The 280,441-nt window shown below is 37.4% G+C and overlaps 5 protein-coding genes, 1 long non-coding RNA gene and 1 other non-coding gene across 10 annotated transcripts; 1 reads left to right on the top strand and 6 right to left on the bottom strand.

Annotated features, from left to right (window-relative positions):
• Nucleotides 1-76,367: 76,367 nt before the first annotated feature.
• Nucleotides 76,368-95,118, bottom strand: LOC125228140 (cytochrome P450 18a1-like). The gene is made up of 7 exons (XM_048132598.1): nucleotides 93,394-95,118; nucleotides 92,687-92,914; nucleotides 92,273-92,391; nucleotides 91,445-91,669; nucleotides 81,976-82,186; nucleotides 77,999-78,263; nucleotides 76,368-77,416 (listed from the first exon to the last, which is right to left on the bottom strand). The coding sequence occupies exons 1-7, from the start codon at nucleotides 93,545-93,547 to the stop codon at nucleotides 77,065-77,067; spliced, it is 1,554 nt and encodes a 517-aa protein (XP_047988555.1). The 5' UTR covers nucleotides 93,548-95,118; the 3' UTR covers nucleotides 76,368-77,064.
• A 33,024-nt stretch (nucleotides 95,119-128,142) lies between these two features.
• LOC125227879 (serine/threonine-protein kinase fused) lies at nucleotides 128,143-142,705 on the bottom strand. 2 transcript variants are annotated; one of them, XM_048132258.1, is made up of 11 exons: nucleotides 142,487-142,705; nucleotides 142,146-142,405; nucleotides 141,560-141,728; nucleotides 140,823-140,978; nucleotides 140,074-140,261; nucleotides 138,589-139,397; nucleotides 138,304-138,410; nucleotides 137,906-138,046; nucleotides 133,298-133,389; nucleotides 130,846-130,979; nucleotides 128,143-130,288 (listed from the first exon to the last, which is right to left on the bottom strand). In XM_048132258.1, the coding sequence occupies exons 1-11, from the start codon at nucleotides 142,595-142,597 to the stop codon at nucleotides 129,939-129,941; spliced, it is 2,517 nt and encodes an 838-aa protein (XP_047988215.1). In that variant the 5' UTR covers nucleotides 142,598-142,705; the 3' UTR covers nucleotides 128,143-129,938. The 2 variants fall into 2 exon arrangements, with proteins under 2 accessions (XP_047988215.1, XP_047988214.1); XM_048132257.1 differs by lacking the exons at nucleotides 128,143-130,288; nucleotides 130,846-130,979; nucleotides 133,298-133,389 and having other exon boundaries at nucleotides 137,643-138,046; nucleotides 142,603-142,666.
• A 5,250-nt stretch (nucleotides 142,706-147,955) lies between these two features.
• On the bottom strand, nucleotides 147,956-148,828 carry LOC125228013. The gene has a single exon (XM_048132450.1). The coding sequence runs from the start codon at nucleotides 148,826-148,828 to the stop codon at nucleotides 147,956-147,958; it is 873 nt and encodes a 290-aa protein (XP_047988407.1).
• Nucleotides 148,829-159,899: 11,071 nt separating this feature from the next.
• Nucleotides 159,900-159,971, bottom strand: Trnat-cgu. Its single transcript has one exon. It is a non-coding gene; the product is annotated as a tRNA-Thr (tRNA).
• Nucleotides 159,972-165,712: 5,741 nt separating this feature from the next.
• LOC125228391 (troponin C-like) lies at nucleotides 165,713-195,888 on the top strand. Its single transcript, XM_048132942.1, is given in 7 exon segments — nucleotides 165,713-165,857; nucleotides 167,250-167,280; nucleotides 178,143-178,286; nucleotides 179,137-179,205; nucleotides 179,208-179,255; nucleotides 180,328-180,459; nucleotides 195,605-195,888. Coding segments are annotated over 7 exon segments (477 nt in total). The 5' UTR covers nucleotides 165,713-165,833; the 3' UTR covers nucleotides 195,634-195,888.
• On the bottom strand, nucleotides 184,633-187,962 carry LOC125228392. The gene is made up of 4 exons (XR_007177280.1): nucleotides 186,705-187,962; nucleotides 186,396-186,516; nucleotides 185,695-185,836; nucleotides 184,633-184,966 (listed from the first exon to the last, which is right to left on the bottom strand). It is a non-coding gene; the product is annotated as an uncharacterized LOC125228392 (long non-coding RNA).
• Nucleotides 195,889-196,517: 629 nt separating the features above from the next.
• LOC125228390 (BMP-binding endothelial regulator protein) lies at nucleotides 196,518-279,066 on the bottom strand. Of its 3 annotated transcripts, none has more exons than XM_048132939.1 (8): nucleotides 278,411-279,066; nucleotides 241,926-242,088; nucleotides 233,185-233,285; nucleotides 206,874-207,144; nucleotides 202,021-202,230; nucleotides 200,343-200,587; nucleotides 198,606-199,744; nucleotides 196,518-198,165 (listed from the first exon to the last, which is right to left on the bottom strand). In XM_048132939.1, the coding sequence occupies exons 2-7, from the start codon at nucleotides 242,005-242,007 to the stop codon at nucleotides 198,662-198,664; spliced, it is 1,992 nt and encodes a 663-aa protein (XP_047988896.1). In that variant the 5' UTR covers nucleotides 242,008-242,088; nucleotides 278,411-279,066; the 3' UTR covers nucleotides 196,518-198,165; nucleotides 198,606-198,661. The 3 variants fall into 3 exon arrangements, with proteins under 3 accessions (XP_047988896.1, XP_047988897.1, XP_047988898.1); XM_048132940.1 differs by lacking the exon at nucleotides 278,411-279,066 and adding an exon at nucleotides 271,040-271,118; XM_048132941.1 differs by lacking the exons at nucleotides 206,874-207,144; nucleotides 233,185-233,285; nucleotides 241,926-242,088; nucleotides 278,411-279,066 and adding an exon at nucleotides 206,313-206,846.
• Nucleotides 279,067-280,441: the final 1,375 nt, after the last annotated feature.

The raw sequence follows: 280,441 nt of genomic DNA, 5'->3' as shown, positions 1-280,441 counted from the left end.
CGCCCAGCGGTGAGATATAAAAATCACCAGCTTTTGTTCGTTTTTATAGCCGATAGCTTATTAGCACGCGGTGGGACAAGTGCCTAACGCTTAGTTGACAGGTAATTATGGTTCGAAGTTTTATATCTATATTGCCTTCAACTCTACAACCATGCACAATCTACATAATCAGACCCGATTTTATTCATTATAATTTATATTTTTCCAGATTGTTTCAAGCGAAACATCCGGTTTAAATTCCGCGTGAAAAGCGACTTTGCGCTCTTAGTGCGAGAAAAGCAATTCACCGGGCACCGAGCTGTGACATCTACGAAAGTTTCAGCTGTGCGACGCTGGCTGCTCTACAAGCAAAGCGTAAGTACCTGCTCGTAGATACGTAACTGACTTACAAAGGTATCTGAAATAGGAATACATGGAACACAAGCATTTAAAAAAATCTGGATTAAAAAATGTGCCTTTTCATCATAAATGGATCCTTAACCTTCAGGTGGAATGAGTTTTCATAAACAAATTCAACAGAAATTCGTCCTAATTGCAGACGAAGCCTAAGGTCCTTTTGGAATGCAACGCCATAAGCCAAATGATTAAAATGAGTGTCCATCTGGCAGCGTTCCCGCGCTGAATTTGATTACAATTCTCTGCGCAAGGATCGACCATTGCCTCCTTCAGCTTTCTGCCAAGCATTTTGTGAAGCATCTGTACTTTCTACCTCTGCCTGCGCTGGCTGTCCAGAGTGTAGTTGTTAGGGATAAGTTTCAAGGGGTGGAAGTGAACATTTTCCTAATGGCATTTCCAGAATTTGGGCCCCCCAATTAGCGTAACTTGTTTTGTGACGAATAAAATCTGTCTTTTTCTAAAAAAAATTGTTAACAACTTATGCTAATTGGGGGGCCCAAATTCTGGAAATACCCCTAAGACACACACGAGCTAGCCCTATGGTAGTTAACATTGGAACTCGCCACTTGACACCCTTGAGTACTCACACCTAATATAGGTACCTACATTCATTTAAATTTATATTATTAAATACGTAAGTATATAGCACAGGTACTACGACAACATATGACAAACGGTTCACCAAGTACAAAAAACTCCAATGACGACACCCCATTGAAAACAGAACAATACCTATGCACTGAATAGATTTGCGTGGACTGTTTCCAAGTGATTTGGGTCATTGGTCTTGCTGCAAACATTGCCTGCGCATGCGCATGCGGCGACGTCAACTCGACGTACACTCGTACAGGTGCTCGTTGTTTAGTTATCCTCGATTACTAATTCCTTGACATGGATCTAAGTGTGAATTGTTAGCGAATTTTCGGCCTCGCTTTACGTAACTGAAGCTGTAAATGTTTTATGTTATTTGGATATATAATAAGTATCATTATAGATAATGCCATCACATGGTCGTGAGATTCAAAATGTTATACAACAGTTCTTGTAGTAACAAAACCGCCAAGCCACAATTTTTTTATTGCTTGTGACTGCTTGTAGATTTAATATTAAACTTTGTTTTACAGAAGATGTAATATGTTTTTGGCAGTGCGAGCATTAATGTTTAGTCTTGGCAACATTTTACATGAAAAGGTTTTGGTGGGGTTATAATATATATAATAAGTATAATGTTCATGTGTGAAGCATTATGCACCAGTCTGGCTAACATAAAAAAAAAACATACAGACGAATTGAGAACCACCTTCCTTGAAATTTGGGCGGCGGTTAAAAAGAACGTTCATTGTATGCCAACAAAAGCGAACAGATCCCTCAAACGTTTACTTACTATGACTGTCCCGTAACTTTCATGCCGATGACATAAATTTGACCGTTTGACGTCACGCTGCATACATGGATGATTCAAGAATTTTATTTAATAATTAATCATTATTCATCAATCATTTTAATCGTGACTTCAAAACTAATCTATTCTTACGTGAAATAATTAACACCTACTTGATACGTAAAAATTCAATTAAATTATTTGTTAATTTTTGATACATGCATTTTAGTAAATAGTTTTGTTACCTTATTTCAATAGATTATAAAAACATAAATTGATTCCTTTTCGTTTCACGTATCAAGTAGGTATTAATTATTCCACGAATGAATAGGTAGCTTACTTTTGAAGTCATTTGTGGATGATTAAATTGATTAATAAATAATGATCAATTATTACAATAAAACTATTTTAATCAGCCTATAATTATGCAGCGTGACGTCAAATTGATGTCATCGGCACGAAAGTTACGGGCCCTGACTATGACAAAAATTATTTACATACATTTTCCGTGACGTTACGCTATATTGAGAGTATCGAGTTACTTATACTAAAACGTCAAAAACATAGTAGAGTCTCCGGGCGCCATCGACACTACGTACTAGAGTCTGTACGGAAAGAGAAGAGCCGTAGAACCGACCTATACATTTCATGCCTCTCTTTCTAACAGCCGACCTAGCCTGAAACACATCGTTTCGGCGATGCGAAACGCCACCGAAACGCCGCAGAAATGTCTGGTTCTGTCTCGCCAATACGCAAGAGCGATAGAGATAGATAGCTACGAAATAAATATTATCGTGAGCGTTTCGTGGTCTTTTGTGCATTCGGTTACGCACACAGCAGTGTCATGGTTATGTCGTGCCACTACAGTCGGGCTATTATGCTTCAAATTTTATCACTTATCCACGTGGATAAGACATCTAACACTCTCACACTCACATATTTGCCAAAACGTGACGGATACTTTTGCCATATAGATAGAAGTGATAAAATTGCAAGAATAATAGGCACACAGGACAGCGACAGAGAGAGCTTACGAAGCGATATTGACGTTGGCTAGGTACCTACTCAGATTCTACAATTAGGTCCGCCCGCTTTGCTCGTGTTTTCCGTATTTAACCTGTTAATAAATTCCTGGTTATACGAGTATGATATTTTATAAAGTTAACATTCCTTTTGCAAGAAAGAATACCTACTTATTTATGAGAGGAATACAACGAAATAAACGATAACTAAAGAGCCTAAATATCTGTAGCTCACATCTTGTGGAGTTGCAAAAACGTTTACATGTCCAAAATTGCTCGAATTTAAAATACAAACTTTTACGTTTTACCAGGGGCGGCTCACTCCGCGATTCTATCGCCGCGCTACAAGTACATGCTGGCGGCCGCGAGTTCGCGGCCTAGTCAGGGGTGGCGCGCGTTCTCACTTTACGTAGCGAGTTTTTATTAAGGTTTATATGCGATGTCCGCATGTGCAATGGCTATTATAATGCTTAGTTAAATGACATCATGAATAAATAGGATAATTTTACACATCTACTATTTAATGATTAAGTCCCACGGAAGAGTTTAATAACTCTTGTGATGTTAGGGATTCAACAAAAATAGGTATATAAATACTGTATATATACCTAAGACTTAATTATGATATAGTATAACATTTTATCTGAGTATTAATTCGTTTTAATCTATAGGCAACCCTATCGTCCGACGCTGCGCACGTGCGGCTCGTTTCTTTGTTAGAATTTTGTAGGTATTTATAAAGGCGGCATTTCGTGAACATCAAAGCAGTGGGCCTTCTGTACTTGTACTATTATATATTCTGTGGTTTTACGCATAGCTGAGGAAGCAAAGTAACTAAACCACGTACGAAACGGATTCAAACACTTAAGTGTTCCGTAATTAGTATTATTTCTAATATTTATTTACTCGTCAAATCAAGGTTAGTGGAAGATCATTATGGGGTAGATTCTGTGGTTATTTTAGGTCGAGATCGCGTAGATACTCACTTAATGCTCTTTCAAGTCTTTCTAAGGCGTAGCGTGTGAATTATTCAGTACCCCTTATCAGCTTACGTTTGTTGTCTGAAATATCTACGAAGGGATTTCACCATTTTCAGTCAGTTATTTTTACATATTTGCAATTAAAACATTGTATCAGTGATATGTAGGCATACTATTACAGAGATAACCTAACTACAAAATTAAAATTCCCGACCGCGACATAGTGGACCGATTTTCATGAAACATGGCTAAGGACACTCCGGACTAACTCAGATTTCAAACAAAAAAAAAACTAAATCTAAATCGGTTCATCCGTTCGGGAGCTATGATGCCACAGACAGACACACACACAGACAGACAGACACGTCAAACAAATAATACCCCGTCGTTTTTGCGTCGGGGGTTAAAAACGTGACAAACCATTTTCTACCAAAATAAAAGCACTTGCTGAACTCTAAAAAAATTAGTCCAAACGCGTGAGTGTCCTACTTTCTAACAAAAATACCTACGTGATCTCGATTATCCAAAATAAAGTAATCATCAGTTGTGCGAGAGGCGCCAGAGTGGCGGAGGTGACAAGTCATAACAATCGTACAACCGGGGAGACTGGGCAGAGTCGGCACGGCGAAAACACCTCTCCTATTAACACGTTCACTGCGTTACGGGGGGTTTTGAACCCCGTACGCTGTCATCACTCAGTGCGGGTGAGAAAAATCGTGTTCACTCCGCTGGTGCGGAAGCTGTATTTTGGTCATTTTTACAACTACGAAAATGACAAATATACATTTGGATTTCTGTTCAAAAGTATTATTTATTGATATATTAATTATATACGGGGTCTCAGGAACCCCGTACCGACCAGGGGACAAAAATTACCTTCTAGTGCGATACGGGTCTCCGTGAACCCCGTAAAAGAATTTGCTGGCCCGTACGGGGTTGTGGGCACAGTATCGCTAGTGCAGTGCTTACTGAAATACTTGTTATCGGCAAATTAAAAATGAAGCGCTCGAACCATACGTTAGAACTACTATATTCCAAAAACAAAGGTTATCCCATACAATAAACATCAAAATCACCACAAATTGGCATCTAATTGCAGGCAGGTAATTAAATATATGTTTTTAATATGTAAAAACGGTGGTGGTTTATCTTATTTTATTTCTCTTTGTTACTTAATTATATTAACTATTTTCACAAAAATACAAGAGTGCGAAGTATCATATTTTTGATGTGTAATTTTTTTATTAATACAGCATATACATCGATTTTTTTATTTCCCATCACTACTAATTTATCGACCTTAATACATTACATGCGTTACGGGGTATGCGAAGCCCCGTATTTTTTCAATTTTAGTGCGATACGGGGATAAAATAATTATTATCTTTTCTAAAAAATTTGCTGAGTTTTTATCGTATCCACGTGCGGGGATAATGAGACGTAGGAAATTTCTAAGGTTTTGGCTTGCCGCAGCGAACGTGTTAAGCCGGGGTTACATTAGCTCAGTCCCGCGTGTCGCAACGCAATTGATTACATACATTTTTAACCGCCGCCTCAAATCTCTCAAGGAAGGAAGGTTCTCAATTCGCCTGTATTTTTTTTATGTTTGTTCAACGATATCTCTGTCGTTACTGGACCGATTTTGAAATGTTTTTTTGATTGAATGTATATGCATACAGATTGGTCCAATTTTTCTCAGAACCCAGTTCTGATGATGGGTCCTGGAGAACTCGAGGGAACTCCTCAAATCTGAAAGGCACACGTATGGTGATTTTTGTGTTTTTTAAGGAACAACATGCATTTACGTACGGAACAGTGACATTTGGTGCAGTGGAACTGCTGATGATGGTCAGAACGGAACTCCTCAAATCTGAACGGCACGCTTATATATTTTTATAAGAACAGCATGCACTGACGTCCAGAACAGTGACATTTGGTGCAGTGGATCTGCTGATGATGGTCAGAACCGAACTCCTCAAATCTGAACGGCAAACCATCACCAACAGTTCCACTGCACCAAATGTCACTATTCTGGACGTAAGTGCATGCTGTTCTTATAAAAATACCAAAGTCACTATAAACGTGCCGTTCAGATTTGAGGAGTTCGGTTCTGACCATCATCAGCACTTCACTCAAATGTCGCTGTTCTGGACGTAAGTGCATGCTGTTCTTATAAAAATACCAAAGTCACTATAAGCGTGCCGTTCAGATTTGAGGAGTTCCGTTCTGTCCATCATCAGGAGTTCCACTGCACCAAATGTCACTGTTCTGGACGTAAGGGCATGCTGTTCTTATAAAAATACCAAAGTCACTATAAGCGTGCCGTTCAGATTTGAGGAGTTCCGTTCTGACCGTTATCAGCACTTCCACTGCACCAAATGTCACTGTTCCGTACGTAAATTCATGCTGTTCCTTTAAAAATACAAAAATCACCATATGTATGCCTTTCAGATTTGAGGAGTTCCCTCGATTTCTCCAGGATCCCATCATCAGAACTGGGTTCTGAGAAAAATGGGACCAATCTGTATGCATAGGTATACATTCAATCAAAAAAAAAATTTTCAATATCGGTCCAGTAACGATATCGAGTAAGACATATCGAGGAACAAACATTAAAAAAAAAAAAAAATAAAAAAAAAACATACAGACGACTTGATAACCGTCCTTCTTGAGAGATATGAGGCGACGGTTAAAAATAATGAGTTTTCAAGTCAAATTTTGTCAAGCTTCGATTTCTTATAATCGGATTCATGAGGGATTGAGGAAACTCCTCAAACCTTAACGGTATGCGTATATTTATTTGTGTTGCCATCAAATAATTAAAGCATTAAAAGCAGTTTTAATAAAAAATACCTACACATAATCCAATAGTCGCAAGTAGCTTTCACCAGAACCACAAAGCCGGCGGTTTTTTTTTTTCTGTCAAAACGAATTTTAACGTTTTGCTAATATGGAATTAATATGAAATGTGACGTCACGGTCAACTCAGTTACTTTATATATTTTTACCTGACTTATTAAATAGAAATAGGATTTAAAAATAACTTCTATCCATGTTTTTCTTATATACAGTACAGTCAAGTTCCCTATTATATACCTAGTTCAATTCCTAGTACCAAAATACGGCTGTCTATCATTTGTCATCACGCCTGCCACGTTCTAACAAGTATGTAGGTGTCAAAGTGACGCATGATATGACAGGTGACAAAAACACGACCATGTTCTCTCAACTCGTTAGCAGTAGGTAAGTACATCATTAAGGCCCACTTGCACCAACCACTTAGGGTTAGTGGTAGGGTTTCTGCTCGAGAGTCTCGAACTCGAGACTTTCGGCTTCATTGAGACGAGAAAAAAATGACAGGTACTCGAGACGTCTCGAGGCCCGAATGTAAAGTACGACCTGAAGTGAAATGCAACTTTTTACCTTCTGCCCGGTCTCATCGCGAGGCGGTGGGGACGGTGTCGAACGGCGGTCATAAATTATAACGAGATAAAGCGATCTTACCTCTCATTCCAACGTAAGCTGGCAGCAACTTTGGCTAGTTTTGACAGCCTCATGTTATTTAAAAGCAATTCGTCATTACAAAAAAGTCAGCGCGTTTATGTATCTTGGGTCATTGATAACCTGCGAAGAGTGCTATGGCTAACTTCGACAAGATTTGGAAGAACAGAGGAATCCGACGTCAAAATAAAGTGCGATTATTTCAATAATCTCGATATTTATGTATGGTGTCCGAAACTTGGACCCTGAAAAGTTTTGATGTGGCTAAGATTGACGCTATTGAGATGTGGTGCTGGCGAAGACTGCTACGAGTATAACTTGAAAAGCTAGAAGAACTAACAAACATCTCTATTTTGCAAGAACTGAATATCACCACACGGCTCTCCAAAATATGCCAAGAGCGACCCTCAGATTTTTCGGACACATTATGAGAGCACCAATGCATAATATGGCGAATTAATGGTAAACATTCTTGGGGTGGGGCTCATTTAAGAGATGGTCTGACTGTGTGAAGAAATCGTGTGGCGACAGCGTATACTGTGCAGTCCACATGGCTTATGTAATAAGCCCGCGTTCAATGGAGACACGCTACTTGTGGTCGCGAACCTCGGCAATGAGGAAACGAGGAAGAAGAAGAAGTTATTTTAAACGTTTAATTTCAATGACATTATGATTTAATAGGTACATGACATTTTACTTAACCCGTGCACAGGCGGGGAAGTTAAAGGATTAGGTATTATTTTCAAGACTATAATTGTAGTTTTCTTGTAAAAATTTGATTTATGTTTATTTCAAATAAGATTTTTATTGCTCTTACGCATTTTTTATGATAGTGTGGTGCAATAAAAACTACTAATCATATTGTTGTTTATTGTTTTATCAAAATTTTACCATTTATAAAAAAAGACTCGAGACTCGAGAAGACTCGAGACTTTGGGCTCGAGATTTCTCGAAACTCGAGACTTCTAATAGGTCGAGAAATCAGAAACCCTAGTTAGTGGGTTGTCAACTGTAAAATTCCATATAAAATGGTGAGTTAACCCGCCATTTTCGTTGGTGCACGTGGCCCTAATAGAAGCGCCCCACAATCATCTGCCTTGCCATGCGTATTAACTTTTTAAACACTGATAAATCTTTACAGTTCACATGCAAAGGTATCTTTTAAAGTGAACATAGAGATATACATTATGCACATCTCTTTTGGATAAGTAATTTGGAAATGTAATTGCTTTTGGCAACTTTGGTGATCCGCTACGATCCATGCTGACTACCTATAAGTAAATAAATAAATAAATACTGGGGACACCTTACACAGATCAACTTAGCCTCAAACTAAGCAAAGCTTGTACTATGGGTGCTAAGCGACGATATACATACTTAAATAGATAAATACATATATAGAAAATATCCATGACTCAGGAACAAATATCTGTGCTTATCACACAAATGAATGCCCTTACCGGGATTCGAACCCAGGACCGCGGTTCAGCAGGCAGGGTCACTACCGACTGAGCCAGACCGGTCGTCTGACTCAGTCGGTGGTGACCAGAAGTAAGCTAAGTATAAGTAGTTTTTTTTTATTGGGTTCGTATCATGATTGTCATTTTTCCTCTACTTACTCTAACCTGCTGTTTCTTTATGTGTTGTGCGTAAACATTTTTCTAATTTAAAATTACGTCGACAGTTTCTTTAGTTTTGATAGGTAAAAAGAAATTATTGTTGTCAAGCAACTTTGCTCACGTCTGGTGTTCAATCTGTTTTATAATGAGATAGCTAAAATTAATGTAATACGTATACGTACCTACTCAGTTATTAATATAATAGTGGTCCAAATTTATTTTAACTAGACCACTCAAAATGGTGTCTAGGACATTTATATCTCCATGTCCGTGACACTAGTGTCATAGTTTAAATTATCTGATTACGATGCGGTAGACATAAGTAGGTACCTACGCGTTTTTATTCTTAAGGACGTATTTTAGTTTCAGACGGCTGAGTTATCGGAAGAACAATAACATTTTGAGACCTTCAACGCGTGTAAAGTAGGTGACACATTTTTTAATCGGCATCATTGTACGAGTATCGTACAGTACAATTGATAGGGTGATAACTTGTCGTATGCTCCGGGTGGCGGGTGTGCGGGGTGTGCGTAAACTATCGAGTGATTGACGGCGAGAAAATAACTTCACTGGCTCGATATCCTCTTGATTGATTTTTATTAAATACTATTTCAGTTTTAATTAACGAACGTAGATTTTGTTTTTATTTTTATTCACTCACGTGTATTGGAATATTATATAAATTAATAATATATATTAATTTATTACGTGAAACTTTGACGCTAAAAAACAAAATACTTAGACCTTTCTTGATAAGAGCTGTCAGCAAGAGCTTAGCTATAAGTGTTTATTAGCAATTGTACTTAAAAAAAAACATTTAGCTTTACTAGTCTGTTGAATAATAAAATAAATATGCAGATCAATAAGTTTATTCAACGATCACCAAAAGTATAATAGAAACCTCAACATAATAATTATTAATATAACACACCAACTGGTAAAGGCTCTCTTTTTGCTTTTTGAACACATATAGTAGCAACATTGCATTTTATCCACAAGAGTCCCGATTTCATACAAATTTCAAATTGATAAGTTGACTGGTAGATTTAACTTATAAAACTTGTTGACTTCTCGAACGCGTTTAATGCAGTTAACCATGACCTTCTGCTGGCCTGCCTTAGTCACTTAAATATGTCATCGTCGGCAGTTCAGTGGTTTGCTTCGTATCTCCAGGATCGCCGACAATCTGTTCGTGCTGACCGTACCACCTCTGACTGGTGTGATCTCTCTGCTGGAGTTCCACAGGGCGGCATTCTTTCACCTCTTCTTTTTTCAATTTTCATCAATATGATTACCCCTAAAATTACCTGCTCGTACCACCTTTATGCTGACGATCTACAGTTATATACACAAGCGAACATTAAAGATGTGGATCATGCAGTCTCTATCATAAATAATAATTTAATACGTCTTTCTGCATGGTCACGTTCTTTTGGGATCGTCGTTAACCCAACTAAATGTCAAGCGATCGTAGTTGGGAGTCCACGAATGCTTGCGTTGATAGATTTAAAAAGTATCGCACCAATCGTGTTTGAGGTTGTCGTGATACCGCTATCATCCAAAGTAAAAAATCTTGGTCTAATTATAGACAGTGGCCTTACGTGGGAACCCCAGGTGTCTGATGTATGTCGCAGAGTGACGAACACGCTAAGATCACTTTACAGGTTCAAAAACTTCCTGCCAGTAAGCACAAAAACCCTCCTCGTTCAAGGTCTCGTACTTCCTGTAATTGATTATGCTGATGTGTGCTACTCCAATGTTGTGCAAACCACACTCAACAAACTGGACAGATTGCTTAACAATTGTATTAGGTTCATATTTGGCCTTCGGAAATACGACCACGTATCAGCTTATCGTAAGCGACTTAATTGGTTAACCATCCGAGAGCGTAGATCATTAAGATTGTTAACTTCCCTTTACTCTGTCCTTTTTGAACCGAATACACCGGAATATCTCAAGTCCAAGTTTGTTTCTGCTCGCCCCGGGTGTGTTCTCCGTACCTCCCGTAGCCTCAAGCTTTCCATTCCGCCTCATCGCACCGGTTTCATGACCGATTCTTTTACTATCCAGGCAATACGCCTGTGGAACGGCCTTCCACTAAATATTAGAAAAGCTCCAAGTAAATTTATTTTTAAACGCATGGTTCGTAAGCACTTATCTATCTAGTGATTAACGTTTCATAGTAGGTACATGTAGGTATTATGTATAAGTAGCTGTTTATGTAAGTATATCTTATAATGTATATGTGTAAGTTCATCCCCTCATTATAGTATTTAATGATAATAGTTTTAATTTGTAAATAGTAGAATAGAAAGTGATTTCTGATTATTGTTTTCTGTCACGATGCCTGCACGTATCAAATGTTTCTTTTTGACCCAGTGGTTGACTGGTAGAGAATGCCTTAAGGCATTATGTCCACCATTTGTACTTATTTTTTTATGTGCAATAAAGAATGAATAAATAAATAAATAAAAAATGATGATTTTGTATTATAAATATTTAATAAATTTATGGATTTGATTTAGTTTGATGTTTTGTAGTCAGTATTTTGTTCGTGTTGGTGTGGTGAAAAATGTTGTGTTTCACTCGGCAATGTTTATTAACCTTCGTGCCTTGAAACACTCGCAACGCTCAAGATGCCACTTACGCTCGCGGTTCAATATTGGAATCTTTCGCTTGCTCGGGTTGGCACGTGCTGTTAAACAACAACTTTACCCCCTTGTGAAACAAATAACTATATTACCTATGTACGAGCCATCAATAATAGTACATACATAGTAACTAGTAACCATAGCCATAGCCATCAATAATAGTAGTACAATAGTAACTCGTGTCGATTTAAAACACTCCCTTCGGTCGTGTTTTAATTTATCGCCACTCGTTTCGAACTTCCTTTTTTACCCACTTGTATCGTAATGTACTATTATTGATGGCTCGAAACATTAATTGCATGACAAACAATTTATATTTCACCATTTGCATCATGCATTCTCTAAAATCTGGAGACACACAATACAAATACTGTGTTTAAATTTGGCAATCGCTATTGTTTCATATTCACAAAGAGAAATGAATAACCGAGTTGTATATACCTATGACATCAATCGACGATAACTTATATTTACACATAATATTTATAATTTACCAAAGTCACAAATATGATTACAGTATCTGCGTAAAAGATAATACTTTTACTCTATCAAAACTGTTATTTCATCGTTTATCACAGCTCCGAGCAAGTTGTAAACAGAAATGGTGCGATTGAGTAATCAGAGCGGCGAAATTTATCTTATTTCGTTATCTTTGTGAGTGGAAATAATATAGAAAGTTTCATCGATATTTCATTTATTAAACACCATCGACATCAACTTTACTACAGCTGCGTAGCAAACATAATATGTAGAAATCGTTCGGTACCGTATTAGAAATAAGTATAAAAAATAAATTGGAAATCCTTATTTTTTTATGAGTTAAGTAGGTCGTCTAAAACGTCAATGCAAAGACTACAAGGGAACAAAAATCTTTCGTAAATTTTTTAAAGTACAATGCTTTCCTAGTTAGAGCATGAAAATACTATTTTCAGTACAGTGCGAGAAGTGGTTCATTATACATTATGTCAGGTCGAAACTTCGGAGGGCCATCTGTACTGAAAAACGTCCTACGATACACGTGAAAAAGGAAATTCGTAACTAGTGTCGATTTAAATTTATCGCCACTCGTTTAGGACTTCCATTTTTTCGCACTTGTATCGTATTGTACTATTTTGATACAACCTTCTAATAAAATTGTAAAGGGCTAAAATAATACCTTACCTAACTAATGTAATACCTAACTAATGTAATACCTACCAAATTACATAACTCAAACTTCTCACAGCCTATAGGACAAGAAGATTTCGTCGATGTTCTAATACTATTGCGTAGGCATTAGGGGTTCAGATGTCGCTTCGTGGAAGCGGTGGAGCCGTGTCGAAATGTAATGTGTTCCCGGGAGCTCGGACACGTAACCCCGAACACTCGAGTTACGACCAATTCGAGTGACTGATGGTAGTAGTTTGATGATCGAATTTGTCTCTGAGAAATGATGCACTGGGTACCTAGCCAACGTCACAATGGGTTACGCTTCGTACGTACTTAGTTACTTACCCAGCTCTCCCTATCACTCATCTGTAGTAGGGCATCTTCAGAATTTGGGACCCCCCAATTAGCGTAAGTTGTTAACAAAAATTAACTTACTGTCAGTTTTGTGACGATAATTAAGCATGAAATTTCTGTAAAAATATTGTTTTTGTGTTAATTACATAAACTTTGAACGATAATCTACATTCAGATTCAGAATGTGAAGAAAGTAAATTATGAGACAGATTTAAAATCTGTCTCATAATTTACTATGATTACTCGCTTACGCAAATTAGTCTTACTCGCTGTCAGTTTTGTGACGACAATTAAGCATAAAATTTATGCTTAATTGTCGTCGCAAATTAGTCTTACTATAGTTAATATTTGTTAACGACTTACGCTAATTGGGGTGTCCCAAATTCTGAAAATGCTCAGATAGCACGACAGAGCCAGACTGCGTTTCGGAGGTCGTTTTTATTTGTACAATATCGCTTAATTCAGAAAGTCGGCACTGCAGTAACTACTTCAATGTATTTATGTGTTATGCATCTTCTCAAAATCGCAAAATAATACATCATCTAAATATAAAAAATTAAAAAGATCCACCCCCATTAAAATTGTGAAATAACAAAACTGCAAGGTGGTTATTAAGGCACCTTAAGTTAATGTTGTACTTTGGACATGTCAGTAATGCAAATTTATTGCGAAATAAGCGCGCTGAGATGTTTTGCACTGTTGCATTTTATTACTTCATTTAGGATGACGTGATAAAACCTTAACATATAAATACTCAAAAAGTAATGCTACCTAAATTAAAGTCAATTAAATCTGTACTTACCTGAACATGAAAATATTTAGCAAATGATTTATTGTATTTCGCTATGGTTAATATTAACTTATTTACCACGAAAGTTTGACTATGTTCTTCATTACTAAGTATATGTAGATGTACCTATATTCTATATGACAACAATAATGTGGTTTTTGAGGCTTGGCCCTTAAGACGCCTAATATGTTTGAGACCAAACGGGTCCGGCTAATTTTCTGGGCAATTTTCTTAGATAATATGTTATTAAATATTTTGTGTCACATCATGATAATATTTTGGGCCACTGGACGGTAACTTTCCGCTAATACTTCGGGCACTTGCAGATAAAACGAGGAAAATTTAGTGTTCTTTGGACAAAAAGACTACGAATTCAATACATTAGTCAATTTTCGACCAATTGACACATACCTACTGATTTTCTCATTATATATGAATACATTATCATGTTAGTATGCACGTAATCGGTTTAAAATGTAATGGATGATGAACAAATAGTCCCACTTAATCAACAAAAAGTTGTTAAGTATCCATTTTTGTATATGCATTCTCTCTTTGTTGTATTACTTTTTGTACTGGCAGTATAAAAAAGTCATTGAACAAAAAAGTGCTACTTTCATCCTTCATAGCAGGGAAGAAAATCCCCTTTCTGAATAGGTGATTTGAAAAGGTTGTGAACGGAAGGAGTCTACTTACAATAATTTTATTCGTACATTAAGAAGTGATTGTAAACAAAGCAATCAGCCAGTATCGCATGTCTGACGGGCCATCAATTTACCGCTACGAAGTGAATTGATATGAGGTGTTTCGTTACTCGCCAAATTGAACACCATATCATGATTGGAATCTACATTATTTTTTATGTACTTAGCTCCAAAGTGCTTGAGTCCAGGTTTGTCACTGAGTCTTATTACTGAGCGCTCGATTTCTTCAAAGGCAGAAGGCCCTGGCAGCAGTTTTGTGCAGGTACAAATCTGTAACGGTGCCGGATCGGTAGCCATTAGACTTTTAACTATGTATCTTCTTCTTCACATCCTGTTACCCTCTGCTGGGCTGTAGGGCTCGAATCATATTTATTTTCTCCATTTACTCCGGTCTTGGGCAGTTTGGGTAACCTCCTCCCGCCCCATCCCTAACACCCTGCTTGAGCTCTTGCTGAACCGAGCGACCAGCCTAGTCGATTTAGGGCGGCATGGTTTTAGACTTAACTATGCTTGAATCTATTATTAGAATTTGAATAAGTTATGAAGTTACTTGACGCAATAGGTAGGGTATGGTGATCACCATATCGTGTGACAGTTCATTTCAGTAGGATGTAACTGTTAATGTCTTACCAAATAATAAAAATATTGTAAAAACCTATTTCATCAATTAAGTTCTAACTTTTAGCTATCGTATTACTTGTAGAGTCAGAACAAGTTAAGTTAGCAACGATTTTGATAGCCCCGCCTCTGCAAGTGTTAAATGGTTGTCTATTGTTTGCCCGACAGTCATTTAACATAATATTCATTTGCCCGAATCTAACTTGCCTGAATTTCATTTGCCCGAATGATTTGTTTACCATAAAAATCATATGACATACTCGTTGTTTATCCGAATATTACCTTCCATAATCATACAATGCCATACTATTTGTTAGCCATATTATTAAGTGCAATAATATGGTTTCATAGAATATTCAAACGCCATAAGCAATTATTGCCATATTAATTGTTGCCCATATTATTACCTAACCTAACCTACTTTCTGATAGCAGTTTCATTTTCCAGGGGTCACAGTTCTAACCTAACCTAACCTACTTTTCCAGCAGTTTCATTCTCCAGGGGGTTCTAACCTAACCTAACCTACTTTCTGATAGCAGTTTCATTTTCCAGGGGGTCGCAGTTCTAACCTAACCTAACCTACTGTCTGATAGTATTTTCATTTTCCGGGGTCACAGTTCTAACCTAACCTAACCTACTTTTCAAGCAGTTTCCTTTTCCAGAGGTTCACAGTTCTAACCTAACCTAACCTACTTTCTGATAGCAGTTTCATTTTCCAGGGGTCACAGTTCTAACCTAACCTAACCTACTTTCTGATAGCAGTTTCATTCTCTAGTCCTTCTAGTACCTATTATAGTAGTTTTCGATTCTGCCAAAGCACATTATGGAAATTGACTTTTCTGGACGCTAATTTGTATGACAAATGATAGTATGGAATGTGGTAATTACGGATTTCGATGATTCTGACAAATGACATTATGGAAACTGACTTTATGGGAAACAAAGTTTCTGGCACTAGATTAATATAGTAAACAATGATTATGGCATAAGATGTTATGAGAAACAATATTATGATTGTTGAATAGGATGGCAAATAAAATTATGGCAAATGAAATTCTGGCAAATGGGGGTATCCCGTGTTAAATATTTTAAGTAAACGTCATCCTTTCATCGCAGTTTGACCGTTGACGTCTAAAATGATGCATGGGCAAGGCTATCAAAATTGCCATGCATTATTTTAGATGTCAAACTGCAAAATCGTCTTGGATGGCTTGGATGAATTTAAAAAAAAGAGACATTTTGACGGAATCCACTGCAACGTTAGGTTCTCCAGGATGTATTCATATTCATATACAGCAATGTTAACCTACACTCTCGTATTTTGCCGTCGCCGTCGCTGCATTAGACATCAACGCTTTGGAACGTCATTTTTAATTCAACTCATAACAATTTCATTGCCCGCAGCGAAAACTAATGTACCTATATGTGGGTTTATGGGTGATTTCTGTATAAGTTATGTTATATACACGCTCACTTTCGAGATAATATTTGAGTGTTTGCCGGTGACGCATTGTTTGGTAATAATTTAAATTACGTCAATTATGTCAGAAGCCAGCTGCCTGCTGATACGGTTGTTCGAAATCTGCGTATTTTGTGTGAATGGCTGGGCAGACATTTCTCTTTAGACTCCGCATTCAAATGACGCTACATTGTAATGTAGTACGCGTTACTTCATCATATACATGCCAATACCCCAGATAGTAGAAGTCTACTATTAATAACTGTGATTTTAGTAATATTTGTTCATACATATAGGCATATATTTTAGTCAAAATCATTGTTGTTGTACGGTCGATTATTTTCAAGAATTTCAAGTATAGAAATCTGAAACATTTCTAATAAGAGATATCAATGAGTTCGTATTAATGGAGCGGTCGATGTATTTATTACGGTTTTAAAACTTCTGTTGACGAAGCGAAAATCAACTTGAAAGAAAAACGTTTTAGATTTTAGAACATTTACTTATAGACTAGTGAAGGAGAATAAATGAGTGGAAACTATAAGCACAGTATAATAAAGAGTACTTTAAGTACCTAAGTAATTAATTTGTTTTTGTGATATAAAAAAGCATATCAACGAGCAGACGGAGTACATTCGACACCCAAGACCAGAAGAATCTTAAAAACGGTGCCGACATTTAAGACGCTCTTTTTGTCGGTGAACAAAATCGTACTCGTATCGGTTCTAAAGTACAATAATTTATTTCACAATTTCATTTGAATTTAAGAGAAACTCACAGTTGAGGACTGCCAATCATCTAAGTGGAATATGGAAATGTCGCGGTGAGCGATGGCGGAAAAAAGCGGCAGAAATACATTTTTTTTTAAATTTTGCTCCGTCTAGCAATTAGGTGATCCGTGGGATGGGGTCAACGTCCTGTTTAGAGCGGAGTGAGCGTTACGCAGGCGCGACCGATCGATAAAGGAGTTGCGTAAGCGCCGAGCCAGCCCTCGGGTACTTAGTTTAAGGACTGCTACCTAACTTCGTCTTATAAAAATGTATGAAAAACGTTACTTAATATTATTGTCATTAGCAATAATTACTTTCCATTTTAGCATTTTCGCTCCTGTAGCGTCTTAACTTCAAACTTGGGTAAATCCATTCTGCTATAAGGTTTATTGACTTTTAGATAGATAGATAGATAAATTCTTTATTCAACCCCAAACTTACATGCTTTGCAACACAAAACAAAATAAAGAAAGACGAAATACTAAAAAGACTTAACATAACATTATACAATAATTAGCACACTTATTATTTTAACTGAAGTATTGGTTGTGGAATGTGAGTTGTGGTATAGAATAGGCGCTGACTCAGCATACATGCTACGGAAGCCGCAGCGCTGATCTTCCGTCAGAACCTTACAAACTTAATACTAAGGGAACGACCTAGCTGCACTAGGCAAGTCGATATATAGATCAATATTATATTTTTAGGGTTCCGTAGTCAACTAGGAACCCTTATAGTTTCGCCATGTCTGTCTGTCCGTCCGTCCGTCCGTCCGTCCGTCCGTCCGTCCGTCCGTCCGTCCGTCCGTCCGCGAATAATCTCAGTAACCGTAAGCACTAGAAAGCTGAAATTTGGTACCAATATGTATATCAATCACGCCAACAAAGTGCAAAAATAAAAAATGGAAAAAAATGTTTTATTAGGGTACCCCCCCTACATGTAAAGTGGGGGCTGATATTTTTTTTCATTCCAACCCCAATGTGTGATATATTGTTGGATAGGTATTTAAAAATGAATAAGGATTTACTAAGATCGTTTTTTGATAATATTAATATTTTCGGAAATAATCGCTCCTAAAGGAAAAAAAAGTGCGTCCCCCCCTCTAACTTTTGAACCATATGTTTAAAAAATATGAAAAAAATCATAAAAGTAGAACTTTATAAAGACTTTCTAGGAAAATTGTTTTGAACTTGATAGGTTCAGTAGTTTTTGAGAAAAATACGAAAAACTACGGAACCCTACACTGAGCGTGGCCCGACACGCTCTTGGCCGGTTTTATTTTATATATTCAACCTTAAAGCAGAATGGATTTACCTATGTTTGAAACTAAGCGACTCGAATATGCTTTAATGAGGAGGCACACTCAAAGATTATTACAGATGGCGCCACCTTATTAGTCCATTGCACAGATAAAGAATTTCATACGTGAGAGCGAGAAGATATTTTTTTCTCTCTCTCACATATGAATGACAGTGACATGCCTAGACACTTGCACAGACGCCGCCTGGCATGATAAAATGTCAGTGTGCCTCCTCATTATTAACCTTAATTTTTACAGCTAGTTTTTTAGCTACACAACGATTTTTTGCATAATTTTGAGTTTAGAACAGTTTTGTTTGGTGACTGACTAACTTATCAAGTTCTTCACGTCACGCACGGATATATTGGGTACTTACTTATATTCAGCCAAACCTGTCAACATTTGACCAAAAGATTGATTAAGAAGATGGGAGTCTTTAAAACCCCTAAAATACATATTACATACCTAGTACAGATCTACACAAATATATTATCCATACTAATATTATAAATGGGAAAGTGTGTGTGTCTGTTTGTTTGTCCGTCTTTCACGGCACAACGGTGCGACGAATTGACGTACGCTGGCTTTGGGGAATAGACTTTTATGTAGGGTTTTAAAGATCTATGCACGACCCTGTAAATGACGAATAACAGTTCGGGAGTAGAAAAAATATTTAAATAAAAAATTATTTCCGAAGTATGTTTACTTTTTCCTTTTTTTAACATATTATATTATTATACTTCTTGTTTATCAGCTCAGAAAACTGTAACGATAACAAAATATGATCTAATTCTAACAGAAAAGACGTCGTCACCTCGATTGTACTACATACTCGTAGGTTAACCGATAACCTCCTTATGTAAGGCAATCTACTGCGCGCCCGAAATTAGCGGATAATGCTAAGCGGGCCCATTCTGACTTATAATCTCAATCACTTTAGGACATCTCTTAATATCATTCATTTCGCTCGTGCTTGCCCGTAGTTAGGTATTGGCGTAAGCGAGACGCATGACAGCGTTCTGATATCGTTTTGATGTCCGTGTACGCTTGAATTATCCTGAATCATAACATAACTTGTAATAACGAACTTGAATAATATGCCTTAGGACGAAAGGAGACGACCGCTCCGGAACAATTTTTTTCATATAAATTTAGTCTTCATTTTCCTCTGACACTATAAGAAATATTTGTACATAATTTGATGTATTTTAATAATCTTATCCATTTTTAACCGCCGACGCAAAAACGACGTGGTGTTATAAGTTTGACGTGTCTGTCTATCTGTGCGTGTGTGTCTGTCTGTGGCATCGCAAGTCCCGAACGGGTAAACCGATTTAGATTTCGTTTTTAGGGTTCCGTACCAAAAAGGTACCAAAAGGAACCCTTATGGCGCCGCTCTGTCCGTCTGTCTGTCCGTCTGTCACATTGCTAAATATCTCGAGAACTACTTACGCTATCGATTTGAAATTTGGAATAGTTATGAACATTGTTAACCTCCACAAATTGAAGGTATAATTTTTTTTAATTTATTAATATTAAATATAGAAAATGGAAAAATTGAAAGGGGGGCAAACTGTAAATGGCAAGTTACTAGGTCAAGTGGGGTATCTTTAAAAAGAGCTCAAATTGTAAATATCAAAACTATTTTTTATATTTTTTTTTGTTGTGAAAAAAAAAATTTGAAGGAAAATGTAAAAAAAAATACCGTTCTCCGAAGTTTAACCGACGAAAAATTATAAAAATTTTACGAAACATTGGTTTAGAGCTAAATATTACAGGAAAAATAAAATAATGTCTGTATTTTGGAAGCTTTTTTTTAATTAACAAAAAACTTTTCGGATTTAAAATTTCAATTTACCCTGCACCCTTGCCACGATATACATCCGTTCTTGAAATTAACACAAAATCTTACGTAAAATAAAAACTGCCGAAATCGGTTAACATTATAAAGAATTATCCCTGAAAAACCAACATACTATACAGGTCGCGCAAATTAGTTAGCCAATTTATCAAAAGATGGCGTTGTACACAAGAATACTCATCATTAGTATATACTGTATACAGTCTTTAGAGTTATCTGAGAAACTTGAGATTTTAACTTTTGAAAGTTTGTACGGAACCCTCGGTGGGCGAGTCTGACTCGCACTTGGCCGGTTTTTTTATTTTTGTTTGAAAGCTGAATTAGTCGGGAGTGTTCTTAGCCATGTGTCATAAAAATCTGTCCACTATGTCAGGTCTTTTTTTTTTCAAAATTTTAATTCCCCATGCGTTTACAGACATTATCAACATCGAAGCATAGGTTCAAAGGTAGGTACTTTTATATTACCTAAGTATTAGTAGCAGGTATGCAGGATTATTATTATGTAAACGGGCTATTAGGTATCTCAACGAAGATCTACATTACATTATACTTGACATTAATGGAGTCTTTAATTGCTATTTTATGTGTTTTTATAATTTATGGATGACGCCAGTCGAACGATGTCTTGCAATCGCGAACATCAGATGCAAAAACCAGCCGGGCACCTTCAAGATATCTATTTTTGATACCTAGGTCACCTTAAGATTAAATATTCCGATAAAATAAAATCGTAAGAATGAATGAATGCAGTATGTACCTACACTAGGCACGCTGTTGGCAAATTAAATACCTACTTAAAAGTTTAAACGCATTTTTAGCAAAATATTAGTTTTGTGGTCTGGAAAACCAATGGATTTCGTGTTGCGGTATGAGAGTAGATAAAAAGTCGGAATGGTCGATCTCCCCTAATATATGTTTTTCTGGTATGAGTACACTGTGACGGCACTTAGTGAGAATCTGTTTTGTTTGTAAGTTGAAAGGCAACAGGCAAAGAAGGGTTCTAGGGACCCAGGAAACCTAGCCAATGGTTATGAGATATAAAAGGGGCCCTTTAATAGTATTTTTTCTACTCGTCGACGGCAATATGTCAATTAGGACACCACAGACTAAACTATAAGTGCTAACTTTTCAGTGTTGGATACTCTATGGCAGCTCCAACTCAACTATAATAATCTCATTATAAAACTTCATACAATTTCTATACTAATTTGCGACACCTGGCAAATTTTTCTGCATCTGAAACACATTTTTTTTATCTGTCGCGTTATCGGCCAATCAGAGACGGTTATTACAAACAATTGGTTGCTAAGTAATTTGATGTTGATACAACGGTGAACGACGCTATTAACATTAATTTTAACTTGAATGAATGATGATATTTCTGTCCATTGATGATGAAGATGATGACTCGTAGAAAAAGTATTGTATACAACCCCTTACCCCTTACCCCTTATTTGTCAAGAGTGGCCCTGAAGCTTTAGTAGTTTCTTGTGCTCTGCCTACCCCTTTATGGAATACAGGCGTGATTGTATGTATGTATGTATGTATGTATACAATAGTGATATAATTAAGCTTTTCACTCTCGTACCTTACTATTAGGCCACTCAGCAAGCTTCGTGGCCTAAACATGGTACTCGATTGAAAAGCTTTGTATTATATCACGATTGTATAAAATACTATTATGCAACAGGCGTTTAAAGGAGGAGTGGCGTGGGTCTCGATGCATTGCCATGGTTACAAAGCCAAACAATTCGTTTTCAGTTATTTCGATACTGCGCGCATGCGCGGAAAGCCGGCGGACGTTGGCTGAATGAAAATGAAGAAGAAAAAGTTTTATAATATGTGCCCAAGGGTTCTACGGTCCTCTATAAATGGCCTGGTTGTTTGTCTATAATATGTGCCCAAGGGTTCTACGGTCCTCTATAAATGGCCTGGTTGTTTGTCTATAATATGTGCCCAAGGGTTCTACGGTCCTCTATAAATGGCCTGGTTGTTTGTCTATAATATGTGCCCAAGGGTTCTACGGTCCTCTATAAATGGCCTGGTTGTTTGTCTATAATATGTGCAAGGGTTCTACGGTCCTCTATAAATGGCCTGGTTGTTTGTCTATAATATGTGCCCAAGGGTTCTACGGTCCTCTATAAATGGCCTGGTTGTTTGTCTATAATATGTGCCCAAGGGTTCTACGGTCCTCTATAAATGGCCTGGTTGTTTGTCTATAATATGTGCCCAAGGGTTCTACGGTCCTCTATAAATGGCCTGGTTGTTTGTCTATAATATGTGCCCAAGGGTTCTACGGTCCTCTATAAATGGCCTGGTTGTTTGTCTTCTGCGCAGTTTCGATCGTAATTTGGTTATTGATCTGGACCTCTTATTGCGTAAGCACATCAGTATCTTCGGAAAATTGCTGATAAGTTATGCATGTATCATAACGTTAGACTAATTACTGATTACGAGAGGGGCATTGCTCTAAGCACACTTGAGATAATTCCAAGGATACTTTAGTACCTAGTTTTACATAATATGTGCGATTTATTATTAATATAATCATTCTAAACTATAATTTAATTCATGAAATAACTACTACTACTATGGACGACTACCGACATCACCCGTTGACCACGAATGCTGTAAAGTATTCGAAACGTCGGGATGAATTGTAAATTCATTATACGCGATTTAATCCGTTTCCATACTTTTATTTCATGAGTAACTATCGCGGTAACCGAAGACAATATTATAAGTTAAGTACCAACTTTAATAAAATACGTTGTAAAATTGTACATTCCGAAACAAAATTATTTCGGAAAATTTATTACGTAGGTAGTCTTCTCTTTACAACTACATTTATCAACAATCAATTTACGAATGTTACTTTATATACCGTATCTACTCATTTACTACATTATATACAGCAACATCTATCATCTTAATCCTGTTACAGTCAGTACGGTCTCTATGTACTCATGCCCTAAGAATACATAATCAGTTGTGTATTATATAAATCCGCTTCTTAATTAGGTACTTATATTAATTTTTCCTTGAATTGCGGTGACATTGCTATTAGCTCGTTATCGCCATTTAAATGGCGTCTTGTACTTATGTTAATTACATAACGAACTAATCTTATGAAATTAGCCACGTAAACATTGTCTTTCGAATACACTATGATAATGTTGTTATTGTACAAGCTTCAGGTCGAAAGATTACTAAAACACTTATGAAATACCAACGTGATAGCGGTTTCTTCAGTGAAGATGAAGTTTATATAAAGGTCATATTTGTGCAATAATCTCACCAAAACATATACGCACATAACAATCGAGAAGTGCAAGCCCGTAAGTTATTAGTAAAATTTTCCGTCTTTCAAATTCCTTGATCGAGCTCAGAATTCGGTAAATTAATAATGTAAGTAACATGTCATGATTTCCTGTTTGCGACTACTGACGGTCTGTCTAATCTGACAGCTTGATTCGAGTAAAGAAGTATAAGTAAGAGAATATGTGACGTGTGTATGTGTTGCCCGTGAGGCGACAGGTTAAGAATTTCACCACCCCCTTTCTTCCTGTGGGTGTCTTAGAAGTCGACTTTTATAACTAGATATATATCTATAAGTTTGATTTCATTATTATTTAAATATGTCACTAGTCAAGCTAGCGTAGCGGTTTATTGTACCTAACAGAACTTTATTACTGAAACTTTTACGTATTACCGATGTATTGTATTACTGGCGTCGACACGCCACTTCATCTGTGTGAAATTTATTGACACTGACGATGATGCTTGTTAAAGTACGTATAATATGTGTCCTTCCCTGGCTTTAATTATTTTCATACCAAATTCTATCTGAATCGGTTCAGCGCGGCTTACGCATGTAAACTTAACGAACAGACAGTCAGGCAAAGTTACTTCTGCATCAATAATATGTAAAGTAATCTTTATGCAACATTAATATCGAGTGACAAACTATTATTGGCACGTACCTAACATTGTAACGTGACTCAAACCTATCTTATATTACGCTAGCGAAGGATTTTAAACACTGATTCACGCTTTGCAAAGGTGAAAGATTAACAACACGAGCTGACATTTACGATATTTGACGACACAAAGCGGGAAATTCTCCTTAACACGTAACACAATTACAACTACCAATCGTGTTACAAACCCAGGTTATTGAACTCTTGTTGTTTATTTGATTTTGCCGCGCACGGTAAGTAATTCAAGCTCCCATAACTAAAGCTTACGCAATACCGTAATTTGCCAGTAGCCTAAAGTGGTTACAAGTAAGTGCCTAAGCTATATATAGCACTTCTGATGTTTTGTCGTAATGTTATTTACTTCTTATCTAATAATATTTTCCGACCCGGAAAATTGTCGGTGAGGCGTATCTTTATTGCTCTTACCTAATAGCCCAGTCGGATAATAAATTAATACCTACGATCCCTGTGAAATCTCATAACAATTCGTGATTGGTTTGCGTGCTACGTGTATGGAAATTATTTTCATCGGAACTAATCTACATTACGAGTATCATATCTGCCTACAGAAAACTTCGAGTGGCAATTGTAGCCTGTACAAAGGAATACCTTATCATTCAATTACTTTGTTATTATATAATTGCATTGGAACCGCAACTGCGCACTAGACTAACTACTGATGAGTGCAACATTGACAATTCACGTGCCTCATCACCATCAGCTCCGTGGCCATGTCAGTGAAATCTATTTCAAGGCGCAAATTGTCCACGCTCCCGGCAGTGGAAGCACCGGCAATTGTTTCTAATAACTGACGGGAGGCCACCCGAGTTCAGGGCCACGTCTGATCACTGTAAACGTCTCGTGTTTATCCATGTATATGTCGCAGGGAAATGGCCAAAACAGAGATTTCACCAAATCACTAAGGGATATGGTCAAATCACGCAGGATGTCAAAATGGCGAGTAGATTTTATCACTTCTCTAGAAAATTTCAGTCATTTGACTACATCCCTGACTCCGTTTAGTGAAATCACAAAATCGACCAATAGACACACCACGTTTTGTCATTTCACTAGATTTGTTTAGGGATTTGATAAAATCCCTGAACCACGTCAGTAACTTGATGAAACGAGCTTATAAAGTCAACTAGTTTTATCATTTCGCTAAACATGTTCAGTGAAAAGAATGTTTTAATAAATATAAAAATAATTTAAAATGAAACATTTTTAGCTTTGTTTCTTCACTTGTTTTTTTTTCTTATTTATAGAAAACCAAAAACTCTTAAAAACGGATTAAACTTTATCATTTCCCTAAATTTGTTTAGGGAAACGTTAAAACTAGTTGACTTTTTGAGTTCGTTTCGTCAACTCACTGTCTCGGTTCAGGGATTTTATCAAATCCCTAAACAAATCTAGTGAAATGACAAAACGTGGCGTGTCTATTGGCCGATTTTGTGATCTCACTAAACAGAGTCAGGGATTTAGTCAAATGACTGAAATTTTCTAGAGAAATGATGAAATGGATTCGCCATTTTGACATCCTGCGTGATTTGATCAAATCCCTTAGAGATTTGATCAAATCTCTGTTTTGGCCATGTCCCTGCGACATATATATTTACTCAGATTGGACGAGCACGTGCGTCATACGATGGTCTCTAGTAGATACATTAGATATTATAATTAGGTTCGAAACGGGAAACGGTTCAGATCGTGTTTACTGATTTTAGAATAATAATGATGTAATGGGACAGTGACAAATTCCTATAACATTGAAATGGCTCGTAGAAATAACAATATTTGCTAACGAGCAAATAACTTGATTATACCTACCCAGATTATACTCTTCAAACTGTGATATTTTTGATCAGTAGCTTTTAAAAGATGTGTAGGAATTAACAAAACTAAATCTAGCTTTTTAGTGTTTTTCCGCTTTTATATTAGTCCGTTGGAGGTAGGATGGTGCCAGTGTGTCTACGCAGAGGTAGCATCCCACTGTAATATCCGTACCAAGTTTCAAGAAACTCTTTACGACCCACCATCCATCTTGGTAATGCCCAGTGGGCTCAAGAAGAACAGGTACATACAATGATGGCCACTTGGCAAGAGAACCACGGATGCCATTTTAAGTGACGCATGTCTTGAAAAAAGTTGTCTACTATTAACAAGATAGTGATGGAGTCGCAGTTAGTTCACGATAAGATCAATGTGTGGCGGATACACCGATGCCCAGGGTCGTAAGCCTGTCGCTAGACTAAGGGGGCTGGATCCAAAAAAAGTAGCTAAGTACCTTTATTCAGCTACGAATGGACATGTACTCGTAGTTAGTACCCAGCTTCACAGACTATGACCGCCGAAGGTGAAAATTAGATTACTACTTACTAATACGCGAATAAGTATTCCAGGGCCAAGCATTTTCGTGTTATTCAAAGACTTACAGACGTAAGAAAAGATCTTTATTTTTTCCACTGTAAAGCGATAAGCGTTCCTGCTGGAGCGTAGTATATAAACACATACCTATAGGTATAAGCTGCTATCATGTTATTTTTTGAAAGCTTAAGTACCTACAGGTTTAGTCAAGGATCATACAAATGCCAATTGGAAAATTTGACAAATAAAGTATCCTAGAAATCCCAGATATTTTTACAAATCGATTACTCATGTAGTAGAAAATACATCTCAGTGTGGGGAATTTACAGTACGGAACCGGTTCGTTCATTGTATAGATAATGTATATTGTAATGAGTCATTTGTTTATGAGAAAGTTCAAGGCTGTTGTACTGTACTCTATATATTCATCGCAGTAATTGTGACGCACACTATGCCACCATGTCAATGGTAATGGAACAAACAAATCACTGGAGCTAGTACGTACTCGTACATATGCGTTTTCAAAAGGACCTACCTACTTATTTCTTATTACATTTTTGGTTTGTGACAATTGACCGAATTACCAGTCTGGCCTGGTATACCCTGTAGTGACCTTGCCTGTTAAGCTGATGGATCTGAGTTCGAATTCCGTAAGTATTTATTCATTTATGTAAAGAACGTACATATTCTAGGTACGACGTATTCTATACCTATACCTACAGTATTAATATTAAATGCCACACAACCCCAAACCCCGAAGAATGTAGTCCCATAATCACGAAATATACATTTAAACTTCTTCATGTAAATATCATCAGAGTGTACAAAGGAACTTTGAAAATTTTTTGTTGGTATTTTCTCGATTAAATATTACTTTTGATGTAATTGTCTTTAGTGAGTGCTGGATTAACGATAACTCTTTAATTAAACAAATTGCAGGATATACATCATTTTGTACCAAAAAATACATAAATAAATCAGGTGGGGTAATCGCTTACGTTAATAACAAGTGGTCACCTAACGTAACTGAACCAGATATCACCGAAGCAAACTGTTTAAAGATCGAAGTTCCAAATATTTTTACAGTTCTGGGTGTGTACCGATCCCCATCATTTCTGAACACTGACAATTTTATCTCGTCCCTAGATCAGCTCCTTAGATCAGTTAGTCGAAATCCTTGCCTCATATTGTCCGGGGATATAAATATTAACATTTTAGATGCAGTATCTGGCGAAGAACACATTTCAAATTACTTAGAACTGCTTGCTAGTTATGGATTGCTACCATACATTAATAAACCGACACGAGATAAAACCTGCATAGATCACTTATTCATCAAAAGCACATCTGAAGCTGAATCAGTCGTTTGCTCTACTGACCTTACTGATCATAGTTTAATTATGATAGGCATTAAAACGCAACAACAGAAAACTACAGTTCCAACCAGATCAAAATTGAAAACTGATTATACAGAGCTTTATAAAGACCTTGAATCTGTAGACTGGTCCCCTATAGTAGACAATAACTCCATTGATGACGCTGTGTCTAAATTTTCCAATGTAACATTGAATGCGATCTCTAAAAACTCTAAACTTGTTAAAATAAGCCGCTCCAGGTTTTGCTTACAGCCTTGGATGACCCCTGGACTCATCAGGTGCTCAAAACAGAAAGACAAACTCCATCTCATCTCCAAACAATTTCCGGACGATAAAACTAAAAAACTTATTTACACAAGATACCGCAATTTTTTCAATAGCCTTCTAAGAAAGATAAAAGCTGAATACGAAAGTAAAGAACTAACAACTCATCAAAAGTCTCCCAAAAAATTATGGCAAACCATTAATAAAATTACTCATCGCAAACCACTAGTTCCCGCAGCTAACGATCTCACCAAAATTGAAAATAATGAAACTGATTCTTTAAACATTTGCAATGAATATTTTTCTTCAGTTGGACAAAAACTTGCATATAAAATACTTGATCTGGAAAACGAAACACAAGAATCACTTGCAAATAAGCTCAATATAAACTGGTCCTCATCGAACTCGCTATTTCTGTCACCTACAGATAAAAAAGAGGTCCTCTGCCTCATTCAGAATTTAAACCCCGATAGCTCACCAGGGCTAGATAACGTAAATAATAAAATTTTGAAAGCTATTGCCCCAGTGATTGCTGAACCGCTTGCTGCGATATTTAACCTAAGTATTGAGAGTGGTGTTTTCCCACCTGATTGGAAAGTAGCAGCAGTGGTGCCGATTCACAAAGGAAACGCAAAAGACATACCCAGTAACTATCGCCCAATATCACTTCTAGGATCGATTTCAAAGCTTTTAGAGCGAATTATTAACAAAAGACTAGTGGCCTATCTAGAAACTAACTCTATAATAACAAATCTACAGTATGGCTTCCGTAAAGGATTGTCAACAGAAGATGCAGTATCGAAGTTGACGCAAACAATTTCTAAGCATTTAGATGAGGGGCGCGCATGTATCGGAACCTTTCTCGATTTAGCAAAGGCTTTCGATACAGTTTCGATTCCTATCTTGTTGAAGAAACTGGAAGCATATGGTATTCGCGGCAAAACATTACAATGGTTCCACAGTTATTTAACTAATAGAAGTCAGTGCGTTAAAATTGGAGACCACCTAAGCGATGTAAAGCCAATCTCGTTCGGCGTGCCACAGGGCAGCATTTTAGGACCAACACTTTTTCTCTTGTACATTAACGACATATCGAGTATACCAATATCAAATGCCGATGTCCTGTGTTACGCCGACGACACGGCTATAATCTTCCACGGTCCTTCTTGGGATGCTACCTTTGATGTTGCTGAAAAAGGAATGTCGCAAATATCAAACTGGCTGAAACAGAATCTTCTCACTCTGAATGCATCTAAATCAAAGTTTATCTGTTTCCATAAAACGCCTGCATCATCTTCAAGACTTCAGCGTAATATCAAAATTCATCGCTCTATCTGCCCCAACAATATAACTTCAGCTCAGCAATGCAATTGTGACTTCATTACAAAAGCCAGTTCGATTAAATATCTCGGAATTATTATTGATGATAAACTAAACTTTAGGGAGCATATGGCCACTGTATCAGTAAGAGTAAGGAAATTAATGTATACTATGAAAAGTCTACGTGAATCTGCAAACTTTTCCTTATTGAAAACAGTTTATCTGGCCCTCGGGCAATCAATTATAAACTATTGTATTCTTGCATGGGGAGGCGCCGCGTCTACAAACCTTTTAAAACTAGAAAGAGCGCAAAGAGCAGTTCTAAAAGTAGCCTTGAAAAAACCGATCAGATATCCCACTCTTAGTTTATATCATGAAGCCCAGGTACTTAGTGTCCGAAAGTTATATCTATTAAGAGTGGTATTACATGTACACAAATCAGTCTTAAACCTACCCGAATATCATAAAATGCTTGAAAGTCGAATATTCAAAATACCTATCACCTCCGTTCATACTTCATTTTCACATCGCTTCGCATTTTTCCTATATCCTCGTATCTATAACCGTTTTGTAAGGCTCTATGAATTTCAGGAAAAATCTATAATCGAAACAAAAAAGTTATTAGTAAAGAGATTGATGCACCTTTCCTATTTAGAGACTGAAAACTTTATAAGAATACCATACTGATAAAAACCTTTATACACTTACTTAATCAATCGTCAGACACACACACACACACACACACACACACACACACACACACACACACACACACACACACATTCCTTAGACTAGAAATAGATAACTACCATTATTTTAGCTATAAGTACATTATTTCTCCTTTTTAATTTGTCATTGTTTTTTATTTTTATTATTTTTTTTTTTTTTTTTTTTTTCTCATTGTGAGCAAGTTGTCACACCTAATGACTAGTATAAATATAACTTTAAGATAAAAATTATTATGATTATGTTGTTAACTACTTTAATTACAATTTATATTAAATATTACCTTTATGTTTATTTAGAATAAGTTACATTCTCCTCCACGGGACAGGCATTGCCTAGTGTGGAGGTCAGCAAAATTGTAAGCTTGTGTGTTCATTTGAAATAAACAATTTTTTTTATTATTTATTACCTACATTATTTTACCAATCAGGACACGGTATTTTGATAAGTCCGATGAGGGATTGGTGAAAACAAGAGGGGGAAGCGGATGTAAGACCGAGTGAGGGACAGTTAAGAGGGAAGGCATAAAACAAAGGGAAAGGAGATTTTAGGGGCTTTTTCCGTCGGCAGAGCGTCGAGACAGTAGGGAATTCTGTGAGTGTTAGTTTGTAAGGAAAACGTGTAATAAGCTTGTTCACAGATACGAGGTCTAGCATCCGCCATCAGAAGATTCAAAGGATGAAGAAAACCAACGGCTGTGATGGGCGAGAGATTGCATGCGGCATGTCGTGGCAAGCTGAGCGTTGGCGCGAAAGACAGCATCATGCCGCCATGAGGTTTCAAAAGAGCTACGTTTCATTGGTTCCGGGGTTACTGTGAGTGTTCAGGTTCCTTATCTATTCCTTTACAGCACACCATCTGTAAGATCTGGGTCACTGTTGAATAGTCTGCAGCCATGTCGGTTGAAATGTAAGTTGCATAGTTAACTATGGGCGTAAATATCTACGTGCTATCTATTATCTTCGTGAGGAATTCCAAAGACAGCGTGGCTATCGAGGCAGCTTCCACAACGACTACTTATCATTAGCGTCATGATTACTGTGAGTATTCAGTATTTTTAAACCTGAAGGCATGCTGACCGAGACACGTCATATAGTCCTAACATGGGCGTGAGTATCTAATTGCTATCGCCTTGTGTTGTGAGGGAGACTAGGACAGAGCTTGTGTCAAAGATGGACGGCACATGGTTGGGGCTTCTACATTCACGTGGGCGAGTGGAGCCACGTAAGTCTACCTACCACGAGGTGGACGTGACATTGGATAACACTGGCATGGTACGTTAATTTAAATATTTAGTTGTTGGTTGTTATTCAACTTTGTGCATACCCATAGGTTATAGTGACCGCGTACTTATTAGTAAGATCGTATATCGTTCGTATGGTTTCATAGAATCCGTAGTAGCATAAACAAAACATAATGGGCGTAGTATAAACGGAACGTAATATTGGTCTTGAATGAATGGCGGGTAGCTCCATAGGTCACGTTAGCTTATTCCTTACGTTAATTTAAATATTTAGTTGTTGGTTGTTAATAAACTTTGTGCACATCCATAGGTTATAGTGACCGCGTACTTATTAGTAGGATTGTATTTGGTTTGATATAGTTCGAAGTAGCATAAGCAGAACATAATGGCGTAGTAAAAACGGAACGTAATATTTGTCTTGAATGAATGGCGGGTAGTTCTATAGGTCACGTTAGCTTATACCTTGTATTTTGCAATAAATTAAATCTTGTTGATTGTTTTAGTTTGCCAGCTATGCTATAACGTTCGAAGTGAATATTTTCAGTTTAGTTTGATTTTTTAACAGTGTAACGGATACTTGTTTGTGTTTTGACGATTTATAAATAATATACGTGGGTCGGCGTTCGGGAACGATTATGAAGAGTGAACGTATTATTGGGTTAGTGCGTACAATCGGAGTTGAAAGTAAGTCTCAAAGTCATCATTATCTTCCTTGCTTTATCTCTGCATTTGCCACGGCTCATGGGAGCTTGGGGTCCGCTTTGACAACTAATCCCAAGATTTGGCGTAGGCACTAGTTTCACGGAAGTAAGTTTCAACGTCATCATTATCCTCCTTGCGTTATCTCGGCATTTGCCACGGCTCATGGGAGCTTGGGGTCCGCTTTGACAACTAATCCCTATAGTTACGTGTACAGATACGGTAGAAGTAGATAGTCTATAAATAGCGGCAGTGTGCTTGCAGCCTTCTGGTGCTACTAGTGATTTGTTTATCTGCGTGATTTTTATAATGGTTACGACATAATTATTACATTCAATTTGATTATAGAACTGAGTAGTGTATGTATGGTTTTCGGTGGTTTACTTAAATTGTAGATGTGTCCGATAAAGTTTTAGGTAGCGTTAAGTTGTTTCATTCAAACGTCCATAAATTTATCAAGTAGTTACTTTAATCGTAATATCACCTAATATAAATAAACGTAAATAAATAGTACCTATATTAGGATTTGAAATAAACGGACGCTGTAGGTAATTGCAATCCTTTATTTACTATATTATTTAAATTGTTTATTTCTCAAATTCTCGGTCCATGGGCGAGGAGAATCGACGAGCAGCTCTGTCAGTGGATTACAAGTTCTCCATTCTACCAGTTTATCGTCGAGGCCTTGAGGACCCTTCTACATGGACATGCGAGGATGTTCCTGGGCGCTCCAGCCTGCGTCACGTCATCGTCCTCTTGGGCCGCCTACAAAATACATCAGGCCAAGGTTCTCCCCGTCGGCATCTAGCCAAGGCGCCGTGACTAGGACGTGCAAATGCAAAATGGAGTATTGCCGAAGACAATACAAACGGTGCGTTGGTTCTGAATTGATATTTATCTTAATCATGATTGATTTGATTTCATATTTTGTGTAAAAATTGACATACTCCCCTAGGTCGTCATACTGAGCATAATCTAAGCCTGGATCGTGCTGTAAACGGTAATTTATTATTTCTTTAATTAAGAGAAGTAATTTAATATTGAGGTCCCTTTAAGGTATGATTATAATTTTAATTAAATATCGAAATGGTGATCACTCTAGGGTGTAAAGGCAATTTCCGTATTCTTAACAATCTTGAGTTTATTACATTGTGCAGTATTTATAGGATTTTCCTTTTATTTTAATCGGCACTATCAAACTATTAAACCAATAAAATAAAACAAACAAATAAATATTATGGTACACGTTTACAGATTGACTAGTCCCAGTAAGCTGAAGGATTGCCTTGGGGGTACTCAAGACAATAATATATAATAATATATATATATAAATACTTACATACATAGAAAATATCCCTGACTCAAGAATAAATATTTAGATATGTTATAAACATAATTATATTTCTATTTCCGGTTCACGAGCGGTTGCGGGTGCGAGCCTGATGCCATCGGTGACATGCAGAGTTTACTACGGCGCTACAACGGGCCTCCTCTGCCACGAGCCACGACGGGCGTCAGACGCAGGCTCCTTTACGACGAGCTACGTGCGAGTCACTCCGTCTCCATCGTCATGAGCCGTGAGATCTTCGGGCAGCCGTCAACCCGACGCTATAAGTCCATACGGTGACTTAGATGATTTGCTTACTTGCGTAATAATTATATTGCGTGTTCCGAGATTTTAGGCGTGGTAGTTTTGATGTTAGGTACGTTTTATTTACTTAAAATTATTAAATTGATTGCGGCATATTTGTTTAAGATTAAGACACGTGTTAAGCATATTTGTATATTTCCATTATTGCGGTTCAGCCACACACGTATTTATTAATGATAATTATTGATTTACATGTCTAGTCATTGACTGTGAAAGTAGACTTTTCTCATGACAAATGAAGTTATTCCTGACTCTAATTTTGATATTACGAGACCTTTTGATTATCTGGTAAAGCCATCTGTTTGATAATTAATAATATTTGACACCTACTTAATGATCATGATAACGTATTCATTTTATATGTAAGATGTTAGGTACGTATTCATTTTAGATGTAAGATGTTAGGTACCACATAGTTATGTAGGCGTTTATCCAAATATATTTCGTATCCAAGTTCTAATATAACAATTCGCATTTATTTCACTATAAGAACAATATTCAAATACACATGAGTACATACACAGCTTCAAGCTATTCATATATCTATATTTCGCACACGTTAATTCAGCTTTGGCTGGTTGCGAATCATGAATCATTTGCAGTGCATTACAATGACATTGCTAAGGTGTAATGTTAAATTTATTATTAACGCATCATTCATTAAACAGATTGGCATAGATATTTATGGTCTTACGTAAAATTCAATTTCCGAGTCAGCATGATTCGCAAACAGCTATTATGCTATGAAATTCAGGAGTCATGAAATGCTATTGTGGGTGTGATATTCGATCATTCGAATTTTATACGTACCCAATTCACATGTCATATTGAATCGTCATTTGACTGAGACTATATTTAATACATATTTAATATAATTTTAGTACGCCCGATACGTCCATTCGAAAAGTATATTATATTTATTTACTAACTAATTTGTAGTTGTTGAAACCGGTCACAGTGGCTCTATTAAACACGTGGCTGTTTTAACAATGAGGTATTTTAGTCGTTATTGGAATTGTCCTTGAGTTGATTTATTCCAGCAATGACAAGGTTTTGAGATTACCCATATTTAATTATTTGAATGTCGCTAAGCAACGGTTTTCATCCACGTTGATGGAATACGTCATGTGTTTTATTATAGGGCCCGTCCTAGATGTCTAATAAATGGTCAAACCTTTGGTCTGTCCTCACAGGTATATCCTGTGTATGTGTGTGTTATTAGGGGTGTCAAGTACATTGTTTGTGTAAATTTAATATTCATACAAAACGTATACATGGCGCTCCCCTCTAGGGACATGCTCCCGCTGAGGGACATGCTACGAGTGTCAGTATTGCTGCTCATCGGGATCTGGCGAGATCCGTATTAATGACGGCTATGTCTTTCTAGATCCTTCTGAGACGTTTATTGTCCTCACAGGACGAGAAGTTTGGGTATTTCATTTGCTGGTATAAGCTAGCTTGTATTGGAGTCAATGTAATACTCAAATGATTGGTGGTCTGTTTATCTTAAATTTTATTAGACAACTAAACGACATTGAGGATTGCTTCGGTATGACTCGGTGTTGGGGACAAACAACCGTGTTTTATTTAGTATGATTCAATATGGATTTAAACCGTATTTCACACACTTAGCTTTTCTTATTTTAATGGGTAAAGGTAACAGATTCTTATTCAACTGGCATAATTTAATAAACAGTTATATTGCGCGATGTTACAGTTGATAACATAATGAAATGGCTGATCTCATGATATCAAGGGCAACGCTTATATTATTGTCTTGTTTATGATCGTTCATGGGTGCTCATGTCACATACTTACTTATTTGGTCCCGGTTTCAGTACTTGATAGTCTGAACCTTACGTGACGTATTCCATGTAGGCGACGGGTCTACGGTATTGCAGACGGTGCGGGTCCAAGTGACTATAATACCATACGTATGGATACGTTCACGTAGGGACTTGCGGCTCCGACATATTAACAGCACCCATAGTAACGATATATGCATGATAATTTTATGAGATCTCAAGGTTTGCTTAAAGTTGACTGCAACCAGCTATTTTATATAACGATATAAGTTTATTTTAATATAGTTATGATAAGCCAGATTTATCCATCGATTTTATGGATTTTATGACATATTTGTGTTATTGATACTTCAATCAAAATAAACACTAATTTATTTTATATATTAGCTGAAGAATATTTCAGTACAATATATTTTAGTAATATATAAATCTGAGTCCATCTGGTTTTAATTAAGTTATACTTTCATTCGCGTAATGTCTCAATGATACCATAATGAAATGGCTGATCTCATGATATCAAGGGCAACGCTTATATCATTGTCTTGTTTATGAACGTTCATGGGCACTCATGTCATATATCATACTTTTATGTCCCGGTTTCAGTACTCGATAGTCTGAACCTTGCGTGAAGTATTCCATGTAGGCGACGGGTCTACGGTATTGCAGACGGTGCGAGTCCGAGTGACTATAATACCATGCGTATGGATACGTTCACGCTAGGGACTTGCGGCTAGACATATTCGTAATGCCCATGAACGACTTATGCATGATAATTTTATGAGATTTCAAAGCTTGCTTTAACGTTGACTGCAAACAGCTATTTTATTTTAAGATATAAATGTTTGTTGGCCTAATCGTGATGAGCCAGATTTATTCGTCGATTTTATCGACATTATAACATACTTATATGTTATTCAACTTCAAACTCAACAACGCTAACATATTTTTTGTATTATCTGCGTAATTTCACCTAATTTAATTAATTTATTTCCCAATTTGTCTTCCCAGGTTAATTATTTAATATCTTCATGGTTTTCTTATCATAATATCTCCCACAATAGCATTTTATAGGATCTTAGTTCGTTGATTATGCCATACAGTTAGGAGTATTGAATTATATTTTATTTGTAATTAATAGTTAATTAAATCACTTTTAAGATACGTATTATGCTTGTTAGAACATATCATTGTCTATATCGCTAACATGTCTCACACCTCAGGAACTTGGTTACTAGTTGCCATAACGTTAGTCCATATAACCCTAGATGATTTCGCCATATATTGTTTGTATATTTTATTATGCTTTACTTCTTTATCCATAACATATTTTATTATGCTTGTGTACAGGTTAAACTTGGGCAGTCAGGTTTTTGTTTCCGTCTACTTTTCCTGACGTAGGGACTTGGCCCTAGTAATGAAGGCGGTGTATTCAAATAGATCCTAATCAGACTTAATTGAATACAGAGTTATAGTAATTATTTCTGACAAAATATAAATGATTATAGATACAATAAATCCAAATGTTTTAGTATCCAATCTTTTGTTTATTTTATACTCCATCCTCGTAGCTTACACCCTCGTAGCTTACATACCTAATTAATATAATTTTAACTTTGAATTAATGGTAAGTATTAAAGCTTGAGTAGAGTCAATAATTTTATTGAAGTAGCTTTCTATTAGTTCTTTGAGCTTACCCTGGGTAAGACGTTACAGTAGGTTCCTTATATAGTGTAGAGGAGCACTAAGAAAGGATTTTCCAAAATTCATCTCCTAAGGGGGTCAAATGGGGGTTCAAAGTTTGTATGGGGAAACAAGATTAGTTCGACTATTTTATTCGAAACTTCACAGGAAGATTCCTTAAGACATATGACTGAATACGTGTTTCAGGTTTTTTGAAAATTTAACCCCTAAAAGGGTGAAAAGGGGGTGATAAAGTCAAAAAATCAATATGGGTATCGTTTTTATGGTTTATCGGGTCGCTGATCACGATAAATACAACGTTTTTTAAAATCTAACGAGGCGGAAGTGAAATACCTTCTCCCCTGTTGTGGTGCAATGGGGTTTATAGTATTTTATGCAACTGGTGGTTAAAAGAGGTCAAAAAAGGTGAGTGGCGTGGGTAACAATTTGAGGCGAAGCCGAAAATTGTTAATAAAGACGCCACGAGCATTTTTTGACTCAGTTAAACACCGTTGCATACAATACTTTTTCTACGACCAAGCACTTATTTTGAAAGAAAATTATAAATTCAACAAATACCTACTTTCAGTCATCTTAGTTATCTAGGTGGACCGCCTACCATTTTGAATATGCAGTTTGAGTGCAAACATGAAAATAAAACTGTCTATGGTATGGTTCTTTGAAGCCTGGCCACTAAGACGAATCGAGCCGAGTTGAATCGAGTTCTATACATTTGAATGCGATTCGACGCGTCGCCAATGAACGCAGCAGAAAACGAAGGAGTCTCGACTCTGCGAATTGGTTTGTTAAGTTGGTAGCAATGTATTTACTGAACTGTAAAACAGCTATATCGTGCGACTGCTACTAAATGTTTTCAGGGTATAGACTAGATAGACTTGTCCTGACATCTTTTATGTAGGGTTTTAAAGTTCTATGCACGACCTTGTAACTCACGAATAACAGTACGGGAGTAGAAAAAATATATAAAAGAAGATATTGACTGACTGATTGACATATCAACACACAGCCGAAACCGCTGGTCCTAGAGATTTAAAATTTGGCACATAGGTTCCTTATATAGTGTAGAGGAGCACTAAGAAAGGATTTTCCAAAATTCATCTCCTAAGGAGGTCAAATGGGGGTTCAAAGTTTGTATGGGGAAACAAGATTAGTTTGACTATTTTATTCGAAACTTCACAGGAAGATTCCTTAAGACATATGACTGAATACGTGTTTCAGGTTTTTTGAAAATTTAACCCCTAAAAGGGTGAAAAGGGGGTGATAAAGTCAAAAAATCAATATGGGTATCGTTTTTATGGTTTATCGGGTCGCTGATCACGATAAATACAACGTTTTTTAAAATCTAACGAGGCGGAAGTGAAATACCTTCTCCCCTGTTGTGGTGCAATGGGGTTTAAATATATAAAAGAAGATATTGACTGACTGATTGACATATCAACACACAGCCGAAACCGCTGGTCCTAGAGATTTAAAATTTGGCACATAGGTTCCTTATATAGCGTAGAGGAGCACTAAGAAAGGATTTTTCAAAATTCTCCTCTTAAAAGGGTGAAATGGGGGTTCAAAGTTTGTATGGGGAAACAAGATTAGTTTGACTATTTTATTCGAAACTTCACAGGAGGATTCCTAAAGACATATGACTAAATTACATGTTTCAGGTTTTTTGAAAATTTGACCCCTAAAGGGGTGCAAAGGGGGTAAAGTCAAAAACACAATATGGGTATCGTTTTTATGGTTTATCGGGTCGCTGATCACGATAAATACAACGATTTTTAAATCTAATGAGGTGGAAAAGAAATTTTCTCCCCTGTTATTGTGCAATGGGGTTAAAATATCCAAAATAGCCATAAGTATAGCTTTAGTTTTTATCTTTACTTCTGGTTCAAGAGATTTCAAATTGACACGGAAGTTCCTTAGAGGAGCACTAAGAAAGGATTTTTCAAAGTTCACCTCCTAGCATGATAATTTGACAGGGGCAAGGACAGGGACAGGGCCAGGGACAGGGACAGGGACAGGGACAGGGACAGGGACAGGGACAGAGACAGGGACAGGGTCAGGGACAGGGACAGGGACAGGAACGGGATAGGGTTAGGGATAGGGATAGGGATAGGGATAGGGATAGGGATAGGGATTGGGATTGGGATTGGGATAGGGATAGGGATAGGGATAGGGATACGGATAGGGATAGGGATATGGATATGGATAGGGATAGGCATAGGCATTGGGATTGGGATAGGGATAGGGATAGAAATAGGGATAAAAATAGGGGACGGGGACGGGGATAGGGATAGGGGAGGGACGGGGACAGGGACGGAACGGGGACGGGGACAAAGATAGAGATAGGGACGGGGATAAGAATAGGGATTGGGGTCGGAATAATCGGTCGGCAATCGATATTTAGGCAGTGTAAAATGCAGGTGGCCCAGTGGGAAGGTATTAGTAAGTAGGCATCGGCGAGTATCCTGCATCCGTAAACTATTACATTCAATGTGCTGTAAGAAGATCGTTGTTTGCTTGCCTTTTATATGTTTACGTTTGCAATAAGTATAAGCAAAATGGAAAAAATTGTAAGCGATAATGCAAGGAAGTACTTTTTACCCTACCGACCATAGCGTCGAGATACTGGCTATGTGGGTTGTATGAAGTTTCCCCAGTATAAATATTTATATAGGTAAAATACATACATATTCGCACCTACGCTGTGGTCGCTGTGTAACAATTCTACAATCATTGCAAGAATTTCTTTTAAAACAATATTAATATGTGTAAGGTACAGTCAGCCAAAACCGGACCGTACAGCAAATAGATCAGTTACAATGGCCAAATGAAAATCTTATTTTTTGTAAACGTTTCAATAAGAATACTTTTATTACGCGGGCGAAGCCGCGGGTAAAAGCTAGTAATTATAATAAAAGGGTTAGCTCCCGTAGGGTCCGTGAGTGGCGTGATGCCCCGAATGTTCTAAATTCAATTTCATATTTGGGAGCTTCTGGGCTACAATTGTTATGTGTTTCTCGTTACAAAAAATAGACAAACAGGCCAATAATTGATGGCTACCCACCTAAATTGTTATTCGACTTGCAATGTACCCATGTTGACCTTCACCTTCAATTAACTATTATCATCACGTCATAACATGGCCACTCTTGTTTGTTGTCAGAGTGTTCAATGCCGGTGTTCGAACCCGGCAGCGATGCGACGGGACCAATGCGGAACAAAAGTCGCGTTACGCAACGACACTAAGTACCTATTTGACCGTGACCATATTGTATCTAAAGTTTATTAATAACATACGAGAGTTGACATTATGTGCTAGAAAAAAATCTTTATCAGACTCTTACTGTAAGCAAGGACGATTATAAAGGACCAGCAGAGTCCATACTAAATACCGTACCCCGTTGGCAGCCGTAAATCTATGTCGCTAGATGTCACTAAGAGTGTCATTTGAATAAAAATGTCGTTTTTTTTTTAAAAAATACGCACGCGGTAGTTCAACGGCATTACAAGTGATACAGTGAAAAGTATATAGATGACGCTAGGGGCCCGTGTCATGTTTCAGGCCCTGTTTACAACCAGACAACGCAAGCTATCGTTCTTACTTTGAATTATGACAATCATGCAAAAGAGTACCATACTGTCAAATTTTCTATCTCTTTCATTTTGAGCGTGACGTCAATGATTAGTAATATTACTTTCAATATATTTAAAATTTAGATTTTAATGAGGCCATTTCGAACGGTGTTTATGATAGATATCATGTGACAATCAATCTCCTGACCGTCTCGCTCACACCAATCCTATCCTATATTTGAACGAGTGCGACCGAAACAGTTGAGTATTATTGAAGATTTTTGAATGTCTAAAATCTTATTGGTAGTTCTCGAAAACCCGCTTTTTCCATAAAGTGTTGGTGCGACGTCAAGTGGGTGATAGGCGTACGAGCAAGTACGCGTTGGATGGTCGACTACTATGCGCGGCGGTTTTTACGCGTACTTACGGTGACACACAATCGAAAAAGGTCGTCGAGCCATAAGTACGCATACTTGCTCGTATCGTACGTCTATCGCCCACTTCAGACTGCGTTTCGATCGGCGTTTAGCGTCAATGATTATCAGCTCGGCTTCATGGCTTTACGAACCTTAGCTCGGACCATCGAATATGAAACTTATAAACTTCTTTATACACAAGGGTATAAAGAAGTTTATAACCAGGTGCTCCATGACACCATTGCACCAATCTGTCGCCAGCACCGCTACACTTCAACGGCCAAGTCACACAACATCCATACTAATATTATAAATGGGAAAGTGTGTGTGTCTGTTTGTTTGTCCATCTTTCACGGCAAAACGGAGCGACGTATTGACGTGATTTTTTTAAGTGGAGATAGTTGAAGGGATGGAAAGTGACATAGGCTACTTTTTGTCTCTTTTTATATCCCCCCACTTCCTTAGAATGGAGGATGGAAGTTTGTGGAGAGATTTTCGAATTTAACGCGAGCGAAGCCGCGGGCAAAGGCTAGTTAACTATAATAATAAAGAAATCGCAGTAAGGAACTTTATGTAGATTTCATTACTTTTTAGAGATAAACAAGCAGCTCCATCGAGACGGCTATTTTTTACAGAATGTTTTTGGTGGGATATACATAGGCATAGGTATATAACACTAACAAGGTATCTATTGTCACACCTCGGACACTGGCGATCAAATATATGAAAGAGGCGCGTTCCTAGCAAACAGTCTAAGCTCGTGTAGGTGAATGCGTATTATGCTGTGTGAGTGAAATATGACAGATCGACTGTTCGTGTTTTTGACAGGCGGTAACTGTGAGGTAGCCGAGCGGGGGTGGGCGGCACTTTCAGCGGGGGGCGGGAGTGGCCATACTGTACGATAGTACTCTTTATTATACTGTGCTATTGTCTTAGTCCGTTTTCACATTATCCGATCCGATATCGGATGTTGGAAGGATTTAAATGGAAAAAATCCAAGATAGCGCCTGTAATGTATGGGGTATCAGTCCTACATCCGATATCGGATCGGATAATGTGAAAACGCAAGTCTCATTAATTATTACTTATGTCAGAGTTTCACTAATTATTTCTTTTTATTCATTTTCCCCTCACTAGCTCGGAAACACGTGTTTTGTCCTTTAATACCAGCGGGTAAAAACGCATTTGACCTTGAATAAAGTCAAATTAACTGCTTTAAAACTGATAAAAGTAGGTGAATCTAGTAATAAAGATGATTTACCACCTGTGGAACTACTGGAAGCAGTGATAAACGCATTTTTTGCGTTGTAGTTTCCTCGCTATAGTGAGGGGAAAAGTTTTGTGTTACACTCGGGTGCAAATGTATTTTACTTCTCGTGTGTTTAAAAAAACTCGCAAGTTCAGGATTCTATTTCGAAACACTCGCTTCGCTCGTGGTTCAACTATAGAATCCTTTCACTTGCTCGTTTTTCAATTTCACACTCGGCGTTAAAATACAACTTTGCCCCCTTGTATAACAAATAACTATTATTATCTCAGTTTAGGTTTATACGAGTACCAAACGAGTAGTATACGAGTAGAAAATATATTACCAAAACAATACAAAATATCATTAATTTATTATAGAAACGTAATCCAAAGTGCCACACCTAGTCGGCCAGTGCATGGCCTACGCTGCCGATGGTTAGGGTGCTCGGAGTGACATACAAGAAACGCTGAACTATCCGCGTTGTGTCCAAGTCCTGACCGACGAAGCTAGCAAGTCTCTCTACATGTTAGCTGAAATACTGTCAAACCGTTCACTGTGATTACTCAGATTATTATAAGCAAAATGATCTTCGAATGAACTTTCTGGACAATTGAGATGCATGGGCGCAGTCGAAACCAGCTCGCCCCTTCAGCCGTGTCCCGTTGAAAATCGGAAAGATTCTTTTCCTTAGCACATTTAATGTTTACAAATTGGATTCGCCTTTCTGTCACCTAAACTGGTAAATTTATGTATGAGGTCATTGGTCATACAATTATTAATTTATATCGTTATTAATTCTGTATCTCTACTCGCATTGCTGCTGCGATTCTAAAATATTTAATATCCATATTATGAATATTCAATAAATCATACAATGACATTTGTGATGTGACATGGATGTCACATCTGTTGGCACAATAATTGCGTTTTGTTGAACGTATTTAAGCTCAACATCTATATGTTTATTTTAGTTTATTATCATTAAGTATATTATATTGAACGTTTTGAACTTATATACTTAGATATATATAAAATATATAACTTATAATACGGATGTATAAACATTTTGCATTTTCCTAGTCCACCAACGTCATCTAGTCATTTTATTTGGCAATAATTAGACAACATGCGAACAAACTTAGCCAGCGAAGCGATCACAACTACGTCGAGGCCGACCAAAAAATATAATTTGTAAAAATTGTGTTTTGAGCCAATATTTTGATATTAAAATAAAGTTTTTTGATAGTTATTCATAGTATAATATAAAAACAAGTAAAAATATGGGTGAAAATATGTTTTTTTCCACTCCCGGGTTACGAAACAACGCCATCTAGTTTTAAAGCAAAAATTAAGCTTTTTTCAGGGGTACGCTTTTTTGTATGGGCTATATCAGTCTACTGTAAGTATGCAGACTGGGTCATAGGTAAAGTCGTTACTCCCGTCCCGCGGACAATAATAGTTCGCAGGTTTTGCAGGAGTACACATTTATGCAGCTTATCTGAATGTAATAAAAAACGTAATATTTGCATACAATACAACCCTTAACTTTTTATGTAGGTAGTTAGGTACTACTACAGGAGCGATATATGTCAACTTAACCTAATTATTTTCTATGACTTACCTGAATGTTATTTGTAATGTTGTCAATGTTTTTTTTAATAATTATTCTACTCTACTAGTTTTTTTGATTCTAATAGATTTATCATTCAAACAAATTTTCTTTAACTTTGAATAAATGCATGTAAGAGGATACAATTAACGTCAAATTATCTTGGTCGTTTATGACACCGATAACAACATTTTGGCGCCGGTCTAACGATATTTTCAATTAAAAGAATTCTTATTATTAATAGGGTATTTATAGATATCCACGTAACATGCGACCAAAAACTAGACAACCTGAACCAACTCAATTTTTAACCGCCGCCCCAAATCTCAAGGAAGGTGGTTCTCAATTCGTCTTTATGTTTTTTTTTTATATTTGTTCCACGATAATATCTCCGTCGCTACTGGACCGATTTTGATTTTTTTTATTTTTATTGATTGTATATGCATACAGATTGGTCCTGTTTTTACCAGAACCCAGTTCTGATGATGGGATCGGAACTGGAGACCTGGACCTGGAGAAATCGAGGGAACTCCTCAAATCTGATAGGCATACAAATGGTTATTTTTGTGTTTTTACAAGAACAGCATGCATTTACGTACGAGACAGTGACATTTAGTGTAGTGGAACTGATGATGATCTGATGATGATCAGAACGGAACTCCTCAAATCTGAACAGCACACTTATAGTGACTTTGGTATTTTTATAAGAACATCATTCGCTTACGTCCAGAACAGTGAACAGTGGAAGTGTCACGCTTATTGGTGAACAGCTTGCATTTACGAACATTTTCTGATGATGATCAGAACGGAACTCCTCAAATCTGAACGGCACACTTATAGTGACTTTGGTATTTTTATAAGTACAGCATGCATTTAAGTTCAGAACTGTGACATTTATTTGTTAGGAGATTTTTTCTCTTTGTTATGTTTGTTAAGCATATAGTTTTCAAGTCAAATTTTGTCAAGCTCGATTTCTTATAATCGGATATCGGATTCATGGGGAATGAGGAGGCACACTGACATTTTATCACGCCAGCAGCGCCTGTGCAAGTGTCTAAGTAGGTATGTTACTGTCATTCATATGTGTGAGAGATCTTCTCGCTCTCACGTATGGACTAATAGGGTGGCGCCATCTGTCATAACCTTTGAGTGTGCCTACTCATTGACGAAACTCCTCAAACCTTAACGGTATAGGTACGTTTATTTGTGTTTCCATCAAATCATCAATGATTTACATTAAGAGCAGTTTTAAAAAATACTTACACATTTCTACATAATCCAACATTCGCAAGTACCTTTCACCAGAACCCCAAAGGCGACGGTTTTTTTTCTCAATTGAAGTGAGAAATCTGTGAAATGTTTGCTAGTATTTTTAACCCCCGACGCAAAAACGACGGGGAGTTATATGTTTGACGTGTCTGTCTGTTTGTCTGTCTGTCTGTCTGTCTGTCTGTTGTCTGTCTGTCTGTGTGTGTACCGATTTAGATTTAGTTTTTTTTTTCTTTGAAAGCTGAGTCAGTCGGGAATGTTCTTAGCCATGTTTCATGAAAATCGGTCCACTATGTCTGGGTCGGGGGTTTTTTCAAAATTTTAATATTGTGGTAAGGTTAAGTTGTACTAAAAGAAGCTTATGAATACAGTTAGCGCAAGTAATGATTCAAATTATTCAAAGCGAATTCTGAATAGACGTCAGCTCAGTGCAAAGTGCCATGAAGAAGACTCAGAAATCCGGCAAAAAATTGTGGCATTAAAAGCCTGGCCGAATATTTAGGTTGAAATCTGACTAGTTAGATAAAATGAGCAAAGAAAGTTATTTTACTCGTAAATTAAAATAATATTTGGTTTAGGTACAAACTGAAATAGATACCATACACTAAAGAAAAAGCGATCAAGCCCAAGTGGGTGGCGAAGCCGGGAAACCGGGGTTGGTGTATGGTATATATTTCAGTTTATAATGTATATACACCCTGTTTTTATTGAATTCCGTTAACTTTAAGGGAAGGTTCTTTAGATCAAATACAATTAATTTCTCTAAGAAACTATAGCGTCTTAACTCTTACGGCTATCGAGTTATTAAAAAAATAAAGATAATTACTGAACACGTGTGTTATTTGTTTTGACATGTGCCATCAATCACTTGACACTAATCTGAATGTTATTCTTAAGGGTCTCTCACACTTATAAATTCATTTATTATGTACTAGCTTTTACCCGCGGCTTCGCCCGCGTAATAAAAGTATTCTTATTGAAACGTTTACAAAAAATAAGATTTTCATTTGGATCCGTAGGTTTCTTTGTAGGTACATCTGTCCGCGATTATTTTGATTAAGGTAAAGCGGGGCAATTCTCGACTGGGGGGGCATTGTAACTGATCTATTTGCTGTACGGTCAGCCAAGAAAGTGGTTTACCACTTTTCGACTCTATTGATTGAAAGGTGATAAACCACTTTTTTGGCTGACTGTACCTTACACATATTACTATTGTTTTAAATGAAATTCTTGCAATGATTGTAGAATTGTTACACAGCGACCACAGCTTAGGTAGTAGGTACGAATATGTATGTATTTTACCTATATAAATATTTATACTGGGGAAACTTCATACAACCCACATAGCCAGTATCTCGACGCTATGGTCGGTAGCGTAAAAAGTACTTCCTTGCATTATCGCTTACAATTCTTTCCATTTTGCTTATACTTACTGCAAACGTAAACATATAAAAAGCAAGCAAACAACGATCTTCTTACAGCACATTGAATGTAATAGTTATTACGGATGCAGGATACTCGCCAATGCCTACTTAATCCCTTCCCACTGAGCCGCCTGCATTTGACATTGCCTAGATATCGATTGCCGACCGATTATTCCGACCCCAATCCCTATTCGTATCCCCGTCCCTATCTCTATCCTTGTCCCCATCCCCGTCCCCGTCCCGTCCCTGTCCCCGTCCCTCCCCTATCCCTATCCCCGTCCCCGTCCCCTATTCCTATCCCTATTTCTATCCCTATCCCTATCTATCCCTATCTCTAGCCCCATCCCCATCCCCATCCCCACCCCCACCCCTTCCCTAACCCTATCCCGTTCCTGTCCCTGTCCCTGTCCCTGTCCCTGTCCCTGACCCTGTCCCTGTCCCTGTCCCTGTCCCTGTCCCTGTCCCTGTCCCTGACCCTGTCCCTGTCCCTGTCCCTGTCCCTGTACCTGTCCCTGTCCCTGTCCCTGTCCCTGTCCCTGTCCCTGTCCCTGTCCCTGTCCCTGTCCCTGACCCTGTCCCTGTCCCTGTCCTTGCCCCTGTCAAATTATCATGCTAGGAGGTGAACTTTGAAAAATCCTTTCTTAGTGCTCCTCTAAGGAACTTCCATGTCAATTTGAAATCTCTTGAACCAGAAGTAAAGATAAAAACTAAACCTATACTTATGGCTATTTTGGATATTTTAACCCCATTGCACAACAACAGGGGAGAAAATTTCTTTTGCACCTCATTAGATTTTAAAATCGTTGTATTTATCGTGATCAGCGACCCGATAAACCATAAAAAACGATACCCATATTGTGTTTTTAACTTTACCCCCTTTGCACCCCTTTAGGGGTCAAATTTTCGAAAAAACCTGAAACATGTATTTAGTCATATGTCTTTAGGAATCCTCCTGTGAAGTTTCGAATAAAATAGTCAAACTAATCTTGTTTCCCCATACAAACTTTGAACCCCCCATTTCACCCTTTTAAAAGGAGAATTTTGAAAAATCCTTTCTTAGTGCTCCTCTACGCCATATAAGGAACCTATGTGCCAAATTTGAAATCTCTAGGACCAGCGATTTCGGCTGTGTGTTGATATGTCAGTTAGTCAGTCAGTCAGTTTCTTCTTTTATATATTTTTTGATATTTAAAGCCCATTGCACTACAACAGGGGAGAAGGTATTTCACTTCCGCCTCGTTAGATTTTAAAAGCGTTGTATTTATCGTGATCAGCGACCCGATTAGTCATAAAAACGATACCCATATTGTTTTTTTTTTGACTTTATCACCCCCTTTTCACCCTTTTAGGGGTTAAATTTTCAAAAAACCTGAAACACGTCTTTAGTCATATGTCTTAAGGAATCTTCCTGTGAAGTTTCGAATAAAATAGTCAAACTAATCTTGTTTCCCCATATAAACTTTGAATCCCCATTTGACCCCCTTAGGAGGCGAATTTTGAAAAATACTTTCTTAGTGCTCCTCTACACTATATAAGGAACCTACGTGCTAAATTTGACATCTCTAGGTCCAGCGGTTTCGGCTGTGCGTTGATATGTCAGTCAGTCAGTCAATATCTTCTTTTATATACGAGGGGTGATCCAAAAGTAATGATAATCAGTATGAAAGACACATAAAATGTTTAATAAAATAATTTATTTTTCTACGTAATCTCCTTCCAAGTCTACACACTTGGACCATCGTTTCTCCAGACTACGAATTCCTTTAAAAAAAAAATCTTTTTCTTGACCCTCCAAAAATGCCTCCACAGCGGCCATTACCTCGCCATCATTCAAAAATTTGTTGCCTCTAAGATCTTCCTTCAGCCGTGGAAAGAGATAAAAGTCGCTGGGGGCTAGGTCTGGCGAATATGGGGGTGTTCCAGCAATTCGAACCCTGAATCACGGATGGCAGCCATCGCAACACCGGCCTTGTGGGGCGGTGCGTTGTCCTGGTGAAACAGGATGCCAGCTCGAAGTTTACCCCGCCGCTTTTCTTTGATTGCCTCTCTCAATCTGCGTATTTGGTCAGCGTAGTAGGAGCCCGTAATAGTGGTTCCCTTTTCCAGGTATTCGATCATTATGACTCCCTCAGCATCCCAAAACACTGAAGCCATGACCTTACCAGCGGAGCTTGCTACCTTGAATTTCTTCGGTGTAGGGGACGACGCTCGCTTCCAGGTCATGGATTGCTGTTTGGTCTCAGGATCGAAATGATGGATCCAAGACTCGTCCATGGTTACAAACCGACGCAAAAATGTTTCGGGATCAGTTTGAAATTTTTCAAGATTAGACTTCGAAATCTCACAACGTATTTTCTTTTGTTCAGCCGTTAACATTCTAGGCACCCAACGAGCGGAGACTTTTTTCATATGTAATTCATCAGTTAAGATTCTTTGAATGCTGCCATACGAGATGCCTGTGAGCTCAACTAGATGCCTGATAGTCATCCTTCTATCTGTTAAAACGAGATCATTAATTTTTTTTACGTTTTCTCCAGTAAGGGCGACAGATGGACGGCCTTCGCGGTGTTCATCTTGAGTGGATGTTCTTCCCAAGTTAAACTCCTTTGACCAGCGTGCCACTGTAGAATACGGCGGAGCGGACTCCCCCAGTGTTCCCACTAATTCAGCGTATATATCTTTAGTAGTTGCCACTACATGTCCGTGTAATGAAATGTTGCTTAAAATGCATGTTATTTAAAAATCCATTTTATGTAAATAATTATAGTTTTAGTCTTAGTTAAGTATGTTGCTGTATACCCTAACAGGGTTCATGTGATCTTTTGCTGTGAATAGCCTATTGTAAGACCTTGTGTAACACATGATTACAAATGCAATAAATGAATTATGAATTATGAATTAGTACACATTTTTTTCAAACAGAAGTATTTAATAACCGCTCTCACCTCAGTTTTCTCCATTTTTGCGATATTGTTCCGACTGCTCGTGAAAAAACAAATGCAACTCTCTGACAGATACATATTTTTTATTTTTATTTTTTTTTATTTACTAAGGAGTCTTTGTGGACAGTAACGGCATACCTATTTATTTTAATCCGATGCAAAAAGTATTCAGTTATCATTACTTTTGGATCACCCCTCGTATTTTTTTGATATTTAAACCCCATTGCACCACAACAGGGGAGAAGGTATTTCACTTCCGTCTCGTTAGATTTTAAAAACGTTGTATTTATCATGATCAGCGACCCGATAAACCATAAAAACGATACCCATATTGATATTTTGACTTTATCACCTCTTTTCACCCTTTTAGGGGTTAAATTTTCAAAAAACCTGATACACGTATTCAGTCATATGTCTTAAGGAATCTTCCTGTGAAGTTTCGAATAAAATAGTCAAACTAATCTTGTTTCCCCATACAAACTTTGAACCCCCATTTGACCCCCTTAGGAGGTGAATTTTGGAAAATCCTTTCTTAGTGCTCCTCTACACTATATAAGGAACCTACGTGCCAAATTTGAAAGCTCTAGGACCAGCGGTTTCGGCTGTGCGTTGATATGTCAGTCAGTCAGTCAGTCAGTCAGTCAGTCAGCTTCTTCTTTTATATATTTAGATAAAGATGATGAAAAAATTTTTTTTGCGAATTTAACTAAACTGATATACAGGATGGTTCTTGATAATGAACCTAGCTACGTGACGAATTTAACGGAAAACAAAACAAACATGGTGTATAGTAAGTAGTGTTACTACTTAAAAAAAAATTTAATAAAATAATTTGATTTGTTCCCTACATATATTAGGAGGTACAAATATAAATCTTTAGGTATAGGAACATACTCGTTAGTGAGCGCAAATAAGTACTTAATCACTGTCAGAATTAAAATAAAAACTGATTACTCCTGTCAACAGTACCAATGAATTAATCATCTCACTGTAATTGTAGTTTTAGTTAAATTGTAATATTGCAATACCGACAAAGCTATTAAATAGTTAAGATTTTCCTTATACAATCTTATCATCTTCTCTGCACGACTTTTACGATACGATACGTAACCATAGAAACAATGGACACGGGCCACCTCGGTATTAAATTCTATAGCTACTTACACTCCACACCTAATTTTAGTGTTTCATAGTTTTAATGGGAACACCCAAGTCTTATGTGAGATCACTGAGCGAAGTGACAATGTAACCAAGGACGATATAATACCGGAACAGACAAAACCCATCGAGGGTTTACTGGTGAAACCCGATAAATCGAGATAATTGCTGCAGGTTTTTGAGAAAATTAAAAAAATCGAAAATTGGTTTTAATTTTTTTTATCTAAACTACAAAACCGATTTTTTTGTAACTTACACACATTATGTAAGCAATAAAGATGCATTATTTAAAAAAAAATGGATTTCCAAATATCTTTATAAGTAGTGAAATTTTCACTTTAAAGTTTTCAAAAATTTTTTTTTTTTATATTTCCGTGATAGGGACACCCACCAATTTTGGTTATATTATGTATAAACTAATATTCTATAACATATATTTTTTTCAAAAACATTCACTTGGATCAACATTACCAAAATGAAACAGACTTATGATATACCATACATTTATTGGACTTGATATGGCTAACTACAAGAATCTAATAAAAATAACATAAGAGCATCGTCAAAATAAAATGTCTATATTAAGTACAAACAGGAACACATCTAACTGGCCATCAGTAGGTCTTACTATGTCAATGTTAATTAGGTCTACCGATGGTCAGTTCAGTTAAGTTTGTGGTTGATGGTATGGTACAACGTACAACATAGATTAATGTCGCCAGATGTATTAATTAATACTAATCGTCATCACTATCCGTGTCAATCGTTACAATTAAGCCTTCATTTTGGAAAAGGGAACTGAGCCTTTCATTGGGGCGTGGAATTTTAGATAAATATCTGCCGTGTGACAGATAGTAAATCACATCCGCCACATGCGAACAACAGCCCACAGTTCTCAAGCCATTGGCACATTCACAACAATACTGTTGTATTGTGTGAATGCCTTCAGCTTCAGGATCATATTTTAAAAAACATCTGTACACCTTTTTAGAAATGTGTCGTGACTGAACCTGTATTTTTAATAACTTCGTTTGATCTTTAACGTATGCCATTTTGAAAGTACCGTTTTCATCTAAAAGCTCAGCTAAATATGAAATTGCTTGTCCTAACTGGTAGCTACCAGTGAACAATAACTTTAATTCAGGCTCTGATAATTGGGGGAAATCGGTAATGTTATTGGATGAGAACATTTGGAAGGGTAGTTTCTTTCGCAACCAGCCTTTTCGTTCTACTTCCGCTGCTAAAAGGTTTTCTGAATAGTTTTTCGATATCATTTGTTCGTAAATCTCATTAGACATGTGAATGTCAGAAGTTAACGGCTTGCCAAAAAGATTTAATAGATATGAAGCAATTCTATATAAGCTTTTTATTTTGGGAAGCATTTTGTTGTCTAATGTTTGGTCAAGCAGTTTATATCTTTGTTTTAGGGCACCGTGTTTTGCTTCTACAACCCAACGAATTTTAGTAACACTTCGGGACTCGTTAGCCTCTTGAGCTGTTAATTGTTTCCTTTTACCTTTGATTGGGGGCATCATAACTTTAAATCCTTTTGATTCCAGCAAAGGAACGACATCCCGAAATCCTCTATCGAGAACAAATATGTCGTCACTTTGTACAAGGTTACTCATGCTATCAATGATTTTACGCATTATACTAGCATCATTTTCATTCGCATGGTAAGGCCCCAACATGTCCACAATGAAGCCATCTGACGTACAGATTGTAAATGGTTTACATAAATGGGTCTTTTTCTGGCCAGAGTATGACTTGCGTTGGTACTCGTTATTATTACTCTTTTGATGGTAAGCATAGGTACCATCAAAAATTAGAATCAAGGTATTTGTGGCTTTAAATATTTTAATGGCAAGATCGGTTGTGCGGTTCTCAATTAACCATTGTCTGCTAAGTGTATTTATCCCAAACTCATACGGAAGGACATCTGTTTCAAATGACTGAATTACGCTCGCTACGTAATCGGAAACAGCTTGTTCTCTCGAGAGCTGTAACATTGTTGAAATTAATTTATTGCTACTACCAGTACGTAATTTTACTAAAAAAACTATAATTGCTTGTAAAGTACTACGCTGCATGCTGTTTCGTAAGCTAACCAATTTATTTCGAATGACATCAATTTCGTTCCATGTAAAGCCTGTTAAAACTTTTAAATCATTATCTGCGAGTGCTCTACTTTGTATCTTATCAAATACATTTAATTGCGTTTGAACAGCCAAAGACTCAAAGAGTTCCGATATCTCTAATACATTAATTGTGGATGTGTTCGAATAAATTACAATCTTATTTAAATCGTCCTGATAAAACTGGCCATTTATGATGTGTGAAGGACAACATCTGTTATCTGTAGGTATATATATTTTTCTCTGAATGTATGCCTGTAGTCTAGCTTTTTAGGTATTTTTTGTAGGTTTACCAAGTTAGAGCAAATACAACAACAGCGGTGTGTAGATATAGTTCTTTGGATTGGTAACTCAACGGATTCAACACAAATGGGATTATTCAGATGAACAGAGAAGGTTGGGTCTTCATCTTCGCTGCTGATTTCAAGGTCTGTATTCGCATCGACCACTGGTGTTTTTTTACGATAGGCTTTAGTTCGACAGGATCCACAAATAGAATCACCAATACTGAAACTCTGTACTAATGAAATAGAAAAGAAATCGACGTCTGCAGGTGTATGTAACATTTTCTTCTTACCTGATATTTTACAGTATTGTTTCTTACAGCTGTCGCATCTACGATTAATTGTCGACATTTAAATAGATTATTATGTTAAATTATTATTCAAACAAACACAACACCTCTACTTGAGTGATAGCATATATACTGAAGTACTTGAATTACAAATTAACAGGTATCCTATCTATTTTCCTACGCATTAAATATTGTCCTCTACATAAAACAACTTTCCTGCACAGAACTGACAAAATAATTCTTTGTATTCCACAATATAGCGTCTATAACCATCACTCTGTCGATGAAACTTGCAATGCGAGCATTGGTCAAGCAAAACAATTCCTTCTTCTTCCAGAAACACATCGCCAAACGACATAACTTCCAAAAACAGTGTTCTGAGCATATTTGTTGGAAGCTGTACTTGCTCGAAATATATGTTTTTTAATATTTCTACCTAAAAAGCAATATTTGTATCATTATTAATTGTAACTGTTAACGACCAGAGAGTTAATAAGTTTAATAACATAGGTACTCGGTTACTCTTACTATAAAGTCAGTCAACATAGGTACGTGTAATCGCCAAATTAATCATATGGCTATGATTGATTTAACGTACCTACATATTTGTTCAGAATTTACTTATATTATTATTGTATAAAACAAACAATTTTTTCCTCTTTATATAATAGTATAGATTGTTTTAAACCAAACAAAATTGTGTAACACACATAAGTTATCGTACAAAGAACTTAAAAAGAAGTGTGCTTACGTTTTCCTCTACGGACAGCAGGTTTTTTTCTATATAATCGATCGCATATTTGCGTAGCCGTTCGCTGATATTACTAAGAACGTAATAATGTAACGATCTTGGAGATTTGGAGAATATTTTGCGGATAATCTCCTTTTTTTCCATTGCAAAACTAATATTTAACGGAACAGAACTCCTTAATAAGCCGCGTTTCCCGCCTTTTTTATTTTTTAATTTCGTGACGTGACACCAACTAAGCCGCATACAGCCAATAAAAATATGAGTTATTCCTTTTGAGCAATTTGTCACGTTCGAAATTCAAATTCGTACAGAGCGGCGGAAGATCCGGGACCGGGCGAATTCTCCCTGCACATACACATGGTACTTTTACCCTGTTGATCCAAGTGAATGTTTTTGAAAAAAATATATGTTATAGAATATTAGTTTATACATAATATAACCAAAATTGGTGGGTGTCCCTATCACGGAAATATAAAAAAAATTTTTTTGAAAACTTTAAACTGAAAATTTCACTACTTATAAAGATATTTGGAAATTCATTTTTTTTTAAATAATGCATCTTTATTGCTTACATAATGTGTGTAAGTTACAAAAAAATCGGTTTTGTAGTTTAGATAAAAAAAAATTAAAACCAATTTTCGATTTTTTTAATTTTCTCAAAAACCTGCAGCAATTAGGGTGTTTTTTTTTTATGAAAAAGCATCTTTCATTTGTCCTTGAAATAACAACATTCTGGAAATTGCACATAGTTCGAAATTTTGAAAACCAGTTTGCTCAACTTGCCCCCCCCCCCTGAAATGTATGGGCCTTTTAGGCTTAAAACTATATGGCGCTGTTTCGTAGCCTAGATGTGGCCAAAATCATATTTTCCCCAAATATTTTTGCGTGTTTTTTTTTTTTTAATCTTATTACATGTTTTTATTTTTTATATTATACAAAAACATTCTTCTTTATTTTAATATCATTATGTCACGTCAATACACATTTTGAAAAAAATTTTTTGAAGGCATCATCAGTGTAGTTATGATAGTAGTCATCAGTGTAGTTAATAGGTACGTGGCGCTAAAAAATGAGGTACGATTCTTATATTATGAAGATTGTAAATCCTATTATAAATCATCCTTGATATAACTGACAACCTGACAAGTTTTAGGTGATATTGATATGGCTTACTTCATAAGGCAATGACCATTATCAATTGTAGACGTTAATATTTATTTAATTAAGAAAAGCCCAGATCGTCTGCATTCCAACTTGCGTCATTCAATAAGTTCATTTGTCTTTAGCTGACGTAGGAGTACGAGTAAGAAGGATTTTATACGAATAAACGTGTGATATGGGTATGTCTAGTCTAGGTACTCGTATAGATACTATTTCCCCCGCATGTCAATATTTTATGCCAATGATTCAGTTAGGATTTGATAGGATAAAATAATTATGTAAGTACGTAGTTGCCTATTCATAGTATAATTTATATCATTGGCGACGAGGTCGGGATACGAGCCCATGCGTGCAAAGCGTTGGATGTGAATTTCTCCGAAATAAACAGATGACTTTGCTCCTATATTTCGGCTGGCATATCAGGGTCGTCACGTCTCGGCCTTCAGCGGTGCATCTTTCCTTAGTATTGGGGAGCGAGCGGTTGCGCAACACCAGGTCAAGGGTGGGAAGGCGCTGCCCTCAATTTGGTGGAGTTTCGTGTACCGTGTACTGATCATATTTTTCGTGTCACAGGTTTGGTGAATGCCTTGGAAGAGATTTATCTCATTTAATACAGTTAAACACATCTCATTTAAACACTACACTGCGCTCCAAAACACGAATAGCTGATGTGGGGGAAAAGACCGGCAGGCCACGTTTGCCGCATGCACCCGGATAGGTGGGCTAGCATAGCCACCAAATGGATGCCTCGAATCAAGCGCGGACGTGGCAGGCTCAGGCGGAGATGGCAGGACGACCTTGATACCTTCATGATTAATTGGCCAGAAATAGCACACCAACGGGAGCTGTGGAAATCACGGGGTGAGGACTTTGCCCAGCAGTGGGACACATAGACGGGCTATTAAAAAAACCGGCCAAGAGCGTGTCGGGCCACGCTCAGTGTAGGGTTCCGTAGTTTTCCGTATTTTTCTCAAAAACTACTGAACCTATCAAGTTCAAAACAATTTTCCTAGAAAGTCTTTATAAAGTTCTACTTTTGTGATTTTTAGGGTTCCGTACCTCAAAAGGAAAAAACGGAACCCTTATAGGATCACTTTGTTGTCCGTCTGTCCGTCCGTCCGTCCGTCTGTCAAGACCCTTTTTCTCAGGAACGCGTGGAGGTATGAAGCTGAAATTTATATCAATTACTCAGGTCTACTGTCCCTTGAGGCTGTGAAAAAATCAAACTTCTAAGCCAACGCTGAACCTATCAAGTTCAAAACAATTTTCCTAGAAAGTCTTTATAAAAGTTCTACGTAGAGGTATTTTGTGATTTTTTTTATATCGCACTTGGCCGGTTTTTTTTATACTTTTTAAACATATGGTTCAAAAGTTAGAGAGGGGGATGCACTTTTTTTTCCTTTAGGAGCGATTATTTCCGAAAATATTAATATTATCAAAAAAACGATCTTAGTAAACCCTTATTAATTTTTAAATACCTATCCAACAATATATCACACGTTGGGGTTGGAATGAAAAAAAAAATCAGTCCCCACTTTGAATGTAGGGGGGGGGTACCCTAACAAAACATTTTTTTTTTCACTTTTTATTTTACCACTTTGTCGGCGTGATTGATATACATATTGGTACCAAATTTCAGCTTTCTAGTGCTAACGGTCACTGAGATTATCCGCGGACGGACGGACGGACGGACGGACAGACGGACAGACAGACATGGCGAAACTATAAGGGTTCCTAGTTGACTACGGAACCCTAAAAAATACAGTTAGGCCAAATACAACAAATAAATAATGGTTATCCAGTCATGGTAGTCATTTGCCTTCTAAAGTCTGTGCGGAAATGGAAGAGTCGTAAATAGTATGGATCCAATGTATTTATTCTACGTCTCTTCTCTACCCTAACAGACTCTATCTGTGACTATTGAGTATTGACTATGTCAATGCCTTGAGAAGTATCTACTTAGGCAATAAGTCAATGATCGACAAAGTATTTAAAAATAAACAAAATAATCATGAGTTTAAAGTTACATTCAGTCAATTACCGAGTCTACTATTAATATGAGCACAAGTAAACACATTAATTACAAATGTAAAAGTACGCAAACAATTAAATTGAATCAAGTACAAGCAAGCGCGGTAAACAGTGATCCTATCTATGTACATATGTAGTCCGGTAATCAGGCGGCTAATAACAACAACGTTAGGCTGTTTACTTGTACCTACCTAACCCTTGATTATTTATACGTAGGTACTTAAATGAAGATTTAGCTGGAAAAAAACTTCAACGTTTGTACCTACGTTAGTCAGCGGAGAATATTTTCTTTCTACTTAAACCAACCAACCATTGAAAAAATTACTAATATTTTACACATTCACTACGTGACTTTCAGCTAAGAAGAACACAGTAGGTACTCTGTAGTTAATTGTGTAATTTCCAATAAATATAAGTATGTGTTTACTCTTTACGTCCATTAGTAAACACAATGCGAAATTATTTCTCAAAGTGAACAAACGTTGTTCCCTGCCAAATCATCTTATTTGTCAATGAAACGTTGTTATTTACGGCAATACATGAATAGAAGGATCAAATAACCAAGCGTCGGAGCATTCCGAGTAAAGGCGGTAAACAACGAATCGGACACCTGTGCGGCATGGTAGCGCACCATCGTAAATTATACATGTTTACGCATCACTAAATTAATGGTTAAAATCCTATTAAAACGTGTATAATTCCAATCATTACATGGACAGACAATTTATTGGTTTCGTCTGGTGTTTAAGAATGTGCTCTGGGCGCCAAACCACTTTTTGTAAAGCTCGGCTTGGCCTTGACCCGGTCGGTCGGTGATCACCGCGAAACCTGTTGTAATGCGACACTGTAATCACTTTCGCCAATAACGTAATCAATTATGATAAGCTTCAAGATAAATTGAAGATTTAAGGACGCATTACTGAGTATATAATTTACTAGCTTTTTCCTTCGCCCGTGTACTAATCTAATCATGTTTTCCTATACAAACTTTAGACTCCCATTTCGTCCCCTTAGGAGGTGAATTTAAAAAAAAATACTTTCTTAGTGCTCCTCTACGCCTTATAAGGATACCTACGTGCCAAATTTGGAATCTCTAGGACCAACGGTTTCGGCTGTGCGTTGATATGTCAGTCAGTTTCTCCTTTTGTATAATTAGATAATATAAAAAATAAAGTACCCAAGAGGGAAAAATGGTTTCTAGACTAACACAACGATTTATCATTTCTTGTGGCTGGCTGAGTTTTTAACGTGGCACTTACATAAACTTTTAGGTATTAAACTTGCAAACTGTGCAAAATGTGTAGGTACAATACAATTTCTTCGGTAGATAATTATTATCAATATGAAACATATTTTACGCTTTAATATGAAACATATAGCTAATTTACAACTTCCATAAGCAATATCATAGTCATCTAGAGTAATTTTTATATGTAAAAATGGACAACAAAGTTATTCCCACTTAGGTATAAAGGAGTAGGTAGATTCTCAATGTAGTTTCGATAAGTTTAGTTCCAAGTAGGTATTTCCTGCTCATCCTTTAATACAAATAAAAACAAAGCGATAAATTTTATGAGTTCGTCAAACTTTGCATAGTAAATAGAAGTTATTTATTTATCTTTAAGTAATGATAGACTGTGGAACTTGGTGGTCGATTCGAGAAAAACAGAGTCATTATAGTACCTACCTATTCTAAGACTATTTTTATACCTACCTATTCTAATACTTGGAATAAAGTTACGTAATACTAGTAATAGTACATGTGTTTTATTTATAGAGCTAATATACCTACCTACTAACATGTAAGTACTTATAAAAATAAAATACAAATAAATAAAAATTGTTTATTTCGGACCAGTTAAAAATCCATAGAACTTGTTAGTATATAGACTTCTAGGTTGTTAGTTACCTACTTAATATCCCACGAGTTACTTATACTTAGGACTTAGGTACATAATATAAGCCGTGATTACAGAAAATAAGTTAAGAGACGTAGTGGTAATGGTAAGAATGTGCGACTTGGAGGTCACAGGTAACCCGGTTTGTATTTTTGGGAATTTATGTACGCAAATCTCTTAATGGTCTCGCCGGAAGACCAGCGTTGGAAGTCGTCAGCAATATGCTGAGGTGAGGCCATTTCGTGGCACTTTATTACTATTTTATGTCAGTGTAAAATTGTTTATTATCTGTGTGCTTTCGAATAACAAATATTTTATTCTATTCTATTCTATTCTATTCAAATTCCTGAAAATGAGTTACATTTGTATCTGCGTAATTCCAAATTATGATAAATCATCAGACATCGAAAATTTTCCAGCAATTTTGGTGCAGGATGGTCGCGTTAAAGGAATATGTACTTATGTCCGAAGCCAGCTGGAATAGTTAATTATTTTAATTGATCTTCTATAAATACACGCATGAACTCATTTATTTCCACCATGTTGCACTGAAATTGTTGGAGAATTACGAATTACAATCACCAATCTGCATGGGCCTAGCGTGGATACTGTATCTTAGCCCTCTCACGCTGAGAGGACGTGTAAAAGATATTTTATATAGTTATTATTTTATTTTTATTTCATTTACATGTAGGTATAATCACCTGTAATTTATTTACATGCTTGTCAAAAAAACTCACTCGTAAAATCCTAATTATGCGAATGAGTCATGTGTGTATTAATTCTATTAATATAATACTTACTTATTGGCTTTACATTCCACGTTTCCGAATAAACCTCCACATAATTAAATGTAAACAACATAATCAATCTTAATAGAATAATATTAAAGTATGAGTTATTCGCAGATAATCACAGAGCGGTAAATGCAGCCTCTGCTTCCTGTGTGATCAACACATTATATTCCGCGCATTATAGTGCTGTGACTCAAGAAAGGACTTCTCACAAAATACCCGGAGTACCTATTTTGTCTTGATAATTTTGATAGTTAATAAATACATACTTGAAGTATTTGCAGAGAAAAAAAAGACTACACTTTAATTAAAAGTAACTTAATAGTTATTTGTTATACAAGGGGGCAAAGTTGTATTTTAACGCCGAGTGTGGAATTGAAAGACGAGCAAGTGAAAGGATTCTATAGTTGAACCACAAGCGAAGCGAGTGGTTCGAGAATAGAATCCTGAACTTGCGAGTTTTTTCACCCGAGTGTAACACAAAACTTTTCCCCTCACTATAGCGAGGAAACTACAACGCAACAATAGTACATTACATCAGAGGCCGGGAAAATGAGGATTTCCGGCCAAGTGGGTATATACGGCCGAGCGAGCGTGCGAGCGAGGCCGGATAGGGATACGAGGCCGGGAATCCGTTTTCACGCCGAGGCATGTATAGTGCTTTTCTCAAACATACAATGAAATAAAAAAAAAATGCTCTAAAGGACTATATTTTATAAAAAAAAGTTACTTTGCAGGCCTAGGCCTAAAAAATAATATGAAATCCCTTTACAGTCCTCTCGAGTTGTTGCGCCCAAAAAGCGATACTTCCCAGCCCATTTTAAGGAACGTAAAGACAATATTTCATTGCATGTTTGAGAAAATGCATTTATCACTGCTTCCAGTAGTTCCACAGTTGGTAAATCATCTTTATTACTAGATTCACCTACTTTTATCAATTTTAAAGCAGATAATTTGACTTTATTCAATGTCAAATTACTTTACCCACTAGTGGATAAAATGCGTTTTTACCCTCTGGTATTAAAGGACAAAACACGTGTTTCCGAGCTAGTGAGGGGAAAAATAAATTATCACTTACATATCAGCTACACGGATTCACGTAGATCTGGGAACGAGCCTATTGTAATGTGTATATAGAAAGTGTCACATGTTACTTCAGCCAGTTCCATGCCGTTTAAGAGTGAAGAGTTATTTATCCTTATGAGTGAATTGGGGTCGTTGAAAAAATATCAAACAGTTGCGTTAATGCCTGTCTAATAATGATAAAAATAATTGAGACGGAGGAGAACTGTTTGCACTTTCACCCTCCCTGTTACTTCATCCTGTAAGTTTCATGTATAGTATAATCTTCTGAAGAATCTAAAGACTCAAAAGACTCAAGTCCAACACTAGTACCTACGTTATGTAAGCGCACGCGCCGCTACGGGTGCCGGCGCCGCGCTGACATTAGCTTAATGTCAAGGTAAACGCTATTATCCTTGCGACGTCATCGCACTCATCATTGCAGCTGTATTGCAGTCACTTGACGAGCATTGGCATATGAAAGACTCGAGTAGGTACTTTCTTTGATTTAACAGCGGAGACTAAACGCAGGACGATTCTCGAGGAGAGCCAAAAGAACGATTGAGACAAATACTTTTATAAAACTTTAAAAAAAAAACTTTTTTTATTACGATTATTAAAAGAAAAATAACCAGTAGTATTTCAAAAAAATAATACATGTAAATAATTGAAAAATGAATTTTTCACCACACAAACTTGTACCTAAAGGCTTTCTTTGTTATTATTCGAAAACGGATAGCAAAATTGCATTTTATCCACAAGAGTGCAAATAAATTTCATACAAATTTTAACTTGATGTCCAAAGCTGGCTGTAGGAATTCACGTATAAATGATGATTTTGACTCATAAATGTTAAATAAATTGATTGATTTGATTTAGTTTGAGGTAGAAGGTAATATATTCATAGTAGTGATAATGATAGTTTTATAGTTAATATTTTCATAGTGTTGGTGTGGTGAAAAATTTTGTGTTTCACTCGGTGGCAAATTTTGATTAACCTACGTGCCTTGAAATCCTCGCAACGCTCAAGATTCCACATTCTGAAACACTTGCTACGCTTGCGGTTTAATATTGGAATCTTTCGCGGTATCAATTTTGGCACGTGCGGTTAAACTACAACTTTGGCCCCTTGTAAAACAAATAACTAATTAACTATTGACTGTTTGTATCTGATTGCAGGCTGATGTAACACATAGTCCATACAACATAGGTCCCATTTTTTACACGAAGTACCTAACAAAAGTGTTGCTATTCTTATACAATTCTTTCTAATAATAAATAGTCTAATAATAAATATATTTGCCTCTGCTTCTACGATATCGACTTAGTCAAAACAATTACAACAAACTTGACTGAAAGAGACACGAGTTCGATGGCGAAGGTTACTCAATTTACCCATCGAGAAAATTAGGTTCTGTCGGATGCAATAATTGACGCGGCGCCGCGCGGAGTATTTTATAAGTTAGATAATTCTATGCCAGTTGACGTCATGCTCTTCATGAACTCGTTAAAAAGTGAAATGTGTTGGTATTTTGAATGGATGGATGTTTTCTATGTATATAAGTATTTATTTATCTATATAAGTATGTATATCGTCGCCTAGCACCCATAGTACAGGCTTTGCTTAGTTTGGGGCTAGGTTGATCTGTGTAAGATGTCCCCCAATATTTATTTATTTATTTATTTGATAACCTAGGATAAAATATTGGTTCTTCCTTGAACATTCCTTGCCCGTATTCTCGTAAGTCTTCAAAATACTTGACCATGTTATTGTAGTGCGAGTGCCCTGACAATTCAATGTTACACATCCTATGCATAAATCTAATGCTGTTTTCCTGTTGTTATAAACTTTGCAATAATAGTATTGTATAGGTATATTGTACGTAGTAAGGACACGCTTCCGCAACCTTCAGCAATACTTTTCCATGGCTTTTATTATTTGCACTAAATCTAATCTGTTATTTCCCAGACTGTGTAATCTACATTACATTTTCATAAAGGTACCGCGCTTACAATCCTTTAACATGAATTGTACAACTAAAGCTATATTTAAAGTATCTTAAGCGTACTACCAACAAGCCACCTAATCTACCTATCTTGCTTCGGCGCGTTTTTAACTCCTTACAACGTACCACTAGAAATCGAACTAAAAATATCTTTGAAAGGTTAAAGTTATAAATGATTGTCCGATAAACCTCCTTTTTGGCAACCAGCCGCCCTTAAAACTGCTTACACTTCTGTGTCAAGGTCGGAAGCGTTTGGATAATACTAGGGATACTATACGTAACAGCTTCTACCAAGAGTTTTAGATATTTTGAATATTTACTCGATAGCATAGGCGTCGCGGAAAATTACTTTCATTGTATGGAGAAAGTGAAAAGCGCTGCCAAACTATTACTAAAACCAAGGATGATTTATATAGGATTTACAATCTTCATACTAGGAATCGTACCTCAATTTTTTAACGCCACCTATTTAATACTATATCATAACTACACTGATGATGCCTACCAATTTATTTTTTTCAAAATGTGTATTGACGTAATATCATGATATTAAAGTAAAGAAATATGTCATTTGTTCTTATAAAAAATAAAAACACGCAAAAATATTTGGGGAAAATATGAGTTTGGCTACTTCCAGGCTGTGAAACAGCGCTATCTTAGTTTAAAGCCTAAAAGGCGCATACATTTCAGGGGTAAGCTTTTTTGTATGGGCTTTGTCAGTCCCGTATTAGATCGTCGTTGACTAAAACCAACATTTTTATAAATTTTCCATGACATTTACGCTATCAAGTAACATAATATCTAAAACTCATGAGGTTGGATGGATAGGTGGATAGGTAGGTTTATTGGGTTTTCCCCGGTGTGTCCACTACATAGTCACGGGTGGGCCATTACCGTGTTACCGTAACACTGTAGGCCGGACACATCTCCGATAATTATACGCCATTGACCCGATTGTGAGTTGTGTACATAAGCAAGAGTTGATTTAAGAGCATAATCTATTTGTTATGTATGATTAAGGACAACCCGCACCGAGTGTAGGCTATACGCGTGACGGGTAAGGCGCACGTGGCTGGCGCTATGGTCGGAGATTACTCACACAAAACCCTGACTTCAAACTTTGCTTTGTTTACGAAAACTGGTAATTGTTATCAATTTTATTATTTCCAATTTGAAATACGAATAATTGCATTGAAAAGGGCAAATGCTCCCACAAAATCACTTACGTCATTTAAAAACAAGTTAAAGCGTCATCTGCTCACTCTTCAAAGTTCTCACTCCTAGTCGTCTGTGTCTATTTATGATTTAAAGTTTTGATTGTGACTCATTTATCTCTCTTCCCACACCCCAGTTTACCTGTATTTATATTTCAATATTCTAATTATGTCTCATGCCAGTCAATATTTTTAAATTAATATATTTTTTTTTAATACTAGTTTTAAAACATAATACTAATAAATAAAAAAAAACCTTAACAATAAAAAACCTTAACAAACTACCTAAATTAGTCAAACAACCCACCCCGCATCGTTCCCGACGCAAAAGTGCCCATCACACTTGCCGCGTTTCCACGCTGAACCGCGATGGACAACCTCTGCGCCAAGAACGACCCGGAGCGGGGGTTGAGACCCTCTCCTGCAGACGACGCCCCAGCTCCCAGAGGAAGGTTTTTGCCTCCGCACACCAGCACAATATTATAATATATTTATAATATATTGTATATTTTATGTCTGTCTATTATTTCTTTTGTTAACTATTCGATTGTGCTGTGAAATCATACTTTAATATGTTATTTTTATTTCTTATAATATAAGTCCCCTGAACCCTGACCCTTAAGGGTCCACTGAAAATCAGCGTCGTGGCACTATGTGCTCCGACACATGCTGAGTGGCATCCTTTTTGGAACAACAATCTGTACATTTACCGCTTATGCAACTGCCAAGATGTAACGTGTTGTTTCGAATAAATTATATTTCATTTTGATTTCATTCATTTCATTTCAAAATTGAAATCATATCTAAACATATAATGAATACGTGTTTATACCATGGCTACATGCAGAGATGTTAAAAAATAGGTAGTGCAATGTATTTAAATACAAAGTGCAAATACTTTGGTTTTTTACCTATTTCAAATAAAAATACAAAATAGTTTTACAAAAAGATATTTGAAATACAAAATGCAAAATAGGTATTTTCAAAATACCTTTATTCAAATAAAATACTTTTTTGACATAAGGTAAAACTTTTATTTTAAAGATGTGTTTAAAACACAGAATCACCAGAGACCCCAGAAACCTGGCTCTATAAAATTAACACGTTAAAAGGTGAAGCCAAAAATGGACTGTCTCCATGTCTTTTACCTAATATATAAAAATCTAATGAAAGAGTTATATTGCAATATGTATGAAATGTGAAAAAAAATTCCTAAAATAATAATAATAAAGCATAATACATTACAGCTGTACTAAATAGAAATGCCTACAGTCATCATTAGGTATACGAATCATATGGATTTTCCCCGATTTTTCGATGTTCACGGTCAGGGACGTCAGGGTGCTTTGGGAACTTGCAACAAATCACTTACTATTTATTGAACCATAATTATTATAAGGACCACTATGTTGGCAGCACTGAAAATAAGTGTGTTTTTGTAAACATTAAATTAAGCGCTTCCGAACGTGTTGTCCCGGTCAGTACATAACTAAGGCAGACAAAGAAAAAATAGAATACGCGCTCGGTACCATCTATCTTACGTCAAAAAGAAAAAAAAAGCATTTTGTATTTTGAAGTGGTAGAAAATGCAAAATACTTGTACTAAAAAGTATTTCAAATAAAATACAAAATAGTTTTCGATAAAAGTATTTAAAATACCAAATACAAAATAGGTATTTTATATTTCTATTTGAAATGCTTTTATTTCAAATAGTTAACATCTCTGGCTACATGTAGGTATGATAACCGGCCATTTTTGATGACCGGCCATTTTGATGGTACCTACTTTTAGGTAACAATGATACAGATCAGTCAGTCCAGTAAAACCTATCTACTATATATGGGGTAGGTGCCAATCTATAATAATAATAAAATACTGAGCAAAACTGCTTATATACCTAATAGTGTTTAGTGTTATACATAGTTACCTATAGCTAGAGACCTTTAAACGTGCAGTTCTTAAATTCGAATATTATAAATTAAAACCGAAATAAATTACACATATGAAAGAAAAAAAAGTGACCAAGTCCTCTGGTGCCTGAGGCTGGAGGCATCTCCCGCGATTGGAGAGTACGCTGGTTCGTTTCCAGCCTCAGGCACCAGAGGACTTGGTCACTTTTTCTTTCATATGTGTAATTTATTTCGGTTTTAATTTATATACATAGTAGTGTGGCTACTTTAAGACAGCACAAGTTGAAATATTTTCAATAGATTATAATTTAACTTGTGTTCATTAGAATCGAATATTATATTTATTATTTCCGGGATCTCGGTGAAAAATCGTTCTAACCATGTTTTTCCTCTGGGAAAATGCAGAGATTTTACATGTTTTCGGAGCTCGGACACCCAGACATTGAGAGTAAATACCTAAACTTTTATAGTAATAATATTCGTTAATTGGGTAACTTATATAAATTCCAAAGTTAATGAAGCCACGTGCTGGCATGACTCGTATAATGATAAACAGCTGGGCGTGCGAAATATCGATGACTTCGTAAGTTAAAGCGCCGCGAGTCGCCGCCGCCTACAGATATGTTCTTTTTGGGTATAATCTTCTTGCAAGAAATCTTCTTGAAGTTTTAGTGTCTTTCCCAAGTAGTTCCGATTTAAACGTTTTAAAATCCATACATCATATTCTTACATAGACTATAATAAATAAACAATATAAAAATTTAAATAAAAATACAGCATTTTACATCAGTTGTTAAAGAACGACTTTTTATCAGTCCGTCTAAGGTTTGAAGTAATGATTATACCCTTATGAAAGATTAGGGCTACCGTGCGTAACGCGTAATCAAGATGCCAATCAGTCGCTCGTCACTCTTTTGTCAGGTCAGGAAGATAATTTTCTAATTTTCTTATAACATAAAAATGCAATTTTCTACCGAACCCTTTAGGGGCTTATTTAGTATGACAATGAAGCGACATTTGTTTTATTAACCGTATCGGTTCTCATTGAACTTTCGGCAATGATATTTAATGTAATCTTTATTGATGTCGTCGTAATATCACCTAGAACTTGTTATATGTAATACATGTAGGGTTACCAAATACCATATACGAGAATAATTTCTGGTCTTCATTTTTTTCCATTGTTTATACATACATAGGTACATATGTACCTACATAAACTCCCGCCTTTAATCCAAAAAGGCTAGGCACATTCAGAGCACATTAAACTATTCAAATTGTAGTGCCACTCTTTTTTACGGGGTTGTTAGAAAACGAAATTTTGGGAAGAGAACACACATAGAACGCATGTATCAACGCAATGCTTATGAATATATTTCCTTAATATATAATATTTATGCTATGTATGTTCCCTGTATGTTGTCTAGACGTAACTAAGTAACTATTACCTAGCGGACCGCGTTACGTCGATCATAAAAGCTAGTCGCTAGTCTGGTAACCCTATGTGTAAGTGAAGTCAATAACAAGTTGACCTTGCTCGTTGAACTAGATTGCCTGCATGTACTGGGACAAGGCGATAGTTTACGTAACGCTTCAGTTTTGTAAGCGTCTCAATAGCGCCGATAATAGAGGTAGTGTGCTGAAAAGGAGAAATCGGTTTAACATGTATACTTTAGGCCTATTTAGGTATGTGCCGACGCCTATTTAGGTATGTACCGACGTGCCTAGTTCGCAATGTAAAAACTAAAATGTGTTGAAAGACTTAACGAATACGTCTGAACTGCTGTGACTTCAAGTTGTAAGTACTTAAGTACGTCTAAGTTTATCTAAACTTTTATATTAAAAAAAAGTCCAATTCTGCTCATGATATTTTATTTGATGTCGAATTTGATATTTCAGGACGACTTCAGGATAACTTATTGTGGTAGGTATAATTTAAACCAACATAGAGTGACGAGTTGAAATGTTGAATTTAGAATTCGTAGTTGTTTCCACGATCTTCAAGATGGGCCCTGATTTTTTTCCGTTAAGTAATATTTTAATAGTTATTTGTTATACAAGGGGGCAAAGTTGTATTTTAACGCCGAGTGTGGAATCGAAAAACGAGCAAGTGAAAGGATTCTATAGTTGAACCACGAGCGAAGCGAGTGGTTCGAGAATAGAATCCTGAACTTGCGAGTTTTTTAACACACGAGAAGTAAAATACATTTGCACCCGAGTGTAACACAAAACTTTTCCCCTCAATATAGCGAGGAAACTACAACGCAAAAAATGCGTTTATCACTGCTTCCAGTAGTTCCACAGGTGGTAAATCATCTTTATTACTAGATTCACCTAGTCATATCAATTTTAAAGCAGTTAATTTGACTTTATTCAAGGTCAAATTACTTTACCCACTAGTGGATAAAATGCGTTTTTACCCGCTGGTATTAAAGGACAAAACACGTGTTTCCGAGCTAGTGAGGGGAAAAGAATTTTAGTACATTTGCTCAGATAAGTCCGCAGACAAGCATGGTCGCGCGGTAAATGATAAAACGTCAGACTGTCCCTATCAAACTAACAAATAGTGCGACAGGGTCGACCTGATGTTTTATCATTTATCGCGCGACCATACTTGCCTGTCGGAACATGTCACAAATATTTGGTAATTTTTTTAGAAACCTTTATAATGGTTTCTTAAATAAAATATAGTCAAACATTGACAATTTGTTAAATCAATATTTAACACAATTACACCTAACAACAAAAAGTCCTTAGCTAATTTAAGTTGTGTAACGGCACGTGGGGCGGCCCGCATTTCGCCACGGTGCGTAAGGTCACTACCATCATTTAATTCTTTAACCAAGAGAGCCAAACCTACGGGAATGTTTACACCATTCTAGGATATAAGTTCCGAGTAATACTGGATGCAATCGCGTGTAAAATTTTATGGATATGCGTCACTACGGTTCTGTGGTATGAAATTTCGCACGGTTTCGCAATAGTTTGACGTTTACAGTCGCCGGTACGACGTCATCGCGCGACACGAGACCGCGAAGTGTGGGCGGCTGCCGAGATGAGGGTTCAGTGGTTAACTGAGATGGTTATGGGCTTTTATTTACTGATATTACTTAGGGTCTAATCCGAACTTTAACACTAGATCTCGGATATCTCAGTATCGAAAGTAAAAAACGAATAAACACCGACAAATCTTATCTAAATATAATTCTTGACGTGTAAGCTAAAATCAGGGCGTTACTTAATTTAGGTAGAAAATTTAATAACGAAGTCAGTCCTTCAAAGGGATCTGCATCTATCTTATAATGAGTAATGACAATATGTAAGGTCAGTGTGGAGAAGACCATCTACCCAGAAAGACCGTCTACTGAATATAACTTTCGTATTTATATATCTATATCACTTCTTACACCTCCGAAGGTATACCAGTTTCCATACTTAATCCATTGGTCTCCAATAGATATCCCTAGGACGAACACTAGTTAACTAAAAACTTGATTTTTGTTTCGAACTCGACCGTCGAGTTCAACATGGTTACGCAAAAAATTTAAATAAAATAGAAGCAGTTGGGATATTTGTGCATTATGTAGGTATGTTAATTTAATGATCGTTCTTCCTGACTGGTACAATCCTGGGCTCTTAAAACACGTTCAATTTACTGTTTAAGTCCTGAAATATGTAACTTCGAAATTGTGCCTAGTCGGAAAGACCGGCATATAAGAGTAAGGCACCTTTTTAGGCTTTATGGGAAATAAGTCGAGTTTAAACGGGTGTTGTAGGTCAATTTTTATTATAAGTTTCGGCTTTGCTTTTGTCTGGACCTGAAAAAAGAAGGTTCAAGCTCATTTACGGGACATATGACGGTCTTGCCTTATAAATAGAAAAATGCTGATATGTTGAAAATATCAACGTTATTTGTTTTAATATCCTATCACATTACTCTCTGTTATTACAGAATATAACAATGAACATGATTTTGATACTTATTTCCATATAAAATTACGCGACAACGAGCACTAGACGGTCTTTCCGTACTCAGCGCGCGGAGACGGTCAACCCGCCGAGCCTTAAAAAAAGTGGTTTTTATCACATAAGTTTACTTTAATTCACCAAAGTCTTATAAAAGCTGTGTAGAGTATAAAATTTGCTAGCCCATAGAACCATGCGGATGACTCCAGCCGGCGTATCATGCTTCTAATTTTATCACTTATCCACGTGGATAAGACGTCTGTCACGCTTTAACAAGTATGTCAGTGTGAGAGTGACAGATGTCTTATCCACGTGGATAAGTGATAAAATTGGAAGCATGGTAGGCCAGCAGACTACTTTGGTAGTCTAGTTTTATCCAGTCACACTTTATTTCAAACAAAGTATGCCGGTCTTGCCCGCACTGACCTTACGTAGGATTTTTAACACGTGTCCTTGGTAAGTATGCTAATAGATGATATACCTACTCGTAATAGTATGCAATCAGATTATTTATTTTATTATACCTTTTTAAATACGATTGTGTCTATTTTTTATGAAATCCCAACTATAACAGAAATAAAGTGTACATATATTTGTCGCAGAACAATTAAAAACTACATTGTCCTTAGTACGGAACTCTAATGAGATTGCAAATTAAGTTCAAAACCCGAAATGTATGAGCAAAACATTCAGGCCTCGACACAAATATGCAGTCGGATCGGATGGGCATTTCATCATGAAGTCTATTAGTTTTTATCCAACATTTTAACTATATTTGTATTTAAATATGTATTTCGAACTACCTATAGCTACAACTAGGGAACAAATAAAATTATTTTATTTTTAATTTCGTCGGGTAGCACGGCGGGCGGGTGGTCTAGTGGTGAGGACGTTAGCCGCGTAAGCTGAAGACCTTGTTCGATTCCCGGCTCGGCCACCAGTGGGCCCTGTCGTTTTTTTTTCGTGTATGATATCTATTTAAATTTATTACCTATAGCTACTTTCCAATAACTTCGTATAAAGGAAATTTGTAGAATTACATAATTATAACCTGTAAAGAACAGTTAAATTGTAACTATAATAAAATAAAGTGCTACTACAAGTTTATCAGTTACAACGCATATAGGTATATACCGAAAACGAGCACATATGTAACAATACAAAAGGCAATAAGAAAAAACAACGCTTTGCATTTATATTGAAATCCAAAAAAACCGTTGTTTGAATAGTCAGCACTAGACGCACAAATCAGTTGCCTTTGTACACAGGGTTGTCAATTATTAAACAAAATTAATACAAGGCATACAGCTTTAGCAAATAATACACATCTGTCGAATCTTTCATCAAAGTCACATAGGTACACAATCTACACATCTTATAAAGATATTATGTTTTTTCTCTGTCAGGATAAAAGTGTACTAATTTTTACTACTCGTACATTAGGTACCTATAAGTACTTTTGGTCGCCTGTAGCCTGTCGGAGATAGGACATATTTAGGTTCAACGGCCGGCCAAAAGTCAGAATCTCGTGTCATCTTTTCGCTCGAATTCATTTGTCAATCATTTTTAACAATACAACATTTGTCGGGGGTAACCCTCAGCATGCGTATGAGCAACTCCCATTCATTTAGCCATAATCCATCCCCGCGACCTTGGTTTTTGGCTCGGATAACTTACACGTGGCAAACTAAAGGAGGGTTTCATTACTACTTTGGGACATATCTTTATAATGTCAACTATAATATTTAAGATTCGAAACAAACGTGGTGCCTCCTGTGTAATTGAAATGCTATTGTGTGGTATGATTTGTTACATTTATACTCTATTCAAAATGAATGATGCAAAAAGCTTCACTGATAAAATAAATAGTCCTTATTTGTGTCGCTGAAATTCAAACCTGGGTAAATCCATTCTGCTATAAGGTTGGTTATCTTTCAGATCATTTTTTTTTATTCAACCTTAAAGCAGAATGGACCTAAGTTTGAAGTTCTAAATCTTTAAATGGGAAAGTGTGTGCATGAGTCTGTTTGACATTAAACTTTTATAAAGTTTTTACTTAGTTCTAAATTCTAAATAATTATAAGCTCGAGTAAAATTTAAATTAATAGGTACGTAACCATTTTTTGCAAATCTGAAACTTGCCTGCAAAAGGAATGAACTAATGATACTACCTTGCTCCCATTGGAACCGACGCCTAAAACCTTTAACTTGCACGTTAGGTCACGTTGATAAATATAACAGTCAATAGAGCCCTTTGTGCTTTAGAATCCTTTAAAATTTCAAGGCCCACGTCATAAAGGGGGCGACTAGAATTAATCAATTCAAGCTTTGAGAACCATGGATATGATATAATCGGAACAAAGTAGTCATGGGTACCGGTGTATGAACTGGTGCATAAATAAAAATTTGAGGCTCGTTGCTAGGCGTCGAATTACGTTGCTGTCTTAAACCGCATTGCGGAAATAGACCAAGAGGCGTCATGTGAATTGTAATTTAAGTTATAACAGGTTACGAATTTGATCTGGATATCTTATGAATATCCGTTTGATGACCGTCAGGTTATAATTCCGGAATGGGCATAATTTTATTTTTTTGATAAGCATAAATATAATATTTCATTATCTGAGCATCCACTCCACTAGCCTTCTTGAACTTACCGTAGAGGTTAGTTAATTTGTGTGATTTTGACTCTAGCAGATAATTATGCATAACAAATCAAGACAAATTCATAAAACATAACAATCGTTACTGGCTACTTAAAAAAAATATTTTTACTTTTAAAATGCCGTATCAGCGGCGTTTCTGCGGTTGGAATTTGAATGTAATCTCTATTGTTCTTCAGAATATTTCTACTTGCATCGACTGCCACGAATCATAATGATTGTAAGTATCAACTAATGTCATATAGTTAGCCACTCAGACATTCACGTTATCTTAATGTTTACGAATTGGCATTTACCGGACGCAGTCATCTGGGCTTTCCTAGCTAATGTTTTAAAAGAGATTGTGCAACAAATAGGTATGTATGTTACAAATACATCGTTAATAATTAATTAATTTTTAACATGTTATTAGGTCGTAAAGACTGTATCGTTAAATATGGAGACAACTTTGAGTAGCCGTATTTATTTGCTATTATATTTTTTTCTTATAACAAGACATGGGCTTAATAAGGCACATAATAAGGTACGCATTTTGTCCTAGAAACTCGACGTAAAGCATGTGGTTTAGACAGCATTGACTTAATCCTCCCGAGTACCAATTACGATTTCGGACAAATGCCACTAGAAAATTCACAAAGTGCGTACAAGACGACACAATTGCGAAAAAAAATTGTACAGTGCGAACCTCAACGACACATGGTCCACAAAGCAGGATATCTAGACATAGTCTAGCCACTGTTATTTTTAAAAAATAAAGTTCATGCTCTGTGTATGGCGGCCATTTAGAGAATATGGGATGGCGCTTACGCTAACTTCGACTTTGATGTCGAATTTAACTATCATACACTGTTTATATCGATCTGTAGGCCTAGCACATGATGGCCGCGGGAGTATGTCGCCGCGAGATAGATGCCACGTCTTCTTCTAACTGTATTAATGACATAAGGACGGGTAGTCTATCTCGCGGCGACATACTCTCGCGGCCGTCATGTGCTAGGCCTACTGGTGTAGGCACTGTTCAAACACCATGAATGTCTATTAGACATTGGCCTATGCCTAATTTTTTTTATCTATTTCTCTCATCCTGCTTGTATCAAAAATTTACGGCAATCCGGAACGTTACTCAAAAATGCGTTTTTTTTTAATTATATAAATTCACCGCATTTATTCTGCAAGTTCCCAATTGAACAACCATGAAGAGGACTCTTAAAAAATATATTTTGGCAGCATATTAACCTTTGTTTGTCGAAATCGTACAAAGAAACGATACAGTCCTTAACCACAAAGTTATTCACTATCTTGTTATTTTAATTAAGTTTCGTTAACTAATAATATAATTCCGACGCGAAACGCGCTTCGTAAGCATTTGTGCCATTCGACTACGTACCTTGGTATAATTATCACTACTTTTCTTGTTTAATTCTGCTAGTTTAGTATTATGTTTAAAAATAGTTCAAGGTTTATAGTATTTTATGCAACTGGTGGTTAAAAGAGGTCAAAAAAGGTGAGTGGCGTGGGTAACAATTTGAGGCGAAGCCGAAAATTGTTAATAAAGACGCCACGAGCATTTTTTGACTCAGTTAAACACCGTTGCATACAATACTTTTTCTACGACCAAGCACTTATTTTGAAAGAAAATTATAAATCAACAAATACCTACTTTCAGTCATCTTAGTTATCTAGTGGACCGCCTACCATTTTGAATATGCAGTTTCAGTGCAAACATGAAAATAAAACTGTCTATGGTATGGTTCTTTGAAGCCTGGCCACTAAGACGAATCGAGCCGAGTTGAATCGAGTTCTCATACATTTGAATGCGATTCGACGCGTCGCCAATGAACGCAGCAGAAAACGAAGGAGTCTCGACTCTGCGAATTGGTTTGTTAAGTTGGTAGCAATGTATTTACTGAACTGTAACAGCTATATCGTGCTACTTCTACTAAATGTTTTCAGGGTATAGACTAGATAGATTTGTCCTGACATCTTTTATGTAGGGTTTTTAAGTTCTATGCACGACCTTGTAACTCACGAATAACAGTACGGGAGTAGAAAAAATTATATAAAATAACTTCATTGTTCAAAAAAACACTTCATTGTTCAGAATTATAAAAATATTAGGATACTTACCTACGTAATAAAACACAAAGTGCTGGCTGATAATTATATCTATTGTATCAAAAAACATTAGTCAAAATGGAATGGTATAAATATGTATTAAATTGTATTGCATATTTAGTTGTAATGGCAAAATAACATAACATAACACTTTAAGTTCTCGCGCTTTGTACACATATTTAAAGTCACACACAGGTCGAACGCGATTAATTAACATTATTTTTACCTTTTTAGGGTTCCGTAGTCAACTAGGAACCCTTATAGTTTCGCCATGTCTGTCTGTTCGTCTGTCCGTCCGTCCGTCCGTCCGTCCGCGGATAATCTCAGTAACCGTTAGCACTAGAAAGCTGAAATTTGGTACCAATATGTATATCAATCACGCAAACAAAGTGCAAAAATAAAAAATGGAAAAAATGTTTTATTAGGGTACCTCCCTACATGTAAAGTGGGGGCTGATATTTTTTTTCATTTCAACCCCAACGTGTGATATATTGTTGGATAGGTATTTAAAAATGTATAAGGGTTTACTAAGATCGTTTTTTGATAATATTAATATTTTCGGAAATAATTGCTCCTAAAGGAAAAAAAAGTGCGCCCTCCCCCCCTCTAACTTTTGAACCATATGTTTAAATAATATGAAAAAAATCAGAAAAGTAGAACTTTATAAAGACTTTCTAGGAAAATGGTTTTGAACTTGATAGGTTCAGTAGTTTTTGAGAAAAATACGGAAAACTACGGAACCCTACACTGAGCGTGGCCCGACACGCTCTTGGCCGGTTTTTTTTCCCAACGTTTCGGCCAGGTTGCACTGGCCGTGGTCGCGGAAAAGGTAAAAATAATGTTAATTAATCGCGTTCGACCTGTGTGTGACTTTAAAAATAACATAACACTAGAAATTTTACATATTCAGTGTAATTATGACAACTAGGATCGGAAGTATATTAAAAACTACATAATATTACAATACGTTCAGTACTGAAATTGTTAATGTGAAATAAAAGTCTACTAACATCTAGAATTAATTAACACAAAGAATCAATGGCAATTTACATAAGACTATAATGACATAAAAGATAAATTGATAAGACATAGTACTCACTACAGTTAATGACATTTTAATACTAATTTAATTAATACAAACAAAATACAATATCACTATCTATACATAAATAAAGTCATGCCCGTGATCTTTGAAACCAAATACGACTTGATCATTACGTTAACACAAGTTCAACAAATGATCTAAAATCAGCGTCGCATTTTAGACTGTTTATTTATAAATTTTAATGTCCGGAAAAAGTAAACTAAACAAATATTTCACATAAACGACTTTATTCTTACCTTATTATTTTATTTAGTATATTATAGGTGGGATTTGTGTCAATAGGCACTAAACACGTTGATTTAAAACAATAATCTCACTTGAATACTCACACAGGTCGCTAATACTACATTACAAATATTATATTTTTCTAAAGCATAATTTATAAGGTAACGGAGCGTGAGTGACGCCCATAACGCCTTCCAATTCCGGCATAGGTTCACCTTCCGGTAAATAAAATGTGAAGTTATTCATAATATTAGCAAAGAACAGGAAGAGTTCTGTCTTGGCTACTTGTTCCCCGAGACATACGCGGCGACCGACTCCGAATGGTATGAAAGCGTCAGGGAGTTCCACCTTACCTCCACTGATGAACCTCTCCGGGGCGAAGTTGTTGGGGTTAGGGAAGAGTTCTGGGTCCATGTTGATCTTGTTCAGTAGGGGTACGAGGTGTGTGCCGGCTGGAATCTTGTAGCCGTTAACGTTCCAATCGCTAGAACGAAATGTAAGTAATTTTATAAGTAGATGTAAGAAAACTTTTTCAGTAGACAAGAAGGAAAACGGATAGCAATAGTTTAATTGAGAGATTACAGCCAATGGGCTAGTTTCCTACTAGTCAAATCAGCTTCTTTTTAACCGACTTCAAAAAAGGAGGAGGTTCTCAATTCGACTGTTTTTTTTTTATGAACTGTCAAAACGATTTTCTAATATGGAATTAGTATGAAATACTGAGGAGTGACGTCACAGTCAATTCATTTACTTTATATCTTTCGCTTTGACTTATTAGGAAATTATGTTTAAATTATGTTTAAACATATTTTTCTTCTAATTATGTGGTGCTTTATTTCTTGCACTGCATAAACTATTTTATTTTAAGTATAGGAAACTAGCCTATTATTTCTAGCACCTGTTGTTGTCTTACACAATTTAGGGAATAATTAAAATACATAAATTACAAAGTGAAATAAGATATTAAATAAAAATAGTTTTAAATGAAATTCATGGGACCTATTTTTTTTTTCAAATACCTATTTATACCAAAAACAATGTGTTTAAGTACTACAAGGCAACTTACGAAGTATTAACATGTGTCGTCCCCAACGGTACCACTGACACGATCCTCAGAGTCTCATACAACACAGCTTCAATGTAGTAAAGCCTCGCACGATGGTCCAACGTGACCAGTTGTCCAGTTTCGAGTACTTCAGCAAGGGCGGCGCGCACCGCGGCCTCCACCGGAGGGTTCCGGACCATCATCAGCAAGGCCCACAGCAAGCTCGTCCGGACGGTTTCCATACCAGCGGAGAAGAGGTCGTTGAAGACTTGGACTATCTGTTCATCTGCAGGAAAATAAATCTAAATATATAAAAAAGAAGAAACTGACGGACTAACTGACATAAACGCACAGCCGAAACCGTCGGTCCTAGAGATTCCAAATTTGACACGTAAGTTCCTTATAAGGTATAGAGGAACACTAAGCAAGGATTTTTCAAAATTCATCTTCTAAGGGGGTGAAATGGGGGTCCAAAGTTTGTATGGGAAAACAAGATTAGATTACTACGCGGGCGAAGCCGCGGGATAAAGCTAGTTAGGTCAACATTTTTTTAACTTAATAAGTATATTTTCCAGCACTGTAAAACTATTCTGGCAAAAACTATACATAATTTGGGTGTGCCTTTCCTTAGAACCTACAGCAATTTAAAAATTGATTTTTAATCGACAGAAAAAAACATGACCAGTTGTCTAAAATACACTTTGATGTAACAATAAAGAATGTGTAATTTTATTTTTAAAGGAACTTGGTGATTTATATTTGAATCATTAAACACACGAAAAACTCAAACTAAAAAACATTATATTTGCGGTCCCAAGCACCAAACACTGTTGCCGCCGCTAGCCTCTGCGCGGTATACTGAGCTAAATGCATTTCCAACTTCCATCACAAACTTCTCGTGGAAACTTTGATATTTAATTTACGTAATTTACTGCTATGCCTATGTGGCTGGCAACGCCTATGTGTCAACTTTCGCCTTTAGGAACACTTTGTTGGATTTAAGCTCATGTAACTGATAAATCTAATAATTGATTACAAATAAATATTTCAGAATATCATTCACTTATTTAGGTTACGGAGATCCAACAGCTAGTAATAAGAGATGGAAAGCTAATTACCTACAGAATAATGATTTATCCTTTAATATTTTGGTTAACTGGATAAATATGTCATCTCAGAAACAAATATCAGTGTTTATCACACAAATAAATGCCCTTACCGGGATTCGATCCCAAGACCGCGGATCTTTGTTCATTAAATGAAACGTTTATTTTACAAATGTACATCGTTTTATCATACGTAATACTCATCGTTTTCTTATAAGAAAATTTCATTCTATTCAAACATTAATTTAAAAAAATCAATCACATATTAATCGCAAATCGGAATTTATTACTTAGTTCTTACAAAGTAATACTATACTCTACTGAACTACATTAAATAAATAGCACACTTTAGATAAAGTACAAGCATTGTATACAAAAATAGCTTTTTTTATTATATTTAAGCTAGGAACATACTACGCGGACGTCCGTCGTAAATCGACCGCGACCGCGACCGATCAGTGTGCACCGAACAAAACATCCAGCGAGCCAGATTTCAATCGGACGTTCATGCGCTCAAGGCCACGTCCACGTCCGTCGACCGATAATTTGCACGGTTATATGTAATTTCATTGTCCAGATTCCCGTCCGCGGTCGATTTACGACGGACGTCCGCGTAGTATGTTCCTAGCTTTACTGATATAAGAATAAAACCTTGGAATGAATAATATGATAAGCAATCTTAGAGTTCGGGGTGGCAGGTGTTATCTAATCGAGGTTGACGCGCTTTCAAGGTCGCGGAACGCAAAATATATACTATGTACAGTTGTAAACTGTATCTTCTAAACTGAAATGTAATATTTCTTTTGAGATAAATAAATATCTTTAAACCGAAAACATCTAAAAATGTATTTTTATGACGCTAATCTTAGCAATACGGAAATTAAAATATCTATATAATCGTTTAAATCTACATAAGCATGACATATATGTCCTTGATGTATTTATAAAAAAATCTCCTAAGTCATTCTGGTGAATGGAATATTATGTGAGTAATTTATTGTATGTAACGTCATCGTTAAACTTTCCGCGACATAGTAGCATTGACATACTTGTTACGATAAATCTTCCGAAGACTCGAACGACATACTAACATTACTAACATTTACAAATTTGATTCTAGATTTTCTCATTTAGAAGGAAAATTATGACATAATATAGTTTTCTACGTTTACGACACCAAAAAGGAAATTGTCGAAAATATAAAACACGATTGAAGGGCCTGTTTTAAGCGATATAAGCATATAAACATACTTGCAAGCGGTTGAATCGACCTGATGCCGCAGATAAAAGAAAAATACAGGAAATAAAAAGAACAAATTATAGACCGTCAACCAAATCTTGTCACTAGAAAAAGGCGGCAAATTTGAAAAATCGCGGGCTAGCAACACTAGTTTTGAAAATCGGTGGAAGTTCGCGTGTCATTTGTATCTTATCTATGGAAATCTCCGTCCTACCAAAAAGAGAAATAACTAGCACATATCCGTCCCTTTTTAATACATTATCTAATTCGTAAGGAAGGAGCGAGCCCCTTGAAAAAAAAATATCTGTGGCTGTTCGACGTACATTGCTGGTTTTTGTACGTTTCATAGGGATATCATACTTTAGTTTGATGTACATTGCTACTGCCAAAATTTGGTTGACAGGCTATATGTGACAACTGAGTCTACGAAGGTGTATTTTAAATCGACATGGCCAAAAAAATATACCTGCAAGGGGTCGAATCGACCTGATGCTGCAAATAATGTAGTAGAAGTACAGGAAATAACCATAAATGCAAGATGTATTTGATCAAAACACGGATCAAAATAATTCCAAGACCGTCATTATTAGCATAGCCTGACAAGATTTTATTTGACCCTGAAAGAGTGTCGCTACAAACCGCTTTCATATGGCAATAATGTGCCGACGTCATACGTATTGGGGACAGCGTGTACTGGTTACCCGTTAATATTTGTAGAAAATTAAAACATGGTTTTAGAGAATCAAAATTTAAAAAGCAAGGTTTTAAGACTCGCTACTTCTTTCCGCACAGCCTAAAATCCATGAATCTTGTGCCTTAATCGAAGTCATCGATGTTTATTTTCTTTTTTCGTGGGACCTTGTTCTGTACTGGTGGCAGTTATGGAACGGCCTCCTTAATTCTATACATATTTTTCACGGCAGAGCTACAGACACCTTAAATTAGAACAAAAAATATATTAGGCTAAACGCGAAACCAACAAATTAATACAGGAGAACCGCACTCTGTCAGTCCCGGACTTGTCAATAACCAATTTCAGAACATTGGTATCGAAATGCTGTCGAATCCTTCATCCTTTTTTGTTGTAAGTAATTTATCACGTTTAGTATAATTATTTTCACTTTTAATCATATTATTTTGGACAAAATTGCGATGAAACCGTTAGAAAATTTAAAATATTTGCTTCATGTTTACATCACTGACATTCGACAACGGGTGTCAAATAGTAATCCTTGCCAGTAAAAGAAATTAGTTCAGCTGAAAATCCGCAACGCGGCGAGGGTCAAATAAAAACTTGTCAGGCTATAGTTAAAAAAAAACTGACTAGTTTTTACAAAGTAGGTTTTTACGGTTTCTTATGGAACTGTGGCGGCCTGCTTGGCTCGCGTTTGACCGCGGGCCTGCGCGATAAGCCACCACCGCTGCCGTAGCAACGACTATTGTTTTAAAAGATTCTTGCAAGGAAAACGGTTACTTGAACTGAGATCTAAAATCGCGTTTCTCAATTTCTCGTTGCATATAAATAATTATAAATATTGTAGTATAATGTACATATCTTTAATGTAAATACATCTGTAAATAGCATCTGCGTATCTTTCCTGTAAGTACTACTATCCTTATTTACATACCTGATAGCATCCCACAGAACCCACCTGGATCAGCTCCGTCAAAGAGTCTGGAGCCAACAGAGTTATTTCGTAACTCGAGCAAGTAATAGTCCAAGAGATCCATAGGCCCGTAGTTATCCATGTTGATGCCGAAAAGCTGTCTCCGGCGTTCGGCCACTATCCGCACGTGAAACGCGCTCACATCTCGTAGATTTCGCAATATTTCTTGTAATACTGACTTTTTCCCTGGTAGGTGCTGAAATTAAAATACTGTGACAATCAAACTGAGGAGGACTTAATACTCTCTCTAAGGTAATTTTGCCACCGGGCGCATGAAATTCATCAAATGTGGCAGAATATTTCACGTCTATGGTGGCGCTTCCTAGTTCCTCGCTCTAACGGCTGACAAGCCGGTGCATCGTCAACGGACAGTAAACGGCTATAAAGAATGCACATCAGTCTGGAAAGAGACAGTTAACATCACATAAGTAAGAAAGAGACAACGCTCTACGAAGACGAAAAACCGATGTGCATTCTTTATGGCCGTTTACTGTAAACGAGCTTCTTACACTACCTGCCTTTTTGACAAATAAGATGGAGAAGGAAAGACATTCATTCAAATGGCATTTAAATCCTCGAACGCCTTGTTCCAGATCTGTCACAGACAATTTAAACTGTGATTAACAAATTTAATAAGGTTATTAAGTAGCAAATTTTTGACATCGGCGTTCCAGGGGTTAAAACAACTGGATGTTCATCACATAAAGAATAATGATCATCACTGTTTGAAACTAAACGGTTTCGAAAAATGCATAGGTTGCTTAGTAGCGATAAGATACTGATCTGTCAGTGTCAAAAGTAACATGTCTTTACCACATGGATGATTTATTGTATATAGGATTGATGACAATCTTCATACTAAGAATCGTAACATTTTTTTGCGCCACCTATTAAATACTATCATAACTACACCGATGATGCCTACAAATTTCTTTTTCTCAAACATGGTATGAAATATTGATGTTATGTGCCTTATAATTGGCAGCGAAGTATGACGTTGCAGGTGCGGCTAGGACGATTGATAGATAATGGAATTTCATACAAACCTTGCAGGCCAAGGCCGGCAAAGTCCTCTTTTTTAATTTCCAAACACAGATAATTGTGACATAACATCCAGGTATTTAGCCAATTAAAAAAAAACTATAAGGGGCTTTATAGACGTGCCGACTGCAACTGGTACGGGCCCTAGACAATATTAGATTTTGGGTGCGTTTTCATACAAAAAAAAAATTTTCGTTTTTTTTTTAATTTTTTTTAACTTTTTGTTTTTTTATAAGCGTATACGGGGCATCAAAGGGGAACGAAAATTCGATTATTTTTGCGCTACGACGCACCGTTTAGGAGATATAGCCATCCAAAGTTACTATTTTCAGTAGACTTTATTTATTTCATACCATGTTTGAGAAAAGCACTATACATACCTCGGCGGGAAATTGTCCCGGCCTCTGTAGTAATGTACTATTTTTCAATATTTCTATTGACGTGATATCATGATATTAAAATAAAGATTATGTCATTTGTTCTTATAAGAAATAAAAACACGCAAAAATATTTGGGAAAAATATGATTTTTGCCACTTCAAGTCTGCGAAACAGCGTCATCTATAGTTTTATCGGTTGTCTATTGTTTGCCCGACAGTCATTTAACATAATATTCATATGCCCGAATTTAACTTGCCTGAATTTCATTTGCCCGAATGATTTGTTTACCATAAAAATTGTATGACATACTGGTTGTTTATCCGAACATTACCTTCCATAATCATACAATGCCATACTATTTGTTAGCCATATTATTAAGTGCAATAATATGGTTTAATATAATATTCAAACGCCATAAGCAATTATTGCCATATTAATTGTTGCCCATATTATTAACCTAACCTACTTTCTGATAGCAGTTTCATTTTCCAGGGGTCACAGTTCTAACCTTTTTTTTTTTTTTTTAGGGGGGGGAAATGCAATTTCGCATACCACTTGGGTGCGGGGACGGACCCAGGTGGTTATGTGGGACTCCTTGTTAAGGGCTAATGAGGCCTCAAGTCTACCCACTAAATGACCCCCCCATCTGCCGCCATTGTGCTGTAGCGGTGGGCTGCAGGAACACTTGCGCTTTTCGTCTACAGTACCACCAGCACCAGTCCGCAGTGCAGAGCACCACCTCCGGAGGCCCTTCATGACCTCGTTTTCTGTAGAACCGTACTCGGTACGGTTGACCTCTCAGGGACCGCGTGTGCAATGGATGGCAGGCGTCCCCGTGCCTGTCATCCTGCGATCAACCTACGGAGGCAGGCGGCGGTCGTGTGCGACCCGTCTGCGTCGAGCACGCTTGCGGCGCCGTTGGGCGGCCATTGGGGCGATCTCTCTAGCGCGTTCCGCCATTTCCTTTTGCTGTATGACGTCTTCGCAAAAGGTCTGTATTGTATGCCACGATCTTTCACTGTCTACCATGGATTTGACCACGGCAGGCAGCGATAGATCCGGCCCCACTATGGCAATTACGTCAGCACGCTCTGGTCCCCACACTGGGCACTCCTCCAGCGTGTGCTGTGCGGTATCAACTGCCACGCCGCATTCGTGGCATTCCTCCGTTGGCTCTCTGCCAGCAATCTTGTGAAGATAGCTCCCGAAGCAACCGTGCCCCGAGAGAATCTGCACGAGCCGGAAAGTGAGAGCGCCATGTGGTCGTTCTAGCCATAGGGAGATGACTGGACGAATCGCCTCAATTGTCCGGACGCCCGCACTTGGTCGTTCGAGCCGGTCCACCCACTCATTTAATGCCTTACGAGAGAGTTCATTATGTTCACAGTTCTAACCTAACCTAACCTACTTTTCAAGCAGTTTCATTTTCCAGGGGGTCACAGATCTAACCTAACCTAACCTACTTTCTGATAGCAGTTTCATTTTCCAGGGGTCGCAGTTCTAACCTAACCTAACCTACTTTCTGATAGCATTTTCATTTTCCAGGGGGTTACAGTTCTAACCTAACCTTACTTTTCAAGCAGTTTCATTTTCCAGGGGGTCACAGTTCTAACCTACCTAACCTACTTTCTGATAGCAGTTTCATTTTCCAGGGGGTCACAGTTCTAACCTAACCTACTTTCTGATAGCAGTTTTATTTTCCAGGGGGTCACAGTTCTAACCTAACCTAACCTACTTTCTGATAGCAGATTCATTCTCTAGTACTTCTAGTAGTGTCGTCTCTGTGATAATTACGCATTTCGATGATTCTGCCAAATCACATTATGAAAATTGACTTTTCTGGTCGCTAATTTGGATGACAAATGATGGTATGGAATGTGGTAATTACTGATTTCGATGATTCTGACAAATGACATTATGGAAACTGACTTCATGGGAAACAAAGTTTCTGGCACTTGATTAATATAGTAAACAATGATTACCTATGGCATAAGATGTTATGAGAAACAATATTATGATTGTTGAATAGGGTGGCAAATAAAATTATGGCAAATGAAATTCTGGCAAATGGGGGTATCCCATCGTCCTTGCTTTACCAAAAACATAATTTTTGACTATTAAAAAAATCGGTATCGTATTGCAGCTTCAACATCTAAAGAAGCATTGTTTCACTTCGACCGAAAGCCCATGAAGCACGAATGCTACGAGCCGCGGCGCACCTGTTAAACAGCGCTACGGCGGCGGCGTAGTACCTCTACGTGTTTATGTAAACTTTTTAAGCTTGAAGCTTGTGGTGCGCTTCTGAAGGAAATATTATTAGGTCGATTTAAACCTAAGTACACTAATATTAATACGTATGAAATCAAAAATATATATTACTAGCTTTTGCCCGCGGCTTTGCTTGAGTTAAATTAGAAAATTGCAGAACGCTCCATACAAACTTTCACCTCCCATTTCCGGGAAGTGGGGCATTAGAAAGAAACAAAAAGTAGCCTATGTCACTCTCCATCCCTTCAACTATGTCCACTTAAAATATCACGTCAATTAGTCACTCCGTTTTGCCGTGAAAGATGGACAAACAAACAGACACACACATTTTCCCATTGATAATATTAGTAAGTAATAGTTAGTATGGATTACTCGTTAAAATATCATGTATTTCGTATTTGTATTGGCGCATGCGAAACGTCTCGTTAAAAAAGTGATTACTAAAATATTTCAGACATCATTCGGATGTCCGATTACGCTTGAATGCCTACCATTAAATGTACAGGGCCCGTTACTTTCGTGCCGATGACGATGACATAAATTTGACGTCACGCTGCATATAGGATGATTCAAGAGTTTTAATTAATCATTATTCATTAATTATTCATCAATCATTTTAATCATGACTTCACAACTAATCTCTTCATAGGTACGTGAAATAATTAATACCTACTTGATACGTGAAAAGTAAATTAAATTATTTGTTTATTGTTTATACATACATTTTATTAGTTTTGTGGTTGTATTTCAATAAATTATAAAAACAACAAATTGTTACTTTTTCGTTTCTCGTCGCGTAGGTATCAAGTAGGTGTTAATTATTTCACTTATGAATAGCTTTTACTTTTGAAGTAATTTGTACTTACATTATTAAATTGATTAATAAATAATGATTAATTATTACAATAAAACTATTTGAATCATCATATATGCAGCGTGACGTCAAAATGATGTCATCGGCATGTAAGTTACGGGCCCTGGGGGCCGATTTTTGAATCTCACGGCGTTCGAATTCAGAAAATTGTCACTGAAAATAGTAGGCAATTTCGGTGACAATTTTCTGAATTCGAACGCCGTGAGATTCAAAAATCGGTCCTCTGGTCATGTACCTACCTATACGAGTAGAATCTTAAACTTTAACTAAGTCTCAAAATTACAAATTAAAACTAAGTACTTCCCATATAGGCGAAATTTTTTTCAAAAGAAAATAACAACAATGTTTTCATCTCTGTATTACGAGCACGATTCTGAGAATCCCGAGGTTGTTACGTCAGGACAGTAATAAGCCTGTTTCCGAAGCCGGCAGTGACGTCACAGGCTCCGGCTTGAATACCGATTAGCTGGTCTGCAGATCAAAAGCGCAATGCGGATTGGTCCCTCTTAAGGTACAGGAACGTATTTTTAAATCAAAACGGGACATAATCGCGTCACACTTACTTTTATATATGGCCCAACGTTTTGGACGTGACATTACGTTCGTGGTCACATGCAGACCCCGCCTCCCTTCTCCCTTCCCTAGGCTCGACTCCAGTATTTATTTAAAAATATGTGTGAAAATCGTGTTCGTTTAAATAAATGAAAAAATAATCAGATAATGTAGTTTTGGCAAAGGTTTTTAAAATCACAACACTGTTAACAAGAACGAGACCGACAAAGCCCATACAAAAAAGCGTCCCCCTTAAATGTATGGGCTGTTTAGACTCAAAACTGGATGGCGCTGTTTCACCGCCTAGAAGTGGCCAAAATCATATTTTCCCCAAATATATTTGCGCTTTTTTATTTTTTACAATAACAGATGACATATTTCTTTATTTTAATATCATGTCAATACACATTTAAAAAAAATTGTAGGCATCATCAATGTAATTATGATAGTATTTAATAGGTGGCGCTAAAACCTTGAAGTGCGATTCTTAGTAGGTATGATGATTGTAAATCCTATATAAATCATCCTTGCTGCTACCAATTCTACCAAACATTTTATTAGCAATCCTAAGATCTTTCTTTCAATGCCATCAATTTTACATTGATTCGAATCCTGATTTTTTGAATTTCACTCAATAGGAAAAATTAAAAACTTGGTTATATCGCGCACAATGCTAGTAACAACTTTTGCCCGAAAACTACAAATATCTGACCAAACTAATGAAATTATTTATAACGCGTACAAATAAATCAAATTCATTAAGCTGGCAGATAAACAATAAATTAGTAAATAAGTATTCTTGGATAAATAAAAAGAAATCAGGTGAGAAGTGAAGAACTACATTCGCTCACGATTCGTGACCGTTTCGTGAAGCGTTAGTTCATTCGGCTACGCACACTGAACCTACGGCGCCTTAACAAGGACGCGTCATCGAGCAATTTACTTGGCGTGTTAGGAAATGAGAAAAGTTTAAATAACTACAAGTTTATATCAGCTCAATCGTGTACGACCTCGACCTCTTTCCCAATAGCTGAGATCTAGTTCTTAGCATGTTCTAGACCCTTCTAGAGCATACCATGCCGTGGTGTGTCGCGATATGATGACGTGTGAGGTAGGTCTCAAGACCCCATAAAAAAATGGCATTCTGTTTAGTCCGTTAGTTAGATCGTCCAAAAATACTCAACACATATTTTTCGCTTTTCTATTTAATGAAAAAATACAAAGATATAGAGCATCAAAGTACCGGAGTGGGGGCTTGTGACGTCACTTCTAAGTAAAAATTGTACCTAGGCGTGACGTCATGCGAAACTTCAACGCACTGTACCGTCGCCTTTTTTCGTTTACGTGAAAAAAGAAAAAATACGTGTCTAAAATTCTTTGATAATCTAACTTTTTTTAGTCGTCTCGCCTATTCCCGCGGAAGGAATATCGCTTACAATTTTTACTTATTCATATAACGAATAAAATTTCTTGTCTTAAAAAGTTGACTAAACTATGCACAGAGTATGAAAGATACTCATGCTTTTTTTCATACTTTTAGTATAAGTGTAGGTACTATTATTATTTATTGCGGTAATATAAAAACGCTAATCGTAGTGAAATTGCCGATCTAGCTGCTTTAGTAGTGTCATGTTATCGTTACTGACTCTTCAATCTCTTGATAAACACTTTGAATTATAGTATGTAGAATAATTGTTGGCGCACCGTCATGACGTGAAAAAAATTGTACCTAACAAATTGTATAAGCGAAATGCCTCCTACATTAATTGCTGTGCCCCTCAGGCCTTCATGTGTCATTTGTGTACCTACCAAAACCTGTAATGTACATGTGAATTGCAAAAAATAAATACAATACAATACAATATAATAAAATGAGTGGCTATGTTAATAGCATAATAAGGTTTGATTTGAATTAAAAGACTACCTAATTATTATGTCATAGTTTGATAAGATAAGGTATAATTATTTAATTTATGCACATTAAAATCATATGCAATTTAGATCACAATTATTACTTAATAGCCAATTCCTAGATTTTTTTATAGTAATTATGGACGCAAATACATATATATATATATTTATGGACCAAGTGATTAATAAGGGCATTATGTATAATGCCCGGGCATTATGAATAATGCCTAGCTGTATTGGGCAAAGTGATTATTCATTGTCTAAACGCCATTTTTTATCACATTGCCCGGTCATTGTCCGGCCTATGTCGGACTTGTCGTTTAACTCTAAACCATTGATCAGTCCTATCTTAGCCATCCTTGACATCGAGAGGTCCTACGGCACTGCAGGCGGCTCGCGACGGTGTCCTATGTAGTTTGATATGAAACTGCATACAGTATCTTAGATCGGCACGAAAGTCTGCTGAAGCTGCGCCAATCCATCTATTAGCTTTGCTACATGTTTTATTATTACTCTGCCCAACAGAGGACGGGCATTATGTATAATTCCCGGGCGAAATTGAGCTATTCGGTATGTTATTATCACTTTGCCCAACAGAGGATCGGCATTATGTATAATGCCCGGGCAAAATTCAGCTATTCGGTGTGTCTTTTGCATATCTCTGGATCGTGGACATGCGTGGACCTTTGGGAGGCATGCGTGGTGCCAAAGCCAACAGCACAGAGGCCTTTTAAGACATTTTAATATACCACCCCGAGCGCACAATATGATATGATACAACCGTAGATAGTCCCCGCCAGGTGCAAAGACTATTGCAGTGCAGCACTTTTGTGCTACGATGGGAGCTAAAGTCATGGGTTATTGTTTTATAAGTTGGATGAACTGGATAGAGGGTTATGGGAGGAAAATATCGGGCACCTGACAATAAGTCTCACAATTGTAAAAGACAGGCGGTGACTTGCCAACTCATTGAGTGGGCCCTGCAAGACAGCCGCACACACGGTGCGACAACAGAGCAACACTTAAAGAGTGGCTGAAAGGTTGTCGAGAGGTGAGACTGCGGTAGCCAGATTCCGGTGATCCGTTCAGCAGGCCGCCGACGTTATGACACTTTCCCATTTATAATATTAGTATGGATTCTCATACTATGTAATTTTCTTTGTGTAAATAAAATGAAAAAGCTCTATTCTTGGGCAAAATTCAGTTATTTGGTGTGTTATTATTACTTTGCCCAACAGAGGATGGGCACTGTGTATAATGCCCGGGCAAAATTCAGCTATTCGGTATGTTATTATCACTTTGCCCAACAGAGGATGGGCATTATGTATAATGCTCGGGCAAAATTCAGCTATTCGGGTGTGGTATTATTACTTTGCCCAACAGAGGATGGGCATTGTGTATAATGCCCGGGTAAAATTCAGCTGTTCGATATGTTATTATCACTTTGCCCATCAGAGGATGGGCATTATGTATAATGCCCGGGCAAAATTCAGCTATTCGATGTGTTATTATTACTTTGCCCAACAGAGGATGGGCATTATGTATAATGCCCGGGCAATTTAATTATTTGAATAGTTATTATCAAACTGCCCACTCGCAATGGGCATTATTCATAATGCCCGGGCATTATGTATAGTGCCCGATTTATCACTTGGTCCATAACATATGTTACACTTAAAATGTACCAGCCAAGCTCATTCATGAATCATGATCATCGTTTTGCTTGCTCTTCTTATTATCCTTATCTCATTCATTTGGGAACAGTGTAACATGGTTTATCCTTCTATGTCTAGCTATCGCCCGTTATCTATCGATTCATATAATTTTTTTTTATAGATTTTGGGTATTAAAAGTGTATGATGACTAAGTATTTTCGATTAAAAATGTATTTAATTTTTTATTTATTTTGGCCACTAAAAACGCTGTCAGCGATGTAGTGATGTCATCGAATTCGAACCTTACTGCATGTCAAAACAATCACGGACATATTGAACTCTATGCCTCTTACTCAAAAGTCAGAAAATATTGGTTTCGGGTAGAATGACATGATGTACAGATAATCTATAGATTAACATGACTTGTGTTGTTTTCACCTGATTACGTAAACTTATATTTTAAAAATAATTATGTTTTGCTGTTCTTAAGTCATAATAAAATATGCTAATATTTTATTTCGGTTAATTGGACAGTACTTATAATCATATAAGATGGACTTTTAAAAAGTGTCAAGTAGCCTATTCAGTCGCATTAGTTTTATGTATATCGATCTAGCTTTTCTTCAATATTCCTTTCCAATTACTTCTGTCCACATTTATTCGTGTACCGTAACTATCATTTCTCTGTATCATATCCCTGACCTGACTACACTATTATGTTAATTACACAAACAAAAAAAAATTACATATTAAATAAATTAGGTTCAACATACCAAGTAAGCCGGAAGATGCTCCCCGATATGTATGGCTCCGTACAGCTCCATGCCTTTAGTGACCAGAGCATTGAAGGTCTTGAACTCCGGGTTTTGCTCCTCAAAGCGGAAACTCATCATCAGCTGGCATATGACGTTGTGAACGTGCCTGCCTAGGAAACTGGCCGGGTCTATTGGTTGCTCCCTCGTGCTTTCTAGCTTTACTAAAAGTTCTTCTATCTCCACCTATAACCGAGATTAGAATATAGGGAACTTGCACAGCATCTTAGCGGAACCGACTTCAAAGGCTTCTAATTTAATCGTGGAACAAAAATATTACCACTACGTTAAGGTTAAAATTTCAAATATAGAGGTAAAAAATAAACGAAGAGTAGTAAATAAGTCGTATAGTCAACCAACTAGCAAAAACTCCCATGTACACTAAACAGCAAAGTTCAGCGATATTAGAAGGGGCGTGCCAGAATAAGCTAGGTGATTCTGCCCCAGACGAATTTGGGCTTTTAATTTTTATGGTTGGTGTGGCTCTACACCAGTAATTAATGTGCAAATTATACTAAAATCGGTTAGCTAAAAAAAAGTTATCAAAGGAAAATGATTTTTCGTTTTTTTTTTTATAAAAACTATACAGTTTAGGGTGCTCAAATTTTGCACATTAATTACTGTTGTAGAGCCACGCCAACCATAAAAATTAAAAGCCCAAATTCTTCGGGGGCAGAATCACTTAGCTTATCCTGACACGCCCTTTGTTTGCAGGTAATCCCCTGATGATGAAGTGATCCCACTTAACTCTGCATCTTACTGTACATAATATACGAGTAAAAGACTTACGATGACGCAGTGTTGAAATCTCTGGTTGATTCCAACGCCGTTGACGCCGAGAGCGCGGAACTTCTCGTGCAAGAACTGACGCTGCTTCCTCCATAACAGGCCTTCGCTGAGAACGATTCCTTGCAAAATACGACCAATCTATTTGAAATTTAGGGCTCTAATCTATATCTTTGAAATAAAGAATATAGCAGTACTTCGACAGTTATTTATGTTAGGTATAATTCTTCGTGCCTTGGGTGAGGTTCACATTTGGAAAGGCATTTTTAACCACTAATAGAAACAAAATGATCTTATAAGTGGTTCAAATACGTGTTACCATTAACTGCTGATTCAAAACTAACTGGTTTTGTTCGAGGCAATTAGATGATAAGTAATTCTAAATTGATTTTTAAATAGCCAAATACTGGCACTTACCTCGTCCACTCAACAAGTTATTGAGAGGAGTATGTGGTCGGCCAATCGACTCAGGTCGGTTGAACAGGTCTCTGAGGATTTTTGAGGATCCGATGCAAACCATCAGGTTAGAGCCAAGTTGTATTGAGGTGAGGTCGCCGTAGCGGGCCGCCTGCTCTAGGAGCCAGGCATTTGGCGCCCCGCGCCCCATCCAAGGCAAGCATCCCAGGAATGGCAACCCCCATGGTCCTGCATGTTAAACAGTCAAGTATTCCTATTTACTGTGATACTTTTTAGCACTGACACATGGACATTGTAGAATGTAGGTAGATCTACAAAACACTGACAATTTCGAAATGTTTTTTAATCTCAATAATAAAAAAAATATCGATGATTTCGGGGCAGTTTTCGGTGTAAAAAATATATTGTCATATAACGTTTAAATTCGTACATGACTATAAACTATGCAAACGAGATGAAAGTGTACAAAATTATGATATTTTCATTGAAATTTATTTTGGACTAGCTTTTTCCCGCGGCTTCGCACGCGTTAGAAAGAGAAAAAGTAGCCTATGTTACTCTCCATCCCTTCAACTATCTCCACTTAAAAAATCACGTCAATTCGTCGCTCCGTTGGCCGTGAAAGACGGACAAACAAACAGACACACACATTTATAATATTAGTATGGATTTTAGACAAAGTGTTTTGCTTTGCGCAGAGTACTTACCTGGCGGTAGTTTCAACACGTTACGAATTCTAGCAATTATAAAAAATAAAGAACTAAAACACAGTGAATTGAAGATATATATAAATATTTTTAACAAGTCAAGATTGAACGGGTATATCATCGCTCGATAAAAGTGGTCGAGTGCATGAAGCATTCTAATGTTAGGATGTTGCTAAAACGTAAACGCGGTATGCGAGCCACTAGGTTTGTGAGAAGGCTACTTATGTACGTTGGATTTATATACTTATAGAGGAAGAAGCATGTCTTATATTATCACAGTACGCGTTAAAGTTCGGTAACATTAGAAGTGCCCTTGACTTGATATCGCATTTTACATATTCGTAATTGATAACAAAAAAACGAGCGGTAGTGAACAGAAGCGTTTGTATATTTTATACCTTCGAACCCCAATATATACTTAGATTATATAATTGTAACTAAAATAATATGGATATTTAATTTCTGAAATAAATTTTAGGTTGTTGATAAAGAGGTCAAATCAGTCAGTAAAATTAATGATATTTAATTTAATAGGTTTAATAGAATTGTATTAAAATATGTATTTAAACTACGTTGTACAAGGTTATTTATTTGTACTTACGCAGTTGACTTAAACTTTAATTTTATAATGTTTTAATAAAAAAATAACTTTGATTATTCGCTACTGCAAAATTCTCATACGAGTACAAGTGTAGACTGATGGGGTGCAAATTAATCTTTTATCTTTGTGGTGGCCCTCACACACGCGTACAACACTAGGTATTTAAAAGTTAAAAGACTTAATAATTAAACATAAAAAAATTATAGACGTGAGCTAACTAAGGTCCTAGTCGAATGGTTGAATCAGTAAAACTAAGTTCGAATTTGTTTAATAATCAGCTGTTATAATAGTCGAGCCCGTCCAAAGTTTCGAACAAAGTCAACAAACAGAATGTACCTAACTGCAGATAAGCATGTAAACAAACAAAAGTCGTATTTATTAAGACACAAATAGATAAACATATCTGTTCCGAGTTTAATCACCCCTGTGTTTGAAACTGAAGTAGGTAAATAGGTCATTAACCGTTGTCAGCGCGGGGTATTGACCGCGAAGGTCATTTCGCTATCAAGCATCACCACCTTACGTAAGCAGCATTTGGATAAGTAGAAATCGGCCGTTATCGGGCCACTGTGCTTCTCGCGAGCGCCGTGCGCCGTGCGCGCGCGGTGCATGTTCCGGGTTCGATGCACGACCAAGGACGCTTCAATACAATCGCAGTGAATGACGACTATGCTGATTTATTTACACCTTGATTGCCGTTAGAAATAAGACTCCAAGCCAAAGTTTTAAGTATCCATTTACAGCGCACTGGCGTCATAGATCTATAGGTATTTTGCATCGGCGTTCGAGTGATTTTACTACCTAGCGTGTAATTAAGCTATCGGTCATTGACTTCTATTATATAAGTATTACATCGAGGTGTTTACAACATTAATTCGAAGAAAATGAACTTGACTCGTCTTTGATGCACGTATGTAACTATCACGCTACTATATTTTAAAGCTATTAATGATCGATGTAATTAAAATGTTTTTAACTAATATTATATACTCATTAGGCATCAATTAAGATAAAGTTAGAAAAGAGACAATAATAGACATGAACTCCGAGATAAACATGTGATAAGCACGTGACCAACGTTGTATAAAAACAACTTGGGAATCTATTGAAGGAACGACTTCAACTTCCACGACTTAAAATCACCCATAATATACTTAATTTAGTATTAAAAATAATGTTCATTGTGATATAATTAAATACATTCAAATATATAATAACTAACTTAAATTAAGTTCTTAATACTATTAGGGCCACTTGCACCAACGAAAATAGAGGGTTAACCCACCATTTTATGTGGAATTTGACAGATGACAGCCCACTAACCTTGAGTTAAGTGGTTGGTGCAAGTGGGCCTAAGATACATGTACTTATTTAAAGCTTAGTTTCAATTACTTACAGACACATGACTTATGACATTCTATAAATACATATAATTGTACTGAGTGACTGGTTAAAATGGAAAAGGCGTCGGTCTTCCTTGTAAGGTGATTTCATATTAGTACGATCAACAGAAGAGCTGCGTGAGATGGGCTGGTAGGGATTCTGAGGAGTACGGGCTGGAGAGTGGGGTCAGGCAGGGGGGGATAACGTCTCCAAGGCTATTCAACCTGGGGACCGATTTTTGAATCTCGAACGCATGAACTCGCCGTTCGAAAGTCTGTGGAAAATGACGTAATGCTATTTTTTAAAAAGGACGGTTAGTAATGTTAAATCTAGTGGTACTGCTCGTTTTTTATCCTGTTAGTAGAATTTAAATCGCTATAGTAGTGGAGATATTATTGAACGAAATTCACGAAATCGAATAGTCGACATTCGAATAAACGGATTGGTTGAGGAGTTAAGTAGCACCAATGTCGGATGTTCGGTAGATGGTGTTTGCATGAACAACTTCAGCTATGCAGACGACATGGTGTCATCTCTGAGTGCCTTGCAAACCCTAATCGGTGTCTGTGTGAGATACGCAGGGGGCAGGGACCCATGGACTCGAATACAATGCCAGCAATGAATTTCTAATTTTCAAGGCTGGTACAAAAACATATTGCCAAGAGCTTTTGACATTTTATTTTATTTCAACTACTTTTTTATTTTATTATTACTTGTTTTTCATAATATTTGACATGTTAATTAAGGGTTACCCTCATCTGGCAGAATAATTTTAGTCCGAAACACACTTGATGAAATAATTTATTTGCTCAACATACCATTTTCACAAACACAAACAGTGTATGTTGAGCAAATAAATTATTTCATTTCATATTTCATTTCATTTCATTTCATTTCACTTCGCATAACATGTTTCGCAGAAACACTTTCGGTCGAATGGTAATTTTGCAGAAAACTTAGTTGGCATTATTACTACCACGCATAAGATACATTTGGCAGAATATTGTTTTACAGAACATTACTTTGGTCGACTTTGGTTTAGCATAATTGTATGTACCATAATATTCTTATAGCATAATATCACATTAGCAGAATTATTACTCGCTATCAGAAAATAAAAAACTGCCCCAGAGTCACCGTTAGGTACGACGACGAGCGAAGCGAGGAGGAGTGTTAGATATCTTGTATCCCCAACACATCCAACTCGCTATCAAATAGGAAATTACAACTTTATGCCGCCTAAATATTATGCACAAATATTATCTGCAAATGTATTGTTCGACTAGAAGACTATTATGCTCATCAACATTATGACAACAGACGATTCGGTATTACAAAAATCTGCGAAATGATTTGTGCCAAAGCATATTCTGCGTAAGGTGTTTCTGCCAAACTTGACTTCTGCACTATTATACGAATCAAATATATGCGTAAAAAGTTTCTGCCAGATAATAGTGAACCGTTAATTAATGCTTTATTGTTAATCGGTGTTATTATTTAATGTTCATTTTAATTTTTAAATGGTATAGTTATTTTATTGCGTATTGTGTCACTAATGTATGAGCCATGTTGCTTGATTTAACTAAAAAAAAAAAGGTTGCATTTATTAAGTTTACAAAAGATAAGAATCGATTTTAAAAGATTCAAGATTCAACAGTTTATTCATTGCAAAGGGAGTTAAAAGGGGGATGAAGGTTTGTATGTGGATCAAAGTTTATTTCTAGTTAGCGACATACTTAATAGAACTTAGTAATAAACTAGGAAATAATCAAGAAAAGAAGAAAAGTAATTTCAACCTTTTTAGATTATCAACTATGAAAGTTTATACGAGGAACAAGTTTTATTTTAAGCTAGGAACTTGAAGATCTGTGAAAATATTGTTTTGTGTGATAAAATAATACTATAGTTGAGTTTTATTTTAATCAAAGAACTTGAATCTTTTTAAAATGATAGTAAATAATTAAATCAAAGAAAAACAAATTCATCCCCTAATTGGGAAATATTTCTTAACTGTAGGACATAAATGTAAGTCCATGCGAACGAAAAACGAACATGGACAACGAACCAATGAGGAATGAAGTAAGTAGTATTGGAACTCTGTTGTTTAGTTTAGGTACTTAGGTACCTAGTATTAGGTACGCACATCTCTGTCTGCAACGACTTACTGTGCCTATTTGAAAGTACAGCATGTAAAAAACAAAAAAATCCAAGCCCGCAACATCTTGTGTCTCCGACTCTAAGACATTTCAAAAGCTGATGGCCTCATTTCACTGTTTCTTTCACTTTCGTGTAACAAAGATATTGTCTCTGAAAAGTTTGGACTGAAGCACCTGTCAGATGTTTTAGTTCCGCGTAGTTTTGGTGACTCATAATTATGTACACATAGGGGGTTTGAGTGCGGGAATGACTTAGATTAGCCAAAAATAGGTGAAAACTATTTTATCATTTCTAGTTAGGCGAACATTTCTTAAATATTGTAGGACTTCTTACACAGATTGACTGTCCCACCGTAAGCTCAAGAAGGCTTATGTTGCGCCGGTTACTTATAATAATATACAAATACTTATGTACATAGAAAACATCCATGACTCAGGAACAAATATCTGTGCTCATCACACAAATAAATGCCCGTACCGGGATTCGAACCCAGGACCGTGACTTAGCAGGCAGGATCACTACCCGCTAGGCCGCTCCGGTCGTCAAAACTACTTTTTAACCTCCGACGCAAAAACGACGGAGTGTGTGTCTGTCTGTCTGTGGAATCGTAGCTCCCGAACGGATGAACCGATTTAGATTGTTTTTTATTTTAAAGCTGAATTAATCGGGAATGTTTTAGCCATGTTTCATGAAAATCGATCCACTATGTCGGGGGTTTTTTCAAAATTTTCATTTTGTGGTTAGGTTATTTAAAATAAAAATAAAAATTGGGTAAGAATTTATTCAGTAATCAAATAGCGGCAAACTACTTACAAGAAAATATGATAAGATTTGCTAGCGATTTGACTAATGTTTATCGAAACATAAATGGGTAGAATACTAGGTATTTTTATATTGAATTAAAAATATTCTGAGCCTTATCGCTTGACACACCAGATTTTTGATTTAGAAAATGTTTTTTTATTATTGACCAGTTGTTAAGAAGGATTCACTGAGCGAACTCAGCTGAGCATTTTGGTCACCAGGTGAGCAGGTTCGATAAGACTGGGTGGTTTTCAGAACAGGGGAAAGTTATGACTGCGCGACATCATCAACTTAAACCCACACCGGTACCAGTTATACCTAAACTAGTTTTCCTAATACACGGTTCCATCTAAAACCTAAAAATGATATGTGTAATTCACTGATATCGATTACTTATTATTTAGGACGCGATAAATAATTGACCGACAAATTGTGTCCGATAGATTCAATGAACCTACTAGTTAGTTTAGAAAATTTAACAATCCTTGCTCTACACGCTTTATATGCTTATATGTTCATACTGTTCATACACACTGCTATGAAACTGAAATGAGATTACGAATCTTCACCGATACCTACTCCTTCCGTACTCTGCGTCGAGTCGCAGCGGTAAACGCGAGCGCAGCGCTCGCGGGTTCAACGCCCGCGCTCACTGTACCATTAGGTCATGAGTATTTTGACAACGTAGCGCGAAAAATTATCTAATCGGCACGCGGACGAGGACACGGGGGCAACGACCCAGCGGACCGCTGCGCCTGCGGCGAAAGTGAAACGTAAAGGCACCCTCCCGCCCAAAGCGATCGCGAGCGAGTAACTCTTGACCTACTGTTTTTAACTGACCACTTCGAGAAGCAGTTGCTAAATAGATTCTCATGAGAGCTGAGGTCATCCGGAAGTTTATCATTTGGAGTGAGCTGCCTACAAACGAGTAGGTACGTTAGAAAAATAGTAACATACGATATAAGTAACTGTTGGATATAAGTAAATGACAGTTGTCACAGGGGTATTTTCTTAAAAGAATTTCAAAAATGTAATCTTCAACCTTTCTACCTCCGCCTCCAGATTTGCACTTTTTACATTTACAGCAATTTCTATAGTGACATGAAAAAAAGCAACATTTATAAATATAACATTACAGTAAGTACCTACTTAGTAGCAAGGATTATTTATATAGGATTTATATACTTCATACTAAGAATCATACCTCGATTTTTAGCGCCACCCATTAAATACTATAACTCCAATTGCTAATTCGAGTCCAAAAAAACTACGACAGATACGTCAATGTCACAGCTGTCAATGTCACTTATTCTTTATTTGGCACGTAAGAAATCCAAGAATACTTGATGATAATATTGTGAAGAAAATTCGTTTTAGTTTTTTTGTTTTAATTCTCATACGTCAAATTAGTTCCACCGGTCGCCACTAATGATAAATGTTGGTAATTCGCATTATATTACGTGTATTTGTGACAATCAACATCACCTTCATTCACGTTGCTAATAATAATAAAACTTAAACCAGAAAAATGTATGCACTAAAGATGCCCTGTCTCAGTCAGGTGCAATTTTCGCAAATGTTTATTAAATTAGTCATTGGAGTCTAACAACCAATTACCAATATTAGAAAGTTATTGCTGAAGGGTAGCACCTGAACTGGCTCTCAGAATGGCGCGTGGCGAAGTCAGGGGCTCACGAAAGGTATTTCCTTAGCGTATTGAACGAGTGCCCAATTCTTGGGGAAAGAATCACCTGACGAGAAGGCCCTGGTTCAGGTTCCATCATACTCGTACTTTTGCGCTTGCGCTCACGCAAAGTCCTCGTAGAAAACACAATCTTAACAACGATTTGAAATAACAGTAACTGAACAGGAAACAAAAACTTAACAAAAAAACAAAAACTTAACAAGGCAAAAAATCACCACGGAGCAAAAAAACATTCAAACAATCAGAACAGAAGTTAGACGTCGAATAATAATGTCAAATTCAAATACAGTTTGACAGACCATGGTGTCATGGCCGCTTCCAAAACAATGGCGGCCGTGGCAACCATAAAGCCCACTATACACTATTTCGCTGATTAGCTAATTGTAAAATATATGTATAAAAAATTGGTTACAATATCTATATCATCAATAGTTTGTTCTATACCGCAAAATATAGCACCAAATGTTATTGATACCTGAAGTGATACAAGCGCAATACCAACTTTACAACTAAAAATCACGGAAAAAAAGAAAAAAAATCGAGCGACCTAGTATTTATGTAAATAATAAAAGACTATTAAATATATAAATCAAAGGATTGAAATAAATAATAAATAATTTATCTTGGCGTGTGTTTTTATAAAAAAGGATTATACTATTTTACAAACATTTTATTGCAGTGGCAACATCGTAGTAGTTTTTTTGGACTCGAATTAGCAATTGGAGTATACACTGATGATTCCTACAAATTTATTTTTTCCAAAATGTATATTGACGTGATATCATGATTTAAAATAAAGAAATATGTATGTCATTTGTTCTTATAACACATAAAAAATATTAAAATATTTGGGGAAAATATGATTTTGGCCACTTCCAGGCTGCGAACAGCGCCATCTAGTTTTAAGCCTAAAAGGCCCATACATTTCAGGGGTACGCTTTTTTGTATAAGCTTTGTCAGTCCAGTATTAAATCTTTCTTGCAGTAGTAGTATATAAGTACCAGGAGGTACCTATGTCTTCTATTAAAATATTTAAAGTACCTAATCTTAAATAATCAATATTATATATTTTATACCTATAGGGAATACAAAAAGTACCTATGTACTAACACTAATAAAATTTGATGGTGTAAAGTCTGATGAACACTCGCTCGAATGCTCCTGCGCATTTGAATTTTCTGCTTGCTCGAGTACTTTGGAAACTTTTTTACAAAATTCATTTCACAATATAGGCCAAGCCAAGCGTAGAAGGAAATGCTTAGAACGCAATTATTGACTTCCGAACTTTGTTTAGACTAGTTAATAGGAGCTGAAGAAGTCACTCCCTATACTTACCTACCATTTTTTGGGCAGTAAGTTCCTGCCCTATACTTAATAGTAGGTAATCAGACTAATGTATCAAAAGCACTTTTTCAGTGTAATTACAATTACCTACACTGTACTTGTTAGTTATATTATAAGTCTTCTTTTTTTTATTGTCTTTGTGTATGCGTTGTTGTATTAACCATGTTTTTATACTGAAATAAATTCTATTCTATTTTATTATGTTCGTTCATCAAAACGTTCGCTCAACTATTTAGAAGACAAACCTTACGGCGTCGTTGAGGTCGTTGACACTTACCTTCGGTTCAACTCAAGTCAACAAATTTTGCAATAGCAACTTGTCTTGCTGCAGTCGGTACTGGATACGGAAGTCTACCTTTAAATGGCAGTGGGTGTTCCGCCGACTCGTCTGACCTATATGACCGAAACATTACTTAGTATAGTTTATTAGAAGAGTTACTAGATGTCTCAACACTTTTGAGACAAGCTACACCTCTTTCATTGTATAAGACCTAAGTCACGATTTACTAATAAATAAATAAATATTGTAGGACATTCTTACACAGATTGACTGAGTCCCAACGGTAAGCTCAAGATTAAGGCTTGTGTTGCGGGTACTCAGACAACGATATATATAATATACAAATACTTATATACATAGAAAACATCCATGACTCAGGAACAAATAGCTGTGCTCATCACACAAATAAATGCCCTTACCGGGATTCGAACCCGGGACCGCGGGCAGGGTCACTACGGGCTAAGCCAGACCGGTCATCTAATAATTGCAGATAATCTTCTAAGGCCTTTAATGAATCCCTAGGTTCTGCTGCACGAGAGCAGCAGCACTTATTAGTTATTACACGATAATAGGTGTGGGCGATGAGCTGGCAATCTGTCACTGAAATATCACAATTTCGTTTTCTTATAACCCCTTAATTGCCAAGAGTGGCACTGAAACTTGAGTACCTATTTTCATGTGATCCGTCTACCTCGTTTGGGAATGCGTAATAAGTAGCAATGTGTATGTATTTAACAATAATGGTGGGGAAATTACACGGGCAAGGGCAGCGTCCGTTCGGTGTACCCCTTACATTTCATTATAGTGTCAAAAGGGCCTCTACGCGTTGGCTTCGGCTACTCGCACGCCTCCCAAAGATCCGGAACACCATTGTTCCGTGATGGGAAAGACATAGTGGGGAACAGTTCTTCCCTATTTTGTGACGCAAAATAAAATTACTTCTTTTGGGAGGGTGGGTACACTGGGTACTTAATTTCTTTGGCGTGCAAAAAAATCTGTTCCTCGGCTGGCCGAAAAGCGTAAAATTTCAGGCAAGGTAAATTACAAGCGATCTGAGACATTTTTTTCTTTAGTCGCATGTAATTTACTATTGTTCCACTTTTTCCTTATCGGAACATGAATAACATACATACATACATACATACAATCACGCCTGTATCCCATAAAGGGTTAGGCAGAACACATGAAACTACTAAAGCTTCAGTGCCACTCTTGGCAAATAAGGGGTCGAAAGGAAACGAAACTGTGACATGAATAACATGATACTGACCATGCCTAAAAATGTCTCGCGACTTTAGAAACTTCATAACAGATTACCGCGGCATTGTACTGAGTGGGGTCCTATTTCAGCGCCCAATGTTTTTAAGGGTTCCGTACCAAAAAGGTACAAAAGGAACCCTTATGGCGACACTCTGTCCGTCTGTCTGTCTGTCTGTCAGTCTGTCACATTTCTACCTCGTGTGTTCATAAGTTTTGAGACGAGAAAAAAACTGACACTATCAAAAACTGAAACAATTTATTGTAATATGTCAAACATAGGACTATCGATATACAATAAATAATTAATAAATAAATAAAATTTGGGCGTGGGTGTCGTAGAAGGCGACTATGGGATATGGGTTAAATTGTGGCGTAGGCGAGAGGCTGGCAACCTGTCACTGCAATGTCACAGTTTCGATTTCTTTCAACCCCTTATTTGCCAAGAGTGGCACTGAAGCTTTAGTGGTTTCATGTGTTCTGATGGGATACAATATATATATATATATATATATATAAATAAAATTTACTCGAAATGACCGCCTCGTTTTTTTATACAGGCCTTTAAGACGATACGGTAGGGGTCAATTCTCCATACAAACGCTCTCGACTATTTCCTCCCTGGTTTTTAAACGTAGAGCAATGATTTTTTCAACACAGATTGTTATTCTTTTTATCTGTGTCGGACCGTTTTGATTTTTTGATATTCTGCTTTTTAAAGATTCTAGAGCCAATCAAAAATTTCCACAAACGGCCTTTTTCATTGTGGCGCAAAAAAAGGTGTGATACTCAAGATTGGTAACAATTAACCAAAAAAGCTAAACGGTCCGACATAGATTATTTCATTGTTATTCAGATTCTCAAATTTCGTTCCGATTGATTAAGTTTTGAAGGAGGAAAGAGTCGAGAGCGGAACCTCGATTTTAAAGATTTTTTTGAAATATCTTTTTACTGAGTTGTTCTTAATGGACAATTTTTTTTCGATAAATCTAGTTAATAACACTTGTATATTTAACTAAAATTCCCAAGTTGAAACGGGGGCTCCTTTCCATTTTAGCATTTTCGCTACCGTATCCTCTTAAGCGGGCTGGCCACTCGTCAATAGCGGCACGCACCTTTTCTATGGGGATTCATTTCGATTCTCTCACTAGCGTGCGTTTTAGGGACTGAAGGTTCGGATGTGTTTTTCGGCATGCTCTTAGCTCCAACTCTGTCCACAAAGCATAATCCAACGGGTTTAAATCGGGGCTTGACAAAGGCCATTCGTCAGTCCTAATAAAGCTAGGTAAATTGTCTTTTAGCCACTTCTGGGTAGATTTCGCTTTATGAGACGGGGCAGAATCTTGTTGGAAAGTCCAGTCTTTTCCAGTGAATAAGGTGGTAGATAAGGGTTTTACAACTTTCTCTAGTATGTTATTCTGATAATTTTGTGCCTTGACTTTGACCCCCTGTTGACAGAAATGTAGCGGAGTAACACCTTCATACGAAACGCCCCACCATACCATGACGCTAGCAGGGTGATGGGTACATTGGACGTTTCGCACGTTAGCCGGAATGTCCTTCTAACTTTTTGCATAGATTTTGTTATTTTGTCTGTTAAATTTTTCTTCAACTGTAAATATTTTTTCATCAGTGAATAATTTTTTTTTAGGATCGTGTGTCCTTAGCAGCATCCGACATCGAACACGCCGCATTTTTCGAAGGCGATCATTTATATAATAAACTTTTCTCCGACTGTAGGCCTTTACTTTAAGATCATTTTTAAGAATTCTGTTTACCGATATACGTGAAATATTAGTTTGAAGAGCCATTTTCTTCTGTGTGCGGCACGGATTACGACAGAGTCGTTCCCTGATCAATTGAATATTTGCTGGAGTCCTTACCGATCGCAGACGGCCGGTTCTTGGTCGATCAGCAATTGATTGGGTCTCCCTGTACCTCTTCAAGGTATAATATACAAAATTGCGACTAGCTCCAATACTTTTTCCCCTCACTAGCTCGGAAACACGTGTTTTGTCCTTTAATACCAGTGGGTAAAAACGCATTTTATCCACGCGGTCGCGTGTCTCTATTCATCCATGTCCCAAATCACAGAATATATAATAGTACCCCAAATCTTAATGCCCTCTCGGCACCTTAAGGAATGCTTACAACAAATATTTTAATTAATTTCATTACGTACCACATCGGACCCACGGCTAATATGTTCGGCGGTGTTTACAATATCCGCCCCGTCTCTCAAAGTACAAAGACATCACTGTGACAATTCCGCTAATGCTGTTAACGTAAACATTGGACCAGGAATGTGGGCCGCCTCCACAGGCCTCAAACATAATTATTATATGTACGATGTACGAATTAAATATTTATTCTTTGATACGCAAAAATGGATACGATACTTACGCGAGCCTATATAATATTAAGATACTTTGCATTCGAGTTCTTTGTTGTTAATCTTGTTATCCTCAGTGATTTTTTTTGCCACGATTTGTCGTTTTAAAATCTGGCCGCCCTAGGCCCGGGCCTACTGGGCCTTACGGCAAATCCGCCACTGCAAATAACTATTAATCTGATTGAAAATTTTCATAGGTTTTGCACCGCCTTCATACAACGAAATCACCGTTGACCGTAACTGTTTCTTTCCCGCCATCTCGATAAAGAATGACAAATAACCGAATAAAATATCCTTTTTAAAATTAAAAGGTTCCAAATTCAAAATTTGAAACACTGGATCAACACTGGATGCAAGCTGCGGGCATGTTCTTATTTCAAATATCTCGTAGTAGTTACTTAATGCAATCGACTTGAAATTTGGAATATTTATGATTTTTATGAACATGTTGAACCTCTACAATGGGAAAGTGTTTTTTTTTTTTTTAATTTATTAATATTAATTATAGAAAATGGCCAAAATGAAAGGGGGGCAAATTATAAATGTCAAGTCACTGGGGCAAGTGGGGTATCGTTAGTCCGTTTTCGATCCGATCCGATATCGGATGTCGGAAGGATTTCAATGGAAAAAATCCATGATGGCGCCTGTAATGTATGGGATATCGGTCCGACATCCGACATCGGATCGGATAATGTGAAAACGAACTTAGAAAGAGCTCAAACTGTACATATCAAAACTATTTTTTATAATTTTTTTGTTGTGGGTAAAAATCGTGTTTTGAAGGAAAATGTACAAAAAAATACCGTCCCCCCCTTATCTCCGAAGTTTACTAACTAAAATTGAAGAAAATTTTACCAAACATGGCTATTTTAATATATATTACAGGAAAAATAAAATCGTACACGTATCTTGAAAACTTTTTTTTTAATTTATAAAAAAAAATCAGATTTACATTTTCAATTTCACCACCCTTGCCGATAGATGTCGCTGTACGTTGAGCGCTCATTTTTCTGGATCAGGAGCGTCCTGACGACAATGTTGTAACGTAAACTATTGAAGTCGAATTGTCTTGATTTTCTTTGGACGTTGTTTAGTTATATAAAATTGTATATTAAACAATACTTGTTATGTGAGAAATTGAGTAATTTGATGATTATTCAATCACGTTTGATGATTCAACTATTGAAAGTTTATACGGAACCCTCGGTGGGCGAGTCCGACTCGCACTTGGCCGATTTTTTTTATTCATGTAGGTATATCTTAATTTGTATGTACCTACAATAATGTTGCGTTGAATAAATGTATTCTATTTTATTTTAAATATATTACTATTGGCGACAATGATGACTAAGTATTATTAAGAGGGCACTCGGCAGCTGCTCATATTAAGACGCAACAGGAGTGAAAATGCTAAAATGGAAAGGAGCCTCCCTTTTAGTTAAATATACACGTGTTATTAACTAGATTTATCGAAAAAAATGTCCATTAAGAACAACTCAGTTAAAAGATATTGCAAAAAAATGATTAAAATCCAGCTAGGTGTCGCTCTCGACTGTTTTCTCCTCCAAAACTTATTCAATCGGAACTAATTTTGAGAATCCCTCGATTCTCTCTCACTGCTCCATCAAATTAAAATCCCTCGAATTCGTCAGCGCCAACGTACAAAAAAAGTTTTGTTTTCAATATCAAAAAGCCGCACTTGTTACGCACGAAATGTTTTTATAAGACGCGCGAGTAGACTATTTAATTATAATGTAAAACTTCAAGAAATTGATGATATTCAATTGTAATGTTATCTCCCTAAAACGTGTTTTCGGATGATGTTATCTAAATTCATTTACAATATACGATTGATACGATCCACTTATTTATTTTCCTTCAAGATCATTTATTTTATATAAATAAGCATCACTAAAGTTATTGTTATCTTAGTGTAATAGATTTACAAGGTAAAATATATTACTCACTGTTTTGCACTGTGTTATATTTAAAACATAAATGAAACTCCAGGTTTCGATTTAAAAAATACTAGGTACTTATGTACTAATATTTTTGTAAAAGACCGTTTGTTTCTTTCTTAAATAAAGAAATCGAATCTTAATTAAACAATGATATAATTGTTGGAATTAACAAAACTAAATCTATCTTACTCTAACAAGTATATAGTTACACTTTCTCTCTCATACATGTAAACTATTGAATAGAAAACAACAGCCCATAGTTCCTAATCTTAAGGACTTCGTTTGTACTTTAGTCGCTTGGTAGCTATTAATAGGAGCACACCTTGCCTTACTATATTGCGATAATATATTTGAACTCTTATAAATCGCCATGTGTCTTTTAATTAATTGCCCCAAATCTAATAGGCCCAGACACATTTAACAGACTTTTGAAAATAGTGTTGTGAGATTCGGACCATTTAAGTGATGTTAATGTGATTGTGAACAATTTAACCATTCAACGGAACAATAATCCCTTTGTGGTGAAAAGCTAAGTACGAGGAAGTTACACATTTCAAATTTTGAAGTCGTTCAATCATTTTTAATGGTATTTTTGAAAATTGGATCAAGACAAGCGGTAGAATGTCTAACCAAGTTGAAGATGCAGCTGACTTATGTCGACGAAGAAGTGTGCGAATAACTGATAACAGTGATAACTCTGGACATTACGAGTAAGTTTAAATAAACTTGAGTGAGAATACTAAATACTTACTCAAAGATGTAGGTACATGAACACAACATAAAAATTTCCATATTTTACCTGACGCCTGTGATACTTTGGAACCAATTTTTAATACGACCATCAAACCGATAACAAAGGAATCTTAAACACCGATAACGCACTTACAACACGCAGCGCTAAGCAATTCGTCTGCTACTATGCCTCCTATATCATAAAAACATATTTAAAAAAATGTGATTTCATCGCAGTACGAGTTCGATGAGCAATTCTTCAGAGAAACATAGAACATAAATATTGTTACATGCTTTAAGAAAAAGAGCAAGAAGCATCGTTGTGACCAGATAAGAGTATCAACTATGGAACCTTCAACGTGCAAGATATGCGGACACACGTACGTCGTGGTAACGTATGTGGTAACGGCGAGACGTTAGTGCTACGTGGCTCTCTGTCTACTTTGAGCATGCTGACACCACCTCTATATGATGACAGTCATACCATCAAATCCAACAATGGCATTGGCTTACACAGTGAGTGTAAGGTTTGGTACGTATGGTTACATTTGCTATTGTTTTAATTACCTGCATAGGTAGTACACTCAAATAGATATGGTATCTGTTCAAAGTAAAATTTTAAACAATTGTGAGTTTTAGTAGAAAGTGCATAATTGCATACATATGTATTAATTTGTTTTTGTTTTATTTAACAAAAACAAATTAATACTCAGAACACAATTAATTAGTTACAAGTAATGCTATGAAATATTATTACGTTTGAGCATTAACAAATGTAACAGCTGATAAAAAAAAACCGTACACATTAAAATAAATGCTATATATAATGATGGCAAAAAAAAAAAAAAAACAAGCATTGTAACAGCTACGAAAGTTTTTTTTTGACACAAGGTATCCAATGATGTCGCTCGTTTGAATCTTAAGAATAAAAAAAAACATGTTTTTTTTTGTTGAATGGGTACTTTGGAGAGCTCGATACTTGAAAGTATTTTTTTGTTTGCAATAGATTTGTTTGTTTATCATATTATCAAGAACAGATTGAGATGTTTAAGAATTTATAAATCATAAAGAGTCTATGACTTTACAGTGTGTTATATATATATGGCAGTATTTTTATTATACATACGTGTCCACATCAAGTATTCGTAAAAAAAAAACGAAATGACACTTTGATGTTGATTGTCAATTTACTATTGACTTGTCGTTCTTGATAGAAGTAAATAACTGGAATTTGTGTCTTGTGTGAATATTAAAAGCTCACTGAAACACTGGTTTAATTGTAATACACCTTTGAGGCCACGTACAAATACTACAGATATTTGATTCAGATTGTAACAAAGATGTGGTTTGTATTTTGCTGTCTCAACAAATAATTATAATGCCAAAGGTGTGAGAAAAGTGATAGTGTAGTTAGTGATAGCACTTTAAAGGACATTCCAATATCACTTTTACAGTGTTTACAAGATATTCTTATATCGGTCATGTTAGACTACGAGCATTCCAGTATTGACTTTCAGAGTTCTTCTGAAAAGACAGACGTTAGACCATGTGAGCCTGCGAAGAATTCCAATATTGACTTTCATATTTTATCCGAAAGACCACATTAAATAAGCCATGTGCGACTTTAAATTGACGTTCGGTTTTGGAACAGTCTAACGAAAGACCACATTAAATAAGCCATGTGAGACTTTAAATTGACGTTCAATTTTCGAACAGTATAACGAAAGACCACATTAAATAAGCCATGTGAGACTTTAAATTGACGTTCGGTTTTGGAACAGTCTAACGAAAGACCACATTAAATAAGCCATGTGAGACTTTAAATTGACGTTCGGTTTTCGAACAGTCTAACGAAAGACCACATTAAATAAGCCATGTGAGACTTTAAATTGACGTTCGGTTTTGGAACAGTCTAACGAAAGACCACATTAAATAAGCCATGTGAGACTTTAAATTGACGTTCGGTTTCCGAACAGTCTAACGAAAGACCACATTAAATAGGCCATGTGAGACTTTAAATTGACGTTCAGTTTTCTGAACAGTCTAACGAAAGACCACATTAATTAGGCCATGTGAGACTTTAAATTGACATTCGGCTTTCCGAATAGTCTAACGAAAGACCACATTAAGCTATGTGAGACTCTAAATTGACATTCAGATTTCCGAACAGTCTAAAGAGAGACCACATTCGTCTAAAGGTTTGGAGGTTCAACTGCCTTGAGTCTGAAGTATTTGAAAATACGTTTTACGAATAGTCTATGTGGGTGAATTAACTGCCTGCTGTGATACTGACTATCGAATGTGTTACGCAAAGTCTAAGTGGACTACATGAACCTAATAATATTGGGAGTTATCCCTCCCTGATTTAAGCAATATGTTTTAGTCTTAAAGTATTTGTTCTTAGTTTGTAAACTATACATTCCAAATAATTGCATCGTAAAGAAATGACAGATAATGGTAAATTGAATCTTTACAATACCACCACATGGTGTAGGTATTAAACCGCTTTCATACAAAAATTGATACCTAGTAAATTTGTTTTGTTCAGACCACAAGATTTTACTTTGGACGTGTAAGAGTAAATATGCCATTTAAAACGAATATAAAAACAAGATAAACAGTAATATTAAATATGTGAAATATTTTTAGTATTACTATTAGTTTATACCAGATTATTCAGAGAACAAATTTAGGTTAAATATTTCATAATTTAACTGTAATAGACAAAGGCAAAAGAATCAGTTACTGCAATTAAAAAGTCAATCAGTAAATTACTTTCAATTATTAATATTATATTTCGTACGGATAAAGTATTTTAGTTTAACTTTTTTTAACTACACAAATCTATCATAAAAAGTTAACTATAGATAACAAATGCATTTTATTTCAAATATGAAAATTACTCAATTACACAGACTAAAATAAATTTGCCAGAAGTGACACAAACTTGAGTCGTTTCATGTGCTCTGCCTATCCCTTCATGGGTTACAGGCGTGATTGTATGTACCTATGTATGGATGTACAGACTAAAATGAAATATACAAATATCGATTAAGCACTTTCGATTTTAAGTCACAGTCTTTGCACTAGGATTATTTTGGAATGTGAAATAAATAATGCAAAGAGTTTCAAATTGAAAAACAAAGGCCCTTTGTTGAAAGTAAAGTGTAGTTGTTCTTAGCCCTCTTAAACTAATATAAACAAAGCAATACGTTTCGTTTTGCTAAAGCATATCGGGTTGATTCTCACGGATAAGGAAATCTTAAGTGAGCTGAACAGTGAACACTCTGTAGGGGTTACAAATTTCTGTCAAGTGGTTTTCGTTAATTGTCAAATAGCAAAGCGGCATTGATAAAGCTGAACTTTAAAGTTTTGATAAAAGATCAAATAGATTGTTTCTAATTTTTGTTATAGAGATGGTGGTAATTAATACAATACAAATGTGCAAGCAAAAAAAAATATCTAAAATATACTTGTATCTATGAACTTGTCAGAGAAGATGGTAGGTAGGTACATGAAAAATGTATAAATAATTTTTAAGAAAAAAAACCGTCGCCTTTCGGGTTCTGGTGAAAGTTACTTGCGAATGTTGGATTATGTAGAAATGTGTAGGTATTTTTTAAAACTGCTTTTAATGCTTTAATTATTAGATGGCAACATAAATGAATATACGTATAACGTTAAGGTTTGAGGAGTTTCCTCAATTCCTCATGAATCCGATATTATATTATAAGAAATCGAAGCTTGACAAACTTTGACTTGAAAACTCAATATGCTTAACAAACATAACTAAATAAATAAATGTCACTGTTCTGAACTTAAATGCATGCTTTTCTTGCAAAAATACCAAAGTCACTTATGAGTGTGCCGTTCAGATTTGAGGAGTACGGTTCTGACTATCATCAGCAGTTCCACTGCACCAAATGTCACTGTTCTGGACGCAAGTGCATGCTGTTCTTATAAAAATACCAAAGTCACTATAAGCGTGCCGTTCAGATTTGAGGAGTTCGGTTCTGACCATCAGCAGTTCCACTGTACCAAATGTCACTGTTCTAGACGTAAGCGCATGCTGTTCTTATAAAAATGGCAAAGTCACTATAAGCGTGCCGTTCAGATTTGAGGAGTTCGGTTCTGACCATCATCAGCAATTCCGCTGCACCAAATGTCACTGTTCTGGATGAAAGTGCATGCTGTTCTTATAAAAATACCAAAGTCACTATAAGCGTGCCGTTCAGATTTGAAGAGTTCTATTCTGGCCATCATCAGCAGTTCCACTGCACCAAATGTCACTGTTCCGTACCTAAATGCATGCTGTTCCTTTAAAAACACAAAAATCACTATATGTATGCCTTTCAGATTCGAGGAGTTCCCTCGATTTCTCCAGGATCCCATCATCAGAACTGGGTTCTGAGAAAAATGGGACCAATCTGTATGCATATACATTCAATTAAAAAAAAAAATTCAAAATCGGTCCAGTAACGACGGAGATATCGAGGAACAAACATTAAAAAAAATAAAAAAAATAAAAAAAAAAACATACAGACGACTTGATAACCGTCCTTCTTGAGATATGAGGCGACGGTTAAAAAGTGAACTTCATGCATTTCAGTACAATCCTTCTGAAACTACTGAAAGAATTGTTGATTATGAAAGTAACATACAATTTGTGGTTTTTGTATATTAAATTAAGAAAAAGCGTAAGCTGAAACTACATATTATTATTGATACATATTAATGAAAATTATATTACGATTGATTTACTGTGAAATTATAAATGTTTCGTTTAGATGCAAGAAACAACTGTAATGTATTTTCAATTGTTCATGATGTTCAATTTTGTATAAATGCTATATGAAATATTACAATATGAATACGTACACACTTGGGCGTCATCCATATATTACGTCACAGTGTAAGGGGGAGGGGGGGGGGTCATACTAAATGTGACAATCCCTGTTAATGGGATACAAAAAAGCGTGACATAGGGGGGGGAGGGGTCCAAAAACCTGAAATTTGGTGTGACGTAATATGTGGATGATCCCTTGGGTATTTAAAAATTCAGTGTTAATATTAAGACTTAAACGTTAAAGTGTATGTGTGATTATACTTAAATTTAACTAATTGTGTCTACTTCTAATTAACTTGAATCGATCTGATCAATCGATTCTGGTGTGTTGAACTACATATGCATATGTGTTGAATAAAATTGTTAAATATGGTACCATATAGATAGGAAATGTCAAATAAATTGGATTGTATTTTAATTAATAATTCATAATTCATAATTTATTGCATATCATGTGGTACAAAACAGGTGTTACAATAAAGTAGGTTCACACATGAACCCTGTTAGGGTACAGCAAGTGTTCCTTATAACTAAATTACAACTAGGAGGTGCAGGTACAATTCATAAATTACTGTTAATAATAGGTGTTACATTAATTAAGACAGTGAGTCATGACACCCTGTAAGGGCACGCAATAATACCTACTTATTCTATAATAATTTAGTCCATGCATGTTACACATAATCATAATTATTAGGATAAGTTAATAACATGGCTGGTAAGGTTTTACTGGGTTTCCCTCACCTTTGAACAAATGTTGGCCATAATGTTTCCCAGAAAAAGGCGGGTGATGCTGTTATTGTTTTGTATACTGTACTGTGACTACTGTGACTACACCAGCCAGCAGTTACTGCTGCAAGGACGCAGAGGCGCTGGTCCTAACAGAGAGGGAGGGACGGGAGGCTCCTCGAGCTTGCTCAAATGCACGTACCGGCACGATACAGGCCGCCGGTCAGAGGCGTATGCTGGGTGTGCTAACAACCTCCGTCCTGGCAAGCCTGTACCGATTCAGGACGCGCCTTCGGGCCTACTCGTGTATTCCGCCCGTCGTCTGCCGCCCTGGCATGTCCGGCTGACCCTCCTGCCCGAGACACCGGTGAGCCAATAATACGGGTGGGGAGTGTGGGGCGTTTGCAGTCAGGATGGGGATCGACGGGAGTAGAAGAACCAGACCGAATACTAGCATCGTGCCCAGTGTAGGGAAGATGGATAGATATGTGTGTAAATATATACGAAGGGATGGCGACTGCGGTTAAACTGTTTCCCGGTTTTTTTTAATGTTGAGATTGATTGTTTGTATCCGAAGCCGTTGTCGTTGAGTTTTCTGTAACTCCGACGAACCCATATTATCCCTCTTTCTCGTAATTCTTCCAAGCAGTCTCCCTGAGTGTAGTAAATACTTGTCGATTGCCACAACACTTAACTATATGGTAACTAAATAAATTACACTGAAAATTCAGTAAATATTTTCACTCTAATAACTGCTTTCGCTGTAAGATAAAACTGAGGCAATATAACACGATTTTAGTCTAGTATTTTTTTATTTTTTATTAACCGTACTACTTTCTTCGACCGGCTATGCTGCCTCACGCCATTCTTGGTGATATGAAGAGACAGGGTATATAATATCTGCGAAGAGGGTTCCGCTGCTCTGCTGAGCATTCTTGGGATACTGGGTTATTTTTCTGTTGATAGTTTCGTTTCATGTCATTCTTTCAGGACCCGGTGTATTTCTTCTTGTTCTTAGCAGACGACGAACACGGGAGGTAGCAGAAAGAACAATTTGAGTGTCCTTCATCTATGAGTAGACTTGGCGACGTAAGAGTTCCAGTAACTTGTATCTACTGTTGGCTAAGTGCAGCGTAATGTTGGTGGTTGTAGTTGTAGACCGCTAACAGTTCGAAAATTTGCCATGAACGGTGATGACACGTCCGCTGATGTGATAGATGAATGACGTTTTGAAGCGCAGTTCCTCTTGAAAAAACAGTTTCTTCTAGTTCGTGGTCGACAACCAAATTTTAAGTCCTTACTTTCATGATTCATTCAACCACTACACATTAGACACTCGTGCACAAGTTCGCTTAAAGAAATCACAATAATAAAACAACGATAGATTACGTGGTATTAGTCACTCAAAATAACTTAATAATCACCTTACAGCTACTGTTTAACTGTCACATTCACATGTACCACACCTCAAGACACTCGATCTCGGCCATGTGTCGTTTTAGATACCTAGAACTTAGAGAGTAAATATAAATACATTTTTGGGGCTGGTTTAGCCTGCTCTGGCAAAAAAAAACTATTTATACAATAAAGCTATGTTGTTTTTCTAGTAGGCAGCGTTGGTTCGACTGCCATATGGTCCGATGGGCCTTTTGTCTTAGTCATAAATTTGCGTCTGCAGAGATTTGAAAAGACATTTGGAGGACCCTATTCTCAATAGAGTGTTGCGTTTATCTTTTATGACACTTGACCGTGTTTGGCCGAATAGCGGTGACTGGAGGCCAGATGTGTGCAGTGTGCACGCCTTTACGAGGAAACTGTCTTGTTTTTTTTAAAGTAATTTATCCTTTTCTTTACTGGGTAGTTATTGGCTTTTTATGAGTTGGGATTGCAATATGTTATGTTGTCAAAGTTACCCTGATAATTCCAAAGAAAAATCCTCTTTTTTGGGTCTCAAATAATTTTGTCTTATATTTCCGGCTAGCAATGTATAAAGGGGTGTTATGTACATATGACTTTATAATGTGAACTTAGTATGTACATTATTATATGTTTTTCGAATTATGATATTTCGTTGCAGTCCTTGGTTATAACGGTACCAATGATATGATAATATATATTATTTAGCGCAAAGAAATAGTAAACTAAATGTTTTGCAACTGGCCAACTAAACATCGCTATCGGAATTGAGACCAACGTGCCTTCTTAAGTCTACTTTCCCGTCTAGTGAATACCGTAACTTTCATTCTAGGGACACAATTAACTAATATAAACTACTATGTAGCTTGCTTTTGATACCCAGGCTATCGAGATTGCGTTATGGAGATTATAGCTAATACTGTTGAGTTGAGGCTAGGTCCCTACCTATAAAGAATGTTAACGTCGTGGCTATCACTCAATGGCTCTGCGAGTCAACCCCTTAATTCAAATTGATCAAATGAGGCGTTATTTAATATAACTTAAGATTAGATTAATTAGGACTATAAGATTAATTTAAATATAACTGAAATGGGCCGCGTGACCGGCTCTTTCAAGTAAATGTCATATATAACCGCGTCTTGAGCCGATGCGGGGCTCTAGTGATAGATTTGAAATCTAAGTTAAACTAACGGGCGTGTGATTAAATTGACGTGACATGTATGCTTTGTGGTGTGCTTATTAAATAGTAAAATATGGTCATGGTATATAATTTAGGCACAGTGTGTAGTATAAGATTAAAATAGGCATATGCAATTGCAATCCCCTGATGATAAAAGAGTATTAACGTGATCGCAGCTTTGAGTCCCCGTGCTGACTCATGGGGGATATGAGTACCTAGGTGCGTTGGAGGCTTAACCAACTCTTAAGTTTGGTCCCCAAAACCAAACATAGTCCAAACGATATACTTTGGAGCACCGGTATTAGGCTTTACAGAGATGGAACGAGCTCACCAATTTGGTCGCGGTGAAGGTGTGGGTGACAGCTGAGCTGAGCTGCCGCTGCTCCTCGACGTTGGGTCGTAGACACCGGGCCCGGGTTAGGCGAGGGCGAGAGCCACCGGCACTGGCACCCGCTTGGCTTGAGTCGCTATTTAGTACACCTAAACATTATTTGATCTAACCCTGTCTCTAAAAATTTTTTGCAACTGTCACTGTAAGTATGTAAACACACTTCACACACGTAAACTCATACTGCGGATTGTCTTTGTGGTTGCTGCTGGGTGTTTTTGGTCTCTCACTGTCTCTAGAAGTTGGATAAATATTAAAACACACGGCACTTAAACCAAACTACATAAACACACTACACTAAATTAAAACAAACTACATAAACACACTAGGAATAGGAACGGATCGTAGGCCGCGGTCAGTCGGTTACCACCCGTAGAGTCGTCGCGGGCTCTTTTGTTTTGACCGGGGTTTTACAACCCTTGAGGGACAATTGCGCTTGCAGGGATGCGTCCGTTCACCACGGCGTCCCAAACAAGACTCCGTGATGCTGTTATTGTTTTGTATAATAATTTTAATCATAGATTTATTTTTGAGGGGGCGTGTTGGAATTAACAAAACTAAATCTATCTTACTCTAACAAGTATATAGTTACACTTTCTCTCTCATACATATAAACTATTGAATAAAAAACAACAGCCCATAGTTCCTAATCTTACGGACTTCGTTTGTACTTTAGTCGCTTGGTAGCTATTAATAGGAGCACACCTTGCCTTACTATATTGCGATAATATATTTGAACTCTTATAAATCGCCATGTGTCTTTTAATTAATTGCCCCAAATCTAATAATAATCTGTGTCGGACCGTTTAGTTTTTTTGGCTAATTGTTACCAATTTTTAATATCACACCTTTTTTGCACCATAATGAAAAAGGCCGTTTTTGGAATTTTTTATGGGCTCTTAGCGTCTTTAAAAATCAAAATATCAAAAAAATCAAAACGGTAAGAATAATAAAAATCTATGTTGAAAAAATCATTGCTTTAGCTTCAAAACCCAGGGAGGAAAAATAGTCGAGAGCGTTTGTATGGAAAATTGACCCCTCCGGTTGCATCTTAACTCAACTTTATAAAAGTCATCAGTATTTTACTACAACATACGCAAATCTTACAAAGAATTAATGTAGGTAAGTATCTAGATCCAGTTCGATTACGTAATAAAATTGAAACAGTAGGCAAATATAAATAAACATAAAATCAAGAGAGCAAAGATCAAACAAATGAAAAGTGATGTGATCTTAATAATCTAAATACTTACCTACGGAAAGTACCTAAGTATTTTGCATACTTATGCAGTCAATGCACTTTACTAAATCGCCGTCGCTAATCATTACGATGAAATAAATATAATACTCGTGTTCTTAGAATATTAATATTACAATGAGTGGACGTAATTCAAGTTCACGAGTTCGTCTACCCTTTGGTACCTGCTCGCTTAATGGCGAAAAATTTATGGGGTCAACAACATTTTAAATAGCACGACGAGGTCGAAATAATCTCATATAAATCTTGTGATTTCCATACGTGGATATTGATTTCAAAAATGGTTAACGACCTTCTAGCCTAGCCTAGTAACCAATGAACACGCCTATGAAGCTGGTGATTTTCTGTTAGGAATCCTGATTTAAGCCCCACGTTAATTTAGTTCCGGGATTTTCTACCTCTATATAGAATATGGATTTACCTAGGCTTAAGAGGTAATATCATAAAAACATATTAGTTGCTACCCTTACGATTGCAACGCCGGGCCGCGTGCTTGAGATCACAATTCCCCATGATGAGAACCTCGTGAAAGCCGAGAAGGACAAGTCCAGTAAGTGCCTAGCCTTGGCGGCCATGTGGGATGTTGATTCAATGATCATTGTCCCGATAGTTGTTTCCGCGAACGGTCTCATAGCGACTATTTTTATATCAAATAGGTATACAGACACAAACACACATATGCAACTACATTGTACCAAAGACATATATATAACTCCGTATAGACTGATAAAGTCTAAGAAAAAAACGTACCTACCTCAGTACCATACAGAAAAAGGTACGGTGGCCTAGATGGCATTACACCTTTGGGGTACGCTCAACTAGATGGCGCTAATATTAATATTTGACATTTTAACACATATCGAGCTAAGAATATGGACCAAATTGTCAAAACTGAGGTTCTAAGTTTTAAGCCTGTGTCAAGAGATGGCAGTCTACGCACTGTGATTACACATTTTACTTCGACAGTGACTCTCTATAATACTCGATCCTCTTTGATTGTACATAGGTACCTACTGTAGCCACTGTAGGTACTTTTAACCAACTTTAATGGTTATTTGTTTTACAAGGGGGGGAAATGGTTGTTTAACAGCACGTGCCAATATTGATACCCGAGCAAGCGAAAGATTCCAATATTGAACCGCGAGCGTAGCGAGTAGTTCAAAAAGTGGAATCTTGAGCGTGGCGAAGGTTTCAAGGCACGAAGGTTAAACAAACTCTGCCACCGAGTGAAACACAAAATTTTTCACCACACCAACTCGAACAAAATACTGACTATACAACATCAAACTAAATCAAATCCTTAAATTTATTCAATATTTATGATTCAAAATCATCATTTAGGCTTTCTTTGCTGTCCGAAAACAGATAGCAAAATTGTATTTTATCCACAAGAGTGAAAAGTAATTTCATAAAATTTTTAACTTGACTCACTACGCTCGCGGTTCAATATTGGAATCTTTCGCTTGCACGGGTATCATATTAGCACGTGCAGTTAAACAACTACTTTGCCCCCTTGTAAAACAAATAACTATTAATCGCACCTATACCTAACTTTAAAAATCAACATTGAAATTTTGCTCATGCACAGATTATTAAAAGGCAGTCCCTTTTAATAATTGACGGCAGAGTACAGTCAGCCAAGGAAGTGGTTTACCACTTTTCGACTCTATTTCAAACACATAAGGTCGAAAAGTGGTAAACCACTTTTTTGGCTGACTGTACCTACGTAACGATTGCAATGAAGGGGATACGACTCTCCAGCTCCACCATATACCTATTACATTTTAATTCTATTATGTAATTTTTGACGATCATGATGAGAAGATAAACATAATTTTGACATGTAGCAAATTTATAGTGTAATTTTTATCATGAAATAAAGAAATCTAATCTAATCTAATCTAATACTTATAAAATTATCTTTGATCTCGATGATAAATTATCAAGTTATCAGTTTCTTTACCTCCGAATCGTATTAAAATCAGGTATTTTGCACTGGGTTCACCCACGCGGTGACCGGCCCGAGGCCGGCCGCTCACCTCCCTTATGTAACCTAAACAGCCATAGTGCAATGCCCACTTAGACGTAATTAACGCAGCACGTTAATCCCCGCAGACATGTGACTAGACAGACTTCGCACGAACAAGGGCCCATTTCTCGAACGATATTAGACTAATATTTAGTCCACGAACCGTCAAATCGTATGCCATGACAACAATACTAATATTATTAGACTAATAACTTTCGAGAAATTGGCCCCAAGTTGAACAGTGTGCCAAGCCAACGTGCCAATCATTTACGCTCTGTTCCGTAGTGTAGTTTAAGGTTGATCATATAAGTGAACCGATATCCTTTGAGAGATCATTATATTTCATCAACTTCATCATCTCTCCAATCACATATTTTGCTCATTATCACCCTATCATATAAATGGGTCAGCTATACGTATAGTCCTACGGGCGTAAGCGTTTGGCATCTTGCACATAGGATAAAGCAATGCTTAGAAGTCTACCAGCGCCGTAAATGAAGCATTAAGCATAGCTTTGCTGGGGAAGCCCAGCTATGATTACTAGGCTAGGCTATTGCACGACAGCATATACCATTCGCTGTGGAAATAATGACCCCTCCCTCTCTTCATATTTTTGACTGGGTGGAGGGAGGTATTTCTGCAGTTGTCTGTTACAGGAAGTCAACGAAAGAATTGTAAATTGTGTTTGTGTCCTTGTCAAGTTCACAATAATATTAGCTATCTACTCCGATATATGTCTGCGTCCTAGACAGGTCTTTGATCTTAGTGCGAATGCGCTGCAAGCTTATTGAAGATAAACATTTGTTTTGTATGCACTCGGGTATAGGGGCATTGCATCTCAATGCGAACCTATTTACGCCTCGTTAGGCCGACACGTGGCCAGACATTTGACGAAACACGTGACTAGCTGACTAGCTGGTGCATTCTGATTACTATAACCAAGGACGATTATAAAGGACCAGCAGAGTCCATACTAAATACCGTACCCCGTTGGCAGCCGTAAATCTATGTCGCTAGATGTCACTAAGAGTGTCATTTGAATAAAAATGTCGTTTTTTAGGGTTCCGTAGTCAACTAGGAACCCTTATAGTTTCGCCATGTCTGTCTGTCCGTCCGTCCGTCCGTCCGTCCGTCCGTCCGCGGATAATCTCAGTAACCGTTAGCACTAGAAAGCTGAAATTTGGTACCAATATGTATATCAATCACGCCAACAAAGTGCAAAAATAAAAAATGGAAAAAAATGTTTTATTAGGGTACCCCCCTACATGTAAAGTGGGGGCTGATATTTTTTTTCATTCCAACCCCAACGTGTGATATATTGTTGGATAGGTATTTAAAAATGAATAAGGGTTTACTAAGATCGTTTTTTGATAATATTAATATTTTCGGAAATAATCGCTCCTAAAGGAAAAAAAAGTGCGTCCCCCCCTCTAACTTTTGAACCATAAGTTTAAAAAATATGAAAAAAATCACAAAAGTAGAACTTTATAAAGACTTTCTAGGAAAATTGTTTTGAACTTGATAGGTTCAGTAGTTTTTGAGAAAAAAACGGAAAACTACGGAACCCTACACTGAGCGTGGCCCGACACGCTCTTGGCCGGTTTTTAAAAAAAATCAGTCGAATTGAGAACCTCCTCCTTTTTTGAAGTCGGTTAAAAAAAATACGCACGCGGTAGTTCAACGGCATTACAAGTGATACAGTGAAAAGTATATAGATGAGATGACGCTAGGGGCCCGTGTCATGTTTCAGGCCCTGTTTACAATGCAAGCCATCGTTCTTATTTTGAATTATGACAATCATGCAAAAGAGTACCATACTGTCAAATTTTCTATCTCTTTCATTTTGAGCGTGACGTCAATGATTAGTAATATTACTTTCAATATATTTAAAATTTTGATTTTAATGAGGCCATTTCGAACGGTGTTTATGATAGATATCATGTTGACAATCAATCTCCTGACCGTCACGCTCACACCAATCCTATCCTATATTTGAACGAGTGCGACCGAAACAGTTGAGTATTATTGAAGATTTTTGAATGTCTAAAATCTTATTGGTAGTTGTCGAAAACCCGCTTTTTCTATAAAGTGTTGGCGCGACGTCAAGTGTGTGATAGGCGTACGAGCAAGTACGCGTTGGATGGTCGACTACTATGCGCGGCGGTTTTTACGCGTACTAACGGTGACACACAATCGAAAAAGGTCGTCGAGCCATAAGTACGCATATTTGCTCGTATCGTACGTCTATCACCCACTTCAGACTGCGTTTTGATCGGCGTTTAGCGGTAATGATTATCAGCTCTGCTTCATGGCTTTACGAACCTTAGCTCGGACCATCGAATATGAAACTTATAAACTTCTTTATACACAAGGGTATAAAGAAGTTTATAACCAGGTGCTCCATGACACCATTGCACCAATCTGTCGCCAGCACTGCTACACTTTAACGGCCACAACATCCATACTAATATTATAAATGGGAAAGTGTGTATGTCTGTTTGTTTGTCCATCTTTCACGGCAAAACGGAGCGACGACGTATTGACGTGATTTTTTAAGTGGAAATAGTTGAAGGGAAGGAAAGTGACATAGGCTACTTTTTGTCTCTTTTTATATCCCCCCACTTCCTTAGAATGGAGGATGGAAGTTTGTGGAGAGATTTTCGAATTTAACGCGAACGAAGCCGCGGTCAAAGGCTAGTTAACTATAATAATAAATAAAGAAATCGCAGTAAGGAACTTTATGTAGATTTCATTACTTTTTAGAGATAAACAAGCAGCTCCATCGAGACGGCTATTATTTACAGAATGTTTTTGGTGGGATATACAATTATACATAATTACATAGGCATAGGTATATAACACTAGTTAACAAGGTATCTATGTTCTTAGTCCGTTTGCACATTATCCGATCCGATATCGGATGTCGGAAGGATTTAAATGGAAAAAATCCAAGATAGCGCCTGTAATGTATGGGGTATCAGTCCTACATCCGATATCGGATCGGATAATGTGAAAACGCATTTAGTCTCATTAATTATTACGTATGTCAGAGTTTCACTAATTATTTATATTTATTCATTTATTATCTCAGTTTAGGTTTATACGAGTATAATACTTATAAAAATATATTACCAAAACAATACAAACTATCATTAATTTATTATAAAAACGTAATCCAAAGTGCCACACCTAGTCGGCCAGTGCATGGCCTACGCTGCCGATGGTTAGGGTGCTCGGAGTGACATACAAGAAACGCTAAACTATCCGCGTTGTGTCCAAGACGAAGCCTGACCGACGAAGCTAGCAAGTCTCTCTACATGTTAGCTGAAATACTGTCAAACCGTTCACTGTGATTACTCAGATTATTATAAGCAAAATGATCTTCGAATGAACTTTCTGGACAATTGAGATGCATGGGCGCAGTCGAAACCAGCTCGCCCCTTCAGCCGTGTCCCGTTGAAAATCGGAAAGATTCTTTTCCTTAGCACATTTAATGTTTACAAATTGGATTTGCCTTCTGTCACCTAAACTGGTAAATTTGTGTATGAGGTCATTGGTCATACAATTATTAATTTATACAGTTATTAATTCTGTATCTCTACTCGCATTGCTGCTGCGATTCTAAAATATTTAATATCCATATTATGAATATTCAATAAATCATACAATGACATTTGTGATGTGACATGGATGTCACATAATGTTGGCACAATGATTGCGTTTTGTTGAACGTATTTGAGCTCAACATATAGGTTTATTATCACTAAGTATATTATATTATTAAGTATTATTAAGTATTATTAAGTATTATTTAGTATAGTATATTATTAAGTGGCACTGCAGCTTTAGTAGTTTCATGTGTTCTGCCTACCCCTTTATGGGATACAGGCGTGATTGTATGTATGTATGTATGTATGTAAGTATATTATATTAATGAACAACGAAACGGATGTGACATTTTCCTAGTCCACCAACGTCATCTAGTCATTTTATTTGGCAATAATTAGACAACTCGGCAGTTCGTGGTCCCGGCCGCCATCATGCTTTGTACTGCTGCTCCAGCTATCCTCCAGTGCATCGCGAAGGCCTCGTTCCCAAAAAAACTACTTATACTGTTTTATATATCTCTGTAATTTACTTGACATTGGCAAAGTGCCCTGGTAGCAGAAAGCCATTATTATACGAATAAAAAAAAATATTAGACAACATGCGAACAAACTTAGCCAGCGAAGCGATCACAACTACGTCGAGGCCGACCAAAAAATATAATTTCTAAAAATTGTGTTTTGAGCCAATATTTTGATATTAAAATAAAGTTTTTTGATAGTTATTCATAGTATAATATAAAAACAAGTAAAAATATGGGTGAAAATATGTTTTTTCCACTCCCGGGTTACGAAACAACGCCATCTAGTTTTAAAGCAAAAATTAAGCTTTTTTCAGGGGTACGCTTTTTTGTATGGGCTATATCAGTCCAGTATTAAATGGTTCTTGCTATAACTATGAATTGGATCCTATTTAGTTATTCTTCAGTGCCAGAAGATGGTCAAAAGTGACGTTTCTGGTCTTAAAGATTATTTTGCCGATTCCTCACCTTAGTTGCATATTGCCACTGCTCACAGGAGACATGGGTCCGCCTTGGCAACTAATCCCGACAGGTGCGTAGGCACTAGGTTTGACGAAAGCGACTGCTATTTGACATTCAAACCCAGAGGGTAACTCGGTATTACCTCCACATACGATAGGTAAAAACTCATTGGTACGAGCCGGGGTTTGAACGCAGATCCTCCGAATTGAAAGTCGCATGCTCTAACCGCTAGGCCACCAGCGCTCGGGGAAGTATCAGTAGGTACCTTTCGTATTTATTTGACTCTACATGAAATTAGAAAAACAAATTAAAAACTCAATATCGGTTTTCATTTGTCAATATTCGGTCGGAATAATGCACTGTTTACTTCAGAGAATCAAAATAAAATAAATCCTGAAATGAAATCATCAAACTATCCGATTAATTATTTTATGTGAGCATATCAATCAAGGTATGTAGTTAGGATTAAAGTAGATACAAGTAATTCGTGCGTTTTTATAAATTCAACAAGGCAAACTAACTACTAATAGGGAAGTTAGGTTTCGACACAGAATATTTATAATAGTACAAGTACAGAAGGCCCGGCTGATTATTACACATGTTACATTTGATGTTCACGACATGCCGCCTTTTTAATGCCTACAAAATTCTTACAAAGAAACGAGCCGTACGTGCGCGGCGTCCGGCGATAGGGTTGCCTATGGATTTAAACGAATTAATACTCAGATAAACTGTTATACTATTATATTCAAGTCTTGGGTACTTTCTAGGTATATATAGGGGGTGGCGCGCCACCCCTGATTAGGCCGCGAACTCGCGGCCGCCAGCATGTACTTGTAGCGCGGCGATAGAATCGTGGAGTGAGCCGCCCCTGGTTTCGATGCAACTATAATAATACGAGTAAGTATTTTCTACAGGAAACGTTAACTCAAGCTATTCTAAGGCTAACTATATTTTCCTTGTATTTTATTTGAGGAAATGAATACACAATCAGGTACCTAAGTATCTATACAGGGTGATTCATGAGTCGTGAGCAGGAGTGAACAGGGTACTGGGGAGGGTCACGCTGAGCAACTTTCATAATGGGGCAACACTGAATTGTGATTATTTTACTTAACTATGACTTAATTGATAAGTACTTAATTGATAGCTAATTATTAATTACGTTCTAATTATGACTTAATTGATGATTAACTATCAATTAAGTCATAGTTAAGAAAAAAAAAATATCACAATTTAGTGTTGCCCCATTATGAAAGTTGCTCAGTGTGACCCTCCCCAGTACCCTGTTCACTAGCTCCTGCTCACGACTCATGAATCACCCTGTATAGGGCCTGAGGCCTGCGGGCGAATGTATAAGTACTTAAATACCTAGAGTTTTCTTTTATTGCTACCGGCTTAGCCAAAGCACATCTCGGACACTGGCGATCAAATATATGAAAGAGGCGCATTCCTAGCACATATTCTAAGCTCGTGTAGATGAACGCGTACCATGCTTGTTATGAGTGAGATGACATGTCGACCGTTCGCGTTTTTGACAGGCGGTAACTGTAAAGTAACCAAGAGCGGGTGAGCGGCACTTTCAGCGGGGAGCGGGAGTGGCCATACTGTACGATAATACTCTTTAATATACTGTGGCCAAAGTCACCACTGTTCACGCTCCTTGAAATGAAACTGGCTCTGCAGTACCAACACGGAAGAGTTATAGAATGATATCTACACTTTTACACTCTGATACGCTACGAAAGATTTTGTTGTGAGTTTTCACTTTCGTTCGCAAACTAATACGAGTATATCCCTAAAATATGAGGTTAATATAATTATTTAGTAGATTGTGTAAGTGCGTTTTCACATTATCCGATCCGATATCGGATGTCGGAAGGATTTCAAAGGGAAAAATCAATGATGGCGGCTTGAATGTATGGATCGGTCCTACATCCGATATCGGATCGGATAATGTGAAAACGCACTAACATGCAGGGTTCAAAATGAGGTATTTAATACGGCAAGTGCATGTACAAAAATATGTCCATGAACTTGAACACTTTGCTCCCTCAAATTAGGACGGAAAGTGCCACTTTGCTCCCACCTAGCAGGAAAAAACTTTACGAAATGGTAATGTGAAAAAGTAGATATGTACCTTTATCTCCAGTTTTCTGCGTTCAGGCTGTGTCTCTCTCTAAACTTGATCCCTCCAGTGGTAGCGACCCCGCACATTTCTCGAAGCTACAATTTACAAGTGGTTGTCAATGTCTAATATGACAAGTTGGAACAAGAGTTCCGCTTGTAACTTGTAACTTTCAGTTTTGAGAAATGGGCCCCAGGGCGACCAGGTGTTCGGCAATCGCTGGAGTATCCATGAGGCCTACTTTTAGTAGCCCATCTCCCGTCGTCTCTCTTTTGTTTTGGCCATTATTGATTTGCTCTATTGGTAAGTTATTCTTTCTTCTATATCGTCTAAATGTGGTGACTTTAAGATTTTTCGGACAATAAGCTTGATTTGATTTATTCTTGGGCAACATCTGAAAGCCATGTTAAAGCTGGCTACCTAATGATTCTCCGACAATTTTTTAGCCGATTATTGATTCGCCGACAACGATTCGCCGAATGCCATTTAGCCGAATAATCAAACTATCGCTGTCACTTTTGGTCGAATAACGTTACGTAGAATCTTGGTTCGCATACAGTTCAGTTCGCTTCTGTGCAAATTATCCGAACTATTATTGGACATTTTTCATTTAACAAAGTAATATTTTCGTTTAAGCCACGTTTAGTCGAATAACGTTTCACATTTTATAAATTGTTAAAATATTTTCGAATGAATGAATTATCGCTGTTGTAAAAAAATTACGCACTTAATAGACACTTTTTTTTCTTAAACTATGTATAATGTGAAATTCTTTTCGTTGCGGTAATAATTTACATATTCTGGCAATTAACATTATGTTCTTGAACAGAAAAGTGCTAATTTCCGAATGGGAGAACTAAAAGTTTTAAAAGTAAAAATTTGGTGAGTTGATAGCAACAATACATAATTAACTAAAATTAATCCTTAAAATCAGAACATTTTGACACGTTGAAATAAATGTGAGTTTCTTATAAACGATCTAACAACTAGATTTTTGAATCCGCAGGACAGTTTGTACGCAAGTTTCAGCCAACTCACCAAAAAAAAACGTATTGTGTTTCGACTAATTTTTTGTCGGCCAATTTTTACAATTACTGAATGATTATTCGACGAAAAGTCAATCGGCGTATCAAATTTCTGCTTACCGACTCCGTTTACGAACAAATATTATGCGAAATGAGACTTTTCCAATCGTTATTCGGCCAAAAAAGACGTCGGCGAATCGTTGTCGGCGTACCGAAAATCGGCGTATTTTATTTCGGAATATCAATCGGGCACCGTTAAAGCTAACCAAACATGTTTGATAGGAAAACATAGTAAAAACTGTGCTATATACTATACAATAAAATTATGGTACCATGGGATACATACTACTAACATTCATAGGCCACGTAAACGTTTGTATATTTGATATCAACAAATTATTTAAAAAAATGGATTTCAAGGGCAATTCAAAGTTCACATTTGATTCAAAGATATTACGTATGGTGATTTTTTATCGCGGACAGTCTTTTATATATTGGTCTCTAGTATTTTGCGTTATGTTGTAAGAGATAAATAAAACAAATATGTAATTCACTTGATGTTTATGGCACATATTTTTCCATCTGAATAATACATGATTACTTATTCTCATAAAAATTGCTGCATTACACATGCATAAGCAGTTGATGCGTTGGGATAAGATATATGGAATGCAAATGATTTTATATAACAGTCTGAAATTAGCGTCGTTATACCTAAACGTTATCAATACTAATATACTAATCCGTACTAATATTATAAATGGGAAAATGTGGGTGTCTGTTTGTTTGTCCGTCTTTCACGGCAAAACGGAGAGACGAATGGACGTGATTTTTTAAGTAGAGATAGTTGAAGGGATGAAGAGTGACATAGGCTACTTTAGGTCTCTTTCTAACGCGAGCGAAGCCGCGGGTAAAAGCTAGTACTTCTATAAAATTGAAAAATGAAAATGAATATGAATCAAAATGAAAATTGTTCTTATCTTATCCCAACCAACGCACCTTACTAGTTTAAGTCAAACTATTCTTAACGACACTAAATCCGAGGTACCCAAACCTCTTGACCCCTAAAGTTAAAAAAAAACTGTATGCAAAAGTTACGGTATCATTTTTCATTTTAGGTTTTTGCTTACAACTAAGGTATTAATATCGTGCAGGTAGACGAAACGTACATGTAGGTATACAATGTATAAAATTGGTCATTATTTGCAAAATTCTAAAACGTATTTTATAATTCAGTCTTGTACAAAAGGAGATTCATCGCCATATATTTTGAGTTTGTAGGTATTCACATTTTAAAGCATTTAATGCCTATGAATGAGGACCCCTACTACGGCTACTACATATAAGTAGTGTTATAAAACAAACCTTATACATATAGCTATTAATCTGGATTTACGCTTCCAGGACGTACTGGTACGTACAATTATTTATTCTGTGCCTTTTATCAGGACATTTGGAGCCTGTGTAAACAATATTAGGATTCGCATACGACGCGGTTTTTGCCTTTATATTTATGAAGGCGCTTTCGTTATTCCAGTTTAGTCAATAGAATCTTATCAACCGCGGCCACAGAACTAAATTTCTGTGACCGCGGCTATCTTTTGAGTAAATGCGCAGTGCAGTGCATTTAATTTAAATTTTGAACAAATAAAAACACGTACAAAACCAAAATCTAATCTGTTGTGGAGTACCTTATTTATTGCACCAAGTCCCCGAATCGTAATTTCTATAATATATGCTTCAGTTAGTTTTCAGCGTTTTCTTGAAGTATCAAAAAAAGATTTGAAATGTGTATACTTATAAATGAATACAGGAAATTTAATATTAGTTACTTCTATCCTATATCAATGTCAATTTCCATTCCAACAACTAAGTAGTATTGTCTATAATTCGATGATACAGGTGTAGTTATCCCGGGAGATAAATTATTTTATTGATATCGTTTAGTTTCGTAGCCGTTAAGTTACCATTTACAAATTTAATTTACTGTCAAGTATAAAATAATTGGACGGTTTAATTGAATGAATAATATAATGGACTAAGAGCCCAGAGCCGCCAGACCTTCCTCGTTTTCTCAAGGATGAAACTTTGGGCCGGCGGAAAGGTCAAGAAATGATGATGATCAAATCCTTACAGTATTTTCTATCATATAAATAAAAATCAGTCTTGAGAATTAAAGGAAAGTTAGCTTTAAACCTTATAGCAAAAAAATGGCCGACGAGCCGAATTAGGTAATATGCAGACGTTAAACGTCGATACGAACTCTACATTGTCCCAAAGTTTCATCCTTGAGAAAATGAGGAAGATCTGGCGGCCCTGGGCTCTTAGTCAATATAAAGTTTTTAATTATAAAACGGCATATTACTAAGCTCCTTAGTAGCCAACCTGGCTGCCCTGTTCAGCGTCACATTGCAGTGCGAATGCAGCGCCTCCAAACGCTCACTCTCCGCTTTGCTCCACTTCGTCTCCATGGCAACCGAGAACGCGGTACACGAAAACGTACATAGTAAACTTATGAGTATACAGACTCGCATCCTCAGGGCGTCGCTGGGTGGTTCTAAGAGACACATGAAGTTGAAGTTTTTGTCATCGAATAGGATCTTCTCGACGACGTCTGCGTGTTCAGGCAGATCTTGGAGTATTGTGATGAGGAGACTCACGATATTTAGGACTATGCGAGGTGCTTTTGAATCTGTGGACAATTGTTGGTATTAATTTTGATTACGAGCAACAAATTCGTATTGTTACCCATTAGCCGGGTCCACACTGGCCGCACGTCTCGTGGTTTTTGCATTTTATTTTGAATAAGGATTAAAAAGAAAAGTAAATCATTCACGATTCACGGCAATAAATACGTGCAGAACTATTTTGAACAGCTGACCAAGGGCCGCCATCTTGCCGAACAAATTTACTCGGGCGAAGCAAACGTGAGCGCATGAGCACGGACGTATTCCTCGCGAAGTAGTGCCTCGTGAGTCGTGCGGCCAGTGTGGACCTGGCTATTGACGTAATATGTACCTAAACAAAATTCGGGACACTCTTTTTGGTAACCATATAATTGGGTGAATAGGTGACACAAATTTTGAAAATCTACACAACATGAGGCTAATGTAAACTATGTACATAGTTTTTTGGACCTTTTAAATGTATTACATAACAAAATTAAAACAGAAACTTTATCTTACTAATTCCCAAACTAATATTATGCTTAGTGGCCGCAAAGAAGCTTGCGAATATTGAATAACTCACACAAGCCCAGCAGTCGTGTGAACACAGCGTGCGCGCGGTGCGCGGCCGTGGCCGTAGCGAGCTGCCGCACGGCACGGCACGAGCGTGCACACAACCATACGCACACTTCCAGCATCCGACCCGTGCCCGTCAGTCTAGAACAGAAACAATGTGATAGCGATGAGAGTGAGCAGAGCATCATTCACTCTTTGAATCTCACTCAAGCAATGCCTATTAGAGCGCAATGCTGAAGATTGCTTTGAGTAGGTATTACTTTCATGTTAATTTGTCTGTCACCTTGGGATAACAATCAACTTTAAAAATACCATCACAAAAGATGGCGCCTATAATTTTATGTCATTTGTTCTTATAAAAAATGAAAACACGCAAAAATATTTGGGGAAAATATGATGTTGGCCACTTCCAGGCTGCGAAACAGCGCCATTTGGTTTTAAGCCTAAAATGTCCATACATTTCAGGGGGTGTCCTGCCGTTTCACCGAAAAACGTTTCGTCAAATTTCATTTCCCAATAATCATATCGCAAAAGTTTCATTTCCCAAATTATTGTTTGGCAAAGGTATGTTGTGCAATGAATTTGTTTGGTCAAATTATCATTTGGCACAATTTTACTTAGTCATATTTTATTTAGACAAAACTTTATTTCGCAAAAGTTTTTAATGGCAAAACTTATATCCCAAAAACATGTTTGGTCAAAATATCACATCGCAAATTTCGAAAATATTTAGGCATTTGCATTTTCATTTCTACGGGATCCATTTAATTTACCGAAGATTTTTTTGTCAAATTTCATTTCTCAAACAAATTTTGCCAACTACCCATATTAACATTTGACAAACTTAAAATCTGTCAAATTATAATTTCCCAAACTTTTTTACTGTTTTATTCCCAAGTGCTTCAGCTGGACAAGAAAAGTTTACTCAACATTATTTTTGTCAAATTAATTACTGGACTAAATTATTTTGTCAACTATTTTTTTTGGCAAAAAATGTTTCTTCAAATTATACCATGCAAAACCACGTTTTACAATAAATATTATAAGGCATAAATGTAATGTAATAATTTTATTAGTATTGTAACAGAAAACTCGTGTGTGACAGAGTCAGTTTAGGTGCGACGACGAGCGAAGCGAGGAGGAGCGTGTTAGGTTGACAGTGAGCAAACCGGAAATGACTTTTTAATATAAATAAAAGTTAATAGAACATAATGGTCTTGAAAACGTCAGGTTTCTTTTTAATAAAATGTATCCGGACATGTAAGTGAAAATGTCATCCTTGACATTTGCAGCAGGAGGAAAAAAAGTACGACATACACATTATTTCACACAAATCTTGGACACAAAGTATAAAATCAACAAACAAATTTCTAGTGCGCCATTTAACTACAATATATTGGGAAATGGAAATTTTGCCTAACAATACATTTGACTAAATAATATTTGGTAAAATAAGATTTGACCAAGTAAATATTTTGGGAAACAAATACTTGCCAAAAAAAAGTTTTGCTAAATGTCAATTTGCGATAAGTTGTTTTGCCAAACGTTTATTTGGGAAATGATAATTTGGGAATAATAGTTTGGGATGTGAAACTTTGGGAAACGTTTTTTGGCGAATCGTCAGTAAACCATTTCAGGGGTACGCTTTTTTGTATGGGCTTTGTCTGTCCCGGTATTATATGGTTCTAGCTAATAGCAAAGAGGATCGAGTATTATAGAGAGTTACTGTCAAAGTAAAATGTGTAATCACAGTGCATAGACTGCCATCTCTCGACACAAACTTAAAACTTTTGAACCTCAGATTGACAATTTGGCCCATGTTTTTAGCTTGATATGTGTTAAAATGTCAAATATTAATATTAGCGCCATCTAGCCGAGCGTCCCATCAGAGGTGTATCGCCATCTAGGTCACCGTACCTTTGTCTGTATGGTATTGAGGTACGTTTTTTTCTTAGACTTTATCTGTCTATACGGAGTTACATATGTTTTTGCTAATAGTCTAAAAAAATGATATCCAAATAGATCCAGCCATCTCCGAGAACTAGGGAAATAAAATATAAAAGAAATGTTGACAAATTGTTCAACTCTATTCGAGCTCCCATTAACTTTGAACGGCTAGTAAAACAGAAGGCAAATGTTTTATGTCGGTCATAATCGTTACAGTTTTATCGACAAGGACGCTCCTGTGTCACTAATCATTAGTTTAATGCGTCTACGTTTCGTCAAATAATAAGGTCAACTATTTACATTCAGGGTTTTTCTATTGCAAATTTTCCGAGACCGAGTTTCCTTGGATTATATTGAGCTAAATGATTAAACTTTATGGGCCGCGCTTTAAAGAAACGCGGAGAGAGCCGCCCCTGGTTAAACCGCCATCCTATAGAAGAATCAACAACAGTAGCGCTCCATAGAAAGATGATATTAAAGACTTATTTCGATATTGGGGCATAAAAGATTACCTGTCCTCCATGTCATCATCATCCTTGCAGTCTTTCATCAACGAGTTTATGGCTGCGATGAACTCGTAAACCACTTTCGCTTCGAGATATACCTGAAAGTAAACAAGTGTTAAGAAAGAATCGATTACATGGATTATTTATTTATTTTTCTAAACAAATTATAATATTGCCTTTGGCTTAATTCCGTGGACAACATTGACATGTTATCACAGGTAGCAATCTTCCTCGACTGGTGTCACTGACATTTTTTTTTTCAAAAACGTTTTTAATCTGGCTTATAGGAACTTATGTAGTAGTTTGCAGTGGCGTCATCTCTTTTAATATTACAGTGTGCCTCCTTAATGCAAATAGACTGTTAAAGACAATTGCGGAAGTAATAGATTCTCCTTTTACCTAGCTTACAAATAAGATCTATGTTTCAAAGATGGTTTTTAGATATTAGCTTAGATCCTGTATCTGCAGCGCCAGCAGCGCGGCCACGGCGCCGCACACGCGCCCGGAGCTACCCTACACTCACCAGGCTCGGCTGGCACACTATGTACACTTACATCCTGTATCTGCAGCAGCGTGTGCCGGGGCAGCACCGGCGACACGGCGGGCAGCGCCAGCAGCGCGGCCACGGCGCCGCACACGCGCCCGGAGCTACCCTACACTCACCAGGCTCGGCTGGCACACTATGTACACTTACATCCTGTATCTGCAGCAGCGTGTGCCGGGGCAGCACCGGCGACACGGCGGGCAGCGCCAGCAGCGCGGCCACGGCGCCGCACACGCGCCCGGAGCTACCCTACACTCACCAGGCTCGGCTGGCACACTATGTACACTTACATCCTGTATCTGCAGCAGCGTGTGCCGGGGCAGCACCGGCGACACGGCGGGCAGCGCCAGCAGCGCGGCCACGGCGCCGCACACGCGCCCGGAGCTACCCTACACTCACCAGGCTCGGCTGGCACACTATGTACACTTACATCCTGTATCTGCAGCAGCGTGTGCCGGGGCAGCACCGGCGACACGGCGGGCAGCGCCAGCAGCGCGGCCACGGCGCCGCACACGCGCCCGGAGCTACCCTACACTCACCAGGCTCGGCTGGCACACTATGTACACTTACATCCTGTATCTGCAGCAGCGTGTGCCGGGGCAGCACCGGCGACACGGCGGGCAGCGCCAGCAGCGCGGCCACGGCGCCGCACACGCGCCCGGAGCTACCCTACACTCACCAGGCTCGGCTGGCACACTATGTACACTTACATCCTGTATCTGCAGCAGCGTGTGCCGGGGCAGCACCGGCGACACGGCGGGCAGCGCCAGCAGCGCGGCCACGGCGCCGCACACGCGCCCGGAGCTACCCTACACTCACCAGGCTCGGCTGGCACACTATGTACACTTACATCCTGTATCTGCAGCAGCGTGTGCCGGGGCAGCACCGGCGACACGGCGGGCAGCGCCAGCAGCGCGGCCACGGCGCCGCACACGCGCCCGGAGCTACCCTACACTCACCAGGCTCGGCTGGCACACTATGTACACTTACATCCTGTATCTGCAGCAGCGTGTGCCGGGGCAGCACCGGCGACACGGCGGGCAGCGCCAGCAGCGCGGCCACGGCGCCGCACACGCGCCCGGAGCTACCCTACACTCACCAGGCTCGGCTGGCACACTATGTACACTTACATCCTGTATCTGCAGCAGCGTGTGCCGGGGCAGCACCGGCGACACGGCGGGCAGCGCCAGCAGCGCGGCCACGGCGCCGCACACGCGCCCGGAGCTACCCTACACTCACCAGGCTCGGCTGGCACACTATGTACACTTACATCCTGTATCTGCAGCAGCGTGTGCCGGGGCAGCACCGGCGACACGGCGGGCAGCGCCAGCAGCGCGGCCACGGCGCCGCACACGCGCCCGGAGCTACCCTACACTCACCAGGCTCGGCTGGCACACTATGTACACTTACATCCTGTATCTGCAGCAGCGTGTGCCGGGGCAGCACCGGCGACACGGCGGGCAGCGCCAGCAGCGCGGCCACGGCGCCGCACACGCGCCCGGAGCTACCCTACACTCACCAGGCTCGGCTGGCACACTATGTACACTTACATCCTGTATCTGCAGCAGCGTGTGCCGGGGCAGCACCGGCGACACGGCGGGCAGCGCCAGCAGCGCGGCCACGGCGCCGCACACGCGCCCGGAGCTACCCTACACTCACCAGGCTCGGCTGGCACACTATGTACACTTACATCCTGTATCTGCAGCAGCGTGTGCCGGGGCAGCACCGGCGACACGGCGGGCAGCGCCAGCAGCGCGGCCACGGCGCCGCACACGCGCCCGGAGCTACCCTACACTCACCAGGCTCGGCTGGCACACTATGTACACTTACATCCTGTATCTGCAGCAGCGTGTGCCGGGGCAGCACCGGCGACACGGCGGGCAGCGCCAGCAGCGCGGCCACGGCGCCGCACACGCGCCCGGAGCTACCCTACACTCACCAGGCTCGGCTGGCACACTATGTACACTTACATCCTGTATCTGCAGCAGCGTGTGCCGGGGCAGCACCGGCGACACGGCGGGCAGCGCCAGCAGCGCGGCCACGGCGCCGCACACGCGCCCGGAGCTACCCTACACTCACCAGGCTCGGCTGGCACACTATGTACACTTACATCCTGTATCTGCAGCAGCGTGTGCCGGGGCAGCACCGGCGACACGGCGGGCAGCGCCAGCAGCGCGGCCACGGCGCCGCACACGCGCCCGGAGCTACCCTACACTCACCAGGCTCGGCTGGCACACTATGTACACTTACATCCTGTATCTGCAGCAGCGTGTGCCGGGGCAGCACCGGCGACACGGCGGGCAGCGCCAGCAGCGCGGCCACGGCGCCGCACACGCGCCCGGAGCTACCCTACACTCACCAGGCTCGGCTGGCACACTATGTACACTTACATCCTGTATCTGCAGCAGCGTGTGCCGGGGCAGCACCGGCGACACGGCGGGCAGCGCCAGCAGCGCGGCCACGGCGCCGCACACGCGCCCGGAGCTACCCTACACTCACCAGGCTCGGCTGGCACACTATGTACACTTACATCCTGTATCTGCAGCAGCGTGTGCCGGGGCAGCACCGGCGACACGGCGGGCAGCGCCAGCAGCGCGGCCACGGCGCCGCACACGCGCCCGGAGCTACCCTACACTCACCAGGCTCGGCTGGCACACTATGTACACTTACATCCTGTATCTGCAGCAGCGTGTGCCGGGGCAGCACCGGCGACACGGCGGGCAGCGCCAGCAGCGCGGCCACGGCGCCGCACACGCGCCCGGAGCTACCCTACACTCACCAGGCTCGGCTGGCACACTATGTACACTTACATCCTGTATCTGCAGCAGCGTGTGCCGGGGCAGCACCGGCGACACGGCGGGCAGCGCCAGCAGCGCGGCCACGGCGCCGCACACGCGCCCGGAGCTACCCTACACTCACCAGGCTCGGCTGGCACACTATGTACACTTACATCCTGTATCTGCAGCAGCGTGTGCCGGGGCAGCACCGGCGACACGGCGGGCAGCGCCAGCAGCGCGGCCACGGCGCCGCACACGCGCCCGGAGCTACCCTACACTCACCAGGCTCGGCTGGCACACTATGTACACTTACATCCTGTATCTGCAGCAGCGTGTGCCGGGGCAGCACCGGCGACACGGCGGGCAGCGCCAGCAGCGCGGCCACGGCGCCGCACACGCGCCCGGAGCTACCCTACACTCACCAGGCTCGGCTGGCACACTATGTACACTTACATCCTGTATCTGCAGCAGCGTGTGCCGGGGCAGCACCGGCGACACGGCGGGCAGCGCCAGCAGCGCGGCCACGGCGCCGCACACGCGCCCGGAGCTACCCTACACTCACCAGGCTCGGCTGGCACACTATGTACACTTACATCCTGTATCTGCAGCAGCGTGTGCCGGGGCAGCACCGGCGACACGGCGGGCAGCGCCAGCAGCGCGGCCACGGCGCCGCACACGCGCCCGGAGCTACCCTACACTCACCAGGCTCGGCTGGCACACTATGTACACTTACATCCTGTATCTGCAGCAGCGTGTGCCGGGGCAGCACCGGCGACACGGCGGGCAGCGCCAGCAGCGCGGCCACGGCGCCGCACACGCGCCCGGAGCTACCCTACACTCACCAGGCTCGGCTGGCACACTATGTACACTTACATCCTGTATCTGCAGCAGCGTGTGCCGGGGCAGCACCGGCGACACGGCGGGCAGCGCCAGCAGCGCGGCCACGGCGCCGCACACGCGCCCGGAGCTACCCTACACTCACCAGGCTCGGCTGGCACACTATGTACACTTACATCCTGTATCTGCAGCAGCGTGTGCCGGGGCAGCACCGGCGACACGGCGGGCAGCGCCAGCAGCGCGGCCACGGCGCCGCACACGCGCCCGGAGCTACCCTACACTCACCAGGCTCGGCTGGCACACTATGTACACTTACATCCTGTATCTGCAGCAGCGTGTGCCGGGGCAGCACCGGCGACACGGCGGGCAGCGCCAGCAGCGCGGCCACGGCGCCGCACACGCGCCCGGAGCTACCCTACACTCACCAGGCTCGGCTGGCACACTATGTACACTTACATCCTGTATCTGCAGCAGCGTGTGCCGGGGCAGCACCGGCGACACGGCGGGCAGCGCCAGCAGCGCGGCCACGGCGCCGCACACGCGCCCGCCGCGGGCACCGCGCCCGGAGCTACCCACCACGCCTACCACCATGCTCACCTGACACACGATCATTATATAAAAACCATCAAAAATATTAAGTTTAAATGAAAGCCAAATTCATTGCAAAAAAATCTAAGGGGGTAGCCAGTTCAAGTTCACTTAAGATCTTAAAAGTTCAGGATTTGAATTAGCTATTTTTCATACATTATATCTCGCCGACGACGATTCAATGTCCTAATTTTATTTCCAGATTATTATTAAGTCATAACATCCAACATTGAATAGGAAACAAAATAAAGGCATTATGCACAAACCATGTTCAGCTGCGTGAGAGATTCGACGTCGCCGTCCATTACTTCACTAATATTGGAATTAAGGAACGCTTCCCATTCTTCCAGCTCTATAGCGGATGGCTCCTTCACTAAAAAAAATTAACAAAGATTCAAATTTAGACAAATCAACAAAATAACGAACTAGGTAAGGTAACGGATCATCAAATGCAAATTTTATTTCTGATGTCAATTTTACGCAAGGTGAATTTTATGATACTGTAGATTTTCACTACGACGAAATAAAATCGTAATAATATAAAAGTTCACCTTCGTGTTTTTCTTCGGGCACAACAATTTCATCATTGTTTGCTACTTCTTTATCAGAAACTTCTTCAATAAATTCAATCTTTTCAATATCCTCATCCTTGGTCTCCTTCGAGAATTTTTCTTGATCCACATCAACAATACTCGGTATTTCAATGGCCGGTTCACTTGTACGTCTCTGATTTTCTGACTTATTCTTATCCCAACTCCTACTAAAGTGAAACGATCGCTTGATACTCCTTGTCAGCCTATTCCCGCCGCTGGCAAACCTGAGTTTATCTCTTGAAAACTGGAGCAGCTTTTGCTTATAAGACGGCGGTACACTTTTACTAAGTCCAGAACTGACCTCGCTGCTGCATTTCGTTGAACTCTTTGGGTTTTCTAAACTGTGCGATGCTGTATCTACGCTTTTCGGTTTCTGTTTCACATCATCAGCTTCAGCCTTCTCACTTGTTGCCGTTTTAGGTTTTTCCGATTGTTTTTCTTCAAGAATCTTGTCCATTATCTTTTCAGTCTTCTTATTAGCTGCCATAAGTTGGGCCATGTTGTTCTCAAGGTTACAGACGACAAGATTGGAGTTGTTCATGACGTTGTACTCGTGCCTGAGCAGTTTGGCGTTGGCGACGGTGATGGGCTGGGACTGGTCCTCGTCGTCAGTCTTGAGGCTGTCTCGGACGCTGAAGGCACTGGTGGCGCGGACGCTGTCGTCGTCAGACATGGGTATGCACTCTGTGGGCGCAGCGCCGCGGATGTGGCGAAGGTCGTGCTCGCGGTTTACTACCTTCAAGGGCTCATTGTCCAATTTCATAGCCCTGAAAACACAAGATTTATTTAAGCTTTATCGTACAATACACAAAAGTACAAATGGCAGACTTAATGCTAGGAGGCATTCTCTACCAGTCAACCATGAACTAAAGTTTAGCTCATGGATGGTTTAGCTGCTAAACCGAACCTACTTAGCATATCAAACAAACTCAGTCAAAGTCAAAACGTTACGTTACTCACAGCTTTTTCAAATGTTGTAGCAGTAGCTTTTCTCTTTTTTTTTAACTTTATTTCGGCATCGAATGCTTATTAGAGTAATAGTTTTTGACCATTTGTCACAGAAAAGGAAAACCCTATGCCTGTGAATCCTGAACAATTATCATTTGTACCTACAGGACAATCCATACTAATATTATAAATGGGAAAGTGTGTGTGTATGTTTGTTTGTCCGTCTTTCACGGCAAAACGGAGCGACGAATTGACGTGATTTTTTAAGTGAAGATAGTTGAAGGGATGGAAAGTGACATAGGCTACTTTTTGTCTCTTTCTAACGCGAGCGAAGCCGTGGGCAAAAGCTAGTGCTAGTATATTTAACAGAAAGTTTGGTGCTTTCTGCTAATGAGCTGGTGATAAATCAATATTGCCTGTGAATGTTGGTGAGATACTTTATTACCAGTTACTAACCTTTTTAATAATAACAGTATAAGTTTGTTGATTTAATACCTTGCATTGCTGCTAATCTTATCCCGTTGTAGGCGCTTCGCCTCCTGCTGGCTGTGACTCAGTGGTTGCGTGAAGGGTGATTCACTTTGCACGTCTTCGGGCAGAATGAGGACATGTCCCGCTACAAATGGGTGCGCTAGTATATCCGGCCATGTCATCCTTTTTATGGGATCTTTATGTAACAGTCCCTGCAAGTGTTAAAGTAAGAAATTAAATGCAATCTGCGTAGCGCGATCCAGAATTTTTAAATTTACGTAACAACTTTTAGCCAAAATTCATTGTTGTCAACAGAATGTTCCATTTAAATTTTGAATGTAATTCGAATTTAATTTTGTTTTAATGTAGTTTCATTTTAAATTTGTTATTTGTAAATTTTAAATAATGTAACGTAATGTAACAATATGGACTGTTTGTCTGAAATAAACGAATACAATACAATACAAAATTTTGGTTCCCTTAAAAGTGCTGAAATTGTGGGGCGGGAAGTATGACGACAAGTAACCTTGACTTTTGCGTAAGCCTATTTATACATAGGTACCTATTTAAAATACTTAATACACTATTTACCACAAATATAACTCCTCACAAAATATTCATTATTCGCAAAATAAACGGTCTAATACAACCGCAACACACAAACCCTATGCAGATACAGAAAATAAAATAAAGTAAGATTTGAACTTGTATTTTTTTTATCGGCGAGTGGATATTGTCACACTACTATTTGAGAAATAGTAATCTAGTTGTACCTGTAAGAAGGAACGGGCTTCCTTGCTGATGAAGCTGGGCCACTGCACCGGCTTGTGTCGGATCATGCGCACCAGCTGTAGGATGGACATGGTGCAAAATGGCGGCTGTCCCGCCATCAACTCGTACACTATGCATCCAAGGGACCAGAGATCTGCCTGGAAAATAATTCAATATAATTGCCTTTTATTTATTTTGACTACACTTTTCACAAACTTGGCAGTAGGAATAACCAGGCTTGACATAACACTGCATAAAAACTCAGCATATTGGTTCTACATAATGGGCCTGTAAGGGCATTTTCAGAATTTGGGACCCCCCAATTAGCGTAAGTTGTTAACAAAAATTAACACACTGTCGTTTTGTGACGTTAATTAAGCTTGAAATTTCTATAAATGTTAATTACATAAACTATGTAAAATAAATTACGTAAATTTTTAGACAGATTTGTTCACTGTGGTTTGTTGTGTTTGCTCGCTGGATCAATTTGTGAATTAATTTTTGTTAACAACTTACTAACTCTGAAAATGCCCGTAAATGTTTGTCACTTTTAATTCTCTGAGAAGACTTCATGACTTTATAATCTTTCTTTCATGACTTTATAGTCTTTGTGCATTCCAACAAGGTTCACTATGGAGCTTTAGATATAATATGCAGTGCCCTTGAGCTTTAACAGAGTTGTAGTGCTAGGCGACTTTAATGATTTCTTAAAATGGTATATGTAAGAATAAATGAATACCTGGTGATCATAAGGTTTCTCATCAATGAGTTCAGGTGCCATGTACAATGGAGTCCCCTTGATGGAAGTTAGGATGTGGGTGGAGTTGGTCATTATTCTAGCCAACCCAAAGTCACAGAGCTTGGCACAGCCACTGCTGTCTAACAATACATTCTGGGGCTTGAGGTCCCTGGAAATATAACATAAGATACAGTAAAGTAAAATTAAAATTCATAAATGCCATTATCCATAGTTATTTCATGTGGTTCTTTCAAAGTTTACAAAAATGTCAACTGAGGATATCCTTTCAAATGTATAATATCTAGACAATAGGCTATAAATATCTGGGCGACCGAGCTTCGCCGGGTCCTATTTTATTATATCACATAATCCCGGGTCTCGAAAACCCCCATATAACAAATTTCAGCGAAATCGTTAGAGCGAGCAGTTTCCGTCGTTTCCGAGATCGTCGGTATATATTTATAAATAAATATACAAGAATTGCTTGTTTAAAGGTATCAGATAAAGCAGACCAGAACAAACAACTATGCTTGTTTCGTCTGGTCTGGCTATCTAGTCAGTTATAAAAACAATGTTATATACATACCGGTGTAAAACCCTGTGTGAATGTAAGTAATACAGTGCAGACACCAGATCCCAGGTTATCTTTTTCACTTGTTCCTCATTCAAACAGCCTTCTTTAGCCAGTATACTGTGAAGTTCCTTCTCAGCATATTCTGTAACTACCACCAACTCAGATTCCGTGTCAAAACTGTCTATCATACGTATAATGTTCGGGTGCTCCAGTGTACGCTGAATGTCACATTCTTGCCTTAAGTTTTTCAAGTCTTTTGACGAGCGGCCTTTCTGAAAAAAGTAAGTTAGAACATGAGAAATTATACTGTCAGTAATGCTTCATGGTTTCAAGTATCAACTGATATACGATACCTTGCGTATAACTTTTAAGGCCACTACAACATCGGTTTCTTTATTCTTTGCCTTAAACACTCGTCCAAAAGACCCTTCGCCTACGAATGATATTATATCGTAATTCTCCATACTACCTTATTTGTTTTGAACTTAAGATATATTCTGATGAAGCATATCTTTTGCATAAAATGCACACAAAACAAAAAATAGACACAAACTGCTTCCGCTTGTTGCTCTCTTGTTGAATCTGTTACTGTCAGCTGTCAATGTCAACTTGACATCTTGACAGTCTTGACATTATCAGCTTTTTCTGTTTGAGTCATAGTTTAAAACACTACACTAATTATGAATGTCGTCGAACGTACTCCGTTTATAGACGGTCAAGCAAATCCTGTCACTAAAAAAAGGCGCGAAATTCAAATTTTTCAAACTCGTAGTAAGGAGACTCTCGGGTAGTCAGATACCGATTCTCATAAAAATCGGCTCAAAATAAAATAATTAAAAATGGCGGTTCCATCCATTTATGACTTCAAATTTGCAATAATGGGCCTCTCATAACAGTCTGTCCAAACCAGAGAGAGTAGAAATTAAAAAGCTGTAACATCGTAGTGTCGTCCCGTATTCTCACACATGTTGATTGGTCAGACTTTATGCTTGAATATCGACGTTCATCAAGGTCTGGCCTTAAATAGAAACATCAAAAGATGACGATCGCATTTGTGAAAATAGGAGCCAGTTGATTTTTGAATTTGGAATGTTCTACATCGCGCTATCAACATTTTTCTTGCCGCGTGTATAATCCCTCCGAGTCCCTGATAGGGAGGCTGGTCTGGGAGGTGGGATAAGGCCGCCGGCGGCCGTAGTACCTATAACCAGGTGTTCGTCCTTGTCCCAGACATTCAGATGTAAGTCAAGTGTCAAGTGCATCTGGACCAAATTATATAGGTATGTCTCTACTTCCAAAAGAGGGGTATTATATATGGGCACTGCGTATGTCATCTCGTGTATTTGTACAAAGTAGTTTTGCGTAGTAGGGCACAACACAGCAGGTGTTGATCAGAGCAGAGCCCAATTATTATGAATTATGAAATTACCTAGTTCTATTCTTACAAGTACCTAACATCTCTGGAGTTGCAGGTGTCCATAAGCTATGGTGACCACTTGCCATTAGGAGGGCAAAATACACCTACATTTGTTTGTGACCAAGGTGGCATAAAAAAATGGAACCCAAACAATAACAAATGCCCATTATGCTATAAGTATTTAAAACCATAAAGCTATAAAACGTATGAATTGTTGTTGCACAGGTACCTAATTATCTACTTTAATCAGTTTTCAGTGTAATTGGCATTAGGTATTTATGTTTGTCGGTTCCAGAAAACAGAACCATTAATTAAAATCTGGTACGAAATCAGCTGAAAAAGTGTCTCAAAACAAAACTTCATTTCAATTGTACGCGGCCGACTAAGTACCCGTTAGCCAATCACAATCGGCCATCACAGTTGGAGTAATCTAAACAACGTATGATGGAAGCATAAAATAGAACAATGGTATAGAATTCTCGTAAAGCAGGCGGGCCGCAAGACATCGACAGCGGAGTTCGCTATTTATACACGATTATCCGGCAACCAGCTATACGAGATAAAGCTCGGAATCGCTTACACACAATAAAACAACCGGGCTATAGCTTCAGATGTAGAGGCATTATATTCACGTTAAAACATATTATTCCACAGCCGTGCACAATTCTATAAACAAACGAGACAGAGCGTGGGCGTGTGTGTACATTAGGGATTTAGTATTATCGCCGTTTCAGCGTTCGGTGGCTCGCCGAGAAACGGACTGCGATGGGGTTTCACTCCTCGATTAGACTTTTATAAATTAGATGTGTTATGAAATAGCGAGCTCTCTTTGATGAATTCTGTTCACGTAATACGTGCAACATCCCTGAATACGTAAACCACGGGATGAGATGAACATTTCCGGATAGGGGGCGAAGGGTGGTCTTCATCAATGATACAGCGGATGTTCTTGAGATGTATAATTCGGTTTTCAGGTTACAACAAAGGTTTAACTTAATTATCTAATTAAAAGATAGAGCGGCGTGTGCGCTCGTTGTAGTGCGAGACAAGAAGAAGGGCGTGTCGGGGATGGTGTTGCCAGACTAGAATTTTCTAGGCCGTTTAAGGCACACATTTACACGCCACACCACCCCCCCACGGAGAAGGATAACATAAGAAATAATAATAGTCTAGAATTACAAAACTAGAACTAAGAGGTAATTAAAAATAACAATAATCATCTTTCTCTTTGAATCTTACGTGTCGGCCTGCACGTGTGGTAATTGGCCGATCACGGGTGGTTGTGGTAATAGGAGGAACGGGTCCAGCTGGCTGCGGATGAGGTACAGCCTGAGGCTGTGTAGCCACTGTAGCAGCTGGCTGCGGATGAGGTACATCCTGAGGCTGTGTAGCCACTGTAGCAGGAGCACCAGAATCGACAGTCTCCTCTGTGTCCACAAAAGCTGGTTTGACACGATCGACGCTCACTACAACCTCTTTGTTCTTAACTTCCAGGGTCAGGGTTTTCCCGTCCGTGGAACGCCTCACTACGGCAAAAGGTCCTGTGTAAGGGGGTTGCAATGGGCGTCGTACAGTGTCATCACGTAGAAAAACGTGTGTCGCCGTGGGCAAATTTTTAGAGATGAAAACGGTCCGGGTCGAATGTCGCGAAGCAGGAGTCGGACGAAGAGCAGACATCTTGCGTCGCAGCTGGACGACGAAATCAGCAGGATTGTCGAGTCGGTCTTCGTTAGACTCAGCGACCAGCATCTCCCCGGGCAGACGGAGAGACTCCCCGTAGACCATCTCAGCAGCGGTAGCCTTCAAGTCCTCCTTGAAGGCGGTCCGCATACCGAGAAGAACGAGAGGGAGAGCGCGTGTCCACGAGCCTGAATGGCACATGAGTGCGGATTTAAGCTGGCGGTGGACGCGCTCAATCATCCCATTAGCGCAGGGATGATACGCGGTTGTGCGTACGCGCTTGGTAGCGCAGGTGTGCAGCAACCGCCTGAAAAGATCAGACTCGAACTGGGTGCCCTGGTCGGTAGTTATTGTAGCAGGAACACCAAAACGAGATATCCACCCCTGAACGAAGGTATCAGCCACCTCATCGGCAGTAATGGAACGCATCGGCCACACCTCTGGCCACCTGGAAACCCTGTCAATGGCGGTAAGACAGTAACGATAGTCATCGCAGACGGGAAGGGGACCAACAATGTCGATGTGGACGTGCATGAAGCGTCCAGATGGTTGCTCGAACGTACCTAGAGGTGCTGAGGTATGCCTTGAGACCTTACTACGTTGGCACGCAAGGCAAGATTGAGTCCACCTGCGACAATCCTTTCGAATGGAAGGCCATACATACCGGTTAACCAAAAGTCGAGTGGTGGGTCTAACGCCGGGGTGACTCAAGTTGTGCAACTTGTCAAACACCGCACGACGAATGAAGGGGTCAGATAAGGACGAGGCTTGCCAGTGGAGACGTCACAAAGGATGGAGATGTCCGTGCCAGGTATAGCTACGCGTGAGAGCTGAAGGCTGGAGTTACCTTGACGTAAATCGGCAAGTTCTTGGTCCTCTAATTGTGATTTAGCGAGCGCCTCGTAATCTTCCTCTAACGAGACGGCCTCGATCCGTGACATCGCATCGGCCACAACGTTGTCCTCCCCTTTGATGTACCTAATGTCCGTTGTGAATTGGCCAATGAACGATAACTGGTTCAGCTGCGATGGCGGAAGTTTTTCTCTACGTTGTACGAAAGCGTACAACAGCGGCTTGTGGTCAGTATAAATGGTTACATGTTGAACCTCGAGAATATGGCGGAAGTGTTGTACGCTTTCGTACACCGCGAAGAGTTCTCGATAGTATGCTGGCCACTGAGATTGCTGGGGGGTCAACTTTTTGCTGAAAAAGGCAAGAGGGCACCATTGGTCGTTCACGAACTGCTGTAGGCAGGATCCGACGTGGACGCTGGAGGCATCCGTGAAGAGTCCCAGAGGTGCGTCGTTGACCGGGTGTTGGAGTAGGGTCGCGTTAGACAGGCTTGACTTACACTCCTCGAAGTTTGCCAGAAGCTCTGGTGTCCATGGGAATGGTTTGGCTCCCTTGCCATTTATGGCTACTACGGCATCCACAAGAGGTGCTTGGCATTTCGCGGCGTGCGGGATGAAACGGCGATAGTAGTTTATCATGCCGAGGAACCGGCGCACGCCTTGAACGTCTTTTGGAGGGGGAAAGTCAATAAGAGCCTGAATACGGTCCTGAGGAGGGCGAGTACCTTCAGCGCTCACGTGGTATCCCAGGAACACTACTTCCTTTGCGCCTAAGACGCACTTGGAAGGGTTGAGAACTAGCCCATACTCCTGTAACCGCTTGAATAGGATTCGCAGATGTTCCTTGTGTTGAGTCTCGTCAGCCGAGTAGACAAGTATGTCGTCTATATATGGGAAAACAAAGTCGAGACCCCGTGTGACCTCATCGATGAACCTTTGGAAGGTTTGACCTGCGTTTCTTAACCCAAATGTCATGAAAGGGAACTCGAAGAGGCCAAACGGGGTGACGATGGCGGTCTTAGGTATGTCGTCCTCAGCTACTGGGATCTGGTGGTACGCCTTTACCAGATCAAGTGTGCTGAAGATGGTGGCGCCTGCGAGGTTATTCGCGTAGTCGTTGATGTGGCGCACTGGATAGCGGTCGGGAATAGTCCTGGCATTCAGTGCGCGATAGTCGCCACATGGACGCCAAGACTGGTCTTTCTTCGTTGTCATGTGCAATGGAGAGGACCAAGCACTTTCGGATGGCCGAGCTACCCCTATACGTACCATGTCCTCTAGTTCCGCCTTGGCAGCAGAAAGCTTCTGAGGTGCCAAGCGTCGGGGACGGCAGGAAATGGGTGGGCCTTCTGTGGTCCTAATATGGTGCACCGTATTGTGTTTGACTAACCGCTGAAATCCAGGAGGCTTAGTGATGTCAGGGAACTCAGCAAGCACTTGTGCAAAAGGAGAGTCCCGTAGACTGATGGATTTGATGCTGGGCTGTGTGACAGTAGCTGTAGAGCAAATGGTCTTGAGACCTGTCTTACCGTCTACAAGGCGTTGGGTGTGGCAATCTGGTAGAAGATGGTAGTGAGCCAAAAAGTCTGAACCGATGATAGCTGAATTGACTTCTGCCACCACAAACTGCCATGTGAAATCCCGTCGCAGCCCGAAGTCCAGTCTCAAGTTGACAGTACCGTAGGTCAAGATGGTGCTACCATTAGCTGCTCTAAGGTCCCACTCAGTGGGTCTCCTCGGCTCTCTGAGCCAGCGGTAAGGGTAGCAGCATAAATCTGATCCGGTGTCGATGAGAAATTGGTACTTTGTCACCCTATCGGTAACAAAGAGACGGCGGCTGGTCGGTTCCATAGAGCAGCAGTCAGGCCCCGCCTTTACTGACCGCTGTTCTGGTTTTCCGACTTCCAGTTGCAAGGCGGGTTGCACTTGGTCGCCTGGGTATTGTACCGCTTGTGGTACCAACATAGTCGGGTAGCATTGCTGGCCGGAGTGTTACTTCTGCTTCTGCTGCGCGGTCTGGATCTATTGCGAGATCTCCCTCGTTGCTCTCTGGTAGACAAGGCAGCAACCTGTTGGGTTAATTGTTCAAGACGCTCCATGACAGCATCAAAACTGGGCTGTGGAGCTGTTACCTTATATACCTGTGGGCTTGGATTCACCTCCATGATCTTGTCCGCCAGCTCAGCAAGTTTTTCTAAACTTATGTCTGACTGGGCGGTGAGTATAGCCTGGACCTGCCCCGGCAGCCGCCTCATCCAGAGCTGTCTCAGGATGGTATCGTCCTTGGCTGTACCTGCAAGAGATTGAAGGTGGCGCAAGAAGGCAGAGGGCTTGCGAGTCCCGAGCTCCTCACTACTCAAGAGTCGCTCCACCCGTTGTTGCTCAGAAACAGAAAGGCGCCTTATGAGTTCTTCTTTCAAGATTTTGTATTTGTCTTCTTCTGGTGGGTTCATTATGACATCTTCAATTTCACCAATTAGCCTTTGGTCGATTATACTAATGACATGACTAAATTTGGTGATGTCGGTTTTAATGCCGGCGAGATGGAACTGAGCCTCGGCCTGGGCGAACCACACTGCTGGACGGTCGGCCCAAAATGGAGGCAGCTTGACAGTAACACCACATATACCTTTAGATGATACCACAGTCTCAGCTGTTGCAGGCTCAGTTTGCTGGGCCTGGGCTTGAAGAGCCGCATTTTGCACCTTTAAGGTCTCCAGCTGATTCCGCAACTCCTCAAGAGACATTTTAAGATTTTACCACAACCAAAGAAGAAATTATGCAAATATACAACAAAATAGAAAACACAAGCATAAACTTAAAATTACAAGTACAAAATTATGCAACAGAACAAAGTCAGGCGTTGAAAATGAGCATAAATTTAAATTGCAGCAATAAAAGTCCACACTGCACACACCAAACAGTTTTAGTTGTTAGTTTTAGCACAAATAGAGACGTTAAAATTGTAAATAAGTAGTAGTTAATCCGGGTTATTTGTTTGTACACCAAAGTTAGTTGTTTTCCAGCACCGAGACGTATTTATATAGCAATATTGGTTAGTTTTGTTATTATTTAGGCACTGGTTATCGCAAAGCACACACACTTTTGTTATTTTCTTGGATTAGTTGAAGAAAAAACACAGGAATTGAGTGAAGTTTAGAAAAGTTAGGTTACTTGCGTGACACTTGACACTGACAGCTGGCAGGCGGGAAAACGTAGGATGACGTATGTCAAGTTTGACGTTTGAAGCTTCGTAGCGTGGACCGCGCCCACCGGGTGTGTCCTTGACCTTGATGAATTTTTTCCACCGAACAGAATCTCGAACCAAAGTTGATGATCAATCGCAATCACTTCACAGTTGCGATGCTGGCGACGATCCTGCCCTCGATATCCGGATGAGGAGGCAGGGAGCAGACACAAAAAACTACTTGCGTCGCTCAACCTGTCGTCGTCACTCACGTCGTAGTCACCAATTTCCGGATAGGGGGCGAAGGGTGGTCTTCATCAATGATACAGCGGATGTTCTTGAGATGTATAATTCGGTTTTCAGGTTACAACAAAGGTTTAACTTAATTATCTAATTAAAAGATAGAGCGGCGTGTGCGCTCGTTGTAGTGCGAGACAAGAAGAAGGGCGTGTCGGGGATGGTGTTGCCAGACTAGAATTTTCTAGGCCGTTTAAGGCACACATTTACACGCCACAAACAAAACATTATTCACGGTTAGATAAAGAAAATCCGATGAAAGTGATGAAACATGAAACTTGCCACTTTGACTTTTAGAAAGAGTTATTACTCATTATTATCCATGTAGGCAGTACAATACGGAACCCAAAATCTTAAAGTAAACAACTCGAAAGTGATAATAGATTTATTTTGTTTCAATAGTTGCAACCAATGTTATACAATTTAACAATATGGTCAGATTATCAAGAAATGTGGCACATTGAAACTTACAGACCCGAAGCTCCAGATTACCTATTTATTTACTTAACACAATAATTACCTACATTTAGATATTAGTCCGAGTTCAGTCCGGTCTGGCAGAAAGCATGAAACTTGGCATGTATATTGTATATAGCTTATAGGTTTATAAGAAAATATGGAAGTAGAAACACGCCGAGGTGTCAATGTTTCCCCTCTTTCCCCCCACTTTTGTATCCCTGATTTCAGTTTTTTAATATTTCCATGAAAACCGTGAAAGCTATCATCACGATGTTTAGGAGAAGTATATTATTCATAAAATTCTCTACAATATTGTCTATGGAAGTATAAAGCTAGAACCTATAATTTTCAAACTATGCTCATTTTCCCCTAAAAATATTTTTCTTTGATGACCTGAACAATAAGTAAGACTAGCGACTTTGCTCTTTTACCTGTGGCGATGTTGCTTCACAAAATTGTTCCTTGGGTGAAACTGATCCGATTTAGCTCAATAGTCATGAAATCGCACGCCACTACCCCCCACAAAGACAAAGGGAAAGGGCCGGTTTCCTCGGTGAAATCTATGCATTACTTCTTTTTGCTCTTAGCGACTAGGGCGAATCGTATATCATTTTCGTGTAATATAGGGACGAGTTAATGGGTCGTTTTATCTTTTCGTGCCGATTTGGTGTTTGAGCTCGGATCAAGTGTTAAAATGACTCTAATGTACAAGTGGTTATTTTTAAAAGTTGTATTTCAAGTTTTAAACATAAGGCGAGCATGTTAGAAATTTGCTAACTCTAAATACTTTTTTTTATAAAAATAAAAAAAACATGCGAAAATAAGTAATGCATAGTTTTCACCGAGGAAACCGGCCCTTTCCCCTTGCCTTTGTGGGGGGTAGTGACGTGCGATTTCATGACTATTGAGCTAAATCGGATCAGTTTGACCCAAGGAACAATTTTGTGAAGCAACATCGCCACAAGTAAAAGAGCAAAGTCGCTAGTCTTACTTATCGTTCAGGCCCCGTAGCCGAATGGCATTTCTCCGACGCCAAACGAAAGCGATACGCCGCTGGCTCTGTCGCGCCAATACGCAAGCGCGATAGAGATAGATATCTACTAGCGCTTCGTTTCGTGAGCGTTTCGTGAGCGATTGTGCCATTCGGCTAGCCACCCTGGTCACCAAAGAGAAATATCGTTAGGGGAAAATGAGCATAGTTTGAAAATTATAAGTTCTAGCTTTATACTTCCAAAGACAATATTGTAGAGAATTTTACGAAGAACATATTTCTTCTAGACATCGTGATGGTAGCTTTCACGGTTTTCGTGGAAATATTAAAAAACTGAAATCAGGGATACAAAAGTGGGGGGAAAGAGGGGAAACATTGACACCTCGGCGTGTTTCTACTTCCATATTTTCTTATAAACCTATAAGCTATATACATGCCAAGTTTCATGCTTTCTGCCAGCAGGGACTGTACTCTCATACTAATTAGCCGTTTCCGCCCCGCACTATATCATACGAGTAATTAGGTGCCGTGCCTGAGCTGTAAGTTCACATTTTTGACATATTTGTTTTGAAGTATGTTGCGATGTGGCTAAGACGTATCGTTAGCCAAATCTAGCGATTATTTACGAATTGGTTGAATCGATTAGGCCCTATATGTACAAGGAGGCGCTTAACACGTTCACTGCGTTACGGGGGTTTTTGAACCCCGTACGCTGTCATCACTCAGTGCGGGTGAGAAAAATCGTGTTCACTCCGCTGGTGCGGAAGCTGTATTTTCGTCATTTTTACAACTACGAAAATGACAAATATACATTTGGATTTCTGTTCAAAAGTATTATTTATTGATACATTAATTATATACGGGGTCTCAGGAACCCCGTACCGACCAGGGGACAAAAATTACCTTCTAGTGCGATACGGGTCTCCGTGAACCTCGTAAAAGAATTTGCTGGCCCGTACGGGGTTGTGGGCACAGTATCGCTAGTGCAGTACTTACTGAAATACTTGTTATCGGCAAATTAAAAATGAAGCGCTCGAACCACACGTTAGAACTACTATATTCCAAAAACAAAGGTTATCCCACACAGTAAACGTCAAAATCACCACAAATTGACATCTGATTGCAGGCAGGTAATTAAATATATGTTTTAATACGTAAAAACGGTGGCGGTTTATCTTATTTCATTTATCTTTGTTACTTAATTATATTAACTACTTTCACAAAAATACAAGAGTGCGAAGTATCATATTTTTGATGTGTAATGTTTTTATTAATACAGCACATATATCGATTTTTTTATTTCCCATCACTTCTAATTTATCGACCTTAATACATTACATGCGTTACGGGGTGTACTAAGCCCCGTATTTTTTCAATTTTAGTGCGATACGGGGATAAAATAACCCCGTATTTTCTTTTCTATATAATTTTGTTAGTTTTTATCGTATCCACGTGCGGGGATAATGAGACGTAGGAAATTTCATACTCTTACAGTTAGTCGAAAAAAATATTGGAAAATCCAATATTTCAGGAACTTACAGCACTTTTAACAGACTTAGGCGTACGGGGCACTTTTATACCCGTAACGCACTACGATGTAAACTATTACGGGGCGGATTTGGCCTCGTAACGCACTAGATTTTGGGTTAAGGTTTTGGCTTGCCGCAGCGAACGTGTTAAACAAATATACGATTTCTATCAACTTACTGAAATGTCATTTGAATCGAAATGACAGACTCTGACACAGCACTAGTTTAAAAATAAAAATGAATGATAAATGACATAATAAGTAAATCCTGCGTGATAAATTAATATCGTAAAATACTCACTAATTAAATTAAATTAAAAATTATTTATTTTCAGATAACCAAGATCCATATATTGTTAGTTAAACAGAACACTTAAAAACTATATTAGTAAATTACCTAACTAAAAATATCTAAAATTAAAAATTACATTTTCTTTGGCCTTGAGACATGTAGGTCGGTATATCGGCGAAGAATATCCGAATCCCACCTCTCTGCTATCATTCTCAGAATACTATTTGCGCTTGCCCTCATCCGTAACACCACTGATGCCGTCTTCTTCCGCACTATGGCATAAAAGTCATCTACACTAGCATCGGCAAACATTCCAGAGGCGCTACAGAATCGAGGAAGCCCAAATGAAGAAGAACAAACTAATGAAGATCAGCAAAAATGTAACATGTGTTAGATTATGTTTCAAGTAAGCGATATACTGTTCTTAAGTACTTTTTTAGGGTTCCGTAGTCAACTAGGAACCCTTATAGTTTCGCCATGTCTGTCTGTCCGTCCGTCCGTCCGTCCGTCCGCGGATAATCTCAGTAACTGTTAGCACTAGAAAGCTGAAATTTGGTACCAATATGTATATCAATCACGCCAACAAAGTGCAATAATAAAAAATGGAATAAAATGTTTTATTGGGGTACCCCCCCTACATGTAAAGTGGGGACTGATATTTTTTTTCATTCCAACCCCAACATGTGATATATTGTTGGATAGGTATTTAAAAATAAATAAGGGTTTACTAAAATCGTTTTTTGATAATATTAATACTTTCGGAAATAATCGCTCCTAAAGGAAAAAAAAGTGCGTCCCCCCTCCTCTAACTTTTGAACCATTTATTTATTTTTTATTTAAACTTTATTGCACAATTAAAAAAGTACAAATGGCGGACTTAATGCTAGCAGGCATTCTCTACCAGTCAACCATGGGCTAAACCGAGAGATCGTGTTGGTGCAGGGTCATAAAACAGTTAAGTAGTGAAATAACAAGGAATTATATACATATACCTAAATTTGCCTAACTAGTTATATCTACATATACATACATAAATAATGCTAAATATAATAAATATACATAAAATACATATATAAAATAAAATAACCATTGTGAAACATCATGAGGACAACTATTGAACTTTTTCTAACAGGTGCTTGCGTAACATGCGCTTGAAAGACAATTTGCTCTGGGCCTGCCTGATGGAGAGCGGAAGATCATTCCACAGCCGGATCGCCTGCACAGTGAAGGAATTAGACATGAAGCCTGTGCGATGCTGGGGGACGATAAGTTTAAGACTACGGGTGGTTCGGAGATCAGTGCCGGGACGCGGAGAAACAAATTTAAATTTGGAACGAAGATAATCAGGGGTAAAAGGGTCAAATAAAATAGAAAATAAAGTGCAGAGAATACGTAACGACCGTCGTTGTCGAATAGGGAGCCAGTTTAGTTTCTTACGATATGCTGAAATATGGTCGTATTTTCGCAGTCCAAAAACAAACCGGATACAGTTGTTGAGCAATCGATCGAACTTATATAGAGAGGCTTGGGTGAGATTACTGGAAGTCACATCAGCATAATCCATGATGGGCAAAACGAGGGCTTGGACTAGGAGAATCTTGGTGCTAGATGGAAGAAAATGTTTAAATCGATAGAGACCTCTTAAAGTATTAGTCACTCTCCGGCTGACATCAGATACCAGGGGATCCCATGTAACCATATGTTTAAAAAATATGAAAAAAATCACAAAAGTAGAACTTTATAAAGACTTTCTAGGAAAATTGTTTTGAACTTGATAGGTTCAGTAGTTTTTGAGAAAAATACGGAAAACTACGGAACCCTACACTGAGCGTGGCCCGACACGCTCTTGGCCGGTTTTTATTTAAATATTATTACAGGATTTTATTTAAAATTTCATTAGGTCGCGCCAGTTTACGTTTTGTGGACGCTGTCATGTGTCAAAACTGTGAACTTATAGCTCCGGGATAATAGCAATAAGATAATCATTTTGGTCAAGTAAGCGGTTTCCTGCAGAAACGTGGTAAAAAGTTTGACCTTCTTGACAATAAAAATTGTATGCATAAGGGCGCATTACTGCTCCGGGCCGCCGGCCAACTATACGTAGGTGTCTACTTTTTCCAATAAGTAGCAGTTGGCAAAAGGGGTAGATAAAGAGTTGTGTACGGACAGGTACAAAGCATAAATTGTTAACTTTACGCCTGTTGGTGGCTATTGGAATTCTCGAATCAAAACCCAGTCTCTTTATAACCGTCCCAAATTTATAAAGTTTTACGAACTGGTGAGTTCATAACAGAGGCCGAAAATAACCTGCACTATACCCACAAAAATACGCTTGATTTATTTGATACTCGTACCCGCGCTGTAAGTATCAAACTACATAGCAGATGGAAAAATAAGAGCAAACAGTTTAGTCAGGTACAGTATGTAGTTCACGAGAGAACATTTTCGTACCATGATTTTCTATGACTTTCAATGTCATTTAAGTCAACAAAAGAGTTGTGATAGACTTTGTTTGGCCTTTCACAATGAAGCCCCATCTTGTGGCACTGTTTACGTCTGGTTTAATAAAATTAAACATGGTCGCACTAATTTCACCGATGATCAGCGTGAGGGACGGCCTTTTACGGCGATGACTGATGATAACATCAGTGTTGTGAGGCGTATGATAGAGACTGAAAAAGGAGTGACCTACCAGCACATTCCGACAAACTTAGGCATCGTCATGAGTCAAGTGCACAAAATCCTCCATGGACATTTAGTAGTCAGGAGGCTTTGTGCCCGTTGGATACCCCATAATTAGACGGAGACCCAAAAACTACCCCTAAAGAAGAGTGGGCAAAGTGCTTTTCTCAGTGGTTCCAACGGATGCAGCGATGTATTGATGTGAAGGAACACTATTTTAAAAGGATATAATGAAACGAATAATTTGCTACTTTGCTTAGTTTTTGATTTTCTAAAAACTTTCAGTTTGGCCCTCGTACTTGAAAATTGTATTCACTTTTTAAATAAGTAACAGAAAAAAAAAACATTAAATAAGTATTAAAAAAAAATAATAATAATAGTTCTTGTAACAACGAAAGAACCAAGTCCTGTATTTTGATTAAGGTGTAGAATTTGTAAGGGCTTGTACCTAATTAGAGATATAAGCTTGGACCCCTGCTGCTGTTCAGCCTGGGTTTGAATCCCGGTAAGGGCTATTATTTGTGTGATGAGCACAGATATTTGTTCCTGAGTAGTGGATGTTTTTATAAGTATTTGTATTTACCTACATGTCGTTGTCTGAGTACACACAATACAAGCTTTCTTGAGCTTACCGTGGGGCGGGGCTCAGTCAATCTGTGTAGGTAAGAATGTCCTATAATATTTATTTATTTATTTACTTATTTTACAAAACAGTCCACAAAATGATATTAAAAAACAATTATAAAGCCATTGACCTCTGAACTAAGGTAAGGTAAGGTCGATCGGTTATTTGCCTCTCCGCGTGCCAATTTTCCGGCACAGGCGCATGAAGCGTTGACAGATACATGATGCGCCGGAGTGACTTCGCACTAAATGACACTTTTAACCTCTTTGTTTTTACGAAATATTAATAACAAGTACTTGTTTACTGTCCAGTGATTTATGCAGTATAATTAAGCATGTTTGTGTTATTTATTTTCGATTTATAGGTTGTTCAACTGAAGCTGTGTTCGACTGATAATATTTTGCATTGTATTCACATCGCAAACTGGTCAAAAATGTGTATGTGGTCCAGCTGTCCTGAAATCAATTTTATAATATTTTCATATAATATTCGAGTGGCAGAACGCAAATAATATTTTTCGACGATTTGAAAAAAAAAGTTACCTACTATTCTGAAGTCTGTAGGTAATATACGTAAGTTCAATTAATAAAATTAAAAAAATAATATCTGCAACTGATGTAGAAGAAAAACCGGCCAAGTGCGAGTTGGACTCGCGTTGCAAGCAGTAATATATACTATCTCGTTTTTTTTTATTTCATGCTAAGTAGGTAAGTAGTTTCGGAGATAAGGGGGGTGGTATTTTTTTTGCTTATTTTAAATTACTTGAAAATTACCTGACTAAAAATTATTAAAAAATATATTTTTGAAATACTTATAAAAATCCTTTCATTTGATATGTAACACAATACACGTATAGTTAAAAAATAACTTTGATTTTTAATTTTTATCCCCCAAAAGTGGCCCCTATAATTAATAGTTATTTGTTTTACAAGGGGGCAAAGTAGTTGTTTAAGCGCACGTGCCAATATTGATATCCGAGCAAGCGAAAGATTCCAATATTGAACCGCGAGCGTAGCGAGTGGTTCAAAAAGTGGAATCTTGAGCGTTGCGAGGGTATCAAGGCACGAAGGTTAAACAAACTTTGCCACCGAGTGAAACACAAAATTTTTCACCACACCAACACGACAAAATACTGACTATAAAACATCAAAATAAATGAAATCCATCAATTTATTCAATATTTATGGTTTAAAATCATCATTTATAGGTAAAATCTAGCAGCCAGATTAAGACATCGGGTTAAAATTTGTATGAAATTACTTTGCCCCCTTGTGGATAAAATGCAATTTTGCTATCTGTTTTCGAATAGCAAAGAAAGCCTTTACCAGTTGGTGTGGTGAAAATTTGTTTATTTAATTTACATGTCTGTCTTTGGGTCACAGGTTTACATATGTGTAGTTACAGAGAAAATTGGCTGTGACAGAAGGACAGACAGACGCACGAGTGATCCTACAAGGGTTCCGGTTTTCCTTTTTGAGGTACGGAACCCTAAAAACAGTACTAACAAATACTAAAAAAAACTACAACAAACCAACCAAACCAAACATCACCACCGCCACCTATTTTCTTTTAGATCTGGTAAAAATATGATACTCGTAGTTTTATGACTCCTATATATTCTGTTGACAATCTGAGTATAAAAATAACCTAGGTCTTTAACAAGAAGAAATTAATTACTACCCAGTAACAAACTTGGAGTATCTACACTATCATTTTATAGTTTTAAGCAGCAGTAAACTCCCGCTAAAATATTTAGATAGGTACTTTACAATAGCGTATTTTTAAATTAAATGAAAAATGGAAAAATTCACACCTCCGGCAGGACTCGAGCCTGCGACCTCTGTTGGGAAGTTGGGAGCGCTTTGGCTCCGGCAAAGCCATAGGCCGCAGGTTCGAGTTCTAGCATTTTATGGTATTTAGACGATGGGTCACTGGGAGGAGAGGCTTTAACAGTTTTAGGGCCACTTGCACCAACGAAAATGGAGGGTTAACCCGAGGGTTAACCGACCATTTTATATGGAATTTGACAGTTGACAGCCCACTAACCCTGAGTTAAGTAATTGGTGCAAGTGGGCCTTAGAGGATTTAAAATTCATTATAGACAAGTTTTCAGAAATCGGATTGTCACTTAATCCTGCAAAATGCGAAATCATTATACCTGACAATCTTCCGAATGACAAGAAAAACGAAATTTTGTGCAATTTTAGTGCAGTTTTGCCGAATATTTCTAGCTGCTCAATCTCTCACCCTTTTAGGCTCACCAATTTTTAATGAATCTATTGCACCGGTCATTAACCACCAAACTTAATTTATTTAACAGTACGTCAGAATTTCTTTTCAAAATATACCCTCATATGGCGCTGTTTATCCTCCGCTTCTGCCTATTTACCTCGAAATTCATGTACTTGCTCCGTAGCTGCGCAATTTGGAAATATCCTTCAATTACTGAGTCCATTGACATTTCCCTTCAGGATACACTATCCAAAGTTTTAAATATATCGTTTGAGGATGGTCAATGGACCCAGGCGGTTCTCCCGATTAAATTTGGTGGTCTTGGAATTCGCACTTCGGCTAGTACCGCTTTACCTGCGTTTCTGTCTTCCGTATACGGCTCCCTGTCTCTCATCGGTGTCATTCTAAACCTTCCACAGATACTCGATGATGAGGTAGCGGGCCTTACGGAGGCCAGAGAAACATGGTACCAGTCGTGCCCGAGTGCGGACATCCCAGACGCTAGGCACGTTCAGCGTGCTTGGGACGTCCCTCGTTTGGAAGCTGTTCATTCCTCGCTCCTTGAAAACAGTCTGGACGATTTCGAGCGCGCCCGCATCCTGGCGGTTTCGGCCCCTGAGTCGGGCCATTGGTTACAGGCTCTCCCTTCCAAAACAATAGGCACTGTTTTGGACTCGAGCAGCCTAAGAATAGCCATTGGTTTGAGGCTTGGGTGCACAATATGTGTTCCACACACGTGTGCCTGCGGCAAAGGTGTGGATCAGCTGGGTCGCCATGGCCTCTCTTGCGTCAAAAGCGCCGGCCGTATATACCGCCACGGCACCATCAACGATTTAGTTCGTCGCGCGCTTGCTACCGTCTCTGTGCCTTCAATTTTGGAACCAGTGGGTATGGCGAGAGATGACGGCAAGCGTCCCGATGGAGTTACATTGGTGCCGTGGAAGTTAGGGAGAGCCCTGGTGTGGGACGCTACATGCGTTGACACCCTTGCAGGGTCCCACATTGGGGCAACCCGTATCCAGGCCGGTGGTGCGGCTGACCAGGCTCAGGTCCTTAAGCGCCGCAAATACTCGTCCTTGCATAAGGACTACGAGTTTGCGGCGCTCGCGGTGGAGACGCTGGGCCCTTGGTCGACCAACATGAAGGCTTTTGTAAGAGCTCTGTCGACTCGGCTGGTGGACACCACAAGGGACCCGAGGGCTGGCGCGTATTTCTCGCAACGCATTGCCCTAGCAATACAGCGAGGAAACGCTGCCAGTGTAATTGGCACTATGCCGCAGGCGGAACAGCTGGAGGGGGTGTTTTTTTTTTATGATTGAGTTGTTGTATTTTTTTTTATTGTATAAGTGTTTTTGATATATTTATAGTTTAAGTTAGTTTTAGTTTAATATTTATTATGTTTTAGTGTACTTAGTGTAATACAATATAAAATGAATGTTTATTTAAAAAAAAAAAAAAACTATTTTCCTTTAAATAAATTTAAATAGATATCATACACGAAAGAAAAAACGACAGGGCCCACTGGTGGCCGAGCCGGGAATCGAACCCGGGTCTTCAGCTTACGCGGCTAACGTCCTCACCACTAGACCACCCGCCCGCCCAGCCCGCCCAGCCGCCGTCTAGTGGTGAGGACGTTAGCCGCGTAAGCTGAAGACCCGGGTTCGATTCCCGGCTCGGCCACCAGTGGGCCCTGTCGTTTTTTCTTTCGTGTATGATATCTATTTAAATTTATTTATATATAGTAGTGTGACTACTTGAAAAAAGAACAAATCGAAAAATATTCAATAAAATAATTTGATTTGTTCCTTAGTTGTAATTTTCCTTTAATTTAAAAATATGTAATATCGCTCGCAGTCGTTTCTGCACATAAAAAACATACTTTAATAGCGGTATCGCACTACGCCCGATCCGAATCTGATCCGAATTCGTGAAAATAGGTCCGTTGCAGCCGTAAAACTATTTGTAGGAATTGTAGGTACCTATGGTAATTTACACACTAGGACCGAAGAATGACGGTAAGAAATCGGACGACGGTGATCGAATCTAGTGAGTGGACAAATTGAAAACCTCCTCTTTTTGAAGTTGATTAGTGACCTGTGTGCGTAGCCGAATGCCGTTCGTTCGTTCGAATGCGATTCGTGAGCGTTTCATGAAGCGTTTGTGCATTCGGATACGCACACAGCAAGGAACCCATTCCATTCAAGTAGGTATTTGAATTATATTCCACGTAAAAAGATCTAATTTATAGTTATTTATTTTAAAAGTGCGTCATGTATATAGGTTGGTACTATTTTAGAAATTGTAAAATTTCAGAATTATTTTAGTTGATTCTTATTAATCGCAGCGACTAACATATAAAAATCGCATACACGAGTAGCGGCGTATAAATAGTTCACTTTGTCAAGAAAGTGAATTAGGTTGACGAAAGAGGTGAAACATTAGAATATCACAGTATTTCGTGTTGCTTTTTCGGTCATACAACACAAAACACAAAAATATGTAGGCACAACCTCAATTTATATAATAGCTAAAGTTAAAAAAAAATACTCGTAAATAATGTTTTGTGGTATTTGTTATTTGGTACTTACACTTTTATCTTCATGTATAAGTTAAATGGTTTATCTGAATCTTAGAATTTTCCATTCCATTACTAAGTAAACAAGGTCAGCTCAGCTAAAATAAAGGATAACTCCGTATGCCCATTTTTTTAAATAATAAATGAGCTTACCTACTCTTGGCCACAGACTAGCCACAGGCAAAGACGTGGCTTACGATGGAGTGAGCTCGCCCAGAAGATGCCTGTTCACTCTTGATTTAAAGGTCGCCGGGTTACTTATACTATATATTATATTCAGATAAAATAACTATTTACGATTTTGATCTTACTTTGTTATCTCGTTGCATTATAAATGAAATAAAATTAGCGAGATGTACACATTCGCCAGTCACCAATCGATAAGGTAATATCAAAACCAGTTTACCGCCATAACAAATAGAAAAATAGAATCAACATCTGTAAGTAATAAATTAAAAAAATAACTATTAATTATATACTCGAGAATAGAATCCTGAACTTGCGAGTTTTTTAACACACGAGAAGTAAAATACATTTGCACCCGAGTGTAACACAAAACTTTTCCCCTCACTATAGCGAGGAAACTACAACGCAAGAAAAAATTGTAGAGGTTAACAATGTTCATAACCACATATTCCAAATATCATATCGATAGCTTAAGTAGCTCTAGAGATATTAAGTAATGTGACAGACGGACAGACAGACAGACAAAAAGACGGACAGAGCGGCACCATAAGGGTTCCTTTTGTATCTTTTTGGTACGGAACCCTAAAAACCTGCCAAGTGCTTGTCGGACACCGCATAGTGCAGGGTTTTGTAGGTATTTTCATTCGCGGCACTGACTTACCTACGTTGTAATACATTCAGTGTCACCGACGCATTTATTATGCGTTCACCGTCATACAAGTTTGTTCCTAACCCACGCCCCCTAGAAGTGAATGCGCTAAGAAGAAAATCTGTTGAAAGATGTTATAAAAAGTATTCTTCTGAAGTATTTTTAGTAGGTAATATGATATTACAAATATCATCATCATCCACACACGGGTGCGTATCGATCGGTATAACTTCTTTTGATATATTTTTAGTCGTTATAACGATCATTTGATATAATTATTGAATCATATAACAACAAATAATATACTGACAAATTGTATAATTCTTAATATAATTATCATTTTTTCGAATAACATTTACTATAACATACTTTGAATATAATGCTTATTTCCTATAATAAATAAATTGTATAACACAAATTCTTTCTAAAGCCCAGTTAGAATTGCACAATAAATTAGATCCATCATTTACCAGAAAAGTAGATTAGGTTAGAACTGTGACCCTTACACACAACGCGCTGCTACCAGACAAACAGGTTAGGTTAGAACTGTGACCCTTAAACATAGATTAGATTAGATTAGATTTCTTTATTTCATGATAAAAATTACACTATAAATTTGCTACATGTCAAAATTATGTTTATCTTCTCATCATGATCGTCAAAAATTACATAATAAATTCCAAATAAAAATAATTGTGTCTCCCAAATGAGGATCGTCATTTACAAAGAAAGAAAATACACATGCCAAGCTAAATAAAATTAACAAATTAAGTTACAATATCATGAAATTATCACGAAGCAAGAAAATATTATATAACAGAGAAATATAGGTATAATTATATCATCGGTCATTAAAAATTCAAATCCATGTACTCATTTACAGAGTACATGGGGTTATCTAACAAAAGGTTTCTCAATTTGCGCTTAAATGCTTCGTCACATGGCTCATTTCTCAGATCGGCAGGTAAGTAGGACCGATGACTCGAGGGTTCTTTCTTGAAAGTGCCATGCGGCGGGGGACTGTTCTCAGACGGCCTGTAGATCGAAGCTGTTTGCCCGGAAAGTCAATGCGTGCAAATTGGGATATATTATGTCTAACATACAGCAGTACGTCGAACAGATATTGTGAGTAGTGCGTCATTATACGTTGAGAACCGAAGAGCTCTCTACAAGGGTACCTGTCTTTTACACCGGCAAGTGTACGTATTGCGCGTTTCTGCATTATAAGGACTCTTTTTGCATCAGTTGAATTGCCCCAGAGCAGTGAGCCGTATGCCATGATAGAATGGAAATGCGCATAGTACACCTGCTTTAAGGCTTCTGCCGAAATAAGAGGCCTCAGTTTTCTCAACGCAAACGACGCACCACCCAACCGATCACAAAGATTGTCTACATGGCACTTCCAATTTAGAGTATTGTCGATCAGGAACCCTAGAAACTTACTCTCTTCGCACATGGTCATTGGAAAGTTAGCCATGCAAGGTGGTGGTTGAACCTTTCGACCAGAGAATAACATAACATTCGATTTGGAATAGTTAAGTAACAGTCCATTTGCTGAGAACCATGACTGCAATTGGTGGCAAGCGTCATTAATGTTTATTGCCAGCTGGTCATAAGAACTTGCACTAACCAATACAGTCGTGTCATCCGCAAACAATACGTACTGCTATCAGAAAAGTAGGTTAGGTTAGAACTGTGATCCCTTCAAAAAATAATAAAATTAATTCATGAAATGTTTTATACTGTTTGCTAGTTATATTATACTAGTCGTATATCAATAGATAGTTATACCATACCACGGTTATTACAAATAAGTGTTATACGAAATAATGATTATACAAAATAAAAGTAGATATTTTGTGGTTATACCAAATGTTAATTATGTCAAATGAGTGATTATACCCTCTAGATATACAGGGTGTCCCAAGACTATGGGACATGAACGGAAAGTACCTTAAATATCGTAGATAGGGTATTTTGCTACAAGAAGACTTTATTTTATTTTTAAAACTAAGTAAAACTCCATTCATAGATTTTTAAATAATTACATGGTTAAACCGGGAATCAAACCCGCTACACGAGAAAAAAAAACATCCTGTAATTTTGTCATACCGATCGATAGGCTTCATCATAAAGATTATCTTTCTCTAAATAACATAGTGTCGGAGATAAAAGGAAGACCATGAATTTTAACATTTTACATGGCAGACTCCTTAGCCTTAAAATTTGTCCATACATTAAAAAAAAAAAAAAAAAAAAAAAAAAAAAAAAATTTTTTTTTGAATGCAGTTTTACCAAGTTTTAAAAATAAAATAAAGTCTTCTTTCAGCAATATATCCTATCTGTGATATTTTAGGTACTTTCCCTTCATGTCCCATGGTCTTGGGACACCCTGTATACCAAATGTTGTTATATAGAATGTTACTATACCAAAAAAAGTTATAACAATCATTACACACCCCATCCACACAGGTGCCATCTTGGATTTTGTCCATTGAAATCTTTCCGACATCCGATATCGGATCGGATAACATGAAAACGGACTTACAGCTAACCGAAGTCCGTCACTATGTACACTAGTGATCGAATTTCTTTCGTACGAACCTCATATAATTTCCAAACTGATGTTCACGACTTGTTTGTGATGCAAAAAAACTGTATTCGGGCGTTAGTTGGAATACGATATCGAGATAGCTGCAAACCATATTTTATTAAACACGGCATACTTACTCTACCAAGTCTTTACATTTTGGAAATAGGTATGTATGTCAGAAAAAATATGCATCTATTCAAAAAGCTACCGAATAAAAGACAAAAATACAAACTTGATCTTCCGGCGCCAACACTTGAAATATACCGGAAAAGCCCTCAATATGCAGCCGTTAAATTGTATAATCACATACCAAGTTACATAAAGGCAGAGGAAAGGGACCCTATATATGCTAATAAGTTGAAATCGCTCCTCGCAGAAAAAGCATATTATTCAGTCACAGATTTTCTGAATGACAGTTTTATTTAATAACACAGTGCCTATTATCTCATATCCAAAACCTATTGTTAAGTGTATTTTATACTAACATAATTTAATAATTAATTAAACTTAGCTTAAGGAAATGTTTGCTATACCCTTATATAGGGTCCATGAGAGACTGCATGTATTACCTAATTGTAACATCTTTTGTATATTTACCATGGTGCAATAAATATTGATTGATTGATTGATTGATTGATTGAAGCCATCAGTTCGGCAGTCCAACGAGGTAACGCAGCCAGCATCTGCGGCACCTTACCGCGGGGACCTTTTTTAAATTTAGTTTAGTTTTAGTTTTTTATTCTTTCTACACATAAGAATTTTTGTATTTAGGATAATTATTTAATTTATACGTTTGCATTTTTGAATGAAATAGGTAAATAATAAATAGAATCTAAAATTTCCAAAAACGAAAAAGAAATGTCAATATAGGTACTCATTTAAACTCCCACTTGATTTTAACATCAAAGTAAATGATTTATTCAGCACCATATCATGACTTGATAAGGACTCAAAAACAATACAAAATCATAGAAATACAAACGCTTACTTTTTTTATGGTTCCTAACGTGAACTAAAGTGTAAACATATCTGTTGCTTGCGAAATAAAACAATTACTATAGGTAGGTATGTATTCTAAAAATTCACTTCCTATGACCCCACACTTGTTGTTCAAAAAATGACTTCACGATTACAGCCAGTTGCACGCTTAATGACCCGGCGGGCGGGGTCGCGGCGCGGACGGAAAATTATACCTTTTTCCAAGTACACGCTCCGCTTGTTTACGTTTTTCCTTTCACGTTTCTGACTAAAAATACGTCAGCATCCTGCCGTTTGGGACGGCCGCCATTGGTCCGCCGCAGGAAACAGGGGAGGACTCACGGAGGGGCCCCGCGCCCCGCTCATGAAAAGCCACACAAACTTGCGGGCCAGCAGAAATAACCCTGAACGCTGGAAGCTGCGAAACCGCGGCCAGTCGTGTTGTGCGTCTCAAAGTGGTAACAAGTGATCAGTAAACATGGTTCTGGACACAGAAGATTGGGTAGGTGTTTTCTACGTTTTTGGTTTAACAAGTAAAAAAAAAACCAATTTTATAAAAAAAAACTTGATACAGTATTCTATGTTTACTCAAACGTTGCTCTTGTTTTTATTCTGGAAAGTGTAAATAATCGTTTTGGATCTCGTGGATGCGCATGAGTGGTGGCTAACAGGCGCTGTCACTCGCCCTGCCTGTAACGTGACGTATGCGGACGAAAGTGCGACGATGACTTGAGACACCTGCTGAAATGACGGCTGAAACATCGTTTCACCAGCTTTCATGTTTTTTTTTTCTATTTTGGCTTGTAATGGAGAAATTTTTTTTTTAGCCATTTGATACTTGTCCTACTTACTTAATAGTTGTTTCCTGTAGTTTCCTCTTTTGCTGTATTCAATATAGAACTTAGTTTATACTCGTGATATAATGCAGTAAATAACATCAGTTTCATGAACATAATTTACAAACATAAAAACCCACACACTTTTATAATTCAACGTTTTGACGTCATTATACCTAATTCGTTCGTATATCATATTCTAAAAAAATAAATACAGTTTTAGCGACTCGAACGTCTATTAAAAACTATTTGTTCTGATAACACATAAAATTATTTTATGGCCCTTTGCATTGGGAACGGGTATCCATATCCGCTGAATAAGCTGAAAACATGGTGCCCATTTCACAAAGCTTCGAATCACAAATTACAAGCGGATAGGATTTCAACTTGTCATATGAGTCAGACAGCGACTACCACTTATAAGTTGCAACTTGTAGATTCGATATCATTCGTTGTATAAATTAAGCAATATGTATAAATTAAGTACACGGTTAGCGTACAACTGAATTAGATCTAGATATCAAGAAGTATGAGTACTGAGTGCAACATGCACATGCACGCCATATACTAACCGAACGGTGATAATGATAACGCACCGTTAGACAGACCAAGTGCAAACACCGGTTCGGAAATGATCATTAGTCATAACTAGACATGCAACTGTTTATTCGCTACTTTTGTCTGCGGTGCGTGTATGATGCTACAATCTACATTTATAATAGCAAACTTATTAAGTATTACATTTTGTTACATTTGTTTTTTATCATACTTTCGTGTGTGGAATATAATGCCTTAAAACAACCTGAAGGGTTAGTTTCTACACCGCTAATTTGAACACTTAAGTATAATATATTTTTACCTATCAATCAGCTTTCTTTTGTATATATGTAATCAGTTAACGTCCATGTCTAGAAAAAACTAAAAGGAATAGGTACAACATACAACATTTCAGCGAAACTTTAGCCTTTTATGAAAAGCTTTAACAACTGTCCCCTCTCTTCATAATATTATTTTATCTATAATGTTTATATTAAATGTGTATAATATTTCTATTACAGGCCAATGAGCTCCCCCCGGAACAGATTGCCGGTAAGTATCAAAATAATATTATATTTACTCTCTGATCAAAAATAGTACAAATTAAAAGGTGGCAGTGCACAGTGTCGTCCCGTTTTCTTACACATATTGATTTGAAAGGGATGACACTACGATGTCGCCAATTTTTTATTAGGGTTCCGTAGTCAACTAGGAACCCTTATAGTTTCGCCATGTCTGTCTGTCCGTCCGTCCGTCCGTCCGTCCGTCCGTCCGTCCGTCCGTCCGTCCGTCCGTCCGTCCGTCCGTCCGTCCGTCCGTCCGCGGATAATCTCAGTAACCGTAAGCACTAGAAAGCTGAAATTTGGTAACAATATGTTTATCAATCACGCCAACAGAGTGCGAAAATAAAAAATGGAAAAAAATGTTTTATTAGGGTACCCCCCCTACATGTAAAGTGGGGGTCAATATTTTTTTTCATTCTAACCCCAACGTGTGATATATTGTTGGATAGGTATTTAAAAATGAATAAGGGTTTACTAAGATCATTTTTTGATAATATTAATATTTTCAGAAATAATCGCTCCTAAAGGAAAAAAAAGTGCGTCCCCCCCCCTCTAACTTTTGAACCATATGTTTAAAAAATATGAAAAAAATCACAAAAGTAGAACTTTATAAAGACTTTCTAGGAAAATTGTTTTGAACTTGATAGGTTTAGTAGTTTTTGAGAAAAATACGGAAAACTACGGAACCCTACACTGAGCGTGGCCCGACACGCTCTTGGCCGATTTTTTTCTACTCTTTTTGGTCAGACTGTAAGGTGACGGACCCAATCATGGACAGTTTAAGAAAAAAATTCGCCTGTTTTTGATATTTCACTGATAAATGTAAAAATTCTACGGCTAAGCGTGTTAAATCTTGAATGTCCTATCCTTCTTTTACATTTCAAGCGTATTGCAGAATAGATACTCGTATTGGTTTCTTCATAGTTAACAAATTAAAACTAGGTGTTTTTTCTCCAATTATGGACGGCAGTTCTCCAGTAATGGATCCCCCATTATGGACAGAGAAATAAGTTTAAAATTTTACTTTTAAAGCCAACTGATACGCAATGAGTCAATTTTATACACCATAAAAACAATTAGTTTGGGTTATTTTAACATTGGATTGTTTTTGGTAAATTTTGGTTTTGTAAATTGTTGTTTGTCGATCATAGGAGGTACGCAGTTTTTCGGGTCCAGTAATGGACACTCGCAAAATAACGTCATTTCTTTATATCTTTGGAGCAACAAACTAGTATGTTTTATACCTTATCTCATGCTTAATGCAGTAAGTAAAACGCATTCAAGATTACACCATGCGTTATTTTTTTATTATTTTATACATGAACTCAACTCTCTTAGCAACATTACTAAGAATTCGTCTTGATATTTTTTTCAGTAAACTGGTGAATTTTATCATGTCGCCAAATCCTTCAGAAATAACCGAATTAACTGAAACTTCAAAATGAAACAGCTCTATAACTCTAGTTTATGGTACATAGCCGTCAGTTTTTAGAAACTTATTTTAGATACTTATTTTTAAGGATTTGTGTTTTTCTGTCCATAATGGCATCACCGTCCATTATGGGGTATTTTACCTTACATTAGAGATAAAACACATGTGTGTGTCATTTCAGTCATTTGGGTAAATATGAGTTGTTTATAATATCAAAGGAAAAATATTTTTACATTTTGTTTCTTCAAATATTGTTTATCGTGAAGCTGAAGCTAAAATTAAATGGTTTTTCGTACGTACTCGTATATAATACTTATATGCCTTTCCCAAAAAAAAATCTATGACATATTAAGTTACATAAGTTACTTAATCAGTCAACATTAAATACTTACTTAGAATTATGTAGTTACTTAATCGTAATATTGCTGATTTATATTAAAATTATACTAGACTTAGAAAACTAAAACTAAACCTATCTAAAAAATAAAAATACGTAAAAGTCTAAGCCCTGGCTTCTCGGCAAGGTGCCCATCACGCAGGCAGCATTCCCGCGGGCCGCGCTGTATTGCAATAGCAATTCTTTGCATATCTACTTGTTTAACACAATACTAAGTCCTATTTTCATACTCAAACAGCACGATGTATGCACATGCACTAAAGCCCGACTGCATCGGGGTCTCCAAGGTGATTTAAAATGGCGTACTATCATTTCATAACCAAGAATTATGGAACTATAAACTCGATCAGTACCTATTATGCAAAATGTGCAGTTGGTGAAAACTGCAAATACAACTGGAGTTGTAGTCAGTTTCACTAGACTGATATTATCGGATAGATTGACCGGAATAACAGACAGACAGTGATTCTTTTTTGTTTTTTGTCGAGCACACGATACTTATTTCGATTGCAACAACTAAAGATACGAGTAACAGGCGTAGGTACTCCTATGTCTACCCTTATTAGTAAACACGGTCTTTATAAGAGAAACTAACATTTCGTACTAGTTATACCAGCTTTTCACAACGGCTTATGAGAACTTAGTGTTGATACCCGTACTAGTTTTTACAAAAACCACTGCCATCTGACCTTCTAACCCAGGGGGTAAACTAGACCCTACTGGGATTCATCCGGTTTCCTCACGATGTTTTCCTTCACCGAAAAGTGAACATTTTGCTCATAACTTCCGAAAACATCATTGATATTAATTGACCACATGAGAACATCATTACATATTTTTATAAGAAAACTTTTGAACAGAGGTTCATGATTTTTTCAAACCATGAATTATTTTAAAGAGCTTGTTTCAAAATGTTCCGGGCTTATTGAACTATCTCGAAATAACCATAACCAACCATTCACCTTGTAGGGCGTGACCTGATAAATTTATTGCAACTATTTTTAAACAGATACAGAGTGGAAACACCCGATGTTCATGAATAAACTACAGGATAGGATCTTAGTTCAATGGGTTTATTGTCCCGGATTTGTAAGTTCACATTTTTGACACATTTGTTTTGAAGTATGTTACGATGTGGCTAAGACGCATCGTTTGCCAAATCTAACGATTAATTTCGAATTGGTTGAATCGATTAGGCCCTATGTACAAGGAGGCGCTTATACAAATATACGATTTCTATCAACTTACTGAAATGCAACTGAAATGTCATTTGAATCGAAATGACAGACTGCCACAGCACTAGTTTAAAATTAAAAATGAATGATAAATGACATAATAAGCAAATCCTGCGTGATAAATTAATATCGTAAAATACTCACCAACGAAGATCCGCAAAAATGTAACATGTGCTAGATTATGTTTAATTAAAGTAAGCGAAATATTGTTTTTAAGTACTTGATTTTCTTAAATATTATTACAGGATTTTATTTAAAATTTCATTAGGTTGCGTGAGTTTACGTATTGTGGATACTGTCATGTGTCAAAAAGAGGTTCTTACAAATCTGGGACAATAGTTTACCTAAAGTTTTCTCAAGTAGGTATATAAATCGATTATTCAGTAAATAGACCACAGGGACACTTATCACGGTATATTAGTTATTTTAAAAGACTGTCATAGGTATGAATAACCAATTTTCACCCTGCTGAGGGGCCAGGGCCTGGATGGTTTTAAGTTTATTTTTTATTTTTTAGATAAGTATAGTTTAAGATTTTTTCTTCTTAATAGTGTAATGTGTATACCCTGTTTAATTTTAATTATTTAATGACCTATGCTTTTAAATTCTTTATTATAGATATGGACATACGTTGACTATGAACGGGTACAACCATGATTTATAATTTTACCTAAGACCCGGTCTACATATCACAGACTATTTAAAAAGTTTAAAAATAATAAAGGAAGATACCAATTTTCTATGTGCACTCAAAAAATCGTGATTCTGTGAAAACAAGACACTTCAATAAGAAAAGTGAAAGCGAGCCGCATGAATAGTATATATGTAATTATACATACATACAACATCATGAAGTTTCTGCCAAAAAAATAGCACTAGCGATAAACAATCTAAGTAGGTAAATGCATGTGTAGGTTTAGAATTAGAACTTACCCTGCTTTCTATTGTACATAAAAAGAGAACTGCAATAAGATGTGAATTATTTAATCAGTATTTTTTATCAATAACAGATATTTAATCTGAATGCCGTATCAAATAATAAAAAATATTGGATTTTGTTTGGGCGGGCGGCGTGGCGACACGGTTGGAAGGCGGCCAATTCTCTCGAGAATCGGATTAATGGCATACTCATTGTTTAATCAAACTTGTGGTTTTGATTACAAAAAAAAACTGAATTAGGACACAAAAACTGGTATGTTTGTGTTTATATAGTTATGTACTTTGTTGTAGTATTTAATGGAAATACATTTTGAATAAATACTACCATCCTGTATCTCGGTTTTGTCGACTATAAAAAATATAATATTGTTTTATTTGTTACCGTATTTTATTCTTGGCCTATGTAAACAAGACCGGAACAGGTGAATTTACCTCTGGTTAGAAAACCAGTGAAAAATATTGCCGGGTATCTAATAGGTACGGTCAACCAATTTGAATCCTAGGCCACTGTAGAACCTTTGCACAGTAAACGTCAATGTGACTTCTTAAGGGGAATAAACACGGTTTAAATGAGACAGGGTTCTAGAGTGGCAATCCACTCATACCACAATCCTGTGCTACCAACTATTTGGTCTACTCTAGTAACAAAACACTGGAACGGTTGGCTCACCCTGAATTAAAAAAAATCTTTGAAATATTGGATTTAGATTCGATATGGATGGGATATATCAGTGTCAAACGTTTCTCTTTAAAGTAACAAAAACACTGACTTATCCCATCCGTATCGTATCTAGAGCTGCTATTTAACTTACCATAAAGTTCGAATCGAGCAAAATTATTTGCTAGGATGCTACTTGTAATTATATGTATATGTATGTATAATGAAAGTATTTTCCCCTCACTAGCTCGGAAACACGTGTTTTGTCCTTTAATACTAGCGGGTAAAAACGCATTTTATCCACTAGTGGATAAAGTAATATGACCTTGAAGAGAGGCAAATTTTCTGCTTTAAAATTGATAAAAATGGGTTAATCTAGTGATGAAGATTTTTTACCACCTGTGGCACTACTGGAAGCAGTGATAAACGCGTTTTTTGCGTTGTACTTTCCTCGCTATAGTGAGGGGAAAAGTTTTGTGTTACACACGAGTGCAAATGTCTTCTCGTGTGTTGAAAAACTCCCAAGTTCAGGATTCTATTCTCGAACCACTCGCTTCGCTCGTGGTTCAACTATATAATCCTTTCGCTTGCTCGTTTTTCAATTCCACACTCGGCGTTAAAATACAATTTTGCACCCTTGTATAACAAATAACTATTAACAGTTCATTCATACAGTTGTTTGGAAAATTTCTGCAACACTACACATAAACTTCACTGACATTGGGAAATCAGTTTAAGGTTGAATTTAAATACTCGTACCTACACTAAAACACTGAAAACAATTACAGTAATTTTAAACTGTCACGGTTTATATGTACGGTACGGCGGGTCAGAGAATAGGCTAGTTTCCTATACTTAAAATAAAATATTTTATGCAGTGCAGGAAATAAAGCACTACATAATTAAAAGAAAATTGTGGTCAGTAGTCAAGTTTAAACACTTTAAACATAATTTATACTTAATAAGTCAAAGAGAAAAATATAAAGTAAATGAATTGACCGTGACGTCACTCCTCAGTATTTCATAGTAATTCCATATTAGTAAATCGTTTTGACAGATCTTAAAAGAAGCTGATTTGACTAGTAGGAACCTAGCCTATTGTACTACAGTAAATAGTAACGTAAAACAACACCTAAAAACTCAATGTCTGTTACTACTTAGAATACATAGTTCTCTTAAATAGTAATATTAAATAATAGATACTTTTCATATTCAGCCCGATTTGCTATTTTCGATACTGTAGGTTCATTGTTTACTTAAAATAAAACACAGACGGCCATTGTTTTATGTTCGCCACGGCTCTATTTCTGTTACTAATCGCAATCGGTTATAACCGTCCCATATCGAGATTGGGAACATGCACAATCGATCCAATTGAAACTTCTAGATCACTACGAATAGCTGATTGACATTCGTTTAATGGTTTATAAATACAAACTTGCAGGGGCCGATTTTACTCGTGATAATAAAAGCGGTTATTAAAAATTATTTCATCTGAAGTTTGCCACTTGAAGTTTGTTACTTTTAACTATAGGTATTCACCTACATAAAATATTTTAGAACCAGTGCTACCACAACAATACTCACTGTTAGAAGTATGGTCACCGAACTTTTAATGTAGACGGCTTTAGGTGTTAGTGCGTTTTCACATTATCCGATCCGATATCGGATTTAGGACCGATATTTATTTATTTATTGCGCAAATTTACAAAAAAAGAAGTACAAATGACGGACTTAACGCCTTGAGACATTCTCTACCAGTCAAACATCGGGCTAAACAGAAACAGTTGGTTTGGTGCACGATTTTAAAATTAAATATGAAAACACAGGCCAAAATTGCAATCGCAATATACATACTTATATATAATAAATATAAATATACCTATATATGGTCAGATTAAATAAATAAATAAATAAAAAAATATTATAGGACATTCTTACACAGATTGACTGAGGCCCACGGTAAGCTCAAGAAGGCTTGTGTTGTATAATATATGTTGCTTAATATACACATATTTCATATATAAATAAGCCCCATATATTTAAGTCTCGCCATCTTTGATTTTTTTTTCCTTTGAAATCCTTCATACATCTGATATCGGATCGGATGCATAATGTGAAAACGCACTTACACAGCGTTGCGCTTCGCAAAATATCTTCAAAATATGCATATACACCAAGTGACAAATTTACCTCAGGTAATTTACCGAAAATATTACCTACCTAAACTAAGTGTAAGTTCATACGTTAAGGTTGAAAATAAATTTTCACCTGATTCATTCATTCATACGTGGTTCATTTATTATCCACTAATATGCTATAAGTGACTGTTGGTTTACTGATATTTGCCAAGTGTCGCAACGCAAATCATGCGAGTATGCCGTTAATACTAAAATATATGAATGTATGCCAAACACACAAATCGCTGTTCAATAATTGCAAATAATGCTCTTATCCGCTGAGTCACTGCCACAAATATATTTGCTCTTGTAAACAAACAATCAGAAATATTACTTTTGGATAGATATGTAGATTTAATAAATATTAAACTTTTACGCAAAATTATAAATTTAAATAGATATCTCATTTATAAATTATAGATTGGACATACACAATTGTACTTAGTTTTTCTTTCTTTCTTTTTATTGTAAAGCATTAAAATTATACATAAAATTGAATGTCAAAATTTTGAATATCACGTAATAACAAAGTGTTTATGCTACAACAATAATAAAATAACAATAATAATGTTGTTTAATATGGGTTCGGTATACATTTTACGTTAGTGATTTGTGAAAAAAATAACAAACAAACAAATCAACACAAATCAAAAAATCGACCAGAACAAATCGAAAAATATTCAATAAAATTATTTGATTTGTTCCCTAGTTTTTTAGGCAAAACTTAAAATATTTATATGGTACGCGGTCAGTATAGATGTAACTCAACCATTAGATCTCGGTTGTAAATCTAAAAGTTCTCACAATAACTAGTGTACAAGTTTACAAGTTAGTGTACAAGACCATTAATAATAAACTTCTGACAACTTAACAGGCAAATACGAGCCAAGAAAAACAAAGTTGCGTTTATATTCTAATTAATTACAATAATTACAAATATTCACAAATTAACTGTAATGAGTCCATATTATTGTTTATGAACTGGCTTTGACACTAAAATTTAAATGATGTCAAATAGATAAAAGAAATGGGAAAGATTTATTATCAGGAAACTTTCTTGCCAACAGATTAATTAAAAAAAGACACAATAGTGTAAGCGCCCGGACTCATTTCGAAACAGAAGTTTTCACATTCGTGCGTGTCGCGCGTGGGTAATTAATAAACAGCTAAAATCTAGGAAAAATAGCAATAAAACTGGGTGGGTCTTTGAGACAACTGCCAAGACGTCGTGACGATTAAAATTAACATGCTGGCAGAAATAAAAGTTGTGTTTTGTAAACTTTTTTGTTGCCAAAATATTGTGGGACAGCTGCGCGGTGCTGAAGGGGCGACATTTGTTCCGCGCCGCTTTGCTGATGAATAAAATTATTTCAAGTTGCTTATCAGATTCAAAGCGCTTTACGGCCTTGACTCCGATTACTGCTGTCGACAAATTGAGCACGGGCTTGCGTCAGTAATTAGGTGGAGCAGAGGCGGAAACTGTTAAAAGTGCCATTATATGCCCCCGGCAAGGTTTAGTGTTACATCAATGCAGATGTTCCTGACGCAGATTCTACATTTATTTTTGTAACACATCATGCGTCGCGGTAAATTATGATAAAAATGAGATCGGCGGTAACAGCTTAAGATTCATTGCAAAAATCATCGAGGTAATCGCAGCACCTACCTACTCTGTATAATATAATCTAGTTTAGGGTTTGAGAATGATGAACATCGGTTATAGGTATATATCAATATACAGTAGATATAAATTGTTTTTCACCACACCAACTGGTAAAGGCTTACTTTGCTATTCGAAAACAGATAGCAAAATTGCATTGTATGCACGAGAGTGTAAAGTAATTTCATACAAATTTTAACTTGACAGTGAGCTGGCAGGTAGAATTTACCTATAAATTATGATTATGTATCAAAAATATTGAATTAATTGATAAAATTGATTTAGTTATATGTTTTTCCCCTCACTAGCTCGGAAACACGTGTTTTGTCCTTTAATACCAGCGGGTAAAAACGCATTTTATCGACTAGTGGGTAAAGTAATTTGACCTTGAATAAAGTCAAAATGACTGCTTTAAAATTGATAAAAGTTGGTGAATCTAGTAATAAAGATGACTTACCACCTGTGGAACTACTGCAAGCAGTGATAAATGCATTTTGTGCGTTGTAGTTTCCTCGCTATAGTGAGGGGAAAAGTTTTGTGTTACACTCGGGTGCAAATGTATTTTACTTCTCGTGTGTTAAAAAACTCGCAAGTTCAGGATTCTATTCTTGAATCACTCGCTTCGCTCGTGGTTCAACTATTAGAATCCTTTCACTTGCTCGTTTTTCAATTCCACACTCGGCGTTAAAATACAACTTTGCCCCCTTGTATAACAAATAACTATTATAGTCAGTATTTTGTTCGTGATGGTGTGGTGAAAAATTTTGTGTTTAGAATAGAATAGAAATCATTTATTCGTGACAAGTGAAAACAGAAATTATTTACACAACACAAAAATATAGGTACATACATAATAATTGCCACGAAATGGTCCCGACTCAGCATGGTGTTAGCCTGGGAGGGCCAACGCTGATCTTCCGTCGGGGCCATTGCGAGTGAAAACACGGAAAGCACACACACATCACAAACAGGATAAAAAGTTGCAAAAAAAGTACACAATTTAAAATAAGACAATATTTCCAGAGTTTATAAATTATACATTAAAATACTACGACCATAATTTAACGTCAACAGCTAACAGCATCTGTTTCACTCGGGGCAAAGTTTGTTTAACCTTCGTGCCTTGAAACCATCGCAACGCTCAAGATTCCACTTTTCGAGCCACTTGCTACGCTCGTGGTTCGTGGTTCAATATTTGAATCTTTCGCACGTGCTGTTAAACAACAACTTTGCCACCTTGTAAAACAAATAACTATAGTTGGGTCCTTACCGACTCTTTGTATTTTTATTACTCTATGCTTTAATTATGGTTGCTAATTATGTCTTTACTAAGTTTTTGTCAGATTATAATTAATTATAATAGCCACAACTCGACACACCCCTTATGATCTAACCATAATTCATAATGTGTATTATACATTTTATAATTTTGTTTTATTTAAGACATTTATCTCCAATATATATCATTTCGACGGTGAAGTAACAAGAACTCCTAAGTACAGGTCGATTACAGAGATATGTATAACTTTTTCACCTTATTACAATGCAATAAGGTGAAAAAGTGGATACATATCTCTGTAGTCGACATGTACTTAGGAATTCTTGTTACTTCACCGTCGATTTATAAGTAGACACCTCGAGAACTAATGACTGCCGTCCGTTTATCTATCAAGCTCATCATTAAAACTGCGAAAGTTATTTCAGTTTTCTGGACTTGATGTTTTTCTAAAATATGACGCACGCATAAAAATACAGCAAATTCCAGAAAACTATGAAGAAATTTTATTACTTCATAAAATAATCTACCGGACGCTTAATCGCCATCGTAATATTGGATGCATGATTAGAACATTAAAAATTTACAGTGTGATGTTTTGACGTTAAGGGGGGGGGGGGGGTACATTTTTCATGATCTACTAAAAATGTTATTAGGGTACATGTGGACGTTCTGGTTTGTTTGTTATTTATTGTCGGCCTACATACGGGCTATACGGCCGCGCCGGCGATGCACCACGTTGCTGCACAGAAATAGCTGCGTTGCACAACTTATTCGCACTAGGTGCATCTCAGAGCATTGAACTGGTGTCCTAATCCTAACGCACCCCGCCGAACGATCAGTTTGGCTCTTTTTATTGCCAGTGCAACATCGACAACTGCATCTCTCCAGATTGCATTTTGTGAAACTTAGGGACTGAAATTATTTGAAAAGTGGTATAAAATTTAGTACTTGTTTAATATGGCCCATCATAATTTAAATATCGAAGGTACGCACCCAGAAAAGCGCTAAAACGTTTAGGGGTATAGTTACGTAACAAGTTCCTAGATTAAAAGTTGGTGTTATTAATTCCAGTCCTTCGCAAGGCCTTCGATGGCTTCGACCACAACCGCTCGGGCAGCATTCCCTGCGACTTCGTCGCCGACATCCTCCGGATGATGGGTCAGCCCTTCAACAAATCCATCCTTGAAGAGCTCATTGAAGAGGTCGACGCTGACAGTAAGTACCTACCGTGTTAAAAAAACTTGTTCAAGTTATTTTTCCACGTGAAGATAGTTATGTGGAGTAGATGAGTACTAAACTATTTTTACTGTCCAGATTTACTTGCTCAGTAAATACTTACCTAAATAATTTTAGATTTCTTACTATTTATTTTGTTATTAAACAAGAGAAAGACTTTCCCTAAAATCTCTTACATACATATCTAATTACTACTTATGTGTATATTTTAACGGAATATCAAGATAGTCTTCCAAAACACTAATGATTTCGATAATATAATATTGGATGTATCACATTTCACCACATAATATAATATTTGAAAACTATGAGTTTTACAAGTGTAAACTTTTAACTGAAATCGAAAGTGGACTGTATCGCAAATTACGTGACGACGCGTGAATATCAAAACTCCGGAGAGGTTATTTCAGTGCCTGCCCACTTTATCTTGCTTGTCTACATTTCGTTTGTGAAGTTACCAAAATAGATTGTGCCTTGCTAGATTTTTATTTCTTTCTCTCTTTTTTCATTTTATACTGGACTGTATTAGAATGAGAAAATGTATTAATAAGATGATATTTATATGTAGGTACATAGATTTAAACTGAGTAGCACTACGTACTTACTTAGACATGACCCCCATTTGACCTTATTTATACTTAGTTATACAGGTTAACGTAGAAACAAAACACTACTTTTCTCATAATGCCAAGAAGTACGTACCTATAGGTCGTATAGGTAATTAGGTATGCTTAAGTACCTACAGTATTTGACCCATTAGCACTTGTCTTTTACAGATTGAATTGATACAAGTTACAAATACATCACAAATATCATCTGTTTATTCCAGAGTCTGGTCGCCTGGAGTTCGGTGAATTCGTAACCTTAGCCGCCAAGTTCATCGTAGAAGAGGACGCTGAAGCATGCAGAAAGAGCTGAGAGAGGCGTTCAGATTGTACGACAAGGAAGGTAGGTTGCTTTCTCCTAGGAATTTATCACTAAATATCAGGCGAGGTGGCTGCTCTTTTGCCTTATATATCACAAAAACTTCCAAGGAGACACATGCATTTTGTTAGACATCCTTTAATATAATTATGCTACATAATATATGCTATATGATAAGCCAGAAATTTGCTAGATAAACACCTTATTGTAGAGTTTCTTAGGGTACGCCAATTTCAGCTAAGATTTTTTGAATTGTGGGGACGCCTATGTAAATGTTTTTATTTTTGTAGACAATTTAATGCATAGATTTTATGTAGAGAGGAGCTATAGTTATATAAATACCCCTATTCCCTTGTTAGTGATATTACTTTGAACATCAAACGCCGTAGATATTTCGTCACTACATTTTAAAAAATTTGTATCTTCATCTGTCAATGAAAAGAAAATTGTAGTAAGTATGTATGGAATGCATATAGACTTACTGCGTTTTAACTTTGAGGAACAGCGTGAGATACGAGATTTTTTTAAAGTAGTGACGATTTCCTTGAACATTAAACGCCCTAAAAACTAAGTTCGGCAAAAATGTGGCGGCTAAAGTTATTATAGGCTTAGGACTTTTTATGGCATACCATGATTCTAAAATCCGTGGAGTCGACATATGAAAAATTTTCGAAGTCAAAGTCAAAGTCCAACAGTATGATGTCTTATTAAATATAAATATTTATACATACTGACACAACGTTACCTAGTTAATTTTAATCGAACGTAGTTAATATTAACTAATAATGTTATTTATTAGTAAATTTTATCATAATCCTATATAATAATACCCAAAAATTACTATTAAGATAAAATCAACTACGTTTGATTAAAATGAACTCAGTGACGATGTGACAGTGTGTATAAATATTAATATTTAATGTGACATCATACTGTTGGACTTTGACTTTGAAAATTTTTCATATGGCCACGGATTTTAGAACCACGGTATGCCATAAAAAGTCCTAAGCCTAGTTATTATTATGTTGTTGCCTTTGTTGAGAACCAACAAGATTACCTAGATAAATTAATTAAAGTATAACTTATCTGTTTGCAGGCAACGGTTACATTCCCACGTCGAGCCTGAAAGAAATCCTCCGTGAGCTGGACGATGCCCTGTCGGAAGAGGAGCTCGAGGGGCTCATCCAGGAGATCGACACTGACGGCAGCGGCACCGTCGACTTCGATGGTAAGTTCCACTTAATACAATCACAAGAGTCACTACATAATTGGGCATTTTCGCGAGAACAATCACCAAAAATATTTTTTCTAAGGTAGGTAAATTTTATGTTTTTCCTACTCAGAATCACGAGCCCTTTCGATCCAGGGCAAAATACAGGAGACAAAAAATGGTCCCAAAATTTTCTATTAAATATTTTACATACTTTCCACTTTGTAACCGCTGTACAAAGTGTTTCAAAAATGGTAACAAAGTGGAAAAGTTAAATTAGGGACGCTTTTTTTACCTAGTAGGATCGTAAGGAAAAACATTCAATTTACCTATTTTGAAAAAAAAAGGTTTTGAATCTTTTTTCGCGAAAATGCCCAATTCTATGTGAAGGCGTAATTTGAAATGTGACTGTCACTGTGACTATGACAATTTCTGATGATGAGCCCTGCACGGGTAGCATGGTCGCGCGATAGACGATAAAATATCAGGCCGTCCCTATCGCACTACTAGTAAGTGTGATAGGGACGGCCAGATGTTTTATCATTTATCGCGCGACCATAATTGCCTGCCTGGTGTAACTGAACAACTTCATCTAGTTATAAATAAGAAACATTACAAGTAACAAATGGTTTAAATTGATGATTAAATGTAACTTTGTATCTATTTATTCATATAAAAGTATGTCAGAATTCGAATGAATTAAATGGTTACACAAAAATAATCAGCGTGTTATCGTCTATTGAAATTAGCGCCATCTTTCAGCAAATACTAAACATTAAGAACTACTGAGAGACGTACATGAATAGCGAATAGCGAGCGAAGTTATTGAACGGGCGAGCGATTGTAAAACAACTCCGCTAGATGGCGCTTGTTCAACAAAACACCTTATACAACGTGTATCTGCTAATACTCAAAACCTCACACTACACTTAGTAAAATAATTGCTAATTACCATCATAAACTATAAAACTATTTATTTATGTGCGTTACTGCGGCGACATAGGGATTATCAATAGACAACTAAGATATCATTGTAAAGCACTTTGAGGTTTTGTCACGGTGGATTTCGCAATTGTAGTAGGCGGGTTTGAGCCAATATTAAGAGTGACAAAGGTTGTGATTAGATGCGAGTTTAGTTTGTAGTGACTTATAATAAACATTAAAATTAAAATGACAAACAACATCAAGCTCGTAGCTGGAAAGAATGGTTGCCCAAGTAACCGGCCAGTATTAACAACCCTAAATATTGAAAAAGGTAAACAACCTCTAGCGATGCGATATGTACATTGTTGTGTTGCAAGTACAGTGGAATAGGCTTGTAAAAAGATAATTAATCATGTTGATTTGAATAGAAATATTACTCCCATCAAGATATAGCTCAATCGATTCTACTCTCGATTCTGAATAGGCGGTTTTCATATTTTTGGTGTTAAGTGGTACACGGTGTATTTCAACTATTGCGCAATTTAGTTAGGTATAAACAATGATATATCTGTCTCTCTCTAAGTCAGGTGTGGAAACACCTGTGAGGGGAAGGCATCTTTTGCTGAGAAAACGTGAACTTTAATTCGTAGAGCGTATGGGTGTAAACAAAGCACTTATGATCTTTCTCTTTGGAGCCGATACATCAAACAAAAGCGCCTGCAGGTGCGTCTTCGAGGCGAGTCCATTACCAGGAAGAAATGTCCAAATAAAATGTCTGGACAAAATTTCCTAGAAGAAATGTCTAGAAAAGTGTCCAGATCCGTGCCTTTAAATAGCTCCGGGAGCGTTATTTGATTCATTATTTTTCAAGCATCGTGGACCGACAGTCGACTCTGGTTTAAAGTGTAAATTGTTTTAAATAGTGAGGAACCTCTGCCCAAATTTCTAAGTGTTTGATTTTATTGTGAATAAAATCTATGTTTTGTTCTCGTAAAGTCAGCATTTGGGATAAGTGCTTAGAGTTGTTTAGCTCTGGTACTAATGGGTAGTGATTTCTGCTAAGTTTAAGTTATGTTTTACTAGAAGTATTGGAAGTTAGTGAGTGTTTACTTTATTCATGCCGTCTATCGTTTGGTTTTGTGGGGAACATATGTTCTTTTCAGAGCTTGATTTTGGATGGTAGATTCCGATTCGGTGGTGCAGGTTTATTGTCTTGTGCTATTGAGTTGGAGTTTATATGAGTGAAGTGAGCCGCTAACGATTCGGTTCTTCTTGTCAGTTTCAATGTTATTGTGATAATCAAATTTAATGGTTAAAGTAAATAATACCTAATCAGTTCAAATTAAGTGAAGAATATTTAATTATAAAGCCAGATCGCTGCCCAGACAGACAGTTTGTTTAGCCTTGCATCGATTAACCTAGCGGCTGTTAAACTATTGATGCAAGGAGGTCCGTAGTTTTACCAATACAGAGGGTTAAATTGGCATTTTTCTCTTTACCAACATAGAAAAATGAAAATATCTCTCCCTCCCTGGTTCTTCAATGCCCAGCTGTTAGCCTAGAGCGAGGACATTATATGTGTCATTTGGAGTAATCCATGCTTGTTCAAAGCGGCAGTATTTGAAGGCCTTGTATATTTATTGTCATAAGTATATATCATATACACAATAGGGAACTATCCTACCCGATTGCCTCCCTGTCCACGGACGCCTGCATCGGGGGGGGATAAATACACAGACTTATAGGGTTTGCTTTCTTCAGTCTAGTCTGCTGAACTCTAGCGTAGTCAGTTTAGGTATACACCGCGTATATCCTAAAACTCTGGTTCCATGGTGAGTACGAACAGAGTTTTTATCGTTTTAGAGTAGGGAACTTTCTATCTAGTAGGGTAGAATCACACACATCGATAGGTAGGGAAATAAATAAAGTTCTGTATAAAAACCTATCTTATCTAATAACTAAAAATAAATTATGTAAAAGTAAATTAAATTCAAGATCTAAAATTACTGTGAACAAAATTACTGGGTGTTAGAAGGTATTTTATAAATAATATCGTGTGTTTATTCTTGGTATAATGAAACTTCAATATCATATTTATTATCGAAGTGTGAAAAAGCTTTGAGTTATTACTGGTTAATTCATCTAAGTGTAATTTGTAATTGTGGTAGCAATTTCTGATTCTTCATGTGACAGCGATCATTGAGTGTTAGCTGGGGTTTGTTTAGGGACCAGTGGCATGCGGGCGCCGTCCACTGATGGGAAGCCGAAAACTCCGAGGAGTGATTAAGCTTACTTTTCTTGGGTTTTCAATTGGAAGCTTCTTACTCGATGTATCGTTGAAACAGTGAAAGGGTCGAGAAGTTATGGTCTATTAGCAGTATTGGGGAAAAGGGGGGTTTAGCTAGGGAAAATGAAACAAAATAAAAGGGGGGTTAGTTCATAGATAGATAGCCCTTCTGGTTTGGCATAGGATTCTCAACAGAGCAGTTTGGTTGAGATGAGGAGTTTCAAACCACAACGCAAGCTTCGAGCCCAATTGAAACTACTAATAGGGCGTAGTGGATGATTACTAAAATATTTTTTATATTATTTACCATTTATAAACGAAATTATGAATAAAATGTCTGGCGCCTATAGGTTTTTTCCTGTTCAAGTTCGTATGTTACTTTGCTCGCACATCTTTCACAGGCGTTATTTAGCGTTAACATAATCTCCACGTCTTTTGCCTATTCGTCCAAGTTAACGTAATTTTCACAAAATTATGCTGAGTTTTAATTAGTGGGTTAAGTTATAATTAATCATATGAGTCCAATAGTCGTATCTACTTCGCATTAAAGAGTTTGGGTTGCTATGGTTCATATCGAGGGGTCCTTCTACTACCATTAGACGATCACAAGGCCAAATCTACGGGGTATTTTTAAAGGATGGTTAGTTGTAAGAATGTTTAGTCAAGTAAGTAAGTAAATAAGTGAGTGGGTGCGGAAGTTCGGTACAATTTTGGATAGGCCGTAACCAGGATGTGAGGTATTACCATAGGGTTTCTTTTAATTACATAACATTGAGATATATTTCACATATATTACAATACTAAACAGTAGCTTTTTTAGTTATAATGTGAGTGTGTTTGGTGGGGCGTCGCACGTTGTCGTTAGGTGGGACGCTTTTCTGAGGACACTCACATTTTGTTGATCGTGAAGCGGAGTGCGAGTGACTTTGACTATTGGACTCAAATTCTTTATTAAATACTTGTCAGATAGTCAATCACAAAATATTGACATGCCTTGAAGTGCAAACTCTGACAAATATCATCTAATTCATGCAGTTGAGGGTTGATTGAAAAGCAAACACTTGCATACCTTTAATTAAAAATAAACATAATTATATATGAAATCCACATTATTATTTTACAACTTAAACTTTTATTATATATTCAATATTCTAGTCTTAATAATGTAAGGTAGTGCTTTAGTCATATTGCTATTCGAAGTACATCTGTTGTCTGTCTTTTGCTGGCATAGTCATCTTCATCAGTCATCAAAAGTTAGTCGGCCATTGTAAAACTCAGGAACCATTCTTTATTCTACTAACTGCTTCTAGTCATCTGAAAATAGAGATAAATATGCATTAGTTGGTTGTAGGTACCTTTTACATTTCAATTTAAGTGGTTTTATCTAAGTAGGCATAGATATAAGTAGGTATAGGCACAGAATATTTACAATAGTACAATTATAGGTTAGCAATATCTGTAGGATGCCATATACCTAAAAATCAGTCATGTACATACATGAGTTCCTTATTTTAAATAGCAGGGGGTGAGGCATTTCAAAACATTAGTACAATTTGCCAAAGTAGGAAATGGTTACAAGTAGATCAGCGGTAAACAAGATATGTCTAGTGGTCTAAAGACATGGGGGTGAAAGTCTACCCTATTGACAGCTGTAATGTCCTAGGGGCATTATATTTCATATTTAAATACTTAATGTCTTATTTATCATAGCTAGGAAACAATTTAATGGGGGTGAACATTTCCATAATCATTACACAGATTATTTTGGAAATTTACTACAGGAGCGTCAATATTTCATAATTTCAACTAGTCCTGTTCCAGTTATTAAGTAGTATTCACAATGATACTTCATTTCTACCTTTGCCCAAGCAAGAAAGATAGGATGTGTACATACACACATGTACAGTAAGCCATACTGTGACTTAGGGCTTTTTCATACAACTTTTGTGTAATTTTTCCAACAATAGGCTATACTTGTACCTATCTACGGCTAGAATAAGCTAAAGTAAGAGTAGTTTTAGTCTAAGGAAGTATGTAGGTACCTAATATTAAGCTTAGCAACACATTTGTAATTTTCCTTGTATCGGGGTAGACAACGGTAGACAGTTGTCATGATGATCATATGGGCCGGTAATATGGCAGCATTCTTCACATTCTAGAAGTGGAAGGGGTTCATCTTGTAGTCTGTAAAGCAAAACAAAGCAGAATATTAGATTATAGAAAGAATAGGCTAGGTAGTTATAGATTTTTAAGAATTTCAATTTTTTAGTATGCAGTTTTCGAGGAACAATTGATGATCAGTCAATATGACATCTTGACTTGGGTTTTGGGTATCCACTCAAAGGAATATCTTAGCACCATTTTCAACACTATTTCAACTATACATTTATAGAAATACACAGGAAGTATTAAATTTCATGGAATACGAGTAAGCCATATGTACCAAACTTTTCACCGAGTCTGTCTGAGTAACTTTGATTTCTAAAATATACCTCGGTGTTTAATTAGGTCATAAATAAGTTATCTAGATTTAGTTTAACTGGTTTAGAGTAGAATAATGTTAGCTGACAGGATTAGAATATGATATTTAATGCTGAAAATATTACTCTTAGGAAGATATCCGTCTGTCTTGAGCGGCAAACATGAGTAAAAAACTTATATAGATATACACAGTTAAAATAAGGATTAGTGATATATTAAGGTCAGGTCTAAGCATAAGTTTAGTATAAAAGTAGGTACTTACTTTGAAAGTTAGTCATCATTCATCGCCATCAGGAATATCTTTATCACATTGTAATGGTTGACAGTTTCATTACATAATTCCATCAAGTACCAAGGGAACATTTCAGTGGGTAGTAAACTTGCTGAAAAACAAACAAACTTGTAAATATCATTCATTGAAACAGAGCAAAGTAGGTTCACTTAGTATCCATTATTTTAGAAGCATAAAGAGTAAGTTTAAGTAACAGGTTTTATAGATAATCGGTCTTAGGGGAAAGTAGTGCAAATAATAGTCTGTTACTATAAGTTCCAAGTAGGTCTGGGATCTTACCTTCCTTGCAAAGTTGCTTTTCGAGTAGGCAACTTAATTCACTTTGTCAGTGGAGGCATACCTCTTTAAGACATCTTTTGTATGGCTGTATGTTCATTAGATTGTGAATTTGAGCACTAGATTTTCTATTATCGTGATGAGAAACACAGTAAAACACATGTCAAGGTTCCAATGCATTCATATCCTCCAACGCGGTCGTTCATATTGTTTATAAATAGAGTTATGTCAATTTCATAACCTCAATTTCGAAGATCACAATTTACATTATAATTCGGATTTTCAGTTTGATAAAACAGAATCACTTTGTCGTCAGCATCATTTGAGAGCAACGAGTATCTAGGGCAATGATTTCTTTGCATTTTCTTATTTCGTCTACTCTTGCATTTTCTTGCAAAAATGACAAAATGGCGTATACGCTGTATGAATGGCGGAAGATTGGCGTCGGCGCTGTTTCGATTTGTCATTTGTTTAAGCAGATTTAAAAATGACGCGGTTATTTAAGTAATTCTAATTGAAGATCACGCGATTAATGACGAGTTTAAAGAAGAACAAAAGCAATGTCGTGCCAAGAAAATATTATTAAGACACATTTAAGTCAACGGAAGTTAGTACCGATCTGATATTGCCATAAGTCAAATTGTGTCCCATTAATCTGGCGAAAAATTAAATATTTATTCATTGTAGAAATTAGAAATCATATTTTGTCATAATCTTATTAAAATCGACATACCGTAACGAGAAGTACCTAATTTCGAGAAGTATTTGCTTATTTTACCTTTTTCGATTGAAATCTTTAACTTCCGCAATCGAAACTACCTTTTAACTACGAGTTTCTGACATAGATGGCGTGCAACAACGATTCTTTACTTCGACTTTTTTGATCGTAAAATATGGATGACGTTAGTATTCACGAAAAATGTCGATAAGTTCGTGTAGTTTGACGTTTTCAAAACAAACAAAAGCCGGCTAATTTGAGGTTAGTTTGGATAAATTACGGTTTTGTGAAAGAAAGTAATGTAATTTAGTTCAAATTCAGTGAATATGTGTTTATTTTATCTGTACAAATGGTTGGTAGCGTTATTTCCCTGTCGCGAGAGGCAAAAGTGTGTGTAAAAAGTGTAAAGTGACGACCCGTTTACAACCAAAACTTGTGTTTGACGATTGTTCTAAATAAAAATGCAGATTGTGTGTTAGAAGGAAGTATTTAAAATAATTATTATTTAGCATCAGTGAAGTGCAATGGTCAAAAGTGGTGTTCAGTGTCTAAAATTCTGCAAGAAAAATGCACAAAGCAAGTGAGTACAAATACAAACAAATATTACCTAGTATTTAGTCGAAACAGTGATTGATTTGGTATGGTTTTTAGAAACTGATTGTATATGACATTTTATTACAAATTATTCCTTCTTATTACATACAATTTTACGGAAATAGTGCGCTGAAAACACTTCAAATTTCAACAATATTGATTATTTTAGATTTCGAATGTATTTTGTATCTTAGAAAAGTTTAAATCGTGATATGAGTATTCATTACATATTATTTCATGTTCGTGAATTAAGTAAAACAAAATGTTTCAAGTAAACTTAAATATTACATAAAATAATTGGGAGTTTAAAATACCTTCGTCCGTTAGTTCTATTTGATTGCTAAATTCGATCCTTTTCATAACTCGTTCGTAGCTCAGGTAGTATAGGGATGGACTAATGTATGGGACAGTTCATGCAAGGGTGGGTGTTCGAATCTTACTTTTGCTTCACTTTTTGTAATTTTTATTTTGAAATCCTATTCTATAATATTTTGTTGTTATAGTTACGACTTTGATTTGTTTATTGTTTTAAAAAAAAAATAGATAGTGATTTTTTTTTGTAAATTATGTTAAAAAACTGAAGGAAGGTGGTTTTCACAACAAGTTTTAGGGAGTAGTTAATGTTACTAATGTGGTATTTCATTAGTTACAATTCAAGTGAGAGATATTTTTGGAAAACTGGAAGTAGGTATTGCTCAAAAACTTGCCATTGATTGGATAAATAAGGACTAGTCAACTTTGGAGATGAAGAAAATATTGATTGGTTTGAAGTTGCTTGCTGTGTTCAAGAGTAAATGACTGGATCTTCTGCGGTTATCTTAATTGTGTTCAAGTTTGCAGCATGTCTTCAAGAAGAGATTCATGTTTTCCTGAGTTATGACATCGACTGAGAAGAGAATAGATAGGAAAAAGTTGAAATACCTACTTATCTGGAACCAGGAGCACTAGAAATTCTTTCTAAGAGCCGTATGCCTCTAATGAGGACTAACAGGATCTAATCATCATCATCATCATAACTATCTACTCAAGAACTCATCATTGAACAATAAGGACTTGCTTGCCAAGTAAGAAAAAAAAATTGGGAAGAAAATAATTTGGCTGGTCTTCTAGCTGCTAGCTGTACCTATTCAAGATAAATGACTGGATTTACATACTTGTTGTAACATTTAAATCCACAACATACATTCGAAAAGGACTACACAATTTCTTGGACTATGGATATCATCTGAAGAAATTTATAAGTAGGTACTTATGTACTTATGTTAGGTAGTTGTATTGTTCTCCTATGCTAATAAATAATAGAATAATATTGATCCTAACGGGTGGGCAACGCGCATACGACCTCGGGCGGACCGTTTGCCTATTTGCCACCAACGGGATATGAATATATATATGTAATTAATCTGTTGTTTTTTATAACCTATCTCTGCCATTTTTAGTTTCTTTTTCATTCGGTCCATTGTTTGCTGGGAGTGATACTGGGACTGGGCTGGTTTCGTGTGCTCAGCCTACCCCTTTTGTGACGTGCGGGTGTGATTGCATGTATGTATGTTGACCCAAACCTATCCTCTTCACAATATATTTAGAGCGAATATTTCACGTATCTTAAATTTCGAATCATACCGCTTATCTTTACTTAAAGTTTCATGTCATGTTTATAGTTTCATGTTGTATTTCGAATCTTTTCCACATTATTGGAAAAAAAAATATAATTAAGTATGTATGCATGTTAATTCAGTCTTTTGGTGTATTAAATATTATTTGACCGAGTATTGACTTGTGATATTTGTTGACGAATAAGAGACAATTTAGTTAGGCATGTTGCTATTGCTTATCTTTGGCATTATGTTGAATACGTAAAATCAAGATCATGATAAATATTAAGTATCCTTCATTAAATTACTGTTTAGATATTCATTTGTATGCCTTAAAAAAAAAAGGGGAAAATAGAAAAAAAAAGGGGGAAATAGAGACAACAGTCTAGATATTAGTAGGTAGGGAACTATGTTATTCTCTTTGTGTATTGGAATACTTTTATTTATTTGATATTTTTGCAATTAGTGTTTTTGTATTTAACCAAGTTGGACCTTCATATATTTCATACTTTTTCTTTGGGACTATACTTTCACCTTGGCAAGATAATGATTACATTTTTCATAGTTTTTTCATTACCTTTTTTTTGCATATTAAATTAACTATGTAGTTTTCATCATATTTCCACAGTACATGTAGGTACAGTTGCGCACGGGCATAGGGGAAGATGTGGAGGAATCGTCCTGCCTGGGGATTAACAGAGTTTTTGGTGACATATTTTACTTCTATCTTTTACATTTATTTTTATATGTTTGTGTGTCTATATATGTGTGTAACTCGGGCCGTGAGAGCGTTGCGGGCTGGAGTATTTTAGTTGCTCTGGCGGAACGTCGCGATTTGACTTAAACCAGTTGGCGATATTTGATTTCGCCCCACGTTGCACAAAGTACTTAAACGTTTTAATGAAATAACAGCAGCGGGGAATTCGAAATTTGTAATTGGATAATTTGCGTTTAGTAATTATAAAAAAGAAATGAATAGAGGATCTCATAAAGTTAGATTTTCTTATTTTATGACAGGGTAGAATGGGGTAGGATGGGATAGGTAAACTTTTAAAAATATTATGTAGTAATTTATTTCCATCTTATTATTTATTTTGATTACTTTTAAAAGTTCTGGCTGTCTTTAGAAGTCGTGAAAGCGTGAATGAGGAGGATTGATTGTGTGTATGTGTACAAGTTAGAGATGATGAATGCTTACAGGTGTATGAGTGTTTGTGAATGGCTAGATTTGATGGATGTTAGATAAGAAGGATGTCTCCAATTTATTTTTATGGTATGAGTGGATTGATAGAGACAGACAGGGCTTGAAAGTGGTCAAAACTAGGTTGGTCGGAATTTGCAGGGGAAAATACAACGGGGGGAATTCTGGGAACACATTAGCCATAAAATTCTTATTGGTTAGGTTAAAATCCAATGGATTCGACCCATTTCAAAGGGTAGTATTTTGTGGTTACTACTTCACAAGGTATGACAACTCGAACGAAATCCACACACCTCATCTTGAATGGGATGCATTTGACATCTGACATATATAAGAGCCATAATCGTCTGGTGAGAACGAGGCTCTTATTACTAATTGTTTATCTGTTATGAGTTCAAAGATGTGAAGTTTAGTATCATCAAATAATTTTGTCATTTGTTCCAATAATTCTATAGCTTCGGCAAAAGTGATATTGTACCATATTGAGGTACGTGCTTGTCATTTAAGGTTTGTTTATATATAAAAAAAAAAAAAAACACACTCGAACAAGCCTTAAGTCGATTTATCCTATTCAAGTATGAGACATGCGCCAAGACATGTGACTGAGGGTGGTTAAGTAGAGAAATTGGTTTGAGTTTCGACAGTGGAAATTGAAGGCTTTGGTCTTACAAGGAAGGATCAAAAGGTTTCTTCGTATCTGCATGGGAAGTTTTTGTGATTCTCATTGAAATTACTAGCAGGAGGGTAATAATTCTGGTCCAACAGTGTGGATGGAAGGAAAATTCGCCGCGACCAGGGGATGAGCTAGCAAAAACGGGTTAATAGGACCTAACAGATTCACAACCTGTTATCTCTGGCAGAGAGAAGTGGCTGGGATCATGGTTCTCAGGGTTCATTGTCGAGATTCTGATAGACTGATTTTAAAACTGAGTCATTGGCAGTCGCGTAGTATTGGAAAACACACTACATGTTTAGAAAGGGAGGGACATTTTCGACCAAACTAGAGATAGGTATATATTTTTCTTTTTATTTACATTCATGGTATTGGTTCTTTGTGTACAAGAAGCTGAATTATAGAATAGATTAAGTTTATTTCATGGATAACACTTGTGATCCATTAAATTAACTGAATCGGGGTGAAACTGTAACTGAACAACTTCATCTAGTTATAAATAAGAAACATTACAAGTAACAAATGGTTTAAATTGATGATTAAATGTAACTTTGTATCTATTTATTCATATAAAAGTATGTCAGAATTCGAATGAATTAAATGGTTACACAAAAATAATCAGCGTGTTATCGTCTATTGAAATTAGCGCCATCTTTCAGCAAATACTAAACATTAAGAACTACTGAGAGACGTACATGAATAGCGAATAGCGAGCGAAGTTATTGAACGGGCGAGCGATTGTAAAACAACTCCGCTAGATGGCGCTTGTTCAACAAAACACCTTATACAACGTGTATCTGCTAATACTCAAAACCTCACACTACACTTAGTAAAATAATTGCTAATTACCATCATAAACTATAAAACTATTTATTTATGTGCGTTACTGCGGCGACATAGGGATTATCAATAGACAACTAAGATATCATTGTAAAGCACTTTGAGGTTTTGTCACGGTGGATTTCGCAATTGTAGTAGGCGGGTTTGAGCCAATATTAAGAGTGACAAAGGTTGTGATTAGATGCGAGTTTAGTTTGTAGTGACTTATGATAAACATTGAAATTAAAATGACAAACAACATCAAGCTCGTAGCTGGAAAGAATGGTTGCCCAAGTAACCGGCCAGTATTAACAACCCTAAATATTGAAAAAGGTAAACAACCTCTAGCGATGCGATATGTACATTGTTGTGTTGCAAGTACAGTGGAATAGGCTTGTAAAAAGATAATTAATCATGTTGATTTGAATAGAAATATTACTCCCATCAAGATATAGCTCAATCGATTCTACTCTCGATTCTGAATAGGCGGTTTTCATATTTTTGGTGTTAAGTGGTACACGGTGTATTTCAACTATTGCGCAATTTAGTTAGGTATAAACAATGATATATCTGTCTCTCTCTAAGTCAGGTGTGGAAACACCTGTGAGGGGAAGGCATCTTTTGCTGAGAAAACGTGAACTTTAATTCGTAGAGCGTATGGGTGTAAACAAAGCACTTATGATCTTTCTCTTTGGAGCCGATACATCAAACAAAAGCGCCTGCAGGTGCGTCTTCGAGGCGAGTCCATTACCAGGAAGAAATGTCCAAATAAAATGTCTGGACAAAATTTCCTAGAAGAAATGTCTAGAAAAGTGTCCAGATCCGTGCCTTTAAATAGCTCCGGGAGCGTTATTTGATTCATTATTTTTCAAGCATCGTGGACCGACAGTCGACTCTGGTTTAAAGTGTAAATTGTTTTAAATAGTGAGGAACCTCTGCCCAAATTTCTAAGTGTTTGATTTTATTGTGAATAAAATCTATGTTTTGTTCTCGTAAAGTCAGCATTTGGGATAAGTGCTTAGAGTTGTTTAGCTCTGGTACTAATGGGTAGTGATTTCTGCTAAGTTTAAGTTATGTTTTACTAGAAGTATTGGAAGTTAGTGAGTGTTTACTTTATTCATGCCGTCTATCGTTTGGTTTTGTGGGGAACATATGTTCTTTTCAGAGCTTGATTTTGGATGGTAGATTCCGATTCGGTGGTGCAGGTTTATTGTCTTGTGCTATTGAGTTGGAGTTTATATGAGTGAAGTGAGCCGCTAACGATTCGGTTCTTCTTGTCAGTTTCAATGTTATTGTGATAATCAAATTTAATGGTTAAAGTAAATAATACCTAATCAGTTCAAATTAAGTGAAGAATATTTAATTATAAAGCCAGATCGCTGCCCAGACAGACAGTTTGTTTAGCCTTGCATCGATTAACCTAGCGGCTGTTAAACTATTGATGCAAGGAGGTCCGTAGTTTTACCAATACAGAGGGTTAAATTGGCATTTTTCTCTTTACCAACATAGAAAAATGAAAATATCTCTCCCTCCCTGGTTCTTCAATGCCCAGCTGTTAGCCTAGAGCGAGGACATTATATGTGTCATTTGGAGTAATCCATGCTTGTTCAAAGCGGCAGTATTTGAAAGCCTTGTATATTTATTGTCATAAGTATATATCATATACACAATAGGGAACTATCCTACCCGATTGCCTCCCTGTCCACGGACGCCTGCATCGGGGGGGGATAAATACACAGACTTATAGGGTTTGCTTTCTTCAGTCTAGTCTGCTGAACTCTAGCGTAGTCAGTTTAGGTATACACCGCGTATATCCTAAAACTCTGGTTCCATGGTGAGTACGAACAGAGTTTTTATCGTTTTAGAGTAGGGAACTTTCTATCTAGTAGGGTAGAATCACACACATCGATAGGTAGGGAAATAAATAAAGTTCTGTATAAAAACCTATCTTATCTAATAACTAAAAATAAATTATGTAAAAGTAAATTAAATTCAAGATCTAAAATTACTGTGAACAAAATTACTGGGTGTTAGAAGGTATTTTATAAATAATATCGTGTGTTTATTCTTGGTATAATGAAACTTCAATATCATATTTATTATCGAAGTGTGAAAAAGCTTTGAGTTATTACTGGTTAATTCATCTAAGTGTAATTTGTAATTGTGGTAGCAATTTCTGATTCTTCATGTGACAGCGATCATTGAGTGTTAGCTGGGGTTTGTTTAGGGACCAGTGGCATGCGGGCGCCGTCCACTGATGGGAAGCCGAAAACTCCGAGGAGTGATTAAGCTTACTTTTCTTGGGTTTTCAATTGGAAGCTTCTTACTCGATGTATCGTTGAAACAGTGAAAGGGTCGAGAAGTTATGGTCTATTAGCAGTATTGGGGAAAAGGGGGGTTTAGCTAGGGAAAATGAAACAAAATAAAAGGGGGTTAGTTCATAGATAGATAGCCCTTCTGGTTTGGCATAGGATTCTCAACAGAGCAGTTTGGTTGAGATGAGGAGTTTCAAACCACAACGCAAGCTTCGAGCCCAATTGAAACTACTAATAGGGCGTAGTGGATGATTACTAAAATATTTTTTATATTATTTACCATTTATAAACCGAAATTATGAATAAAATGTCTGGCGCCTATAGGTTTTTTCCTGTTCAAGTTCGTATGTTACTTTGCTCGCACATCTTTCACAGGCGTTATTTAGCGTTAACATAATCTCCACGTCTTTTGCCTATTCGTCCAAGTTAACGTAATTTTCACAAAATTATGCTGAGTTTTAATTAGTGGGTTAAGTTATAATTAATCATATGAGTCCAATAGTCGTATCTACTTCGCATTAAAGAGTTTGGGTTGCTATGGTTCATATCGAGGGGTCCTTCTACTACCATTAGACGATCACAAGGCCAAATCTACGGGGTATTTTTAAAGGATGGTTAGTTGTAAGAATGTTTAGTCAAGTAAGTAAGTAAATAAGTGAGTGGGTGCAGGAAGTTCGGTACACTGGTTCACTTAACAATTCACTGCTTTATATTTGAAATGTGTCTCAGGGCTCATCGTCAGAAATCTTCTTTAGCTGTTTGTTTTGTTCTGCTGGGGAGCTGTCGAACGCGTGCTCCTAGAATTTAGTATAAAAGTAGCCCACAGTTCGATATAAATTCATGTCACATCATCAGTGAACATTCTTTTCGAACATGCTACGTAAATTATATGGAATATAAGTTTTTAAACCGTTTTTACCTATAAAGTACCTAATTTGATAATTTACCAAACGCACTCAATCTCAAGAACTTTTTCATTTTGTTTTAGAATTCATGGAAATGATGACCGGAGAATAAACAGCTGCTCTCTTCTCTTGAAACTTTTGGTTTAATATAAGGAATCTCTCTACATCTATATTTCGGTCCTTCAACCTTTCGAATCTTGAGACATTGGACGAGAGGACTAACATGAACAAAATGGAAGTAAACACCTGAACTTCATCGGTTAACAAGAAAGTATTATGTATGTATTGTACAAAATAATCTTGTAATATTTGATGTGTGTGACTGCGCTATGTTTATATACTTATTAATAAATCTTTTATTCTATTATCTATTTTTTATTTCGGTTGAATTAGTCATAAGATACTGGATTATATTTTGACACCGCTTACATGTTCCTATTACATGAAATATTTCAAAATACTTTTAAAATAACATTTGGGTTGAGAAATATTTATAATATTCTGAGTGAAGATTTCATCTCAAGATAAAAATAATGAATCTCGTGTTTTTAAAGCGGACGCCAAATTGTCCTAGATAATTTTGATGACATCAAATTGAGGAAATTTGGCTTCAGGCCAGTAGAGGGTAATGGATATATTTGAGGTGCTTTATAATACACACTTTCTAGCAGACAATTTCGCAAAGAGTTATAAAATTATTAATGAAGTTTAATGTCTAGACAGTATTGGAAGATTTGGAAGTAATATAATGATAATTATAATACGTATATTTTATAGATAGAATTGGGAAACTAACTACCTATTAAGTCACACAAATACACTGATGAATTAGTTTTGTTTTACACGACTACTATTTTTATGGCACGCATTTATTTTGTAAAATTACTACTTATGTGTATCTAAATATTTTAACACGTTAAGTATTAGAATAATAGATTTAGGTAAATACATAATGGGTGCATAACATCCATATTTACAGTTAATAAAACAAAAAAGTATTTCAACAAAATTGCATTATTTATTTATCTCTTGTTCGCAAGCTCACAAGTTACTGTGAACTATTAGATCCTTAGTGGAGCCAATAGTAGAATAATTATGTACTTAAAATAGAACCAGTAACGTTGTGCAGTAAACACATTACATTTTTATATTTTCATACAATCCATAATAAAGACAAAAGACCCATTTGATATCAATAAATAATTAAATTTATGGCATGTAGGCAAAGTTTACCCAAAAAGGTACCTACACTATACTTAGATTAGAATAGTATCAAAGTATATATGTTGTCGTAAGAAAGTATACATAATTGTAAAAGAAGAAATAATTTGTAATACCTTAAGTAAATTGTCAGAAATGAAGGTCGCTAAACTATATCCTCGAATAACTTACGAGCCTACATAAAACGTAAGCCTTGAAATAAAACACTAAAATTAAGGAAATTTAATTCACTCTTTTGGGCAGCTTTCATCACGAAAGCGGCCAAAACAGAAGAAATTAAAAATAAGAAGTAATTTTTGAAATAATTTCTAAATTCTTAGAAAATATTTCGCGTAATAAATAAAAAGATAATAAAGAAGACATTTATACAAAGACAATTAAAAAAGAAAATTAGTCAATAATATGACACGTAGACAGACACTGGCTGTTTTTATCCATAAAGGATAAATAATCACAAGTAGATATACCTACTTCAGCCTCCTTTCAAAACATCTACAATGTCTAGTAGAATACACACATTCAATCATTTCAGGATAGAAAGTACTGTCACCAGCTAACATTAAGTAAACATGTCAGAAACTAAAGTAAGTACGCATAGATTTAAAAGTCAAGAATACAATTCATTGGTAACGTATTTAACAACTAAGCTCTAAAACGAGTCTTTAATTAAAACCATATTAAACTACACGAACGAATCTGTTACTTTCAGGGATTTATGTAGGTTACTCTCAATCTCATAGCTTCTTGGCTTCGGATAAATATGTTAACTAAGTTTTTGTAAACTAGGTACTGATGAGATCGAAATTTGAACTTTACCGAACGCACTTCCATAACACAAGTCATAATCAATTATCACATTTTAGATACTCTAAGCAAGCATTACATGAGTTTTGTGAATTGCTACTAATTTAAAGCGACAGCATTTTAAATATCAACCAGCGTTATTTTTTACACATAAATGTCACCAATAGATATTCAATCATTACCACATATATCGTCAATTTTGTAGAATTTTTAACCTGAACCATGTATGTTCTGAAAATGGTTTTCATTATCCAACTGTACCATCACAATTTCAAGTCATGCAGTCTACAAAATCTACGATATCTGGCAATTACCGTCAATTTTCGCGATGTCACTTACGATTATTGATCATACACATAACTTACAATAATGGAATGAGAGATTGAATGTCTAAAAGATAATTTCCCTTCATGCTGGTTGATGTTCGCGAGGCAATAGTGAGCTGTATTATAGATGGTCAAGTTATTCTATGACATTTAGTATATATTATGTACGTACATCTTATAATAAGTAGTTATAATGAATACTGTTCATGTAGAAAGATCATCATTCCATTGGTGGTTGTATACAACTTCGAGGTGTTTTCCTAATTCATCTCATTTCTTGCGTCCTCGTAATACTGAAAATAAAGAAATACAGAATCTTAATATAGAGGTACTACTACTGTTTACCACGTAGATAGCCACAATATAGGCCATTATTCGAAAAGATGACCAATGTTACAGGAATTACAAGTCATAGTACTTAAATACAGGGACAAAGTAGCTGGAGTTACCCATTACCTTTTTCGACATTGCACAAATGCACAAATGGCCGGCTTGATGCCAAAAGACATTCTCATCATGGTGTCATAAAAAACCATATACAGATGTAGTGCGAAAAGATTTGCCTTCGTAGTACAAGATGTACCTACTGACATTGACTGAGCTAGCATGACAAATACGAACGTTTCCAGAAAATACGATGGAAACCCTTTTCACACCACATCTGTACCATTTTATCGGGTATCAAATTATTTCAAGTGATTAAGTCACTCAAATGAGAAAAATGAAAGGTTACCTCACTTCACCACACTGGCAGGTTTGACTAGTAGATGCGAAGCCGCTAACAAAGAGTTAATCGGGATGCAGAATAGGCGGCGGCGGGCGGCGGCCCGGGCCCGGCTTGGGCATGGAGGCCGGCACCAGCGCCCGCGCCGCCGCCTGCGCCCGCGCCGGCTCCCGCGGCCGCGCCAGCCACGGCGGCGCCGCGTCCGCGCACCACGCCTCCTGCTGCCAGTTGCGCGGCGCCGCGCCCAGCCGCGCGCACTCGCGCGCGTACGCGCCGTACGCCGCGCAGTGGCACCGATACCCGGAACAGTTGCAGGCGTCCAGCTCGCACGCCTCCCTGTAGTTGTCGGGATTCATTTTGGCCGCGCACTCGGTGAAGGCGTCGTACTTGTTGAAGCCGCGGCACAGCCGCCGCGCCTTGGCCCGCCGGCGCGGGCGGCACTGCGAGCGGCCGGGACGCTCGCGCCGGCGCGAGCACGCCCGCCGCCCGCCCACGCGCCACGACGAACCGAACTCCCAAGCGTCGTTCGTCAGCTTCCCGTCGCGCGATGTCATATCGTCCTTAGCGATAGAGTTAAAATTTCCACATAGGCCGCACAATTTTCCTTTGTACACACTCGACACTGTCACTTCCAAGAAGCCGTCCCCGTCCCATAACATTTGCACCCCGATATTAGCCTTTAAAAGTACAGATCCGTTGCTGCGCATGATTTCAGCTACGCCGCTCTCTCTGTGGGGCAAACTGATTCTGTTGCCGTTCACTTTGATTCTCATCTTTTTCCCCATATTAATTTTGGTAGACCCTATCCGAAGCGTGGCCGTGCGCGTCCAAGAGGAATGTGAAGTGTTTCTAGCGTCGTTAGAAATTCTTATAGAGAATGAGCCGTTCGCACAATCGGACACTAGTTGATATTTGCAGGATCCTTGAAAGCTGTAGAACTTTCCGTCGAAGGTCTTGTAATGGGGGTCGCCGAAGACGGTGCAGATGCCGTCGATGTCGACGCAGCGCGCGCAGCACTGGCCGGGCACGCGGCGCCGCGTCTGGCCGGGCGGGCAGGTTACCACGGGGCAGCGCTCCATGGCGCAGCGAGGCTCCCCGCCGTGGCACTCGCACGATTTGCAAGCGTCAAGCTGCCACGTTTCACCATCCTGGAATAATAGAAAAGTCTTATTTTATTTCAGTATTTTATGGTAAATTTATGTTAAGTTAAATTTCGTCGGACACACGTACATACCTACTTAAATCATCAGGGCCCGGGCCTAAATCAAGCACCAGGGTCTACAACTATGTTTATGCTGTTTGTTACGATGCGCGTTACTTGTAGGTATTTATATGTTTAAAGAATCTTAAACTCGTCTAGTACTTTGTAATAATTAACTATAATAAATAAATAAATAAATATTATAAGGACATTCTTACACAGATTGACTGAGGCTACTATTTAGGTGACTATTTAGTCTTCATTGGGCAGTAGGCGCAATTTTACCCTCAAATTATATTCGGTACTGACAATAATTTACAAAACCTCCAAGACACACCACATGCATGAAATGCATGAACATGAATATTTTTTACTATGTCGTCTTCCCATGTCCCATCACGTAAATAATTACCAATATTTCACTTTCCTCAAATTTGTGGATCAATATTTTATACTTACTATGAAATCAGACACCGTGCAATTTGTGTGTGCTTAGTGACTAATTCGCATTGTCTGACACTAGGTGTAACAGAATCGGTACCCACCTGATAAGTATTCCCGCCGATAACGCACGCGGCTTTCGCCTCCTCAACCTGCGGGCACTCCGGGCAGCATTTCCCAGGCGCAGGTGGACGTGCTCGCGCGCCGCACGTCAACACGGGGCACGTGTGCCGCGCGCACACCGCCGTGCCGTTCACGCACGTGCAGTCCGTGCACGGATCCACACGGAACGACGCCAGGTGCGCGTGGAGGCTGTTGCCGATTATGCACGGTTTTGTATACGTGTGACCTGGAATTTGGAAATATTATTTTAAATTAGATACAAAGACAGATAAAAACATTGATCAATATTTTATTTATTATTATTTGTAAAGCAGGCAGGTAGTAGTAGTAACTAATAATACCTGTATCCAGTTATCAGCAGAGATTTCAGTGTTATGTTTAGCACTGTGCTTGTCTAGAATGTCTAGCTTATTCTTGAATTCGTTGACATTTTATTAAATACTTGTCTCAAAAATAACCGGAAGTTATATTGAAAAAAATGCTTGATTGAGAACTAAAAACAATTGCAGTCTCGATTGAACGTCAGAAATGGTTGATATAAATTTCATTTTTTACTATGGTCCCATTGATGATAAAATGTGATTGAAAAAAAAAGACATGATCGATTAAGAAACGTAAGGAAAGTTAACAGAATTAATTATTCAAACTATCGAATCTTGAGCCGTTATAAATATCTATAAATTAAAAAAAATCACAGCCAATCTCTGTGCATGGTATTTCAGGCCAAGCAATATAGTAAAAAAACCGGCCAAGAGCGTGTCGGGCCACGCTCAGTGTAGGGTTCCGTAGTTTTCCGTATTTTTCTCAAAAACTACTAAACCTTTCAAGTTCAAAATAATTTTCCTAGGAAGTCTTTATAAAGTTCTAATTTTGTGATTTTTTTCATATTTTTTAAACAGATGGTTCAAAAGTTAGAGGGGGGGGGACACACTTTTTTTTCCTTTAGGAGCGATTATTTCCGAAAATATTAATATTATCAAAAAACGATTTTAGTAAACCCTTATTTATTTTTAAATACCTATCCAACAATCACACGTGTATATCACACGTTGGGGTTGGAATGGAAAAAAAATCAGTCCCCACTTTACATGTAGGGGGGGGGGGTACCCTAACAAAACATTTTTTTCACTTTTTATTTTACCACTTTGTCGGCGTGATTGATATACATATTGGTACCAAATTTAAACTTTCTAGTGCTAACGGTTACTGAGATTATCCGCGGACGGACGGACAGACAGACATGGCGAAACTATAAGGGTTCCTAGTTGACTACGGAAGCCTAAAAATTAACTATTTTGCCTCAATGATCCAACGTGAATCCTGGCCTCCGAAACGAGAGATCGCCACCTGTCCCGATCCTGTGCCGAGCCTCTTGCCAGTCACTGACTTCAAGCTGACGCAGATCCGCCGCCACACTGTCCTCCGAGCGATACCTGGGTCGACCCGCTAAACGGCCACCAGACCCAAGAACGCTCTCTTGACAGGCCGATAGCTTCCCATTATAAGTATGTGACCGAACCAGCGAAGTCTGTGGGCTTTCGTTTCGCCGATGATATTGGGTTCGGCCACTGACTCCTCGATCTCGGCATTTTAATAAAATAAGCGATATAATAAAATACACTAATTAAACTAAGGACTATAATTATAATATCCACTTACTGGGCAGCATTCTATCTACAGTGGGAACATTGCAGCGCGGACAGCACTCGCCAAGCGGCGTGTGCTGTTGCGAGATCGCGCACGGCAGCACGGGGCACGCACGCTTCGCGCACGAGAGCGCGCCGTGCACGCAGCGGCACGACAGGCACGGCTCCTCCGGGATGCGCACGTCGCGCCCCTCGCCCACTCTTTGGCCGTTTATCACGCATTCTGGAAATCAGAAGTTAGGTTATAATAGTAAGTAGTTAAGATACGAAATTAGACACACACACAATACAGAATCGGAAATTATTCAAGTTTTACAGTTTTGGGTTATACACTTTTAACATAAGCATGGAAAGACTAATTTTAATTATCGTCCTAATAATTCGCATCGTCCTAACAAAACGAGACAGCATATTACACTAGGTTCATTTATTCATTACCGTTTTCATGAACGTATTCTTTGTGGTGGAAATCACTCTCCTCTTTTTTTTAGTCAAAGGTTTTTTCTTTAAAATTAATAAAAGAAAATCATCTTATAGTCAAAAACTTCAACAGTTAATCGAGTCAGTAGGTCCTTTCATTCTTATGTTCATGGGGGGTTGTAGATTCCAATTACGTAGATACCTTCCTAAACGCCACTATTAGGTAGTCAACTACTTATTTTTTATATGGTATGTTGTCTCTATATCATTTTTAAATAAGCTTTTAATTCACTGAGTCAATAATTAAACAATAAATTACCTGTTAGCGTTTCATTGTGCCGCTTTTTATATGGCAGGAAAACAAATATTTGAAACAAAAGCGCAAGCCATTCTTTAGCAAATAAGAATGGAAGGATCAGCGGCGTGGCCGCGACAAAGCGTAAAGTCCATAAATTACTATGACTGGACGATGAATCAATCAGGGCCTAATGACGGAGCCCGGCCGCACACGGCGCGCCCACCGGCGCGAACTCACCCCGAAGGCTCCACCGATACTTTTCTACGCGTACAAGTGCACGTACGTACATTAGAAACACTTCCCGTCTTTAAGATAATTACAAATGTGAATACATAATGGATTGCCTTGTCCTCGCTTGGCATTCATTAGGCTCGCCCTCAGTCTTCTGTCGCGAAGTGTTTGGATATGTCAGTAGATGAATGCGCTTCAATAGCGACGCACACTCAATTTAAGAGCGTGCTCGAGCCCGCTGCGTCAGCGCGTGTGACAATCTAACAATGGAGGAAGACACTCAAGTGTCTGTCGTAAAACTAGAGATGACTACACAAAGTAGGCTGTCCTTTTGTAGACAAACAATTAACTATTCATCGTCAGTCCGCTATATTCATGTAAGACTCGACTTAAGTTTTAATTATACAAACAAGATTTATACTGATGAAATACCAACGGAAGATTGAAGTTGGATTTTATTTGTTTAAAGACACCTTGCATGGATGTACCTAACTAAGGACAAATATAATGAGTATACGTAAGTATATGAAACTCGGATTATGCACATGAGGCCACCTCTATTCAACAATTCACAGCACGCAGCGGGCGTCCATCACTCGCTAATTATTTCAATTTCTCAGATTGTCGTCGCAAGCATACCTAATAATAAAGACGGTTCTCCAAACACATTTAGAATTTAGATGAGTTTGTTACCGAGGTTAAAACAATCATACAATGAACTCAAACATCTCGAGACAGACGGTCGAAATCCTAAAAAGCCTCTCGCTGATAAGGCATCACGATTATCTCTACATTATGAAGAAATAATAAGTAAGTAGAAGAAGCAAAAAAGCTAATGCACCGTGGGGATCGTAAAACAAACAAACACGGGGTTCTCCGCTGCGCCCGCGCAGCCGCGCCGACGTCGGCCGCTTTGACCCGCACACAAAAACCCTCCCATCTTTACCTTTTAAGTAGGTTGTTAACTTTTTGATTTATGGTCAATAATAGAGCCGCAACGCCGTGGGAGACTTTTCGACCACCACAAATATATAATTTTAATGAACCCCTGTGAACACATAATAAGATCTTGTTGGATTTGAGGCTTCCATCCCTAAAGTTAGACGCAGCCTTTCTTTATGTATCTTGCGGTAAAGGCGAATGCCTGCGCTGGGTGGTCCGCTTTGCACAAATAAATAACCTTGCAGCCTTCCATTATTAAACAAATAAGAAAATAATCTTTTCGATTTGCCAGTTTCTTTGCTGGAGAGTAATAAACATGGTTAATCAAACTTTACAATCATAAAAGTTTTTGTTAGGGCAGTGCGAGTATCTGTTTATTGTTTTCTTTTACTTGTAGGTAGTAACTTTTAATCAACGTAGTGTTTAACTAATATTTCCTTTATTCGAATTTTTAACTTTGTTTATGTAGGAAGACATGAATGAAAAACTAGTTTTTATCAATTGCACGGCGACTCGTAATTTACTTTTTTGACTTCAATGATGTAATGTAATATAGAACATAAAATAAATCACGGTATTGTTTACATGGCGTCGGCAGCAATAAGGTCAGAGGTGCGCGATATAATGGCAGCTATTGTGCTGCACTATTGCGCAGCGACAAGTCTGCAGCGCATTGTCCACGCCGCGTGTGGGCGACTACCACGACTCGGTTCCTGGATGGTCCTTCCAAGTGTATATCTCATATACATATTTAAAAGATTTAATACCTAGTTAATTATTACTATGGCTCTTTAAGCTTTGGCTGTCTTTTAGGTCTAGAGGTGCAGGGAAACGGTAAAATAGTAAGTATTCATTAATTGTATGCTTATGGAATGTTTGGTCCAAGGAGTACCTATCTTCTACCATACAACTAAATGGCAAAAACAGAACCTAATTTTAAAGTTGGCATGGTATGTATTGCTACAGGTTCCAAACATTCCTCTTTTACTCGTAACCTAGCAATTAGGTAAGGAGGGGAAGTTTTATCATAAAAATGGCAATGTGTTGTGGAGGTTCAGACCTCATTGTAAGTCCTTAATAAGAATAAATAACTGCTATGATCAATAAAAGACATTGACTAATCCCGTGATTAGAGCTTATAACAAAGTATTTTGTTCGTAATAATAAAACGTCAAAGCGACAAACTTTCCACATATCAACTAGCGCGCACGCAATTAATAAAACATAAAACCCAACCAATACAACTATGGTTCGGAATGCGTCGGCAATTTTCAAAAGAATTTTGGAGTCGTCATCTTGTAAATTACTATTATTTGTTATGGAATTAATAAACTTGTTAGAGTTTCGGAGGTGAATTGGTCCGTTTTTGTTTTATTGGTTTTATTAGATCTGTTGTCGGCTTGTGTTTGTTTTTGTCCGGGATTGCTTGGTCGGTTGTTGGTCGTTTTTTGCCGCGCATGCGTCTGGGTGGGCGCTGCGCGAGACACGGCTGCGCCTCAGAGCTGCACGCCGAGCAATTATAAACATTCAATATAAGTATCGTGCACTCGCGGTGGGAAAAGGCGTCAGTGTGAAACGATCAGAAAATTCCTTTGTCTGGCTTATGAATGATATTTCTTTTAGTGCTGCGTGTTAATGGTGTCTGTTTGTAGTAATGTAGCTTGAAATTGAGGTACGTAGTGTTTATTTTCCACAACACAACTTTCTGACTTTTGATTAAAACCTACGAAGATGAACCTGGACTCATCATCGTACAAAGTTTTTTTTAATGATTTTGTATCTTTTTTTTGCGTATGTTACTCAGACATGAGGTATATTCAGTCTTACTATACGAGTATCAGAAGGTATAACCACAAAATTAAAATTTTGAAAAAACCCCCGACCGTGACATAGTGGACCGATTTTCATGAAACATGAACTAAGAACACTCCCGACTAACTCAGCTTTCAGACAAAAAAAACTACATCAAAATCGGTTCATCCGTTCGGGAGCTACGATGCCACAGACAGACACACACACAGACAGACAGACAGACACGTCAAACTTATAACACCCCTTCGTTTTTGCGTCGGGGGTTAAAAATAGACCTAGCAAAAAATGCCGCTGGTGTCTTAGTTTTTAGCAAAGCGCCGTAGCACTCATTCCATTTCGTGTGCGAGGCATGTTCATTACCATTGCGTCAGCATGTCTGTCTAGCAAGAGTAAATCATATCAAATAAATTCTTACCGCCACAGACAGGACAGTTATAATGCGTGTGCCGCTGGTGCCTCGGTTTCTCGCACGGCGCGTAGCACTCCGGTCTTGAGATGGTAACCATATCAGCTTCGCATCCCAGGACATGTCCTTCCTCGTCCCGTTCCGTATGCGAGGCCTTTGAATCAGCAGGAGTAAAACATATCAAATAAAGTCTTACCGCCACAAACAGGACAGTTGTAATGCGTGTGCCGCTGGTGCCTCGGTTTCTCGCACGGCGCGTAGCACTCCGGTCTCGAGATGGTAACCATATCAGCTTCGCATCTCAGGACATGTCCTTCCTCGTCCCGTTCCGTATGCGAGGCCTTTGAATCAGCAGGAGTAAAACATATCAAATAAAGTCTTACCGCCACAAACAGGACAGTTGTAATGCGTGTGCCGCCTGGTGCCTCGGTTTCTCGCACGGCGCGTAGTACTCCGGTCTCGAGATGGTAACCATACCAGCTTCGCATCTCAGGACACGTCCTTCCTCGTCCCGTTCCGTATGCGAGGCCTTTGAATCAGCAGGAGTAAAATATATCAAATAAAGTCTTACCGCCACAAACAGCACAGTTGTAATGCGTGTGCCGCTGGTGCCTCGGTTTCTTGCGCGGCGCGTAGCACTTAGGACGCGAGATGATGACCACACCACTTCGCAGCACAGGACACATCCTTCCTCGTCCCATTCCGTATGCGAGGCCTTTGAATCAGCAGGAGTAAAACATATCAAATAAAGTCTTACCGCCACAAACAGGACAGTTGTAATGCGTGTGCCGCTGGTGCCTCGGTTTCTCGCACGGCGCGTAGCACTCAGGCCTCGATATGGTGACCACGCCAGCTTCGCATCGCAGGACACGTCCTTCTTCGTCCCACTCGGTGTGCGAGGCGTGTTCGGTGCCGTTGTACCAGCACCCCTTGCAGCGCTCGCAGCAGCCCTTGCGAGGCATCGAGACAGCGCAGTCCTCCACCTGTCCGCACTCTTCTACGCCGTTGCTACACTCTACGTATCCGTTCTGGGAAAGAAATACCCATTGTCATTATTTTAATCTTAGAATTTTGTAAATAAAGATCTTGTGCGGATGCAAAATTTTAGAAAAAAACCGTTTTCGATTTTTTCATTTCTTTAGTCTTGCTAGCATCGACATGTGTGTCCAAAGTGACGTTTTGTAGTTCTAAACTTTTTCTTCTGGTCTAAAGATATATAATAGACTTCACTTAAAGGCAAATTATATATAATCCATATTACTATTATTAAACGAAAATAGCAATTGCCACAAGCACCGAAATTCAACCCGATATTTGAATCATATTGGTTTGGACTTTTGGAGTCATATGACATATCAGTTACTAGCTGTCATTCGCGCGTTAAATGAGCGAGACGGCCGCGTAAATGACAGTTTATTGATTGATTCTTGATTGATTCCAAATAAATGAACAGACCTACACATATTGTGACCCAGTAGCAAAGACATATGTAACTCCGTATAGACGGATAAAGTCTAAGAAAAATACGTACTTGAGGAACCATAATGAAAAGGGTACGGTGGCCAAGATGGCGTTATACCTTTGGGGAACGCTCGGCTAGATGGCGCTAATAAAAATATTTAACATTTTAACACGTATCAAACTAAGGATATGGGGCAAATTGTCAAAACTGAGTTTCAAAAGTTTTAAGCCTGTGTCGAGAGATGGCAGTCTATTCACTGTGATTACACATTTTACTTTGACAGTACCTCTCTATAATACTCAATACTCTTTGCCCAGTTGTGACTATATGAAAGACGTTGTCTTTCCCTATAGATTAAAATACAATTTATTTACAAAGTTATTATACTAAAAATACTATGGTTAGGATACATGTACGCCTTTATTTACCTATATAAGAGAAAGTACATAACATCAAATAACATTCACAATGCTTTAAATAGAAAACTCGCTTATAACATAATTTAGTTCCTAAAAATAATTAGGTACTTTACCTAAGAAATATTATTCTATTGTTAGTCAATTAGCATAAAGCAAAGTGAGAAATCAACATTAGCCTGCCTGCGGTCTATTAAACAAAATAAACACAACAATTAAATCCCTAAGCAGCGTGCGGTTCCGCAAAAAGCTGTTGGTTCAAGATCAAAAGAATGTGTGCGCAAAACACAAAGACAGTTAAATTATTTTTTGCACAAGAAAATAATGTTTCATTACTAACCATAAAGTTTAATGTGTCAATTACGCCTACACAAGGTGGCAACCGCGATTGTGGTTGAGCGATACGTACGGAACTGTTTTTTTATTTCCTAGTCGTTTTATTCCTAGAATGGCATTTCCCTTTGTTTTATTCATTTTCGCGCCAATAAAGGTAATAGATGTACTAGCGCTTCGTTTCCAGCGTGGCATTCGCATAATCTAAAAGAACAAAGAAATTAATATATCTTCAGTCTTCTGGGGTATTATTCTCATAGCTTACAAAGCGCTGACTATTAGTCTAGATAATATAAAATAGAATGAAGAATGAATAGAGAAGGTACAACACAGTTGTAATTACAGCGTTGTTATCGTATATTGAAAATTATCAGATGATCACAGACTGTGGGACTGTCACCTATCTAAAATCCAGTTTGCCATAATTCTACTGTTAACGAGGTAACTAAATTTAGTCCTGCTTTTTTAGTCTATGGGCGGGAATAGGCTACTTGCCTCCTAATCAGCTTCTTTTTAAGAACTGTCAAAACGAATTTGAACGACTTGCTAATATGGAACTTATATGAAATCAAATTGAGTGACGTTCACGGTCAACTCAGTTACTTTATATATTTCTACCTCACTTATTAAATAGAAATTGGATTTAAAAATAACTTCTGTCCATGTTTTTATCTGATGCTTTATTTCGTGCATGGTATAAAATATTTTATTTTAACTACAGTCAAGTTCCCTATTGGTTATCTCAATGTGCAGCTTCTTATATTTTTGCTGGCACATGTTAAATTGAACAGGAATTGGAGCCCAAATGCCCTAAATACCTTTTATGAAAGCCACATTTTGGCTGTAACATGCTGACATCTCGAAGATACAAGTAGATATACGTCTATATTTGTATACGTTATGGACCAAGTGATTAATAAGGGCATTATGTATTATGCCTAGAGATGGGCGCTGACGGGTAAATACCGGGAAAATACCCATATCTACCCAATCTACCCGGTATTTACCCGTATCTACCCAAATGAGCGGGTATAAAAAATAATCTATGAAATTAAAGATTATTCTTAATTTACATGACTGAAATATATTTTTCTACTAAAATAAATATATAATATTTGACTAACTAATATTAAAATGTTAACAGAGATTCCAAATATTTCATATATCATGTGTAATTTACCACATTCAATTAAAAAGTTGTATTCCCCAGATGTTTTAGGCCCACTAAGTATTCAAATAACTTACTTAACTTAAACACGGTGGACAGACAAATTCAAATTCATTAGCCAATGAGGTCACAGCTTTGCAAAACGCCAGGTAGTTGCATCCGTATTGAAAGGGTGCAATAAGTCACTTGACCGGTCAGTTACTTTTTTTTATTTTTATTTATGGGATACTTATAATTTAGTTTGTACTTAGTTAAACAAGCGCCACGTCCATGTGTGATTTTAATTAATACTTCCTTTGAATTCGGACTGTAATAATGCCTTCTATGTGACTTCGGCTAGATACTGGACTTCGGCTAGATAGTAGGCTTTACCAAACAAACAGCAAGTAACATTTTAGTGCTATAATTTTGGTTTTCGACGCTAAAAGCTACTATAGATGTCGTATAAGGGTTTTCGGCGTGACCGCCTGTCGTATAAAAGCCTCCAGTCACACCTTTTAGCTCTATAAGCTTGTACCGCTAAAAGGTGTTATTAGGAAGTGATGTAAACGTTTATATCACCATTTTATAGAGCCGCTATAGGCCTGGTCTATAACAGGATCAAATATGACTACTATAGGTCTATATTATTGTATAATAGTGTTAGGAATCACTGCTATGCAATCAATTTGCGCTACTAAGGTTCCCGACAAGCCGCTATAGTTGTTGCGTTATACAGCTAAAAGGTGTTATTAGGAAGTGATGTAAACGTTTATATCACCATTTTATAGAGCCGCTATAGGCCTGGTCTATAACAGGATCAAATATGACTATTATAGAACAATATTACTGTATAATGGTGTTAGAAATCACTGTTATGCAATCAATTTGCGCTATTAAGGTTACCAACAAAGCCGCTTATAGTATTTTTAGTAGTTGTGTTTTAACAGATTTAAAACCTAACTATACCACTATTTTGGGATATAGTGGCTTTGGAAAACACTGCTATAGTATTTAACACTGTATAGTAGTGATATGAATACCATTATAGAGCTATTTTTATAATGAAGTTTTCAGGATACGTTTATATAGCTTTGAAAAGGTTATAGTCGTTTTCTAATGCCTTTTACATCTCATCGCCGTATACGCCACAATGACTCTTTAAATATCACAGACCTGTTGAATAATGATTTCGGTATCTCTTTTAAAACACAATAGCGTTATAGCTGAGTTTACTATATGTTTTATAAACCAAATCAGATATATAAGAGTAGAAAACGATTACTTTTAAATGACAATTTTGACCTTAAAAGGCTGCTTTATGGTGTTTATACATCGTAATTATGAAATCAGGCCAAATATGCGGTATCCGGTTCTAGAAATTAACTTTAAAAATACACATAGCGACCAATTGTAGTTTAGATTTGTCATACTAAAAAGAAAACAACATTTATTAATACTGTTTAAAAGATCTTTCTATAGTAAAACATTGAAAACAAGTATGTTTTCTATATAAAGAACTTATAAGTTAAACTGGATCATAGTTAAATTATCATGCAACCCTAATTGAATCCACGATGGCGGGCTTATGGCAGTGAATGCGTATGATAAGTGATATAGTCGAACTATAAAAGCGTATGTTTTACTTCTTGGATCCATAGTAGAAACTATGGTGCCAATCATTTTATTGTATTAAATTATATTATTTATTTTATTCAAAACATGGTATAAATTGAGGGCGCATTTAAAATACTCCATTAAACTAATATTCTTTTAACGGTAAAATTTCCATCGCATACCTTTTTGCAGTAATGATGGAAGTATACGAAATCCAAATTATGTTAATTGACACTAAACTTCACAAGTTCACATGCCACTTTTCGTTAAGTTCCTCGTTTAGAACAGTTTTTGTTAAATATTACACACATTAAATTATTTTAGAAATTTCGCATTAAAAGGGACGGCAACTGCTATTATAGAACAAAATAACCTGTATAACGGAATCTCAAATGCTACTATAGCATACATTGATACTATAATAGCGTTACTGTGTCCTCTATGTCAACAAATTAGCACAATAGTCATCATTACATCACCATTATAGACCTTAAACGTCACGGATGATACTGCTATAGGCCTATTATATCACTAAATGACTGCATAATTGCGCCAAATCGGCTCTACAGTACCAATATAGACTATTTATAGGACCATTTAGTGTGATTTAATTTGGTGTCCTCGACCACTATAGGACCAGAAATTGTTACTTGAGAGGAACTATAATAAGCACACAAAATTTCATCCCCATCGGTTCAGCCGTTTAGGAGGAGGAGGTAACAAACACACAAGCATGTCAATGATATTTAACAAATTCCTTATTCAATACAAATACTTCGATATATGTTTATAGAACTATATTAATAAAATATAAATATATTATACAATACCAAGAAAACATTTTTTCACGATTAAATTCAATTTATGACCCATTTTATTACAATATTTATTTATACCCACCCATTAGGGTAGAAAAGGTAAATATCGGGTAGATTGGGTAAATACCCGGTAAATACCCGATATCTACCCCGGGTATTTTCCCGCCGCCCATCTCTAATTATGCCCGGGCAAAATTCAGGTATTTGCTGTGTTATTATTACTTTGCCCAACAGAGGATGGGCATAATGTATAATGCCTGAGCAAGTTAATTATTTGAATAGTTATTGTCAAACTGCCCACTCAGAATGGGCATTAATATTCATATCATAACGCCCGGGCATTATGTATAGAGCCCGATTTACCACTTGGTCCGCTAAAATATATTTTATTTTATTTATTTTTTATTTTTATTCATAATAATTAACACAGCATTACAGATAAACCAAAGCACTGTGAAAATACATATATGATCCCTATATATATGTCGCAGTAAGATAGATAAAACCGTTATATAGTTATAACCCTAGGAATATAATTATACGTCGTAACATAGTTAAACGAAAGCGATTAATTGCTATCTTACTAGGAATATAACTATAATACGTTACTAGTTTAGTCAAATAGTTATATGACTGGATTCAGTCTAGTGAAATGATTGTAGGCAGGAGTGCGGCGGTGCGGCAGAGGTATAGTTATAACCCTAGGGATATAATTATATGCCGTAACATAGCTAAACAAAAGCGATTCATAACCATCTTACTAGGAATATAATTATAATACGGTAGGTACTAGTTTAGTTATATAATTATATCACTGGATTAAACTTAGTCTAGGGATATAATTATAATACGTCTCTAAGTGGGACTGGAACCGGGAGTCCCGGTTCTTTATAGTTCTATACCAAAAAAAATCAAAAGGAACCCTTATGTCGCGACTCTGCCCATCCGTCTGTGTATTTAGAGAGAATAAGCACATTGAATTGGAAATAATTAACAAATTCTTGCGCATATAATTATATCCCTAGGGTTATAACTATACCCCCGCCGCACCGCCGCACTCCTGCCTACAATCATTTCACTAAACTGAATCCAGTCATATAACTATTTGACTAAACTAGTAACGTATTATAGTTATATTCCTAGTAAGATAGCAATAAATCGCTTTCGTGTAACTATGTTACGACATATAATTATATCCCTAGGGTTATAACTATATAACGGCTTTATCTATCTTACTGCGACATATACATAACGGGAAAAAGTTGACATACAATAAACACTAATAAGGCACAGAAGAAGGACGAACATCCATCATCTCGCTGAACCTCAGACATTCATCACGTACAACCATCCATCTACTAGCAAACACATCACATTCAGGCGCTGATGCGAGGAGTAAATTCAAGCTGTGTAATGCTCGAACAAAAGGAGAGTTCCTTCTCGACACTGTTCGGGAACTATATATTCCGGGGATTACTAAAACGGCTCTAATGAAATTTCTACATTGATTTTTGAAAATTATATCAATAAAAAATCAAGATATACAGTATGTAACATTCGAATAGGCCTCCCAGCTGTGCAATGTGCATTGCAATTTCATACGCCTTGCGTATCATGAGATCCGCCACAACACGTCGCAACTATCCACGTACACAGTGAGAGAAACTTGGCCCGTCTGCCCCCACTCGGTAAGAAAATGGAATGGCGCCCCTGGCACACCAGACGCTGAGTATTAATTACCACCATTTGTAAGGCAACGTTGTGGCTGGCACAGTCGAGCTTTATTCGACTTGACAAAAGTAAGGTTTCGTGTTGATTCTCAATTGATGTGAATAACATCGTAAGTTATCGAATAGGTATAATTATAATCACCAATGGACACACATCAAAAATAGACATTTGCTAAGCGGAGTTAGGTGACAAGTATACAAACAAAACCAAACTATTATAAACCGCACATAAACCGTATAAGTAGCAATAATACAAAGTTGATAGGTAGGTTTTGTTCTACAGTTGGTCGAATCAGGAATTGATGAACAACATGCGAAAATATCCAGTGTTAATTAAAAAAAAGATACGACTTTGACAATTACAGTGAGTTGAATAAGGCTATTGGGTTATTCCCATTTGATCCCACGCCTTTGATCCCACGTTATACCAACAAAAACTTGAGTTCTATAGCGCGTTGCGTGATAACCCAAAGGATACGACTTTATTTCATTCAATTTGAGGGTTTTTACGCGTGGGATATAATGGGAATAAGCCAAGCGTGACGATAGTGATGAGATAGTATTTTTATTGACTAAATATTCTACTAAGTAGTTGTTTAAAAATAATTGATAACTTTTTATTATATTGATAAAAATGTACCTAAACTAATTGAAGAAATTATATTTCAAATACTCAATAAATAGTGACCCAGCTTCTAGCGGTGTAGCCCTCTGTCAAAAAATGCTATTGGTCATAAAATAATCATTATTACTAGAGAGCGGATTTCAGGTAGCGATTTAAATATTAATATGGATATGACTAGTGCAATATTATTTTTTAAATATTATTATTAATAATCTATTATATTATTATTGAATAATTACGTTATTTTGCAACAAACTACCTACATGCAAAGAAAAGTGTTTTATTATAAATAAAAGAGTTTGTATGCAGGAAGCGAATTATTTTTATTTTTCTATTCTTTGAGTCGTAATAAATGTATTTTCACCACACCAACTGGTTAAAGGCTTTCTTTGCTATTCGAAAACAAATAGCAAAATTACATTTTATCCACAAGGGGGCAAAGTAATTTCATACAAATTTTAACTCGATGTCTGATGATCTGGCTGCTAGATTTTACCTATAAATGATGATTTTGAATCATAAATATTGAATAAATTGATGGGTTTGATTTATTTTGATGTTTTACAGTCAGTATTTTGTTTGTGTTGGTGTGGTGAAAAATGTTGTGTTTCACTCGTTGGCAAAGTTTGTTTAACCTTTCGTGCAACGCTCAAGATTGATACCACTCGCCTCGCAACGCTCAAGATTCCATTTTTTGAACCACTCGCTACGCTCGCGGTTCAATATTGGAATCTTTCGCTTGCTCAGGTATCAATATTGGCACGTGCGGTTAAACAACTACTTTGCCCCCTTGTAAAACAAATAACTATTACTGTGCAATGCGTAGAAGAAATATTAAAGAAGAACTTAAATAAATTTACTATTAAAAAAATTAAGAAAAATTTACTTATTTTATTATCATCATAATTTTTACCCAATATGTATTCATAAAAGCATCCAAAATGGGTTTTACTTTTATGTCCCGATACATTTTTTTAGTGTGTAGAAAAAATAATACCTAAATAATGCTAGTCATATATCCATAATCCATATGAATATTTAAATCGCTACCTCAAATCCGCTCTTTAATTATTACTGCTTTTCTAACATCGTTATTTGAACGATACAAAATGATAGACATGACATATCCCGTCTTAGGCTTTAAATACCTTCAGTAGCTCTGGCTGGCCAGATCTCTGCCGGATTGGTAGAGAATATATTCTGGCGTTCTCCTTTTGTATGTGTTTAGCTGAAGTTGAAATATTTAAATACATGTATGTATAATTAAGTCTTATTACGGCCTTTCAACTACCTTAGTACTAAGAAAACGTTAATCTATTCCAGCGGTACTCGTCTCGAGGCTGGTAGATAAAAACGCGCGACACTGACATTTTTGCGACCGCATTGTTCTATTGAATTACAAGCGACGGGTAGGAGGCATGCCGTGCTTGTGATTACTCTATTAAAGAATTTAACGATTAAACATAACACGTAGCAAAGAGGATCGATTATTATAGAGAGTTACTGTCAAAGTAAAATGTGTAATCACAGTGACTGCCATCTCTCGACACAAGCTTAAAACTTTTGAACCTCAGTTTTGACGATTTGGCCCATATTGTTAGCTTGATATGTGTTAAAATGTCAAATATTAATATTAGCGTCATCTATCTGAGCATTCCCCAAAGGTGTAACGCCATCTAGGCCATTGTACTTTTTTCTCTATGGCTTTGAGGTACGTTTTTTTCTTCGACTTTATCCGTCTATACGGAGTTACATATGTATTTGCACGTAGTAATGATAGAAATATATAAGCAGGTGTATTTTTATGTACTCGTAGTTAACAGTGAATAACAGTAGTGTTTTTTTTAATAAAAATGCTTATTTCAATTAAAGCTAAAATAAAACGAGTTGTCATTGCATTAATTATCTGTCAAATGAAATTCACTCTCTATAGAAAATAATCCCGAAAAATAATGTAAAAATTTAAACAGTTCTACATACGTTTTTGACTATACTATTGGTATGAAATTCAAATCCCAATTTAAAAACATTTACAGGTACCAAAAATATCGGATGTCGGAAGGATTTCAATGGAAAAAATCTAAGTTGGCGCCCGGAATGTATGGGATATCGGTCCTACATCCGATATCGGATCGGATAATGTGAAAACGCACTTAATATCCGTGCAAGGCAAATAACGAAGTAAAAAAATTCTGTAGGTACGCTATAAAACCTCTTCAGTTCGAGTAATTGAGGGGTTAAATCGCCAACAAACTGTCATACAGTTTGGCGAAAATACTATAATTATAATAATACTGTGTAACCTTTTTTGAGTAAATAGAAAGAGGGATGTGTCATGGGTAATATTTTTTATTATTTTGGAATACATAGTATAATTTTCTGCATAGCATAGTAATATCTCTCATGCATGCGTGAGAGGAGGCCTGTGCTCAGCAGTGGGACATGTCTAAGCTCAATTATAATTTATTATTATTAAATAAATAAGTCACGTTCTATTTTAAGCTGATGTTACGTCCGATAGCTCTAGATACAGTATGAATGGGATATATCAGTATCAAAATGAGTATTTTCATTTCTGTCACTGACATATCCATCTATATCACATCTAGAGCCAATATTTGACTTATGTATTTTAAAGTTTAAATTGGAGTTCATATTTGAAACTGATGCCAAATATTTGGCCAAACCTTTTAGTTTACTTGTCGTAGGTATGCTCATAATATTAGAGGCGTGTGTTCACGCAGTAAGTATGTAAAAGTAACTGAACGCGTCTACTTATTACTACCTAGGATACTATGAGATAAAAATATATAATAACATCTCCTTTATTATTTAGTTATCGCAGTGCTCCGAAGGAATATTTAAATTAGCCTCCAAGTAATCATAATTCTATTGATTAGTGATAAAACGGCAAATGCGTATGCGTCGTTCGGCGTGCAATAAGATCTCATGTACGTTTAACGAGTTTTTAACGGCTCTTTGTTGCGCGGGCGCAGCGCAGCACGTGTGCGGTTTGCGTGTAACGTGATTTATTCTATATTATGTTAATCGCTTTTCTTCATTAGCTGCGTAGATCATTTACTCACTTAAGAACTGTTAGCATTTAAAACATATATACATGAATTGCTGCCGGTACAATATCAATAAGTGGTTAAACACTGACATATATTATGTAATCCATACCGTATTTTTACGTCTGTTAAACTTTGAATCTAAAATATTTGAATCTTTGAATCTAAAAGACCTTAATATATTACGAAAAATTATTCGAGTAATAATGACTTCGTAATTTCCTTATACCTCACAACAAGCCAGACTTGGTCCTTAAATATTAACTATCAATATTTGCTCGAATCTGTACACTTGTCAACGTTTTAACACCCAACAGTTATAGTCCTAATTTGTATGTGGCCCTGGCCCCTGCGCCGGCGTGAGCGCAGGACAACTGACAACTGGCGTGACTTATTATATGGTGATATGGGGTTATTCTGAGTACTTATTGATTTTGAAATTTCTAATGAAGCTCTTTTTAAAACTGTGTTTTAAGGACGCGATAATGTACGTTACAATTTTGTATAAAGAGCGAGCTACAAGTACAAAATTGATAATGTGTCCATGGATTTTTGTACCTGTATTGGTATTTTGATACATGCTCTTCATGCGAAATGATGTTTTCCAAGAGCGGGTTACAAGTACAAGATTGCATGGACATTGGACACATTATGAATTTAAGTCGTTTATGGACAACAACTTTGTATGAATTTAAGTCGTTTATAAAGTGACCATGCAATTATGTAGGTAAGTAAAATTAACGAATAAGACGTGACAAAAAGACACAAATCCAAACATGACAATGTTTCCCCCTAGGGTCTCTAAACTAAAGTCAGTTAGCGGTAATGACTAGATTACTCATAGATGACTAGTTACTTACACGGCCAAGAACCCTTTTAGATAAAATATCACACCTACCTAAAAGAAAACTAAAAAATATATATAGGGTTGACAAACACTACGAAAAATCAATTAACGAACAGTAATTTAAAAAAAATATTGTCATATTTAAAAGCTCCCGTAAAACTAAATTCAATCTTATTATCTCCTTTTGATCATAATGTTTTTATTAAAATAATAGGTATTTAAAACAGTCTTTGGTGGTAAATTATGAGAATAACCCTACGCTACGTTACAAACGACGACACGACCACGACATTCGCAAGGACAGTCTCCCGCAGTTCCTAAATAATATAACACACAACAATTAAATTAAGCCAACAAAGACTAACATGTACACATACCTACGATGTACTTAATACGTATACACAGTGTTCATTACGGGAATTTAACGGAAGGTCCTTTAGGTCAAACACAATTAAGAGAAACTAGTGTCGTAACTCTTATCTCTTACTGTTATTGAGTTAAAAAACGAAATTGATTGACTTAATGGGCATTTTCAGAATTTGGGACCCAGAATTTGCGTAAGTTGTTAACAAAAATTAACTCACTGTCAGTTTTGTGACGATAATTAAGCATGAAATTCCTATAAAAATATTGTTTTTGTGTTCATTACAGAAACTTTAAGCGATAATCTACATTGAAAATGCGAAAAAAGTAAATTTTTAGACAGATTTTATGCTTAATTGTCGTCACAAAACTGACAGTGAGTTAATTTTTAAGTTTTAGTGAGACAACTTTCGCTAATTGGGGGGTCCCAAATTCTGAAAATGCCCTAATACTCGTAAGTGTATAACGACCTTTATTCCTTCCTAATATTATTGTCAATTATTGATTTTGACATATGCCGTCAGATACTTGATACTAACTTTTATGTTATTCGTAAGGCTCTTTCACACTTATTTATACATTTATTAATTATTAGGTATGAAAACGAAAATAATTCCTAACTTAACTAAATCTATATACCTAATAAGCCTAATTACGTGTCAAAATAAACAAAAAAAACATAGGTACACGTGTATAGCGACGGGTGCAGACGTATATCCAAAATCTTTTCTAAGTAACTATAACAAGCAATAAACCACGCGGTAGCCTAAACTCAAGAGAAGTGCCTTCTATTTAGTTTTAATATGCTTTACGCGAGGTCACCCATTCTCTGTTGTTTATTGTTTTTCGATACGTCGGCCGAATTTCATGAGCCGCCTCTTTGAACTAGCCCTCACATAGCGAAATATTTACGTTACACGTCGGATTAAAATAACTGTTAGTCTGTCGACTGCCCATTACTTGCTATAATGCTTGCTGCAAATAAAATAGAACAGATTACTTCTTTCCAATTCCCAAGAATCATGGTGAGGTGTGTAGCTACTAGCTAGTCAGATAATTATTGCAGTATCTTAGATCAAATCAAACTATTTTCTCATTGAAAATATTTCAATTTGTGTTTTTTAAGTAGTCTAAAAATGACCAATGCCTCCAAGTGTTCCAAGCTGAATTCGAACCAGCGCACTCCGTTAACCAGACGGATGCCTGAACCACTCGGCCATCAGTACATGAAAGCAAGGGTAGAAATTTTTAAGTATAATATGACACAATTACCGAGAGTTTGGCGCCCCCCGCCATCTCTGAGGCATTGGTAATTTTTTCTTTGTATATGACATTTATTTAATATTTATTGCAGTATATTAGCGCGCTTGGTAAAGATTTGGAGAAAGACGGAGAGCATTAAGTTACAGTGCTTAATTTTAATTATTAACTTCTAATGATACCTATCCCTAATTTTCTATTATGTCTGTCAGGCTAACAACTCGCATTTTGCTAGTGCGTTCGCAAGTATTTAGCCTATTATCTATCTGCCTGCGCCATTTCCCATCATCTGATGGGATCGGCTCTCCTTGTTCGTTTTCTCCATTCCGGGCGATTTTTGGCGATATCTAGGTTCATATGTTGTTGTTTCAGGTCTTTTTGGACCGTCGTTAGCCAAGTGGCGGTAGGCTTTCCGCGGCCTTGCTTCGTCGCAGGTATGTTTAGGGCTACACGCACCATGTGGTCTTCAGGATGCCTGAGGATATGTCCAATTGTCCATACCAGCGTAAACGTTTTTCTTGGACTTTTTCAACTATGGGGGCGATTTTGAAGCTACCTCTGATATACTCATTTCTGATTTTGTCGAGCCTGGTGACACCCGCTGACTAGCGCAACATGCGCATCTCAGTGGTGTGCAACTTTGTGAGATGTTTCTTGGTAGAAGCCCAGCACTCTGTTCCGTACAAAATAGCAGGGCGAATAGCCGTTTTGTACAGTTTTCCCTTTGTTTTTAGAGGCATTCTTTTGTCGCACATTACGCCTGTTACGCCTGTACGCAAGTATTTAGCCTATAAGGATATCTTTTATTATTATTTATATAACCTGGTATGTCTATCCCATCACGGAACAATGGTGATCTGAACTTTTAAACTGCGAGCGCGTAGCTGAAGCTAAAACACGGAGGCCTCATTGACACTTAAATGTAAATGGTTCACCGAGCGGATGCTGACAATGTCCAATGTCCAGTTGGCATCAAATATGGCTTCCAAATCTCTCACAAATATCAGAATAAGCCTCTATTTCCAAATAAGTTTTTTGCAAAAAAATCATTTTTGGCACAAGCTTTTATCGCGACTGTAGTCCTTTCTTTCAACAGTCATCTACTGCTCTCCGAGACGTTTCTAAAAACCCGTTACTCGATGGGGTATTTACAACATTTCATGACAGATTTCCTATGACCACCTTTCTGCTCCATCATCAGATCAGCTCCATGATACCATAATATTGCATTGTCACGTGATTCACATATGCGTGGAAAATTTCAGCTCAATCGGAAACCGGGAAGTGGGTTAAATTTAGCTTCTACATTTTGACGCACACTAACATAGGTACTAAGGTAAGTTGAATAAAAGCTTGTAAAAATCAAATTTATTTTAAAAAGTTAGAGTGCTTGTTCCGATGTTTCTGAGAGCTTTGAAAGCTCCGATATATCTGATGGTGACTGCATGTCCATGTCATAGGTCGCACGTGGGTCGCACGCTGAGGCAGCACTCTCCAAGGTGTTGATCAAAAGTTGATCTTATCGTGTGTTATTAATAAATTACTTAGGAAGTACTGAAGTTGATTTTTTGGCAGGAATTTGTCATATTATCTGTCTGTCCTTTACAACAATAAGACCCACGTTAGATACCTTCAAATTCCAAGTCTTTTTAACAATTTTAAAGTCTCGTTTTCGAAGAAATAGTTTCCCGTAATTGACTTAGCAATTTAGTAATCAGTAAGTAAAAAAGTAACATAAGCATATCCTTCCCTAATTGCTATAACTGTTAACGTGCACTCAGACATATTTAAAATGCAACTAACATACATATTCGTTACGCTACTTTATGCCATTCTGTTCCATATTCATTGCAGGAACAGCCTGACCGATTACCTAGGTCATAAATAGTGGGAATTAGATCTTTGTATTCACAACGCATGCACCCACCCAGCGAATTAGCGATACACTATACACAGCAATGGTCCTGTACTTTAATATAATCACACATAAACTGACTACTGTATTCCTTGTTTAGCTGTCGGAGTAGAAGATCATAGGTAGGTACCTACTATATATACCTACCAATCCTATCCTATAATTTAGATTGCAAATACGAGTAATATTCCATGCGGTGAGGGTCTGGTAAAGTTCAGTGAGAATGAAATGAAAGAAGAAAGGAAGCTTGCTAAGATCTATAGATATCAGAAAAAGAAAAATACTTGGGCAACTGCTACGATAAGGCGAATTCATCAAAAATGTTTTAGAAGGAAGAATTGAAGCAAAGAGGCAAAAGGAGAGACCAAGGATACCGTATAATGAGTTAAATAAAAGAAAAGCTCAACGCCGTGTCATATCAGGCCCCGTAGCCGAATGGCATTTCTGCGACGCGAAACGAAAACGAAACGCCGCGAAAGGTAGTCTGGCTCTGTCGCGCCAATATGCAAGAGCGATTGAGATAGATATCTACGAGCGTTTCGTTTCGTGAGCGTTTTGTGAGTGTCATTCGGCTACGTACCCAGGAAGTCAAAGTGAAGGATTACATGGAAATTGCTCCACCGACAAGAGTCTAACTCTTAAATACATGGCTCCTTGTATAATCTACATATGTGCATAATTATAAGAAGGAGCTAATGTGTTAATCAGGAAATTAAACATTATACATTAACACATTAATGCACCTTATTGAAAATTGTAATAGAGTTTTTCAGTTGAGTGAGCTGTCATTCATTGGAGACAAAGTAACGGATCAATTTATGAGTAATTAATATGACACGTTGACAGCGCCAATGAGGCGGCGAGCCGTGGCCTACTTATCTCCTTGGGTTATTAACTCCTAAACTATTTTCCTTGTATGTTATACTCAATACTGGACAATCTTATTTTTTATTTTCTTAAAAAAGATCGATATTTATTCTAAACTCATCGACATACCACAGTTTTGCTGTACAGTTTGGCAAAAATGGGTCTCTATTGGTTCCCATAAACTCTTAGTCATAATGTATCGTTTGTCCACATTTTCATTGGTCATAATTAGATTTTTCTCAGAAACGTGTTCAGAATTGACTAAAAAACAAACCTAACCAATTGTCATATATATATTTTTTAAATAAATATACTAAATATTATATCGAACAATTATTATAGCTAAATAAATGTATTTGAATTATTTGTACAAGTATCTAATTATCTACACGTGGGACGATTTAAATATTTCCTCATTGGTAACAGCACAACCTAATTGCGTAAGGAAAAACAAATTACGCAACATTAAAATAATGAATACTTATTAAATTAATTTACATTTTACAACATCTAAATATATATATTTTTTTTTAGATATGCAAAACTTTAAGGCTCGTATACCTTGGTTATTTTTAAATACACGGTGAAGTAAAAAATACCGTTCAAACTTTGCATAGTGACTAAATGAACAGCTTTTATTATTATTTTTATTATTTAGCCTTCTTTCCACATTCTTGTCTTTCTTCTTTACTTTTCATTTCATTTGTCTTTTTAGTTATTTGTGGTCCCTGATAGGGTAAAGGCCTCCTCCAAGCTTTGCCATTTTACTCTGTTCTGAGCGGTGTCCATCCAGTTCCTTCCTGCTACCTTTACAATGTCGTCAACCCATCTTTTCTTCTTCTCTTGGGAGATGGGAGAACAACTTTTATTATGGGACCAAAGCTAAAATCGCAAAAAAATTTGGCTGTTCCATACATTCCGACTGTCATTCATGATGCCGCTCATTTCTATGTAATAAAATCCGGTAATTCACAATTCAAAATTGGATTACATATGTTCCCAATTGGTGCGTACGCGCATGATATCTCTGTTTTCGGCGACACCGCCTGGCCACTTCCCGTTGCGGTGATAACTGTATCCTCGGCGCTTCCTAGCTTGCGCAATGCCACGTGCCACCTTCAATCTGGATTAATTTTAGACTCAATCTGGGAAACCAGAAGAAAATCATACGACAGCGAGTCAGCGGGACTTCTAATCCTCAAGCAAACAACATCTCAAGATGATATTGATCCTGCTGGATACAAGAGATATATTGCGAAGACGGAAACTAAAGCGACGAGTAGCATATCATCAACGCTCTCCTTCGACGACATTACCTACCCCTCCTACCTTCCAATATTGGCTCAAGGCTGCATAGCCGGTCGATTGCTATCCCTACCCCATCCCTGAGCGTGTCACTCCCTACAAAATTACGTCCCTGGTACGCCGGCTAGTCCGGAGCAGGCATGTCCTGGCTGGGTGTGGCGTCTCTTGTCTTGTCTTGTCTTGTCTTGACTCAATCTGGGAGTCGGAGTTTTATTCTAGAAACACATAAATAGAAATAAAAGCTGTGACCATGAACGCTTTAGGGTCGGTTTACGCGATTTAATCCGTATTCATAGTTTTATTTCACAAGTACGAGTAACTATCGCGCTCCGGCTGGCTTTGTAAATATTGAAAAAAAAAAAACCTAGTTAATAGTGCTGGTTCTGCAACACTACATTAAAATTAAATCTAATTAATCGTTTTTACCGGAACCTGCACTGCGAACCCGGCGATAATTTTAACCTTTTCGAAACCAGCACGGGAAGCATGATGGTCGCGCGATAGACGATAAAATATCAGGCCGTCCCTATCGCACTATGGCGGGCAATTATATGGTCGCGCGATAAGTGATAAAACATCGGGCCGTTGTAAGTGCGATAGGGACGGCCTGATATTTTATCACTTATCGCGCGACCATAATTGCCCTGCAGGCGAAGTTAGGTATACCTACTGGGCGAAGATACGGCTTAGGCTTTTACGGTCCCTTAAAATGTCAAATTTAATTTATTACCAATAACTTACATTTTGTAATACCAATTAAAGACCCCATATCCTCCAGACGTACCTAGTAATAGTTTTTGTATAAGTAGCACTAAAACGTTCCATAATAATTACGCACCGTCCACCATAGTAATTATAAAGTAACAGAAATAAAATGAGAAAGAAATAACATTTGAATACTATTTCATCTACGAGTACGATACTAGTAGCAGGGTGAGGGCACTCGGCATTCCATGACGTTGTCTTAAACATGCAAGTTAAGATTCATTTTAAATGTTTATCTCTCAATTTACATACATAATGAAGTTTACGGAGCGGAGCTCAGACAGCTCGGGGACGATGCTTATTATACCTGCTTGACGAACGCATTTTCGCCATTTAAGACAAAAAGGGATGACTGCCTTTAAACCACTTTTTCATACCCTCGTCAGCTTTTTGCAAGTTATGAATTAAAAGCCTGGATATGCTAGAGTTACTACACCGAAAACTATTATCTTTTACTTAGAACGTGATACAGACGAAAATCTACCATATACATTAAATACCTACCTAATTAATTTGGTTTAAATTTCAATGGATGAAACTGTATACAGAATGGGCATGACGAGAATCCAAATGTAGTCCTTTATTCTCAGGATATTAACATTTTTGGAAATTAAAAAAAAGAAAAAAATAGCAGCATATGATTATAGCCATAATATTTTCCAAAGTATAAAAATATTTTCCAAAATATCAAAATCCGGGGACAAAAATAGAGGCTACGTATATAAGCAACATCCTCGATCCCCTATCATCTTAAGTACAGGCTGCATTTGTGCGATACTTACATTTAAAATACGCGATAAATACCCATTTAGCATACATTTTTTTCTCACACATGCATGGAAGTGTTATCTTTAATGCCGCATTTCGAGCACTTAAGTATTGATAAAAATTGCATTAGCATTTGATTTTTGTATACCAGTTTCTTGTGAAGGGCGCGAGAGAATTTGCTCACAGGTTGTACACTTATAGTTTTTGGTTTTATTTTGCGGTTTGGCGTACTTACTGGAAGAGAGGCCTATGCTCACTTGCTAAGTACTGTAAGTAGTGGGTGATAAAAGTCTGGTGTGATTATGAAGATAATCGTTTGATAGACAATGTTTACAGTAGTTATAATAGTTCTTGAGAAAAAAATCATTGTACCTACCCAAATAAATTGAGACAGAAATTATATAGTGAGGTGATATGGCTGAAATTCAATGACAATACTCATAATGTGTATAAAAATGAGCCTTCTTATGTCATAATTAACTTATCATTTTAAGTTTTTGAACCTTATCTCGCAATTATTTAAAATGTTGTAAATAAGAATTATTAAAAACTATTTTTTCTTCGCATACCTTACCTTTTAGGTACCTTTTAAGAAAAACACAATAAGGTGTAGTAAAATATATGTTTAGATTTATTTATGGCAACGATATCGCACTAATATTTTGCGGTTCCGATTATAGACCCTAATATTTCAAGCCTAAATGTCCGCGTTATCTCGGTAGTAAAATACATTATGTCCAAAACAAAAGCTAAGGTGTTTTCGATAATAACATTAAACATTTTGTATCAATTTGCATTCTTACCTTAAGAGCTTTGTTAGATTACTGAACAACCACACTATTATTTTTAATTTTTAACTAAACGGGAAAATATAGAAAATACTTTATAATTAATTCTAGACTATTTTAACGTGCGATCCCATAGTACTGATTATCTTAGTACTGTATTTGCCTTACCTATTTAAGTACATACACCGATTACTGATTACATACTTGTAATGTGCATAATCATTTGTTACACAACATCGATAATCATATAAATTATTTAATCAACGGACCTTTATAAATAAGTATGGCATTATAAGTAACTCGTCGTATCTTCACAGAGTTCGATCATAGTAGCACAAAGTAAAGATTTCTATTTTTACTTTGTGCTACTATATCTATGTTTATACACAATATGCACATGTTTTTACTTCCGTAAAAACGTACCTATAGTTTTATACATTAATATCACCTTATCAGAGATATAGTTAGACAGAGAACCGAACCCAATATCCTCAAATCTTAGTCTAGGATACTTGACTTCGCCTGGCTTTGTAAAAGCTGAAATTACTGCCTAATGCCTATATTTGTGACATTTGTGTGCAGGATCCCGAAAATATACGAAATTAATCTTAAACCAATTTGTAATTTTTGATGAACCTAGTTGGCAATTATAGTTTTTTATAAGCCAGGCGAACTTAGGCATATTCGGCTAGGGGACAAGATTTCACTACAGGTACCTACTACGTTTTAATTAGTTAGCTACTTAAAACTTTATTACGCCTTTACTACTAATTACATACGGCGCAACACAAAGCTCGGTATGTTTCTTACAGTTTTTAAATGGAGTGTTAATTGTATACGTTTAAAGGTAAATAAGTAGAGGTAATTGTATCTAGGCGAGTAAGCGATCCCGGCCGGCGACAGCGCAAGGCCGAGTGTGGGCTGGCTCCGTGAGCGCGGCGCCTCGCTTCTACCACGACACTACGTTTTTTGCACAACACGCGCGGCATATCGATTCTATACACTTCATCACAGACCCTCTAGCCAATAGTACCAATTGACGCTCCGTAGCGTATTTATCTTTATCGCTCTTCCATATTGGCGCAACATAGCCAGCGTGCGTCACGGAACGTCAACAATTGCACTCTTGTCTAAAGGGAAAGCAATTAACATCGTATTAAGACCGCTGCGACTTCATCAAGGGTAATAGCACAGACTTTTAAGGAAGCTATTCGTTAGCGCACATCCATCCATCATTATGAACGCAAGGGGCTGGCGCTTACATTTTTCGAAGAAAAAGTTAAACGTGTTCGAGAGGCGTGATAGACTTCTAGTTACAGGCAATTACATGCTAAATGTTTTTTTTTTTTTTGCGATGGGAGCACGTCGGTCATAATAAATCTTTCTGGTGGCTGAGTCCCTATCGTAGTAGAAATACCTAGAAATTTGTAAAAAGCGCATAAAGTACCTATTTCATACTTTATAGCACCGATGATTACTTACTTAATCAACAAACCTTATTTACTAATAATACGAGTATATAGGTTCAAGCGCTGGTGGCCTAGCGGTAAGAGCGTCCGACTTTCGATCCGGAGGTCGCGGGTTCGAAGTACCAATGAGAACTTATGTGCGAAATGTGATTTGATATTGCCAGTCGCTTTTCGGTAGAAAACATGAGGAAACCGGACTAATCCCAATACCTAGTTACCCTCCGGGTTGGAAGGTCAGAAGTCGCTTTCAAAATAGTGCCTACGCCAAATCTTGGGATTAGTTGTCAAAGCGGACCCCAGGCTCCAATGAGCCGTGGCAAATGCCGGGATAACGCAAGGAGGATGATGATGATGAGCCGATTTGATTATAGATCCCTACCTACTCATAGAATTTTCAAAATTTACGTATCTATTACTCCTAAATTTTTGCAAAATGAAATAAAATGTACTTCATCAGCTGCAGAAATAGGATAGGATATATTTTCTAACAGATTTTTGACGATACACCTAGTCAAAACATAAATACTCTTATAATATTACTAATAGGCAATCATAAGTAAACATCACATAAAACTAGGGAAAAGAATAATATACTTAATAATCCGTTTCCATTATTTTATTTCATGAGTAATTACGCGCTAACCGAAGACAATATTAAAGTAAACATCCTAATATACAAAGAATTTGCATTAGACTTGATTTTTTGCATCATAGCAAAACATAATAACAATGTTGATGATGTGTGGTGTGTAAAAAATACGCTTTGCTAGAAGAACCGGTGCGACCGCATACCGCGCTTGCGGCAAGGCCCAGCGCTCCGTGGCCGGCACCTGCGGACCCGCTCTCGACACTCACCCACTTTCACATTTGGACCCGGCATCCACATACGCTCCACACTTAAACCCTTCTGCACCTTACACATTACATTATAAGAACGACTTTCACGAAAAATCCCCTTGCACAGCGCGTGGCAACCATCAACAATTAGTTATGACCGGACTGCCAACGTCAATAAAGACATTGGTGCAGCCACATTTTAAATATACAGTTTGGGGATTTAATTAACCATGGACCTAATTGAAACTTTAAATACAGAAGCTTGAAAGCCGAATAAGCTGAAGCTTTCTTATTCGTTTGTGCAAGTACGAAGCTGGTACAAATGCATTTGTAACATTTAAATTGCGAGATAGCAGCATCTCAAAATAGTACCTCATTAGTTATTGAGATATTCTAAAGTTTGTACCCACGCCGGCTTGGCGGTTTGCGAATGCAGTTCGATCATTACAGGGACTTGACTGAGCAATTTACTTGTAACTATAAAGTACAATTTACGAGATATTAATAGACGGCAGGGCCTCGATAAAAATAGTTGGACACGGAACATTACTTAATTATTGGCCAGCCCCGTCCGCTTCTAACGCTGGAATTGCCGGGTTACTGGATTCAATTAAATTGTCATGAAGGTTCCGTGAACTATTATTACGGTAGCGGCATTTTACTGTTAAATTATGAACTCGCTTTTTGTTGCATAAAATAAATTTGGACATAATAGCTGTCGTGGTCGCTAGAATTTGTATGTATTTGCAAGAGTTTGAGTTGAATTATTCTGCTATGCAATTTGCCAACTGCTTTTAAAATCAAATAATTCATTGAGATTGAGATATATACATACTTATTTCTATCAGTACAATCAAGTCTTACTAACGAATTCTTTTTAAGAAGTAAGTAAACACACATGGCTACTTTTGTGGAAAACGAGGCGTCAACTTTAGAGAATTTAACACAGCGCTACGTAAAACTGCGCCTCGATAAATAACACGGCTCATTAAAGTAAGCGGTGCGCGGGAGCCGCGAGATGGTATCAACCGGCTACTAGCCGTATATAAAAAGGCTAATGGCACCCCCGGGTCAACTTGACCCCGACGCAGCGCGCTAGCGCACCGATCTCACGCAAATTAACTATCTGTATACATAACTCGCGTATATATATGCGTGGTTGCATCTTCTAAACTGCAGAAGAAATATTTCCTCCTCTAATAATACCTACTTAGGTACTTTTTAGTTTCCTTACAGAGCATAATATACATATTTTTAATAGCTCGTGGAACAATATTGTTCACTAATGGGTGAAGGCTCCATTTGATTTTCACGAATCCCGTTGCTGTGCTGTTACTGGACTGTCACTTATATTCATCGTCCCATCTTCGCTTATTAGTCACAGCAGGCAGATGCGTATGAATTAAAGAACCTACTTCTTGATCTCCAGTAGCATTTAGCTTTAAACTTATGAGCTTACTCTATTGCATTTGTCTAATATGCATTTTGATAAATCATAAAAATTCTACGGGACGACCCACCGTCGTTATGTGGCACGCGACAAAAAAGCCCATTAACCAAATGTATATTTTAATACAGAATAAGCGATAAATCTCGCGATGGGCTTTCGAATTCCTCGCAAGTCATCCGGCGAGGTGAGATCGGCTGGGAAATACCGCTCACATGTAGGTACTTACGTACAACCTTGCTCATACATACTTATGTCGTGTCGCTGACAACTATGCAGTGATAACGAATTAATACGTGACAGTGTCATTTGCGAATGAAATAAATCACAGCGATTTATAGAAGTATCGGTTTTTATCAAGAGATCATCCCATGGTTAATAGAGGATATTGTATATTACATTACTAATAGGCTAATTATAACTACTTATGTTTTGGAAACATAGATTTGGCAATTGCTCCAAAATGAAATAATTCTACTACTTAAGTGAGTGTCCGATGTCGATAGATCCGTTATTAATATTAAAACAAGTACTGAACAGAAAGTAGTAAAAAATATAACGGTACATATCTATAAGAATAATATTATCTATTTATAAGAATCATGTTAGAATCGCAAAATGGAATGCTCCGGGCAGCTGCGTCGGATTGCCAGTGTATGCGGTTCATTGCGGTTCCGCATTGCAAGTTTTTGCGCGGCGCGGGCGCAGCACTGCGCGGCTCGGCACGCGCCGGCCTGGCCCGCCAAGACGGCACCTCGCCGGTTCACTGACTAGCTCCCGACAATGCTATAAGGACTTATAACCCTTCATATTCATATACATGTGTGATACGCTTACTCTGGTGTCTATATTAATAGGGTCCATTTCATTGAAAGAACATTTACCTTATTATTGATTTTTAAACGCGTACACGTAAGTTCTTTGACCCTGTGCACTACTGTCAAACCACGTATCGTCGCCTATGATACCTAACTTCGCCTGGTTTTGTAAAAGGTGAAATTACCACTTAGTCCTTAAAACCGATCCCGCAAAATATACTAAATTAAACAAAATCTTATTAGTTGCTTTTTGCCGAACCAGCACTAAGAAGAACTAAAGTATAAGTTTAGCTTTCAGAAACCTATCACAAAAGTCTGTAAGAATCCTTCAAATTTTTAAACAAAGCCTTTACACAACAACAACTGAACTGACAAGAGTGATAAGGTATCCGAAATATTTGTATACCGTTATTTGAAACGCTCAAATTGGGTTGCGCAAAATTTTCACAGAATTTTCCAGAAGTGGATAGGTGGTAATCAACTGTTTATTGTCTGGGTGTGAAGTCGCACGTATTGTTTAGACACATTGTCCTAACACGACGCGTGATCAATTTATTAGGCGACAGAGCGTCTGCCAACACACTCGTAATGACCAGAAGGAAGAATATGCCTCTTCTTTTCCTGTAGTAGCAAATTAGTTTACTGATTTTTATTTGAATGACACCAAATTAGGCCATAACTTTACCTAGAACCATGGCTTTTTCTATTAAACTTTTTAGTACCTACATTTTATTTTTTTAACCTCAATTTTTGCCCCTACGGTCTACCTATTATAAGTGAAGCTTAGGACTTGCGCACTGTTAGTTACCTACTTTTGTCATTTATGCAGCATTTACATTACCTACTGGACTCTAACTCCATCAAGTATCTGTCCTTTAAAATCGTCCTAGTTTCTATATGTTTCATGTAAATAAATGATTTCACATAAAGTCATTTAAGACTTTTTGTGACTGTGCACACTGCAGTTTATGTTTTTCGAGATGCCTTTGACAACTTTTTCTTATTTTTCGATATTATGAATTATGTTGTGTTTATACCGTGACGCCATTTATCTCACTTCATTGCTAATTGGAAGTAGCATGGCAATAAGATAATTATGTCAATGTATAAGGAAATAATTATATAGGGTTGATGATTTATTTACTGTAGATAGGTACCGATACACAGGAAATATCAGGTAAATCTGAAAGTAAATACCTATATTATAACATTTATAACGGCTGTATTTTAACGAGATCAGTGAAGGCAACTACCAGATCCCGACTTCGAAATGAATGAGGATTGCTGTTTAAAGATTTTGGGAAAACCATACACAAACATCATTAAAATGATGTCACACACAGTGACATTGTAAACAGATCGGAAAGATTTATCACTATTTTTAATACCTATTTAATGTGACATAATTCCATGGCAGGACCAAAGGTTAAATTTGACTACGCGTCATCGCTATACTAGCCCCGATGCATATGTTTTCGTCTAGTCAGACCATTTTTTGAGGTTCTCCTGTTTGTACAAAAATTATGTCTTAGTTTAAAAATCATTAATGTTTAATGCTAATACTAATCTAGTTTATTTTTATGGCAGTATTGTACAATAACTAAATCTATATACAAGAAATATCATTGATACTGAAAGGAAAAAATGACTATTTTTATTTTATCTTTTATGGATGGATATTAATTACACTGCATGCCAGATGTAAGGGGGCCCAAAGGAAGTAACTAAGTTCTGCTAATAAACTACAAACAAATCTTTAAAGCCTATGCATGCAGAACTGCTATAGGAGAGGAGAACGTGATTAAGACAACATTTTTGTCCTGAAACGTGGTGGTACATATACAGTAAACATAAAGAATGTACATCGGTTTTTCGTCTTCGTAGAGCGTTGTCTCTTTCTTGCTTATATGACGTGATGTTAATTGTCTCTTTCCAAACACTATAATTCACGATGACACGTACCTACATTTGCCAAATCTAACCTTTAATAATATGACATTACGAATCAGAGCAAACGTCTCCGTAAATGACTCGATCCATATGCCAGTTTCCGTACCCTGCAAATCTTGCAATGCACGGAAAGCAATTCCCACAGTTCTAATTTTGACAAATAGCCTTACGGCTCAGCCACGACATTGGTCTAAGCGCGACAGCGGTGAGCGGCGGCCATACATTGGAGTGAGACACAGCGATGGGACTTTCCTTTCGCACGTATGGCTGCCGCTCACTGCTGTCGCGCTTAGACCAATGTAGTGGCTGAGCCGTAAGGCTAGCTTGATTTGTCCAAACCGTATGCTTTCCGTGCATTATTGTGTATGGAAACTGGCATATGGATCGAGTCATTTAGTGACAATTGAATTTACCTACCTGCGTGTTTTAGTGACAATTGAATTTACCTACCTTGCAATGGCACCGAAAGCAGTTCCCCCAATTCTGGTCCAGCCTCTTGTCGTTGAGACGCACTGGCTCCCCTTCGTTGGAACACGTCTCGCGCCGGCCCTCTGTAACAACCATGATCCTTAAATTACTCGCACTTTATAACCACACAGTGCATGCACAACTGGCCATGAGATGCATGATTAAGACGATACAGGAGGGGTCAATTCTCCATACAAACGCTCTCGACTATTTCCTCACTGGTTTTTGAAATAGAGCAATGATTTTTTCAACACTGATTATTATTATTTTTAACCGACTTCAAAAAAGGAGGAGGTTCTCAATTCGACTGAATGTTTTTTTTTTTTTATTTTTTTTTATTTTTTTTTTTGTATGTATGTTACTCGATATCTCCGAGAATCGTGGACCGATTTTCAAAATTTTTTTTTTGATCGAACCAGTATAACCCCGAGATGGTCCCATTGGCACCAAGTCAGGGTCTGATGATGGGATCCTGGAGAAATCGAGGGAACTCTTCAAATGTTATAGGCACATGTAATGTTTTTAGTCTATTTTTCAAAGGTACACCAGTATTTACGTCTGATGGTAATAATTTTATGTGGCTGAGCTGATGATGGAAGGTCAACTCCTCAATGGTTAGGAGTTTAAGGATAATTCTTTCACTACTGTACATGTATTCGAACTGATACATATAATATCACTAGGAACCACTAAAAATCAACTGAGCTGATGATGGAAGGTCAACTCCTCAATGGTTAGGAGTTAAAGGATAATTCTTTCACTACTGTACATGTATTCGGACTGATACATATAATATCACTAGGAACCACTAAAAATCAACAAATAAATAAACTTTTTAACAAAAAATAAAACCGCCTTCAAAAATAAGCGCGTTACAAAACACGGAGAAACTAAAAAGCCAAAAATAATAAACCTTTCAATTCAGATTTCTTATCGTATTGCAATAAGCTAAACATCCAAATTATAAACAAATCAATTATTTTTGGAGTCGGTACCAGCCTGTGTATGGTTGGGTGGGGCAAACAGGCAATAGCAAGGCGACGAACAGGTCTGGTACCGACTACAAAAATAATTGATTTGTTTATAATTTGGATGTTTAGCTTATTGCAATACGATAAGAAATCTGAATTGAAAGGTTTATTATTTTTGGCTTTTTAGTTTCTCCGTGTTTTGTAACGCGCTTATTTTTTATCTGTGTTTTGTATATTCTTATTTTTAAAGACGCTAGAGCCCATCAATAATTTCCAAAAACGGCCTTATCGATTATGGCGCTAAAAAAGGAGTGATATTCAAAATTGGTAACAATTAGCCAAAAAAACTAAACGGTCCGACACAGATTATTTCATTGTTATTCAGATTCTCCAATCTCATTACGATTGTTTAAGTTTTGAAGGAGGAAACAGTTGAGAGCGGAACCTCGATTTTAAAGATTTTTTCGCAATATCTTTTAACTGAGTTGTTCTGAATGGACAATTTTTTTTCGATAAATCTAGTTAATAACACTAGTATTTTTAACTAAAATTCCCCTCCTCCTTTCCATTTTAGCATTTTCGCTCCTGTAGCGTCTTAAGTTGATGTTATTAGTATACCAAAGGATATTTCTTGAGTTTTTTTAGCATAATGGTAAACAAAGAGTTGTAATATGGGAACAGCTAATGTATACATAAACTCAAAAACAAATTATAAATCAGCGGCATCACTTCGATGACACAATAACGTCTCTCGCTCTCCACCCGAGATCTCTTGTTACTATAAACGAATTTTTCAACCGAGATTGACTACTGATACATTTAATTAATAATTTGCCAGCGTGATTTTTAATAAAACCATTGAAAAAATCGTAAAAAGAAAATAAATACCTAAATGCAAAAAAAAACTGAAAATTTGAAGGCTCCTTTGAAATGCAAGCTATATCTGGTTGAAAGTTCTATCTGATTGAATCGACTGGTAACTAACATCAAATAAATGATGTTTCCAAACCGTTTAGCTAAGAGCATAATCAGTCACCGTGCAAGTTGTGCTGACAGGCGCAGGTCAGGGAGTGAGTTCCAGTGACCACGCGGAGGAGTGCGGTCGCGGCGTGGGAAGCAAATGTCCTATTATAGCAGGGCTGTAGCCAAGAATACAATAAGTTGACACGCTGTGGCGAATGTAGTTACGTAATTGGCTTTATCACGCCAATAAGAAGAGCGATAGAAATATACCTACGGAGCGTCAATGAATGCACTCTTGGCTGCAGGCTCGCAAGCGTTGCACCAGCCGCACTTGTCGATGCAAATACCGGACGGCTGCGGTTGCATTTGTGAAATGAATCGTTTGAAATATGTTCACTGTCGAAGCCTATTCACCACGCGCCAGTCATTTTCAAAGTATTAAATCGTGAAAGCTCAATAAGTAATTGATACGCCATTACTATAGAACTCCACTTTACATAATAGCTGTGCATAAACAAACTTAGATAAGTACTTTTATATAATATGCTACAACAGTTATCACTAAATGTGTTTTCTGAATCTTAACTCACCATTGGTGTTATAGGATTATGTAGATAAGTAAAATAAATAACATAATCCAATATCCAAAGTTTACATTTTAAATATTCGATTCGGATACACAACCGACCTTGAGGACAGTTTATTTTGACATTGACAAAACAAAACATGTTAGTTACCTTCAATGAAATAATAAGCTTTCTAACGAGTTACGTCCATAAAATTACAAGTATTCATTCCACGCCTAAGTATTTATTATGAAGGTACATAATACCACAAAAATATTTCAAGGCAGAATTTTAACTACAAATTGATCCCAAAGATATGTTTTTCTCGTATATATTACTTACTTACAGTTATGGAAAGAAAACGTCATGAACATCTACGCGCTGTTTTCAGAAGGCGCAAAAATGTTCTTAAGTTTATGGCCGTGGCATTCGTGTCATAAAATTATAAAACAGCAGCTCCTGGCAGGTTTTTATACAATCAAATGGTGTTAAGGAAGATATCATCGAATTGGTTTTCTTCGAATCGCTGTTCTCCGTGAGAATCGATTAAGTGTTTTATATAAGCATATATGCATTAAATTATATCTTTCCGTGTGACACAAATAAATGATATGTATAGAATAGAATTATTGTACGTAGTAATACGCCCACGCGAGTCGTGCGGCGCTAAGTAAAAGAAGTTGTATCGCCAATAGTATATTACCTCTGGCGGTAATATATAAACACTAGCTTTTGCCCGCGGCTTCGCTCGCGTTAGAAAGAGACAAAAAGTAGCCTATGCCACTCTCCATCCCTTCAACTATCTCCACTTTAAAAAATCTGGTCAATTCATCGCTCCGTTTTGCCGTGAAAGACGGACAAACAAACAGACACACACACTTTCCCATTTATACACGGAGTCAAAGCTAAACTAATCGTCGCTTACCTATTTTAATTTATCTGTCTCAGAAATATATTTGTATTACAAGAATCTGCTTATTATACATATTACTGAAAAATAAATGAAACATTTTGACTTGAAAATTTTATGTATCAATAGGAATGAAGTCTTGAAGATTCTTGAAAATTCGAATTGTCTAAACAATACGAGTATAAGGTATATCTCTATTCTAGTCTATCTAGAACAAAAAAAAATCGCAAGTATTATAAAGCAAATAATATATTGTGTGTATTCCGTGTGTGGTCCAAAACTAATAATGTGGACACAATCACATTCTTACGATATTTTTATATTATTGCCTCGCATTTTCCTTGGTAACATAATATAAATTACCGAAGTAATAGCTTGCTTTATTCTTTTTGATTTACTCTTAAGCAGATTTTCGTCATCAGCCTGTTCCATAAAATATGGCTAGCAACGGCTACCGATCAACACAATCACGTGGCACAATATAAACACAGGCTCTCGTGTATCGTAGAGATGACATCGGCGTTACGTCGTGGCATATCCGCATTCTTATTACGTAGCCGGCTCCGCCGAGGTTGTCCTACGTAAATATTTTGGTAATTAATGCACGCTTACGGATTAAGTGCCCACAAATTTTATAATTCTCACGAATATACTTGGCTAGTATGTGTGCTAGCCTGCCTGTGTCAATATTGCGTTAAGATGCTACCGTATTTTTTCTTGATAAATGCGAATACGTACTGTCTACTTTATCTGCGCTGTCATTTTGCGGGGACACATCGTATTAAGCAACATAGTATATACATATGTACAATTATTGACTAAATCCACTCTTATTTAATACCTAAATGTTTTTCAGAGACAACTCGTTGAAGGTACCTACTTATTATCAGTGTATTGTTTAACTTAGCATTTTTTTTTAAATACATCATACCTATTTTAATATAACACTTTCTTATAATATATGTAAATGTTACACAGGTACTATATTTAAATAATAACTGGAATACCGATACAAAATTGACATATATATTAAACTAGCTTATTCTTGGCTATAAACGAACAGTAATATTTTGCATACATTATACCTAGCTATATCTTCTTCGGAGCGTGGTCAGGTTTGTATTCCATAATATGCTTTTAATCCCATAGCAACTGGCTTTCAAGGCAAACGAATTTGAGAATAAATCAATATATTAACGAATCGAGTAATTCGTATTGTTGGAGATTATACGGACTATCAGTTGTGGCAATATGTTTGCTTTGTGTCTGGACGTTTTGACAAATGTATATGTAGAAATTATACGGCACGACCAATCTTAGAAGTAGTTTCTTAGGGCCTATTTACACGGTACTTGAACCCGCATACGATTTTAGTTACATTGCGAACTGTTAAAGTTACATTTCAGCACACCAATTGAATAGGTACTTACCTACTGCAATGTAATGAAACTCGTATTGCGAGTTTTCTCACCGTAAATGGGTCCCTAGTGCTCCTTTAATAGGTAGAGGAGATATTGAGTCACATCCAGAACTTCATTTTGTTTTTTTTTTAAATATAAACTTATCTGTTGTTTGCATTTGCTTGCTCAATACCCCTTCGTATTCATATCGAATTGGTATTATACTGGTATACATTTTCATTTCTTAATATGGCATATCGATTAAATTCGCGGCACGGCCGGCCTTTGCCGTTTGTGTTGAAAGAGTGCTATAGATAAGGCTTGACATTCATAGATAAACGAATTTTAATCGCACATCAATGTCAATACACAATAAAATTGACATTGAACTTGGTCGTTAATATAGCATTGTGAGGAACGATACGTGATTTGAAGTTACTATGTCTAATTTGATAACGCGAAGGTCATTTATAGTTTGACGACCAGTTTATTATAATAGGTATATCTATGGTTTTTAGGGTTCCGTAGTCAACTAGGAACCCTTATAGTTTCGCCATGTCTGTCTGTCCGTCCGTCCGTCCGTCCGTCCGTCCGTCCGTCCGTCCGTCCGTCCGTCCGTCCGTCCGTCCGTCCGTCCGTCCGTCCGTCCGTCCGTCCGTCCGTCCGTCCGTCCGTCCGCGGATAATCTCAGTAACCGTTAGCACTAGAAAGCTGAAATTTGGTAACAATATGTATATCAATCACGCCAACAAAGTGCAAAAATAAAAAGTGGAAAAAAATGTTTTATTTGGGTACCCCCCTACATGTAAAGTGGGGGCTGATATTTTTTTTCATTCCAACCCCAACGTGTGATATATTGTTAGATAGGTATTTAAAAATGAATAAGGGTTTCCAAAAATAGTTTTTTGATAATATTAATATTTTCGGAAATAATCGCTCCTAAAGGAAAAAAAATGCGTCCCCCCCCCTCTAACTTTTGAACCATATGTTTCAAAAATATGAAAAAAATCACAAAAGTAGAACTTTATAAAGACTTTCTAGGAAAATTGTTTTGAACTTGATAGGTTCAGTAGTTTTTGAGAAAAATACGGAAAACTACGGAACCCTACACTGAGCGTGGCCCGACACGCTCTTGGCCGGTTTTTTTTTTGCCAATGGAGTCGATAAACTTTGAACGTGTTAGTTTTTATACAAGATGATAGCAAAGAACCTTCTTATTGTTCAAAGTTGGCATCATCATCACTCAGTAATTGAGAAGCTTGTACCCACATTTATTATTATTGTCAACTTGATACAACAGATATTTTTTAATCCTTTTGAATCTCGTTGCGATGAAAACTTTTGGAGGCGTTAGTATAAAGTATAATAACATTCTTACAAGCTTAGGTCTCTTTAAAGCAAGAGTAAATAGGTATCTCATAGGTAAGCGTGCTCCACCGTAGACCGCATCATCACTTACCATCAGGTGTGATCGTGGTCAAACGTCTACCTATTCATACTAAAAAAACGATTTCCATCATCAGACTTCATTAAATTGTAAAGGACTCGATTTGCTTACTTAATATCCGTGTATCGGTTAGATTACACACTCTAGTTACTAGAAATTATGTAAATCTCGAAAATATACGGTCCTTACACGCCGTATGATTGCGGCGTTTTAATTTAAAAGCGCGCAAAATATCCATAAAATAGTTATAAGCTGCACGATTATTGGTCATTTTAGTAATGACGGCTTGATGAGGATAAGTTTAGAAAGTTGCTCCTGTAAATACCCTAGCCTTAGGGACAGAGTAAATACACTGCATAAGTGCATAATTCCTCAATTTCCGTTCTATGTGAAAACAAAAGTAACCTGCAATCAGGATCAATACTATCAATATAATGAGACTATGCCTCTGACTCTAAACTGACTCTAAACTTTATTACCGCATTATACAGCGCGTAAACGTAATAAGGGCGATAAATGAAACCAGGCGTATAATTCAATATTGTTATCATTAATTAAGAGGTGTTTTTGATTTACTCTTAATTTTCACCCAATAATGAATTTTTGAAAAAAATCTCAGCAGCAATGTACTGTAAACGTGATTGCGATGACAATCAATGACAACTGTCAACGAGCGTTTAACGGGAGTGTGTTTGCATTACGTTGCGGGCCGAATTAATTTGTATGGATAAAAAAAATATTTCAATTTTAAGTAAAAGTTATCTAATTACATTTTATACGTCATATACTCACCACCGTTAAGAGGTTCGCCCGTATTAGGTTTACACCCTGTATAAGATCTAACGTTTATGATTTTTTTTATTGTTAGATCATGTCAGGGCTCCATTCGAACGATGAATTTGAACTGTAACATAATACCTGACATATAACCCGAGGGTTAACCCACCATTTTATATGGAATTTGATAGATGACACCACTAACCCTGAGTTAAGTGGTTGGTGCAAGTGGGCCTTAGTATTTTATACACGCCATTTTGACAATGACATATCCGATCCATGACATCTCAGAGATTTACTCGTTTTAAAGTTCGAAATGGGTCAACAGACTACAATACAAGTAAAACAACGGCGACACGAAGGGCTCCTAAATCCTTGAATCATCGATCCCAAATCGTGATTCTGAAGTAAACGTGTGCATCTAATGGAACCGTTCACCGGCGCCAGCGCGGCTGTGATCTATGTGGGACCGCGGATTTCGCAACCGAAGAATTGTCGTCGGCCACCTTGTGCAACCGGTAACTGTCGAGAGCAACCCGTTTGTTGTGAGGTGCCTTGTGAAACCGATGAAAGTATGCACCTTAACAACGTTTATTTTTAATCAAGAGCTTTCTTACGGGACTGCGTTATGTTGATTGGTATGTACACATACAGTTTAGAACGGTCCCTATGTTTTTATCCATAATTATATTAAAAATAGTATACCTATATATTTGCAGAAAAAATACAAAAAAAATTGTAACAGAACGCTACAGACGCTACGCCGTAGCATTTTATAGACAATTAATTACCTATCTACGAATTACAACGGCAACAAAAGACACAACAATTAGACAGGTAATTTAAACTATTTAGTTGTAAGCAACTCAAAAAATCGTAAACGTACCTATTAGGGTTGTAAATAGAAAAAAAAACAAATGTTTTTTTTTTCAGAATAATGAAAAAAAACATGAAAAAAAACCGAGCACCATGGTTTTTTTTCTAAATATGGTTTTTTTTCAGATGAACAAATAATACGACAATAACGGTTTTTCGTGAGTTGTAACGTGTTTCGATAACAATAACGTACATTTTAATTCAATTAACATTCAGTATACAAACGTTTATTGGGGAATCCCCGATGCTGCGTGTAGCGTGAAGAGGCGGTGGTGTTGCCAACAGTAAATAGTGATAACTACCAACTACAGATTTCGTAAATGTTACTTTTATAAGAGCAGAAATTAAAATTATTTAACTAAATTCGTTTAATAGTTAACATTAAGTCTTAAAAACCGTATAAAAGTATTAACTACTTTGCAAATTTTCAGATTTCATACTTTAGAAAAAACATACTCCAGAAAAAAAACTGTTTTTTTTTTCACGGTTTTTTTTTCATGTTTTTTTTTTTCAAGCCAGAAAAAAAACCTTTTTTTTGCAACCCTAGTACCTATTATTCAGTAGTTTATTGTACGAGCGTACGCAACTCATTTGCAATACGAATATTAGAAGTCGTAAAATATGTACCATCCCTAATAATTGCTATGTAGCATCGGCAGCACAGAGAGGTCCGGGCACGGTCGGAGATACCGGCGCCGGCGCCCGCTGCGCGGCCCTTTTGCATCACATACTCCACGAGTGCCAACCCTGATCAATGCGAGCTGAACCAAGCCGAGTTTGCCCGATGAAAAGCGAAATAAATGTGGTACGTACTGAGCGCAGTGGAGGCGTGCACGGTGTCAGCGATGACGGCGAGCACGAGCACACAGAGAGCGGCAGCGCGCGGGCCGGGCATGGTCGGAGCTACCGGCGCCGGCGCCCGCTGCGCCGCCCCCCTCGCATCACACTCTCGCGCTACGCCACGAGTGCGCACCACCTGAAACAATGACCAATCTTACTTTAGGTACTTTTCCAATTCTGTTATACAAGGTGTAACAAAAATTGAGGAGATCCGTTTAAGGACACATCGGGTATCGTATTCTCATTAGGAAAAAGTAAAGGATTTATTTTATAAGACATAACATCAACAAGAACAACCCTCCATAAAAGTGACATTTTTTTTTTTACTTTTTCCAAATCAGACATGATGCAGAATATGCCATCTTTAAGAAACGTCAAAAATGAGATGATCTACATACACCATGGGTGCATCAGAGGGGTCAAGTTAGTGTCAAACGTGACATCTTGAATAACAATGACAAAATCACTACTTCAATGGTAAGTTCATTAACCAATATTTAATGGTTAGTTGTTAATATAGGTTAAGATTACTATGATAGATTGGAATGATATTAATTAATTAAAAGTGATTGGAGTTTTTTTTTAATGTGAATATTACTATCAAGTATCATTGTAATAATTTTAACATACCTATGATACTCCCTAATTAGGCACCTGAATGTACAAAAACAAATGCTCATGTAGGGACAAGATTTCAAATTAAAATCCTGATAATTATATTCCAACAAAAACTATTCAACATTGGCGCGTCGAATGTAACGCTGGGCAGTCAATGAACTCCAAATTATCTCAAATGAGTGATAAGTAATTTATTTATTGGGATTTTGAGCACCGACCTAGATATACATCGTGGTACATTGTATGTGATTGATACAGTAGGACTCGGTTGCTGCCTTCCCTTTTAGAAATGCTAATAGTACCTACAAACCAAAAAAAACAAGCTTAAAATTGTATTCGCAGCCCAAAGATAACGTTCAAATCCTTAAAGTGCTTAGGCAGACTCAACGTGCAATCAACGTGGAATAATATGAATAATATTTAAGCAAATCCACAAATCAAGTTCTATTATTTTTCCTTTTTTTGAACCTGTCTGCTTCATTTGTCCATGAATACAATTAGGTAGACAGTTTACTTTGCAAAGTGTACAAACACAAAATTCAGACGTTCGTGTCTAAGCAAACGAGGCAGTGCGAGATATTTGACAATTAAACACGAAATATCTTTAGTTACTGCAAACCAATGCAAACTATGTTTATATCCAATTGATAATTATTATTCAAACTTAATCGCAGATTTAATGACCCCTTGCAGTGCCGTTTTTGCGGTTGATAGCCAACGTCCTTAGCGCATTTTTTTACAACATTCTGCGAGTTCGATGACCTCGAGTACCTACTCTCGGACATATACCATTTTATTCATTAATAACAGAGTAGAGCAAAAAGTGATACATTTTAAGTGAGTTTACACGAAGACTCTCGCCGTATTGTTAATTACGCTAGTTCCGGTTCTATATCCTCATTGGTAATGCATTCAAAACATTATACAAAAAAATAATTGCCTCACATAATTTAATAGTTTTTGCTATTCGCGAAATGGAGACGCCTGCCATAAACGGAGCATTCACTCGCGCCTACTTGCACAAAACAAACCCATATCAATGGTAAATAAAGTACCTACGTGCAAAATAATTGAGGGTATTATCATCTTAATAATGTTTTAATTGAACTGTTGAGCATAATACTGCTTAATTATAGTATCTTCGTGCCGATTAATCCGCCCGAAGAGACACAAGATGCTTCTGCCATGTTAATATCGATAAGAGAATCCAGGATTATTGTCAAAGTAATATTTCGTCGCTGCGCGTGCAAAATTCGCTATGTGATTTTTAACGATTTTTCGTTTTCAATGCCATTTTAAACCTTATTCCTAAATACATATGCTCCAAAAACAGCGTCGAGCTCATTTCAGTATTACATGTTTTATCAAAAGTAGGCATGTGATGCCCATACATTGAATGTTCCTCCTATAATCGCTAACTGCAATAAATCACATAACTACATTATCTTCTTATAACATCAGTTTTGGAATTGCGCTTGCTATGTGAATTATGACACATAGCTATATTTTCGGAAATATTGTATAAAAAGATGTGTTAGTCACAGTACATTGACTGTCATCTCACCGGATTAAAACATTTGGAACTTTAGTTTTGACAATTTGACCCATATAGCTGATATTAGTTAAAATTGTGTCGCTTATATATCTTCAAACTGGAGTAAACCATTACGATATATGTATTATGTTGATTATCTTTCTGAGTTTAATATTTTTTATATAACCAACCTTAAAGTAGAATGGATGTATAGATATATACGTATCAGCGGAATTTTTTTACTGAGCATCAACCAAATGCGTGGCGACATAAACGACCATATTTTTTCTTAATTTCCCGAGTTTCGATTTTTTTTCTTAGATTTTATTTTCATTTATCATTATCATCATTTCAGCCATTAATCGCCCACTGCTGAGCATAGGCCTCCCTTCGTGTACGCCACTTATGGTCCTGGGCTAATCTCATCCAGAAGTGCCCTGCAGTTTTTCGAATGTCGTCCATCCAACGAGCCAACGGATGCAACTATCCTTTACGGAGTTATGTATGTCTTTCATTAAGATATACGAGTATGTTAAGGCACGGAGATTCCTAGGATCTAGCTCAAGACCAAAGAAGTGGATGGTAAGAGTACATAAAGCCCGTCTACACATTGATTAGTCATTACCGCGAGAATAAAACATTAGCTACTGGCGCCTGAGGAAGTTATGTGCCATTACTAATCGCTAGGTAATCAATATAATTACAGAGAAAACTATCCGTTTTTTACAATAACTAATCGTGGGTGGCCTGTGTATCATAACCTGAATCGAAGAATTTTCTTCTATAAAGGGTTAATAATTAACTGATTCTCTAACCCTAATAATTTACTCATCAACTCATTTCACTAGAACTTCACGTTTAAGCTACTTTTAATGGTATCAGATCATTATCAGAATAAGAACTAGGAATGAAGTTATAAAACAGTTAAGTGGGTATAAGAAAAAGCATTTATCGATATAAAGTGACCCGACAAATGGAAACATTAAACTGATACCTATTAGGTAGGTACGCAGAAAACCATAAAACGTTATTATGACATTATAGTTATTTTTACTTCGAGTAATTGAAGTACTTAATTGCTAGGAATGGTTGAGATCAACAATGTACCTACATGAGAAAATGTTCATAAACGTTAATAGATATAGGTACGTACATACAATCGGAAATGATAAAAATACATCAGTTTTAAGTACCTACCTTTAAATATACATGTTCACAATCCGATTATTATTCATGTTTTGTGATGTTCGGTATTATTATTTATGTATAAGGAAGGACTTATTTTTTGTGTTAATGTTGTCAAAGTACTTAACAATTTTTTTTCTGGCTTTATTAAAAACTTTTGGCAACTAAATATAATCTGACCCGACTCGACACACAATTTATCCGAAAAATACTTAATTGATATTTCATCAATCCAATTAAGACCACGTGGTGGACAACCGTTAACAAAGAAATACAACGGGCACAGCTGAACACACAGACAACCCAGGATAGGGTGTCCTGGCGCCTACGAACGAGGAGGGCCGACCCACGTAATGGGACCAGGCACAGAAGAAGAAGAAGATATTTCATCAATCACACCATAAGGTTATTTATTTTCCAAAATATACACTAAAACAATAATTTTCTTAAATAAAATATTATGAAATTGGATAGGCATAATCACGTCCTGTGAAAAAACACCGTAAGTTCCATTAAGACGCTACGGGATCAAAAATGCTAAAATGGAAAGGAGTCCCCCTTTCAATTTGGGAATTTCAGTTAAATATACTACATAGTGTTATTAACTAGATTTATCGAAAATAAATTGTCCATAAGAACAACTCAGTTAAAAGATATTGCGAAAAAATGTTTAAAATCGAGGTTCCGCTCTCGACTGTTTCCTCCTTCAAAACTTATTTAAATGGAACAAAAATTGAGAATTTGAATAACATAAAAATAATCTGTGTCGAACGGTTTAGATTTTTTTGGCTCATTGTTACCGATCACACCTTTTTTTGAGCCATATTGAAAAAGGCCGTTTTTAGATATTTTTGATTGACTCTAGCGTCTTTTAAAATAAAAATAGCAAAAAAATAAAAACGGTCCGACACAGGTAAAAATAATAATAATCTGTGTTGAAACCATCATTGCTCTATCTTCAAAAACCAGGGAGGAAATAGTCAAAAGCGTTTGTATGGAGAATTGACCTGTATCGTATCGTCTTAAAATAGTGTTGACAGCGCAGGTGTGTAATACTCAACTAATTAATGTCTGTTGTGTTTTAGTTCAACTAATTAAATCCTGATTTTCAATCGCTCGGTCATAAATCACTCGCGAAGTAGGTACCTGTCCCCGGCGCGTGGGCTACTAAACAACAAGTCTAACGAAATATTTACATAAACGAGATCACTTATAAGAGACGCAAAACAACCGCTTTGCATACCTACAGATTTGTAGTTTTGACAACATGGTATACCTACAGTGTGTTACCAGCAAGGGTTTTTTAAAGGCCGTAATCTAACATGGTTATTTAACTTAACCATGCCCTTAATTTATATAAATAAAAATGTTGACTTATTAAACTTTCTAACAAAAAAAATTACCAGCATACGCAGAGACCACACACAGACACTTGCCAAGTAAAGGCAATGCGAGCGGGTGCCCTCAATTTCGCCTATCATTAATTCGCATAATTTGAATTCGCATAACAGATTTCGCATTTATAACATAATTGGTCATAACATTGAATAAGCATAATATTAAAAATGCATAATTCTTATTTCGCATAACAATGAATCTGCATAATTGAAATTTGCATACTATTATTTCGTATAACTTTAATTATCCTAAAATGAATTGCCATACTTACTAACTGTATGGAGCAAGCGATTGGATCAATCAGGAGCTGATTTTCCAATTTCGAGCGCAATTATTATTACTGTCTCACTTATTAAGCATGAAAAAATAGGGGTAAGTACAGCGGGGCAAATCTCGAGTGGTGGGCAAATGTAACTGGTCAATTTCTTCCATATTTTACAATGTTTGCATTATTTAAAAAAACTGTTTATTTTTAAGAAACATACATGCATTTATGAACTTAACTGCTAATCTTAAATTAAAAAGATTATTTGAGTTAAGGAGTCTTTATTTTATTTATACATTAAGTACTTATTAAGTTTTTTCGTTTTTCATAAGTGTTTTTCAGAAAATAGAGTGTCTACCAGTTATGTAGTAGGCGTGTTCAGTGGATACATATGTAATAATGGAATAATGGAGAAATAGTGTAATAATGGAAAAAATGGATTAGTTACAATTGCCTTTTAGTCTAGATTTGCCCCGCTCTACCTTACTAAAGAAATTGAAAATGGATAGTATTAAAATAACATTATTTCATCGTTCAGATTTTCGCATATCGCACTTCCGATTCCAATATTGAACCGCGAGCGTAGCGAGTGGTTCAAAACGAGGAATCTTGAGCGTTGCGAGGGTTTCAAGGCACATTAACCTTCGTACGGCACGTTAAACATTGCCACCGAGTTTGAAACACAAACATTTTCACCACCCCAACACGAACAAAATACTGACTATAAGACATCAAAATAAATCAAATCCATCGATTTCTTCAATATTTATGATTCAAAATCATCATTTATACGTAAAATTCTATCAGCTAGCTTAAGACATCAAGTTAAAATTTGTATGAAATTACTTTGCACTCTTGTGGATAAAATGCAATTTTGCTATCTGTTTTCAAACAGAAAAGTAAGCCGTTGCCCGTTAGTGTGGTGAAAATATAATTTTCTTGTATGCCATTTAAACATTCTACGAAACAAAGTTATGCTTATTATACTTATACCAATTCATCGTTATAACAATTTACATTATGCGCATTAGCATTATACGAAATCTGTTATGCGAAATAATGATATGCGTATTAAACGTTATGCGTAATAAACGGTATGCCAATTCATATTAGGAGTATTCAGTTATGCGAATTAATATAGACCCAATGCGAGCTCATCATTGGTGAGTAATGACATTTATGAAATGGACGCAGTACATTGGATGTGCAGATTTCAGAAAGTTAATTTGGCAGTGAATTTAAATTTAAACTACGCTTTGCTTTTGATATATGAAAACAGTTGGTAATTGATCATATTATTATCGGTTTTAATAAATGCCCGCATAGTGGCGATGGTAACACACTGTATGAAAATAACAACTTATTTACTTGAATACATAAACCGGGTAACATATTTTTAAATATAAGCCTACATATATTTAGCCTTCATTTAGCACCTATTTCTTTATTAAATTTGATTAAAATATAATGTAAGTTCTTGAATATATCGATTCACATTTAGGTAGGTACGTGTTATATTATCAACCTATCATTTTATGTACCTATGAGGTTCTAGAAATGTTTGTCCTTTGCATCTATTTTACTAGCGGAACTTTAGTCGGGGAAAACCTATCAAAATATCAAAACACGCATAAACTATAAACAAATCAGCATGAATACCTAAGAAACTAAAAGACAACATTCCAATACTCATTATTTAAGTTCTTAAAATATACTCTTACTGTTGTGATATCTACATTAAAAACAGTAGATAGGTACAATTGAAGAACTTAGCATCGGTAGAAAATTATCATTTGACCACAGATGATAAGATAAGTAACCTCAAAACCAAAACAAATTTTAGGCGGAGGTAAAATTGTTTTGTATAATTTGTATATGACTACATTATACCATATATACTTAATTATGTAGTGTTAGAACTCTTTAGTTCTTTAGACATTATACTATCGTACTTATTAGTGGTGGAACTAACGCCGTGTCTTGCGTGGGCGACGGTCGCGCGATCATCGCGCGACCGTCGCCGTCGCGTCTCATACTTTCATATCGATAAGGTTTGATTTCGTATGCGTCGCATCGCCGTCGCGCGACCATCGAAAAGCTGTGTGTGTGTGTCCGAGCAATACTCGAAATATCATAAAATATACATACTAATTATAGATTCGTAAACAAATTTGGATGAATCACTTGTCACATGAAGAAACATACTCTTAGCAAACGTATAGTGCTATCTACAGTCATTTAAAAGTAGCTGTAATTCTAAAGAACTATTTAAGTAGGTAATTCGACTGCAAATGAAATAATTTTATAATTAATCTCTGAACTAGAAAAAAAATAAGTTACCTACTTGTAAAAAAATATTTTCATTTACGTACCTTGCAAATAAAATTACTCAAAGTCATATCCTTGCACATTGTACTAGTGGCGGCACTAAAATGACTTGAACAGTTTGAGTCATCAGTCATCACTGATTAAATATGTTCCGGAAACGTTGTGTGGGTCCCAGCAATCCTGGAAGGCTGCCTAAGCAAGTCCATTATGTGCGATTTATTCGCCTTACACGTTGAGTAAGCCATTGATGATGTTTTAGAGGAATTCCATACGACACTTTAGAACGGTACTGGTAGCTGAATACTGGCATGTTGAAATGCTAATTACCTACGTTTAGAACATAAACACAAAATAACCTATTTAAAGTCACACACAGGTCGAACGCGATTAATTAACATTATTTTTACCTTTTTTCCCAACGTTTCGGCCAGGCGTTGGGAAAAAGGTAAAAATAATGTTAATTAATCGCGTTCGACCTGTGTGTGACTTTAAATATGTGTACAAAGCGCGAGAACTTAAAGTGTTACAAAATAACCTGACCAGAAAATTAAAATTAAAAAAAAAACCCCAGAGATAGTGGACCGATTTTCACATGACTAAGAACACTCCCGACTAACTCAGCTTTCAAACAAAAAAAAATAATTCTAAATCGGTTCTTCCGTTCGCGAGCTACGATGCCACAGACAGACACACACACACACACAGACAGACAGACAGACAGACACACACGCCAAACTTATAACACCCCGTCGTTTTTGCGTCGGGGGTTAAAAAGATTAAAACGACCAGTCTGGCCTAGTCTCCTAAGCCAATGGTCCTGGGTTCGAATCCCGGTAAGGTTTATTTGTTTCATGAACAGACATTATTTGTTCCTGAATTCCTGAATCATGGGTGTTTTCTCGGTATGTATAAATGTACGTAAGTATATCGTCGCCTAGTACCTTGTAGGTATACAAGCTATGCTATCTTGTGACTTTAATACTGACTTCTAAAAAGCTGTGACGCGACGAAAAATTTCATCTAATTGATAAAATAAATGCAATACTTCTGCTTTGCCTATCAATACAAAAGTAAATAACTTCCTGTACGGTTATTTAAACTTATTTCTTTTTATTTCCTTGTGTCAATAAAATAATAAATAAATACAAAGCCGTCATGGAACTTTTATGGAATTTTAATGAAACATTCCTATGTGCATATCAAGCCCATGCAAGAAGTTAATTGTGTGCTGAGTTCGCATTTTCGCATTATTAATTATGAATTTACGGACACCTAATTACATATAATATTCGATAATTATAATTCTTAAATGAATGCGCTAAATAAAGGATGTTCTTAAGTTTGAACTTTTGTCCTATACCTATTACTTATTTGTTTACTTAGATGCATATAGTAATAGTTAGGTACTCAAACAGTACTATTTTTGCACAATTTCTCTCCATCAAAGTACCTAACAGGATATAAAGTACAGCGGGGCAAATTCCGACTGGGGGGCAATTGTAACAGTAATTGAGTTCCAAATGTATCCACTAAACACGCGTGCCAGTGGAAATATTGTAAAACATGGAAAAAATTATCAGTTGCAATGCCCCCTCCAGTCGAAATTGACCCGCTGTACCTTATAAAATAATGTCAGTATGGTAAGTTGATTCGTTTGTTAAATATAATTTTAAAACAACTCTATCAAATTGAAGGGGGAGGGGCTCAAAGAGCAGATAGATGAGGGTGAAAGCATGTGGAGAGTCATGTGTCTGGTCAGAACAGCATATCTAAAACAATTGAACTTTTGTTTCTGTCGCTGTAAGCTTTTTGTAGTTGATAAAGACTTCGTAATTTTTTTTTACAGTTAATACCTATATCTAATTATTTTTTACGAATACATCGGTTACAACCTGTATAGTCATTCCGCCCTATTTTGGCCAAGAAAATGCAATTAAAAGTTTTTAAAATATAATTTAGTGCCAAGCAATATGCAAAGAATTCGATTGTTTGTTAAATAGTAGTGATATACGATCGTTATAATTGATTTCGTATCTTTATGAATTAAATGGCCACGTTCGACCAGGAGTCGCTGTCTTAACTCTTAATTAGGTACATGTGTAATTCATGACATCAACCTTTAATTAACGCTGATCTCTTAGTAATTAAAACCTTGTTTTTGTCACACATGCACTCGCATTGAATTAGTTCACCAATATATATTTATTTCTCCTTAGAAAATTAACTCTTGAAGAAACACTAATGAACGTCTACCTTGCGAAGTTTATTAATTAGACGTTAATTATAATCTTTATCTTTTTCTAAATCAATGCGCTTTGATAACCATTCAAGCTTATATTTTCCTGGAAACTTGACTTTTAATATTTAACAGACGAATATTTACGTGTTAATTCTAAATAATTTATGCTCAGTAAAGCATGCAAGGAATAATTAAAGAAAGCATGTCTGAGCAAAGGGCTCGAGGTGAATATGAAGACGCGGAGACGGCGGTGCGCGCGCGTCGCTAGATCGCGACTTTCACGGAGGCACCGCGCGCGCGGAGGCTGTGCAAGCGCAAGGTCGCCGTGAGGCAAACCACTCCTCGACCGAATTTCTTCGTAGCAGCGACACGCGCATACCAGTCCAAAGTCTCTAGCCGGGCGTACGATCGTTGCCGCTCCGTTGCGCAACTAGCTCTGTCGCCTCAATACGGAAGATAAAGAGAGATACGATTCGGAGCGTCCACGATTGCACTGTTGGCTATAGGCCCAGGAGCGGAACGCGGCCGCAATTAAAACACTCGGATATATATTTCACGCGTGCGCAACATTATCTCGCGCTCTCGGCTCCGATTACTCAATGCGCGGCTAACTGTACACGCGGAACGAAAGAAGATAGGTGGACACTGTTTTTTTCTCAGTAAGTTCGACGCTCGGCTGGGGCGGGACCTCCGGGATGCAGTTCCGCGTAGAGAGTCGCGCCGGCAGCCACTTTACTCCACTTAAGGCTCATTTAGACGACGCACGAACTTGCATGCGATTTTAGTTATATTGCGGACCGTTGAGGTTACATACAAATCGGCACACCAAGCAAATATGTATTATATTTCCTCGCTTCATTGTTCGATATAATTATTAAGTTTACATTATTGTAGTTTATTTAATCTACTGGCAACATATTGCACGCTTATTTTAGAGATTTATAAAAAATAAGTATTTCAATTGGCTCTAAACCTTCCCCCCCCCACCCTCAGGTCGGTGTCAACCGGCGGTGGGATCCTCATTATTTTTTCGTGCACGGCAACAGACGCACGCGTCCACTGCACTATCTTTTGATACTAAGTTTATCTTGGTCGTTGGCAATGCCAAAGCGTAAAACGCACTGACCAAGAAAAACAGTGGACTAGTATTTTTATCATCATCTACGGATGATCACACAACGCGTACTTTTAACAAGACGCGAGCCTGGGGTTGACCGTGAGTCAACACGAAGGCAGCCGGGGGTTGACCGTGAGTCAACACGAAGGCATAACTCATGTAAGACATGGTGATTCTATTACGAACACATGTTGATATGAACATTAGTTACTGAATGTTATCCGCGAGATAACACTAAGTAAGACGCGCATTCGCGCATATGGGTGAAATCTACACTGAGAGAAATTTGCATTGTGAATTTAACAAGTTCGACTTGTTGCGGTTTATCCGTTTGAATCAGCCAAACGTATGTTTAAAACAATATGTGTCAGGTTGTTTTTATAAAATCGACTTGTTGATTCAAATGACAAGTAGCTTGTTGTTTGAACCAAAAAGCACGTAGGTGCTATTTTAACCAAAAAAGTTGTTGACATGAAACTGGTTGTATTTTCTCTCAGTGTACCCACAATTTTGGTACTATTTTTATTTTAGTTTTTATAAAAAATAAATTATGGCTTGGTTTTTGTTCTGTTCAGAAAGCATCGTTGCTTTCTCGAACAAGAAGTCACGGAGACCGAAATGGTACATTCCGGACAACCAACTCGATTACCAGGACTCGAATTCTCCATACATCGAGAATGTTCCGGAGATCTTACCTGAAGACGCAACACCCTGCGGGTACGGCGCCAGGCTCAACTCCTGAAAATTCAGCTCCAAAAGTACCTGATTTGGACCCAGACCTGGTTACCGTGTTTAGGTGAGGCTATATACCGAACATACACCCATACTTGGGGAAAAATTCACGGTAACTTAGCCTCCCCTTGGCTATCATTAGTCCGCAAGGGTTTACCAAATATTTGAAGGATAAGATATTAAAAGAATACCTTATCTCCGAAAATTGTACGCATTTAGATGCTTCATGCAGAAATTTCTGCGGCCATTACAGCCATGCTGTTTGTGGCAGCTGCCAGTTGGGTGTAGGCATTACAGCCATAAACCGAGCTATTACTGTTCTATTGACGTCTGATGATATATAAGATCACTGCTATCAAGCTGTTAAGCGACAGTTGTCGCATCTTATCAGACTTGCATTATTGCAAAACCCAAGCACGTACAAGGCTTGTCACACCCAGGTTATAAAAACCCTTCTTGACCATAATTCAAGATGCGGGCGATTTACTCTATGGAAGTAAACTCCCGGAAAACATAAAAGCCTCAAAAGTAATTGAGAAACAATGGCTACAGATAAAAAAGTCTGTATATTCGGGAAAGAGCAACACGGCTCCACCAACTTCGACAACAACGTCGGCGCGCAACCAATACCAGTTTCAGGGAAACGGGTCAGGCCCTCCAGAGAAAGGGCAGCAGTCAACCAACCCCGAACCCTCCAGCTAGACCAGCGGGCCAGGGCAAGCCCCGTGCCACTCCTCAACAATGAGTCAGTTACCTCACGCTGGTAAAATAAAATATTTTTTATGATTGCTGGTCAAAAATAACATCAAATGAAGTTATTTTAGATTCGCTTAAAAACGGTTGCTCTGTAACTTTTGAACGTCCGGTTTTTTCAAGCCGTTGTACCCCAAAAATAAATTGGAGTAGTGGAAAAGCCGTTATGGAGGTACGTCCAAAATTTAATTCAGCTGGATGCAGTTGTCCCTTGCATCTCACAGCATGACCAGTTTATTTCGAGAACGTTTTTGTCACAAAAATCTATGACACCAAACGTTTTATTCCAAATCTCGAAAAGCTGAACAAATTTATTCCTAGAGAACATTTCAAAATGGAAAACCACAGACCAACTGTTAAGCTTATACTTACCAACAGGTAGCTTCATGGCTACAGTTGATTTGAAGGAAGCTTACCCACTGATTCTTATTGCGAGACATTGCCGCAAATATCTGAGCGTCCATTTTGAAGATGAAAACCCTAGTAACTTAAATGAATTTACGGCTTTGTCTTATGGTCTTTTTTAGCGCGGTATTTTATGTGTCGGGTACTCTTATGTAGAGTGTTTACGAAACGTAAACGTTAACCCTGTGCGTTAACCTACTAGAATGCTTGTGCTTTGTCATAAACTATACTAATAGGACATTAAAACCGCGACAGGTTTGTCGAGACTTAGGTTTTATGTTCAAACTCAGTCGGTTTTTTTTTACCTACGGGAAAAACGAAAGAAAATCAACGTGATGGTTAGAAAATCTCTGTCACTACACTCTTGTTCCGTTAGAGAATTATCTCAACTGATCGGAGTACTTATTGACGCATGCCCTGCAGCTAAATTTGGGTGGCTATATACTAAAATTCTAGAACGCCAAAAATTGCCTTGCAACGCGACCCAAACTATAGTAAGAAAATTAAATTACCGAAACTAATATTAAATGATCCGAACTGGGGGATGAATATTATATTCTCTTGCACACGGAGCGTCGAGATCCGAGGAAAAAGCTTTCCACATAAACCATTTGGAAATGTTAGCAGTATGTTTACCTCTTAATATTTCTCTAATGACCGTCGTTGTGACTGTTTTATATTAATTCGTATAGACAATACGAAAGCTATAACTGATATAAGCGATGAAAATCGCATGGGCAGCGTTCAATTTCGAAATTTGAACGACCCTTTCAGACGGATTTGGCAGTGGTGCGAAGAAGCGAAACCTTTGGTTTTTTTGCATCGTATATAAATATTAAATATACGAAAGACATTATATATTATAGAAGTGATACCCGGTCTGTATCATGAAATGTGAATCTCGATACTGAATGGGAACTATCTCATGAAGCGTTTATACTGCTACGCATAATGTATACTGCTGGTGAGCCTGATGTTGATCTTTTCTCTTCTCGCTCCAATGTCAAATGTACACTTACTTATCATGGTGGAAATACCCAGATGCATCAGCTGTAGATGCTTTTACACTAGACTTTTATAGTTTCCCTCCATTGCCGATCATTTTAAAATCTTTAAAAAAGATAATCTATGACAAAGTAACAGGAAGTTTCAGTTTCAGTTTCAAATTATTTATTCCCATAAGAATATAATACATATTCACTTAAATGAGAACATATAGCTTTATCTAATTGTAAATACATTGGTAGCAACAAGCAACATGCTATGAGAGTGTTAGTGAATTTATTTACAGGTTTATAAATAAGTTCCAACTATAGTATAACATGCTTCAATGACCTTAGGTAGTATACAAAGTTATTAAACATATTTGAAATTATTTGATAATCATTGTTGTTTCATGAAATTATTGTAAATTGTTATAATTCAATTATTATCTTTTCACCACATCAACTGGTAAACAAATAAAAGATTTTTTGTAAACAGATGGCAAAAATGCATCTTATCCATAAGCAAGTTTAGTGTGCAAAGCAATTTCATACAGATTGAATCTTAATGTCTTAAGCTGGCTGGTAGAATTTACCTGTAAAAGATGATTTTAAATCATTAATATTGAATAAATTGATGAAAATTTGATTTAGTTTGATGTTTTACTATCAGTAGTTTGTTTGTGTTGGTGTGGTAAAAATATCTTTCTTCATTTGCAATTTCGATTTACATTTACATTTAAATTATTATTATGTATTATTATTATGCTTATATTAATGTGCTTAATATATGTTTACATTGTTTTTAACATTTCAGACTTTTCTTGAACATTTTAATAGAATTTAAAGTTTTAATACTTATTGGCCGCTCATTACATTATTTTATTTTACTCCCACATGCGTTAAATTTTTTCAAAGATAGAAGTTAATTATATTATTTAGATAAATATTTAATGACAACTTGTTTACACTTATGTACTACAGCAGTCTATCAGTTGGTATTAAATTTTCTTTGTGTCTAGAGGTCTTCTGTAGAGTCCGGGGATGTTCCAAGTTTAGTGGGTCTTCTTTAATGATTCTAGGGCTACCCTTTATAAATCTTATTGATAAATTGCTTTCTCCACTTTCCTGGCGTTGCTTTAGCTCATTTCTCAAATGCTTAAGGTAGTCATACTGGGCGCGAGTTTGGTCTGAATGTATTTTGATTTGCTCGTCGCACTTAGATCTGTTTCGCAAGATATGTTTCACTGTGGCCGTTGCTTCAAATGATACTTTTATAGGGCGATTCTTTTCAGCAGCATATTTTCCAACTCGAGATACTTTCAAAGGTTCCGGCGGACTCTTTTCTTCATAGATTTTTGAGATAATACTGAACACTTGTTCTCTGTCCATTTTGTAGCGTTCAGCCCCAGTGTTTCCAGTAGCTTCTGTTATGCCCAGTATGATTATATTTTTTTCTCTAAGACAGCGGTCCCTAAATTCGGCTACCATTTCTTCACATGATAATGGCTTCAGAGTTGAGACAGTTGGGGCGATTTTAAGGTTCTGTACATCAGTTTCCAAAGCTGTTACCTTCTTCTCAGTTTCGGCACCTGAGTTTTTCAGCTGAAGGATGTCATTTTTAATAATATTTTGCTCGTGAGTTATGTTTTGGTTCGTTTTTTTAATAATTGCCAACTCCTCTTTTAACTCCAGTATATCTGATCTCACACCTGACAACTGGTCAGTTATTGTCTTGGTAAATTTACTGAACATCTTGGATTGCGCTTTGGTGAAATCGGCCATAAACTCTGTGCGGAAATCTGCCAACTGATTTGCAATTTCATTGTCCGGTTGCTTTCTTTTCCGATGACCACGATTAAGATCTAGCTTTTTGCTATGTTTTCCCGAAGTGGACTCCGAGTCAGAGTTATTATTTGTTGAAGTGTCGCTCATTGTTATTAAGTACACATATCACTTTTATTCACAATAATTAACGATTTATAGTTGCCAAAAATGAGGGCGGTGATGACAACGCGATGTCGCGATTGTAAAAAGCATAAGCGGCGGGAGTTTTGCTGGCGCTTACGACATTTTGTACAGCACTCTGTTTCTTGGAGGTTAAGATTTCTTTTCTATAATTTTGTGTGAAATATTTCCTTCTGTTAGTTAATTATCACCATATATTATTGTTCTGACTATGATGCACTTGTGTTTTGTAGAAAAAATCAATTTAATTCGTTTCTAAGCCAGTAAAAGATTATTTATTTGCGGAGCGAATCTTGACAGATGTTGCTTGCGCGCGTTCCGTTTTACACATTCGTTTTACATTCCGTTTTACAAGTTTAGCTTCCCCGTCTGGCAATCCCAAGCGTAGTTTCCTTTGTTAATGTCACTAGTAAAATCCGATATTATTTACATGAGCCCCGAAGAACATAAGGCCTGTTCTGATCACAGCACCAGGAATCCGTTCCACGAGCGCCTTTTCCTGGGTGCAGCGGTGCTCTCCGGTAAAGGTTATCTGAGGAAACTTCATGTGATCGCATCTATTTCTAAAAATACCATTCAGCAATATAACGTTTCGTTTAAACGTGATTTAAACTATGGTGGACATTTTGATCACAGCAGGATCGTCATATTATGGATCCATAAACAATCATAAGGTCAGCATTATCCCTGTTTCTCAGGACCAAAAAAAAAAAAAAAACACAACATGTTAAACGTTTGTTAAAACGCATATTTAAAAATGAGACCTAATTTTCCAAAATATACTTACTCACTCTTGGGATCCAAAAATAGTATTGGATTACATTGATGAATGGTATCCAAATACGACTATATCTTTAGAGCAGATTACCTAGGTACTAAAAAGCTTGTCGTATTATTGGCATTATGCACTGCCCATCGCGTGCCAACATTCTTACTGATTAAATGAGTGAATATACACTACCCAAATGGGGTAAAAATTATCGTGTCAGATATAACCATCTGCCCCGACATACTTATACTGTTCCTTTCGTACCTTAAAGAAACGTGTCGCGCGACTTCGGTCCTTCGCGAGTATCTCACTCTAACAAGCGATAAAAGGCCTCCGAACTCAGAACACCTCTTATTAACTGCGAAGCGCCCTCACAGGGACGCGATGGCACAGTCAATAAGCAGGTGGATAAAACAAGTACTAGCGGAGATCGGGATGGACGTGGCAACATTTAGTGCACACAGGCACTCGCCATGCTACCACGTCTACTGCCGTTTCGGCATGGGTCAATGTTTGACATTATCAGAAAAACTGCGGGTTGGACCTCAACCTCGCAAATATTTCCTAAATTCTGCCATCGTCAAATAGTTGACGAAGACCTATTTGCAAGATCAGTTTGCTATAATTAATTATGAACTGTGTTACTGAATAAGACTGATCTTGTGTATAAATTACATAATTATGTAATTGCTAGTTGTTTAGTAATAATTATGTAACAAAATTTAATGATAAATATTTAATTTTGTTTTCACAATTGGCATCCGCAAAACTTTGTCTCTAAACAACTACAATAATGTAAACTTAATAATTATATCGAACAATGAAGCGAGGAAATATAATATATGATCAAACGAGCTTCGCAAGCGAAGTTCGATCGATATTATATGACTCGCTTCATTGGAAGATATAATTACCCTCCCTCCCGATACACCCAGATTCCAAAGTTTTGCTTAGAATAATCTCTGAAAATAATGAGGATCCCACCGCCGGTTGACACCGACCTGAGGGTGGGGGGGGGGAAGGTTTAGAGCCAATTGAAATACTTATTTTTTATAAATCTCTAAAATAAGCGTGCAATATGTTGCCAGTAGATTAAATAAACTACAATAATGTAAACTTAATAATTATATCTTCCAATGAAGCGAGTCATATAATATCGATCGAACTTCGCTTGCGAAGCTCGTTTGATCATATATAAAACTCGTATGCAAGTTCTCAGTTCAGCTCAGCATCAACCGAAACTTGTATGTACAATAAATACATCAGAGTTCTTGGTTACACTTAGATTAATTTTATTTAAAGTTAAAAACATCTAAACTGTCACAAAATGCTAACATTATCTTTATAATTAATTATGTAACTGTTTTATCGGGACCACAGTAAAAAATAAAACTTATCTGTCAATATTAACAAACACATGCATTATTAATCCTGTCATTTTTTAAGTAACGAAGGCAAATAAATTACCAATTAGTCAATACCATAATTATGGACTGAAAAACAAAAAGTTTGCATTTGATGGAAGAGTTGCTTCCAATTATGGCGTATCAACTTTTATGGTTAGTAATGATATGCTGAGTAAATAATTACTTAACTAAAACTTACTAATTAAAAGTATGTTGGCTTATCGCTTCTTTTATCTAAATGACACGTCATGGAGAAGAAAACCTGCACGGGAAGCATGGTCGCGCGATAGACGATAAAATAGCAGGCTGTCCCTATCGCACTATTTGTAAGTGCGATAGGGACGGCCTGATATTTTATCGTCTATCGCGCGACCATGCTTCCCGTGGTCAGTGATGCATATGTGCAAGATAAAGGCCTAAAGCACATGATGGCCGCACAGAGTATGTCGCCGCGAGATAGATGACACGTCTTTGTCTAATTGTATTAATGACATAAGGACAGGTAGTCTATCTCGCGGCGACATACTCCCGCGGCCATCATGTGCTAGGCCTGCTGGTCAGTGATGCATATGTGCAAGATAAAATAAATAAATATTATAGGACATTTTCACACAGATTGACTGAGTTCTACGTTAAGCTCAAGATGGCTATTATGTAATATACAAATACTTATACATAGAAAACATCCATGACTCAGGAAGAAATATCTGTGCTCATCGCACAAATAAATGCCCTTACCAGGATTCGAACCCGGGACCGGGGCAGGGTCACTACGCGCTAGGCCAGACCGGTCGTCAAGATAAAATACAGAAAACGACAAAAATATGTTTAATTTAAAATTATTTTCACATTTTTTTATGTTTTAAAAATGTTCCATTATCCAGAGAAAAATCCCAAATATCAATCCGTAAAATCAATTCCATAGTCGAAGTTCGCGACTATAACTAAAATTTTATTATCCAATCCGGAATTTTACTATCCTTTTTTTCTTACTCATACATAAGTATATGTGTCAACGACAACATAAATTATCGTCCATGGTCACTAGGCAGCCGCTATATAGTAGGTATCTCACCATAATACCCTTGGCATCAAACGATAAAGTGCATTCTTGGGTTAGCTTAAACTAGTTTAGTTTGTTAACAGTTGCGTTAGCTGCTTGCTATGGAGACTTTACCATGAGATCTTGTCATTTAAAACTACATTTCTCGTTATCGAAAACTTCACAGAAAATGCATGTAATTTTTTGTCCTAGTGTAACCGTTTGGGAGCAGCGGGCCGATTTTTGAGTCTCACGCGTTCGAATTCAGAAAATTGTCACTGAAAATAATAGGCAAGTCACCGTTTTCAACCGGTATTTTAGTGACAGTGAGACTCTAAAATCAGCCCCCTGGCACATCTCGGACACTGGAGATCAAATTCATCAAATACATATATGAAAGAGGCGCGTAAGCTCGTGTAGGTGAACGGGCACCGTGCTTGTATGAGTGAGATATGACAGGTCGACTGTTCGCATTTTTGACACGCGGTAACTGTAAGGTAATCGAGAGCGGTGTGCGTATGAGTATTATACTGAGGAGCAGGAGCGAACATTTTCCTGTAACAATTTCCCAAAAAACGCACAAAAGTCCTTTTAGGTGCGTTGTTCACAATGAATGTCATTTTTTATTTTAAGATACGCTATTGAGTAAAGTGTTCTAAAATCCAAAAACGTATAGTCGAAGCTCTGGACGGAAATATGGAACATTTTATCTCACACGTAACGAATACCGTCTGCCTCTGTTCCGCACTTATCTACCGCAAACATTGGATTTGAATACGTAATCATTTGTGTTTGCGCAGATTATACACCTAAAGTAGACAATCATCTATTTAGATCGTAACTAAGTGCCGTTCGGTCTCGCTGGAGATATTTAAATGTTTATACTGGCCGCATATTATCTTTCGCTAACATTATAAACTGAAATAGATACCAATATACTGAATAAAAGCGATCAACCCCACTGGTGGCGAAGCCGACACAGCCGAGTAGTGTTACTAAAAAAAATCAAAAAATATTGCATAAAATAAATTGATTTGTTCCCTACGTCGTTTTTCAACGTCTATACTATATATTGAATCAGTATATACTATAGGTATATTGAATAAAAAAAGGCTTTTAAAATATTTGTCATTGACTTTGGACTTCCACCGTAAGTTCCGATGACTATCGCTTATTCCACGCATTGGCTCGAAGCGTCAGTTAGAACAAAAGATATAATCAACTTAACATAATCCGGACGATCACAAGCTGTCGAGTTATGTGCGCATTGTTGGCTGGCTTCATGAATATTTCACTGTTGGAGGCTGTTTAGTTAGACGGACCACCTGCAATGCATGTGGTAAGAACATTTCATTTGCGTACATTTTGAAGGTATAATTTTATGTCACAATTCAACCCCTTAATGCGTAAGCACAGTATAATAAAGAGTAATATAGCACAGTATGACCACTCCCGCTCCCCGCTGAAAATGCCGCCCATCCCCTCTCGGTTACCTGTTACCTCACAGTTGCCGCCTGTCAAAAACGCGAACAGTCGACTTGTCATATTTCACTAATACAAGCGTAGTACGCGTTACGTACGCACCTACACTGAGCTTAGACTGTGTGCTAAGAACGCGCCTCTTTCATACAGGGATTTGATCGCCAGTGTCCGAGGTGTGGTGTAAGTGCGTTTTCACATCATCCGATCCGATATCAGATGTAGGACCGATATCCCATACATTTAAGTCGACATTTTTAGGGTTCCGTAGTCAACTAGGAACCCTTATAGTTTCGCCATGTCTGTCTGTCCGTCCGTCCGTCCGTCCGTCCGTCCGTCCGTCCGCGGATAATCTCAGTAACCGTAAGCACTAGAAAGCTGAAATTTGGTATAAATATGTATATCAATCACGCCAACAAAGTGCAAAAATAAAAAATGGAAAAAAATGTTTTATTAGGGTACCCCCCCTACATGTAAAGTGGGGGCTGATTTTTTTTTTTTCATTCCAACCCCAACGTGTGATATATTGTTGGATAGGTATTTAAAAATGAATAAGGGTTTACTAAGATCGTTTTTTGATAATATTAATATTTTCGGGAATAATCGCTCTTAAAGGAAAAAAAAGTGCGTCCCCCCCCTCTAACTTTTGAACCATATGTTTAAAAAATATGAAAAAAATCACAAAAGTAGAACTTTATAAATACTTTCTATGAAAATTGTTTTGAACTTGATAGGTTCAGTAGTTTTTGAGAAAAATACGGAAAACTACGGAACCCTACACTGAGCGTGGCCCGACACGCTCTTGGCCGGTTTTTGATTTTTGCCTTTGAAATCCTTCCGATATCGGATCGGATAATGTGAAAACGCACTAAAGTGGCACTGAAATTTGAACAGTTTCATGTGCTACACAACTTAAGACGATCACAAAGCTGTTATCGAGTCATAAATATTGCGCTGTTGAAGCAATCGGGAGGCTGTTGGACCACCTGCAATGCATGTAGCGAGAATATTTCATTTGCGTACATTTTTAGAGGTTCATGTACCCCTTTTTAATGATGATGAAAAATCTCACAGAAGTCACAACAAGACACAATGAGGAGGCACACTGAGATTTTATCCCGCCAGGCGACGCCTGCGCAAGTGCCTATGCATCAGTGGCGGCTGGTGAAAATTTCTGCTAGGCAACACTGAGCAAAAAGAAAGGTACCTTAACATTAGGTACTTTACTAGTAATCAATTTTAGGCAAGCCGGTGGGAATCGGCTTGTATGAACCAGCCTCTGTTGCTAGGCATGTCACTGTCATTCATATGTGAGGGAGAAAAAAATATCATATATCTTCTCGCTCCCATGTATGAAATTCTTTACCTGTGCAATGGACTAATAAGGTCATAACCTTTGAGTATGCCTCCTCATCATTTTTAGGGTTTCATACCAAAAAGGTACCAAAGGAACCGTTATCGTACGACTCTGTCCGTCTGTCACATTACTTAGTGGCATTAACTATTGCATTTCAACTAAAGTACCTCATGTATATGTAGTGGAGATATTTTTGAACGAAATACACGAAATCGGCGATCCAAGTTATAAAATTGGCATCCGTTTACTATTTGTGCATACAATACAATATTTCATTCGTGTGTAAACTTACAGGACAAAAAAATCGTACATTTTACATCCGTATATTTAAATACTAGCACAAAAAGTGACAAAAAGTATAGCCTATGTCACTCTCCATCCCTTCAACTATCTCCACCTAAAAAATCACCATCACATCAATTCGTCGCTCCGTTTTTCCGTGAAAGACGGACAAACAAACAGACACACACACTTTCCCATTTGTAATATTAGTATGGATTTGAATATGTCTCACGAAAAGTTTAACGTATATAACGAGAAAAAAATATTACACGCAAAATATCAAAACGCAACACAATAACGGGCTGGCATAAATTAAAAGTTTTTCTCACCAGTATGGTCAAGATGAAATTAAGAATGCAGGGCGGTTGGGAGTGGCGGTGCGGCGGGGTGCAGGTGGGGTGACACGACGCCCACCTGGCCACGCCCACTCACCTGTCACCCTTAGCACCTTAGCACCTTAGCACTTGTTGACTTTGTTCAAACACCGCCTAGACGAAGACTATCTGGGAAATTTTTTTTTGGATTTGGAAATGTTTATGTGGTTTCCACTCAGAATTGTGAGCTCTTTCAATCCTAAGTGCGTTTTCACATTATCCGATATCGGATGTCGGAAGAATTTCAATAGTAAAAATCAAAGATGGCGGCTTAAATGTATGAGATATCGGTCTTACATCCGATAGGGATCATCCACATATTACGTCACACCAAATTTCAGGTTTTTGGACCCCTCCCCCCCCCTATGTTACGCTTTTTGTATCCCTTTAACAGGGATTGTCACATTTAGTATGACCCCTCCCCCCCCCCTTACACTGTGACGTAATATATGGATGACGCCAATTATCGGATCGAATAATGTGAAAACGCACTAATGGGAGAAAAAAAGTGGCAATAACCCATGGTATAGAATAGAGGATCTGAATGAAATTTAGTTAGGTTGGGTAGGGTTCCCAGTTAGGTTATGTTCGTTTCTCAGATTTGTATAAGTATTCTTAAAGTGTAGGTACTTACTATTTATCATAACTATGTACGTACTTAGTTTTATGACTTGATAACAACCGCTTCCGGTGGTACAATCGGTAGCATAAGTAATAACTAATGTTAAGTAAATGTGTAACGGAGTCTACAACGAAAGATTTAATGGAACTATTGGTCACTGGTTAGGTGAAACTGTAATCAGTGACACTTAATTTTTGGTCAAGATTAATATTTTTCATCACACCCGCACTTTTAATGTGCTATTGCACGCAGGCGGAGCGTGAGTTATAGAAAAATCGTTCTCCCAAGGGAATAATGAAATTTCTTATACCGTACTTAACTTTTTTACATCTATTTACATATTTTTTACATTGCGAGTGTGATGAAAAACATTGTGTGTAACTCGGGGAGTATGAATATTACAAACTCGAGTGTTTAAATCGCTCCGGCAAGCCGTCGCGATTTAACTTAGGTACTCTCGTTAGTAATATTCAACTTTCTCCCCTTGTTGCACAACTCGACTGGATTCGTGGTTTACGTTTCTCTAACTATTTTTGATGTCGCTTTTATTGTGGTTATGCGTTGTGATTTCATTTTAAATATAATCAGTTCATACTTTTTACTTTACTTTTTTTAAAAGAACTTTCAACTTTTAATTTTCCCGTGTATAACTCTAAATCATTCCTCATTCTGATTACCCAATCTGTTTGCGAACGAAGTTTAAAGTTCGTCCAAACACTACAGGGTGTGCATTTAATTATAGAGGTAACGAGTGCGATAGCGGGGTGAGCGGCGCGACCTCGACGCGATATGCCCACGCAGTCTGCAGGGCAAACACACGATGGACGCGACAGTATCTTGCCCGCGAGATACACTACCTATCCTTTTCTAACACATACAGTCAAAAAAGGATGGGCTATCTTGCGGACGAGATACAGTCGTGCCCATCATGTGCTGATTGTCGCCGCGCGATGGAACTGATTTGAAACGTTACAATTCCATAGCCTTTGATAAGTTTTTAAGAATGAACTGTGACGCTGGTGGTGGCATATTGGGGATTTTCCTCGTTTGTTGCTACATAAATGAAGCTTGATTTTTACGTGTATTTAGGTATTTGCGATTTCGACTAATGACTACTAGGAGTAGGAGATGAGATATGCCTGTTGGTGAGGTCCGACCGAGATCTCGGTCTCGGTCTCGGTCTCGGCATTCTCGGCCGGAAATCGGGCCGAGATCTCGGTCTCGGTTCTCGGCCAAAATGGGCCGAGATTCTCGGCAAAACCGAGACTGCGGTTTTTAGCTTTCAGTTTGTTACATCGCCCGTTTGATATCCCGATTTTAGTGATTTTGGTAGGGTCTTTATCAATATTTTAAGCCAAACACAAACAAATACCTAGGTATAATTCATAAAAGAGTGTAAAATATTTACGACAAATTGATGTGTGTGGAAGACAACGACGACGGCGAAAAATCAAAGCAGCAGGTTAGACTAATACCTGCCTTACATGATAGAAATGGCGAATTACGGAATATCGGACGAAATTTTGAGCTTTGTGGATGCTGTTTTGAGTTTTTTTAGTAAGTACCTATGGGTTTTTCATAGTCATGTTTTTGATATACATACGAATTTTGGAAATAATCGCTATCAAAAAAAATAGTTCGTGTCCCTTAACTTTGAATCATGTGCCTAAAAATACGTCAAAATCAAAGTAAAGCTTTCAAAACTTTCAAAGACTTTCAAGAGTAAAGACTTTCAAGGAAAACCTGGAAAACTACCCGTAGAAAACACGATTCGACAACCTGTTTTATAATTTCTTGCAAGTCACAAAAAATCAGGGTATTAAACGCGCGTGTAAAACCTCTGAAATTGCATGCGTCTATAGGCTATGGCGACTGCTTACGACCGGGCGAGCCGTATAGTTGTTTTTGTCACTGACGTAGTCTATTTTGCTACGGTAGATAGGTAAGGAGTGCGGGTAGGTTTGGGTAGTTACGGAACCAAACACTAAGCAGGACCCAACATACTCTTGGTTTCCTGGTTAATAGGCGAATTTCGATTATGAAAAAATTTTTTTGTAAAAATGGCATATTTTTTTACTGTTTTACAAATTCTCGGTCTCGGTCTCGATCTCGGCCGAGAATCAAATTGAATCTCGGTCTCGGTCTCGTTCTCGGCCGAGACAAAAATATCGTTCTCGGTCGGACCTTACCTGTTGGCCACCAAAGTGGTAAGGTATAAAAACACCTAATTACCTTTAGTTTTACTACAAGTCTTATTAAAGAAAATAGGTTAATTAATTAAAATAATTTTCCTTTGTTCTTGCTGTATTCAACCACCTTGAGGCAAAAAGTATGATGGGAACTATATATATGTATGTAAAACTTAAGAAAAAATATGTGATAGGCATTGTTGTGTAATACAAGTGTCATAAAAAGAGCAATTGAGTAGACATAAAAAATCATATCAACACGGCATAGTAACGAGATATGTAGGTACATAACATATACATCAAATAATCAAAGAAGGCGGATATAACAGTGAACTATATAATTAATTTAATGAGGTTGTTTACTTCCTATTCATAATATCAAATTGAAACGGACAGAGGAAACACGTTGATTTAAAATACTACGTGTCAAGGGTTCCAAGGCGAATTGACATATTACGTATTTACAAATATTTCAGTATAAATACTTATGTTATTGAGAAAATAGCATAGAATAAAAGTATGCGAGTTCTGACAAACCCTCTGGCTTAGTGAGTAGTGATCCTGCCTGCTAAACCGCAGTCCTGGGTACGAATCCCGGTAAGTTATTCTACCAATAGGTAATTCATCAAATATTTAAGTATATACGTAATAAACTTTTATTAATAATAACACTTAAATAAAAATTTGGTACAATAAATATTATAAACTAGGCATTAAAAAAAAAATACTAAAACTAAAAATCTAAGTCAAAAGAGGGCCCCTGAGGCATAGTGCCCAAGATGCTGGCAGCATTTCCTCGCTGAATCGCAATACTTATACGTTGAGCGAGGAAGCTGCCAGCTCTTTTGTCCCCCGTAGTCTCAGTCAGCCGCTTCGCCAAGTCCTTGTATAAAATCTGGGCGCCCGGGCCCCACGGACCGAGGGTCTCGACGCCAAAAGCAACAAAGTTGTAATTGGCGTCGAGACCTCCGTATTTACGTCTTTTATGCGTCTCTGCAGCCTCTGCAGCCGCGCCCGCTTTCTTTGTGGTACCGTGAAGATGAGACGGGGCCAGTGTGTCCACACAGGTTGCATCCCACACCAGCACTCGTCCCATCCTCCACGGTATCAGCGACATTCCGTCGGGTCTCTTACCATCATCCCGCGCTATACCGGTCGGCTCTAATATTGCGGGCACGTTTACAGAGGTAAGAGACCGTCGGATAATGTCGTTAAGCGCGGCGTGACGCGACAAACGCCCCGCACTTCGCTGGCAAGAAAGGCCGTGGCGCCCCAGCTGGTCCACTTCGCTCCCGCAGTGGCATTTGTGGGAAGCACAAATTACAGCCCCCACCCTCAGTCCGACCGCCACTCGGAGGGTATTCCCATCGAGTATATACGTAGTTTATTGTATCTTTCTTGATTCGTTCTTATATTGTATGGTAGGGGCATGAAAAGTAAAAATGTAATCAGCATAAGTTTTTTAAAGCTAAAGAACGAAGAGTATTCTTGTAGAACGGCCCATTGGACGATTTGAATCTCGACCATTCGATTTCGTGAAATTTTTTCAGTAATATCTCCACTACTAGCGATTTAAATTTTACTAACAGAATCGAAAACGAGTGGTCATTACCACTAGTTTTAAAATTACTAGCCGTCCTTTTTCAATAGTAATCAATTAATTTTAAACAAAACATTGCACTTGCAAAAACAATGTTACTTAATGTTCGGAGCGTCACAGAGGCCAAATTTTATCATAGTAGTCGTTGGCAACCGTCCGCGATACGATATATAAACGAAATACCTACTGCCTCACATATAATACATTATGTATACGCTGACGATATAAGGCTGTATATGTTAAAGGTGATGTATGTAACGTATGTAATATAATTATGTATTACTCTATACAATCAATTTCTATTCCATTGTATTGGGCTGATTATTAATCGGGAAAGGGGTAATAATTTGATTAGATTGCGTAGGAATCCTAATTGAAAGTAAATACCTACGATTATGAAATGTATATTTCAGTACAGATGGTGCTTTATTTACGGACTACTGCGAGAAGTGGTTCATTATATTGCAGGTCGAAACTTCGGAAGGCCTGTTCAAAATGCCGAATCTTGAGGGTTTCAAGGCAGGTAGGTTAAATAAAATTCGCTACCGAGTGAAACACAACATTTTTAACCATACTAACATGATATGAGGAAAATATTACTAATATAAAACATCAAACTTGAAAAAATTCATCACTTCATTCAAAATCATCGTCTAAAACGTCAATTTTACCAGCCACCTTTGGTCACAAAGTTAAAATTTGTATGAAATTACTTAGCACTGGACAAAATGCCATTGGTGTGATGAAAACGTTATTATCAGACTGTTGATATAGAAAAATACCTATGTACTTATGTGTCAGATTCCTGATGGGTACTATGACCTTAACTTTACTATATACCAACATCCCTACGTATAATTATTATGATCTGGAAGCTGGGCAGGTACTAATTTGCATTTCAGATCGTATATCTATTAAACGCAAAATATGCTAGCAACTGTTATTTCACACCTAGATTAATCAAATAACCAGGTTAATAGTTTTGTTCACAATAACAAACTGATTAATTTATGCGGGTATTTATATAAACTAATCTAGTCGCTATTATAATTTACACCGACTTCAATAATAAATTTAATATCTGGGCAACCGAGCTTCTATTTTATTATATCACGTCTTTAGATAAAAAAAACTGAATAAATACAAAAAAAAGACTCAATTTCTGGCCGGGATTCAAAACCCTGACTCCTGCGATCTGCCTGCGATCATTAGACCGACCACTTACGATTGAGCTACGCGGAGCCAATGCGCATCCGGCGAAATTAACGACCATATTTTACGTTTACTAACGCGAAAGAAAACGCATGAAAACTCAAAAATTCGCGGTTTTCCGGGATTTAAGGCTACGCTAGATCGCTTTTCACCCCCGAAAAACCCCCACACAACAAATTTCAGCGAAATCGTTAGAGTGGTTTCCGAGATTGTCAGTACATATATAATTATATATAAATAAATAAATATACAAGAATTGCACGTTTAAAGGTATAAATATCTGGGCGACCGAGCTTCGCTCGGTTCTATTTTAATATATCACGTCTTTAGATAAAAAAAAACTCTTATAAATACAAAAACAAACAAAAAAGACAAAAAACAAAAACTTAATTTCTGGCCGGGATTCGAAACCCTGACACCTACGATCTATCTGCGTACATTAGACGGACCTCGTACGGTACGACTGAGCTAAGCGGAATCGATGCGCGCGCGGCGAAATTAATGACCATATTTTACGTTTACTAACGCGAAAGAAAAACTCATGAAAACTCAAAAATTCGCGTTTTCCGGGATCTAAGGCTACGCTAGATCGATGTTTCACCCCCGAAAACCCCCACACAACAAATTTGAGCGAAATCGTTAGAGTGGTTTCCGAGATCGTCGGTATAAATAAATAAATATATAACTGATAAATAAATAAAGAAATGTGAAACATGTCAATATGTCATATTGACATGTTTCACATTTCATCAGTACCAAAATTTGTTTCTGCAATTAAGAGCAAATAAATAAAATATATATATAATATAAATAGTAATAACATTGGATACCTACTCAAAATTCAAAATTTAAGTGTATTAATTCTAGACATTTTATTTATTAAGTAGATACTTAGTTTGATAAGTTAGAGTAAGGCATGTGGACATTTATTAATATGCATATTTAATCTAAAATCAGTTATGTTTAACATTACATATGTATATTTCGTTTGATTATAATCGTAGAACAAGTCATGTCTTCCCTGAGCAACCATAATTGTTAAATTCAGTAGTGGAAACTGTTTTTGGCCTATGTATATCTAAATTGTAATTCTTTTATATGTGTTATTTTCGCTGTTTGTTTCCCATTATCAATAAAATAAAAAAAAAAAAAAAAAAAAAATATACAAGAATTGCTCGTTTAAAGGTATAATAATAATAAAAATAAGATTAATTTGTTCTGAGAGCTTACCTACTTGTTTTTCTGTGTTTTCCCGCCAATGTTCAAATTCTGTGTCACTTTTTGTTTGTGTTTGACTAGGTATCTGTCGTCCAATGTTTACCTCGATACTATTCGAGTAAGGACCGTCTGTCTGGTCACGTCATCAATGGACTGGTAATCTCGGTATGCGACGGTATCGGGGAGCAATTAAGATATCAAAGGAATCGGTGTGAGCTTCGATATTGTTCGAATTCTTCAAATAATTGCATAGATTATGTGATAATACGTCATCTTTCTAAATGCCATTCGTGTGACGCACTCAATGATAAGCAAACACGGTTATTATGCACTGTTACTTTCACAATTACCCCTTTGTATGAATTCATTGGCGGATAATCTTTTGTCTGCTCATCATGAATCATCTTTAAGTTGTTAGATAGTGTACCTACTATTTTTTAGATAGTAATATATATTATGTGTATGTATTATTTCATCATACCATATGCCTATTTCACATCCTTTTTATTTACAAATACGTCAGCAATGTTTATGTGTTACTATGTTTATGTACCTACAGAAATCGACAAAGTTGACTGACCCTACTGCATTGAAATTTGTTCGCAGGAGGAGACACATCTCGTAGTATGTACTACTATTATTCAACTAAAGATATTGAAATGAAAGTCTCAATAACGTCATATCACCTTATAATCTTGGGGTTTTCCCGGATATATTCCAAAGGAAAGGACCCATTTAGTTGAATATATAATATTATTATATCTGACGATACTTCTTATAAAAGTTTAAAATGCCAAGAGTGTTTAAAGTAAGTACATAGTTACATACTGAGGCTAGTTTCCGGACCGGAGCTTGTTCACGATTTTTTAATTTTTACATACATACATACAATCACGCCTGTATCCCATAAAGGGGTAGGCAGAACACATGAAACTACTAAAGCTTCAGTGCCACTCTTGGCAAATAAGGGGTAAAAAGAAAACGAAACTGTGACATTGCAGTGACAGCCTCTCGCCTACGCCACAATTTAACCCATATCCCATAGTCGCCTTCTACGACACCCACGGGAAGAAAGGGGGTGGTGAAATTCCTAACCCGTCACCACACAGGCCACACAGGCAGGTTTTTAATTTTTATAAACTGAAAAACCAGTTACGATTTATTTTATCTTAATTTCAAGTAAATTATATAAATAATAAATACATAACATAATTCGCAGAACGCTCAGCCAACACCGGCTAGGAAGTGTTAAGGTAAAATACCCCATAATGGACGGTGATGCCATTATGGACAAAAAAACACAAATCCTTAAAAATAAGTATCTAAAATAAGTTTCTAAAAACTGACGGCTATGTACCATAAACTAGAGTTGTAGAGCTGTTTAATTTTAAAGTTTCAATTAATTCGGTTATTTCTGAAGGATTTGGAGACAAGATAAAATTCACCAGTTTACTGAAAAAAATATCAAGACGAATTCTTAGTAATGTTGCTAAGAGAGATGAGTTCATGTATAAAATAATAAAAAAATAACGCACGGTGTAATCTTGAATGCGTTTTACTTACTGCATTAAGCATGAGATAAGGTATAAAACATACTAGTTTGTTGCTCCAAAGATATAAAGAAATGACGTTATTTTACGAGTGTCCATTACTGGACCCGAAAAACTGCCTACCTCCTATGATGGACAAGGAACAATTTACAAAACCAAAATTTACAAGAAACAATCCTATGTTAAAATAACCCAAACTAATTGTATTTATGGTGTATAAAATTTACTCATTGCGTATCAGTTGGCTTTAAAAGTAAAATTTTAAACTTATTTCACTGTCCATAATGGGGGATCCATTACTGGAGAACTGCCGTCCATAATTGGAGAAAAAACACCTAGTTTTAATTTGTTAACTATGAAGAAACCAATAGGAGTATCTATTCTGCAATACGCTTGAAATGTAGAAGAAGGATGGGACATTCAACATTTAACACGCTTGGCGGTAGAATTTTTACATTTATCAGTGAAATATCAAAAACAGGCGAATTTTTTTCTTAAACTGTCCATGATTGGGTCCGTCACCTTACTGTTCAATTCAATTTAGTATTTAGTTTACTGACACATCCAATGACACGATTTCGTAATCTGTTTCTTTGTAAGATCATAGTACGTAGTTGTCGTGACGTATTCCGTTTATTCTGAAATAAACTTACGCGATTTCACGCGATTAAATTTTCGAAATCATTTTAATCAAAAACTATGTATGATATCCACGCGGGAGTTTAGTCATGCATTTGTGGTAGAATAAGCTATCCTTTGGTTGATTAAAAGTGCAAGTGATGTCCGATTTTTGGGTAAAATCCGGCATCCGGGCATGCCCGGCTCGTACCAATGAGTTTTTCGGAACTTATGTGCGAAATATCATTTGATATCTGCCAGTCGCTTTTCGGTGAAACAAAAACATCATAAGGAAACCGGACTAATTCAAACAAGGCCTAGTCACCCTTTGGGTTGGAAGGTCAGATGGCAGTCATCATCCTCCTTGCGTTATCCTGGCATTTGCCACGGCTCATGGGAGCCTGGGGTCCGCTTTGACAACTAATCCCAAGATTTGGCGTAGGCACTAGTTTTTACGAAAGCGACTGCCATCTGACCTTCCAACCCGGAGGGTAACTAGGCCTTATTTGGATTAGTCCGGTTTCCTCACGATGTTTTCCTTCACCGAAAAGCGACTGCCAAATATCAAATGACATTTCGCACATAAGTTCCGAAAAACTCATTGGTACGAGCCGGGGTTCGAACCCGCGACCTCCGGATCGAAAGTCGCACGCTCTTACCGCTAGGCCACCAGCGCAAGGTCAGATGGCAGTCGCTTTCGTAAAACTAGTGCCTACGCCAAATCTTAGGACCCCAGCTCCCATGAGCCGTGGCAAATGCCGGGATAACGGAAGGACAATGATGATGATTAGTGGCTACCGCACTTTGGCTACTTAGTTTTATTAATAATGTGTAAAAATTGTGTAAGTCTTAATCAGTCAATTATTATTAAGGGTTAAACAAAAGGGCCGTAAATATAAGCTTCTCCGGCAATAACTGCGCATGCGACGGTACCGTAGCCATAAGTCTTAAGACCCAAGTGTGTGCTAGACTTTATATGGTTTCAATAAAGGGTATGTTGGTGTGGCTAGTGAATCTAGTGAACCATGTAACTTTTAACACGGTATAGGTCTCTAATTAGTCTCTAGTTAGGTCTGGCTGGAGTCACTGGCCTGGCTTCGTGGGAAATGTCTCCACTTTCTGTCTCCCCCCTCTAGTTTATACCTTGCCTTAAAGAATTTGTGAATCTCGTTTGCATAAAAGGTAAGAAATACAACTACTCTGTGGTTGGTATGATTGCTGTATATTGTTGGTTTGTTACTATATATCTGTCTTGCTGTATATTACTATTTAAGTATGTTAATGTAAGTCTATTTATATTCTCTTATATGTGTATGTTTATTCAATTTGTGTGTTGGAAATTAGAATAAGTATGATTTTTCATTTCGAAGCACCTACTCTTTCTGATTATGTTTTTTATTTCCGCTACCCAAAGGTTGTCTGGTAGAGATCGCTCTTTAGCGATAAGACCGCTTGTTGTCTGCCTCTATTTATAATCATTTGTTTTGTCTCCGCTGTATCTTTTTTCTGTATCTCTTGCTGAGGTGTGCCAATAAAGAGTATTCTATCTATCTATCTATCTACTTATAATTAAACGGGTTAATCAAAATCGCTTTTAAATCATGTTCGTACATCGGAGTTTTGGCAGCGGGAATTATTTACACTAGCCCAATAACCTAACCTAACCACAAAATTAAAATGTAAAAAAAACCCCCGACATAATGGACCGATTTTCAAAAAACATTGCTAAGTACATCCCCGACTAACTCAGCTTTCAAACAAAAACAAACGAAATCAAAATCGGTTCATCCGTTCGGGAGCTAGGATGCCACAGACAGTCTCACACACAGACAGACAGACAGACAGACAAACAGACAGACGGACACGTCAAACTTATAACACCCCGTCGTTTTTGCGTCGGGGCCCCGACTCGGATGTTAAAAATAGTGAAAACTGTAAAAGACAGACATTACTTTCCCATTTCTAGGAGCCAGTTACATATAAGTAGTTTAATTTATACTTCAGTAATTCAAGTTCCTATGAACAGAGTTATAAATACACGAATTCATTCCCGCACCTAAAACCCGGATGTATACATATGACCATGATCAAAAAAGGAGTGTACAAGTTTCTAATGGATCAGCAACGCGCATGTGACACCCCTTGACTTGGATGCGTCCATAGGTTACGGTGACCGCTCTCCATCAGGCGGACCGTATACCTGTTTGCCACCGACGTGGTATATAAAAAACATAATGGCTATTACAGAAATAATAAAAAATAATGGTGAGTAAACGAAGGGCTGACTCATAGCCATTTCGCTGAAAACCGTGAAACACACGTTTACGTCACGGGTCTAGTCGTGACAAGTTTAAACCATACGCGTTTGTACTATTGACAAAACGATAACCACATGTGGTGAAACATTGATTATGTGGTACAATTTGGTCCAATCTAGTTGTAAGAACCTACACTACTACATATATTATAGAAGCTGCAAATATTATAAGGTACAGCGAGGCAAATCTCGACTGGGGGACTGATCCATATTTTCATGTTTTACAATTTACAATGTTTGCATTATTAAATAGAGTGTCCACCGGTCATACATGGTAGGCGTGTTCAGTGGATACATGTAGACTAAAGTTATTGTTTACAATTCTACTGCTGAACTAGGAGACTGCATAAAAAATGTTTTGTACCTATCTTGTAATGATAATGATCTAATAACATTATCCTAAATTGCAATTACAACAATAATTGCTACGATGGTGCTACGGCTGTGCTACGCTTTCGTTGAAAAAATGCCAGAGGCATTTTCTATAGTTTCAGTTGTCAGTGATATTTTTTTCATAAAAACTGTAATATTCATAAATAGTATTATGAAAACGAATTTGAAATAATATTGTTTCTATTGACGTGTTCATGTATGCTTTTTTAATAAGTGTTGTAAAAAAATATTAATTAAGTACCTATTTAATTATAAACTTATGACCTATTTTGTCTAATATTATTTAATTACAGTGTTGGTAAATAATTTGTAGAAAATATAAGAAATATAAAACATGCAAAATCCATACTAATATTATAAATGGGAAAGTGTGTGTGTCTGTTTGTTTGTCCGTCTTTCACGGCAAAACGGGGCGACGAATTGACGTGATTTTTTAAGTGGAGATAGTTGAAGGGATGGAGAGTGACATAGGCTACTTTTTGTCTCTTTCTAACGCGAGCGAAGACGCGGGCAAATGCTAGTACGCTATAAATCGTAAAATAATGTATTCAATTATTGTCACATTTTAAATATAGGTACTACTCGTATTGTCTGCCAGACACTTCAGAGGTCCATACTTCTAAGCCCGGCGGACTACCCGCCTCAATACACTGTGTTTTTTTTGTTTTCCGTTAAATTCGACACGTAGCTAGTTTCATTATCAGGAACCATCCTGTATATCACTTTTAGCTAAATTCGGAAAAAATTTTTTTTTATCATTTTCATACGAAAAAAAAATATTAAATTAAATTTTCATACATAATAAATGAATTTATTAGTGTGAGAGACCCTTAAGAATAACATTCAAGTTAGTGTCAACTGATTGACGCCACATGTTAAAACAAATAACATTAGGAATTGGTAAAATGGAATTCAATAAAAACAGGTTGTATAGGTATTTGAGTATGTATAGGAGTTTGTTACTATCTAGGTACTAATTGGTATAGAAAAAAATCTGTTGCGTACTTGCAATAACCAGAATATGGTTACAACTCTTAAACACGGCTATTAAATGAACGCGTATCCCCCATTACCGCAACGCAGTCCGTAGTTTTTATTACTGTTACGCACTGAGTGTGTTTGATTAAGTACTGTCCGGTGCGATGAAGCAACCACTGTTAGGTATTTTTTAGATGGAAAAATGTTTACTTTATTCGGCAAACATTCACTTTTTGAAGCTTTAAAATAACTGTATGCATTATAAACTGATTTGACGTATACTTCGGACCTAATTGATTTTCGTCAATATGCTTTGTGACAACTTAATTAATTACAATTATGTATTAGTTGGAACCCTTGGTTTTTTGGTTGATATTTTTATAATTGCATCAGAAAAAATACGCAAAAATTACTTTTGTTACGTTAGAAAACGGCATAAATAGATAGTTACCTATTTATTAGTGAATTAGTAAGATTTTTTTTTTTTGTCAAGATAATCGATTTCTTGGTGTTATTTGATGGATTACTTAAAATTTATCATAGTATGCATAATAAAATAATATTCTTAGAACGGATAAAAAAAAGTTTTATTTATAAGCTTTAATATCGTACGTGATATTTTTTGTTGCACTTAGTGGTTATTATACCCACTTATTATAAAATGCATGAAGATTCACAATAAAATAAATAAGTTCTAATATGATGAATTTTATTATATTTTTATTATTATTTTAATATATAAATACAACATGATACACTTCATTTAAAGTCACATTAAGTAGGCCTACGGTATTATTATAACATACGTATACCTACGTACTTGCTTAGGAATCCCGCGAATGCAGTTAAAGAGTACATGGTAAACTAAACAACAGTTATCCTCGCGCACATGCGGTGACCTACGCTTTCCTTAAAATACTAGGTACTGTATCAGATAATTTAGAGCGCCTGAAGTGCTCAAAAATAACTAGACACGCACTTCAGCGCATTGTAGGTATATGTGTAGATAAATATGAGCATCTTGGTCGCTCCGATATTTCTGATGGCGACTGTACATCAACGATGTAATTATGTACCTAAATAGTTCTACTACCTAGTAATGCTTTCAATCTTCTAGCTTAAGGGAGGTCAATTGGGATGAGTACCGTAGGACTTGTGGCTAAATACAACTTGATTCGTTTCATAACAGCAAGGAAATAATAAACAACTACTCACAACATTACGAGATATTATACAAGCACGTGCCAGGTACAAAATAATATTATCTACTTTTATTTATCCTGTACCATCCAAATATATACGTATAAGGACTAGGCACTAGCCATGAACATTATGTTCATTGACATGTGTAAATGTAACTATTTCTTAAGTCAACTAACTTTCTAAACATGCGTACCCTTCAACTAATTAAAATAAACATTTTTTCATAAACTTTTCCTCGCTTCAATAGGCGACGCTAAGTGCCCAATTAAAAGCGTGCATAAACACAAATAAACTTAACTGGAAGATAATGAAAAATGACTGTACCTTTAAATTCAGGTCGTGGTTTTCCAGTACCGTTCAGTATATTAACTTCACTCGCGGACACTATTGAAGTAAGTTAAGTCAGAAAAATATCACATAGAATGTAAACAGACGCGTCACGTGACAGTCCGGTGGCGAGAAACTTGCGATTTTTTTAAAGTGTTCGTGCGGGCGTAGGGATACGTGAGGTCAGCGGGATGGGTCGCACAGAGGGCCACACAGGCTTGCGGCGGCGAGGCGGCCGGTGCACTGAGTGCCAGACCATGGCCGCTGCGACTGGCGGCCGGCGCGACTCTGCCCCGCGCGTGCGACCAGTTCCGAGAGCCTCCCGCCACCCTGGGGCCGTAGCCAACAACACTATCCTCCACACTCCTTGTCAAACAACACGCAAACTCCTCTATCGCACCAATACATAGCGACAGAGAGAGACAGCTACGGAGCGTCAACAACTGTAAAAGTGGCTACGCGGCTTGCTATCGCTCCAGCGACCCGAGGGTATCGCTGGCGAGAGTTGAATGACAGGAACCGTACCAACAGACCTGTCGGCTCCTCACTTCAATGTTGTAAGAACTTTCACACCTCAACTTTCATCTGCTGAAAATGTGAAAATCTTTAAAGTTCCTTTGTTACATGTGTAAAAATGTATTGATAGCTACAAAGTTCTAAACCTACAAAAGGCCTATTACTTAGGTAGTAGGTACTTGCCACCTATAAGCTTAACAATGGATGAGAAATTTAGCAAACAATCATCATATAGCCTCTAATTTATCTATTTTTTAGGATTGTGTTTTTAGTAAAACATTTTATTGGCGCCGTAAAATGTTCAAAAAGTGTCATATATTTTCAGGCGGGTCACATAGATACATTACTCGTAAGACCCTATCTACTATGTTAGTAAATAAAATAAATAACGAACTACCAATACTTCAATTACCGTATTATACTTTGAAATTGTTTTTATGAGTGATTGTGATAACACTATCACTTCGATTTTTCATGCCACGGACTTTGACCAAACCAATTAGTTACATACATGATTTGTACAAAATTATTAGACTTTAATGAAAAAAAAATACATACTTAATAAGATACATATCGTCACTACTTTTAAAAAAACTTGTATCTTCGAATATGAATATGAACTAATTATAAATGTATTTTTTTTTTATGAAACCTGAATATAATTACACTTTATTTAAAATTAATAATTATGATATTTAAAGAATAATCTTTATATGTATAAGCAAGTGACTTGATTTTATGACATGCATGCATTATTATTTCTATGCCGTATGTGGCAGGATGTGCTGATCAAAAATGTATTACCAACCTACATCAAAGCAAAGAAGAATGAAGCTAACATACAATATAAACGGTTACTATGGCTAATTGGAAGACAGTCTCCTCTGACACTTAGCAACAAACTTCTGGTTTACAAATGTATCATAAAACCTATATGGACGTACGGTATTCAGCTCTGGGGATCAGCCAGCAACTCTAACCTCGAGATCCTCCAAAGATTCCAGAATATTATTCTCAGAACAATATCTTGTGCACCCTGGTTTGCCCGAAATAAAGAAATACATGATTACCTTCATATACCAACCATTAAAGAGGAAGTAAATAGCTTCTCAAGGAAATACAAGGAAAGACTTACAATCCATGAAAATGAACTTGCTAGAGACCTACTAAATGAAAACAGTAACAACACAAGACTCAAAAGGTGGAAGATCTTGGAACTAGACCAGAGAGAATAACGCCCCCTCTAACCTACAATGTACCACATTCTAAGAAATAAAATATTTGATTGATTGATTGATTGATTGATTTTCGTCTGTCAATAAAAAGAAAATTGTAGTAAGTATGTATGGAATGCATATAGACTTACTGCGTTTTAACTTTGATCGAGGATCAGCGTGAGGTACGAGATTTTTTTTAAAGTAGTGACGATATTGCCATAGTCCTTGTGAATGTAACTAGATCTTACCTGATTATGGCCACTCGCACCACCCGCTTAACTCAAGGTTAGTGGGC

Source organism: Leguminivora glycinivorella, chromosome 7, assembly GCF_023078275.1.
Source record: "Leguminivora glycinivorella isolate SPB_JAAS2020 chromosome 7, LegGlyc_1.1, whole genome shotgun sequence".
Classification (NCBI taxonomy): domain Eukaryota; kingdom Metazoa; phylum Arthropoda; class Insecta; order Lepidoptera; family Tortricidae; genus Leguminivora; species Leguminivora glycinivorella.
This window is presented reverse-complemented; position numbering and strand designations above follow the sequence as displayed.

Bases quoted from the DNA above. Each gene is read 5' to 3' on its own strand.
- LOC125227879 (XM_048132258.1), bottom strand. From the start codon at position 142,597: ATGGAGAATTACGATATAATATCATTCGTAGGCGAAGGGTCTTTTGGA. The intron at 138,411-138,588 runs GTGAACTTTTAT...AATTTTTTTTAG, and splicing joins GCCCGAAGAAAAACACGAAG to TGAAGGAGCCATCCGCTATA. The intron at 130,289-130,845 runs GTGAGTTATTCA...AATTGTCCACAG, and splicing joins CACACGACTGCTGGGCTTGT to ATTCAAAAGCACCTCGCATA.
- LOC125228013 (XM_048132450.1), bottom strand. From the start codon at position 148,828: ATGTCTCTTGAGGAGTTGCGGAATCAGCTGGAGACCTTAAAGGTGCAA.
- LOC125228140 (XM_048132598.1), bottom strand. From the start codon at position 93,547: ATGCTTCATGCACTCGACCACTTTTATCGAGCGATGATATACCCGTTC. The intron at 92,392-92,686 runs GTAAGTGCCAGT...GTATTTTGCAAG, and splicing joins TAACTTGTTGAGTGGACGAG to GAATCGTTCTCAGCGAAGGC. The intron at 78,264-81,975 runs GTGGGTTCTGTG...ATTTTCCTGCAG, and splicing joins CTTTGACGGAGCTGATCCAG to ATGAACAGATAGTCCAAGTC.
- LOC125228390 (XM_048132939.1), bottom strand. From the start codon at position 242,007: ATGCCCGGCCCGCGCGCTGCCGCTCTCTGTGTGCTCGTGCTCGCCGTC. The intron at 202,231-206,873 runs GTAAGACTTTAT...TCTGATTTCCAG, and splicing joins CAACTGTCCTGTTTGTGGCG to AATGCGTGATAAACGGCCAA. The intron at 199,745-200,342 runs GTGGGTACCGAT...CTATTATTCCAG, and splicing joins TCGGCGGGAATACTTATCAG to GATGGTGAAACGTGGCAGCT.